The 288,358-nt window shown below is 43.3% G+C and overlaps 2 protein-coding genes across 5 annotated transcripts; both read left to right on the forward strand.

Moving 5' to 3' along the window:
• The first annotated feature begins 105,089 nt into the window (after positions 1 to 105,089).
• On the forward strand, positions 105,090 to 231,077 carry LOC147439343 (cystinosin homolog). Of its 2 annotated transcripts, XM_086485193.1 has the most exons (9): positions 105,090 to 105,248; positions 105,378 to 105,510; positions 105,994 to 106,083; positions 229,573 to 229,697; positions 229,777 to 229,819; positions 229,903 to 230,020; positions 230,427 to 230,476; positions 230,560 to 230,589; positions 230,666 to 231,077. In XM_086485193.1, exons 1-9 carry the CDS (start codon positions 105,106 to 105,108, stop codon positions 230,765 to 230,767), a joined length of 834 nt encoding a protein of 277 aa, XP_086341319.1. In that variant the 5' UTR covers positions 105,090 to 105,105; the 3' UTR covers positions 230,768 to 231,077. The 2 variants fall into 2 exon arrangements, with proteins under 2 accessions (XP_086341319.1, XP_086341318.1); XM_086485192.1 differs by having other exon boundaries at positions 230,560 to 231,077.
• Positions 231,078 to 249,051: 17,974 nt separating this feature from the next.
• LOC147439344 (uncharacterized) lies at positions 249,052 to 251,771 on the forward strand. 3 transcript variants are annotated; one of them, XM_086484302.1, is made up of 6 exons: positions 249,052 to 249,210; positions 249,315 to 249,480; positions 249,844 to 250,053; positions 250,325 to 250,597; positions 250,748 to 250,921; positions 251,244 to 251,771. In XM_086484302.1, the coding sequence occupies exons 2-5, from the start codon at positions 249,334 to 249,336 to the stop codon at positions 250,892 to 250,894; spliced, it is 777 nt and encodes a 258-aa protein (XP_086340428.1). In that variant the 5' UTR covers positions 249,052 to 249,210; positions 249,315 to 249,333; the 3' UTR covers positions 250,895 to 250,921; positions 251,244 to 251,771. The 3 variants fall into 3 exon arrangements, with proteins under 3 accessions (XP_086340428.1, XP_086340426.1, XP_086340427.1); XM_086484300.1 differs by having other exon boundaries at positions 250,748 to 250,876; XM_086484301.1 differs by having other exon boundaries at positions 249,844 to 250,044; positions 250,748 to 250,876.
• Positions 251,772 to 288,358: the final 36,587 nt, after the last annotated feature.

The raw sequence follows: 288,358 nt of genomic DNA on the forward strand, positions 1-288,358 counted from the left end.
AGTCCCTAGACCATGTTGTATCCCATGTGACAACATGTGCCAACTCGAATCCTACAAGTGGATTCATAACAGCATAATGTACATTGGACACTACGACCCAAAATACTTGTTTCGACATGCCCTTGGCATGGCCCTAGGGATTAAACTGAAAGTTCAGTTACCCGTATTCAAATGCACAGGAGTACGTCTCCCACCTGTGAAAAAACCAAGCAACATTGCACTGGGAACCTTGGGTGTTGCCTTCGCAATCCAAACCCATTGGGTAGAATCTACGTAGTCAAACCACTTGGTAAGACCCTTTGTAGAAACTCCTCAACTAGGAGGTAATGGTAACCAACAAATTTAACCGTGTACAGAATGATGAGCATCAACTTGAATACTTGAAAAGTTGAATTTGTCCATTACTGCTTGGTAGTATGCGGACTTCTTTCCTTGAAAGTACAGTTTTGATGGATCAAACTGTAATCCTTGATGCCTATCGAGTGACTTAGTAATCATCCGTTGGATCTTACTCCAAAATTGTGCTTCCATAGACACTCATACTGCTATAGAGAAAACAAGAGATCCACACAAGTGAGATGCCTAGCTCTTATGAACAACCATGCTGACACAACTGATTGTTGCATCTATACTCCATGGTAGAGATCAGCTGAAGTGAGTTGAAGGTTCTCAGAAACTCAACTCGAGCGTCGCACTAAAAACATGTAGTGCTTACAGAACACCGAAAAGATCTGGAATGGCAAGACTCTTGCTTGGCCATTAACATTGATGGGGACTCCACTGGGTAGATTGGTGCAAGCTAGAGAACAATCACCCAAGGAATGCCAACAATTGGGTCGTACCCTAGATCTGATAATGGCTCTTAGCCAGCTTGTGTGGCTCATAGCCCTTATGTCAATTAGTGTTCAATCGACAAACCGATGAAGATTAAGTTGGATGGCGTCTTGGCCAATTTCTAGCTGAGAGTTAGAGCACCTTGGCTCAGGCTGACTCACAAGCAAAACATGTAGCAAGAGCGTCTTAGAAGGTTTTCATTATTCTTTGACAGAATTAAGAGAGAAAGAGAGAGACCATGCGGGGCTGAGGAACTTTACTAAAGTTAGTACCTTGTATATACTGTGTTCATGCTCGTCTGCATCTCATGTGTAGCATGCAGCTTATCCTATAAGCATTCAACATTTTGGCTCTCTTCGAGATAGGTAACAGAAACACAAGTCACATCTTGTCCCATCGATCTTGTAGTGGTCGTGACAAGAAGAGGATGACTTAAATAGGGCACTTTGCCTATGAAATAAGTCATATTTTTAAGTTCCGTTTAGTGGTATTGTGTTTTTACAGCAACCAAAAACCATGCTAAACAATACATCACTTATCGTGTCCTTGACAGAGTTGCGAGTGTGATAGCAGAAGCGTAATTCATGAGGCGTAGAATTGAATCCACCCAACTAGCATGCCTTGCATGCAGACTGGTAAGCCCTTGTCGAGAGTGATTGCCACAAACGTGAGAGCCAAAAAGTACCTTGCTGGCTTCGTCTAAAACTGTCAAAGCACTTTGCTTTGCACAACATACAATATTGTCTAAAATAAATGTGAAAACATAAAAAACGAGCAAAACTTAAAATTGTCTAACTTGGTCATCCCATTGTAACCAGTTTTCTTGAAATTCTGAAGGAAAAACTCATTGGAAGATGGTTCCTAGCCATAGCTGTTGCGCGAGAGAGAGTTTTCGTGTATATCATATACACCCTCTTTGCATGTAATGAAAGAACACACTGAAAATTCCTCCAAGGTTTTATGCTCATATCATAAGCATGATGGGAAAATCTCAATGGAAGATGCCGGATTGGAAGCCTTGCTTCCCGTAACAACTTATGGAGGAGTCGGCCATTCCGATCATGTGTGACACTGTCGGTTGCCCTAGTCATGGGAAAAAGAGTGTTGTCTGTCCTACAAAGAGTCGGCCATGCTGCACAATTTTGTACCTCATCAAGTCGAGGTACAAGCCGTGCTGATCTTCAAGAGATCCAAGTTGTCTTGCCTGGCCCTTGGCCTGACATTACTCCATTTAACCTCCGACAATTGTGTGTTGTTGAGGTTTTTGTGTATCCAAGCCATGCTTGATATGGGTTTGCAATTAGTCATTGAACTTTTGCCAATAATATATGCAACAAAATTTTGATGCTGAAGATAACTGTCACAAGCCTTGCTTGTGTTTGGAGTGCCTAAAGTGCACTCCCCTCGATTGCATGCGAGCGTTTCTAGAAGGCAATGCAAGTCTTGCTTGCCCGAAATATTATGTAAATTTCAAAGTAACAATGCAGCATGCACATTATAGGCATAATGCAGTTGCATGTGCAAGTGATGATCATTCATGCTAGCAAAACCATGCAAATGAATGGAGATTGATAACTTGTACAACATCCTTGTTGGGACAAGAATCACTCATCATGTTCGAAATTTGCCAAAAATTTTCAAAAACAAATGCATATGTCATTACTGACTTGTGTCGACTTACCCTGCTAGCTGCATGCTGACGAGGATTGTGAAAACTTCCATGTTGAATCATGTTGATGCCCCTTTTGCATGCCGAATTTGCCAAAGCTTGTCGATTATTTGTGGATTTTTACGACGAGCAAATGGCTTATTTAATGTCGATACATCCATATAGGGTGTCTTTGCCCTTGGCGAACGATGTGTGCATGTCGAACATGATGCATCTAATCATGCATAGAATCATGCATAGGTCCCTGCCCTTATACGATGTGGGTGCCCCAAAATAGGGCACCTGTTTTCAATTTGAAATACAAAATAACAAAAAAAATAAAAAAACAACCCTCACTGTTCACAGCGATGGCGGCGGGTAGCTGCGCAGCAGACGAAGGGGCTCGAATTGTGCTGCTCGTCCGGGTGCGGCCTTATGACGTGAACCGTCTGGCTTGGTGGCGTGCACAGTTCAAGCCCGCCCTTGCGGCGATTGGTGCAGGTCAACAATCTTTCCTCCCTCGCCGCAAGCGGCCTTGCACACGGGCCTTGACCTTTGACTTCCTCGTCGTCTGCTAAGTAGCCTTGCCTGTGCAGTTCTGCTGCGTATTCTTCTTCTCCTCATGCAAGACATGCAACAGCCCCCCCAAACGTGAGGACCACGCCCTCATAACTCGCAAGAGAGAGAGAGAGAGGTTTCCTTGTTCTGAGAGAGAGAGAGAGAGAGAGAGAGAGAGAGAGAGAGAGAGAGAGAGAGAGAGAGAGAGAGAGGTAGACAAGAGACAAAAGACCTCACAATCGATCTCCTTCCCCCCTCCTCCATGGCTCCTCCTCCTTGAGCTATGATATCAGTGAAAGGTCAAGGGAACTAGAACATGCTTGTCACCACCCAGCCATGCCCTATATAGGCCCTTGGCCTTCTAAATATAGGGACCCCCTTGACTGTATGTCCATCATGGCCCTTAGCCGTGCCTGGTCCTACCCTTGGCATGACACTTGATGACGCCACCGACGACTCCACCGTGATGTGGTTGACTATGTCGACGGAGGACAATCGAGGGTATGGACGCGTTGACTGCAGGACGGCATAAGCCGATAGTTGGATCGACGCTCTGAGTATGTGAGCGGGGGCCAACAGGTACGTGAAGCAAAAAGCAAATGACATCATCGTTGATGACACCATGACAGGGCTGATCAAGGCTGGGTGCACCAACGGGACCGACTACATCAACAAAGGACAACCAAGGGGTCGTTTGTGCAACGCTTCAATGATGGGACGGAACAAGCGGATGGGGGTGGACAAGCGGACAGGTGCTTGAAGCACAGAGCGAATGGCGCCACCACCGATTGCACCATGATAGGGCCGATCAAGCCGGGAGCACCGACGGAGCCAACAGATTGTGCACGGCAATGATGATGGGGCAATGTGGGTGGATGGGTGAGCTGACATGATGGGTGTGTTGGCAATGGTCGACGAGTGCATGAAGGACGGAGTGAATGATGCCACTGACAACTCAACCGTGACGGAGCCAGTAGCGTCAGCGAGGCCAACGGGTCGTGCACAAGTGCGACAATGGGGTGGCATGGGCGGATGGGTGAGCCGACACGGTCGGTGTGTCGATGAGGGTCGACGGGTGAATGAAGAACAAAGTGGACAATGTTATGGCCGATGACACCATGACGGGGGCGAGTAGCGTTGACAGGGCTACCTATGTTATAACTAGAAATATGGCCACAAGACTTTATAGGGGTGAATAAATGGAGCTCAAACCTACCCGTGCAAATTCACATGGACATCCGATATGGTTTGGGTAGGCTCGAACAATACTATATGCTAAAATGGGTCGTACTAGCCATACGACCCATTTTAACGCATAGTATGGGCCTTGACCACCCATAGTAGTTTGGATGGCTATGCAGCTTTTCACAGGTGGGTAAATAGTGCTCACCTCCACTCATGAAAAAATTTGTGGCCGTCTGATATCATTTGGGAGGCCCCGATACATAATATATACTAAAATTGGTCATATGAGCTATATGAACCATTTTAGCACATAATATGGGTCTTGATTGCCAAAAACATATTTGACTCGTGTGAAACTTTGCAAGGATGGGAGAATGGCTCTCATCCCCACCTGTCCAAAGTCTCACGGCCATCAGGGTGGTCCCGACTCATATATGCTCTAAAATGGGTTGTTTGTGCCATACAGCCCATTTTACCGCATAGTTTGGGCCTTGACCGTCCATACCGTATTAGATGGATGTGCAAATTTGCCCTCGTGGGGGATTTGTGCTCAATCCCATCCATACAAATTTTTAGAGCCATCCAATATGGTATGGGTGGTCCCGACCTATACTATGTGCTAAAATGCATCGTATGTCTCATATGGTCCATTTTAGCACATAGTATGGGCCTTGACCAATCATACCATATTGCATGGCTGTGAAAATTTTCATGGGTGGAGGAATGGTACTCACCCCCACCCATACAAAGTCTTTTGCTCATTCGATATGGTTTGTGTGCTCTCAAACCATACTATGCGCTAAAATGGATCGTATGATCCATATGGTCCATTTGAACACATAGTATGGACCTTGACAACCCAAACCATATCAAATGATTGTGCACCTTTTCACGAGTGGGTAAATGGTGCTCACCCCTACGTGTGCAAAGTCTCGTCGCCATCCGATATGGTTAAGGCGGTCCCAATCCATACTATGCGTTATAAACCCTGAACCATGAACCCAAAATCTTAAACCTTGAACTCTGACCCTAAGCCCTTAGCCCTAAACCCTAACCCTAGACCCTAAACCCTAAACCTATTGAAATTAGGGTTGCAAAGAAACGCACACAGTTTGGAGAAGACGAAGGAAGCTCAAGGCACACATTAGAGAGTGTGTTACTTAGTATACAATGGAAAGATAGATAGCCCTAGAGTGATGGGCGTATATACTATGCTCGGGGGGAAAAACCTCCTATAGAGGGAAAAAATGCCCCGGCAGTCCTAATGTGTTCAGACACATCACTACCACATGTGTATGGTAAAAAATCCCCCCTGGAGTGATGTGGTGAACGAGAGCTGGCACATGAGTAAAGGGAAGTGCCATGCCCTGAGGACATGATCAGTCCACAAAGGGGAGTAAACCCAAAGCTTTGCGAAAAGCTTCAAGCTTCTCATGAGACAATGCCTTTGTGAAAAGATCTACAAGGTTCTCTTGTGTTGGCACATAAGCCAAGCTGATCTCTCCTGCTGAGAGCCTCTCCCTGACATAGTGGTAATGCACCTCAATGTGCTTTGTGCGAGCATGAAAAACTGAGTTCCTTGCAACTGCCAATGCGCTCTAACTGTCAGTGTAGATAGTGTTGGCAGTGTCCTATCCAACACCCAAATCATCCATAAGGCGTCTGAGCCATACACACTCAACCGTAGTTGTGAATACTGCCTTGTACTCAGCCTCACAACCCGAAGTGGCTACAGTAGGTTGCTTCTTGCTCAACCATGATATACATGAATTACCAAGCATGAAACAAAAACCACTTGTGGACACTCCTGTGTCAAAACAACCAGCCCAATCTGAGTCCAAAAAATCATGTAAGTCTGGCGGCAATGATCCCCCCTTGGGATAAAACAAGCCAAGATATAAAGTGCCACTAAGGTAGCGGAAAATCCTCTTGACAGCCTGCCAATGCTTAGACCCTAGGCTATGCATAAATCTGCTGACCTGTGAGACTGCAAACTGAATATCTGGCCTCGTGTTGCATACATAAATGAGGCAGCCAACAACAGTTTGCTAAAGAGTGACATCAGCAAGATCGTCAGCATCATGTAGACTCAACTTCAAACCTGTTTCCATGGGAGTGGTAATAGGTTTGCAATCCTCAAGTCCAAACTTACATAGAAATGTCTCAATGTAACTTTTCTGACAGAAGGCAATACCACCATCACACTGCTTAAACTGTATACCCAAGTAATGATGCAACAATCCCAAATCTTTCATCTTGAAAGTAGCATTCAGATCAGCCTTAAATTCAGCAATATGTCTCTCATTTGGTCCAGTGATCAGCCAATCATCGACATAAAGAACCACAATGACAAGTACATCACCCTCACGCTTAACATACAATGTGCTTTCTGTTGGACTGTTATGAAAGCCTCGTTTAACCAAATGAGTGTCAGCTTTCTCATACCAAGCACGAGGAGATTGCTTCAACCCATACAAAGCCTTCTTACATCTGCCACTTTGTCCTCTTGTCCTTTTATGACAAAACCGCGAGGCTGCGTTACATAAACTTCCTCAAATATGTCACCATTCAAGAAAGCAGTAACAATGTCTGATTGATGTACATCCCAACCAAAATGAGCTGCCAATGCACATAGAAAATGCACAGTAGTCATACTACAAGTGGGAGCAAAAGTCTCTTCATAATCTATGCCTTTTTGTTGTGCATAACCTTTTGCAACAAGTCGAGCATTATGGCGATCGATCTCACCATCAAGCTTGCGTTTCAACTTGTAAACCCACTTCGTACCAATGGCCTTTTTGCCAGGAGGCAAATCACATTAAGTCCATGTGTCATTTTCTTCAAGTGCATCATATTCTGGTTGCATGGCAGCCATCCAATTTTCTGAATTATGTGCTTCATCAAAAGACAGAGGCTCCTCAACATCATGTAAGCTAGACAGAGCCAAAGCATAACAATTTGATGAATAAGATGCATGGCGAGAGCCTCAACGAGTACTTCTAGACAAAGGTGCATCCAATTTATAGTCACGCAAAGTGTGCACCAACCATTTTGGCATACCTCTAGCCTGCTCATTTTCAGCCCTTTCCTCATCAAGTACATCATGTACATCTGCATCAGTAATAGGCTGATCTGTAACATTTTCAGAAAACCCCCTAGGCTGTACATTTGCCTCATTGGAAATTACATTTGTATTTCCACCACTCAAAAGAGGCAACAAAGTGTCATAAATGTCCTATGAGCTTACATTACTGTCTCTAGTACATGACAACAAGGGCTAAACAGAATCTTCCACAAACACTACATCTCATGAAACCAGAATATGCTTTGTTTGCGGATGATATAGCCTGTAACCTTTGCTTTCAGCACTATAGCCAACAAAAATACATTTGACAACCTTATCATCCAATTTTATGCGTTGTGTTTGTGGCACCAAAGCATATACCAAACAGCCAAATACACGCATGTGCTCAATAGAAGGCTTTCTATCATGCAATGCTTCATATGGAGTAATAGACTGCAAAGCTTTTGTAGGACACCTGTTAAGTACATAAGTGGCACATATGATGGCCTCAAGACAAAAAGAATGCAGCAAAGCTTGACTTTTGACCATACATCGTGCCATTTCCGTCAGTGACCCGTTTTTCCTCTCAGCAACACCATTTTGCTGAGGTGTATAAGGCACTGTACATTGGTGTTTTATCCCACGACTAGACAGAAATGCATTAAATTCATGAGACATATACTCCCCCCCTCGATCGGAACAGAGGGGTGCCCATAGTACATTTCGAGACATTTTCAGCCATAGCCAGAAATTTTTTGAAGCACATAAAGACGTCGGACTTCGCTTTAAGCGGAAATACCCATGCATGCCTGGAGTAACCATCAATGGAAGTCACGAAGTAAAGGTAATTGACCAAGGACGGAGTTTGCATGGGCCCACAAACATCACTATGCACAAGCTGCAACCTACGTGTGTCCCGAACTGAACCATCCTTTGGAAACTTAGAACGCTGCATCTTACCCAAAATACAGCCTTCACAAACATGTTTGACAGGTGCTTCAAGAGGCGACAAAGAAGCAACCATATCAGATTTCTGCAAACGTAGCAAATTGATAAAATTCAGATGACCAAAACGTGCATGCCAAAGTTTTGCATCTGAAATAGCCCTTGAATTTGCAATAGTATTTGCAAAATTTTGTCCACACTTGTCATACAAAGTGAGCTTATATAGCCCACGGCACAAAAGGCCAGATGCAACAATTTCATCACCAAAACTGAGATCATGAACTGTACATCTGTCATCCACAAATTTGACTACAAGTCCAAGTCTAGCAAGTGCGGATACAGACAAGAGATTCTTCTTGATCCCAGGTACATAAGTGCATCAACAAGTGTGAAGAAACTACCATTTGCATCCAGTAAGCACAATCTTTCCAACTCCCTGAACCGGATAAGAGGCATTGTTGGCACAAGTGATTGAATTCCCATGAGGGACAGACTCGAGAGAGGTAAACAATTCACGATGTGAGGTAATGTGCTTTGTAGCACCATTGTCAAAATACCACACATGTGAATCTGCAGAACTAACGAGCATGCATCATGGACAGCAGGATTGTAAGTGCACTCTACGCTAAAAGCCCATTCTGCATCAACATCAGCAACACAGTCTCCTTTCACAAAAGACTCAACAATGGCTGCATTTGTAGTGGAAGCATCATTTGTAGTGGAACCACCTAGTTTCTTCTTAGCCTCTTTGGCCTTCAACTTAGGACACGACTTGATCAAGTGATCATTAGCTTTACAATAATGGCAACGCATCTTCTTTTTGCCCTTATCACCAGAATTTCCAGACGAATCGCTGCCAGCAGAAGCATTAGGAACAGAAGTATTGCCACTCCTACAGAACCACAAGAAGTGGCCGCATTGCTGTTACCACCCTTTCTTTGAGAAGCAATAAAAGCTTGTTCAACTGCATGCTGCCTCGTTCTGTTTTTTGTGCATAATGCATCAAACTTGACAACTTCAGGATTTCCTTGGGTCATCAGTCTCCAAGTACTAGCAAAAGTCTGGTAGGAATCTGGTAAGGCATCAAGAACAGTCTGTACAAGGGAACTGTCTGAAATGACTTCACCTTCAGAAATAAGTTGCTCATTGATATCCTTGACACCAACAAGGAAAGTGTCCATATCATCTTCCTCATGCATAATCTTCGACTCCAGCTCTTTACGCAACAGAGCAATTTTAGCCTCATTGCGGCTTGCATAAAGACCTGTTAGAATATCCCAAGCCTGTTTTGCAGATTTTGTTGAATGAATGTGAGGAACAATGGTGCGCTTCACAGACAATGCAATCAATGCATGAGCCTACACATCCTTTACATCCCAACGAGCTTGTTCTATCGTAGGCAAAACAACTCTAATAGCAGCAAGACCTGCAACATCCTCAACATCGCCTACATTTTCAAAACCAAGGCGTACATCAATGCCATGCACAATGTTCCAGACGCCCTTTGACACAAGAACATGCTGCATCATATAAGCCCACATAGAGTAGTTGTCCCCATCCAACCTGTCCTCAGCAGCAAACATCTTGAACACATCTGTGTTGTTGTCAGCCATGGTAAATGCTGCACCTGATGTGAAAATTGCCCGAAAATAGGAGAAATGGAGCGAGAACAACACGTGCTATATAGCACAAACCGTAGAAGACTATGAGGTACCTGTTATACAGAAAACGGCATTGATAGAAATTTTGCACAAAATAATGAAATAGCTTGTGCAATACTGCCTGTGGTGAAAACGGAGGCCGAAATGAGCTCAAATCAAAAATCTGAGCAGACTAAGGTCTACAAGCTGTCCCCAAAAAAATTCGACCTGCGAACGCTTGCCAAAGCTCACTGAAATTGAAGAAAGTGAGCAGGCGTGTGCTAGAGCAGCTGGCGACTAAGCCCAGGAGGACGCAACCTTCTCTGATACCAATTGTTGGAATTAGGGTTGTAGAGAAATGCACGCAGCTTGGAGAGGATGAAGGAAGCTCAAGGCACACAATAGAGCGTGTGTTACTTAGTATGCAATGGAAAGATAGATAGCCCTAGAGTGATGGACGTATATACAATGCTCGGGGGGAAAAACCTCCTAAATAGGAAAAAAATGCCCCGGCGGTCCTAGTGTGTTCACACACATCACTACCACATGTGTATGGTAACAAAACCCTATACTCTAAGCCCTAAACCCTAAACCCTAAATTATAAATCGTAAAGCTTGTACCATAAACCCTAAATGCTAAACCGTGTACCCTAAATCCTAAGCCTTAAACCCTAAATCCTAACCCATAAATCCTAAACTTGGATGGATGTGCAACTTTGGATGGGCGAGGGGATGGTGCTTCACAACCATCTAATATGGTTTGGATAGTCCCCATCCATACTATGCCCTAAATGGTTCGTATGGCTAACCTATACCCTAAACCCTAAACTTGGATGACTATGCAACCTTGCACGGGTGGAGAAATGGTACTCACACCCACCCGTGTATATTTTCACTACCATCCGATATGGTTTGGGCAGTTTCGACCCATACTATGCGCCAAAACGGATTGTATGGCTCATATGATCCATTTTAGCGCTTAGCACGGGCCTTGACCGCCCATATCATATCCGATGGTTGTGCAACTTTGCATGGGGGGGGGGGATGGTGCTCAACCCCACCCATGAATGTTTTATAGCCATCCGATATGGTTTGGGTAGTTCTGATCCATACTATGCTCTAAAATGGGTTGTATGACTCATACTCCCATTTTAGCACATAGTATGGGCCTTAACTACCCATACCAGTTTGGATGGGTGTGTAACTTTGCACAGGTGGACAAATGGTGCTCACCCCCACCCATACAAAATCTCATGGCCATCCTATATAGTTTGATACAGTCTCGATCCATAATATACGCAAAAATGAGCCATATGGCTCATATGGCCCATTTTAGTGCGTAGTATGAGGCTCGACCACCCATACCAATTTGGATGTCTGTGAAATTTTGTACAAACAAGAGAATGGCTCTCACAACCACCAATGCAATGTCTCATTGACATCTATCGTTTGGGCGGTCAAGGCCCATACTATGCCCAAAAATGGACCGTATGAGCCATACGACCTAGCGTAGAGTATGGTTTTGGACCGCCCAAACCATATTGGATGGTCACAAAACTTTGCATGAGTGGAGGTGAGTATCATTCTCCCACACCTACAAAGTTTCACAATCATTCAATATGGTACAAGCGATCAAGCCTATAATATGTGCTAAAACGAGTTGTATGAGCCATATGACCCATTTTAGCACATAGTATGGATTGCGACCACCCAAACCATATTGAATGGCCATAATACTTTGCATGAATAGGCGTAAGTACCATTACCCCACCCCTACAAATTTTCAAATCCATCCAATATGGTATGGGTAGTCAAGGTCCATACTATGTGCTAAAATGGGACATATGGCTCATATAGCACATTTTAGTGCTTAGTATGGATTGAGACCACCCAAACCATATCCGATGGCTACGAGAATTTTCACAGGTGAGGGTGATTAATATTCCACCACGCATGCAATTTATTGTGGCCATTCGATATGGTTTGGGTGGCCAAGTCCTATACTATTGAGGCGGTCCGGGGCAGGCAACAAGAGAGGTAACCTCTAAACACCCCTCAAGGCTCCCATGCTGCTCAATTGGGGTTGGGGCAACCACAAGCACAACAAAACAACAAACCCACAGCCAAACCCAAACAAGATAGGGGCACCACCTAGTTATGGTATGCGAACTAGGACGCAAGAGAGATTTTGGTACAACCAAGAAGATGCACCACACAACACACACAAGCAACCTCACACCAAGACACACACAAAATGGACCAGAGAGAGCTAGAGAAAAGGAAAGAGAGAGAGGAATGGATCTTGCGTAATACCTTATTTGTGACTTGCAAATGGAGATGGTTCGTTAGGTTGCTATCGTAGAGCTTGTACAAAAACTCACTCGATGCTTAGTGATTGCTAATCATTGCCAAAACACACACACACTGTCTTAGGGTGTGGGAGACCTCTCACCACAATACCCTCTTACAATGGACACAAAATTGGCAATGAAAAACACACTAAAACACTTTCTAAAATCAAGATCAACCGATAGAAACTCAAAATACACAAGTCACCTTGAATTCACCAAACCGTATTGCACAAATGGAAGGACGAAGATTTGAACGTCGAATCACGCCTTTGATGTACCAAACCTCAATTTATTGATGATGAAGGAGCATATACAATAGTGGTTTTGAGATTTGAGAAACTCATGCTCTCTCACTTGCAATGTGTAGCTTGAAGGCTTCTCTCACACCAAGAGTGAAGCTCACAAGTGGTTGCTACACCTAAGTCTCTCCTCACGCATAGAGTGTTGGGGTGTTATGTGAGATGTTGGAGGTTGTTTTACAAGAAGGAGAGGGGTCTATTTATAGGTTGGAGACCCCTCATAAAGATTATTGGAAATCCTAATTTACAAGCTAACAAATCAAGATTATGATTTTTTTGAATATCAAAACATTGCGGGCCTTCTTTGTCTGCTTGAGTCATGGGTGTGGGCTCAAAAGAGAGCATTATTGATGGTAGATAAGGTGAAAGTAAGTAAGGAGAGAGAGAGAGAGAGAGAGAGTGTTACTATATACATGTCTTGAGGTGAGGTGTCTTTTATGGTTAGGTCAATGCTATTTTGTGTTAGTATGTTAGTCGTTAGTAATCACTAGAAAGTTAATGTTACATTTACAATGGGAAGAGTGAGTTGATTTGATGAAGGAAGAGGGGTGAATTAAAAGAGAATCATTGAGATGGTGAAACTTTGAAGAAGCTTGAACTCACCCTTGTGTAGATTGTGGAAAAAATGACCGCTGGTCTTCTTTTTCTTCTTCGCTTCTTTACGCCGCCGCCACGGTTGACCACCACGATGAAAAGAGGATTTGTTGATGAAAAATCCTCAATTTGCAGAAGTTATCATGGTTAAGATGCTGAATTTTAGATATTTTTAGGAGAGGTAAATGAAATTGTAACATAGAAACAATAGAGAGAGACATGGAGATGGTGTATGTATGTAGAGGTTCATAAAAGAACGATAGGGATGAGAGAGAAGGGTAATGGTGAAGAGGGTGGGAGAAGCCATGGAAATTGCAGGTTTGAGTGAGGGAAGGAGAGGGAGGGATGTGTAAGAGTGAGTAGGTGTGTGGAAGGGTTAGAGAAGACTAAAAGCTACTTGTGAGAAAAGTGGGCAGTCTGGGGTCCACTCAAAAAATCATATCTCACCGTTGGTAGCTCAAAAAATCATGAAAAAATTTGAGGCGATTATTCAGAGTGTGGGCTACATTTTCTCTTTTGACCACTGCTCCAAATTCGGAGTGGAGATAGGTGCCAAAATTCTCACCAAAAAGCCTGTTTTTTATGCCTGCAAAAGTCTTTTAGTGGCCCCCTCCTTTATTGAATTTGTACAATGCATCCAAGAGTGAGCCCCTCCTTTGTCATATTATAATACAAAGCATCCAAGTTTCCCTTGACCCATGCATGGAGGAGGATTATTGGTGAATAAAGAAATATATACATGGTGGGACTAGTGTATGGACTATTCATGGACTTTAGCTCAATGAGCACATGGTGTTAGAATAATGAGTAAAAATAATAATAAAAATATGGAGGAGTTATGGATATGGAACGATATTGGAATCATATGATATGGTCTCTCCTTGAATTATTTTGGGTGAAAGAGGAAAAGGTATGCAAGTAAATAATATAATAAAAGTAACCAATGAGTAGAAATCAATTTTTTGTTTTCACGAGGGTGAGGGTGAAAATGTGGGAGTGATTTGTATAAAGGAAAAATATGAGGTTAAAGTATGTACAATATTGGCAAAAAATATAATTATGGTGTAAGAGAATGAAAGAAGGTGTACATAGGTTTAATAAAACACACACCTAAGTAGAATATTTAAATAAAATACCAAAATAATTATAAAAAATCCCTATATTTAGGCCATATATACAATGAAATATTTACACACAAAGAGGCCATAATATACTTTTATTTTTTTATTTTTTTGACTCAACTAGCCCAGTGACTAGCTAGCTCAGGGTTTTTAAGAAGATATGGGAAAAGACCCCTAACTCACACACGCCTATGTACAGTGAAATGGTAGGGATAGCCATAGTGTTTGGGTGAATTTGGTAGGGTGAGGTAGCTTACTATGGCAATTACGGAGAGCCAAAAAACGGCTATCATTAGCCTCCCCCCCCCCCCCCCCCCCTTAGATAATGGTACATTCATGTACCATTTATCCGATCATACAACATGTAGCTTGTGTAACGTCTGTCTTTGTCTGCTCTCATCTTTGTATGATTAAGAAACCTTGTGTGATATGAAAGGTTCTCAGAACCAATAGCAGGATGTAGTGAAGTGACTGAATAAACCTCCTCCATTGAGAAAGTTTCCATAAGCACCCCCCAGGATCAAAGATCTTGAAATATCTTTCCCAAAGCGAGATGTATGGTATGGAATCACTTACTGATTTCGGTTGAAGAAACTTGTAGATTTTACTGTTGTCCATCATTGCATCTATCACTATGAATGTGATATAAAAGATTGGTGGCTCTTCCTCCTGTGTAAAGTTGATGTATCTGCTCCGATCTTCAAGAGCTTGTATGAGAAAATTCCTGAACTGTAGCTCATAAAATTCATTCAACCTGGGTAGGCTCATCAACAAGTAAAAATTATATGACCTTCATGATTTAGGAAAGCTTGATCCATGCTTCCAGCTGCTATTGGAATATATTGCAAATAGTTTACCACATAAGTAGATAATAGACGAAGGTTTCTATTGCTTCCAACACATTGGAAGAGAATAGATTTTGGTACTGATTGATGAAATATCCACATGTAGCAATCAACAAGTTTTTCATCTATAATGAAGACCAGAAGCATCACAATGTGCGACCTCCATACACCAAAGAACCAAATGAAGAAGGTTTGGAAACATCCGTTCATCACCAAGTATTCATGTCCTCTTCCACTTAAGAAGGTATGGTGTCCCCGATGAAAGGTATATGTGAAGAGAGGAGAAGTTGACCTTGAAGAGGTGAAACCCAATGTGAAGATGATTGGGGCTTCAAAAGCTTGGATTTTCTTGCTAAGAGATTGTCCCATGAATGAAGAGCCACCCACTAAAACACCATTGGAGAGAATGATACCCTTCTGACAGTTTCCTTTTATGATTTTATTTTTTACTACTCTCCCTTGTTCTTCATCCCCTTCTAAGCCCCCCCTTTGGCAAGGTTGTAACTCCTCACTTTGTACCACCTCAAAGATTGATGGATTACTGTTTGATTTTGTGAAAACTTTGGCTTCTTGCATGATAGGTTCCTCCATGCTTAACATATATGGGTCATACCAATGCTTTTCAACATCCTCAAACACTTTTTGAAGATTATCCTCACATGGATTCAACTCACACTCTTCTACTTTGTTTTGGAGTTGGCATTCCATGTACACAATCATCTCTTTATGATCAATGTGGTCTATGATCTCCCCACCTATGATCTCATCTTCTTATTCACTCTCTTCTTTTAGACAAGATACACTCTCAGAACATTCCATAAGATCAAGGTTACCTTTAAGGTCTTCATTCTCCATAGAGTCATGTTGCACAAAAGCTTCGTCTGCTCGGACTAGAAATTGATCCTCTGCCAAAAGGTTGGATGTATCCATTATTGAATCATCACTACCATTTGAGATATCTTGCGTCGATTTTTGCATGCTTGTGATAAAGGTAGAAGAAAGAGATTCCACATTTGAATCTTGGCCACACACTTTAGCACTTGAATAATCAGCTAGCATGTAAGTAACTTCTTCAACATTTGTCGGAGTAGAAGGAGACAAGTATGGCAAAGGAGATGACTCCTTGATAGAAACACTTTCATGATGGTTGGTTCTTCCAGCATGATGGAAACCATTTTTGATGTAGAAGTACTTGTGAAACTTCCTTCGGGCAATAGTGACCGCTTCTTCAAAGGTAGAGGGTCCACTACAAGTAACCTTAGTCTTTAGGAAAGGAGACAAACCCGAAATAAATTGATCCATTTTTACATAATCTGGAAATGTAGAACTAAATCCACATCCTTTCCATTGACGAGAAAAAATATCCTCATAAGCATAGTAGTTTTCACCATGTTGTTGAAGTCTCCGTAGTGAAGCCCATGCTTTCTCCATTGTTGGAACTTTAGAGAATGTGGCCTTCAAAGCTTTGGAAATTTGGATATATCCATCTTCAATCTGAGAAGACATACTCCAAAACCATTGCTCAGCGTTGCCTCTAAGGCATAGCAATAGAAAATCCCATTTTTCAATGTCATCCCTTTTACCAAGGATATGACAAACCATTCTAAAATCAGCAAGAAAATCATCAACATCTTCTTCTGGATTTCCGAAGAAGATTGGAATATCATGAAAGGTATAGCGTTTCATAGTCTCTCAATGCTAGAACCACACAAAGATTAGTTCCAAACAATCATTAACTAACTACACAAAGTTTTGAAAGGTCTTTCAGCATGAATTCTAGATTCTTATGTGAAAATGTTTTTTTCCTTTCTTATGTTATGCATAATCCGAACCATATTCTAGATCAATTTTTGTTTCCTTGAAATTAAAATCAGTCATACATGTTTCCATGATTCATATAATCTACTTGATTATGCTGAAATTTAAGCATTCATGCAATACAACAACAATAACTACACAATCGCTCCTCAGTGGGGGCACCAATTTGAGGCAATCTGGGGCGGGCAACAAGAAGAGTGGCCTCCAAGCACTCTTCTAGGCTCCCATGCTGCTCAATTGGGTTGGGGTTGGAAAAAAACAACAAACACACACACAAACCCGCAACCTAACCCGACACAAATTTGGGGCACCACCTAGTTTTGGATGCGAACTAGGACGCGTAGAGAGAGAGAGAGAGAGAGAGAGAGAGAGAGAGAGAGAGAGAGAGAGAGAGAGAGAGAGAGAGAGTGCTCGGGCGGCTTTGAAACGTATCGGCAATGATCAAGCAAACACAACTATATATTTAAGAAAGAGAGAGAAAGGGGGAGGGGGTGCTTGTTGCATTAATACCTTCTTACAAATCTGTCATGACAAGTCAAAGTGAGATTAGTATTTGTTCAACATAGCTTGCCTAAATTTCACCACAACACATCACAAGAAAAGCCACCCCAATCACTGTCTTAAGGCTAGGGGAGTCCTCTCCACCCTGTCGCCCTCTTACAGTATGTGGGATTTATGGCTAGATTGATGACAACACCAGAGACAAGCTATCAAGAACTTAACAAAAAACACCAAGAAACTTACGCATCATTGTTGTCCATTACTTCACGTTGGAAGGGAGACAAAGTATCCAAGCTTAGTCCAAAACCACCCTCCTTGATTCAGCAAATGTTGGGCTTACACTAGTAGGAGAAATGATAGATTTCGTCCTCTCAATTGAATGATCACTCTCTCTCTTACAATGGCATAGAGTTCCCTTGCTAATCCCCTATTACAACACATGCACATGCATAAGACAATGAGCTTCCACTCAAGAGCTCCTTCTAGAGAGGTTGAGCTTGGCTTTTCAAGCTATAGCATAGTGCTCTTGCTTATGGCTCCCCTCTTTTTGTCCTAGCTACACCCTCCTTTTATAGCAATTTTGAAGGCTAGGGTTACTCCTTTAACCATGGTTGGGTTAGATTTTCAGAAATTTATCTAATTTCTTTTGCTTGGAATTATCAAGAAGTTGGTGGGGAAAGAGAGAGGAGAGAAATGGAGGTGATAGGACTTTTCATAGTCGGTTAGTGTTAGTAGAGTTAGTATTAATTTACAAATGGAATTGGATATTTACAATGGGAGTATCCATGTAGGATACAAATAAGGAAGAAAAACTCTTAAGAGATAAGAAAAGGTGGATTTCTTACAAGGTTGATGCTCCAAGTGTCTTGAGTAGGGCCAATTTTGACGCTTGTTGACGGTCCACTAGCTTTGACGGTACATTTTTTCTCCACTCTTGACCTTCCTTGAGAGACAAGGTAATTGAAGCTGAGTAATCAACCACCATGATGCTGTCTTTTAAGAGAAGAGGCTGAATTTTGTGGTTTTTTTGATAGATATGGGTAATTTGGAGGAGGAAAAATGAGACTAGGTGGTCAATTTTGGAATGGAATTGTGTGTGGGAGGTATGAGTTCACCATGGTTTCTCTTATTCTTCAAGGTTGAGGAGAAGGTGAGTAGGGTGCAGAGAGGAGTGGTGAGAGAGGTGGGGATGATGAGTGGAGAAGTGTGTGTGAAAGAGGAAAATGATAAAGTGGAAGAGAGAGTGTGGCTGCATAGCATGGGAAAACTGGGGTCCACTAATAAAATCATAGCTCACAGCTCGTAGCTCAAAAAAATATGAAAAAAGTTGAGGCAAAAGTTCAGCCCACGAGCTACAACTTTTGTTTCTGTCACCTTTTCAAATTCGGAGAGCAAGTGAACTTTAAAAATTCAGCAAAACCGACCGTTTTTTTCCACTACACAAGGTCCTTGTGGGGTCCTTCTTTGGATGATTCTTTTGAATACCTCCAAGAGTGAGCCCTCCATAGTGCATGTATGCATGCCACCTACCCTTGACCTTATTTGGTAGGTCTATAATTGAAGATATTGTTGAGATCATGATATAAGTGAATAGTACAACTAAGAAAATCAAATATTGAGGGGTCTAAAAAATATGTACATGTCAAATATAAATAATATAAGTGGAAAAAATATAAAGGGGTCAAAAGAAATCTCTCTCATTATGAGGCTACCATAAAAAGATAAATATTTTTGGTGTTCTAAGTTTTTAGAAAAAAAACAAAATAGATGTAGGAAGGGAAAAATCACAATAGTGAAAAAATATACACATAAATAAAACTAGTTTTTTTGGATTTTTGTTGGGGTGGAGTTACACCAAATATAAGAGAAGCTTACATGAAAATATTTCTATATGGAATAAAGAGTATGAAAAATGGTAAGAAAAATTGTGGTATTGGTGAGGCAATGTACAGAGCATAAATAACATACACCTAGGTAGAAATATTTAAATAAATACCAAAATAATTATGAAAAAATGTTTTATTTAGGCTCTATATACAAAGAAATATTTACATACGCATGGGTCATAATATACTTATATTTTTTATTTTTTTTATTTTTTTGGCTCAACTAGCCCAATGACTAGCTAATTGAGGGTTTTTTATTTCAGTAAGGAGATATGGGAAAAGTCCCCTAACTCACACGCACCTATATACAGTGAAAGGGTGAGGGTAACCACAGTGTTTGAGTGATTTGATAGGGGGGGATAACTCACTATGGCAATCACAGAGAGCCGAAAAACGGCTATCACTATGTGCTAAAATGGGTCGTATGACCCATATGACCCATTTTAGCACATAGTATGGTTTGGAACCACCCAAACCATATTGGATTGCCACAAGAATTTGCACTGGTAGGATTGAGAATCATTTTTTTACCCTTGTAAAGTTACATACTCATCCAATATGGTATGGGCGATCAAAGTCCATAATATGTGTTAAAATGGATTGTATGAGCCATACGGCCCATTTTAGCACATAGTATGGTTCGGGACTGCCCAAACCATATCAGATTGCCATAAGACTTTTTAAAAGTGGATATGAGCTCCATTCCTTCACTCATGTAATGTTGCAAACCCATTTGATATGGTATGGGCAGTGAAGGCCTATACTATGTGTTGAAATGGGACATATGGCTCATACAGACCATTTTAGCGCATAGTATGGGTCCGGACCGCCCAAACCATATTGGATGGCTATGAGATTGTTCATGAGTGTTGGGGATAACCATTCACTTTCTCTTGCAAAGTTGAATAGCCATCAATATGGTCTGGACGGTCAAGGCCCATACTATGCACTAAAATGGGTCGTATGAGCCAAACAACCCATTTTAGCTCATAGTATGGGTTGGGATCACCCAAACCATATCAAATAGCCACAAGACTTTGTATGGGTTGGTATAAGTACTATTACTCCACTTGTTCACAGTTTCATAGCCATCCAAATTGGTATGGATGGTCAAGGACCATCCTATGCACTGACATGGTCCGTATGAGCCATACAACCCATTTTAGTGCATATTATGGGCATTGACCACCCATACCAGTTTGGATGGCTTCGCAATGTTTCATAGGTGAGAAAATAGTACTCACCCCCACCCTATAAAGTCCCATGGTCATCCAATATTGCTTGGGCGGTCTCAACCCATACTATGTGCTAAAATGGGTTGTATGGCTCATACGGCCCATTCGCATAGTATGGGCCTTAACCGCCCATAGCACTTAGGATGGTTGTGAAAATTTTCAAGGGAGGGAGAATAGTGCTCACTTTCACCCGTGAAAAGTCTTGTGGCCTTCTCATATGGTTTGGATGGTCCCGACTCATACTAAATGCTAAAATGGATAGTATGGCTCATACGACCTATTTTAGTGCATAGCATGGATCTTGACCATCCATACCAGTTTGAATAGCTATGTAACTTTGTACAAGTGAGAGAATGATGCTCACCCCCACTCGTGCAAAGTTTCACAGCCATTCAATATGGTTTGGGCAGTCCCAATCCATCTGGTGATAGCATTCAACCTCCTTGGAACCATGAATACCAAGAGAGAGATGAATAGAGACACAGAGAGAATGCACAATCTTGATGAGAAAAACACACACATTTCATTTCAAAATAGTGACTCTTTTAGGCTCTTGCAAATACTCCTTCCTTGAGATATTATTCGATGGGGGTGTATGCAAGATAGAGCGTCCCCACTTCCCGAAGTCCGCACCCAAGCATGACCTCTGCAATGTGGCTAACTCGTCAAGTTACCCTCGTGCCCGAAGCAGGAACTTGTGACATGTGGCATGCTGTTAGAGCTCGACGAGTTACTGGTAAGAGGCTCCACATAACTTGCCGAGTGACGTGATCATGCCACGAAGACGACAAGTTATTCCCACATAGATGCGCACACGGCATTGCCACATAACTCGGCAATGCTGATGTAGGCAAGCCACATAACTCGAGGAGTTACATGGCAAAGCCGACGATACATAGATAGGCCGCGTAATCAAGTTATGTGGCTGTCGTCCTAGAAGAACTATCAATAACAACATGGCACACGTCAGCTATCCATGTAAGTCGTCAAGTTATGTGGTTGCCACGTAACTCGGCGAGTTACGTGGACACATCTCCGACCATTTGCATGTCGTACAACTCGACGACTTACATGGAACTCGGTGAGACTTGCAAAGATGATTGAACATGGACCCACATGCGTGCATGGACTTTTGTAACGAGAATCTTGCTGAGCATCTAACTTAGAGAATGTATGGATCAAATCTCTTTTACTCCTTGTCTCTGTTGAGACTCTTTTTCCGTCTCTTTCTCTCTCTCCTCATACAATGTATATAAGAGCCCCTCCACCACATGATAAATATCATATCATTTTTTGTGAAATTAGATACAAATTCATACACAAAAATGCATCTATTTCCAACCTTGGCGGCACAAATACATTATATATATATATATATATATATATATCTATATATATATATATATATATATATTGAGGCGGTCCAGGACGGGCAACAAGAAGAGCAACCTCTAGACACCCTTCAAGGCTCCCGTGCTGCTCAATTGGGTTGGGGTTGGAAAAAACAACAAACACACACACAAACCCGCAACCTAACCCTACACAAATTTGGGGCACCACCTAGTTTTGGATGCGAACTAGGACGCGTAAAGAGAGAGAGAGAGAGAGAGAGAGAGAGAGAGAGAGAGAGAGAGAGAGAGAGAGAGAGAGAGAGAGAGAGAAATAGTGCTCGGGCTGCTTTGAAACGTATCGGCAATGATCAAACAAACACAATTATATATGTAAGAAAGAGAGAGAAAGGGGGGGGGGTGCTTGTTGCATTAATACCTCCTTACAAATCTGTCATGACAAATCAAAGTGAGATTAGTATTTGTTCAACATAGCTTGCCTAAATTTCACCACAACACATCACAAGGAAAGCCACTCCAATCACTGTCTTAAGGCCAGGGGAGTCCTCTCCACCCTATCGCCCTCTTACAGTATGTGGGATTTATGGCTAGATTGATGACAACACCAGAGACAAGCTATCAAGAACTTAACAAAAAACACCAAGACACTTACGCATCATTGTTGTCCATTACTTCACGTTGGAAGGGAGACAAAGTATCAAAGCTTAGTCCAAATCCACCCTCCTTGATTCAACAAATGTTGGGCTTACACTAGTAGGAGAAATGATAGATTTCGTCCTCTCAATTGAATGATCACTCTCTCTCTTACAATGGCATAGAGTTCCCTTGCTAATCCCCTATTACAACACATGCACATGCATAAGACAATGAGCTTCCACTCAAGAGCTCCTTCTAGAGAGGTTGAGCTTGGCTTCTCAAGCTATAGCATAGTGCTCTTGCTTATGGCTCCCCCCTTTTTGTGCTAGCTACACCCCCCTTTTATAGCAATTTTGAAGGCTAGGGTTACTCCTCTAACCATGGTTGGGTTAGATTTTCAGCCATTTATCTAATTTCTTTTGCTTGGAATTATCAAGAAGTTGGTGGGGAAAGAGAGAGGAGAGAAATGGAGGTGATAGGACTTTTCATAGTGGGTTAGTGTTAGTAGAGTTAGTATTAATTTACAAATGGAATTGGATATTTACAATGGGAGTATCCATGTAGGATACAATTAAGGAAGAAAAACTTTTAAGAGGTAAGAAAAGGTGGATTTCTTACAAGGTTGATGCTCCAAGTGTCTTGAGTAGGGCCAATTTTGACGCTTGTTGACGGTCCACTAGCTTTGATGGTACATTTTTTCTCCACTCTTGACCTTCCTTGAGAGACAAGGTAATTGAAGCTGAGTAATCAACCACCATGATGCTGTCTTTTAAGAGAAGAGGCTGAATTTTGTGGTTTTTTTGATAGATATGGGTAAATTGGAGGAGGAAAAATGAGACTAGGTGGTCAATTTTGGAATGAAATTGTGTGTGGGAGGTATGAGTTCACCATGGTTTCTCTTATTCTTCAAGGTTGAGGAGAAGGTGAGTAGGGTGCAGCGAGGAGTGGTGAGAGAGGTGGGGATGATGAGTGGAGAAGTGTGTGTGAAAGAGGAAAATGATAAAGTGGAAGAGAGAGTGTGGCTGCATAGCATGGGAAAACCGGGGTCCACTAATAAAATCATAGCTCACAGCTCGTAGCTCAAAAACATATGAAAAAATTTGAGGCAAAAGTTCAGCCCACGAGCTACAACTTTTGTTTGTATCACCTTTTCAAATTCGGAGAGCAAGTGAACTTTAAAAATTCAGCAAAACCGACCGTTTTTTTCCACTGCACAAGGTCCTTGTGGGTCCTTCTTTGGATGATTCTTTTGAATACCTCCAAGAGTGAGCCCTCCATAGTGCATGTATGCATGCCACCTACCCTTGACTTTATTTGGTAGGTCTATAATTGAAGATATTGTTGAGATCATGATATAAGTGAATAGTACAACTAAGAAAATCAAATATTGAGGGGTCTAAAAAATATGTACATGTCAAATATAAATAATATAAGTGGAAAAAATATAAAGAGGTCAAAAGAAATCTCTCTCATTATGAGGCTACTATAAAAAGATAAATATTTTTGGTGTTCTAATTTTTTAGAAAAAAAACAAAATAGATGTAGGAAGGGAAAAATCACAATAGTGAAAAAAATATACACATAAATAAAACTAGTTTTTTTGGATTTTTGTTGGGGTGGAGTTACACCAAATATAAGAGAAGCTTACATGAAAATATTTCTATATGAAATAAAGAGTATGAAAAATGGTAAGAAAAATTGTGGTAATGGTGAAGCAATGTACAAAGCATAAATAACACACACCTAGGTAAAAATATTTAAATGAATACCAAAATAATTAGGAAAAAATCTTTTATTTAGGCCCTATATACAAAGAAATATTTACATACGCATGGGCCATAATATACTTATTTTTTTTATTTTTTTTATTTTTTTTGGCTCAACTAGCCCAATGACTAGCTAATTGAGGGTTTTTTATTTCAGTAAGGAGATATGGGAAAAGTCCCTTAACTCACAGGCACCTATATACAGTGAAAGGGTGAGGGTAACCACAGTGTTTGAGTGATTTGATAGGGGGGGGATAACTCACTATGGCAATCACAGAGAGCCGAAAAACGGCTATCATTAGCCCTGCCCCAGGATGATGGTATATTCATGTACCATCATAAAGAATCTTTTCCAAAGAGAGTGCTTCAGAGTCCTTGACAAGATCTTCATTGTTTGGCTCCTTGGAATTTTGGTTTGTGTTGCACTCATGCTTCATGGAACAATAATTACATGGGATAGTTGCCTTTTGCTCTGGTAGATCCTTTGGTAGAAGGCGACTCAAGTAAGGCTTCAAGCGATAGCCGTTTACCTTCCTGGAGTGCTCTTTCCCATTCAAGTCCATAAGTTGATAGTAACTTGAATTGAAAGTCTTCTTGACTATGTATGGCCCCTGTCATCTTGTTTCAAATTTGGCATCAAAACGATTATCGAGTCGATTGTCATACCTTAGCACAAGATCTCCTTCATTGATGCCTTTGTCCTTCAGTTTCTTGTCAAGCTTCTCCTTTGTCTGTGTGGCTTTCCTCTTATAGCACTCGTATGTTGCTTCTCTTTTCCACTCAAGCTCAGCTAAGGTAAGCATTCGATCCATCCATACCTCTTGATCATCTTGTGCTCCTTTGCCATGAAGTCGCATTGTTGGAATGTTGAGCTCGATAGGCTGAAAAGCCTCTTGACCATAGACCAAGTGAAATGGTGTGAACTCCGCGGCTTCCCTATATGTGGTTCGATATGCCCACAAGGCACCATCCAAGAAGTCATCCCACAACTTTGTCTTGTTTTTCACCATCTTTCTAATGATGCCTGCAATGACACCATTAGCTTTTTCTACCAAACCATTTGATTGGGGATAGTAGGGTGTACTGTGACGATGTAGAATGTGAAGTTCTTCACAGACTTCTGTGAGCAATCCCTTTCTAAACCCTGGACCATTATCAGAAACAATCTCCAAAGGTGTGCCAAATCTACAACAAATGTGAGTGTAGACAAATTTGCTCACTGTCTTCTCATTTACCTTTGCCACACTTTGTGCTTCCACCCACCTAGTCATATAGTCTATAGCCACTAGAATGTAGAGTTTACCATTTTTTGTCCTAGGCAGAGGACCCATAGCATCAATGCCCCACTTTTCAAACGGTCCATTTGCAAGCACGATTTGCCTTGGACCATAAACCAATCTTCTATTCCCATTTACCTGACAATTGTCACAACTTTTACACCAATGTTGGACATCCACATGCAGACTTGGCCAAACATACCCCGCAAGCAAAATCTTCTTCACAGTTAATTCTTGGGCAAAATGACCACCACATGCTTCTTCATGCAAACCTTTTAGAATGGCTGGAATTTCCTCAATAGTTGGTACACTTCTGCATACTTGATCCCTCCCTCTTTGATAGAGGGAGCCTTCTAGGAAGAGATATGCGCTTGCCTTCTTCATGAGTCTCCTCTTCTGAGCCTTCGTGAAGTCTTGTGGAAACTCGCCCTCCAAAATGTAGCTAATAATGGGAGTCAATGACTCCAATCCCTGGTATCTCGGTTGCTTGACAGTTGATGCCACCATGATGACCTGCACTTCTTTCTCAACACATGTAACTACTTGCTGTGCAAGTAAATCGGCATCTTCATTCTGTTTCCTAGGAATATGATATAGTTGCACTTCTTCAAATTGATTAAACAATCTACGAATGGCATGAACTTTTGTCCGTAAGCTTTCATTCTTGCATGCCCAAATACCTAAAATCTGTTTAACAATGAGAAGTGCATCTCCCTTCACCATGAGGCGTTGTATACCATGGCCAATGCATATTTTTAAACCATGAAGTAGTGTGTCATATTCTGCTTCATTGTTGCTAGCTGAACTTGGTAGATTGAACTTCTCTTTCATGACCACCTCTCCACTTGGGTTGAGCAACACTAGCCCTCCCCCTGCTTTTCCTGTGGCTCGACGAAAAGCTCCATCAAAGAACAAGGTAAAAGCATTAGGAATACTTTTTGGTGGTGGCAATGGTAGGGTCTTTACTTCAGGCACCTTAATCTCCTTTTCATGCACCCTATAAGTGAGAATCCCTGCCAATTGTGCACGCACACTATCTTCTACCTTGAAAGAGTATTGAAACTCTTGCAACTCCATAATCCACTTTGAGATCCTAGTACTAAGATTCATTTGAGATGACACCCAAGGGAACAAATTCTCTGCGGTGAGGATTACAAAAGGTTTTGGGAGCAAGTAGGATCTAAACTTCCTTATCGCAAACATGAGAGAAAGCATCATGAGTTCTGCTTTTGTGTAGTCTCTCTCCAAAGCATTCATGACCCTACTAGCAAAGTAGATGGGTCGCATCCTTGTACTGTGGGGATCTTGTTGTAGCAACACAGCACCAATTGTTTCCCTTCCAACACTAGAGCTAACAAAGAATGTGTACTCCCAACAAGGAGGCATGAGTGTTGGTAGCTCTGACAAAATGACTTTAATGTTACAAAAATACTCTTCAAGCTCATCAGACCATGCAAATTCTACTTGTTGTGTCAACTTTTGCAAAGGATGAAGCAACTCCGAAGCTAAGTGAATAAAGCGTAACATATACTTCACTTTTTGAATGAATGATATGACCTCTTTGAGATTCTTGGGTGAGGGGAGCTCAATAAGAGCCTTTGCCTTTGAAGGATCCACCTCAGTGCCTTTATAGGAAACCTTGTGACCAAGCAAGATCACTTCATCCTCAGCTATGTGACACTTGTCGGGGTTGATTTGACCTCCCATGTCATAGAGCTTCTTTAAACCTTCTTCTACCCTTTGTAGATGCAATGATTTTGAGCTATAAATGCAAAAATCATCAATAAAAACCCTAATGGACTTTCCAAAGAATGCTTGAAACACCATGTTCATGAAGCGTTGGAAAGTTGCAGGAGCATTTGTCAGGCCAAATGGCATGACTCTAAAAGCATAACAACCCCAAGGAGTGATAAAGGTTGTTTTCAATTGATCCTCCAATGCGATACCTATTTGAAAGTAACCCGAGTAGCCATCACACACAGTGTACTTCTCATGGCCAGCTACTTCATTTAGTATCTCATCCTGAAATGGGAGGGGAAAGTGATCTCTTTTTGTTGCCTCATTAAGTGGACGATAATCCACACACACCCTCCACTTGCCGTTTTTCTTAGGAGTGACAACAACGGGAGAGACCCACTCTGAATTCTCCACTGGATAAATGAAACTTGCTGCTAGAAGCTTTCTTACCTCCTTGAGTAGAGCCTGCTCCTTAATGACTCCTAGCCTTCGTAGCTTTTGAGCCTTAGGTGTGGCCTCTGGCTTCAACTCAATCTTGTGTTGAACAACATCTACTCCATGCACATCGGTGTAGTCTTTCGCAAAAAGCCTCGGAAATTTCCTTAGCACACATTTGAACTCCTCTCTTTCATCCTTTGTAAGTGTTGTAGACAACATACCTTCTAACATTCCTTCATCTTCCACCTTTTGGTTCTCTTGAGGACCTACCTCCTCCAAGCCTTGACAAGAGGTCTCTTGGTTGCTTGGCTTAAACCTTACCCCCATGACTTCGATGGAAGACTCCTCTTCAGTAATGCTGTCGCTACTTTCTTCTTCTGAAGTGCGTGTACCTTTTGCCTTGCAATGGGAATGAAGGGATCATACAAATTCTCGTTATTCATGCAAGCTACTTGATTGTGCTAAAGGTTGAGCCTTCACAAAATATACACAAGCCTGTCCTCAGTGGGGGCACCAATTTGAGGCGGTCCGGGGCGGGCAACAAGAAGAGCAACCTCTAGACACCCTTCAAGGCTCCCGTGCTGCTCAATTGGGTTGGGGTTGGAAAAAACAACAAACACACACACAAACCCGCAACCTAACCCTACACAAATTTGGGGCACCACCTAGTTTTGGATGCGAACTAGGACGCGTAAAGAGAGAGAGAGAGAGAGAGAGAGAGAGAGAGAGAGAGAGAGAGAGAGAGAGAGAGAGAGAGAGAGAGAGAGAGATTGTGCTCGGGCTGCTTTGAAACGTATCGGCAATGATCAAACAAACACAATTATATATGTAAGAAAGAGAGAGAAAGGGGGGGGGGGGTGCTTGTTGCATTAATACCTCCTTACAAATCTGTCATGACAAATCAAAGTGAGATTAGTATTTGTTCAACATAGCTTGCATAAATTTCACCACAACACATCACAAGGAAAGCCACCCCAATCACTATCTTCAGGCCAGGGGAGTCCTCTCCACCCTGTCGCCCTCTTACAGTATGTGGGATTTATGGCTAGGTTGATGACAACACCAGAGACAAGCTATCAAGAACTTAACAAAAAACACCAAGACACTTACGCATCATTGTTGTCCATTACTTCACGTTGGAAGGGAGACAAAGTATCCAAGCTTAGTCCAAATCCACCCTCCTTGATTCAACAAATGTTGGGCTTACACTAGTAGGAGAAATGATAGATTTCGTCCTCTCAATTGAATGATCACTCTCTCTCTTACAATGGCATAGAGTTCCCTTGTTAATCCCCTATTACAACACATGCACATGCATAAGACAATGAGCTTCCACTCAAGAGCTCCTTCTAGAGAGGTTGAGCTTGGCTTCTCAAGCTATAGCTCCCCCCTTTTTGTGCTAGCTACACCCTCCTTTTATAGCAATTTTGAAGGCTAGGGTTACTCCTCTAACCATGGTTGGGTTAGATTTTCAGCCATTTATCTAATTTCTTTTGCTTGGAATTATCAAGAAGTTGGTGGGGAAAGAGAGAGGAGAGAAATGGAGGTGATAGGACTTTTCATAGTGGGTTAGTGTTAGTAGAGTTAGTATTAATTTACAAATGGAATTGGATATTTACAATGGGAGTATCCATGTAGGATACAATTAAGTAAGAAAAACTCTTAAGAGGTAAGAAAAGGTGGATTTCTTACAAGGTTGATGCTCCAAGTGTCTTGAGTAGGGCCAATTTTGACGCTTGTTGACAGTCCACTAGCTTTGATGGTACATTTTTTCTCCACTCTTGACCTTCCTTGAGAGACAAGGTAATTGAAGCTGAGTAATCAACCACCATGATGCTGTCTTTTAAGAGAAGAGGCTGAATTTTGTGGTTTTTTTGATAGATATGGGTAAATTGGAGGAGGAAAAATGAGACTAGGTGGTCAATTTTGGAATGGAATTGTGTGTGGGAGGTATGAGTTCACCATGGTTTCTCTTATTCTTCAAGGTTGAGGAGAAGGTGAGTAGGGTGCAGAGAGGAGTGGTGAGAGAGGTGGGGATGATGAGTGGAGAAGTGTGTGTGAAAGAGGAAAATGATAAAGTGGAAGAGAGAGTGTGGCTGCATAGCATGGGAAAACTGGGGTCCACTAATAAAATCATAGTTCACAGCTCGTAGCTCAAAAACATATGAAAAAATTTGAGGCAAAAGTTCAGCCCACGAGCTACAACTTTTGTTTGTGTCACCTTTTCAAATTCGGAGAGCAAGTGAACTTTAAAAATTCAGCAAAACCGACCGTTTTTTTCCACTGCACAAGGTCCTTGTGGGTCCTTCTTTGGATGATTCTTTTGAATACCTCCAAGAGTGAGCCCTCCATAGTGCATGTATGCATGCCACCTACCCTTGACCTTATTTGGTAGGTCTATAATTGAAGATATTGTTGAGATCATGATATAAGTGAATAGTACAACTAAGAAAATCAAATATTGAGGGGTCTAAAAAATATGTACATGTCAAATATAAATAATATAAGTGGAAAAAATATAAAGGGGTCAAAAGAAATCTCTCTCATTATGAGGCTACTATAAAAAGATAAATATTTTTGGTGTTCTAAGTTTTTAGAAAAAAAACAAAATAGATGTAGGAAGGGAAAAATCACAATAGTGAAAAAAATATACACATAAATAAAACTAGTTTTTTTGGATTTTTGTTGGGGTGGAGTTACACCAAATATAAGAGAAGCTTACATGAAAATATTTCTATATGGAATAAAGAGTATGAAAAATTGTGGTAATGGTGAAGCAATGTACAAAGCATAAATAACACACACCTAGGTAAAAATATTTAAATGAATACCAAAATAATTATGAAAAAATCTTTTATTTAGGCCCTATATACAAAGAAATATTTACATACGCATGGGCCATAATATACTTATATTTTTTATTTTTTTTATTTTTTTTGGCTCAACTAGCCCAATGACTAGCTAATTGAGGGTTTTTTATTTCAGTAAGGAGATATGGGAAAAGTCCCTTAACTCACACGCACCTCTATACAGTGAAAGGGTGAGGGTAACCACAGTGTTTGAGTGATTTGATAGGGGGGGGATAACTCACTATGGCAATCACAGAGAGCCGAAAAACGGCTATCAATATATACAGAGAGAGAGAGAGAGAGAGAAGGAGAGATAAAGAAAGAGTTTTCTTTTTAAATTTAAGTTGATGAAAATCTAGGTTTGCATGTAGATGATGAGATGGTTGACACCAATCTAGTTGACCATATATACGACAATAAAGATGATGATATTGAAAATAAATAAAAGACTATATGGATGCCAATGTAGAGGACTATATAAAATCCCATGTAGATAGTCATAAAGACAACCATATTATAGACAATCATATGCTAATCCATATACATGACAATGTAGACAACCATGTAGAGTCCAATATAGATTTCCATAGAGCCACTATAAAGACGATCATATCCTAGTTCATCATAGAAAGATAGCAATGAAGATGACCTATTGATTACATTAGCCAATCATATAGATGATCCACATAGACAACCAATCTTTACAAAGTTAACCGTGTATATGTCCATGCAGACAAATTGTATAGATGACCATAGAGACAACATTGTAGATGCACATACAGAGGACCACATAAACACCGATATAGAAACTATATAGACAACCATGGGCTAATCCATTATAAAAAGATACCAATGTAGATAACATATAAATGTCTACATATATGGCCATAAAGCTAAAGGTCCACATATATAAAGGATACCAATGTAGATGACCATATAAAGGTCCACATATATGGCCATAAATTTAATCATATAAATGAAAATGTAGACAACCATATAAAGACCCATGTACATGGCCAAAGAGCCAACAATACTAGATGATCATATCCTAATCTATGATAGAAGAGCTAAAATGGGGAGTATAAGCCATATGTTCCATTTTAGCACAAAGTATAGCCCTTGACTACCCTAATGGTGCTCACACTCATTCTTGCAAAGTCTCACGGCCATCCAATATGGTTTGGGCGGTCCCAATCGATCCTATGCCCTAAAATGGGTTATAGAGCCATATGTCCCATTTTAGCGCATAGTATGGACCTTGATTACCCATACCATATCGGATGGTTGTGAAACTTAGTAGGGGTGGGAGAAAACCATATCAAGGCCTATAGTATGCGCTAAAATAGGTCGTGCAGCTCGTACGGGACATTTTAGCGTGTAGTATGGGCTTTGATTGCGCATACAAATTCGGATGGCTGTGCAACTTTGCAAGGGTGGGCGAATAGTACTCCATTGCTCAATTTTCTTCAATTATCAAGTATGAGTTACAAGGCTCGTCAAATGGATCTCTGAGTTCACTTGGAATTTTTCCTACTACATTAAAAGTCTAGTATGGTGTGTGTGGGTGTGTGTGTGTGTGTGTTTTGTTTATGGTGTGTGAAGAACACGAGCCAAATAATAATATCTATAACATACAAGTATGTAGCAAATTTTTTGAAAAAATAATGATAGAAGAATCCACATAGGTTCTCTCTCATTACCTCCTTTTTGCCCATATTTGCATGGTAGCCCACTTTGTATGGTAGTCCATGTGTGGTGTTCTCTCTCTCTCTCTCTCTCTCTCTCTCTCTCTCTCTCTCTCCCCCCCCAACAGAAACCCTAGCCGTTTTTTCACCTAGTAGACAGCAGTTCACTCTTTCGATCATAACTTCTTCATCCGAACTCTGATTTGGGTGATCTATAGCCTCAATCGAAGAGCACGAAGCCCTCTACACATTGATGTAATGATAGAAATTTTTAGAGTTATGGAAGGCGTTTCTGTAACAGAATTTCCAAAGTGAACAGGTTCAGGAAAATTGACTCTCATCTCTTATTTTACATACAATGTCTTCCGGCACTCGCAAGGGTTCTTCTTCTTCAACAAGGTCCACAACCATTGTGTAAAATGATCCAAAATCTCCTAAGTGTAGAGATAGCAACACAACCACCCAACCAACGACATCGGAAACCATGATCATGGCATCCTTGGTATCATTGCAAGAGACCGTAAACAAACAAGGCGAAGACTTACGCGCACTTGCAATGGAGAATTGCACACTAAGGGTACTTGTGGTTGAGAATGAGAATCTCAAGAGGACACTTGAGATGCAAACAACACATTTGATGCAACTTGAAGAGGAAGTGAAGAAATGTAAACGCTCTCTTGTGGACTTGAATGCTTTGAAGGAGCGGATGAGTAAAGTAGAGCATGACCATGTATTGAAAGAGGAGAAATTTGACACCATGAAGACGGGATGTATGTGACATGAAAGTGTATGCACAAACAAGTCTTGGGCTGATGTATGTGGTAGCAATGTGGTTTCTAATTCCTCACTCATGCAAGATATGGTTCAAACAAAGAATGTTGAATGTGGATGTGGAGGAGTTGAAGGAACGGGAGCGACGTTCCAAGAACATTGTTACTTGTGGAATTTCCAAAGAGAAGCTAGAGACACCTCCTTCTCTTGCCATTGTTATGGAAGATTTCTTCAAACCCCACTTTGGCATGTCCGGAGTTATGGTCCATGGAGCACATAGAGTGGGGAAGCAAGGAGCTTCTCACTCGAGAGTACGGTCAATTGTATGCACCATGCCGGATGAGACCAAGTGAAAGATTATCCTTGATAATAGTTGGATCTATTTGAGGGATACAAAATCTTTTGTATGTGAAGGTCACACTATTAAGCAACAAAACATGCATCGCAAGGCATATGAGGAAAAGAGTAAGAAAAACAAGGAGATCTCTCGTGAAGAAAATGTGCCCAAGGAGGAGGCAAATCCCTCGAGCAAATAGGGGTGCCTGACCTATGAGACCGAGTTACAATTATTTGCCTCGAGCAAATAGGGGTGCCTGACCTATGAGACCGAGTTACAATTGAAAATATTCTTTTGGAATTGTAATGGATATCCATGGAATGCGGGGGTTGGCATTGATGAACTAACAAGCAAAGCCGATGTTGTACTTCTTGTTGAAACTTGAGAGCATGATACACAAAGGATTAATGGCTTGGAGAATTACAATGTACATTCATTGATGTGGTCAAAGAATCTTAAGCAATGAAGAGGACAAGGAGGGGTAGCATGTATGGTTAAGAAAGGATTGAAAGATTTTGTATCAATTGTGAAAGATGACAAGTACAAACGTTATGTATGGCTGATTGACACCAAAAGGAGCACCCATTTTTGTAGCCGGTTGCTACATTCCTCATCATGATTCCCCTTTTTAGGCTTGCATGGATAGAGATCAGCCATTTTTTTATTTAGAAGAGGATGTTGCTTATTTCAAACGTGAAGGTGATGTTATTGTATATGGGGATATGAATACTCGCACAAAAACATTGCAACATGATACTCATGATCAACAATTTGATATGTCATACATTTGAAGGGAGTTGGAGGAAGTTCACTTGTATGATCGTTCTTCAATAGATGAGAAAGAGCTGGATCACTATGAAAAGTTACTTTTGAAGGAGTACGAGCGGAAGTGCGACGTGAGAGACAGTGCGAGAAGAAGAGCACGACGATATGGTGAACTCGCTCTACTGTAATGTGTACAGCATAGTGAGTTCTTATTAGGTTTTTACAAAAGAATATGTGTACATACCTGGCGGCCCGCCCACTTACCTGGGCGACCACATTGGGCTTTATACCCCAACAACCTCCCACTTAAATTCCAATCTAGTACTTTAAGTGTGAGAGAAGCTACTATACAAGCTAATATACAAGAGATGTAGAGAAGTCATGTACTACCCTACACCTAACTGCTTGCAAAAATGCGCAAAGCTCTCTGAGGGAAGTCCTTTTGTAAGTAGATCAGCAGGATTTTCTGTGGTGTGAACTTTGACAAGCTGAAGTTGCTTATCCTCGAGCATTTCCCTGATGAAATGATACTTCACATCCACATGCTTTGTCTTTGAGTGATAAACTGGATTGCGAGCCAATTGTATAGCACTTTGACTATCACAATATAACACAGGCATCTCTTCTTTGATTCCCAAATCTGTTACCAGTCGATTAAGCCAAATTGATTCTTTGCATGCCTCTGATGCTGCAACATATTCACCCTCTGTAGTAGACTGAGTAACACAATCTTGTAATCTAGAACGCCATGATACTGCTCCACCAGCCAATGTAAAGACATACCCTGACGTAGACCTTCGGTTGTCTAAGTCACCTGCATAATCTGAGTCTGTAAAACCCTTTACACTTAGCTTCTGACTCCCATAGCATATACGCATACTCTTTGTAGCTTTCAGGTATCTCAATATTCCTTTCACTGCCTCCCAATGTTTCTTGCCTGGGTTTGACATGTATCGACTTACTACTCCCACTGCAAATGCAATGTCTGGGCGAGTAGCAATCATTGCATACATCAAACTACCCACTGCAGACGCATATGGAATCTTATCCATTTCAGCCTGTTCTTCCTCAAACACAGGACAATCTTGTTTGCTAAGTTTCACATATGGTGGCAATGGAGCACTCAATGCCTTTCCCTTCTCCATATTGAAACGTTGCAAAACCTTGTCAATATACTCTGTTTGAGATAACCAAATCAACCTCCTTGATCTGTCTCTCTCAATGCGCATACCAAGTATATGACTTGCCTCACCCATGTCTTTCATGTCAAACGATTTTGCCATCTTTGACTTCAAAGCTGAAATTTCTTCCAAGTGCTTGCCAGCAATGAACATGTCATCCACATACAAAATAAGGATCAGCCAACTGCCATCCTTAGCCTTCTTTGTATATAGACAGTGATCGAACTCACTACGTTTGTAGCCTTGAGAAAGCATAAACTTGTGGAATTTATGGTACCATGCCCTCGGTGATTGTTTTAAGCCATAAAGACTCTTTAACAACTGGCATACCCAATCTTCCTTGCCTTTCTCAACAAACCCTTCTGGCTGCTGCATGTAAATTTCCACATCTAAATCACCATGCAAGAACGTTGTCTTGACATCCATTTGGTGCAACGCCAAATCTTATATGGCAACCAATGCAAGAAAGCATCTCAATGTAGTCATCTTGACCACCGGACAGAAGACTTCATCAAAGTCAATGCCTTGTTCTTGCTTAAAGCCCTTGGCAACAAGCCTTGCTTTGTACTTTGGCTCACTATCATGAGCGGTGATCTTATACCTGTAAACCCATTTACAAGGTAGAGCCTTTTTGCCCTGTGGTAATTTAACTAGCTTCCATGTCTTGTTTTTATGCAGAGCTGTCATCTCTTACTGCATGGCCAATTGCCAATTCCCGGAGTCCTTCATTTGCACTGCTTCCTTGTAACATGAAGGCTCATTGCAATCAGTCAACATGACATAGTTCATAGATGGAACAAACCTATCAGGAGGTCGCGTGACACGTCCAGATCTACGCACAATAGGTGGCTCAGGCTCAGCCACAACCTGTGGTTCCAATCTATCATGTCCTTGCTCCTCTTGAGCCCTGAGATTTTGTCTTGCACGTGCAGGTCCATCTTCTTGGGAGACAACTCTTCTAATCTCCTCAACCCTTTCTGGTTTAGAATGATATTTGGATTCATTAAAGTGAACATCATTGCTGCGGACAACCTTTCTGGATTTCGGATCCCAAAGTCTGTACCCCATCTCACCAGAATTACCATAGCCTAGAAAGATGCACTTTCTACTCTTTGGCTCAAGTTTGTTCCTGAATTCCTTTGGAACGTGAGTATATGCCTCACAGCCAAAGACTCTGAGATGCTTGTATGAGGGCACCTTGCCTGACCATACCATCTCTGGCACTGAATCCTTCTGCAAAACCTTGCTAGGAGATCTATTTACAAGATGAACAGCTGTTGATACAGCTTCAGCCCAAAACCCATTTGGCAGCTGTGCATTAGACAACATACTTCTGACCTTCTCTTGTATGGTCCTATTCATCCTCTCAGCAACACCATTTTGAGGAGGATTGTAAGGAGCGGTAAGTTCACGTTTTATACCTTTTGATTCACAAAAGTCTCGAAAGGCCTTTGAAACATACTCTCCACCATTGTCAGTGCGTAAGCATTTAAGCTTCTTGCCACTCTGATTCTCCACAAGTGTCACAAACGTTTTGAAAACACTAAACCCTTCATCCTTGTGCTTGAGAAAGTAAACCCATACTTTCCTCGAGTAATCATCTATAAATGTCATAAAGTAAGAAGCTCCCCCTAGAGATAGGTTAGGCATAGGTCTACACAAATCACTATGAACAAGTGCCAACTGTGTATCTCTTCTACTGCTTCTATGCTTATGTGGCTGCTGTGTTTGCTTACCATACAGACAATGTTCACAGAATTCAAAATCATTAAATGAAAAGCCAGGCAAATAACCAGAATGAGACAAGATCTCCATTCCCTTCTTGGACATATGTCCTAACCGGCTATGCCACAAAGAAACGTTCGGCTGCTCGGTTACATTGATTACATTTTTAGAGACATTTGATGCATAAATCATGTAAAGTCCTCCAGACTTTACTCCATGTGCTACTGTCATAAAACCCTTGGATATCTTCCACATGTTCTGTCCAAAAGTGGTGACGTAGCCAGCATCATCAAGTAAACCTGTGCTGATCAAGCTCGTTGTAATTGCGGGAACATGTCTCACATTCTTCAGCGTGAAAGAAGAGCCATTCTGAAACTTCAATTGAACATTTCCAACACCTAAGATCTCACATGTCTGCCCATTGCCTAGCCAAACATGATCTTTAGTGGTCACATAAGAGGTAAACCACTCCTTGTTTGGAGACACATGAAGTGATGCCCCTGAGTCTATAATCCAGTCAGTCAGTGCATTTCCATCAGATGCTGTAAGAAGAGCTGAGTCCATTGTATTCTTCAAGAAGTAGATGTCTCCTGACACTAGACTGTCATCCTCTGCAACAGTGTTTGTCACATTTATTTCTTGAATCTTCACTGAGGACTTGTTCTTCTCACTATGGTCTTCAGCTTTCTCTTTGCCTTTTTCTGCTTTCCATTCTCTGCAGTCTCTTTTCATGTGACCCTTCTTGCCACAATGGTAGCATTCTATGTCACTCTTGCCTTTAGCACTGCGGGACTTGCTACGAGACTGATTCCTCTTTCCACCTTTGTACTTTTATTTGGTCCTTCCCCTGACAACTAAGGCTGTTCCTTTGCCTTTGTCCATTGTCTTTCTATTGGTTTCTTCAGTAAGCAGACTTCCTTGTACACCTACTATGTTCAAACCATCTGGAGGTGCAGAATTATTCAAAGCTGTGCGAAAAGTGTCCCAACTTTCCGGCAATGTGATCAACAGGAACATAGCTCTAACAGGTTCATCAAACTTGACACCTTGAGCAGACAACTGACTATAGATTGTGTTGAATTCATTCAAATGATTGGACATAGGTGTCCCTTCTTTCATCTTCAAGTCAACAAGCTTCTTAAGCTAGTATACCTGTGAAGCTACACTCTGCTTCTCATAAAGATCACTCAGCTTTAACCATGCTTGATAAGCCGACATCTCGTCTGCTACATTGAAGTAAACGCTTTCTGCCAAAGTCAGCATAATGGTAGAAAGTGCCAATTCATCCATTTCGCTCCATTCATCTTCGTCCATATCTTCTGGTTTTATCCCCTTGAGCTTTATAGGTTTTATCTGCTTCTTTTGTACCAACACATGCCAAATCTGCTTCTTCCACAATGGGAAATTGGTTCCATCCAGCTTCTTGATATTGTAAAGAGCAGTGTCCTGTGATCCAGCCATAGCTACGCTTCACAGTGGTTTACTTTCCTGGGAAAAATTCGCCAGAGTTTCCCCTATAAACTGACCTCTGAACCAATATCAACCTGTCAAATGAACCAAGAAAGCTTCAGATTCTACATAAATTTTGGCAGAGTCTCCTTTGTAAAATGGCTCTGGTGTACTCAAAAGCAGACCAAAAACAGCTCAAAAAACACTGTCTCTCTGACACTGTAAGCTACGGGTAAACCTGTCCTGCACCTGTACTGTCTCTGACTGTCCTGTCACTGTCCTGTAAGCATAGACTGCGACAATGCCTCAACGGCAGTAAAGCAAAGATGCAATCCCAACTGTCTAACTCACAGTCAATACATCCTAGCTGCCTATCTAAGGGTGCTCGAGGGATCGCTCCAAGACCTGTATCACCGAAAGGATCTCAACATTCGAGAATCCCCCAGCTCAATAAAACCTCACTCGACCCTCAACAAAGGCTGCAGTAAATCTGACAGTACATAGACTTCCCACAAAGTCATACATCCACAAATTTCCCACTATATGATGTAACCGTTGCGGCGGTTGTTTGCTGCGTGACTCACAGACAGCAAACCCTCAACAGACATACATCATCTCTGACAATACATCCCATGTGGAAGTACCTGCAATGTCAGGATGAAATCTGGAATATCAAGCAGCAAACACAAGCTACCTAATGAACTAGTGGATGTTGCCTACAGTCTGTGTGTAGATACGCCCGTGTCGTATGTGACACGCCTCCAAGAACTATGAGCCGTCCTTCGATGTGTAGACAACCACAAATCAACACTCTGGGAGTGTCGATATCCTCAGCACCTGCAGTCGTAGGCCAAAACCCCCAAATTTGCAGAGTCGGATCTGCACCCGCCAAGACCACGTAGTCAAAAATGGCCTGCGCAGACCTTTGTCGAAGCCGAACGGTGGCCGAGATGACCTCAGAATGAAATTCTGACAGCACCAAGCCCTTCGGGCTGGCCCTCGAGATTTGGGGTCGTGTCTTCGCCTGTCGAATTTTACTCCAATATGAGGTGGTGACTCTAGCCTCCTGCAGTGCTACCCCGAGCCTCGATCTGAGCTCTGATACCAGTTGAAGGAGTACGAGCGGAAGTGCAACGCGAGAGAGAGTGCGAGAAGAAGAGCACGACGATATGGTGAACTCGCTCTACTGTAATGTGTAGAGCATAGTGAGTTCTTATTAGGTTTTTACAAAAGAATATGTGTACATACCTGGCGGCCCGCCCACTTACCTGGGCGACCACATTGGGCTTTATACCCCAACAACTTTTACACATGTGTAATAGCACGGGTATGCTCATTGCCAATGGTGTATCTTTGTGGAGTGGAACCAATGGATTTACATGTAGGAGACATAATGGGGACAGTGTGATTGACTATTTGCTACTCTCCGAAGCCATCATGTATGTGCGCTCCTTGCCGCACTGTCGAAGCAAGGGACTTGCCTAACACTGTGTGCGAGCCACAGACGGCTCCAAGCACACAACTAGCTTCACTAGTAAGCTCAAAAGAGGGTAATGGTGTGTCACTCACAGCTCTATGCTCCTGCCGTGGAGGATTCCTCGCTGCGAAGAAGAAGGAGACGCCGCTTCACCGCGCTCAACCGCTTCACCGCCGTCGTGCCTTCGTAATGCTCGATCACTCTCTCTCTCTCTCTCTCTCTCTCTCTCTCTCTCTCTCTCTCTCTCTCTCTCTCTCTCTCTCTCTCTCTCTCTTAAGTACACACACACACACACTAGTACACAAGGAGATGGAGAAGGAGATGGAGCAAGAGCACTCTTCTTGCATTGCACAAATGAGAGAATGAGTGAATTTTAGGTTTAGTTGACTTTTATATGAGCTCGCCCCATTCACACTTGGGCGCCCATGCTTAGCCAACTAATCCCTTGAATGTTCCAGTTAGAGTGCGCCTCTCATCGGCGATCACTCTTACCCTTTTCCTATTGGACCGACAAGCCCGGTACCTGACTCTACCAAATAAATAATACAATGTCCGCCGTAGGTTACAACGTCCGTTGTAGGTAATAGGGTGTCCGTGAGCCGTGAGGGTTAACATGCCCCCCTTCTTGATGTAGATTCCGTCCTTGGAAGCTATTGAGTTGAAGCTCGTTCGTCGAGGTGGAAGAGCATTTGAGATGAATGTCCTTAGCCTTGTTCAGTGACTCCAAAATCAAACAACATTGGCACAGTAATTGCATTCTCATAAGCAATTAAAAAGCATATGCAATTTAAGGCAGACAAATTGATTGGTAACAGAATTTTAAACAATTTGTCAGCAATAAACATTAAATTGCAATGTAATCAAATGCATAAACAGATGTAAAGGTAAAAAATTAAACAAGTCTGGGGTCGCTAATTTAACGGTTGAAAGGCACTAGAGATCGACTATTAATACCATGGGTAAGCTTCTTACTTTTATCTGGTCAATTAAGTTGTTTAATCGCGAGAGCCAAGTATTTCATGTTCGAGGGCTGACTAGAGACTATACCTAGAAGACCTTGTAGCTAAGCTACGATAAAAGGAATTTCTCATGAAATCATCACCTGACTGATTACCTTTTCTTTGACCCCCCAAAGTCTTTTCACAGTGATTCAATTTTGATGTGTGTGGTTATTTTGTATGCCTTGGGTTTTTTGCTTTTCAAGGAAAAGCGCCCACTCTGGGAACCTCTAGGGCTCTAGTACCATAGGCGATACATGTGAGTGGAGTACCAATTTAAGCAGGGATTTCTCTTCCAGCTTAAAATTTTACATTGTGGCACTTTGATATTTTTTTGTTTTGTTTGTTTTCATCATTTTAATTTTGTAGCTTTGGGGGGTCATATAACTCTGATACACCTCCCCAGGATCATCACACTAGTAAACTCCCTTTATAATACTTAAGCTAAAGGTCAATAGGGTCAAGCCCACTAGAAAGCCCTAGTACATTTCACACAATGCTTCCTAAATCGGATTAAGAACCTAAGTAATCATTGCTTATTAGGAAGGCATTCCCCATGGTATTAAGAGAAGATCTCTAACACCTAGCTTGGTCAAACTAGCTTAGTCGGACTGCTTGATTTTTAAACCTAGACAAGTGATTATGACAAAAAATTACATTGAATTAAATGTTTCATACTAAGCAAATGCGGTGAATATTAGGCTACCAATCACAATTAAAGCAAACAAACATGGATGCAAAAAAGATAGGGGCAATGCTAATGGACAAAAAAAACCTATTTATGTTGATGGTCGCGCTTGATCTGAAGTGTGAATGAGAGAAAGGTTCCATGAAGGTCCAAATCCTATCAATAGCAACACACTCCTGTACACACTAGGAAACAAAAGGAATACCTCCATGAGGCACATTAGTGGGAAAAGGTACCAACACTTATTGAACACAACAAAAAACATAAGGAACCCTAACCTAATTATTTGCACTTCCCCTAGCCTGATTCAAGGGAATAGGATATTGTAGAGGTTGGGGGGAAACCCTAAGGCTAAACCCCTATCCTCGTCGTCGAGATAAACAAAGTCATCATCCATGAGACCATATGTGCCATCCGTGTAGTCCTGTAAATTTTCTTCTTTATCATAGGTGCCCATGTTTACTAAGAAGGTCACTAGACGCCTATAGTCATCTTGGTCAAAAGGGTAGGCTTGTGCAATGGGAGAAACGCTCTCTACTAAGTATGGATCAGACGTGGTCAAGAGACATATCAGCCATTCTAACTCCTCAAAATTCCTCTCACATGCTAGCGTACCTATCAAATCCCATTCACTGCACGAGGGTACCTCTCACCCAAGGCAGGAGTGGATGACTCTAGCATACTAGCCATATCTGTACACGCAAATAGATGATGGTTAGAGTGCAAATATTACAAGGGTCGTGTTCTTGTACATAATTTGTTTTTATGATTTTGTGTTATGGATCTTGCTCTTTTACTTTTTTATCTTGTTTTTGTGAGTATAAGGCTTTATATATACATTCCCTAAGATTGGAGATTAAGAGGTCAGGGAGAAAGGTTGAGAGGGAAGCAAGTGAATAATGGATGTCCACAAACACTCCCCCCTTCCTTGGGTAGATCATACCGTTTGAAATGATGTCGTCACCCTTTGAAACCAGTTGTTCCAAGTTGTTATAGGTGAAGATTTTTGCCAGTAGTTTTCTATTACCTTAGGTGCCTCGTCGAGTTGCAAGGGTGGTAAGGTACTCTCCTAGGATCGAACTTGAAGTGGTTCATCAGGTGATTCTTGAACACTGGAAGGTGTGGATTCCTTTGTAGCTTCATGGAGGTCCACTATTGTAGGTGGAGGTTGTGTAGAATCTTTTACCTCTATGGATGTATTACATGAGGAGCTAGAAGCTTCATGGAACTCCCCCCTTCCTGAGCTAGATGGAATAAATTGGTTTTGCCTTGGAGCCCAAACTAGCTCTGGACTAGGTGTGTAGCATTATGTGATCTTTCCCTTCCCACGGTCTGCCATTGGCTTTAGCGTTACACTGTTTCAGTCATATGGGTTTGTTGTCGATAGGGAAGGACACATTTTACGTTTAGGTACCCAAATTTGCTCATTTCCATCATAGTAGCCTTGGGCTTCTAATAGTCGTTTTGGAATCCATCGTGATTTGGTCTTGACTCTCCTAGAGCGCGCTCTTGGTTTTCCAGGGAAATTTTTTCTTGGAATGGATGGGAGGGTTGAGGTAGTTGGAAGTAAGGCCTTGGGGACCCATTGATATGTACTCTTAGGTCGTGCAGGTTGAGTACTAGCAATATTACTGCTTGCTGCAACTACAAGTGTTGAAGTGCTAGGTTCATGGGTAGCCGGCAAAGATGAGTTAACCACCTTGGCTTGTGAATGTTGGCTATCCTTCAACTTTGCTAGAGTTTGCAACGTAGGTGACTTTGCTTGAATGATAGGGGTAAGAGTCAGTGGTCGCGTCGTGACACTACCAGTATCCCAATCAATAGTGCATTTGGTTGCCAACATCCACGTGCGTCCCAGGTTTATGTTGCCTTCCATAGCTCCCGCTGGCATGACTAGAAACCTATGCACTATGCTTCCATTGTCATAGACAACAGGGGTCTGAAGGACTCCAAGAATAGCAGTTTTCTTTTTATTAATGCCCTTGACTTGCATCGTACTCGGGGATAGGGTTGGTTTCCCTAATTGACACCAAACTCCATAGGATAACAAATTGTGTTTAGCTCCCCTATCTAATAAGGCATTGTATAGTACTTTCCCATAGGGGCTATTTAGCTCAATTGGGTATCGTAGGGGTGGCTCAGATTCTAATGAGTCGTCATCTGTGTCCTCGAAAAATGCTTGCGCGATTCCCAGATTAGCCTCTCGTTGGCGTCTAAGACGTTGTTGTCGTTCTCGAGCCTCAACTCTTGCTTGGATTTTTCTAAGCTCTGCTTGTTCCTTGGCAACCTTCTTTTGATGGATGGCTTGCAACTCTTCCTGGCTTAGAGGATCATAATATCTTTTGAATTTACTCCCATTAAGGAATCCAATGGTTTCAACTCCATCTAGAGTCTCCACACGAATGGTACCTTGCGGGGTAATTTCACACACTCGATATGGTCCCTTACCAGCGTATTTCAATTTCTTCTTTTCATTACGTACCCCGTACATAAGAACTTTATCACCAACGTTGATGTCTTTATCCTTTAAATGGCTATCGAACCACTTCTTTCTCCTATCCTTCTCCACTAGAGCATTTCGCACAGCTAATTGCCTCTCTTCATCTAGCCTTTCCAGGATATATAATCGCTCCACTAAGGGGTTACCATCCCAACCTTCTTGAGAAGCTACTCGAAGACTAGGAATGACAAACTCCCATGGCATAACTGCTTCTTGGCCATACACCATCTTAAACGGTGTGCAATTAATAGAAACTTTATACGCAGTACGATAAGCCCATAAAGCTGATGTACGTTTTAGGTCCCAATCAGTGCGATGAGCCTCAACTGTCTTTGTCAAAATGGAGATGAGAGTTTTGTTGGTACTCTCAGCTTGGCCATTTGCTTGGAGATAATAGGGTGTAGACTTGTGGTGAGATATCATGAAGTTTGATGTGAGTTCTTTTATTACCATTTATAAAATGAGTTCCATTGTCACTCACAAGTTCAAAGGGGCATCCAAAACGTGTGATAATGTTCTCAAAGAGGAACTTAGCTGTTGTTTTTGCATCCGCCTTTCGTGTTGCTTTTGCTTCAGCCCATTTGGTTACATAGTCGGTAGCCACAATGATATATCGTGATTGCGTGTTACGTGCAGCCGGACTAATCGGTCCTACAAAGTCTAAGTCCCACTTTTCAAATGGTTGGGTTACCTTGATGGAATGTAGAGGCATCCTATCCCTTCTTTGTGGCTTCTTGAAGCGTTGGCATTCATCACATCCCTTTGCAAAAAGTGATGCATCCTCAAACAGAGTGGGCCACCAATAGCCTGACTTTAAGAAGTTTAAAATAAACCTTCGATAATAACCAACATGGCCCATAAATCTTTGAACTCCATTATAGTTCGTAGGTGGTGGCAAATCGGCAATGGCTTTAATCTTACTCTCATCTGTGGATATCCCGTTCTTGGACACTATATGCCCTAGAATGACTCCATGCTTAACCCAAAATTGGCATTTGAAAGGGTTCAATGAGATGCGATAAAATCTGCACCTTTCAAATCTTTTTCGTAGATATAACAAATGCTTCTCCCAAGAAGAATAAACACAAAGGTCGTCTAGGAAAGCTTTACAAAACTCCCTTAGAAATTCTTTAAACACAGTGTTTATTAATCGTTGGAATGTAGCAGGGGCATTTGTTAAGCCAAAAGCCATAACACGAAATACAAACACTCCAAACTCTGTGATAAAAGCAGTTTTAGCTTGGTCCTCTAATGCAATTGTGATTTGATTGTAACCAGAGTACCCATCTAAAAAGCTATAAGCTTCCTTGCCCGCAACTCTTTCAAGCACATGTTCTGAATATGGCAAGGGATAATGATCTCTCCTAGTAGCTGCATTAACTTTCTTGAGGTCCACGCACACTCTTAGTTTCCCATTCTTTTTTGGCACAATGACTATTGGAGAAACCCATTCTGAGTGCTCAATAGGGTATATGAATCCACATTGGATAAGTTTTTCAATCTCCTCTTGTACAATTTTGGCGTACTTAGGATTCATTGGATAGGGTCGTTGTTGGACGGGTTTAGCAATGTTGATCATGGGAATTGTATGTTTCACCACAGAAGGTGGAACGCCCTTCATGTCATGATATGTCCAAGCAAAGATATCCTTGTATTCCTTGCGGAGCTCCTTAAGTACAGCCTCTTCAGTTTGGATAACGTCTTGAGCAATAAAAACTAGTTTAGACTCCTCACCTGGTTTTGCTAATTCTATCTCTTTAACTACCGCTGGACCATCATAGACTCCACTGCTTCCATTGGTAGGTATTCGTTGGGCTTTGGCATACAAAACCTTTCGCTCCCCCGTGGTATAAGATTTAAAATGTTCAGGAGCCGTATGTAAGTCAGCAGGCTCTTGTCCTGATAGAGACCTTTCTTTTAGTTCTGCCTCCTTTTGTTGTTGTGCTAACTCTCGGTTTTGACGTCTTCTTATAGTTCGACTCAATTTCGGCGCTGTAACCTCCAATTGAGCGAGGTCAATGGGTCGCGGGCTGCACCACATGACACTCTGGAGATGTTCACCCCAATTGTCTACTAGCTTTCGATGAGCATCACATGCCCCTAGATAGCTAAGCCATTCTGCAGTAGATCTTTCCTTGTTTATCCTAGCTCTCACATTTGCTCGATATCGTCATCTCTTATTTGACCTTTGTTTCTTGTTAAGGTTTTGATTTTGGTAAATGTTTGAACTCGACTCGCCTGATAGGTCTTCGCTTGTATCTTCTTCACTCTCATATAAATTACCATAGATGGTCGTACTAGGCCTTTGAGTGTTTAGTTTCTTTACTTGGTTCACTCGATGTTTCCTCAGGTTCTGAATCCATTTCTCCCTGAGATTCCGTTTCTGATGTGTATTGGTCTAAAGCCTTTGAGGAATCATCAGTTTCACTCTCAGGTAGGTGTGCCTCTTTCTTATCATCGGATGTTACATGCGCTACACCTAACGTGTTTACTGGTGCAATGTGTGGTATCTCTTCCCCATCTGGTGTTACCCAGGTTGTTCCTCTAGCTCCCCATGTATCTATAGTTGGCACTAGGTGTACCCAATCGACATTGTCTGACTCAGCCATTCCGGGTAGCATATCCATATAAGGAGAGTTCTCCCCAATATACGTGTCTTCGTTACACGTGTAACAATACTGTAATGGAGCTGAGTGAATTGTTGTGTCTGATCGATTATCAATGATGAATTTATTTCCTAGAGGATGCGTTCGACCACTTAAAAGATCAACTCGAATGACAGAGTCTTGGAACTGTAAGTAGACGTGGTTTTTGGACCAGTCATGCACCATTTTTGCTTCCCTCATGAATGGACGCCTTAAAATCATCTCAAATGACATAGGATGCTTGGAAAAATCCATAACAATGAAAGTCTGCCTTACCTTATGTCCCAAGACCTTGATCCTGAGATCCTTTAGCATTCCAATAGGCGTAACAATAGATCCATTAGCCATTTTTACCACTACGCTTGTGGCTTCAAGGTGAGGTCTCCCCATAGACTCCCAACAACTCTTTGTCACCATGTTGACTCCCGCACCACCGTCAAGGACCCCCTTTACAGTTAATCCTTTAGTAGTGATTGGTAGAGTAGCATTAGATTCATCACCTTCAAAGTATTGCCCCAACTTGTTAACAGGTATTTCTATAACAAGGTTCTCATCTAGGTTGGGTTGTGGATCTAAGTGTTCCTCCTCTATTGGCATTTCCCCAACTCCATCCATCTGTGCAAATTGTAGTAGCCCAAACTTTAGTTCTCCATTGAGGAAGGCTCAAAGAGCTAAGACTAGCAAGGGGTCTTTATATAGTTTGGACATGATGGTGGTTCTAACTTCTGAAGACATGAAATCCATCAATTTGGCAATGTTTAACGGCACCTTTTGGCCTTGAGTCCCTTGACGTGGGGAACATGGGATCTCAATTTCTTCGATAGGATCAGGTAGTCCCTCTGTAAACATTCTTTCCATCAAGAAGTGAGTATGCCCACTTTCCCATGACTTTAAGTCACTTTCTTCTTGGATGACACTAGGTATGTCCAAGGGTCTATGGACTTGGTGAGGTTGTTGTTGTGTAGGAAACATGGTGTCTGTAATCTGGATCTTCCTAGGTGCTGGTTCTAGATCCCTTTGTGTATCTTCTACCAAACTCCTTAAATGCTTGACTCGCTCAATCTCCTCTGTAGAGTTTGGGTAAGTTCCTATCTTCTTTTTGGATCCTGGCCATTGTGGCTCATGAAGATCTTCCTGGTTGATTTCTATGTTAGTGGTCTTTTTGGTCTCCATGGTTTCACCTGAATCAGAATCTTCTTCAGCGTCGTTCATATATACGGGGTCATCACCAGTCCCTATGTTGGTCTTTGAGCTCAAGTCTGACTTCGCTGCTTTTTGCGATCTCTTTCTTCGTGTTTTCTTCTTTTTCTGAGATTGGGCAATTGATGCCATGTCTCTTTCCTCAAGTATATATTTTGTTTTTGGCGCATCGATCGTGTGAGTGCGTTTACTCGTACTATGTTTATAGTTGGTGGTGTCCCATCAACAATCTCTATTAAGTTCAATGGTGTGATTTTTGGTGCGTTTGGATTGTTAGGGCACTGTGCGATCAAATGATCTATGCCACAACTATTACAAGTGAGTATTGGCATTGCCAATGCACTCCCTTGACTTGTTTACATTAGTGCAGCATTCTTTTGCATTCTAATGGGGCACTCAGCTACTCGATGTGGTCCACCACATTCGTAGCACTGAAGAGGTGGTCTCCTGGAAAAACTATTAATGTTTTGGCCTCTTGCTGCTAGCGCAGTAGCTTGATATACCGGTTTGATTTGTCCCCAATGGTCTTCCATATAGTACATGGGACACTCCTCAAGCATGTCGACTCCATAGGTGATACTAGAGTCTATGTCCTCTTCGCAATCTACATAAGTACTAGATGACTCGCAACCTATTTGGTTCATAGGTGTAACTCTTGGATGAGGGGGTTGCGGTCCTAGCACTGGAGGTGGAAACGGTGTGGTTTGGACCACATTTTGGGTTCTAGGGACATGTGCTGTAATGGCAACTGTTGCTCCACGGGTGGGGTAGGCATCAATGCAGGAACTCGAGGTGAGTCTGCCCAAGCTATAGGTGGTCTATTTTCCGTGATGCGTTTAAGCATTAGGCAATCCTTCGCTTGATGGCCATACCTACCACACGCGTTACAAGTCCCATTAAACTTTACTCTGAAAGTAGGGCATTCGCTCGTAGTATGTGGGCCCAAGCAAATTGAGCACCATTGTTGCTCCCTTCTTGGATACATATGAGTGTTTTGTGGAGCACGATTACCCCTAAGGCTTTCTTGGATGGCCTTGGTGAGATCTGCCAAAGTCATCTCAGATATCGTTTGCTCTTTCACGATTGGCTTTATCTTCATTGGCTCATGCCCTGACGCTTGCGAGCTACTAGACTTCGGCTCGGTAGACACTCTTTCTCGTGCAATCATTAAATTATCCTCCAATTGGATTGCATTCATGGTGACTGCTTCCCAAGTAGTGATACCTCTAATGACTAGGCCATTATAGATACTTTCATGTCGTAGTCCCCTAATGAATCTATCGAGCAATTGGTTGTTGTTGAATAGCTCGTTTGGATTGCATCGAGAATTCAAATTCTTTAGGCGACTAATGAAGTCTCTCACGGATTCACCTTCTTCTCGTTGGGCTTTCTGGAGCTGAGAGGCTACACCCCAAAGTACTCCCTCTCGTATGTGATCTTTCAAGAACAATCTCCTAAGAGTAGAGTAGATCGTTTTCTCTTCTACTCTTAAGGTTCTATACCAATCTCCAGCCTTTCTGCTTAGGGTCAAACTCAAAGCCTTACACTTATGTAGCTCATTGTGCTCTTCCAAGGAATCGCACACATGTTCAAAGACTTCCATATGCTTTCTAGCATCTCCGTCTCCACTGAATTTCTGTGTGAGCTTAGCTACTTGAACTGCCTTGCTCCTAGGCTCTCTATCAGGTGCACTACGCATGTTTTCCGCAATAGAGCGATCGATAGTTTGAGCAAATGCTGCCAAATCTCCTATTTGAGCAGGTATAATGGGTGTATGTGCTCTTGGAACCACATGTGAGATGGGAGTTGGCCTTGGCCTTGGCATACGCGCGGCTCTTGGGTCCCATATTTCGTATGGTGGTGTACCAGACGGTGGTCCAAAGTTTACAGGCGTTGCCCTAGGCATAGGGGGTGCCTGATATGGCATGTTATTATTAAATGGCATGGCTCCACTTGTATAAGAGCTTGGATAATGCCATTGTGGATTGTAAGCTCTTGGAATAATCGGAGGTGTAGGAGCTACATGAGGCTGAGGTACGACAAGTGCACATGATTGATACATACCTGTAGGTATAGTTGGGGGCACTGTGCTACTAGGCATCGGCACAGTATTAACAAATGAACTCCATGGTGTACTTCTTGTCATGCTCACCACTAGGATATGCATGGTAGCCGTAGTGTCATTAAGAGAAAGATGAGCTAGATCTGGGAAGGTAAAGCTGCCACTTGTGGGCTCAGATTGTACTGAGGCTCCTAGCGAAACAACATATGGAGGATCAATGGGGCTCACTGAGGGATTCTCCATTTGTGATAGGGTTGGTTGGTTGGCCTTTCCCGTATCCAAGAATCTCATTAGGCATGTTGAAGGCATGTTGATCCCTGTGTTTTGTCTTTCTAACTCGACAATCCTATGGAGGACATCACAGACTTTCTGTTGTTGCTCATCTATGCTAGTAGCACCCGATGTGGATTGTAGAACATCTAACCAACCCACATGATAGGTGTGTCCTATGTACCGATCAGTTAAAGCTTCTGCTTGTATGTCATACTCCCAATTTTCGTTTAGGAATATCCCATCTAGGCCTGGCGTGCTGGAGGTTTCCCTCGAAGTGGAAGCATTATTGCTCCCCATCGCTTGCCCCTCCGTGACTGCTACCTTGGGAGCAATCGGTTGCTCGGTTGGCATGATTGTTGTCATAGGAGCCTTTGCTTTTAGGGCTCGACTTTGTTCTAGCCTTCGTAGGTTCTCAATTTCCCTCTCCCTTGTTGCTTGCATATAGCGTTCGATCTCTTGTACTTCGGCAAGACTCCTACCATCGTGTAGTAGAACCTCAGAGGGAGATACTCCTAAAGGATCAGGAGGCGCAGTGGATGGAACATTCACATGCACACTCTCAAGAAGCATAGGGTCTATTTTAGGCATAAATGATGAATTTACTTCCCCACTCCCTTCATTTATTTCATTAACTGCATGTTCGGAGCGAGTAGCTCTACTAAGGGTCTCTTTTAAGCGGCTAAACACGCTGGACCCGGGCCGTGGGCCCATGGCATGCATGTCTTGACTTGAACTATCAGGGTTTGGTGTAGGATACCCCTCCATGACTTCGTAGTCAGAGGAAGAATCACTAGACGCGATATGAGGATCTTGGGTCGCGCTACCTTGAGTCCCGGCCGAAGGTCCAGAACCTAGGGTGGAGGAATAATGGGTGCCCGCGTAAATGGAGGCACTACCAATATGCTCGTGTTCTAACACTCGTCCAGAGCGTAGGTTCATATGACTTGGATCCCCTAGAAGTGTCAGTGAGTGCCCGTGAAGGCTGCTCACCTAGTATTTTTGGGCGTTTTGCAACCCAAGTCTTTTCTTAATTTTTTTATTTTTTTTTTGGTTTTTTGGTCCTTTTTTTCTGACCCAGCTATAGAATAGAAGGTATGATAGCTCAAAATGAGCGTTTCGGTCAGAGGGACGTGCCGTGCTTTACAGCCCTCCGTTTGGTCACTTTATGCCCTCGGAATCCCTAAAACCGTCAATTTCTAGTAGGGAACTAGGCTCAAATTAGAAAGTCTAAGGGTGCAAGTGGGAAGAGAAGGGAGAAGAGTGGAGGACTTGCCCCACATGCTCTCATTCCCTTTTGAGGGGGTAGGGTATATATATAAGAGTGAGTTTAGTATATATCATAAGACTGAGGACTGAGGCCTGGGCCTGGGCTTGGGCTTGGGCTTGGGCTTGGGGAAACGATCCCGATCAAAATTTTAGTGTAGCCCCCCAGTCACTCACGCTTAAATATTTTCGGTTTTTTTTTTTTTTTTTAAGGCGACGACCGCGCGCGGTTTAGGTGACCCTTTCTTGGCCACACACACTGTCAACACCTACCTAACCTCTCTGTCAACAGCTCACAGCTCACTACCTTATCTACTTACTAACAGTGCTGCTAACAGTGCTGCTAACCACTAACTAATCTGTTAACCACTCTGCTAAATGCTTACTGACAGTGAGCTAACTGTCCACCTACTTCCTCTCTCACTACCTTACTGTGCAAAGACAGTGTGCAGGCAAACCTTAACAGAAAACTGTGTACAGACTGTGTGCAAACAGAAATTGCTAACTGTCTACCTACTTATTCATTCACTGCAAACAAGCTAACGACTACTAATTGTGCAAAGACTGTGTGCAAACAGAAAACACAAGATTATGTAGAAATCACAGAACTTGCAGACAATACAAAAATTAACAACTTGCAGAAAAATAACTCGTTCCTCTTCCTCTTCCTCTTCTTTCCTACTAGAAACAACTCATAGAAGAAGCACAAAGTGCCTCTTGGGCTTAGTGTAGGGCGATTCCCCGACAGCGGCGCCAAAAATGTGCGCTCCTTGCCGCACTGTCGAAGCAAGGGACTTGCCTAACACTGTGTGCGAGCCACAGACGGCTCCAAGCACACAACTAGCTTAACTAGTAAGCTCAAAAGAGGGCAATGGTGTGTCACTCACAGCTCTATGCTCCTGCCGTGGAGGATTCCTCGCCGCGAAGAAGAAGGAGACGTCACTTCGCCGCGCTCAATCGCTTCACCGCCGTCGTGCCTTCGTAATGCTCGATCACACACACACACACTCTCTCTCTCTCTCTCTCTCTCTCTCTCTCTCTCTCTCTCTCTCTCAAGTACACACACACACACTAGTACACAAGGAGATGGAGAAGGAGATGGAGCAAGAGCACTCTTCTTGCATTGCACAAATGAGAGAATGAGTGAATTTTAGGTTTAGTTGACTTTTATATGAGCTCGCCCCATTCACACTTGGGCGCCCATGCTTAGCCAACTAATCCCTTGAATGTTCCAGTTAGAGTGCGCCTCTCATTGGCGATCACTCTTACCCTTTTCCTAGTGGACCGACAAGCCCGGTACCTGACTCTACCAAATAAATAATACAATGTCCGCCGTAGGTTACAACGTCCGTCGTAGGTAATAGGGTGTCCGTGAGCCGTGAGGATTAACAATGTATCGGATAAAGAGTTTTATGTTGGGCCAATGGACGCCGAAATCTGACCATCACACCTTATGTATTGACCTTTCATGTGGAGAAGAAACTAAGCATGATAATCTCAACCAAAGAAAAAAGAAATTATCACTATGTATGAAGTTCAAACATGCACCAATGTACATTGAAATGGTTGAGAAAAAATTATGGATGAAGACGCTTCAATATGATGTACCCTTGGAAACTAAATGGGAAGCTTTCAAGCAAGATATTTGTTCTTGTGCCGAAGAATGCTTTGCTATAAAGCATCTCCATGATATCAAGTGATTCTCGGATGTGCGGTTGCAGTCCTAGCACTGGTGGTGGTAAGGGTGTTGTTTGAACAATATTTGGGCCCTAGGGACCATGTGTTGTGAATTTTGTTCAAGAGGTGGGGCCGGAATCAATGCAGGTACTAGAGGTGTGTCTGTCCATGCTAAGGTTGGTCTATTGGCCATCACGCGCTTAAATACTATGCACTCCTTAGCTTGATGACCATACCTCCCACAGGCATAGCAATTCCCATTGAATTTTATTCTAAAAGTAGGGCATTCACTGGTACTATGCGGACCATAGCATACTAAGCACCATTGTTGCTCCCTTCTTTATATATATGATTGTTTTGCGGAGCACGATTGTCTCTAAGACTCTCTTGAATGGCCTTGGTGAGATCTGCTAAAGTCATCTCAGATATCTTTTGCTCCTTAGCAATAGGCTTTAGGGTCATTGGATGATGCCCCGATGCTTGCGAGCTAGTAGATTTACGCTCAATAGACACTCTTTCTCCTTGAATCATAAAATTATCCTCCAATTGGATCGCATTGGTGGTGACTGCTTCCCAAGTGGTGATACCTCTAATGACTAGGCCATTGTAGATATCCTCATGTCGTAATCCCCTAATGAATCTATCAAGCAATTGAATATTATTGAAGCGCTCATTTGGATTACAACTAGAATTCAAATGCTTCAAGCCCGCTTCAAGCGACTAATAAAGTCTCTCACCGACTCTCCTTCCTCTCGTTGGGCTTTCTGGAGCTGAGATGCTACACCCCAAAGCACTCCCTCTCGTATGTATTCTTTCAAGAACAGTCTCCTAAGAGTAGGGTAAATCGTTTTTTCTTGCACCCTTAGGGTTCTATACCAATCCCTAGCCTTCCCACTTAAGGTTAGGCTTAAAGTATTACTCTTATGCATGTCATTGTGTTCTCCTAGAGAATTTCATATTTGCTCAAACACTTCGATATACTTTCTCACATCCCCGTCTCCACTAAATTTTTGTGTGAGCTTGGCTATTTGTACTTCCTTACTTTTAGGCTCTCTATCAGGCGTGTTACGCATATTCTCACCAATAGATTGACCGATGGTTTGAGCAAATGCTGCCAAATCTCCTAAATAAGCAGGTATAGTGGCCGCAGGTGCAGGCGCTCTTGGAACTACATGTGGGATGGCAGTTGGCCTTGGCATACGGGCGGCCCTCGAGTCCCATACCTCGTATGGTGGTGTACTAGGTGGTGTGGCCCTAGGCATAGTTGGTGAAAAATACAACATGTTATTGCTAAATGGTGAGGCGGTCCAGGGCGGGCAACAAGAAGAGCGGCCTCTAAACACCCTTCAAGGCTCCCGTGCTGCTCAATTGGGGCTGGGGCAAGCACAATCAGAGACAACAACAACCCACAGCCAGAAACCAAACAAGAAAAGGGGCACCACCTAGTTGTAGATGCGAACTAGGACGCACGTGATATCTCCTTGTACTCAAACGCACAAAGAGAGGGGAATGCAAGATAGCCACACACACCAAACACAAACATTCACCACGCCAGAGAGAGGTAAAGCGCACAAATCAACTTGAGCAACTCATTCTTAGCCTTAAAGACTAGATGCACACAAAGCTTGATGAGAAATAGAGAGACAACACAAAACTTGACCTTGTTGCCAATACACAAATTGTCTTAGGATCACGGGAGCCCTCTCACCGAGCACCCTCTTACAATTGAAAGTTTTGGCAAACAATTCAACAAGCCCTCAAACCACCAAGCATGAAATGGCACAACAAACTTCAAGGACAATATACCTTCAACCACCTGATGAGCCAACTTATCAAGTCAATTTGGAGAGAAGAGTCGTAGTTGCAGCATACAATTGCACCCAAAACTATGAATCTTATTTATGGACAAGAGTAGGCTACAAGTGTGATTACAGAGTATAGTATCACTCCACTCCTCTAGATGGCATAACTAACTTCAAGCTTCTCCATGCACCTATGTGTAGTGATGGAATAGAGCACTCACAATGCACACACTCTACACAACTAGGCTTGAAGAGTGGTGTGTTATGTGTTGAGAATGGTGTGGTGTAGTGTGATCATGGGATGATTTACAAGGGAGAGAAGGGCTCTATTTATAGGTTTTAGAAGCCCCGATTAGGATTAGGCCTAATCAAGTTTATTTGAAGGAATAAAAGATTATGCATATATATATATATATATTGATAGCCGTTTTTTCGGCTCTTTGTAATTGCCACAGTGAGTTACCTCACCCTACCAAAAGCACCCAAACACTGTGGCTATCCCTACCATTTCACTGTACATAGGCGTGCGTGAGTCACGAGACTTTTCCCATATCTTCTTAAAAACCCTCGGCTAGCTAGTCACTGGGCTAGGTGAGCCAAAAAAAATAAAAATAATAAAAAAATAAAGTATATTATGGCCTCTTTGTGTGTAAATATTTTATTGTATATATGGCCTAAATATAGGGATTTTTTATAATTATTTTGGTATTTTATTTAAATATTTCTACTTAGGTGTGTGTTTTATTAAACCTATGTACACCTTCTTTCATCCTCTTACACCATAATTATATTTTTTTTGCCAATATGTACATACTCTAACCTCATATTTTTCCTTTATACAAATCACTCCCACATTTTCACCCTCACCCTCGTGAAAACAAAAAATTGATTTCTACTCATTGGTTACTTTTATTATATTATTTACTTGCATACCTTTTCCTCTTTCACCCAAAATAATTCAAGGAGAGACCATATCATATGATTCCAATATCTTTCCATATCCATAACTCCTCCATATTTTTATTATTATTTTTACTCATTATTCTAACACCATGTGCTCATTGAGCTAAAGTCCATGAATAGTCCATACACTAGTCCCACCATGTATATATTTCTTATTTCACCAATAGTCCTCCTCCATGCATGGGTCAAGGGCAACTTGAATGCTTTGTATTATAATATGACAAAGGAGGGGCTCACTCTTGGATGCATTGTACAAATTCAACAAAGGAGGGGACCACTAAAAGACTTTTGCAGGCATAAAAAACAGGCTTTTTGGTGAGAATTTTGGCACCTATCTCCACTCCAAATTTGGAGCGGTGGTCAAAAGAGAAAATGTAGCCCACGCTCTGAATAATCACCCCAAATTTTTTCATGATTTTTGGAGCTACCAGCTGTGAGCTTTGAGTTTTTTAGTGGACCCCAGTTTTCCCATGCTATGCAGCCACACTCTCTCTTCCACTTTATCATTTTCCTCTTTCACACACACTTCTCCACTCATCATCCCCATCTCTCTCACCACTCCTCTCTGCACACTACTCACCTTCTCCTCAACCTTGAAGAATAAGAGAAACCATGGTGAACTCATACCTCCCACACACAATTCCATTCCAAAATTGACCACCTAGCCTCATTTTTCCTCCTCCAAATTACCCATATCTATCAAAAAACCACAAAATTCAGCCTCTTCTCTTAAAAGACAGCATCATGGTGGTTGATTACTCAGCTTCAATTACCTTGTCTCTCAAGGAAGGTCAAGAGTGGAGAAAAAATGTACCATCAAAGCTAGTGGACCGTCAACAAGCGTCAAAATTGGCCCTACTCAAGACACTTGGAGCATCAACCTTGTAAGAAATCCACCTTTTCTTACCTCTTAAGAGTTTTTCTTCCTTATTTGTATCCTACATGGATACTCCCATTGTAAATATTCAACTCCATTTGTAAATTAATACTAACTCTACTAACACTAACCCACTATGAAAAGTCCTATCACCTCCATTTCTCTCCTCTCTCTTTCCCCACCAACTTCTTGATAATTCCAAGCAAAAGAAATTAGATAAATTGCTGAAAATCTAACCCAACCATGGTTAGAGGAGTAACCCTAGCCTTCAAAATTGCTATAAAAGGAGGGTGTAGCTAGCATAAAAGGGGGGGAGCCATAAGCAAGAGCACTATGCTATAGCTTGAGAAGCCAAGCTCAACCTCTCTAGAAGGAGCTCTTGAGTGGAAGCTCATTGTCTTATGCATGTGCATGTGTTGTAATAGGGGATTAGCAAGGGAAATCTATGCCATTGTAAGAGAGAGAGTAATCATTCAATTGAGAGTAGGAAATCTATCATTTCTCCTACTAGTGTAAGCCCAACATTCGCTGAATCAAGGAGGGTGGATTTGGACTAAGCTTGGATACTTTGTCTCCCTTCCAACGTGAAGTAATGGACAACAATGATGTGTAAGTGTCTTGGTGTTTTTTTTTTGTTAAGTTCTTGATAGCTTGTCTCTGGTGTTGTCATCAATCTAGCCATAAATCCCACATACTGTAAGAGGGCGACAGGGTGGAGAGGACTCCCCTGGCCTTAAGACAGTGATTGGGGTGGCTTTTCTTGTGATGTGTTGTGGTGAAATTTACGCAAGCTATGTTGAACAAGTACTAATCTCACTTTGATTTGTCATGACAGATTTGTAAGAAGGTATTAATGCAACAAGCACCCCCTCCCCCTTTCTCTCTCTTTCTTAAATATATAGTTGTGTTTGCTTGATCATTGCCGATACGTTTCAAAGCAGCCCGAGCACTATCTCTCTCTCTCTCTCTCTCTCTCTCTCTCTCTCTCTCTCTCTCTCTCTCTCTCGTGTTTTAGTGTGTGAGAGTATTCCATTGGTGTTAGGGTTAGTGTAAATTCCTTGCTTGTTTGTGGGTTGCTCTAACGATTCTCCTCTTTTGCGTCCTAGTTCGTTCTTAAACTAGGTGGTGCCCCTTGTGTAGTTGGGATTTGGCGGTGGGTTTGTTGTTTTGGTTTGTGTTGTGTTGTGCCCCAGCCCCATTGAGCAGCACGGGAGCCTTGAAGGGTGTCTAGAGGCCACTCTTCTTGTTGCCCGCCCCGGACCGCCTCAAATTGGTGCCCCCACTGAGGACGGCTTATGTATTTTTGTGTAGAATCAACCTTTAGCATAGTCAAGTAGCTTGCATGAATCATGAAGATTTGTATGATCCCTTCATTCCCATTGCAAGGCAAAAGGTACACATAATTGTTAGTACTAAGTTGCAATTTCAACGTGTCATTCGTAGAATTTTAGGTCCTCTTAGGTTGGCCGAGATAAACGCTTCAGTAAATCCTTTTATTTTGCCTCTCATTAGGTACGACCTTAGTTTGGACGTCTATATTTTTGTTTTGTTTTAAGCATTAGGACATGCATAGGCCATGGATAATGGCCCAGGAATAGAGGTTTTTCCCTTTCATTTTACTCCACACATTAGAATAAACGTTGCAATTAGTAGAAAGATCCATTTTCAACAACGAATGGTGTTCATGTTTGGTGCCCAAAGAGCAGGAGAAATTCTTGCATCACCAAACCCTGTCATTCTACCTCTCATCAACTACCACACTTCCTTTGATGTACATGTGTTCATTTTATTTTAAAATGAAATGCAGCCCGGCAAAGTAGTGTGTATGTTTGTTTTTTCTTTGTCCAAGTTGTTACAAGAAACAAAAAAACGATCATTTATTCTAACTGGGAATGTGTGTGCAGTGAAAGTTCAATCCTTAGAGATCTAGCTCTATTACCAATTGAGTTGCAGGAGCAAGTAGTAAGGCGTCTCCCTCATAACAAGAGGGTGGTGAAGTTAAGACGGAAGGTCCTACGCGTGGATTCCATTTTCCTCTTGTTGTTGGGCACTAAGGAAGACCGCGCATTCATCCAACTAGTGTGTGCCCTAAGATTGGTAAATAGAGTGAAATTTGGCGTTTGGCGAGTGCATTTCACCATTGAGGAAGACTCTTCAGGAAACTTGCGGCCAGAGTTCATGCTTCATAGACTCACATTTGGTGAATTTTTCCCTCATTTGCGTCTTATTAATAGTCTTCCTTTCGCTTTCAACAAAGGAGATAGGGAGCTATTCAGAGCTTGTCTTAATAAAGAGAGCATAGACAAGATTGCAAATTTGTATAAATTCTCATCCTTCTCTACTTTCTATGACACTTTGTTCATAGAGACATTGTAAATCTCTTTATGCTTTTGAATGATTTAACCATAATCCTAAGGAGTTTTTGTCCAGGAATTTTGTAGCACAAGTGGAGTCTTTAAATCTTGCAAACTTGATCGGACTTGATGAGGATGTTCTTTATGAAATTGTGAGAAGGTTGCCTCACTCCGACTGTGTGGAACTCGAAGGAAAGGAGCTCCTAGTCAATTGCTACTTTCTCACGGCCTTCGACGAGCATGAAGATCTAGTTTTTATACAAACCGCTTGTGCATTGGGAATTGTAGAGCAAGTGCAATTTATCACTTGGGACGTGGTTGCTCTTTTGGATCCAGAAAATGAAGTTCTAGATATTTCTGTTTATCGCCTTAGCTTTGAAGAATTTCAACCCTTCTTAGAGCTCATCAATAGTCTACCCTTTTGTTTTGATCAAACAAATCGAGACCTTATTGAAGCTTGGATAGCTGAAGAAGAAAACCTAGAGTGGTATTTTCTCACTTCTTCATTTGCAGGCGAGTGGTTCTAGATCTCTATTGTATCCCTTATTGTAACTCGTGTTGTAATCTTTCATAATAATGGAGAGCCAACGCCAAATGTCTGGATATCCTCTTTTCTTTGGAGAGCCTGGAGAGGATGCAGAATTATTTTTAGCAAATTTCAAGATGTCTTGCCGTATCAAGAGGATAGTAACCGATCAAGAACGTGTAGAAATGTTTGAGGTGGTCCTTAGGAAAGATGCTAGTACTTGGTTTGACTCTTTGCTTGAGGAAGTTAAGGGGAATTACACAGAAGTTTTGAATCGTTTTAAGAGATACTTCTTTGATCCCCAAAACACTCAAAAACTATGGCAAGACATTGTTTCTCATAAGCAAAAAGACTTAGATGACTACTACTTGTACAAGCAAGAGTTTCTACGTCTTTGGGCTCTATGGATACGAAATGTTGCTAACCCTGGTGATGGTGCAGAATTTTTAAAGAAGGAGAGGTTCATAGCCGGACTCTTTCCTGACCTTAAGGTAAAAGTTGAGGCGGGTGCACCTGCTACTTTTGATGCAGCTGAAACTAGGGCTGCTGAGAAGTATAGGAAACTCAAGTGCTTAAGGGGAGAGGTTCCAATAGAAGGTCTTAGACCCAAAGGTAAGTCACAAGCATCAACATCGAGGGAGCTTCCTGAGGTAACGGCGGAAGTAATTGAGAAGTTAAACGAATCTTTAAGCAGCCTGTCAATTCACCTTGCACAAGCTGTAGGTCGAAAGGGACAAGCAAAGAAGTCTGAAGAGCGAGATCCACGACCTAGGAGAGTCTTGCAATGTTGGAATTGCGGAGAGTCTGGACATGGGATGTATAATTGTCCTTGGCCCCGTGGGGAGCCAGGGAGGCCTAACTTGAATTACCCAGTGATGAATGCAGGTGAAGGAACTGGTCAACAACCAAAGCTTCTACAAAGGCCAAATGGACCAAGACCACCTCCACAAGGGGTAGAAGGAGTTCCACCTTTGCCAGATCCAAATGTGCATGTGGTAGAGGTGACAAATTCAAATGAGGTTGACATGGAAGCCAATGGAATTAAGCGTGGCCGAGGAAAAGGTAAAGAGAAAGAAGGAGTCACATCACAGAGTGACCATGGACAAGGCAAGAAGGCAAAGGAAACCAAGGAAACCAAGAGGACTCGACGTCGTATCAACCTCCAAGACTTCCCTCTTGGACATGGTATGGCTCCGTACAACTTGTTGGAAGACATGAGAGGTAAGGGTCCTGATATTTCATGGCCTCAATTTCTTGCATTATGTCCACAAGTTAGGAGGGATTTAACAAGGGCAGTTAGCACTAGGAGAAAGGTAAAAGAGAGTGTGCCTGTTGTAAAAATTGCACAAGCTGAAATGAATGAGGACATTACACCGGTGCTAGACTGTTACATCAAAGGGAGATTGGTTAGGAAAGGTCTAGTGGATGGGGGTGCACAAATTTGCATCATGACAGAGGGACTCATGCAAAAACTAGGCATGCACATCCATGAGACACCTGAAATTAGGGTCAAGATGGCAAACAATAGCAAGGCTAGGTGCGTAGGCATTTGTAAAAATGTTTTTGTGGAGGCCTTTGGCATTAAGAAGGCAGTGGATTTCTATGTCATGTCTACCAAGGGAAATGGTTACCCATTTATCCTAGGAAGACCATGGCTAATGAAAATGCGAGCTTTGCAGGATTGGGAGAGTGGAAAGCTAATTTGCAGGAATGACAATCACAAGAAGGTTGTCTTTGACATGAAGGAGCAACGCCAAGAGGAGCTCCATGAAGAATCATCTCAAAGTGAGACGGAAGAAGGTTGGACCGATAGCACTTCAGAAGAAGAAAGTAGCGGCAGCATTACTGAAGAGGAGTCTTCCATCGAAGTCATGGGGGTAAGGTTTAAGCCAAGCAACCAAGAGACCTCTTGTCAAGGCTTGGAGGAGGTAGGTCCTCAAGAGAACGAAGGTGATCAAGATGAAGGGATGCTGGAAGGTATGCTATCAACAACACTTACAAAGGATGAAAGAGAGGAGTTCAAATGTGTGCTAAGGAAGTTTCCTAGGCTTTTTGCTAAAGACTACACCGATGTGCGTGGAGTAGATGCTGTTCAACACAAAATTGAGTTGAAGCCAGAGGCCACACCTAAGGCTCAGAAGCTACGAAGGCTAGGAGTCATCAAGGAGCAGGCTTTACTCAAGGAGGTAAGAAAGCTTCTAGCAGCAGGGTTCATTTATCCAGTGGAGAATTCAGAGTGGGTCTCTCCTGTTGTTGTCACTCCTAATAAGAACGGCAAGTGGAGGGTGTGTGTGGATTACCGTCCCCTCAATGAGGCAACAAAGAGAGATCACTTTCCCCTCCCATTCCAGGATGAGATACTAAATGAGGTAGCTGGTCATGAGAAGTACACTGTGTGCGATGGTTACTCAGGTTACTTTCAAATAGGGATTGCACTGGAGGATCAATTGAAAACAACCTTTATCACTCCTTGGGGTTGTTATGCTTTTAGAGTCATGCCATTTGGTCTGACAAATGCTCCTGCAACATTCCAACGTTTCATGAATATGGTGTTTCAAGCATTCTTTGGAAAGTCAATTAGGGTGTTCATTGATGATTTCTGTATTTATAGCTCAAAATCATTGCATCTAAAAAGGGTAGAAGAAGGTTTAAAGAAGCTCTACGACATGGGAGGTCAACTCAACCCCGACAAGTGCCATATAGGTGAGGATGAAGTAATCTTGCTTGGTCATAAAGTTTCTTACAAAGGCATTGAAGTGGATCCTTCGAAGGCAAAGGCTCTTATTGAGCTACCATCACCCAAGAGTCTTAAGGAGGTCATCTCATTCATTCAAAAGGTGAAGTATATGTCACGCTTCATTCACTTAGCCTCGGAGTTACTTCACCCTTTGCAAAAGTTGACACAACAAGTAGAATTTGCATGGTTTGATGAGCTTGAAGAGTACTTTTGTAACATTAAAGTCATTTTGTCAGAGCTACCAACACTCATGCCTCCTTGTTGGGAGTACACATTCTTTGTTAGCTCTAGTGCTGGGAAAGAAACAATTGGTGCTGTGTTGCTACAACAAGATCCCCACAGTACAAGGATGCGACCCATCTACTTTGCTAGTAGGGTCATGAATGCTTTGGAGAGAGACTACACAGAAGCAGAACTCATGATGCTTTCTCTCATGTTTGCGGTGAGAAAGTTTAGATCCTACCTGCTACCAAAACCTTTTGTAATTCTCACTGCAGAAAATTTGTTCCCTTGGGTGTCATCTCAAATGAATCTTAGCACTAGGATCTCAAAGTGGATTATGGAGTTGCAAGAGTTTCAATACTCTTTCAAGGTAGAAGATAGTGTGCGTGCACAATTGGCAGGGATTCTCACTTATAGGGTGCACGAAAAGGAGATTAAGGTGCCTGAAGTAAAGACCCTACCATTGCCACCACCAAAAAGTATTCCTAATGCTTTTACTTTGTTCTTTGATGGAGCTTTTCGTCGAGCCACAGGAAAAGCAGGGGGAGGGCTAGTGTTGCTCAACCCAAGTGGAGAGGTGGTCATGAAAGAGAAGTTCAATCTACCAAGTTCAGCTAGCAACAATGAAGCAGAATATGACACTCTACTTCATGGTTTGAAGATGTGCATTGGCCAAGGGATACAACGCCTCATGGTAAAGGGAGATGCACTTCTCATTGTTAAACAGATTTTAGGCATTTGGGCATGCAAGAATGAGAGCTTACGGACAAAAGTTCATGCCATTCGTAGATTGTTTAATCAATTTGAAGAAGTGCAACTATATCATATTCCTAGGAAACAGAATGAAGATGCTGATTTACTTGCACAACAAGCCGTTGCATGTGTAAAGAAAGAAGTGCAGGTCATCATGGTGGCGGCTGCTGTGAAGCAACCGAGGTACCAGGGATTGGAGTCATTGGCTCCCATCATTGGCTACATTTTGGAGGGTGAGTTTCCACCAGACTTCACAAAAGCTCAGAAGAGGAGACTCATGAAGAAGGCAAGCGTATATCTCTTCCTAGAAGGCTCCCTCTATCAAAGAGGGAAGGATCAAGTGTGCAGACGAGTACCAACTATCAAGGAAATTCCAGCCATTCTAAAAGGTTTGCATGAAGAGGCATGTGGTGGTCATTTTGCCCAAGAATTAACTGTGAAGAAGATTTTGCTTTCGGGGTATGTTTGGCCAAGTTTGCATGTGGATGTTCAACATTGGTGTAAAAGCTGTCACACTTGTCAGATAAATGGAAATAGAAGGTTGGTGCATGGCCCGAGGCAAATAGTGCTTGCAAATGGACCCTTTGAAAAGTGGGGCATTGATGCTATGGGTCCTCTGCCTAGGACAAAAAATGGTAAACTCTACATTCTAGTGGCTGTAGACTATATGACTAGGTGGGTGGAAGCACAAAGTGTGGCAAAGGTAAATGAGAAGACAGTGAGCAAATTCGTCTACACTCACATTTGTTGTAGATTTGGCACACCTTTGGAGATTGTTTCTGATAATGGTCCAGGGTTTCGAAAAGGATTGCTCACAGAAGTTTGTGAAGAGCTTCACATTCTACATCGTCATAGCACACCATACTACCCACAGTCAAATGGTTTGGTGGAGAAGGCTAATGGTGTCATTGCAGGAATCATTAGAAAGATGGTGCAAAACAAGACAAAATTATGGGATGACTTCTTGGATGGTGCCTTGTGGGCATATCGAACCACATATAGGGAAGCCACGGAGTTCACACCATTTCACTTGGTCTATGGTCAAGAGGCTTTGCAGCCTATCGAGCTCAACATTCCAACAATGCGACTTCATGGCAAAGGAGCACAAGATGATCAAGAGGTATGGATGGATCGACTTCTTACGTTAGTGGAGCTTGAGTGGAAAAGAGAAGCAGTATATGAGTGCTACAAGAGGAAAGCCACACAAGCGAAAGAAACGCACGACAAGAAACTGAAGGACAAAGGCATCAAGGAAGGAGAGCTTGTGCTAAGGTATGACAATCGACTTGACAATCGTTTTGATGCCAAGTTTGAAACAAGATGGCAAGGGCCATACATAGTCAAGAAGGATTTCAATTCAAGTTACTATCAGCTTATGGACTTGAGTGGTAAAGAGCACTCCAGGAAAGTAAACGGGTATCGCTTGAAGCCCTATTTGAGTCGCCTTCTACCAAAGGATCTACCAAAGATCTGTACAAAGGCCGCTGTCTTATGTAAGTATTGTTACATGAAGCATGAGTGTAACTCCAGCCAAAATTCTGAGGGGCCAAACAATGAAGATCTCGTCAAGGACTCTGAAGCACTCTCTTTGGAAAAGATGCTCTATGATGGTACATGAATATACCATCATCCAGGGGGAGGGCTAATGATAGCCGTTTTTTCGGCTCTTTGTAATTGCCACAGTGAGTTACCTCACCCTACCAAAATCACCCAAACACTGTGGCTATCCCTACCATTTCACTGTACATAGGCGTGCGTGAGTCACGAGACTTTTCCCATATCTTCTTAAAAACCCTCGGCTAGCTAGTCACTGGGCTAGGTGAGCCAAAAAAAATAAAAATAATAAAAAAATAAAGTATATTATGGCCTCTTTGTGTGTAAATATTTTATTGTATATATGGCCTAAATATAGGGATTTTTTATAATTATTTTGATATTTTATTTAAATATTTCTACTTAGGTGTGTGTTTTATTAAACCTATGTACACCTTCTTTCATCCTCTTACACCATAATTATATTTTTTTTGCCAATATGTACATACTCTAACCTCATATTTTTCCTTTATACAAATCACTCCCACATTTTCACCCTCACCCTCGTGAAAACAAAAAATTGATTTCTACTCATTGGTTACTTTTATTATATTATTTACTTGCATACCTTTTCCTCTTTCACCCAAAATAATTCAACGAGGGACCATATCATATGATTCCAATATCTTTCCATATCCATAACTCCTCCATATTTTTATTATTATTTTTACTCATTATTCTAACACCATGTGCTCATTGAGCTAAAGTCCATGAATAGTCCATACACTAGTCCCACCATGTATATATTTCTTATTTCACCAATAATCCTCCTCCATGCATGGGTCAAGGGCAACTTGAATGCTTTGTATTATAATATGACAAAGAAGGGCCTCACTCTTGGATGCATTGTACAAATTCAACAAAGGAGGGGACCACTAAAAGACTTTTGCAGGCATAAAAAACAGGCTTTTTGGTGAGAATTTTGGCACCTATCTCCACTCCGAATTTGGAGCGGTGCTCAAAAGAGAAAATGTAGCCCACGCTCTGAATAATCACCCCAAATTTTTTCATGATTTTTGGAGCTACCAGCTGTGAGCTTTGAGTTTTTTAGTGGACCCCAGTTTTCCCATGCTATGCAGCCACACTCTCTCTTCCACTTTATCATTTTCCTCTTTCACACACACTTCTCCACTCATCATCCCCATCTCTCTCACCACTCCTCTCTGCACACTACTCACCTTCTCCTCAACCTTGAAGAATAAGAGAAACCATGGTGAACTCATACCTCCCACACACAATTCCATTCCAAAATTGACCACCTAGCCTCATTTTTCCTCCTCCAAATTACCCATATCTATCAAAAAACCACAAAATTCAGCCTCTTCTCTTAAAAGACAGCATCATGGTGGTTGATTACTCAGCTTCAATTACCTTGTCTCTCAAGGAAGGTCAAGAGTGGAGAAAAAATGTACCGTCAAAGCTAGTGGACCGTCAACAAGCGTCAAAATTGGCCCTACTCAAGACACTTGGAGCATCAACCTTGTAAGAAATCCACCTTTTCTTATCTCTTAAGAGTTTTTCTTCCTTATTTGTATCCTACATGGATACTCCCATTGTAAATATTCAACTCCATTTGTAAATTAATACTAACTCTACTAACACTAACCCACTATGAAAAGTCCTATCACCTCCATTTCTCTCCTCTCTCTTTCCCCACCAACTTCTTGATAATTCCAAGCAAAAGAAATTATATAAATTGCTGAAAATCTAACCCAACCATGGTTAGAGGAGTAACCCTAGCCTTCAAAATTGCTATAAAAGGAGGGTGTAGCTAGCATAAAAGGGGGGGAACCATAAGCAAGAGCACTATGCTATAGCTTGAGAAGCCAAGCTCAACCTCGAAGCCAAGCTCAACCTCTCTAGAAGGAGCTCTTGAGTGGAAGCTCATTGTCTTATGCATGTGCATGTGTTGTAATAGGGGATTAGCAAGGGAAATCTATGATATTGTAAGAGAGAGAGTAATCATTCAATTGAGAGTAGGAAATCTATCATTTCTCCTACTAGTGTAAGCCCAACATTCGCTGAATCAAGGAGGGTGGATTTGGACTAAGCTTGGATACTTTGTCTCCCTTCCAACGTGAAGTAATGGACAACAATGATGTGTAAGTGTCTTGGTGTTTTTTTTTTGTTAAGTTCTTGATAGCTTGTCTCTGGTGTTGTCATCAATCTAGCCATAAATCCCACATACTGTAAGAGGGCGACAGGGTGGAGAGGACTCCCCTGGCCTTAAGACAGTGATTGGGGTGGCTTTTCTTGTGATGTGTTGTGGTGAAATTTACGCAAGCTATGTTGAACAAGTACTAATCTCACTTTGATTTGTCATGACAGATTTGTAAGAAGGTATTAATGCAACAAGCACCCCCTCCCCCTTTCTCTCTCTTTCTTAAATATATAGTTGTGTTTGCTTGATCATTGCCGATACGTTTCAAAGCAGCCCGAGCACTATCTCTCTCTCTCTCTCTCTCTCTCTCTCTCTCTCTCTCTCTCTCTCTCTCTCTCTCTCTATCTATCTCACTATCTCTCTCTCTCTCTATCTATCTCTCTCTCTCTCTCTCTCTCTCTCTCTCTCTCTCTCTCTCTCTCTCTCTCTCTCTCTCTCTCTCTCTCTCTCTCTCGTGTTTTAGTGTGTGTGAGTATTCCATTGGTGTTAGGGTTAGTGTAAATTCATTGCTTGTTTGTGGGTTGCTCTAACGATTCTCCTCTTTTGCGTCCTAGTTCGCTCTTAAACTAGGTGGTGCCCCTTGTGTAGTTGGGATTTGGCGGTGGGTTTGTTGTTTTGGTTTGTGTTGTGTTGTGCCCCAGCCCCATTGAGCAGCACGGGAGCCTTGAAGGGTGTCTAGAGGCCACTCTTCTTGTTGCCCGCCCCGGACCGCCTCAATATATATATTTATTTATTTATTTATTTATTTATTTATTTATTTAATGAGGTTGGGTCTCTCTTGTCCTTTGAGTCACATGGATGTGGGCTCAAGGGAAGAGAATTATTGAGGATGAAAGGAGAGAGGATTGAGTGAATAATTTGGGAGTGCCTACTCTAGTAGAGGGTGCATTTTACAATAAGGTTAGTGGTTAGTAGTTAGTAATTATCACTACAAAATATTTACAAAATCATTCACCAAATGGTGAGATATATGATGAGAAAAGTTAGAGAAGGGATGAGCTTGTAAAGAGAGGTTGAAGCTTTGGAGAAGTTGACATTCACCTCTTTACAGCACCGGTAGAAGAAGCGCGGTCAGCATGGCGAAGTAGCGCGTGTTGATGAAGCTATGTTATCTTAAAACCTTGGAAAATTCATGATAAAGCCTTCATTTGCAGAGATTATCCTTGGATTTTTGTTGATTTTTTTGAAGTTCTTTACAAAGCTGAAGAGAGTATGGTAATATGGACATATATGTAGAGAGAAAGGGGAACACATAGGGTGTAGAAATGGAGGATGAAGGCTATGGAGGTGTGAGAGATGTGGCAATGGTGAAGAGGGTGAATTAGGACATGGGAGTTCCAGGTTTGGGAGTGGGAAGGAGAGGGAGGAGTGTGTGTGAAAGAGGAAAATGATAAAGTGGAAGAGGGAGTGTGGCTGCATAGCATGGGCAAACTGGGGTCCACCAATAAAATCATAGCTCACATCTCGTAGCCCAAAAAAATATGAAAAAAATTGAGGTGAAAGTTCAGCTCACGAGCTACAACTTTTGTTTGTATCACCTTTCCAAATTCGGAGAGCATGTAATCTTTAAAAATTCAGCAAAACCGACTGTTTTTTCCACTGCACAAGGTCCTTGTGAGGTCCTTCTTTGGATGATTCTTTTGAATACCTCCAAGAGTGAGCTCCCCATGGTGCATGCATGCATGCCAGATACCCTTGACCTTATTTGGTAGGTCTATAATTGAAGATATTGTTGAGATCATGATATAAGTGAATAGTACAACTAAGAAAATCAAATATTGAGGGGTCTAAAAAAATATGTACATGTCAAATATAAATAATATAGGTGGAAAAAATATGAAGGGGTCAAAATAAATCTCTTTCATTATAAGTCTACCATAAAAAGATGAATATTTTTTGTGATATAATTTATGAGAGTAATAGAGAATAGATGTAGGAAGGAAAAAATCACAGTAGTGAAAAAATATACACATAAATAGAACTAGCTAGTTTTTTTGGATTTTTGTTGGGATGGAGTTACACCAAAAATAAGAGAAGCTTGCATGAAATTATTTTTATATGGAATAAAGAGTATGCAAAATGGTAAGAAAAAATATGGTAATGGTGAGTCAATGTACATAGCATAAATAACACACACCTAAGTATAAATATTTAAATAAATACCAAAATAATTATGAAAAATCCTTATATTTAGGCCCTATATACAATGAAATATTTACACACAAATGGGCCATAATATACTTTTATTTTTTAATTTTTTTAATTTTTTTGGCTCAACTAGCCCACTGACTAGCTAATTAAGGGTTTTTAAGAAAATATAGGGAAAGTCCCCTAACTCACACACGCCTATGTACAGTGAAATGGTAGGGATAACCAAAATGTTTGAGTGATTTGATAGGGTGAGGTAGCTTACTATGGCAATTATGGAAAGCCGAAAAACGGCTATCAATGGTATGGCCCCTTGAATAAGAGCTCAGATAATGCCATTGTGGAGTGTGAGTCCTTGGCATAATTGGAGGTGTGGGAGCTACGTGGGCATGAGGTGAGACGGGTACATATTCTTGATGCACACCTATAGGTATTGTTGGGGCACTGTGCTACTAGGTAGCAGTGCAGTGCTAACAAACGAGGTCCAAGGTATACTTTTTGTACTCATCACCGAAGTAGGTATCATAGCTGTAGTGTCTTCGAGAGACAGATGAGCTAGATTTGGAAAAGTAAAACTACTACTTGTGGGCTCAGACTATACCAGAACTCCATGCGACACAATATATGAAGGGTCCATTGGACTCACTGAAGGCGTATCCATCTGTAATAGTGTCAGTTGTCTGGCCTTGCCTGTATCTTAGAATCTCATAAGGCCCGTTGAAGGAATGTTAATCCCTCGGTTTTGCCTCTCCGATTGGATGATACTATGGATGACATTGCCGACCATTTGTTGCCGCTCCTCTAGACTTGTGGCTAGAAGTAGATTGTACAACTTCTAACCAACCTATATGGTATGTGTAACCCGTGTACAGGTAAGTCAAGGTTTCATTTTGTAGGTCATATTCCCAATTTTCGTTGAGAAATAACCCTTCTAGGTCAGGCGTACTAGAGTTTTCCTTTGAGGTGGAAGCATTGTTGTTCCCAACAGTTTGACCCACATTGCACTCAATTGCTTGATTGCTATGCATGTTGTCACATGGGTCTTTCCCTTCATGGCTTGGCGTTGTTCTAGGAAACTCTCCATTTCCCTCTCCCTAGCCGCTTGCATATAGCGCTCAACTTCTTACACCTCCGCAAGACTCCTACCATCGGGTTGTAGAACTTTGGGGGGGGGGGGGGGGGGGGGGGCGATTGCTTTGCAGGGTCTTCCATGAAAGCTGGGGGCTGGATATCGACGTGGACACTCTTGGGGAGTATAGGCTCCCCCTGAGATACCAAAGGCGAATCTACCTCTCCCTCACCTTCGTTGACTTCGCTAGCCGCAAGTTCAGAGCGAGTAGCTCTACTAAAGGTTTCTATAAAGCGACTAAACACACTAGATCCAGGTTGTGGGGCCCAGACAGATACGTTTTTGTTTACTTACTCGGGGTTTGTGTAAGATGCCCTTCCATAATATCGTAGTCAGATGAAGAGTCACTAGCCGCTATGTTTGGATCTTGGGTTGTACTAACCCTTGAATGTTCCAGTTAGAGTGCGTCTCTCATCGGCGATCACTCTTACCCTTTTCCTATTGGACCGACAAGCTCGACCCATGACTCCGGCCCATGACTACTAGAAGTTCCTGATGTAGATTTCGTCCTCAAAAGCTATTGAGTTGAAGCTCATTCGTCGAGGTGGAAGAGCATTTGAGATGAATGTCTTTAGCCTTCGTTAGTCTCACTGCAAAATCAAACAAAATTGGCACAATAATTGCATTCTTACATACAATTAAAAAGCATATGCAGTTGTAGGCAGACAAATTGATTAGTAACAGAATATTAAACAATTTGTCAGCAATAAACATTAAATTTTAATATAGTCAAACGCATACACAGTTGTAAAGATAAAAAACTAAACAAGCCTGGGTTGCTAATTTAACGATTGAAAGGCACTAGAGATCAACTATTAATACCATGGGCAAGCTTCTTATCTTCTCTGGTCAATTAAGTTGTTTAATCGCGAGAGCCAAGTATTCCATATCCGAGGGCTGACTATACGCAAGAGCACTCTTCAATTGCACAAATGAGAGAATGAGTGATTTTTAGGTTTAGGTGACTTTTATATGAGCTCGCCCATTCACACTTGGGTGCCTATGCTTAGCCAACTAACCCTTGAATGTTCCCGTTAGAGTGCACTTCTCATCGGCGATCCTCTTACCCTTTTCCTATTGGACCGACGAGCCCGGCCCATGACTACTAGAAGTGGATGCCGATGGTTAACAGAGGTAGCTAAGACTAAGGGAGTGCGGATGACGGAGAAGAGTAGTAAGAATTTTTTTAAAGAGAATCCCAAGCTGTCATCTCAAGGAATTTGGAAACAATCTGGAACAATGTGAGACACTTTAATTGTTTATACTTTTATACTTATAAACATGTGTTCTTTTAGGGTAAGCCCAACTTGTGGCACCATGTGGGAAATCCCTCTAGCCACCTAGGAAGAGATAAATGATGAAATGGTCCAATAGAAAGAGGATGCAACCTCTCTAGCCAATGATTGTAAAGCACTAAGCCTATATAGAGGCTACTCTCTAATCAATCAATTGCACTTTGAGCATTATCATTGTGTTTATACTCTCTCTCCTTATTTTCTTGCCCTTGGAATAACCTAACGTTAATCTCCATATCTCTAACCCTAACCCTAACACCATGGCTAAGCTAAGGCTTCATCCTCCATAGACTAATGCTAACCATTGGTGAATAGGGAGTACGCTTCCGCATCAGCTAAAGAACTGATGATTCCATACTTAGGACTTCTATCAATTATTAACTATTTGCATTTTTTAATAATCCCACTCCCTAATCACCACCCCGCACGAGCATGCTCCACTACCCTTTGGTGATTAGGTGAGGAGGAACTCGCTTTTGGCATTGTTTCCTTGCATTAGTCTTCTAGTAATCTTGCATCACTTTTTTGGATTAACCTTATTGCATTGTGTGTGTGTGTGTGTGTGTGTGTGTGTGTGTGTGTGTGTGTGTGTGTGTGTGTGTGTGTGTGTGTGTGTGTGTGTTTTAATTATTGTGCTTCCTTGTGATTATTTTCAGCTTCTTTTATAGTCACATTGCTTTGTGTAACTTATGTGTGTGTGAAGGCCTCAAGAAGAGCTTTCATTTGAGCCCTAGATCAATAAAATTGATGTGCATTAGCATCTTCAATCACTGTGATAATCTTGTGCATAATCTCTAGTTTCTTTGCATATTCAAAACTCAAATAAATTGTGTGTGTGTGTGTGTGTGTGTGTGTGTGTGTGCATGTGCACCTATAGGCATTCAATGCTGACCATATTCTTGTGGAAAAGAGGCTCCAAGTAGCTTCAAGGTCAACTCCACCTGTGGTGGGAACACCCTATTTATAGGGTTTGATCACACTTTTTGAAGGGCCACACACAAGCCAAGTTGGGTGGCACCCACTGGGCATAATTCAACAAGCTATCAACCATATTCCATAGGCGGGCCGGGTCTGAATGACCAAATATGGTTAGTCGCCTTTCAATACACTCCATCCGGTAGTTACTTGTGCATGTACCTGTGATCTGACTGCAACCTTTCTAATCTAGCGGCCTTCCGACCCCACGATCGACGCTCTCTACATCCCAACCAACACCATTGCGCTCCCATCCGAGCATGGAACGCCTTCTCTTAACGTTGATAAAAGTGATGTTGAAAATGCCACTAAGTTCGACATCCGTCCCCATACGCCATCCAAAAACACTACTAAATCAAAAAGCGCCCCCATACTAGAGGGTGGAGAACCACCCTCTACCTCTATAGTTGCGCATCTTAACCGGCTACCTCCATTTCAGCTCAATGCTCCACCTGTTGCATGAACCATATTTAACCCTGTTTTTTTATTGTTCGGTTGCAACAGACACTTTCTCCCTCTCTCACCTTCTTTGCCAATGTGCTCATTCTATATGGGCACGCCAATTGATTTTTGAAGGGCCATCCTATTGAGAAGGCCCTTTCCTAGAGCTGCGATTCTTTTTGGCCTATGGGTAAGCGCTCTTATAAACCATTTTTTAAGGGCCTTTTGGGTCCGCCGCTAGCCGCCAACCCCACGAGTTGTCACAAGCAAGCCATTTAAACCACAATTCCTCAACTTTTATGTAGCCTTTTTTCCCACTATCAGTGAGTACTGAGGGGTCAAACCCCTTCAACTTTGTGCTCCCCCTATTTGGAGGAGCTTCCCACGCGCCTACACTGCTATATAGTCCAAAGAAATTCCTAAGCCTCAAGTTGGTTCCACGCCCCCATTCTTGTCTGCAGATAGCCTATTAGGAGGTATTTCCAGCAGCAAAAGGAGAATTTTTGTGCGAAGTGCACTCAAGGAAGAATCAAGAAAGCTCAAAATAAATCGTTGTGAAAGGTGCTTCTCGCAAAGAGAAGAGTGACTTCACGTTAGGTTAATGTTTGTAAAATCCCTTGAGGATTCATTTGCACAAAAACCACCTTGATATGTATGCAATGCACAAAAGAACAACGTGTAAGTACGGGACTAGACACCACCATTTTATATGGTAAGACCTTTCCAACAAGCACTCACATGAGAACACACACAACGTGCACCATTTTTGCAATGTATGGACACTTTACACCACAGGCCATGGATGCAGCATTCTCAACAGTACGGACCAACAAAAAAGAAACCAAAGCACAACATCGACATATGCATGAAGATAAAGAAGAAGATAACAACATGAAGATGAAGCTACAACAACAACAACATGAAGACATGGAGAGGACAACAAAGTACAACAAATTTTGTAGATTTGTGCCAGGGAGAAAAATGTCCAAAACAAACAACAACACAATAACCATGTGAATCTGTGTGCACTCGGTTGTGTGTCAACCTCATTCATGATAGGTAAGCTTTGTGTGTCTACTCTTGGGAGACTTGTGTGCTTACCCTTTTGTGCCAAGGAAGGCTTGTATGTGTGTGTGTGTGTGTGTGTGTGTGTGTGTGTGTGTGTGTGTGTGTGTGTGTGTGTGTGTGTGTGTGTGTGTGTGTGTGTGTGTGTGTGCGTGCGTGCACGCGCGCGCGCCTACACCCTGATGTTTGTGTGCCTACACCCTTTGTGTCAAGGGGAGACAAAATTGTGTTTGAGGGGAGACAATTTGTGTGAGTGCAATATCTTTCGTGTTATGTGCAACAATACCCTTATCTGTGTGTGAAACCTGTAATGGAAATGGCCTATGAACTTTGAGGATAGCAGAATTAAGAGAATTAGAGGGAGTATTTTTGTGAGACTACTTGGAGAACATAGAGGGTGAAATTGATTAGCGGTAGCAACATAACCATAATACTTAATTAACTTGGCATGAAAATTACTTTTGGAAGAGAGAGAGAGTTTAGAGAACTTGACAACAGTTGAGGACTGGATTTACGTGGAGCCGGTCTCCCCTCTAATAGGCTTTTGTATCATAGATTCTCCCATCAAGAGAGACTTGGTACAGTACATGCTTCCTTGTGACCTAGGTAATGCAATGAAGATGGAAAGGTTCATGCATCACGAGCATAACATAAACTTTGTAAATGAAAGAACCATCCCCAACCTCAGTCCCAAGGCCTCAGGTGGAGAGAGCTAGCTGGGAGTGAGGGTAGGGAAGAGGAAGAAGAATCATTCATAGGATAAAGAAATAGTTCCTCACTTATCATCGCTCTTCTTGCTTAACATAGCATAATAGCATAGTAATGAAGATGAAGAAGATGGCAAGCTTAAGCATTGAAGCATGGCTCTTGGTTGGATTTGCATTCCATAGCCAAGAGTGTTGGTGTAGGCTCTCAACTTCTCAACAAGCTTGGAGAAGGAGATGGAGCTCTTGCACTTTGCACCTCACGCAATGAATGTGTGTATGTGGGAGAGTATACCCTCTTTCATGCTTGGTCCACCTCTCTCTCTCTCTCTCTCTCTCTCTCTCTCTTGTATTATTTAATTATATCATTTGGACAAGTGTCCTCTTTTTCTTTTTCGAGAGAAAGAGCTTAATTATTTATTTAAATGCATCTAAATTCTCATTGGACCCCTTTAAAACCTATCCAATATTATTCAAGCACATCATGAGGGCAAAATGCGGAGGATCTTGACATGTGTCTTTTATGCTTCTTAAGAGATCATGTTTGAATTGAACACTTCAAGCACCTTAGTCATTTAAGCATGACAATCTTTTATGCCTCTTGAGAGATCATGTTTGAATTGAAAACTTCAAGCATCTTAGTCATTTAAGAATGACAAGCACCTCAATCTTGGGCAAGGTTCCCACAAACACCTTAAGCACCTTAGTCAACAAGCACGACAAACACCTCATGCTTGGGTAGGATTCCCACCTCAAGGTCAAGCCCAACTTGCTTAAGGTCCTAGGTCTAAAGACTTTCAACACTAACCTTTGGAGGTCTTTCAAGAAGCTAACCCTAAGGTCTTTAAGCTCCATTACGTAGCATTGCTCTTTGACATACCATCTCTCACGTGGACCATTTTACCTTGGCCCTGTGTTGAGACAGATCCATAAGCACATGTCTATATCCTAACCCTTGTTCCCTTTGATTCTCCCACATTGAATGATCAATTTAATATGAGAAAACCAATTGGGTTGGTTAGATATTAGATTTTATGTCGTTACCTCTCTCTTGAAATTATAGTCCTCCTCGACTATGAGGTAGAAGAGATAAAGTCTTAGTCGTTGGTCTACGTTTCTTAGCGGATATAGGATCCCTTTTTACCTTACGACATCATTCCAAAATGGATAACTAGTCCATTCGGTGCTTGGGAGACTTAGCTGTCGTGAACATGTCTGCTCTTTAGTCCATTTCATTTTTCCAAAGTAGAGCGACAAATTCTACTTAGTGTTTGAGAGACGTCATCATCACAAACATGATTCTAAGCATGATACTATTTAAATTTGTACACAATAAAAAGAGAATTACTCTTATAAGATTAAAAATTTGGTCATTTCAAAAAAGATGTATATTTGCTTACTCTAATGTAGCATTGTAAGCATTGGCAAGGTTCATACTATCCTTAAGTTGTATTCCTTGCATCCATTTAGCATGTTCAAAAGGATAATTTTAAACTTAATAAGATATCGTCGGATAATCTTACCATGTCGTAGTACCTTGTCTTCATGCCGAAGGATAGCTTTGGGTTGTAGCACCTCTTCTTGGTCTTTTATTTCTGGAGGGTCTTCAAAAAATGGTTCACTTGGTGGCTCTCCTTTGTAGGGCTTAGTAGGCTCACATGAAAAGCATTGTGTATGAGCCAATGGTTGGGCATCTTGATTTGATAAGCCATCTTATTGATTGGCTTCAAGATTTGAAAAGGACTATAGTATCTTTTTGCTAGTTTAGCATAATACTTTTGATGGCCCGTAGGATTTTTGCCCGTCGTTTGCCTCAATCGAAACTTAAGTAAGACCCAATCATTTTCTTTGAACATTAAGACCCTCCTGTGCTTGTCAGTAGAAGCTTATTGTTGGAATTAGGGTTGCAGAGAAACACACACAGCTTGGAGAAGACGAAGGAAGCTCAAGGCACACAATAGAGAGTGTGTTACTTAGTGTGCAATGGAAAGATAGATAGCCCTAGAGTGATGGGCGTATATACAATGCACGTGGGGAAAAACCTCCTAAAGAGGGAAAAAAATGCCCTGGCGGTCCTAGTGTGTTCACACACATCACTACCACATGTATATGGTAACAAATCCCCCCTGGAGTGATGTGGTGAACGAGAGCTGGCACATGAGTAAACGGAAGTGCCATGCCCTGAGGACATGATTAGTCCACAAAGGGGAGTAAGCCCAAAGCTTTGCGGAAAGCTTCAAGCTTCTCACGAGACAATGCCTTTGTGAAAAGATCAGCAAGGTTGTCCTGTGTTGGCACATAAGCCAAGCTGATCTCTCCTGCTGAGAGCCTCTCCTTGACATAGTGGTAATGCACCTCAATGTGCTTTGTGCGAGCATGAAAAACTGGGTTCCTCGCAACTGCCAATGCGCTCTGACTGTCAGTGTAGATAGTGTTGGCAATGTCCTGTCCAACACCCAAATCAGCCATAAGGCGTTTGAGCCATACACACTCAACCGTAGCTGTGAAGACTACCCTATACTCAGCCTCACAACTCGAAGTGGCCATAGTAGGTTTCTTCTTGCTCAACCATGATATACATGAACTACCAAGCATGAAACTACCCTATACACGAACTGAACTATCCTTTGGAAATTTAGAATGCTGCATCTTACCCAAGATACAGCCTTCACAAACATGTTTGATAGGTGCTTCAAGAGGCGGCAAAGAAGCAACCATATCAGATTTCTGCAAACGCAACGAACTGGCAAAATTCAGATGACCAAAACGTGCATGCCAAAGTTTTGCATCTGAAATAGCCCTTGAATTTGCAACAGCATTTGCAAAATTTTGTCCACACTTGTCATACAAAGGGAGCTTATAGAGCCCATCGCACAAAAGGCCAGATGCAAAAATTTCATCACCAAAACTGAGATTATGAAGTGTACATCTGTCATCCACAAATTTGACTACAAGTCCAAGTCTAGCAAGTGCAGATACAGACAAGATATTCTTCTTGATCCCAAGTACATAAGTGCATCAACAAGTGTGAAGGAACTACCATTTGCAGCAGTAAGCACAATATTTCCAACTCCCTGAACCAGATAAGAGGCATTGTTGGCACAAGTGACTGAATTCCCATGAGGGACAGACTCGAGAGAGGTAAACAATTCACGATGTGAGGTAATGTGCTTTGTAGCACCACTGTCGAAATACCACACATGTGAATCTGCAAAACTGACGAGCATGCATCATGGACAGCAAGATTGTAAGTGCACTCTACGCTAAAAGCCCATTCTGCATCAACATCAGCAACACAGTCTCCTTTCACAGAAGACTCAACAATGGTTGCATTTGTAGTGGAACCAGCATTTGTAGTGGAACCACCCTCTTTCTTCTTAGCCTCTTTGGCCTTCAACTTAGGACACGACTTGATCAAGTGATCATTAGCTTTACAATAATGGCAACGTATCTTCTTTTTGCCCTTATCACCAAAATTTCCAGACAACTCGCTGCCAGCAGAAGCATTAGGAGCATAAGTTTTGCCACTCCTAGCAGAACCATAAGAAGTGGCCGCATTGCTGTTACCACCCTTTCTTTGAGAAGCAATAAAAGCTTGTTCAACTGCACGCTGCCTCGTTCTGTTTTTTCTGGAAAGTGACTCTTGCAACAGCAATGTGCATAATGCATCAAACTTGACAACTTCAGGATTTCCTTGGGTCATAAGTCTCCAAGTACTAGCAAAAGTCTTATGGCATCAAGAACAGTCTGCACAAGGGAACTGTCTGAAATGACTTCACCTGCAGAAATAAGTTGCTCATTGATATCCTTGACACTAGCAAGGAAAGTGTCCATATCATCTTCCTCATGCATAATCTTCGACTCCAACTCTTTACGCAGCAAAGCAATTTTAGCCTCATTGCGGCTTGCATAAAGACCTGCTAAAATATCCCAAGCCTGTTTTGTAGATTTTGTTGAACGGATGTGAGGAACAATGGTGCGCTTCACAGACAACGCAATCAATGCATGAGCCTACACATCCTTAACATCCCAACGAGCTTGTTCTGTCGTAGGCAAAACAACTCTAACAGCTGCAATCCTTGCAGCAAGACCTGCAACATCCTCAACATCGCCTACATCCTCAGAACCAGGACGTACATCAATGCCCTGCACAATGTTCCAAACACCCTTTGACACAAGAACATGTTGCATCATATAAGCCCGCATAGGGTAGTTATCCCTATCCAACCTGTCCTCAGCAGACATCTTGAACACATCTGTGTTGTTGTTGTCAGCCATGGTAAATGTTGTACCTAATGTGAAAACTGCCCGAAAATAGGAGAAACGGAGCGGAAACAACCTGTGCTATATAGCACAAACCGTAGAAGACTATAAGGCACCTGTTATGCAGAAAACGGCACTAACAAAAATTCTGCACAAAATGACGAAATAGCCTATGCAGTACTTCATGTTGTGGAAACGAAGGCCGAAGTGAGCCCAAATCAAAATTCTGAGCAGACCTAGCTCTTCGAGCTGTATCAAAATTTTTGTCGACCTACGAACGCTCACCAAAGCTCACTAAAATCGGAGAAAGTAAGCAGGCGTGTGATGGAGCAGCTGGCGACTAAGCCCGAGAGGACGTGACCTGCTCTGATACCAATTGTTGGAATTAGGGTTGCAGAGAAACACACACAGCTTGGAGAAGACGAAGGAAGCTCAAGGCACACAATAGAGAGTGTGTTACTTAGTGTGCAATGGAAAGATAGATAGCCCTAGAGTGATGGGCGTATATACAATGCACAGGGGAAAAAACCTCCTAAAGAGGGAAAAAATGCCCCGGCGGTCCTAGTGTGTTCACACACATCACTACCACATGTATATGGTAACACTTTTTTCCTTTATTGAGAGATGGATATAGCCTCTTGAAAAGATTCTTGTAGGTCACAGCTATACTCATCAGCAACGAAGATCTTCCCATGTACTTTAAGTAGCAAGGGATTTTTAGATCTTCCCTCTATGACCTCAAATGTTGCCTTGCCCGTAGTAGTATGGACAGTATTATTGTACGCATACTATACAAGGGGTAAATACTTCTCCCATTGTGAGCGTTGATCTACTTCTGCAACATATGTCTTTAGTAGATCGAGAATTGTGAGATTGACTATCTCACTTTGGCCATCCGTTTGTGTTGGGGTTAAGGCCTATGTGCCTTGACCGGTCACCCAGGTCATGGGCGCCCGCCCACTATTACCCTATACTTATAGTGAGTATATTGTATAGGGGGAGCTGCCACTTCACAGTCTCCCCACCCACATCGTGTGTGTCTCCTTCTCTCTCTCACACTCTCCGTCTGTGGTGCTCCCCGATCCCCTTCAATTGGTATCAGAGCTATGGTGACCGCGGAGAGCACGACGGCTTTGAGAGCTTCGAGGCGATAGCTCGCTCGCTCTCGATGGTAGAGAGATTAAGAAAGCTTGGAAGCTTTGTGAGAATGCAATGGGAGCTTGTGACCTCAGTTGAGAGTGATGTATGCTCTTGTGGAAGCTCAGAAAGGAGTGTGGAAGATTGTGTGTAAGTGAAGGTGCTACCCTAAAACTGTGTGCGCAGCAGCACAGTTTTCAGATTCGTTTTTCTCCTTGTAGAATGCATATCTGAGAATTCTGTCCGTCAAACCCATCTGTTTCGACGTGGTCTACAGCTTTGCAGAAGAAACTTTTTGCAAATTCCTCACCGTTTTGCTAATATTCAGCTCAAACTGACTGTATACAGAAATTCGAGATTTCCTGTTGTTGCATTGTGTGCGAGTTTGATGCACTTTTGGAAGCACGGGAGATGCTTGAAGTTGAGTGCATAAATTCTGAGCTGAAGATGCAATTGCAGCTTGTGTTAAGCTTGTGGTTTAAGGGTTTTTTGGTAGACTTGGGCAACGAAGTACGGAGGCGTTTACACACCACTGAAGCGGTCTCTTGAGAGACGCAGGTTTTTGGAGCACACAGGTGGAGCTTCTTTCACTGGTTTTCACAGGATACTTTGGCAGTGATTTTGTGCTTGGATTCATGATCCTTGTGGATGGTTTGCATATGGTTATGGCGCATGGTTGATGCCCATTATACATACATTTTGGCGAGCACTTTCAAGTGCCAGTGAGTTCTCTTGAGAGCATTGTTTTCGCATTGATCAAGTTTCCGGATTGCAAATCTTTTGGCGCTTGCTTATGCGCGGTCACTCCGTTGATGTACGTTGAGTGCAGATTGCCATTGTATGTGAAAATGTGGAGCCATTTTGGCATTTCTACTCATTGGCATTGAGTAGTGTTATGGTTTATGGTAGAGATTGTACTTGAGTTTTTTGCTCAGTTTTCAGGGGAAATTCTGTCGAATTTTTCCCAAATTCTCGCCATAGTTTGTGATCGAGTGTTTACTCTCACTTTGACAAGTTTTGTCAGTTTGTACACAGTTTTGTGTTTTTGTATCCACTCTCGCAAGAGTGAGGAGTTGTGTATCTTTCTTTGCTTGAGACAGTGGTTTGCTCTCAGGTGGGAGAGTCTCGAGCATTGTTTGCATAGTTTTGCAGAGCTTATGCATGTATATTGAGTGTAGTTTGATGCGCATTGATTGCTCATTGTATTGATCTTGCAGGACAATGGTTATTTTGTGTTGATAGCCATTGTGCGTCGAAACTCTGGCGAAATTTTCCCAGGAGTTTTATGTGTATCATTTATGTGATCTAGGTAGAGATTGCGGGTTGCACTCAGCATTTGCGTGCGGTGTTCTCTGCAGGTGGGAGATTTGTGCGTGTGTATGCATCGATGCCGCACAGTGTGGGCTTGGTGATTAGCTCACAGATTGCAGTGTGATACTAGAGCATGCGAGGCTTGTATTGACATTGCGGGAGCTCTATTTTGGAGTGTGTCTCACAGGTTTTACTTTGTGTTTCTGGCCATATTGGTAGACAGTTTTCAGGTGTTGTTGGTGAGGTGGTTTTGCTTTCTAGTTTGCTACATTGTGCTCATGGCAGAGACAGGTGATCAATCAGATTGTGACCTCTCACAGATGCGCGTGTTTGATGGGTCAGACTTTGCGGCATGGAGAGAGTGTATGCTTGATGCATTGACACAGTTAGGGTTGCATCGACCATTGAGTGGTGATGCAGGTAGACATTCAAACATGTCTGACGATCAGTGGCAGGAGCTAGAGGAGATGGCACTATCTACGCTCTCTTTGCACCTTGCGGAATCTGTATATGCTCTTGTTATGTATGATAGATCTGAGTCATCACGGACTCGTGTGAGACATGTACATTCACGAGCACGCCGACAGGTGACATGTTGGTATTGTGGTCATTCTAGACACGTTAGACGGCGTTGTTTTCGTCGTATGCGACATCGTAGGAGACATGGCAGTCTCAGAGATGTATGTAGTGATGCCATGGACTCAGTTTCTTTGACAATTGAGGCACATGTAGTGTCGGAGTATACTAGTGACGGGGATGTCACTTTTACCTCGAGCTATGCACGAGATGCTATACATGTGGATAGTGCACTCCCTTCGCAGTGGTTGCTAGACGCAGATGTTATGTTTCATGTCACGCCGCATTGTGCATGGTTTTGTGGCTATTCTAGCGGGATGCTTGGCAGTGTACGTTTGACCGATGGATCAGTGCATGTGATAGCAGGTGCAAGAGATGTGAGACTGTCATTACCGAGTGGTGCATCTTACTTGTTACGACATGTGCGCTATGTACCAGATTTGACAGTGAGTTTGATCTCGATTGGTCAGCTTAGAGATTGTGGATGTCAGATTTCGCTACGAGAGCGAGATTTTGTGATGCATTTGGGTTCGCTAGTGATTGCGAGAGGTGCCAGGAGTGGTACAGGTTACCCATTGCATGTGGATCACGCGAGAGACGGTGCTGTCTATGTGATCATGCAGCCAGGTAGAGAGCGAGAGAGCAGGCGAGTCTCTTTTGCTTGTGGGTTGTAGGATGCTTTGCATGGAGTGCAGAGCAGTGACCTTGTTGTGCAGGTTGCGTCTACGGATGCACAGGTAGAGCGGGATAGCTCTAGTGAGTCACAGCAGGATGAGTCATCAGAGGTGATGACAGAGATGACTCACATGGATGCTGAGATGTCAGCTATTGTGGAGTCATTTCTTGATATGCTTATGCCAGAGCTTGATGCAGATTCAGGACAGATGGATACTCTTGGTACACATGTGATATGTGGTGGGCACGAGGAGTCACTCCAGAGCTCGGAGTCAGAGTGCCATGGTCTCTATGATAGGGGACAGGATTACCATGAGTTGAGTTCTGAGTTGGAGGTGGCAGAGGTTGCCAGGGTTGCATCAATGTTCGGTGTCCTCATGTACGAGATGCTGATCTCGAGGCCCGACATAGCAGCTGCAGTGGGAGCATTTGCAGCAGGGTTGATTAGTTGTTCGATGACTGATCTCGGCATAGAGCATAGGGGAGGTTTGCAGGTATTGGACCGATACTTGCAGGAGTGCATGAGCTCTTGTAGACTCTTTACAGAGCTTGGAGCTAGCTCTGTGTGGCTTCCGCAGTGGGATGTTTGTCTATCAGTAGAGCCGGATGCACTAGCTCATCGAGACTCAGTGGGCATAGGTTGAGAGAATATCTCACCTTCTATTAGTTGTACACTAGTAGATCTTGCTTAAAGGCACATTGGCCTTTAAGTGGGAGGTTGTTGGGGTTAAGGCCTATGTGCCTTGACCGGTCGCCCAGGTCATGTGCGCCCACCCACTGTTACCCTATACTTATAGTGAGTATACTGTATAGGGGGAGCTGCCACTTCACAGTCTCCCTACCCACATCGTGTGTGTCTCCTTCTCTCTCTCTCTCACTCTCCGTCTGTGGTGCTCCCCGATCCCCTTCAGTTTGTGGGTGATAGGCTAAAGAGAAATTCAATCTTGTACCTAGATTTTCAAAGAGACCTTTCTAGAAATTACTGGTCATTCTAGGATCTCTACCTAAAATGATGGATGTTGGCAATCCATGGTGTTTGAAAATCTGAGATATGAAAAGAGTTGTCATTTGGTGTGCCTTAATAGTCTTTTTGACAGGAATAAAGTGTGCTTGCTTGCTAACCAAGCTCCCGACAAACAAATGAGGTGGGTAAATTTTTTTTCACAATTTTATTTTCATATTGCTCACATTGCTAGTAAGCACAATCAAGTGGCCGATGCACTTTCACAATGACTAAGAGTTAATGCGGTGTCTATAGCAACTCGCAATGACCTATCTTCTATGATAGATGAGTATGCTATTGACCCTGACTTTAAACACATAATGTCAGTCCTTGCATTGGGGAATAAAGAAGAACCATTCACCTTGCGGGATGGTTATCTCCTCCATGGAAAGAGGCTATGTGTCACTCACTCCCTTCGTGATCAATACTTAAGCTGGCCATCTTCTCCATCTTCATTACTATGCTGTTATGCTATGTTCATCAAGAAGAGTGATGATAAGTGAGGAACTATTTCTTTCTCCTATGAATGATTCTTCTTCCTCTTCCCTACCCTCATTCCTCACTAGCTCTCTCCACCTTTGAAGGTGTGTGAGGCCTTGGGATTGAGGCCGGGGATGGTTAATTCATTTAAAGTTTATGTTATGCTCGTGATGCATGAATATTTCCATCTTCATTGCATCACCTAGGTCACAAGGAACACACAAAGATTGTATTGTACCAACTCTCTCTCAATGGGAGAATCTATAATACAAAAGCATGTTAACTAAAAATTATATTCATGTCTCTACGCTATTGTTGACGCACGTCATCTCTTTCTCGCTCTCTCTCCACAAAGCGACGTCTGTTATTAATCTCTCTCTGGACACGCTCTTAGAGCGGCCATGTTTCTCTGTGTCCCCCTCCACAAAGTAGTGTCGCTAGCCCCCCTGCAATGCAGGCAACATCGAGATGATTGCGACATAAAAAAAATTCTCTCCGTCTTCGCTTGCCTTTACATTGACACCCGACATCTCTCTCTCTCTCTCTCTCTCTCTCTCTCTCTCTCTCTCCCTGCACGTGCCATTTCCTCCCAATTTTTTCTCAAAGCCCTCACAAAATCTTTGTAGATTCCTATTCAAACAAATGGGTTCAAAATTGAAGAGACCTACTTTATTGGCTCATGTTGACTCGCTCTTTGTCTTCTCGTGAATCATGCACATATTGGTGGCTTCAAAATTTTATTCAATCATTATCCATATTCCTCCCGTTTTCAACCTCTTCTCTTCCTCAAGACTAAGTAACACGGGGTATTGATTGATGTGGGAGCCGTGGGATCGACATGCAAGAAGTGAGACATGAATATCAAAAAGGCGCTCAGTCATTCGATGTGTCCAAGTTTACTTTTTATGTCCTAGTTTACTTTACAACATTTTTGCTAACTTTATATATTTTTGTTTTCCTCACTTGGACAACCAAATGAACGTGCGCTCGTGGTTAGGGCACCAACCTCTTATCGTGGCCGCCTGGGTTCGAAACCCATTCCGTGCACCCGACATTGACCTTTTGCCTGTCGTTCATCACCCTCGAGATTCCCCCCTTCAATGCGATCCGTTGATCCCACTCCCGCTTGTGGGGCATTAAAGACCCCGTGCAACTTAGTAATGTGGTCTTCTCTTTGCAGATTCCCAAATCGATTACCTCAAATCAAACAAAATTCATCATGGTGCAACCAGATTCAAACTCTAGTGGTAGGGACTGGTGAAAAGCATGCACTAACCATTAAATTAGGCTGTCGTCGCTAATGGACGGATCACAATCTCAATATTAACTAGGTAAAAGTTCACTATGGACTGTATAAGGTTGTTGAGAGGGATTTAATAATAAGAAACTTCTTTGAGAGAGGAAAAGAGCAAAGCAACATTAATATTTTAAAATATTTGTTATCATATTATTTTTTTGAACAATGAACTATTTAGATTAAAACATATTCCAAAAGCCAAAAAAATAATTACTAAAAAAATACTTGGAAGCATGGTAACAATTTGAGAATAACATCCTCTAAAAAGGGTCTACAAGAAACACTAAAAAAGAAAGCCTATTTCAATGTGACACTAATTAGCAAGCTTTTATCCAATGGTCTAGGGTTGCTCCCAAAATGCAACCCTTTACTAAGGCCTTATGTAGTTCCAAAAAAAATAGATTTTTATTGTTGGACTACATAAGGAGTCTTTAGTTAGTAAAGCGTTCATTTCACATTCTGACATTTCTTTACTTTTTTTGCATTCTATTGTTTTAGAATGCTAAAGTGAAGTTTCACCTTGCACAATTTTAGTAAATTTTATACACACACACATATATGTTTTTTTTTGCATTCTAAAACAAGTGAAGCTTCACCTTGCATAATTCTAATAAATTCTACACACACACATATAGTATTTGTTCTTTTTATTTCACATTTCATTTTACAACTTCACATGCCTTTACATTTCTTGCATTTTATAGCTTGATTTCAGTCAGTGTTAACGTTCGAGAAAGTCTCTTTTATTAAGCGGCTGTTGATTGAGTTTCCTCCTCACAAAGAAGAAAATCGGAAATACTAGCAAAAATTTTGAGATTTGTAGAATTTTTGGACGACTTTGTCACATATTTCATAGGTTTTTCTTTCATTTACCGTAGTTTGCAGCTAGCTAGTCTCGATTTTCAATCGGCTCAAGACTAAGTTGAGGCAATCCTTTCCCAAACACTCATACAAGTTTAAATCAACCTAATAATTTTATCACTTTCTTATTGTTTTTGAAAGCCGTCGTGACCCTTTCACTTGTTCAATATTTCTTCTTGGTCTGCGTGAGGGGTGTTGACATTTGTGTCTCTTTCTTTAAAGAGAGCCATTGAATATTGGTTTAGTAATCCTTTTTTATGCTTTTGGAATATATTGGAATCTAAATAAATCATTGTTATACTTGTTTCCAAAAAGTGTAATACTCTATTGTGAGAGAGAAAAACTTAAATGCTAGTGTCACTTTCTCATTTTTCCTCTCACAAAGAACTCTCTTATTATTAAATTCCTCTTAATAGCATTATGTAGGCCATAGTGAACTTTCATCTTGTTTTCATGAAAAGATAGGTCTAAACGGTATATGAAATAATAAAATTTCAAATGTAATATCTATCTATAGTATATATGATGCAGCTTAAAAATTTTAAAGAAAGAGAGGGCCTCCACGTGTCAGTCATTGGTTCACTTCAAATTTTTTTACAAAACATCTAATCTAAAGTGCAACAGTGAAGGGGTAAACTGCTAAAATTAGAATGACCATTTGACAATCCTTTTGACAATAAAAAGTCAAAAGGATTATTTCTTTTCTTCTGCCAAAAGACTTTTCACTCTACACAAGAGGGTAAATGTATCATGTTAAATATGCCTCATAGAAAAAAGATAAATTAAAGGGGAATTTTACTACTCAATGCAAATATTTGACTGTTGAATTTGAAGATATATTTGGAGATTTTTTTTCAAGGGGATTTTCTCAAGACCAGTATTGATTATATTAACAAATTTTGTAATTTGTATTTTAATTTTTTTTAAAATTACTTTAGACAGGCACACTTATACTCTTTCTTAAAGTTCTTAAAAATTGACACCTCCACGTGTCGCAAGCAAATGTGCTACCCCGTTCCCTCTCCCACCGAGTTGTTAATTGTTATGATGAGTGTGTGTAGCACGCGAGAGAGAGAGAGAGAGAGAGAGAGAGAGAGAGAGAGAGAGAGAGATCAGTTCTATTATCGTCCTCGGAGGTCAAATATGACCTATGGGACCAAATTAACATGTCACGTGGTGTGAGTGGAGGTCATAAGTGACTCTCTCGATGCTCAAAAATGGCTGAAATGAGGGTCACAATAGAGAGTCCACATCGTGGTTGGGAGAGGAAGGTATGTAGAGAGAGAGAGAGAGAGAGAGAGAGAGAGAGAGAGAGAGTAAGGAAAACTTAAAGGTTGAGTATATTTCTATGAATAGAGGGAGACTCGCTTGCTTATTGCAAAGTTAAGAAAACCACATGCCAAGTCCAAATGTAGCTTAAGTTTATCACCAGAGAGAGAGACAAAGAGAGAGAGAGAGAGACTTGGTAAAGAGAGGAGGTTTGTGAAAACAACATTGTCAAATTCGACAAAAGTGCACTTGCTTGTGTGAATCTGCTTCTAAGATCATGTGTAGACCACTGCCAACGCACGAGCATGCATGTGTGTGTGTGTGTGTGTGTGTGTGTGTGTGTGTGTGTGTTTTATGAAATTGATATTCTAGTATTCGTTTGCAGCTCACATGTGAAAAAGGCTTGACCGATCTAGGCCTATGTGAGCAAATATGCATTTTGTACATTTTATTATTCAAGTGCTCTTTTATGAGCTTTGGCCATTTATGACCGGCCGGCCAGTTTGTACTCACAATTGACCATTTAAGAAATCTATAAAACAAATACGTGCAAGAGGGAAATGGTCACTCTTGCACGGGGGGAGATTGCACCCAGTGTCTGCGTTGTTCTTCTCTCCTCTCTTCTCTTCTCTCTTGTCGTGCCGACGTAGCACTCCGCTCTAGGAGGTGCGTCTACACGTGCTCTCTCCCGCTCTCTGTCTCTCTTTGTTCGTGTGCAACGTTGGTTATGTACTCGTGGATGTGCTAGGTATGCGGTTCCATTTGCTTATGGCTTGCAATATGTTGTTTGCTCTATTTTGCACGGCCTTCTGCGCTTTCGTCATGTAGCAGTGGTATCAGAGCACAAGGCTACGCTCTTGTGGTAACAAACAATCGGGAGGTCTATATCTTGGTATCCGAGTAAAATTAGATCATTGCGATTCTACACTAGAGATAAGTGCAACTACACAATTAATTTCTATTTCATTTAATTTTATTGTTTTGTCTCTTTCCAGTTGTGGCAAAATCTTTGAAGACCCTAACATTAGATTTTTCATTAATTTGTGATTAGTATAAGAGATCCCAATAGAGAATAGAAACAAAAATACTTTATATAGTGAGAAAACCATGAAGATTTCTAATAAAGTGCTTAGCACTCTTACTAATTATTATAATATCGATATTACTAGTCCACATATTTGATTAAGAGGAATTTTAATTTGATTGAGGATGTGTATAGTAGTTGTCAAAGGAGAAGAAAAAGGGTTAAGTGTGGGCACAATCACATAGGACGCCATGCAGTAGCTCGAAGAATCGATGGATAGCAACATACAAGAGCAATAATTTCGAGGGTGGTCGGCTCACATTGAGCATGTACATTTGGCCAAAAATCGAATCCCATTAAAAAAACAATAACAATAATCATAATAATAGCGCTTATGAAAATTAATTAACTAGTTACGGGCCACTGTACAGCTGCAGTAGTGTTGGGCGACTTGAAGCACGAGTGAAAGAAATCCAAACAAATCGAAGTCTAGCATTGGAACAGAGGGGTGAAAGGATATGGTCATCCAAGGCAAGGTGAGCATGTAGCGTGCAACCTGTAGCTCTTCTGCACAATGGACGCACTGCCGCCACATGCCTTACCCTCATGCACACATGACCTCCAACTTTTGGCGAAGCTGCAATTGCTAAAAAAACAAAAAGAGAGAAAAAAAAAAGATTGATTGAATTCTATAGGAGGCTCGCGAGCATGATGCTAAGTTGAAAGAAGAGAGATAACCCAAATGCACCTACGATGCCAAATCTGCCAACCTTGCTTTGTAGCTCACTCCGCAGTGCTTTTGGTAGCTCGTCATCGAGTCATGTGCCTTAACTACCAGCTTTCGTGGCCACATCACACTTAACCACCCCCAATTGTACAACATAATGATTACAAGACAAATCAGGGTTGTCATCTGCTTCCGCCATGTCAGACACAGTCCTAATGCATGCGGAGCATGAAGCCTCCCAGTTTTTCACCCACCACTATAGTCTTAATGCATGCAGAGCATGCAGCCTCCCAATTTCTCACCCACCGCATGCACTTCAGCATGTACACATCTAATGATGCTGATACGCACGGCTGCAAATCTCTAGCCATCCACTAGCCATGCAGGGATCGAGAGCTCCAATTTCCTACTAGCTAGATGACTCACAACCACCCAATTGCACATCACTCTCTCTGTCTCTCTCTTTCTCCCTCTCTCCCTCTCCCCAACCATGCGGCCGGCTGTTGTCTGTAGCATACCTTTACTAACCATCTCTCTCTCTCTCTCTCTCTCATCCAATCCAGTGCCCCATCAGACTCGTAAATCTCTGATCGCTCCACCTGTCCAAACAGTGCACACAGGCTTGCAATAACAAGACAACAAAAACAATATCATCATGTCGGCGTCTGCACAACTCCCCTCTCTCTCTCTCTCTCTCTCTCTCTCTCTCTCTCTCTCTCTAGGGCGCATGTAGAGCTGTTAAGAGTCGAAGAGGGCAGCATTACAAGCAATACTCTGCTCACAAGGGCCCTGACATGCGCCTTGAGAGACCACCAACACAGCCAAAGGTTTGACATGGAAGGAACGTCATTGATGGGAAGCAAGTTGTAGCCAGAATTGATTGTTTGATTGGAGCCACGCTGTAGGCAGATAAAGAAAGCAGAGGCTACTAAATCGGTTGCATTCAGTAATGGATCATCAACGCATGAGACCCTTTGTTGGGAGACAGCAGGTGATGCACCTGCATTGGATACCGCCAAGGGTGTGGAATATCTGCATCATCAATCTATCGAGCACATCGTACATTGCGATGTGAAGCCAGTAGATAATTTCTATGCCAAGGTCGGAGGAGCATTCTATTACTACTTGTGAGATCTGCCAACTTGTACCTCCGCCTTGTACTTGTAATATACACTATTTTTAGGGCTTGTTTTTCTTTCCACAGTTTTCAGTTTTCTTCTCTTGTATATCAGACAATCGTAGTCGTCCACAAGACTATATAACCATTAACCATTATTTTTATAATTTAAGAGTCAATCTTTGAAGGGCTTCCAAATTAAGATGAACCCTTCATTGTATAAGGTTCTTTTCCTCGAAAATTGCTTGTTGAGAACCTTGTGCGTCAGTGATGGGGAGAGCTACAATATTTTGACATGCTTGTGGTGGGAAGCAGGGCTCGAGACAAATCATTTTCCTAACCATACACAGAAAGAGGAAAGTTTAGAAGAATGACTTGCATTTTTTCTTTTTGCACTACTTCTCTTAAATTTCAAGCGGAATGGTTCCTTTTCCTCCTGCTCCTAAGGGGCATTATTGAATTTTCAAGCAGCATGATTGTAAGCTGAGACACACTTTCCCAGGTGGGAAGGGCTGCAATTACCTTGTCCGGTCTGTGCCTATTTTTTTATTTTATTTTGGCTTTGAGATTTGTGTGTCTATATTTAAGATGGAGATAAGCACGCTATGTGATCTCTTGGTATTTCAATTTTTGTTGTATCCATTCAAAGAAGTCGTTCCTACGAAATTTTTTCACGAGAAATTCTCTTTGAGAGAGCAGTGGTGGAAATCAAACTTTGGATCATAGTAATCATAGCAATGTTTGTTATCAAGTTAGGGCTTGCCAAAAACAATTTTCCTAACTGAAGAAACTAAGGGCACACCTAGAGCTCTTTTGTTTTTTAGGTCAAAATTCAAAGATTTTCAGGTATTCACACTAAAAGTTGTAAAACTTTGCCGATTTACTTGAAGGAAAGCATGGAATCTAGCCGATGTTTTGCTATTTTAGCTAGTTTCAATAACATTGGTGAAATTTTACTAGCTTCTAATTTTCTTGCGTGGAATCTAGCCGATGTTTTGCTATTTTAGCTAGTTTCAATAACATTGGTGAAATTTTACTAGCTTCTAATTTTCTTGCGACGACAATCAATGGTTTAAAAACTTACTCACATATACAATCCACCTCACCAATATATGACACCCATCTGTACGACTTGAACTTTATGGCATCTGTACTCTGGTTTGTTCTACTTGCATGACATTACTCAAATGATGAATTTTGTTGCCGCCCTTTATTTTCAAGAACTTGTTTAGCATTTGACGATTTGGATACTAGTCACTTCCTAAAATTGCCTCCAAGTACATAATTTTATGTTGTCATGAAGCTCACTAATCACACAGTAAATCTCCTTCTTTTATTTTTACAATATTACTTATCACATTCAGGTCATACTCCACTAACACTATTCTAACAGATTCTCGGTTGGCATTCTTTGTGTACCAATCAAATGTCTAACCTAACCTCTTACTCAATACTTCATTTGTTAAGTGTGCTAACTTTCTTGTCTACAACTCTGGATGTGGCTACTACTGCTCCCATTCCAAAAGAGAACAACACAGTTACAACCCTCTCCAGGTTGAACGAGCATTCTATTTTTGTGCGACCCCCTAATCCGAATGGTCATTCTTTCAATTATAGCTCTCTATGACATATACACTACTTCGGCTTTGGTTTCTTATTAATTTAAAGGATTTTTCATTACGATCATTTTTTATTAAGCTATTCAGCTACTCATGTGAGGTAAGGAGCTCTAGGATAGTGCACAACCATTTGTAAGTCCTTTGGTGATATACTACACTGTGATGTCGACACCGTAGTAAATATATTTTCTCCTTTATGTCTTGTCTACTCCATTGGTCACATGCACACAGATTCACCGATTTAGGCAATGTGTAGATACTCATCTTGGTGCAGATCCACCGATTTAGGCAGCACATTGATAAATTGCAAATTCATGATTTTTAAACAATATCAAGTGCAAATTCGCCGATTTAGGTAGGACGAATATTGGTGTAGATTCGTCGATTTAGGTAACACCAATCACAAAATCATGTTGCATTGGCTGGCCACCACTATAACTGGTATGATTTTGTTACCCGGGTACATAATAAAAGTGATTTGGATTTGGACTTATATTGTAGAATTGGAATTGGATTGGGATTTGGTATCTGATGATTATTCTATCACGACAGTGTTTACGTGAACACTAATCACAGAATACTAATCACTATTTTTGCAAAGTATTGTTTGCAGATTCTTATCTTTGCAACTGAGAACAATTGCTTTCCAACAGAGAGGTATGCTATGGAATTGATATTCTACTATTCGTTTGCAACTGACATGTGAAAAAGGCTTGACCGATCTAAGCCTATGTGAGCACATATGCATTTTGTACATTTTATTATTCAAGTGCTCTTTTATGAGCTTTGGCCATTTATGACTAGCCGGTCAGTTTGTACTCACAATTGACCATCTAAGAAATCTATAAAACAAATCTGTGCAAGAGGGAAATTGTCACTCTTGCACGGGGGGAGATTGCACCCAGTGTCCGCGTTGTTCTTCTCTCCTCTCTTCTCTTATCTCTCGTCGTGCCGGCGTAGCACTCCGCTCTAGGAGTTGCACCTGCAAGTGGTCTCTCCCGCTCTCTGTCTCTCTTTGTTCGTGTGCAACGTTGGTTATGTACTCGTGGATGTCCCAGGTATGCGATTTATGTTTGCTTATGGCTTGCAATATGCAGTTTGCTCTATTTTGCAGGGCCTTCTACGCTTCCGTCATGTAGCAGTGTGTGTGTGTGTGTGTGTGTGTGTGTGTGTGTGTGAGAGAGAGAGAGAGAGAGAGAGAGAGAGAGAGAGAGAGATCAGAGGGCATCGCTCAAAGAGAAGAAGAGAGCTGAGAGAGGTTGTGTGTGTTAAAAGAGAGAGCCAATCAACAAGAAGAAGAAAGCAAAGAGACGTTGTGTGTGTGTGACATATATAGAGAAGAAGAGAGCAGAGAGAGGTTGTGTGTGTTAAAAGAGAGAGCCAATCAACAAGAAGAAGAAAGCAAAGAGACATCTTGTGTGTGTGTGTATATATATATATGTATATGTATATATGTATATAGATATACATATATACATATATATATATATATATATATATATATATATATATATATATATATATATATATATATATATATATATATATATATATATATGTATATATGTATATCTATATACATATATACATATATATATATATATATATACACACACACACACACACATATATATATATATGTGTGTGTGTGTGTGTGTGTAGCTGTTTAAATCTTAACTAATAAGACATAATTGAATTTTTACATTCAAAAGACAGCTGGCCATGGAATAATGAACTGATATGTACAAAAATAACTCAGTATTAGAATTAATTATTTAGGTAAAAAGATTGTAGGAAAGAGATCCTCTTTTAGTAAGACTAGTAGTAAAAGAACTTTCCCATTCCTCAGTGAGTATTTCATTACAGAAAGGTTGCTTGCCAAAGAAAAGAAAGCCATCCAAGATAAGATAGAGTCCTTACCTGCATCCATCCATACAAGAAAACAATTCAGTTAGCCTTGGATGTGTTTTACAAGTATCAATGGACCCTATCAGTTGTTATCCATGTCCATCTTATTGATTTTATTTCCTTTATACAAGCTAGGTTATTCATTAGAACTTGTATGATAGCAGTCTTTTACTTATTACATCAAAATTTAAGTGTTACCTTCTACCTTTTTTATTGAGCTGTGAAGCCCACCAAGAATCCATATATCAATTTTAATCATATTGAGATCTATTTTTTACACCATAGCTTGGTAGCTATGCTTTGTAGTAGGAACCATATACTTACCTTTTTGAAAGACACTTTCAAGGTGTCATTGGTGTCCTTTTACACACCGAGAGGTCAAGAACAACTTAAACCGTTGAAGATGCCCAATGGTATCAAAAAAGAGAGGTTAATGTATCATCTCCCTTTTTGCAACAAAAAAATGCCAGTATAACCAATCAACAGAGTATCAAAAAAGCTCCATCTATTTTAAGTAGACTCATGGATTACCAACCATAGCTTTTTCCCAAAGCCGAAAGTATCAGCTGTATACTTACCTTCAAAATGCCAAGTTTATCACGGATTGTAGTATCCGGCCCGATTAGAGTATGATGCTTAAAGTTTTAACTGTCATGGTTATATAAAAAAAAAAACTCCATCCCCTTATTTGCTATGAAATCCCAATGGTGATAAGCCCAAGTGTGGCAACCAATTTTATTAAAAAAAACAACAGTTTCCAAATCCTACGAGTCAAGCTCCCTCCCCCCTTGAATATTGACTATCCAAGAGAAAGGTTACAACCAGGACAACCCATAAGCCACCCCATTAGTATCGCCATTTTATTAGCTAGGTAAGATAACCTTTTATTGAAAAAAATATAACCCTTAGCTGCTCGCACAGAGCCTGTAAAAAACTTTCAATCCTTGCCAGTGTTCAACAGAGGTCTTATACCATATGTAAAGTAAGATCAGAACCCAAGCCAACTATGCAATGGCACAACACAGTTTTGTTTGAAAACACATAGCCCTTATCGGCCAGTTCAGAGCAACCCCTGCAGAGCGGCAAACTGCCAGGTGGTTATGAGTGAAATTAACAACCCTTAGCTGCAAGCACAGAGGCCATACCAACTTGCAAGAGGAACCACAATAGTTTATGCTTGTGTTTTTAACAGAAATAGTTACCAATATGAGGTTTCAAGACCCCAACCAGTCATGCACAGTGGTTTGCTTTAGAGAAGATCATTTTTAAATAAATGTACCAAGCAACCCTTAGTGGTTTAAGTATGACCATCTGCAACAGACTTATGCGTAGCCCCGATATTACAACCGACGCCATTTTTACCACTAGTAGTGCTCAACCTGCAGCGGTTAAAAAATAAAGCCATAACAACCAGTAGTTATAAGATCATATGCAGTAACGAGCTCAACTACTCATAGTTCCTTTCCAAACAAAGCAGCAGAACAACCACTAACCACCAATATATGCCACAGTATTACATCCAGTCCTTACCATTGACTAGCCCAAGAGGTGCCAACCAATCCCAATATGTAGAGCCAGACAGCCCCCGATAGTAAACCACAGAGGCGACCTAACCAGTCCAAGGTCAGGAGAAACTCTTATATGATGTTTATACCATACTTTGTCAGCTTATAACAGGCGGGGGTGTATCATGCCCAAGGTTACCATATCAAGCTCCTTGATATAACAACAAAAAAATCCGTTTGCAAACAGTTTACAAGAACAACATAGCCATTGGTTTAATTGCACAGTATGCGTGCTTGAAACAAGCATAAGGTAGGACCACCTTTCCTAAATTAAAGCCTTTTAGTGTTTAATCATGTCAGACATGCATAAATACTGTAGTAAACCAGATAACCCAACAAGGGTAAGAAAAAAACCGGAGTCACCTGCGTAGTGAGCTCCATTCTCCTTGGCAATAAAGCAGACAGTAGGTGATCTCAAAATAACTCAACACAACCACAATGGCTAAGTGAGGGGCAAAGATGTGCCCTCACCTGTTTTTATAGTAGGAGGAGGCCGGTCTGTCCGTATGTTGTGCCAAGGTAGTGAGAGAGTCAAGCCGCACGCCCTCATGAGTGTGTGATAGCATAGAGCTGCACGCCTATGGCCATCACTGGAGATCGATAGTCAAGGGGGGAAAGAGGCCGCCTTCACTGCGCCATGATAGCAGGCGCCATTGAACACGCTCGACTCTCCAGAAGTACAGAGCATCATAATACTTTCAAGGACTAAGCCCCCTAGTAGTAGTAAACTTAGTGGTCCATTTTTAAATGCAATCTCTTAAGTTGACCTAGTTTGGTCCAAGCAAAAGAGCAACAAAAAGGGGGATGGGAGGGGGGGGGGGGGGTTGAGTGGGGGGGGGGGCGGGGGTGGGGTTTTCCTTTTGGGAAGTTTTTCTTAAAAAATACAACTTATGACCAATATACCAGAGTGTGTGTGTATATATATATATATATATATATATATATATATATATATAGAGAGAGAGAGAGAGAGAGAGAGAGAGAGAGAGGATGGAGAAGAAGAAGAAGATTAGTTCTACCTCCAATAGATCTAGAACTCTGAATCTGTTCCTTAGAAGGGAATTTGGATAACCAATCTACTACATGTTGGCAATAAAAAAGAATTTGTAATTGGTCTCTCTCTCTCTCTCTCTCTCTCTCTCTCTCTCTCAAAAGAGGCTTATTCGTATTAATTGAACAAGTGATAAGATCACAAGGCCTGCTTGTGGAGCTCCAAATTGATAAAAAGATAATCAATACATCATTTAATATGGTATCATTTCAAGCTATTACATTTTTTATGTGAGTAGCCCTTGAAAAAGGATTGTCCGTTGTAACATTAAGAACTACAATTATTTGTTGTCCTATTTTTGCAATGAAAATGTGGAAGCATGGCAATCACCACATACAAATATTGTTTAATATTATATAATGGACGATATGTTGATACAACACTTTTGATGAAGGCAAAAATTAACTCTATTGCAAGGAGTAAAGCTTTAAGCTTAGAAAGCATCGCCTTGGTGCAATGACAGGTAATCTACCCTCAACGAATAAGATTATCGTATTTTTGAGTATGCCAACCAATTTCCCCTTGGTCCAATGTGAAGCAAAAAAATGTGAAGCTCAATACATAACAAGTATTACTGAGTACTAAGGCACCCACAATTTAACAATGCCCTTTAATTCCAGATTAGACAGCAAACAGAGCATCAAAAAAGGGGATTGAGAGAGAGAGAGAGAGAGAGAGAGTTCGAATGCAACATCCTACAGGAGGTCAAAGTTTCTGATCTAGCTTACCCACATGCATGGCACACACATGCAATCTGGCAATGACGGCAGGCCAGACAATCACAATATAATCCAAAGAAACTAGTAAAAGCAAATAAAGGCTGAAAAACTACCACCCCGAAATGCAATATCACCACAACTGCTCCCACTTTGAGCACCAACTATTTACATCGAACTTAAACATCCATATAGAAGATCAGATGGGGCCATTTGAATGACTAGTGCATGCATCTTGCACTTTGCAGAGGAGGAAGAAAGCAAAGCATCATACTTTTCCTTGCCATCCGTAGAGCTTCGTATGTGCTGAATGACCTAGGACAACCCAAACATGGGCACTTACCACTCCAAAAAAGAAGCGACCTGCTGAAAATTCTTGCCATCAGCACCATCACAAGTTTTCCTTCAAAAGTGCCTTTGATTGGCCAACAGTACTGGGAGGCTCCAATGTGCCCGAGAAGCTAGCATGCTCAGGATTGCTAGGCCTCGACCAAAACAGTCCTTTCTTAAGCTCTTCGGGAGGAAGCGAACCTCTGACAACTTGCTGAGAGATCGAACCATTGAAGCTAGTAAGCATTCCTGGCCCCTTCTCGAACTTTTATGCTAGAAGACAACCCCCATACCATTTCTTCCGCCCATTCAACTCATCATCGTCCTCCTTGGATAACAAGCTCTCAAAAGTTTTTCTCTTGATTGATTTCACCCTCTCTCTCTCTCTCTCTCTCTCTCTCTCTCTTTTCGCATGTGCAAAGACATGATGATAACTCAAGAGCAGGGTGCGCAACAGGTGGCTGCTCATTGTAATAGGTAAGGGGTAGATCAGGGCGGCTTTGGTCTAGCCAACTAGCCGTAAGGCCAGCCCAAACATACTTTGGGGCATTTCTGGGATCCATAGAAAGGGCAGTCGTATAATAGAGAGCACGGCAGCAGGCACATAAAGAAAATCCTGAATTCCAGAACCCTGTGCTGCCTGTATCTTCTATGACCGATGTCCCAACACCCAGCAAGCACTGGCCTAAGCTACAGCAGATTCTTCCGACTATCAGATCATAGAGTGCCCATTTCGTAGCCCCAAGGTCCTCTAATAGATGAGGGACAGGGTCTCTTTCATTAATGAATGTGAACATCTGCCTTCAAAACCCTTGATGCAGGTTAATGAAGTCCTGCACAGCCTCCGCATCGCAGAAATGAGGGGACCCAAATGCGATGGACATGGGGCACTCACTCAAAAAATCCTCCAGCCATGTGATGCTAGAGGTTGTGACCACGAACTTGATGAGGGCTAGATGGGCTAATGCGCCTCCAAGGCTGTGGCCGCAAAAGATGAGACGGTTAATCTACTGCTCCCGTATAAATTTGCAGAGAGGCAACATGGAAGGGAGGATTTCTTCCAGTCTCTGAATGAAGCCGCCATGGTATTGTCCAGGCACTCCACCCTTGAGGAAGCCCATGTAGTTGCTCAGGCGATTGTGATTGATGTCAAGGTCAAGGAGCAAATCTGCAAAGGTTTGAGTGCCGGGAAAGGCCACATATAGAATGACGTCAGAGGTGCCATCCTCGTGTACATTGGCGTCCTTGGCCACGGCCAAGACCAGGTTATGAACGCCAGAGGCGCTCTCACGGTTGGGAAAGAGGACCTTTGTGAAGTGAAGCTGGTGCTTCTTGAGCTCATCTCTACACCAAGGGGCGTTGTGGTATGTGCAGGCATATGCAATCACCGCTCGCTGCGTGTCCTGCTCTTGGTTTACAAGATTTTGACTTTAAGAGAGCTCCATCAAACGAAAGAAAGCCAAACTGGAGTGCTGCATATGAGCAAAATCCACATGTTTCCTTTACAGATGATGAGCAGAAAACGGCAGGTTGCACGTTCCACACCTCCTTGTCGGGCCCCGATCTGCAACGCTGTGTGTGTACACACATACGAACCTTCCCCCAAGCAAATGCCACAGTGCGGTGTGCCAACTCTCCATGTCTCTCGACCCAGATTACGAGGGGCTGCATCATTTTCTTCCACTGCCCACTAACTTAGCTAAAAACGAGAGAGTGCGAGAGAATCGCACTCTTATTATAAAGATTTTACTCTCTAAAACCTTTTAATTTTTTACAAACCGGACAGCTCATGAGTCTTCATGGAGGGTGCACGAAAAAAGAGGAGCCAGACTTCAATTTTTAGCACATTCAATAATATAATCTTGAAAAAAATATTATCTGAATATCTTTTGAGAGAAAACATGGCATTGTCATCCACTCAGTGTCACTCCTAACTTTCTCATGAGTGCTCACTAGAGCACTCATCATTAGAGTTACACACTTTTCATTTAAATGAGTATTCACTATCTAATCAACCAATCAACATTTTTGGTTTAGCAAAAAAAATGCGTAAAAATACAACTCAATTACTTTTTCTATTTTAGTAAGCAAAAAGACATTGCATCGCTATAGCCTTTGCCCTTTGGGCAAGCCAAAAATTTCTAAGAATGTCAAGATGATGATGAATTTGAGAGAACTAAAGCAATAAATTGGAACTGTAAAAACCAAGTACAACTAGCTACATGTGCAAATGAAAAGAACCAAAACTACAAAAAAAACCTCTCTTAAAGATAGTAAAATTCCATGGTTAGCCATTTATGTGTGTGTGTGTGTGTGTGTGTATATATATATATATATATATAGAGAGAGAGAGAGAGAGAGAGAAAGAGATCCAACGATATAGAGCCATTGATCAATGAAAAGAAACACACAGAGAGAGAGAGAGAGGATGGAGAAGAAGAAGAAGATTAGTTCTACCTCCAATAGATCTAGGACTCTGAATCTGTTCCTTAGAAGGGAATTTGGATAACCAATCTACTACATGTTGGCAATAAAAAGGAATTTGTAATTGGTCTCTCTCTCTCTCTCTCTCTCTCTCTCTCTCTCTCTCAAAAGAGGCTTTTATTCGTATTACTTGAAAAATCTCTGAGAATGCCCAGATGATGATGAATTTGAGAGAACTAAAGCAACAAATTGGAACTGTAAGAACCAAGTACAACTAGCTACATGTGCAAATGAAAAGAACCAAAAACGACAAGAAAAGCCTCTCTTAAAGATAGTAAAATTCCATGGTAAGCTAAATGGAGAGAGGATGACAACAACCTTGAAAGATAGGCCGTTCCACCAAAACCACACTCTGCAAAAACTCTCTCTCTATCTCTTTAAATATTTCCATACATATAATATATATATATATATATATATATATATATATATATATATATATATATACACACACACACACATACATACATACACACACACACATATATATAAGTGAAGGGTAAGACTGTATGAATGAAAAGCCTTTTGACAATGAAAAAAAAACTTACTTTGTTAAAAAAAAAAAGACTTTCTACTAGAGTAAATCATAGACTTTTTACTCTACTAGAGTAAATCATAGAAAAAAGATAAATTTGAGGAGGATTTTGCTTTTCAATACAAATTTGGCTTCTGAAGATATATTTGGATTTTTTAAAAGGAAAATTTGTCAAGACCAATATTGATATTATTTTAACAACTTGTGTATTTTTTTATTTTAAAATTTTAAAAAATTATTCTAAAGAGACACTCCTATACTCTTAAGTTCTTGAAAAATTGACACCTCCACGTGTCACCGCAACAATCAACAACTCAGTGAGGGAGGGGGGTAGCACAATTGCGCACGCATACACGAGAGATGCGTACATGAGAGAGAGACTAAGGAAAACTCGAAGGTTAAGTATGTTTCTACAAATAAGAGGGACTTGCTTGCTTATGGAAAAGTTAATCCGTCCACATATCAACTCCAGATGTAGTTCAAGTTTGTCACGGATGGGGGGGGGGGGGGGGGAGAGAGAGAGAGAGAGAGAGAGAGAGATGGTAAAGAGAGTAGGTTTGTGGAAATCCCATTATCAGATTTGACAAGAGTGCATTTGATTGTGTGAAACGTCTTCTAAGATCATGGCTAGGCCGTTGTCAACGCACGGACATGCATGTGCACGCGCGTGTGTATTTACACACACACACATATATGTTGCCACCTTCGAATAAGGTGAGAAGGAGAGTGCCACAGTTACTTCTTCAGGACCACAACAACGCATGGGTCACATACTACTATATATATGTACATGTTGCTTCCTTTGGGGGAAGGTGAGGGAGGAGAGTGCCATGATTGCTTCTTCTTAGCCACAACAATGTGCAGGTCACATACTAGTTCTTAGTTAAAACAAGGTGATAAGGCACGAAGGCGTGCTAAGTAAAGGGAAACGAGGGAGAGTAAGTTTAAGTAAGTGTTTACAATCATATGGAATTTTTGTTATGTTTTAATATAAAATTGTATTAGCTATTTCTAAAAAGTGGCTCCTACTAGCTCGCTTAAAATAAAATACATTGATTGAAAGATGTTGTCAAGATTCCCACTACCCTCATTGCCTAGTCCTCACCTCCTGCTCCTATCGCAAAACCTTTTTTCATCTATGTGTTGTCCTTCCCTACCTTTGGACTCATCCCTATGAGCCTGCAAATTCGCCTTTCCTACGATCTTGTACCTAAGCTTCCCCCACCATTCATGAACTTGCACCTACAGAGCAGTCCTCCTACGCCATCTCCACTATGCCTATATCAAGGGAGGACACATGAGAGAGAGAGAGAGACAGAGAGAGAGAGAGAGAGAAGAAGAAGAAGAGATTCTATTTACCTATGCTTTATGAAGAGTCCCTACCTCTGCTCTACGACGAGAGAGAGAGAGAGAGAGAGAGAGAGAGAGAGAGAGAGAGAGGGAGGGAGGGAGAGATCCCTAATTGGGAGACATGGCCTCCACGAGGTATAAACAGACACATTAAAAATCAAAACAAAAGAATATTATAATGCGTTCAAATAAACATAGAAAATAATTAAACAATTTAGTGAAGTAATTTTTGCAAAATCCTCAAATGAGAGAATTGTATATCAATACCTCACTATATTAGTGTTCGAGAAAGGTGTGTCTGAGCTTAGGCTTAAGCCGATTGAAAATTGAGATTAGCCGGTTGCACAGGATGGTGAAGGGGAAAAAACCTGATAAAATATACTAGAAAATAGTTCGAACATTTTGCAAATTTAAAAACTTCTACTAGTATTTTTCACAAGACTTTTCAATCCCTTACGGACAGTTGTCTCTCAAAGAAATTTGAGGTGCCTTGGAGAATAGCTTTCTATTCCAAAGTTTTAGCTTTCTATTCATAAGACTTTTGAATCCCTTAGGGACACTTGTCTCTCAAAGATATTTGAATGACCTTTGCCCATAGTGCACTAAGGCCTTTAGCAGGCCAAAAAAAGGCCACACTAATCCCTTTAAGTGTATTTTCCTCAACCCAGTTTTCAATACTTGGAGATTATCAGTAGATTGAACGCGCGAGCACTTATATTGTCATATGTTTGGGGGGGGTCCCGGGGGACACCCCCATGTATTTTTACCCAATCATTACAGTATAAAGTAATCAACAAATATATAAAAGGACAAATCTCTCATTAGCAACCACTGCCCAAAAAAAAACGAGACAACTCAAGCATACACATGTCCCCTCTTAAAGTTTAGTTTGATTCAAAAAAAAATAAAATTAACATAAACACCATGAAAGAACTTATACAAAGATAGGTTCATATCATAAGAAATTTTCTATTTTTTTTGAAAAACTAATAATTTTTCTCAAAAGCAAATGAAGTTCAAATCAAAGCTGAGGTGGACTCGCTGCAAAAGCAGGACCAAGAGAACACACAGAAGCAAGCCAAGCTGCAAGTTGATATGGACACATCACTAAAAAGATGCCAAGAGCTGGAAAGACAGAGTCAGGCAACAAACCAAAAGCTTCAAAGAGCAGATGAGGAGTATAAGAAAATCAACAAATCACTGACGGATGCGGAGAAAGAAAGAGACAACTTGATACTCCAGCTTGCCGATGAGTCCAAAGAAGTGGAGACTTTGAGGAATGATAAGGAAAAAGCGGAGCTAAAACATGAGGCCAGACAAGACAAAGTTATAGAGCTGAAAGATCAAATAAAAGTGAAAGATCAAACAATCCAGAGGCTAAGGGCATCTCCGGGCAGAGTCAAAGCCACTACCTCAACTAGCACTGCTTCAGAGAAGGATATATATGAAGAACAAATGAAGGAACTCCAAAAGGAGTTGACACTAGAGAAGAGACAAAGATTGATGCTGGCCGAGGGCTCCCTAGTGATGCAAAGCCGTTTGGAGGATGAGAACAAGGCCAAAAGTGAATTTTCATACTATTAAATGAAGCTATCTTAGATTAAACTTGCTCGGTTTTTTCATTGCTCGGAAAGACTCACTCACCAATTGGCAAAAAGACTCTCATCATGGAAGCAAGCTTCTATGAACATAATGATTTATTCTTTGTTCCTTTAAAGCTTTTTTCAAGCATGCCAAAAAAGTGAATGTACCTTTGAAAAATAACATTTTAAAAGGCTTTGATTTCTTTCTGTGTCGTAAGACTTTTAAGGCTATTAGGGAAACTTGTCTCACAATGAAATTTGAACGACCTTCACCCCTTTGGGTACTAATGCCTAGGTATTCACCCCCTACTAGTGGCAGGTTCTTCTATTTATTCATTCGTCCCAAGATTCCTTACCTTAGCAACTCATACCCCTCAATAGATGGTCGCCCCTCTAAAAATTGTGATTGGAGAGTCGAACACGGGCGTGCAAAGGTATGATGTACTGTGAATTACTGTAGACCACAAACACAGCCGCCTTCGGATGTCAAAGCCTTGAATATTAAATTTAAAAAAATATCTACAGCCCCCCCTCCTCCCCAGGTGCGCAGAGGTTCAGCTGGAAGCTTGCGAGGCGAAAGGCCTCTCCGTCTTCTGTGCGGCCCTTGCTCCTCTGTCTGCCAGCTCGCCCACACACCCTTCTGGTTGATTGCCGCATTGCTCGACAAAGTCCCTATTCCACCCTTGTCCGTATCTGCTTTGATTTCTTCTATTTTTTTATTTGATTTGATTGGGTACTCCCTACTGCCTTTAGCATATAAAAAAAAAAAACAATGTCTCTTCTCCTATGCTGCGGACATGTCGCGGTTCGCACTTGCTCGTTTTCACGCATGTGCATTGCTTAGCTGTTGTGTGTTTGAACTTGCCTCCCCTCATGGCCTTATAGAGTCAATTCACATGGGCACTGGGTTTACAATTGGTTGCCAACCAGTTGCGTACTTTTCTAGTTCTCATGAGTGGTTGCCAAAAGAAAACTCGCAACCACTCATGCATGTGCACTGCTCAGCTGTTGTGTGTCTGAACTTGCCTCCCCTCATGGCTTCATACTCGGTGCTCCTCGCACTCGCCACTTGCCCAGACCAAGGCCGACATTTGCTCTAATAATCCTTTTTCAAAATGTGTGACATATTTATGTCACTAAATATAAACTTTTATATTTCAAACTTTTTCACTTTCACTAAATATAAACTTTAGTTCATTGAACTGGGATGCTTGCTCTTATAACGACGATGGGCGCTGAGTGGAACTCCTTCCCCTTGCAGGTGCTCTACCAAGTGCTCGGCTGGTTTGCTTTTGGCACTTGGTCCTGCAGCTTCTACCCGCAAGTCATTCTCAACTTCCGAAGGAAAAGGCAAGCAGTCCTCCTGCGTTTTTTTAAAAATGTTTTTTTTTTTGGATTCTGCATATGACCCATGATCTTAATTACGATCATGTGCTCTTGATTCTGAGCATGATTTGTTCTCGTTTTGCCTTGCAACAGTGTTGTCGGTTTGAACTTTGATTTTGTGGTGCTGAATTTGACCAAGCATTCATCGTATTTGATCTACAATGCGTGTATGTACTTCGTCCCTGTTGTGCAGTACCAATATCACTTGAAGTATGGTTTTTCAGAGGTAAGACAACTAATCCGGAGTTCCAATTGGCACAGTGACTTTCCAATTATGAATACGTACATGTATGTGGTTCTTCAATGTGCTTGTGTGTATGAATGCATGATATGTAGTGCATATCAGCGACTGCACATCATGGTAACATGTATGCTTTTATGTTTGCATGTGGTGCTAAAACGTGCTTGCAAGGAACTTTATTCATGCTTGGATGCATATGGGTGTCTGTGTGAATGCAAAAACACATCCTATTGGAATGCACTCACATGGAGGTCATTCATGTTTGCATGCTAAAATGTTTGTATGCAAAACGGATTCAATTAAATGCGCACACAATTAATTTTCTTTGTTCTATAGGTATGTCACATGAGTGTTGCTTGATTGTCTGGACTCTGTCTTATGCAAAGTTTTCATACAGTTCAGACCTTTCTGAGTTTATAGAGATATATTAAGCAAAAGTCCTTTTTTTGTTCATTATGTTGCTTGCAGTTGATTCCAGTGGCAGCCAGTGATGTGGCATTCTCTATCCATGCTGTCCTTTTGACTTGGTTGACTGCCTACCAAGTTCTCATTTATGAGGTTTGTTGAAGCCTAAATTATCTTTATGCCATATTCACCTTGTTTGGACTCTATAAAAGAAAGACTTTGACATATGCTAAAAACTGTATTAAAAGCTGGTGCTGCATAACTTGTTGCTTGGAAACTGAAGATTTAATATAGGCTAAAGAAACTTTGAGGCAAAGATCTTGTTTCTCTTGGTCTGGCCCTTGGAACTTCATATTGCTGAACGTGGGCCATTCTCATGGGCAGTGGTTATATGCTGTAATCAAAATCTGTATCACAATACTGACAATGCACTTATTAATTTAAATCAATTACGAAGAGATGTAGGTGGAGATGGAGAGAGATACACCTGTTATAGTTCAAGCATATCTCGATTTGTCGAGTTGGTCAACAGGTCTGAATTCTACGCAAGAAGATTGAGAAGCTTTTGGGATTGGTTGCTTTATTTTAAGTGGCTTTTAAATTGACAGCTTTTGGGCCTCTACTTTTGGGCATCCCTTGTAAACTTATAAATAAGTGGGCAGGGCCCTCACAACTCAGAGCATCTGGACGTAGAGTGTGAGAGTCAGAACCCTCCCACTCTCTTGTACTTTGAACACAGATTAATACAAAAAAATTACCGAAAGGGGCGCCAGTCTTTGGGGCCAATATTTCTAGGCACGGAACTCCGTCGGGTCGTGTCGAAGCAATTGTGAATCGTGAATTGTTTTTGAAGTAAATCTGTGCTGTGTTGTGGTAGAATCTGCACTTGGAGTGTCCAAGTTTGTTACACACACACAAAATGCCTTGCGTTAAAACCGATGACATGGCAATTGTACGGACGACCTGGAATGTCACGAGGACGTGGCAACTGCTAACCTTAGTTGTTGGTTTCTACCCGATGATTTTTATTTAATTTTTGGGACCCTTTGGAAAGCTTGCCTTCTTCCTTGCTCTATGTAGCGCGACGATTTGCTCTCGCGCATCTCTCTCTCCCCTTTGCACATATGGGAATGCCGCACTAGTTGGGCTTCTCAGATGACCATGTACAGTTCTGGGGGTTTTATTCGTGTTTGCAAAGGCAAGAGCCTTTTGTACAGGAACCAGATTAGCTTTAATGGAAAGCTTGCCTTCTCCCTTGCTCTATGTAGTGCGACGATTCCACATATGGGAATGCCGCACTAGTTGGGCTTCTCAGATGACCATGTACAGTTTTGGGGGTTTTATGCGTGTTTGCAAAGGCAAGAGCCTTTTGTACAGGAACCAGATTAGCTAATTGCCAATCCCCTTCAGGTACGCACAGCTCCATCGCAAAGGAATGCGAAAATGGAGAGTTTTCTCGCGTGAAAACTCGTCCGATTTATAGGGAATTGTCCCATTGCGTGCGGAAGCGTTTGACACACACGTACACGTGTTCGCTCCGCCCAAAACGATCCAAAACAGAAAATTACAGCCTGTTGTGTTTTTCTGCAGGTGTAGGGTTTCGCACCTAAACTGCAAGACAACACTAGGGAAGCCTCGGGAAAGCTGTGGGATGCTTAAATAGGGCTTTGGGCACCTGACAGTGACAAAACAGGGAATTACAGCATGCTGAAATTGACTTGCAACTCATTGGAAAGCTTCTATACCACAAGGGAAAGTGTCCTTGATGTGTACTTTTGACCTACAGGTTTTGTTATGTTGGCAAAATTAGGTCAAAAATTAGGTCAAAAACCTGCAATTACAGCCATGGACAGCTTGGTGAGGGTTAGGTGGAAGCGTTCGGATCGTTTATTTGCGAGGGGAGCCTCGGGAAAGCATTGGGTGCTTGTATATGATAATTTCGAGAGATTTCCCGCAAGGAATTTCGTCTAATTCAAGGGGCAAGTGACCCTACAGATGCGAGAGCTCGAGGGCTATCCACAGAGGTGATCCGCACGCGAATCGGAGCGCAAAAAAGAGAATTCAGCATGCTGTAATTTCGCCAGGTTTTGTAAAGCGCTCTAAAGTGCGTGGAAAGTCACCGTGTACTTGGGATTTTGTCGGTGGAGACTTCTATTGTGTTATGTTGCCGAAATCCGGTCAGGGTAAAGGAATTTCAGCCCAATAAAAGTGGGACAGCTTGTAGAAGTCTAGAGGTTTTTTGCAAGTTTAATAAGAATAAAGAAATAACGAAAGGGGCGCCAGTCTTTGGGGCCTACGAGGTGTCGCTGTCTGCTTCGTAGCGCTCTAGCTACCAAGTCGTGAAATGTCTTGAAGTGTTGAATTCCAGTCTCAGAGGTTTATTTGTGAAGTTTCTGTGTGTCGTAAAGTTTTTTTTGAAGTTAAAGAATTGGGTGAAAGCAAAAGTCTACCGCCCTACGGGCCGGTTTCATGGTTCCTCGCCGGGATAGAATCGCTTTTTTCTCAAGAAGTGAGCCTCGGTTGGTTTTTGGGTGAAGATAGAGTACATGAACTTAGAATTACACTATGGTTGATAGGACAAATGACGCTAGGGAAGAGGGTTCCTCTCCACAGGACAGACATGCTATTCCTCCATTGTTCGAGGTTGGCGAGAGTTCATGGCCATGTCCGTCTGCACCTCTTGTTGATGTGAATGCTCCTCCAGTGCAGGGCTTTATGATTGGGCAACTTGAAGATAATGCGTTTAGGACTGGTTGGTTGCAGTTGTGAATGTGTTTTCTCGATTGGTGCGGAACCCAAGGTTTTATGGAGTTTTTGCAAGCGCCATCAGTGCCACAGTAGACAAGGCAACTCACGCAGCCAGTAGAGCCCGATGAGGCACAAGCCCATGTACTTTATGCGTCCCAACAGAATAGGGAGCACTTGGACGTTGCGAAGTTAGGGGCTCCAAGACAGGTTCCTTTTGTCCATGAACAGGTGGTTAGGATGCCAATTCCACAGGTTTTGCCAGTTCAGCCCGCCACCTTTCAAAGTCCACATGTTGCATTAAATGGACAGGGAACCAGTTTCCATGCAATGCATCAGTTTTTTCCACCACCCACGGTACATCCTAGGTATTTCGGGGGTGGATCTGTGTTCCAGAGTATGGCTAATTATGCGCCTTGAAACCAGCAATATATGCCAGGAACAATGTATGCAAGGCATGATGCAAAACCCTATGTATGGTAATATTGTCACGTGACACATCCAGCCCTATGTGTTCGTGGACAAGGTACATCATGATCAGAGTTCAGTTAGTCTAGTCAGTCTAGATTAGAAGTGATCTGGCACTTTTGTGAGTCTATTTGTAGACCGTGCATGCCCAGTCACTTGGTATAGATGCATATCCTCTGGTTGCCCATAACATTATCATCAGTATTCCCTTCAGAATCCATTAGAATCAGTTAGGGGATTTTTTCAGTGCATTTAGCCTATTTTACCTATTTTTGGCATTTTTCACTTATTATTTTTAAGTGACTTCCCAACAAAAGTAGGTAGGGCAATTTTGCTAAGTTGATATATAAGCAAACCCAAGTTAGCACTAAATGGCAGAAGAGGCAGCAGGAGCTCCCCGCTCAACAGGAACCCGCAGTACCCCCAACCTTGGTGTTTTCCTCTCCAATCAGCCTAGCGTTTTTGGTCTTCATCAGCACCCCTTCGAGCCTTGGCGTTTTTCAGCTTTGCAGTCATCGCCAGCTTCCCAATTTGCCTAGCATTTTTGCTAGCGCTACCCAAAGCTGCCAGCGTTTTCATTTTCAGCCTGAAGTGAAGAAATTGCAGCAGCGTTTTCAGCCTTAGGAACAGCTTTCAGCCTTAGGAACAACAACAGATTCAGCCCTAGCCACTTGCAGAAGATCCCCATTTTCAGCCTTCAAAAACGCAGCCAAAACAACGTTTTTCAGCAGTCCGAAACAGTCCCAGATTTTCAGCCATAGCGTTTTTGGACAGCAGTAGAAAGATTGCAGATTTTAGCCCTTAGGTCGACTTCGTCATCACCGTCGTCATCGTCGACATAGCCTAGACTTGCATCGGTCACATGAGTCATCATTGTACCCGTTTGTGCAATCAATAGTAGACCATTCTCGCTGACGAGAGTGGGGCCTTCGGAGGAGGGTTTTACAACGTCTCTGGTGTCGTATCTCTCTTCTCTCTATCTCTCAGTCTTATACACTTTCACACACAATGTCCATTCACTTTGTTTGTGATCATAGCACTCTCTCATTAAGAACGGAAGGCTCTACCTTCCATAAGAACAAAAAGGACCTTGAGCACAGTTCGGAGCACTCATCTTGAGCAAAGCGCAAACATTCATTCCGCTGCACCTAACATTGGTATCAGAGCTTTGGCAGTGTTCTGTATCACTCAAGGAAAGAACCACAAGAATCACAAGATTTTTTTTCTCTTTTTGGCTTGTTGCGGTCGCACGAACCCAAGTTCTCTTGGGCGTGTCGATTCCTAATCGTGTTTTTTGAAGAGTGACAGGAATCCCAAGAAAGAAGGGCTTGTCCAGCCTCCCCTTGTGTCTCTTTTCACTCATTGAGAGCGGACCGTGCACTTGACGGCCGGCCAATCGATGTGAGGTGGGAAAAAGCAACCTTGGTGTGAGCGCAAGGCCGCCAAGGGGTGTGCCTGCGGAAAAGAGCAGAACTCGGGTGAAGAGAAGATCCTTCTTAAACACGGTTTGCAAGCGAAAGAAAACCTCAAGAACCTCAAGAACCAAGACCCCCAAGAACCCAAGTTCTTCGTGGACTTAAGAACCCAAAACCCCCAAGAATCAAAGTTCCTCGTGAACTTAAGAACCCAAGACAACAAGAACCCACAAGAACCCACAACTTCAGAATGGTCATCACTCGAAGCGGAATGGATACTTCGCTTGGAGGTGATGAGCATGAGAGAGGTGAAGAAGAATTTTCCCCACCAAGAGGTTTTTCCGACCCTCCCCCTGCCCCATCTACGACAAAGATTGCACTAATTCCTATGGAGGTTTTGGAGCAATTGTTTCTGAAACAGAATTTAGAACGCGAAGCAAGAAATGCAGAAAGAATGGTAGAATTTGATCGTAAATGCAAAGAAAGAAAAGCAGAAATGGAACGCAGACGCGTAGAAGACAAAGCAAAAAGAGAAGCCGAAAGAAAGGCAAGACAAGAACGGCGCGACCGACACATGCAAGAGTTCTTGCGACTCTTGTCTCAAGTGCAGGCACAGATGCAAGAGATTTAGGAGACGGAGACTCTCTCGGTCTCTTCTTCTCCAAAGCATGACACACAGGATTTGCAGGATTATGAGAAGCATGATGATTTGAATGACAATGATTTGCATGATGATTTGGATGTTAATGATGAGCATGATCAAGATGTGATTTCTCACAAGCACGATGAGTTGCATGAAGATGATGTGATTGTTCACACGGATAATGTGTTAGTTGATACTTTTTCTAGCAAAGCTAACCTCGTTGCAGATTTGATCAATCACGAAGGATCGATCTTGGCTCTCGAGTCGAGGTCCAAAGAACCCCCTCATGAAGAAGCGATCTTGGCTCTCTAACCTAGGTCCAAAGAACCTTTACAGGAAGTACTATGTGTTGGAATGATTCATACGCACGCATTGTTTGAGTGTTTCATTCGTGATCGTTTCCTGTATTTTAGTCAACGTCTTTATGTGATCCCTTTTTCTAGGCATGACACATTGTACGTTGAGCACGTTTCACTCATGAATGAGCACGAATGTATGCGGATTATTCATGAAAAGCTGAAAAGTATGCATATAAGGAAGTCACATTCCGTGTCTCTTCCTTGGCATGACACAGTACTCGGAAGAGCACATGAAAGTACGAGCACCAAGCATGGGCATTTCCATTGTGAATTGCCAAGTTGATTGCTTCAAATCATAAGAGAAAGATTCAATCTCATTGTTTGCGTGTGTGTGGTGAACGGGTTTGCACTCCGTTTCTTTGCTCATCTACATTGCATGCACATTCTATTAGGACGACAAGATTTTTTCCACTCACTTTACATGGAATAGGTATGTTCATGGTTTTGTGTTGGAAATGGTTTCAGGGATTTTCAGCCATGGAGATTCTTGAAGATGGAAGAAGCACGACTCTATACGAAGATGAAGCATCGAAGGAGCCACAGAAGACTTTGTTACTCTCGGCGCGGCCCAAAGAAGCAAGTGTTGCAGACCTTTATGAAGTTTAAGTACCGCACGACCAACACATCATGGTGGGCTGGCGAAGAGTTTCTTCTAGGATTTCGGATGCTATTGGCGATCTCCCTCGACGCCATACAGTTCGATACCAGTACCTCACTTTGAAAAGGAGGGGATGTCACGTGACACATCCAGCCTTATGTGTCCGTGGACAAGCTACAGCATGATCAGGGTTCAGTCAGTCCAGTCAGTCTAGATTAGAAGTGATCTGGCACTTTTGTGAGTCTATTCGTAGACCGTGCATGCCTAGTCACTTAGTATAGATGCATATCCTCTGGTTGCACACAACATGATCATCAGCATTCCCATCAGAATCCATTAGAATTAGTGAGGGGATTTTTCCAGTGCATTTAGCCTATTTTACCTATTTTTGGCATTTTTCACTTATTATTTTTAAGTGACTTCCCAACAAAAGTAGGTAGGGCAATTTTGCTAAGTTGATATATAAGCAAACCCAAGTTAGCACTAAATGGCAGAAGAGGCAGCAAGAGCTCCCCGCTCAACAGGCATCTTCTCAGCAGGAACCCGCAATACTCCCAACCTTGGCGTTTTCCTCTCCCATCAGCCTAGCGTTTTTGGTCTTCATCAGCAGCCCTTCGAGCCTTGGCGTTTTTCAGTTTTGCAGTCATCGCCAGCTTCCTAGTTTGCCTAGCGTTTTTGCTAGCGCTACCCAAAGTTGCCAGCGTTTTCATTTTCAGCCTGAAGTGAAGAAATTGCAGCAGCGTTTTCAGCCTAGGAACAACTTTCAGCCTTAGGAACAGCAACAGATTCAGCCCTAGCCACTTGCAAAAGATCCCCATTTTCAGCCTTCAAAAACGCAGCCAAAACAGCGTTTTTCAGCAGCCCGAAACAGTCCCAGATTTTCAGCCATAGCGTTTTTGGACAGCAGTAGAAAGATTGCAGATTTCAGCCCTTAGGTCAACTTCGTTATCACCGTCGTCATCGTTGACATAGCCTAGACTTGCATCGGTCACATGAGTCATCATTGTACCCGTTTGTGCAATCAATAGTAGACCATTCTCGCTGACGAGAGTGGGGCCTTCCGAGGAGGGTTTTACAACATCTCTAGTGTCGTATCTCTCTTCTCTCTATCTCTCAGTCTCATACACTTTCACGCACAGTGTCCATTCACTTTGTTTGTGATCATAGCACTCTCTCATTAAGAACGGAAGGCTCTACCTTCCATAAGAACAAAAGGAACCTTGAGCACAGTTCGGAGCACTCATCTTGAGTAAAGCGCAAACATTCATTCCGCTGCACCTAACAAATATCGGCATGCAACAAGGCGTTCAGAGCAATCGAGGCTAGTTTGGGGTGCCACATGGCAATTTTGGCATGGCTGGTTTTTTTGGACAGCAGCCATATATGGCACCTTTGACGCAAAATGTCAATGGCCAAGGGGTGCCGATGATCCCTATTAGAGTGCCCATGTTGCAAACGCGTCCCTATGATAATTTGGGAGCATTGGAAAAGCCAAAAGCATGCAAAGAAGGTGGTGCAACTGTGAAATTTGAAACTTTCAGTGGCTTTTAGGATATAGCAAAGGCTCTTACTTTCCTCCAGCAGTGTGATACAGCTTATGCTGGAGGGAATTTTACAGACGCCTCTAAGGTCAGGAAAGCTGCCACTTTCTTGCAAGGCAATGCGCTCACATGGTGGATGACACTGTTGATGCAAGGACAGGCACCGGCCACATGGGTATACTTCAAGAAAATGTTTGCATCTGCATGGTTGCCAAATGAATTTGAAGCTGATGTCATGACGGATTGGCACCAACTCACTGTGGCTACTTGCAAGAGCCTACAGGAGTACAATCGGAGGTTTTGTAAAGCGTTGCTCCCAGTAACCTCCTACAAGTTTGTGCCATTGACAGAGCAGATTGAGAAGTATTGTTGTGGGCTGCCTGAGGGCTTCGAGATTATTGTACAAAGAACAGAGTGGCTACCCTTACTCAACTTATGGAAAAAGTTTCCAACACTGGTCTTGCCTTGTTGAAGGGAGAAGACAGTGGGTTTCAGGGCAAGGTGAAAGGGGGTACGTCAAAGAAAAGACTAGCTGTCACAAACTGATGACGTGGTAGTGCCCATACATGCTGATGTGGCAGCCAGTACGGACGCTCGAGGATTGTGCTGACAGAGTGCTGACGTGGCAGCCCGGAATTTGCGTCGCAAATTACGTTGATGACGTGGCAGTTCGTACGCTGTACGGAATTCTGGAAATTACGTTGGCTGATTTTTATGAGCAGCTTTTGGGATAATTGCTTTTGAGTGAGAACTTTTTAATTAATTAATACTTTTGGAGCTCTGCTTTTGGGCATCCCTTGTACCAATAAATAAGTGGGCTAGGCCTCACTTCTAAGAGCATCTGGACTCAGAGTTTGAGAGTGAGCGCTTGCCTACTCTCTTGTACTTTGAACACAGATTAATATAAAAAGAAATACCGAAAGGGCCGCCAGTCTTTGGGGCTAATACCTCTGGTCACGGAACTATTTTGAAGTGAATCTCTGTTGTGTCGCGGTAGAATCTTGACTTGAGGTGTCCAAGTTTGTTACAGTGGTATCAGAGGGTGGTTGATTTCTCTTCTACCGGGAAATTTGGTCCTTTTCTCGCAGCACTTATGATTCCAACAAGAATTAATCGACTTCTTCTGCATCTGCGGATGTGGGAGGAGATCATGAAGAAGATTCTCATGATTAAACAGAGGAAGAGTACGGCCCACCTCGGCCTACTGAGTTTGAGATTGAAGAGATGGAACGTCGACAGCTGGTTGACGAGGCAACAAAGCAGATGATTAAAATTGCGAAGGATCCAAAATTTGCAATTTTTTTGTCTCAACAATCCATTGCAGAAGTGCACACCCAATGGCAGAAAGCCACAAAACTTCCCATCAAAACGGCAATCAAGAAACCTCCTTCTCCGAGGATGTTTATAGAGCAAGAATTACAAGAGCTGGTTCAGGCACAGATCAACCGGCTTTTGGGCGCAAACAACAAATCCAAAAAGCACAAGAAAGGAACTGACTTCCCGGGTTATTTGGGTCGTCAATCTTCTTTTGCATCGGCAAGAAATCAGAAGAAGCGTGTACGATTTGAAGGACTACCCAGTTCTTCTTCTTCTTCTTCTTGTGACAATTGTTCTAGCTCTTCTGACTCGAGCGAAGAAGACAGAAAAGACAAAAAGCGAAGCAAAAAGCAAAGCTTTGGAAAGGACAAGAAAAAGGCAAAGAAGCCTAAATTTCGCCCAGTTTCTGACAGTTCTATGGAGGCGTCATCCTCAGACAGTTCAAACTCCGATGATCACATGTTTTATGAAAAAAAGAAGCATTTTTACAGAACCAACCAATATGACTTCCTCGAAGATAAAAGCAAGAAAGTAAAAGAATTCAAAGGTGGACAATCGATTAAGTTTGACTCTATTTTTGGATTTCGAGATGCTCCAAGGGCTTTGGCCTTTATTCAACAATTTGACAAAGCTTTCTCTGGAGGGCATTACTCGAAGCACTCGAAGATTCGGAGGGCTACATCTTTCTTCAAGGGAAATGCTCGAACATGGTGGTCCACTCTTCTTCTGAGTCAGGAAGCTCCAGTTAAATGGTTGAAATTCAAAAGGCTCTTTATTTCTTCTTGGCTGACTCGGGAGTACAAACGAGATATATGAACCGCTTGGAATCATCTTCGGATGACCAAGGGAGATTCTCTGGACGCTTATTGCGAGAGATTTTGGAATTCTTTTCTACCAACCTCTTGATTTAAGGAGGTCTCGTTTAAGGAACTGATTGAGCGGTTTTGTTGCGGACTTCCTACAGTGATCCTAGCCTACTGCATGGAACAAAAGTCTAATTCTATTCAAGAATTGATGGGTCATACGAAACGGGGTTTTGCGATACATTCGGGAAATTTGACTTACCCCACTGATGAGATCTTGACTCAGAGAACCCAACAGGCTTCTAACAATGAAAGTAGAAAGAGTTCCCAAGAAAAGAAAGACAAGGATACACGACCCGAGAGCGCCAGTTACATCAAATAGGGGAAGTGTTTTGGATGCGAGGAACATGGGCATGTCTCCGCGAAGTGCCCTAAAAAGGCACAAGAACAGAATGAAGATAGGCGAGGGAGTTCGAGAGCAGCTGAGGAACATGGCAGAAAAGGCAAGATGAAAGTAGGATTGGTTCTAGATTGCATGGGTACTGACCCAAGCATGATTGATGAAAGTTCAGAACTTTGCCGAGCTTGGGGCAAAGTGAAAGATCAAGAACCCCTGATTATCTTTGAGGGAGGAGCCAAGGCCAACTTCATTTCACCTGAATTAGTGGCGCGGCTCGAGTTTATACCTGTTCGGATGGGACTACCAACAGAGATAGTTCTAGCGGCACCCGGATAGGACAGCCATTACACTTGTACTTCGGTTGCATTGTTAGGGGTATTTGGGGCACGAGGACTTTTACATAATGTCCTTGGAAGGTTGAGACGTCCTCCTTGGAGTCCCTTGGTACCATAAGAACAACGCCATGGTCGATTATCGGGCGAAGAAAGCGACTTTGACAAATGAAAAGGGCAGAAAAATTGTACTTGATGTGAAACTGAAGGGCGAGTTTGTCCCTATTGTATCGGCTTTGGCCGTTTCCAAATTAATTAAATCCAGTCTGTTTGTTTACTTGATCTATTTGAACGAGTTAAATGATGAACACAAAACGAATATGTCTGAACTTGATGAAGAACGCCAAGATTTTCTCCACACTCATGCCGATTGCTTTTCTGAGGGCTTGCCAGGCGAGGTGCCACCATCTCGTCCTGAGGATCATACCATTGATCTGATACCTGGAAGCACACCACCGAACCAGCCACCTTACCGTGTGAGCCGAGCCCAGAATGAAGAGATTATGAACTAAGTGAAAGACCTCTTCGAAAAGGGTCTTATCCACCCGAGTACTTCACCCTACTGCTCTCCGGTGTTGTTGGTTTTAAAGAAAGACGAATCGTGGAGAATGTGCATTGATTAAAGAGTTCTCAATAAAATCACAATCAAGAACAGATTTCCGATTTCGAGGATCGATGATATTCTTGACCGATTAGAGGGATCCTCTTGTTCAGGATCGATTTGAAAAGCGGATATCATCAGATCCGAATCGCGTTGGGAGATGTCTACAAGACAGCTTTTCGGACGAGCTTTGGCTTATATGAATTTTTGGTGATGCCTTTTGGTCTTACCAATGCTCCAACGACTTTCAACCGAATGATGGATTGGATTTTCAGAGAGTACAGATCTTTTGTTGGCACTTTCTTTGATGACATTACAGTCTTCTCCAAGGATGAGGTAGAACATAGACACCATTTGCTACAGGTCTTTCAGGCATTGCGAGATCACAAGTTAGTAATCAATGCCAAGAAGAGTGAATTTTTCTTACTGGAGATGCACTTTCTGGGATACATCGTCTTAGTAGCAGGAGTACAGATGGACCCGGCCAAGATTGACACTATACGTGATTGGACCGATTTGAAGAATGTTCATGAAGTTAGAAGCTTCTTGGGCTTATGTTCTTACTACCGGCGGTTTATTCGAAAGTTTGCAGAGGTCGCTTCCCCTTTGCACATTCTGACACAGAAAGGAGTCCCTTTCTCGTAGGGACCCACAGAGGTGACTGTCTTTAAGACTTTGAAAGACTACATGACCAGTTTTGACTTTGCCGCATTTGCAAAAGTCATTCGAAGTATATTGAGATGCTTGTGCTCGTAGTCTGGGTGTGGTCTTAATGCAAGAAGGCCATGTCATTGCCTATGAGAGCCGATTGTTTTCAAGGCCGGAATTGACAGCACAGATTTATGAGAAAGAGCTTTTGGCGGTTATCCATGCTCTTACTTAGTGGCGACATTACCTACTCGGAGCCGATTTTACGGTCTTCGAGTGAAGAAAACAGGCAAGCCGGATCATTTAGCGAGAGTGTTCATTGCCCAGATATTCAGATTACATGGCATGCCTGAGACAATAATCTCTAACAGAGATCCCCGATTCATGAGTTTGTTTTGGAAGGCTATTTGGGAGAACATTGGCGGCACGGTTGCAGTTCTCGTCATCTTTCCACCCTTAGAAAGATTGTAACAGACTTCGACACTCCAAGTCAAGAATCAACCGCGACAGCACCAAATAACCACTTCAAAACAATTCACAGATCACAATAGATTTGCACTGGCCCGGCGGAGTTCCGTGCCTAGAGATATTGGCCCCAAAGACTGGCGCCCCTTTCGGTATTTCTTTTTGTATTAATCAATCATCAAAGTACAAGAGAGCGGTTAGGGTTTCACTCTCAGACTCTGCATCCAGATGCTCTGAGAAGTGAGGCCCTCACCACTAATTTAAAGGTTACAAGGGATGCCCAAAAGTAGAGCCCCAAAAGCTTTAAAAATCAAAAGCATCAGTTCTCTCTCTCTCTCTTAGAGAGTCTTTTCTCTTTTTTTTTATAAAAAAAAAGCAAAAGCAAAATTCGCGTCGCTCATCATTTTCCAAAAAAAAATAAAATAAAAAAAAAATCCGCCTCCGCAATTTCCGGAATTTAGGGTTTCTGGCAAAAATTAGGGTTTGCAGGAATTTTAGGGTTTTTGGCAGAAATTAGGGTTTCTGCTGTCTGCCACGTCATCACTTTGTGACATACCCCCCTCTTGAAAGCATTGTAATCGACCGCGATTACGCCTGCAAAACCGACAAAAGCCATAAACCGTCTTAGCAGACACTGACTATTAGTACCTACGTACTAGGAACACACATCTAGCACATGTACAAAATCGACAGTCACATCACACGACATCACAGGACATCACCAGACATCACAGGACATCACATGACATTCAACATTCATTCGGATCTTAGACCATGATTTATCGGCAATGTAGCTAGCAATCACATCTAGGTCCAATCGGCACCTCATCGATGTCCGATTGACTAACCCCTATTGCAACCATGTCTATTCGAGATCAAGTAGACCAAAATGCTGCAGTCATTTCGGCTATCAGTTCCTGCACTCACAAGAAGGCAAGAACAAATCAGTATCATAATCAGGAATTCCATTTCAAAAAGTCATCCAGCAGAATACTGTCAGCTCTCAGTATCCCTGAAGCTCAAAGAGACATTAGTGACTTTAGTATCAAAATCGAGGCATCTGTTGACAAAGGAGCGGAGTAACTCCCCTCTTGTGCATCCCACTGCACCAGATCTTCGGCCAAGCTGAATTCTGGGTTCCATTTGGAGTAGACTATGCTAAACCAAAACATCGAGGTAAAGTTTCACAATCCGAGGAGTATCTGCAAGGTCCTCCTCCTCCATCCACTTCGCATCAAGTGCAGGATAATTCTTGAACTTAACCAAGAACCGCCTTCGGACTTTACCCTTATTCTTCGTATCCTTATGTGCCAAAATCTGTTCAGGAGCAAGGATCTCCTCGTTTTCTTCCACTTCGGGTTGCTCATCAGGCTCCCCATCATCAGGCACATCACCTTTAAAAGGTTTCAAGAGATTCACATGAAATGCATTGTGAATCCTCCAAGTATCTGGCAGTTTCAGTCGGAAGGAGACTTCATTTATCTTTTCAGTAATCTGGAAAGGGCCGTAGTATCGCATACTAAGCTTTGGAAAAAGCCTCTCCTTTCCCTTGTTACTTTCTTAGGCGTGCCTTCTCAAAAGTAAGAGCACCCAATCATCCTCCTTCAGTTTCCAGTCGCGACGATGGCGATCCGCTGCCTTTTTCTGTCGTTCTTGAGACTCCTGCAAAGTCTCGCGAACCTTGGCAAAAGCCGTATCCAAATCTCGCGAATATTCATCCGCTTCAAATTTCTAATCTTTCGTGCTCAGGAAGGATGGAACCTTCGCAGCAGTTTCAACAATCTCACATGGCGTCTTCCCCGTCGAAGAGTGTATCGTGTTATTGTAGGCAAATTCCACCAAAGGTAAGTTCTTTTCCCATTGAGTCTTCTGATCCGAGATACAAGACTTCAATAAATCTAAAATCACTGAATTGGCAATCTCAAATTGCCCGTCAGTCTGCAAGTGGAACGATGACGAGAACTGCAACCGCGTGTCAATGTTCTCCCAAATTGCCTTCCAAAACAAAGTCATAAATCTGGGGTCTCTGTCGGAGACAATCGTCTCAGGCGTGCGATGTAATCGGAAAATCATCGTGATCATTCTGTATTCTCGGGAGATAAAAAAAAATGAAATCCATTTGAATATTTTCCCAGGGGCGGGTGGGTATGGGTAAAGGCTGTAACAATCCCTGTGCCTTATGCTTGTCAAACTTGACCTTATGGCATACCAAGCAACTGCGCACAAACTCTTCCACATCCTTCTTCAGTCTCCGCCAAAAAAAATCTCTCTCTACCCCTTTCATGGTGGTAGCAATGCCGCGGTGACCCGTAAAAGGTAGACAGTGGCAATCAGTCATAACCTTTTCCCTCAACGGCTGTGTAACGCACAGCATAGTCTTTTTCATGAACTAGCCTTCCCGAAGGGAGTATCCCACTATTGTCTCACCATCCTGTATCCGTGTGAAAATATTTGCAAAATCTGTATCTGTGGCACACTGATCGACCATATCCTCGAAGCTCCTATGATGTATCGCGGAAATAGCCAGAACCAACGGTTTCCGAGACAAAGCATCTGCCACCACATTCTTCTGACCCTGCACATGGACAATCTGGAAGTGGAACTGTGACAAGATGTTCACCCACCGCATCTGCTTTTCCGAAAGCTGCTTCTGTGACAAGAAGTAGCGCAAACTCTGATGGTCTGTAAAGACAGTAAAATCCGCTCCGAGTAGGTAATGCCGCCACTGAGTAAGAGCATGGATAACCGCCAAAAGCTCTCTCTCATAAATCTGTGCTGTCATCTCCGGCCTAGAGAACAAACGACTCTCGTAAGCTATGACATGGCCTTCTTGCATCAAGACCGCACCCAGACTACGACCACAAGCATCACAAAATACTTCAAATGACTTCTGCAAGTCCGGCAAAGTCAAATCTGGTCCCGTAGTGAATTTCTCTTTCAATGTCTGAAAGGCAGTCACCTCTGTGGGTCCCCACGAAATAGGTACTCCTTTCTGTGTCAAGGTATGCAAAGGGGAAGCAACCTCTGCAAACTTTCGTATGAACCGCCTGTAGTACGAACACAGTCCCAAGAAGCTTCTAACTTCATGGACATTCCTCAAATCGGGCCAATCACGGATAGTCTCTATCTTGGCCGGGTCCATTTGCACTCCTGCTGCTAACACAATGTGTCCCAAAAAGTGTATCTCTAGTAGGAAAAATTCACTTTTCTTTGCATTAATCACTAACGTGTGATCTCGTAATGCCTGAAAGACTTGAAGCAGATGATCTCTGTGTTCTGCCTCATTCTTGGAGAAAACAATGATGTCGTCAAAGAAAGTGCCAACAAATAGTCTGTACTCTCGAAAAAAATCCTGTCCATCATCCGGTTAAATGTCGCAGGAGCATTGGTTAAGCCAAAAGGCATCACCAAAAACTCAAATAACCCAAAAGTCGTCCGAAAAGCTGTCTTGTAGACATCTCCTGGCGCTATCCTGATCTGATGATATCCACTCTTCAAGTCAATCCTGCTAAAGCACGAGGATCCCTGTAACCTGTCGAGTATATCATCGATCCTAGGAATCGGAAATCTGTTCTTGATGGTGATTTGTTGAGAGTGCTATAATCGATGCACATTCTCCAAGATCCGTCTTTCTTCAAAACCAACAACACTGGAGAGCAATACGGTGAAGTACTAGGCTGGACAAGACCCTTTTCCAAGAGGTCTTTCACTGAGTTCATAATCTTTTCATTCTGTACTCGGCTCACACGATAAGGTGGCCGATTCGGTGGCGTGCTTCCAGATATCAAATCAATGGTATGATCTTCAGGCCCTCTCAAAAGCAATCGGCATGAGCGTGGAGAAAAAAATCTTGGCGTTCTTTTCTTCAGGTCAAAACATATTCAACCTTTATCCATCGTTCAGTTCTCCCAAAAGAATGAGTAAGAAAACTGAAGTTCATCAAGTACAATCTCTAAGCCCTTCATTTATCAAAGTCGCTTTCTCGGCCCGGTAGTCAACCACTGTGTAGTTCTTGTGGTACCAAGGGATCCCGAGTAGAACGTCACTCGCGTGCCCTGAACACCCCTGTCATTGCAAACGAAGTTTGCCAATGCTCGGTGTAATGGCAACATCCCATCTGGGTGTCGAACTACCTCCGCCTGTGGCGTCAGTCTGTCGGGAGCAGTTCCAAATCGAGCCGCCAATTCCAAGTGAAAAGAAGTTGGCCTTGGCTCCTTCAAAAGAGCTTCCTGATCCTTCACTTTGCCCCGAAAGCGGCAAAGTTTGTACTTTCATTCATTAGATTCGGTGCAGGTCCCACGCCATGTGGTACCAGTTCTACTTTTCTATCTGCCTTTTCTGCCACATTCCTCAGCTGCTCTCGAACTCTCAGACCTGTCGTCGTCTTTATCATTCTGTTCTTTCTGTGCCTTATCAGGGCACTTTGTGGAAATATGTCCAGTTTCCCCGCATCCAAAGCACTTCCCCTCCTTGATGTAGTGAGTCCGCTCCTGAGGAGTAAGTCGGGGTCGTGCATCCTTTTTCTCTGGGTTGCTCTTTCTTTTTCTACTTTCATTCCCAGAAGTCTGTCCGGTTCGTTGTGTCGTGACCTCATCTGTGGGGTAGGTCAGACTGGCAGAGTGAATGGCAAAGCCCCGCTTCGCATGACTCATCAACTCCTGAATAGAAGCTGACTTCTGTTCCAAGCAGTGATCTCGGATCTCTGTAGGTAGACCCAAGGTAAACCGCTCAATCTGTTCTCTGAACGAGATCTTCTTGAATGAAGAGGCAGGTAGAAAAGAGTTCCAAAATCTTTCACAATAAGAATTCACTGTATCGCTCTTGGTCATCCGGAGATGGTTCCAAGCAGCTCGTATATCTCGCTCAAACGCTTGAGTCAACCAAGAAGAAATAAAAAGCCTCTTGAATTTCAGCCATGTAACTGGCACAGTCTTGCTTAATAGAAGCGTGGACCACCAAGTACGAGCATTCCCCTTAAAGTAAGAGGCAGCTCTCCGAATCTTGGAGTGCTTTGAATAGCGTCCTCCCGCGAAAGCGATGTCAAACTGCTGTATAAAAGACAAAGCCTTCGAAGCATCTGAGTATCCTGAAAAGTATCAAACTTGATCGAGTGGCCACCTTCTTTAAACTCTCGGACTTTCTTGCTTTTATCTTCGAGAAAGTCATACTGGTTGGCCTTGTAAAAAAATTCTTCTTGTTCGCATAAAACTTTCCGTCATTGGAATTTGAGCTGTCTGTAGACGAGTCCTCAGTAGAACTGTCAGTCTCTGGGCGAGATTTAGCCTACTTTGCCTTGCCCTTGCCCTTTCCAAAGCGTTGCTTCTTGCTTCGCTTTTTACCTTTTCTGTCTTCTTCGCTCGAATCCGAGGAGCTAGAAGAACTGTCAGAAGAAGAAGAAGAAGAAGAACTGGGTAGGTCTTCAAACTTGACGTGCTTCTTCAATTTCTTTGCCTTGTCAAATGTCGACCGACGACCCAAATATCCCGGGAAGTCAGTGCCTTTCTTCTGCTTTTTGCCGTGCTTTTTTGGCTTTCTTTTGCGTGTCAAAAAGCTGAGCAATCCGTGCATCAACCACGTTCTCCAGTTCCTTCTCCGTATATTTCTTGGAGGCAGAAGGTTTCTTGAGAGCGGGTTTCGGGAGTGGTGTTGTGGTTCTCTGCCACTCCATCTGTACCTCTTTCAAAGAGGTCTGGTTCATATATTTTGCTCTCTCTCGTCGCTCCGCCTAAGTAGGCCAAGGCGGGCCATACTCTGCCTGAATCTTCGTTGTGATCCCAGCCCGCATCTCCAGATGCAGAGGGAGTCGACTAATCATTGCTTGAAGCCATAGGTGCCGCGGAAAGAAAATTTCGGGGATCGGATTTCCCGTAAAAGAGAAATCGGCCGTGCTCTGATACCACTGTAACAGACTTGGACACTCCAAGTCAAGAATCAACCGCGACAGCACCAAATAACCACTTCAAAACAATTCACAGATCACAATAGATTTGCACTGGCCCGGCGGAGTTCCGTGCCTAGAGATATTGGCCCCAAAGACTGGCGCCCCTTTCGGTATTTCTTTTTGTATTAATCAATCATCAAAGTACAAGAGAGCGGTTAGGGTTTCACTCTCAGACTCTGTGTCCAGATGTGTCACAAAGTGATGACGTGGCGGACAGCAAAAACCCTAATTTCTGCCAGAAACCCTAAAATTCCTGCAAACCCTAATTTTTGCCAAAAACCCTAAATTCCGAAAATCGCGGAGGCGGATTATTAATTTTTTTTTTTTTTTTTTTTTTTGGAAAATGATGAGCGACGCGAATTTTGCTTTTGCTTTTTTTTTTTTTTATTAAAAAAAAAAGAGAAAAGACTCTCTAAGAGAGAGAGAGAACTGATGCTTTTGATTTTAAAAGCTTTTGGGCATCCCTTGTAACCTTTAAATTAGTGGTGAGGGCCTCACTTCTCAGGGCATCTGGACGCAGAGTCTGAGAGTGAAACCCTAACCGCTCTCTTGTACTTTGATGATTGATTAATACAAAAAGAAATACCGAAAGGGGCGCCAGTCTTTGGGGCCAATATCTCTAGGCACGGAACTCCGCCGGGCCAGTGCAAATCTATTGTGATCTGTGAATTGTTTTGAAGTGGTTATTTGGTGCTGTCGCGGTTGATTCTTGACTTGGAGTGTCCAAGTTTGTTACAGTGGTATCAGAGCACGGCCGATTTCTCTTCTACGGGAAATCCGATCCCCGATTTTTTTTTTTTTCTGCGGCACCTATGGCTTCAGGCAATGATCAGTCGACTCCCTCTGCATCTGGAGATGCGGGCTGGGATCACAACGAAGATTCAGGCAGAGAGTATGGCCCGCCTCGGCCTACTCAGGCGGAGCAAACAGAGATGGAGCGTCGTCAATTGATTGGCGATGCAACAAAGATGATGCTCAATTTTGCCAAGGACCCGAAGATGGTAAAATATATGAACCAGACCTCTTTGAAAGAGGTACAGATGGAGTGGCAGAGAACCACAACACCACTCCCGAAACCCGCTCTCAAGAAACCTTCTACCTCCAAGAAATATACGGAGAAGGAACTGGAGAACGTGGTTGATGCACGGATTGCTCAGCTTTTCGACGTGCAAAAGAAAGGCAAAAAGCACGGCAAAAAGCAGAACAAAGGTACTGACTTCCCGGGATATTTGGGTCGTCAGTCGACATTCGACAAAGCAAAGAAACGGAAGAAGCGTGTTCGATTTGAAGGAGTACCCAGTTCTTCTTCTTCTTCTTCTGACAATTCTTCTAGCTCCTCGGATTAGAGCGAAGAAGACAGAAAAAAAGCAAAAAGCGAAGCAAGACACAAAGCTTCGGAACGGGCAAGAAAAAGGCAAAGAAGGCTACATCTCGCCCAGAGACTGACAGTTCTACTGAGGACTCGTCTACAGACAGCTCAGATTCCGATGACGGAAAGTTTTATGCGAACAAGAAGAATTTTTACAAAGCCAACCAGTATGACTTTCTCGAAGATAACAACAAGAAAGTCCGAGAGTTTAAGGAAGGTGGCCACTCGATCAAGTTTGATACTTTTCAGGATACTCAGATGCTTCGAAGGCTTTGTCTCTTATACAGCAGTTTGACATCGCTTTCGCGGGAGGACGCTATTCAGAGCACTCCAAGATTCGGAGAGCTGCCTCTTACTCTGAGGGGAATGCTCGTACTTGGTGGTCCACGCTTCTATTAAGCAAGACTGTGCCAGTTACATGGCTGAAATTCAAGAGGCTTTTTATTTCTTCTTGGTTGACTCAAGAGTTTGAGCGAGATATACGAGCTGCTTGGAACCATCTCCGGATGACCAAGAGCGATACAGTGAATTCTTACTGTGAAAGATTCTGGAACTCTTTTCTACCTGCCTCTTCATTCAAGAAGATCTCGTTCAGAGAACAAATTGAGCGGTTTACATTGGGTCTACCTACAGAGATCCGAGACCACTGCTTGGAACAGAAGTCGGCTTCTATTCAGGAGTTGATGAGTCATGCGAAGCGGGGCTTTGCAATTCACTCTGGCAGTCTGACCTACCCCACAGATGAGGCCATGACACAACGAGCCAAACAGACTTCTGGGAATGAAAGTAGAATGAAAAAGAGCAACCCAGAGAAAAAAAAAGGATGCACGACCCAAGCTTACTCCTGAGGAGAGAGCTCGCTTCATCAGAGAGGGGAAGTGCTTTGGATGCGGGAAACATGGACATATTTCCGCAAAGTGCCCTGATAAGGCACAGAAAGAACAGAATGATAAAGACGACGACAGGTCTGAGAGTTCGAGAGCAGCTGAGGAATGTGGCAGAAAAGGCAGATAGAAAAGCAGAACTGGTACCACATGGCGTGGGACTTGCACCGAATCAAATGAATGAAAGTACAAACTTTGGCGTTTTTTTTTGGGGCAAAGTGAAGGATCAAGAAGCTCTTTTGAAGGAGCCAAGGCCAACTTCTTTTCACTTGGAATTGGCGGCTCGATTTGGAACTGCGCCCGACAGACTGACGCCACTGGCGGAGGTAGTTCGACTGGCACCCGGATGGGATGTTGCCATTACACCGAGCATTGGCAAACTTCGTTTGCAATGACAGGGGTGTTCAGGGCACGTGAGTGACGTTCTACTCGGGATCCCTTGGTACCACAAGAACTACGCCGTGGTTGACTACCGGGCCGAGAAAGCGACTTTGATAAATGAAGGGCTTAGAGATTGTACTTGATGAACTTCAGTTTTCTTACTCATTCTTTTGGGAGAACTGAACCATGGATAAAAGTTGAATATGTTTTGACCTGAAGAAAAGAACGCCAAGATTTTTTTTCTCCACGCTCATGCCGATTGCTTTTGAGAGGGCCTGAAGATCATACCATTGATCTGATATCTGGAAGCACACCACCGAATCGGCCACCTTATTGTGTGAGCCGAGTACAGAATGAAAAGATTATGAACTCAGTGAAAGACCTCTTGGAAAAGGGTCTTGTCCAGCTTAGTACTTCACCGTATTGCTCTCCAGTGTTGTTGATTTTGAAGAAAGACAGATCTTGGAGAATGTGCATCGATTATAGCACTCTCAACGAAATCACCATCAAGAACAGATTTCCGATTCCTAGGATCGATGATATACTCGACAGGTTACAGGGATCCTCGTGCTTTAGCAGGATTGACTTGAAGAGTGGATATCATCAGATCAGGATAGCGCCAGGAGATGTCTACAAGACAGCTTTTCGGACGACTTTTGGGTTATTTGAGTTTTTGGTGATGCCTTTTGGCTTAACCAATGCTCCTGCGACATTTAACCGGATGATGGACAGGATTTTTCGAGAGTACAGGCTATTTGTTGGCACTTTCTTTGACGACATCATTGTTTTCTAGAAGAATGAGGCAGAACACAGAGATCATCTGCTTCAAGTCTTTTAGGCATTACGAGATCACACGCTAGTGATTAATGCAAAGAAAAGTGAATTTTTTCCTACCATGGATACACTTTTTGGGACACATTGTGTCAGCAACACAACAGGAGTGCAAATGGACCCGGCCAAGATAGAGACTATCCGTGATTGGCCCGATTTGAGGAATGTCCATGAAGTTAGAAGCTTCTTGGGACTATGTTCATACTACAGGCGGTTCATACGAAAGTTTGCAGAGGTTGCTTCCCCTTTGCATATCTTGACACAGAAAGGAGTACCTTTTTCGCGGGGACCCACAGAGGTGACTGCCTTTCAGACATTGAAAGAGAAATTGACTACGGGACCTATTTTGACTTTGCCGGACTTGCAGAAGTCATTCGAAGTATATTGTGATGCTTGTGGTCGTAGTCTGGGTGCGGTCTTGATGCAACAAGGCCATGTCATAGCTTACGAGAGCCGTTTGTTCTCTAGGCCGGAGATGACAGCACAGATTTATGAGAAAGAGCTTTTGGCGGTTATCCATGCTCTTACTCAGTGGCGGCATTACCTACTCGGAGCAGATTTTATTGTCTTTACAGACCATCAGAGTTTGCGCTACTTCTTGTCACAGAAGCAGCTTTTGGGAAAAGCAGATGCGGTGGGCGAACATCTTGTCACAGTTTCACTTCCAGATTGTCCATGTGCAGGGACAGAAGAATGTGGTGGCAGATGCTTTGTCTCGGAAACCGTTGGTTCTGGCTATTTCCGCGATACATCATAGGAGCTTCGAGGATATGGTCGATCAGTGTGCCACAGATACAGATTTTGCAGATATTTTCACACGGATACGGGATGGGGAGACAGTAGCTGGATACTCCCTTCGGGAAGGCTACTTGATGAAAAAGACTATGTTGTGCGTTACACAGCCGTTGAGGGAAAAGGTTATGACTGATTGCCACTGTCCACCTTTACGGGTCACCGCAGCATTGCTACCACCATGAAAGGGGTAGAGAGAGATTTCTTTTGGCGGAGACTGAAGAAGGATGTGGAAGAATTTGTGCGCAGTTGCTTGGTATGCTAGAAGGTCAAGTTTGACAGGCATAAGGCACAGGGATTGTTACAGCCTTTACCCATACCCACCCACCCGCCCCTGGGAAAATATTGAAATGGATTTCATTTTTTTTTATCTCCCGAGAATACAGAATGATCACGATGATTTTCCGATTACATGGCACGCCTGAGACGATTGTCTCCGACAGAGACCCCAGATTTATGAGTTTGTTTTGGAAGGCAATTTGGGAGAACATTGGGACGCGGTTGCAGTTCTCGTCATCATTCCACTTGCAGACTGACGGGCAATTTGAGATTGCCAATTCAGTGATTTTAGATTTATTGAAGTCTTGTATCTCGCATCAGAAGACTCAATGGGAAAAGAACTTACCTTTGGTGGAATTTGCCTACAATAACACGATACACTCTTCGACGGGGAAGACGCCATGAGAGATTGTTGAAACTGCTGCGAAGGTTCCATCCTTCCTGAGCACGAAAGATTAGAAATTTGAAGCGGATGAATATTCGCGAGATTTGGATACGGCTTTTGCCAAGGTTCACGAGACTTTACAGAAGTCTCAAGAACGACAGAAAAAGGCAGCGGATCGCCATCGTCGCGACTGGAAACTGAAGGAGGATGATTGGGTGCTCTTACTTTTGAGAAGGCACGCCTAAGAAAAAAAAAAGGGAAAGGAGAGGCTTTTTCCAAAGCTTAGTATGTGATACTACGGACCTTTCCAGATTACTGACAAGATAAATGATGTCTCCTTCCGATTGGACCTGCCAGATACTTGGAGGATTCATAATGCATTGCATGTGAGTCTCTTGAACCCTGTTAAGGGTGATGTGCCTGATGATGGGGAGCCTGATGAGCAACCCGAAGTGGAAGAAAACGAGGAGATCCTTGTTCCTGAACAGATTTTGGCACATAATGATACGAAGAAAGGTAAAGTCCGAAGGCGGTTCTTGGTTAAGTTCAAGAACTTTCCTGCATTTGATGCGAAGTGGATGGAGGAGGAGGACCTAGCAGATACTCCTCGGATTGTGAAACTTTACCTCGATGTTTTGGTTTAGCATAGTCTACTCCAAACGGAACCCAGAAACTCAGCTTGGCCGAAGATCTGGTGCAGTGGGATGCACAAGAGGGGAGTCGCTCCACTCCTTTGTCAACAGATGCCTCGATTTTGATACTAAAGTCACTGATGTCTCTTTGAGCTTCAGGGATACTGAGAGCTGACAGTATTCTGCTGGATGACTTTATGAAATGGAATTCCTGATTATGATACTGATTTGTTCTTGACTTCTTGTGAGTACAGGAACTGATAGACGAAATGACTGCAGCATTTTGGTCTGATTGATCTCGAATAGACATGGTTGCAATAGGGGTTAGTCAATCGGACATCGATGAGGTCCCGATTGGACCTAGATGTGATTGCTAGCTACATTGCCGATAAATCATGGTCTAAGATCCGAATGAATGTTCAATGTCATGTGATGTCCTGTGATGTCTGGTGATGTCCTGTGATGTCATGTGATGTGACTGTCGATTTTGTACATGTGCTAGATGTGTGTTCCTAGTACGTAGGTACTAACAGTCAGTGTCTGCTAAGACGGTTTATGGCTTTTGTGTCGGTTTTGCAGGCGTAATCGCGGTCGATTACAATGCTTTCAAGAGGGGGGTATGTCACAAAGTGATGACGTGGCGGACAGCAAAAACCCTAATTTCTGCCAAAAACCCTAAAATTCCTGCAAACCCTAATTTTTGCCAAAAAACCTAAATTCCGAAAATCGCGGAGGCGGATTATTAAATTTTTTTTTTTTTGGAAAATGATGAGCGACGCGAATTTTGCTTTTGCTTTTTTTTTTTTTAATTAAAAAAAAAAGAGAAAAGACTCTCTAAGAGAGAGAGAGAACTGATGCTTTTGATTTTAAAAGCTTTTGGGGCTCTGCTTTTGGGCATCCCTTGTAACCTTTAAATTAGTGGTGAGGGCCTCACTTCTCAGGGCATCTGGACGCAGAGTCTGAGAGTGAAACCCTAACCGCTCTCTTGTACTTTGATGATTGATTAATACAAAAAGAAATACCGAAAGGGGCGCCAGTCTTTGGGGCCAATATCTCTAGGCACGGAACTCCGCCGGGCCAGTGCAAATCTATTGTGATCTGTGAATTGTTTTGAAGTGGTTATTTGGTGCTGTCGCGGTTGATTCTTGACTTGGAGTGTCCAAGTTTGTTACAAGATGCTCTGAGAAGTGAGGCCCTCACCACTAATTTAAAGGTTACAAGGGATGCCCAAAAGCAGAGCGCCAAAAGCTTTAAAAATCAAAAGCATCAGTTCTCTCTCTCTCTCTTAGAGAGTCTTTTCTCTTTTTTTTTATAAAAAAAAAGCAAAAGCAAAATTCGCGTCGCTCATCATTTTCCAAAAAAGAAATAAAAAATTTATAATCCGCCTCCGCGATTTCCGGAATTTAGGGTTTCTGGCAAAAATTAGGGTTTGTAGGAATTTTAGGGTTTCTGGCAGAAATTAGGTTTTCTGCTGTCCGCCACGTCATCACTTTGTGACACAGATGGGCAATTTGAGATTGCAAATTCAGTCGTACTGGATTTATTGAAGTCTTACATTTTTGATCAGAAGACTCAATGGGAATTTTTTTTGCCCTTGGTGGAATTTGCCTACAATAACACAATCCACTCTTCGACGGGGAAGGTGCCATTTGAGATTATTGAAGGTGCTACTAAGGTTTCACCCTTCCTTAGCACTATAGATAAGATTTTTGAAGCCGACCAGTACACTAGGGACTTGGACACTGCTTTAGCCAAGGTCCGAGAGGCTTTAGTGAAATCTCAAGAAAGACACAAGAAGGCAGCAACTCGACACCGTTGCGGTTTGAAATTAAAGAAAGACGATTGGGTGCTCTTACGTTTTGAGAAGGCACGCCTAAGAAAGAAAAAGTGAAAGGAGCGGCTTTTTCCAACGCTTAGCATGAGATACCATGGACCTTTCTAGATAAAAGAAAAGATAAATGATGTCTCCTTTAGATTGAAGTTGCCCGATACTTGGAGAATTTACAATGCTTTTCATGTGAGTCTCTTGAAGCCTTTTAAAGGCGATGTGCCCGATGATGGGGAGCTAGATGAGCAAAGATCAAGGTAAAGTGATTAGGCGGTTCTTGGTTAAATTCAAGAACTATCCTGCATTGGATGCGAAGTGGATGGAGGAGGAGGACCTAGCAGAAAACCTTTCAGATTTTAGAACTTTACCTTGAAGCATTCGGTTTAGCATAGTCTACTCCGATAGAACCCCGATTTCATTATGGGTGAATCTAGTGTAGTGGGCTTGCACAAGAGGGGAGTCACTCCGCTCCTTTGTCAACAGATTACCTCGATGGAGTCAGTCATGTCCCTTTGGGTTTGAGGGATACTGCTGGGCTGACAATATTCTGATGTATGACTTTATGAACTGGAATTCCCGAAAATGAAAATGATACTGATTGATTTGTACTTGACTTGCTGGAGTATAGGAACTGAAAGACGAAATGACTGCAGCATTTTGGTCTCATAAATCTCTATTGGCATGATTGCAATATGGATTAGTTAACCGAACATCTGTGAGGTCTTGACTGGATCTAGATGCGATTAACAAATACGTTGCCGATTAATCATGATCTGAGATTTGTAATGAGTTTCAATGTGATTTGTCGTGTGATGTCCTGTCAAGTGATGTGACTGTCAATTGGTACATGTGCTAGATGTGTTGTGTCTAGTGCGTTAGTACTAACAGTCAGTGTCTACTAAGACAGTTTATGGCCTCTGTTTTTGCAGGCATAATCGAGGACGATTACAATTCTTTCAAGAGGGGGGTATGTCACAAATTGATGACGTGGCAGTGCCCACACATCCTGACGTGACAGCCAGTACGGACGCCCGGGGATTGCGCTCACAGAGTGCTGATGTGGCAGCCTGTAATTTGTGCCGCCAATTACGTTGATGACGTGGCAGTCCGTACGCTGTACGGAATTCCGGAAATTACGCTGGCTGATTTTATGAGCAGCTTTTGGGACAATTGCTTTGGAGTGAGAAGCTTTTTAATTAATGCTTTGGGGCTTTGCTTTTGGGCATCCCTTGTACCAATAAATAAGTGGGCTAGGCCTCACTTCTCAAAGCATCTGGACGCAGAGTCTGAGAGTGAGCGCTCGCCTACTCTCTTGTACTTTGAATACAGATTAATATAAATAGAAATACCGAAAGGGGCGCCAGTCTTTGGGGCCAATACCTCTGGGCACGGAACTACACCAGGCCGTGTCGTCTTTGTAAACTTTTTTGAAGTGAATCTCTGTTGTGTCGCGGTAGAATCTTGACTTGGGGTGTCCAAGTTCGTTACACTAGCAAAGAGGTCCTTTGCAAAAGCGGCTCCTGAAGCTTCCCAAGAGGCTGAAAGAGAAGAGAGAGCTGAAGATTCAGCCGAGTTTTTTGGAGCACATGCCAAAAGAAAGAAAAGTCAAGGGACAGGTTGCAAGATGCTATTTGGTGAAGTTCAGGAACTATCCACCTATGGATGCAAAGTAGATGGAAGAGCATGAACTTTTGGAATCACCAAATGTATTGCAACCCTACCTTGAGGCCTTTGGGTTACAACTTATGTATGCCCCAACTCGACGTGTTCAAAGGAGGGGTAATGATGGAGCTAGCACATTAAATGTACATATTGATTCGGTGCAATAGAAGTGTGCATCGCTCTTCAAGTGTTAAAGGTATAATGTTCACTTCTACCATAGATGGAAAGGACAAAATTATGAAGGTCTCATTAAGTCATTTGTATCTATGTATTATGATGTCACAAAGTGGATGACATGGCAGCTGGTATACACACACACACCCCCTCCCCCTTGTGGATATTGCCGAAAATGCAGGCTGCAGCGTACGGACAGTCCGAAAAATCTGAGAAATCGCGGGACCGTACAAGGCTGTTGACGTGGCAGAAGTACGTACGGATGGCAGGCTTTTTGCGGGCTGTTTTTCTACGCACAAGTTGGGAAAATCCTACGCAAGGTTGAGCGCTGTTTTTTGGCCTTGCTTTATTTATGCAAATTGGAAAGAGAGAGAGAGAGAATTCTTTTGCTGCTTTTTCTACGCAAGAAGAGAGAGAGAAAGAGCTTTTAAAGTCCTGCTTTATTATTCCCTAAGAGGGCTTGTGAGAGGAAAATTGAAAGAGGTTTTTATGGGCAGCTTTTGGGGCTCTGCTTTTGGCATCCCTTGTAAATCTTTTGAAAGAGTCTTTGGGCTCTCACTTCTCAGAGCATCTGGACACAGAGTCTGAGAGTGAGTCCCGACGACTTACTTGTACTTCGAGTTTTTTTTTCCGAGAAAAAGATCCTTCTATTAGTTAATGAAACTGCCCATAGGGCTACAACCACCTCTTCGAGAGAGGGCTAAAACAACCATGATGGGGAGACTCTCCCAATGAAAAAACACCAAATGTACAAAGAGTCTAAATCAAGAGATGAGAGGAGGGAAGAGCCACACAGGTGGGCGGAAGTGCCATCTGAGTACACCTTGGACCATGGTGTAAAAAGGCCCAAGACGCTAGAGTCGAAGGAAAGCCTCTCTGCTCTCCCGCATGCGGTCGGAGCTGCCTTGGAGTCTGTCACGTGACACATCTAACCCCATGTGTCCGTGGACAAGCTACAGCATGACAAGGGTTCAGTCAGTCTAGATTTAGAAGTGATCTGGCACTTTTTGTGAGTCTATTCGTAGACCGTGCATGCCCAGTCACTTAGTGTAGATGCATATCCTCTGGTTGCACACAACATGATCATCAGTATTCCCTTCAGAATCCATCAGATTCAGTCAGGGGAATTTTCCAGTGCATTTAGCATATTTTCCCTATTTTTGACATTTTTCACTTATTATTTTTAAGTGACTTTCCAACAAAAGTAGGTAGGGCAATTTTGCTAAGTTTGTATATAAGCAAACCCAAGTTAGCACTAAATGGCAGAAGAGGCAGCAGGAGCACATGCTCAACAGGCACCTTCTCAGTAGAACCCCTCAAGTGACCTAGCGTTTTTTCTCCCAAGCAACAGCCTAGCATTTTTGGGTCAGACCATCGCAGACCAGCCAGCGTTTTGCATTTGCAGAGCCACGGCAACAAGACCACAGCAGATCAGCCTAGCGTTTTTGCATCTGTAGAATCCCGGCGACAAAACAAAGATTTTCAGCCCTAGCGTTTTTGCATCTGCCAGCAACCTCAGCGTTTTGTAGATATATCGCGATAGAATCATCCCTAGGATCAGCGTTTTCAGTTTTCAGCAGTTAGACTTCGCAAATCAAGTCCCGAACCTCGCAGACCTCACCTTCCCGCAACAATTCCTCGCCGCATGGTCAATTTCCGCAAGGTTTACAGTTTCAGCCCGAAAAATGCAGATTTCAGCATCTACGTTTTCAGCGCGTCGTCGTCGCATCGTCGTCATCGACATCGTCACCGACATAGAGTCAGAATTCAGTAGATAGAAGATTTGCAGATTTCAGCGCATAGCGTTTTTGGACAGTAGTAGAAAGATTGCAGATTTCAGCCCTTAGATCGACTTCGTCATCACCGTCGTCATCGTCAACATAGCCTAGACTTGCATCAGTCTCAGGCATCACCATTGTACCAGATTGTGCAATCATAAGTAGACCACTCTCGCCGACGAGAGTGGGGCCTTCGGAGGAGGGTTTTACAACGTCTCTGGTGTCGTATCTCTCTTCTCTCTCTATCTCTCAGTCTCATACACTTGCACTCCTAGTGTCCATTCACTTTGTTTCTGATCATAGCACTTTCCATTAAGAACGGAAGGCTCTCCCTTTCCTAAGAACTAAAAGGAACCTTGAGCACAGTTCGGAACACTCATCTTGAGCTAAGCGCAAACAATCATTCCGCTGCACCTAACATTGGTATTAGAGCTTTGGAAGTGTTCTGTATCACTCAAGGAAAGAACCACAAGAACCACAAGAATTTTTTTTTTGCTTGTTGAGGTCGCACGAATCCAAGTTTACTTGGGCGTGTCGATTCCTAATCGTGTTTTGTTGAAGAGTGATAGGAATCCCAAGAAAGAAGGGCTTGTCCAACCTCCCCTTGTGTCTCTTTTCACTCATTGAGAGCGGACCGTGCACTTAGCGGCCGGCCAATCGACGTGAGGTGGAAAAAAGCAACCTTGGTGTGAGCGCAAGGCCGCCAAGGGGTGCGCTCGCGGAAAGGAGTAGAACTCGGGTGAAGAGAAGATCCTTCTCAAACACGGTCTGCAAGTGAAAGAAAACCTCAAGAACCTCAAGAACCCAAGACCTCAAGACCCTCAAGAACCCAAGAACCAAGACCCGCAAGAACCCAAGTTCCTCGTGAACTTAAGAGCCCAAGACCCCCAAGAACCAAAGTTCCTCGTGAACTTAAGACCCCAAGACCACAAGAACCCACGACTTCATAATGGTCATCACTCGAAGCGGAATGGATACTTCGCTTGGAGGTGATGAGCATGAGAGAGGCGAAGAAGACTTTTCCCCACCAAGAGGTTTTTCCAACCCTCGTGTCACCAGGAGGTGTATTTTTCCTGTTGCCTTCAATAAATAAGTACTAGATATTTTTATTTATTTTTATTTTTACTTGTTTCCCCGGGACCCTTGAAAAAGTGCAAGTGGACATTGCATGGCCAGTGTGAAACGGCTGCGGCCGAATAGGCTTCTCACATCGGGAGTCTGGGTCGGTCAGTCGGGGAGTGGTCGGGCCAGTTAGCACTGAATTCTGATGAGTATGGAAGCTTGTGCCCGCCAAATTAAATTTGGGCCACTCCGAAAGTCACTTACAACTTTATAAGTGAGCGGGAACTAGGGAATTAACTCAAAGGTGCAAACTGGACACTTGGTAGTTGTAGAGCCATTTGCAGGACACCTCAGCTGGAGGGGGGCGCCCATTTGAGGCTGGGGCTGATTTTTGCTCAAGGCAAGTGACCTACAGTGTGTGTGAGAGTAGTGGGTGCAGGTCTACAGCGTTAATGGAAAGATTGCCTTCTCCTCTGTCTCATGTAGCGTGATGACTTGCTCTCGTGCATCTCTCTCTCCCCCTTGGCACATATGGTAATGCCCCACTAGTTGGGCTACTCAGATGAACATGTACAACTCTGGGGGTTTATGCGCGTTTGCCAAGGCAAGAACCTTTTGAGCAGGAACCGGATTAGCTAATTGCTAATCCCCCACATGTACGCACAGTTCCATCGCGAAAGATTGTGAGTTCGGAGAGTTTTCTCGCGTGAAAACTCGTCCAATTCACAGGGGAACTGTCCCATTGCGTGGACACGCGTAGGCATGTTCGCTCCGCTAAAAACGATCCGAAACAGCGAATTACAGCCTGCTGTGTTTTTCTGCAGGTTTAGGGTTTCGCACCTAAACTGCAAGGGAACCCCGAGGGAGCCTCGTGAGAGCCTTGGGATGCGTGTAAACGCTTTTGGGCACCCGGCAGTGAAAAACAGGGAATTACAGCCCGCTGAATTTTTGTGACAGCTCACCAGAAAGCTTCCAAATAGCGAGGGAATCCGTCCTAGATAGGTGCTTTTGACCTACAGGGGTTTTTGCGCCGTTATGTTGCCAAAATCAGGTCGAAAAGGGGCTTTATATCCCAACAATCTCCCACTTAAAGTCCAATGTGGTACTTTAAGTGTGAGAGAAGCTACTATACAAGCTAATATACAAGAGATGTAGAGAAGTGATGTACTACCCTACACCTAACTGCTTGCGAAAATGCGCAAAGCTCTCGGAGGGAAGTCCTTTTGTAAGTAGATCAGCAGGATTTTCTGTGGTGTAAACTTTGACAAGCTGAAGTTGCTTATCCTCGAGCATTTCCCTGATGAAATGATACTTCACATCCACATGTTTTGTCTTTGAGTGATAAACTGGATTGCGAGCCAATTGTATAGCAGTTTGACTATCACAATATAACACAGGGATCTCTTCTTTGATTCCCAAATCTGTTGCTAGTCGATTAACCCAAATTGATTCTTTGCATGCCTCTGATGCTGCAACATATTCAGCCTCTGTAGTAGACTGAGTAACACAATCTTGTAATCTAGAACGCCATGATACTGCTCCACCAGCCAATGTAAAGACATACCCTGACGTAGACCTGCGGTTGTCTAAGTCACCTGCATAATCTGAGTTTGTAAAACCCTTTACACTTAGCTCCTGACTCCCATAGCATATACGCATACTCTTTGTAGCTTCTAGGTATCTCAATATTCCTTTCACTGCCTCCCAATGTTTCTTGCCTGGGTTTGACATGTATCGACTTACTACTCCCACTGCAAATGCAATGTCTGGGCGAGTAGCAATCATTGCATACATCAAACTACCCACTGCGGACGCATATGGAATCTTATCCATTTCAGCGTGTTCTTCCTCAGACACAGGACAATCTTGTTTGCTAAGTTTCACATATGGTGGCAATGGAACACTCAATGCCTTTCCCTTCTCCATATTGAAACGTTGCAAAACCTTATCAATATACTCTGTTTGAGATAACCAAATCAACTTCTTTGATCTGTCTCTCTCAATGCGCATACCAAGTATATGACTTGCCTCACCCATGTCTTTCATGTCAAACGATTTTGCCATCTTTGACTTCAAAGCTGAAATTTCTTCCAAGTGCTTGCCAGCAATCAATATGTCATCCACATACAAAATAAGGATCAGCCAACTGCCATCCTTAGCCTTCTTTGTATATAGACAATGATCGAACTCACTACGTTTGTAGCCTTGAGAAAGCATAAACTCGTGGAACTTATGGTACCATGCCGTCGGTGATTGTTTTAAGCCATAAAGACTCTTCAACAACTGGCATACCAAATCTTCCTTGCCTTTCTCAACAAACCCTTCTGGCTGTTGCATGTAAATTTCCACATCTAAATCACCATGTAAGAACGCTGTCTTGACATCCATTTGGTGCTACACCAAATCTAATATGGCAACCAATGCAAGAAAGCATCTCAATGTAGTCATCTTGACCACCGGAGAGAAGACTTCATCAAAGTCAATGCCTTGTTCTTGCTTAAAGCCCTTGGCAACAAGCCTTGCTTTGTACTTTGGCTAACTATCATGAGCGGTGATCTTATACCTGTAAACCCATTTACAAGGTAGAGTCTTTTCGCCCTGTGGTAATTTAACTAGCTTCCATGTCTGGTTTTTATGCAGAGCTGTCATCTCTGACTGCATGGCCAATTGCCAATTCCCGGAGTCCTTCATTTGCACTGCTTCCTTGTAACATGAAGGCTCATTGCAATCAGTCAACATGACATAGTTCATAGATGGAACAAACCTATCAGGAGGTCGCGTGATACGTCCAGATCTACGCAAAATAGGTGGCTCAGGCTTAGCCACAACCTGTGGTTCCACTCTATCTTGTCCTTGCTCCTCTTGAGCCCTGCCATTTTGTCTTGCATGTGCAGGTCCATCTTCTTGGAAGACAACTCTTCTAATCTCCTCAACCCTCTCTGGTTTAGAATGATATTTGGCTGCATTAAAGTGAACATCATTGCTGCGGATAACCTTATTGGATTCGGGATCCCAAAGTCTGTACCCCATCTCACCAAAATTACCATAGCCTAGAAAGATGCACTTTCTACTCTTTGGCTCAAGTTTGTTTCTAAATTCCTTTGGAACGTGAGTATATGCCTCACAGCCAAAGACTCTGAGATGCTTGTATGAGGGCACCTTGCCTGACCATACCATCTGTGCCACTGAATCCTTCTGCAAAACCTTGCTAGGAGATCTATTTATAAGATGAACAGCTGTTGATACAGCTTCAGCCCAAAACCCATTTGGTAGCTGTGCATTAGACAACATACTTCTGACCTTCTCTTGTATGGTCCTATTCATCCTCTCAGCAACACCATTTTGAGGAGGATTGTAAGGAGCAGCAAGTTCACGTTTTATACCTTTTGGCTCACAAAAGTCCTGAAAGGCCTTTGAAACATACTCTCCACCATTGTCAGTGCGTAAGCATTTAAGCTTCTTGCCACTCTGATTCTCCATAAGTGTCACAAACGTTTTGAAAACACTAAACGCTTCATCCTTGTGCTTGAGAAAGTAAACCCATACTTTCCTCGAGTAATCATCTATAAATGTCATAAAGTAAGAAGCTCCCCCTACAGATAGGTTAGGCATAGGTCCACACAAATCACTATGAACAAGTGCCAACTGTGTATCTCTTTTACTGCTTCTATGCTTATGTGGCTGCTGTGTTTGCTTACTATATAGACAATGTTCACAGAATTCAAAATCATTAAATGAAAAGCCAGGCAAATAACCAGAACGAGACAAGATTTCCATTCCCTTCTTGGACATATGTCCTAACCGGCTATGCCACAAAGAAACGTTCGGCTGCTCGGTTACATTGATTACATTTTTAGAGACATTTGATACATAAATCATGTAAAGTCCTCCAGAGTTTACTCCATGTGCTACTATCATAGAACCCTTGGATATCCTCCACATGTTCTGTCCAAAAGTGGTGACGTATCCAGCATCATCAAGTAAACCTGTGCTGATCAAGCTCTTTGTAATTGCGGGAACATGTCTCACATTCTTCAACGTGAAAGAAGAGCCATTCTGAAACTTCAATTGAACATCTCCAACACCTAAGATCTCACATGTCTGCCCATTGCCTAGCCGAACATGATCTTTAGTGGTCACATAAGAGGTAAATCACTCCTTGTTTGGAGAGCTGAGTCCATTGTATTCTTCAAGAAGTAGATGTCTCCTGACATTAGACTGTCATCCTCTGCAACAGTGTTTGTTTGTCACATTTATTTCTTGAATCTTCATTGAGGACTTGTTCTTCTCACCAAGGTCTTCAGCTTTCTCTTTGCCTTTTTCTGCTTTCCATTCTCTGCAGTCTCTTTTCATGTGACCCTTCTTGCCACAATGGTAGCATTCTATGTCACTCTTGCCTTTAGCACTGCGGGACTTGCTACGAGATTGATTCCTCTTTCCACCTTTGTACTTTTCTTTGGTCCTTTCCCTGACAACTAAGGCTGTTCCTTTGCCTTTGTCCATTGTCTTTCTGTTGGTTTCTTTAGTAAGCAGACTGTCTTCTACACCTGCTATGGTCAAACCATCTGGAGGTGCAGAATTACTCAAAGCTGTGCGAAAAGTGTCCCAACTTTCCGGCAATATGATCAACAGGAACATAGCTCTAATAGGTTCATCAAACTTGACACCTTGAGCTGACAACTGACTGTGGATGGTGTTGAATTCATTCAGATGATTGGACATAGGTGTCCCTTCTTTCATCTTCAAGTCAACAAGCTTCTTAAGCTAGTATACCTGTGAAGCTACACTCTGCTTCTCATAAAGATCACTCAGCTTTGTCCATGCTTGATAAGCCGAAATCTCGTCTGCTACATTGAAGTAAACGCTTTCTGCCAAAGTTAGCATAATGGTAGAAAGTGCCAATTCATCCATTTCGCTCCATTCATCTTCGCCCATATCTTCTGGTTTTATCCCCTTGAGCTTTATAGGTTTTATCTGCTTCTTTTGTACCAACACGTGTCAAATCTGCTTCTTCCACAATGGGAAATTGGTTCCATCCAGCTTCTTGATATTGAAAAGAGCAGTATCCTGTGATCCAGCCATAACTACGCTTCACAGTAGTTTACTTTCCTGGGAAAAATTCGACTGAGTTTCCTCTGTAAACTGACCTCTGAACCAATATCAACCTGTCAAATGAACCATGAAAGCTTCAAATTCTGCAGAAATTTCGGCAGAGTCTCCTTTGTAAAATGGCTTTGGTGTACTAAAAAAACAGACAAAAAACGGCTCAAAAAACCACTGTCTCTCTAACACTGTAAGCTGTGGGTAAACCTGTCCTGCACCTGTACTGTCTCTCATTGTCCTGTAAGCATAGACTTCGACAATGCCTCAACGGCAGTAAAGCAAAGATGCAATCCCAACTGTCTAACTCACAGTCAATACATCCTAGCTGCCTATCTAAGGGTGCTCGAGGGATCGCTGCAAGACCTGTATCACCGAAAGGATCTCAACATTCGAGAATCCCCAAGCTCAATAAAACCTCACTCGACCCTCAACAAAGGCTGCAGTAAATCTAACAATACATAGACTTCCCACAAAGTCATACATCCACAAATTTCCCACTATATGCTATAACCGCTACGGCGGTTGTTTGCTGCGTGACTCACAGCCAGCAAACCCTCAACAGACATACATCGTCTTTGACAATACATCCCATGTGGAAGTACCTGCAATGTCAGGATGAAATCTGGAATATCAAGCAGCAAACACAAGCTACCTGATGAACTAGTGGATGTCGCCTACAGTCTGTGTGTAGATGCGCCCGTGTCGTATGTGACACGCCTCCAAGAACTGTGAGCTGTCCTTCGATGTGTAGACAGCCACAAATCAGCACTCTGGGAGTGCCGATATCCTCAGCACCTGCAGTCGTAGGCCGAAACCCCAAATTTGCAGAGTCGGATCTGCACCCGCCGAGACCACGTAGTCAAAAATGGCCTGTCAAATCTCACTCCAATCTGAGTAGGTGACTCTAGCTTGTTGCAATGCTGCCCCGAGCCTCGATCTGAGCTTTGATACCAGTTGAAGGAGTACGAGCGGAAGTGTGATGCGAGAGAGAGTGCGAGAAGAAGAGCACGACGATATGGTGAACTCGCTCTACTGTAATGTGTAGAGCATAGTGAGTTCTTATTAGGTTTTAACAAAAGAATATGTGTACATACCTGGCGGCCCGCCCACTTACCTGGGCGACCACATTGGGCTTTATACCTCAACAACATGGCACGGAGAAAGTTCCTTCAACTCTTCAAGAAGAGGACAGGTTGTTTAGAACTCAACTGCGTTGCTGCATGTACATGTTTCAGCAGTTGGCTAACAACCCAAGGATGCAGGAGTTCTTCCAGGCTCCGACGCAGGGTTTTCAGCCTCCTACACAAGGCATGACTGAGCCGTTGCAGGAAAAGGAGATTTCCAATGCACAGAGGACTCATGATGCTCGAGGGAAAGCCCATGTGGTTGAGCAACTAGCGGTGTCCAATGATCCAAAGCAACTTGCTTTAGCTGGACAGGAACCGTTTGTGAATGGTCAAGGGAGTAATGAACACGCTATGCGTCAGACCCTTCCATTACCTAATACTTATCCTAGTTATTTTGGAGGTGGTTCAATGTTTCAAGCTATGGCTGGACCTTCCACAGGTTATATGCCAGGGAATGTGTTCGGGACAATGCAAACAGGCATGGGTAACCCTATGTACGCGAACATGGGTGTCCAACCGGGTTTTCAGGGTGCCTATGGCTAGTTTCGAGTGCTTGGAACACAATTTGGTATGGCTGGTTTTTCGCAGCCATACGTACAAAATGCAGATATGACAGGTAAAACAGTTGATGTGAGTGCTGGAATGAACAATCATGGAGCACCACTGTTACAGGCACCTGTTTATGATAATGTGGCTCCTTTGAGTCAGCCTAAGGATTACGAGGAAGGTGGCCAGGGAGTGAAGTTTGAAACTTTCAGAGGAATTGAGGATCAATTGAAGGCTTTGACCTTCATACAGCAGTTCGATGCAGCTTATGCTCGAGGAAACTTCACGGAATCTTCAAAGATACGCAAGGCTGCCACTTTCTTGAAAGGGAATGCGCTTCAATGGTGGACTGCATTGTTGAACCAGGGTCAAGCCCCAACAATGTGGGTCCAATTCAAACAGCTTTTTGCGCCTGCATGGTTGACGAACACTTTTGCAGTGGATGTGATGATAGAATGGCACGAGTTGAATGCTAAACAGTGTGCGAATCCGGAAGAGTACAATAAACAGTTTTGGGCCGCACTGTTGCCAGTCACCTCTTACAGGTTTGTGCCATTGTCAGAACAGATTGAGAAGTACTGTTGCGGATTGCCCAAGAAAATCAGGGACTACTGCACAAAGACTACTGTCATGAATATGTTTCAATTGATAGAGAATGCAAGAGTGGCCGGCAATCTGTCGAAGGGAGGTTCCGATGGATTTAATAGCCACAAGAAAGGGTCCCAGGGCAAACAGTTTTCAGCCAAGGGCAATGTTGCAGCAAAGCCTTCTTAGCCTCCCACAAAGAAGCCCTCCACTGAAGAAGGTGATACGTCCAAGAAGCAGTCTAAGTCTTCTTCGGGACGAGGACAAGGACAAAAGAGGCATTTTTCTCGCAAAACTTTTGAAGAACGGAAAGCTCTTAGGGAGGCCAAGAAATGCTACATTTGTGAACAGGAAGGACATTTTGCAAATGAATGCCCACATAAGAAGTCACAGGATAAGGATGACAAGTCAGACCATAAAGGGAAGAAGCCAAAGCCAAGTGCAGTACTTGTTCCAGATTTGGTTGGAGACCAGCCAAACACAGATGCCACGGAGCTGTGCAGAGCTTTGGGCAAAGTTAGAGACTAGACAGTGCTGGTTTTCTTTGATCCAGGAGCCCGTGCAAATTTCATATCACTAGAATTGGCATCAAAGTTGGGCATTTGTGCAAAAGGAGATGGGTATGACAGGGAAAGCAGGTTTGGCATGCCCAGGTCATTCAGAGCCTGTTACTCCCATTTTGGGGAAGCTTCGTTTGCACATTCAGAGCTATGTGGATGCGGAAGAATTTCATATTATGCCACTTGAGGGCTGTGATGTGTTACTGGGTATCCCATGGTGTTACAGGTTGCATGCTATGGTGGATACTTACAACAAAAAGATTACCCTTGTACATAGAGGAAAGACTCATGTCCTTGATGTAAAGCTTAAAGGCGAGTCTGTTCCAGTTGTTTCTGCTTCTGCTATTTCATCTGTAATAAAGAATCATCTTTCTGCGTACGTGATCTTTGCAAAAGAAGTACCTCAAATTGTATCTAATTTGTCTACCTTAGATAAAGACAAGTCACCTTTTTTGAGTGGTTTCAGTAATTGTTTTTCGGACTCTTTGCCAGGGGAGTTACCTCCTGAGAGACCTGAGGATCATACTATAGATCTTGTGCTAGGTTCTAGTCCACCGAATAGACCACCATACATGGTTAGTGCAGCCCAGCCAGAGTTACCGGGGAACGCCCCCTAGCCCCCGTTCCGGGGGGCAGTTCCCTTCCCGAACGTTCCGAGACGTCCCGGAACGTTTGACGTTCCGGGTGGCCAGTGCAAACCGGAACGGCCGTTCCGGAACGTTCCGGAACGCCCCCGGAACGTTCCGGAATGCCCCTGGAACGGCCAACGGCTACAAACAAATTTGGCAAAAATTGAAAAAATTGAAGTAAATGTTTGGGCTTTGTTTTGAAGTGTGCAAGGCCTCAAGGACTCATAAAATGCACCCCCCTCCCCCTTTCTCTCCACAAGCTAATCCTCAAGGCTCAAGCTCTCTCCCTCTCACACTCTCAAGATCTCTCCCTCTCAAGACTCACTCTCTCAAGGCTCAAGGCTCAAGGCTTCACGCCTTCAAGCTCTCTTCCTCTCCCTCCCACTCTCTCAAATCTCTCCCTCTCCCTCCCTCTCTCTCTCTCTCTCTCTCTCTCTCTCTCTCTCTCATCATCATCATCTAGTCATAGCAAGGTTGAATGGTCTTCAAAACGAGTTTTTTGTGAGTATTAGAGTCAAAGCACTCTAATACTCCTTGTATTTAAACACAAGGAGCTAAAAATGCACTATTTGGGTGTTTTTTATACCTCCCGTTCCGCGCCGTTCCCGTTCTGGACCCCTAGCCGTTCCCCCGTTCCGCAGGGATCCCATCGCTGTTCCCGTTCCGCGTTCCGGGTAACTATGAGCCCAGCAGAGAGAGATTATGAGTCAGGTCAACGAGCTTTTAGAGAAGGGGCTGATTCAGCCCAGTTCATCCCCTTTTTGTTCGCCTGTACTCTTAGTGCAGAAGAAGGATGGTTCATGGCGCATGTGCATTGACTATCGCGCCTTGAATAAGAATACTATCAAGAACAGGTTCCCCATACCGAGGATAGATGACATTCTTGATGGGCTTGAGGGAGCGTCATTGTTTACAAGAATAGACCTAAAGAGTGGGTACCATCAGATACGCATTAGGCCAGAAGATGTCCATAAGACTGCGTTCAGGACAACATTTGGTCTCTATGAGTTTCTTGTTATGCCATTTGGTCTCACAAACGCTCCGGCCACGTTTAATAGAATGATGGACATAATTTTTGGACCACATAGAAACTTCGTGGGTACCTTCTTTGATGACATGATTGTCTATTCGAAGTCTGAAGAGGAGCATAGGGATCACTTGACTGCAGTTTTCAATGAGTTACGTAAGAACAGACTACTCATTAATGCGAAGAAGAGTGAATTCTTTTTGCAAGAAATTCACTTCCTTGGGCACATTGTTTCAAAGGATGGGGTACGCATGGATCCTGCTAAAGTGGAAGCAATTAGGTCATGGCCAGACTTGAAGTCCGTACATGACATTCAAAGCTTTCTATGCTTATGTTCCTACTACAGGAGGTTCATCCGAAATTTTGCTGAGATTGCTTCTCCACTCCATGTACTACAAGGAAAAGGAGTTACTTTCAAGTGGACAGCCAAGGAAATTTCAGGGTTCAAACACTTGAAAGAGAAGCTGACTTCAGATCCGGTAATCATTTTGCCAGATCTTTCAAAACCTTTTGTGGTTCAGTGTGATGCGTGTGGCCATAGTCTTGGTGCAGTTCTAATGCAGAATGGCCGAGTAGTCGCATATGAGAGCAGAATTCTTTTGAAGACTGAAAGGAACTTGCAAGTCTATGAGAAAGAATTGCTGGCAGTAATTCATGCTCTCACTAGTTGGAAACACTATCTGCTAGGCGCTGATTTTGTTGTCCAAACGGATCATCAAACCTTGCGATATTTTCTCACACAGACGAAGTTGTCTGAGAAGCATATGCGATGGGCAAACATCTTGTCAATGTTCCATTTTTAGATTGTGCATGTGCAAGGGAAAAAGAACGTGGTGGCTGATGTGTTGTCACGAAAGCCCCAAATTTCAGCAGTGTCAATTCCGTACCATTGTGAACTAGACGAAATGAAGACACAATATGCTGAAGATTCAGATTTTGCAAGGATCTATGACCAGCTTGTTGATGGGCAACATCATGAGCACTATTATATATATACTTAAGAATGACTTTCTCATGATGCATGGAAAGTTATGCGTTACCAAACAGTTACGGCCCAAGATTTTGATGGAAAGTCATGCTCCACCTTATGCTGGGCATCGTGGAATTGATGCGACAGTGAAAGGGGTTGAGGCATTCTTCTATTGGCTAGCTTTGCGTCAAGATGTTGACACATTTGTAAGATCATGCTTGGTATGCCAAAAAGTCAAATTTGACAGACAAAATCAACCGGGATTGTTGCAGCCATTGCCGATCCCAGATAGGCCATGGGAAAGCATAGCAATGGACTTTATCTTTGATCTTCCAAGGACGCAAACAAGCAATGATGGGATTTGGACTATCATTTGTAGGTTCAGTAAGCAGGCCCATTTCATTCCTGTGAGGAAGAAGATAAAGCCAGAACACATGGTCAAGATATTCATGAGCAATATCTTTAAATATCACGGGATGCCTCAGTCAATGGTCAGTGATAGGGATCCACGTATGACGAGTCTTTTCTGGAAGGCATTGTTTGAGAACATGGGCACTACGCTAAAGTTCTCTTCTTCGTTTCATCCGCAAACTGATGGACAATCAGAAGAGGCAAATTCTACTGTTCTGGACCTGCTCAAATGTTGTGTGTCAGAGCACAAGGCAACTTGGGAACACCATCTTCCATTGGTTGAATATGCTTACAATAACACCGTGCATACGTCAACAGGTAAGGCACCATTTGAGATAGTGGAAGGAGGGAAGAAAGTCCCGCCCATTTTGCAGACTAAGGACAAGATTTTTGAGGCAGACAAGTATGTGCAAGATATGGATGAAACATACAGGAAGATAAAGATTGCTCTTGAGAAGACTTAGGCTAAACAAAAGAAAGCTGCTGATCGTCACCGTCGTGAACTTGTATTCTCACTTGGTGATTGGGTGCTTTTGCGCTTTGAAAAGGCCAGGTTAAGGAAAAGGAAAGGCAAGGAACGCTTGTTTCCTAAGCTCAGTATGCGATATTATGGTCCTTTTCAGATTTCAGAAAGGATCAGCGATGTAGCTTACAGGTTGAAGCTACCCGAAGGTTGGAAAATACATAACGCTTTTCATGTCAGCCTTCTAAGACCCTTTGTTGGTGATGTGCCAGAGAATATGCTTGATGAGGAACAACCCGAAGTGGAAGAATTGGATGAAATCCTTGTTCCTGAACAGATATTGGCACATAAAGAAAGAAAGGTTAGAGGAAAGGTTGCAAGACGCTATTTGGTGAAATTCAAGAACTATCCATCGTTGAATGCCAAATGGATGGAAGAGTCTGAATTGGTTGATTCACCTCAACTATTGCAATTGTATCTTGAAGCCTTTCAGATGGAACCCACAGTGACTTGATGTAGCCTTTTCTGGAGCAAGGCAAGAGCATGGTTCATGATGCTCAAGAGAGTAGTTAAGTAATTGTATCTACTCTTTCCATACAGAATTTAGCTAGAGAAGTTTGTGCTTGAGAGTACACTAGAAGACTTCTATGCTTGATATATGTGTCGTAGCCAGGTTGGTGAGATTGTTTAATCGTCCAACGCTACATTTTCGGAAGCATGTATATCTTGGATTCCCATCATAGAATATATGTGATATCAAGAGATACCGTATGTATTATTGGCATGCAAGCGAGGTCGCTTGCAATATTTCAAGGGTGGGGTGTGTCACTAGGAGGTGTATTTTTCCTGTTGCCTTCAATAAATAAGTACTAGATATTTTTATTTATTTTTATTTTTACCTGTTCCCCGGGACCCTTGAAATGGTGCAAGTGGACATTGCATGGCCAGTGTGAAACGGCTGCGGCCGAATAGGTTTCTCACATCGGGAGTCTGGGTCGGTCAGTCGGGGACTGGTCGGACCAATTAGCACTGAATTCTGATGAGTATGGAAGCCTGTGCCCGCCAAATGAAATCTGGGCCACTCGGAAAGTCACTTACAACTTTATAAGTGAGTGGGAACTAGGGAATTAACTCAAAGGGGCAAACTGGACACTTGGCAGTTGTAGAGCCATTTGCAGGACACCTCAGCTGGAGGGGGGCGCCCATTTGAGGCTGGGGCTGATTTTTGCTCAAGGCAAGTGACCTACAGTGTCTGTGTGAGTAGTGGGTGCAGGTACAGCTTTAATGGAAAGCTTGCCTTCTCCTCTTTCTCATGTAGCGCGATGACTTGCTCTCGTGCATCTCTCTCTCCCCTTTGGCACATATGGTAATGCCCCACTAGTTGGGCTACTCAGATGAACATGTACAACTCTGGGGGTTTATGCGCGTTTGCCAAGGCAAGAGCTTTCTGAACAGGAACGGGATTAGCTAATTGCTAATCCCCCACAGCTACGCACAGTTCCATCGCGAAAGATTGCGAGTTCGGAGAGTTTTCTCGCGTGAAAACTCGTCCAATTCACAGGGGAACTGTCCCATTGCGTGGACACGCGTAGGCGTGTTCGCTCCGCTAAAAACGATCCGAAACAGCGAATTACAGCCTGCTGTGTTTTTCTGCAGGTTTAGGGTTTCGCACCTAAACTGCAAGGGAACCCCGGGGGAGCCTCGTGAGAGCCTTGGGATGCGTGTACAGGCTTTTGGGCACCCGGCAGTGAAAAACAGGGAATTACAGCCGGCTGAATTTCTGTGACAGCTCACCAGAAAGCTTCCAGATAGCGAGGGAATCCGTCCTAGACAGGTGCTTTTGACCTATAGGGGTTTTTGCGCCGTTATGTTGCCAAAATCAGGTCGAAAACCTGCATTTTCAGCCCTCGCCAGGTTTGGACAGCTTTGTGAAAGCTTGTGCGAAGTGGTCGGATCGTCTCCCTTAATTTGAATAAAGAAATACCGAAAGGGGCGCCAGTCTTTGGGGCCTACAAGGTGTCGGTCTTGTGTGCGTAGTGACATTCTAGTCGCTGGACTCAACTGTGTTCTCTTCCATTCTCAGTGCTCTGTGTAAAGTGAACAGGTAATTGAAATAGTACCGCCCTCTACGTTGTACAGGCCGGTTATACCCTCCCCCTTTGTGTATGGAAAGGAAGTTGGAAGACAAAGCAAGAGATCCCGAACGAGAAGCAGAAAGAAAAGCCTATGAAGAAGACATGGTAGTCATAGAGCGCCAGTACCAAGAAAGAATGGTAGGCATAGCGCGTGAGAGCGAGCAAGCACGCTTGGAAGCCAAAGCAAGACAAACAGAATATGACCGCGAGAGCACAGCAAGAATGCAAGCGATGTTGCGACTCTTTTCTCAAATGCAGGCACAGATTCAATAGGATCGGGAAAAGGAGACTCTCTTAGTGTCTTCTTCTCCAAAGCAAGACACACAGGATTTGCATGATTATAAGAAGCATGATGAATTGAATGACAATGATTTGCATGATGATTTGAATGACAAGCATGATGATTTGGCCGACAAAGATAAGCATGATGATTTGGATGCCAATGACAAGCATGATGATTTGCATCATCAAGATGTGATTTCTCACAAGCAATATGATTTGCATGATCAAGATGTGATTTCTCACACGCATGATGAGTTGCATGAAGATGATGTGATTGTTCACAAGGATGATGTGTTAGTGGATGCTTTTTCTAGCAAAGCTAACCTCGTTGTAGATTCGATCAATCACGAAGAACCGATCTTGGCTTTCGAGTCGAGGTCCAAAGAACCCCCATAGGACGATTCGATCATTCAGGAAGAAGCGATCTTGGCTCTCGAGCCTAGGTCCAAAGAACCCTCACAGGAAGTATTATGTGTTCGCATGATTGATACGCACGCATTGTTCGAGTGTTTCATTCGTGACCGTTTCCTGTATCTTCGTCAGCATCTTTATGTGATCCCTTTTCCTAGGCATGACATACTGTTATGTTGAGCACGTTTCTCTCATGGATGAACACGATTGTATGCGGATTGTTCATGAAAAGCTGAAAAGTATGCATTCAAGGAAGTCACATTCCATGTCTCTTCCTTGGCATGACACAGTTTCCGAATGAGCACATGAAAGTGTGAGCACCAAGCATGGGCATTTCCGTTGTGAATTGCCACAGTTGATTGCTCTAGATCATAAGAGAAAGATTCGATCTCATTGTTTGCGTGTATGTGGTGAACGGTCTAGCACTCCGTCTATTTGTTCATCTACATGGCATGCACAATCTTTGAGAAAGCCAAGATTTTTTCTACTCGCTTTACATGGAATGGGTATGTTCATGATTCTGTGTTGGAAATGGTTTCAGGAATTTTCAGCCGTGGAGATTCTTGAAGACGAAAGAAGCAGGTCTCTAGACGAAGTTGAAGCATCGAAGGAGCCACAGAAGACTTTGTGTCGCTTTCGGCGCGGCCCAAAGAAGCAAGCGTTGCAGACCTTTATGAAGTTCAAGTACCTCTCGACCCACACAGCAGAGTGGGCCGGCGAAGAGTCCCTTCCAGGATTCCGGATGCTATTGGCGATCTCCCTCGACACCATACAATTCGATACCAGTACCTCACTTTGAAAAGGAGGGGATATCACTTGACACATCCAACCCTATGTGTCCGTGGACAAGCTACAACATGACAAGGGTTCAGTCAGTCCAGTCAGTCTAGATTTAGAAGTGATCTGGCACTTTTTGTGAGTCTATTCGTAGACCGTGCATGCCCAGTCACTTAGTGTAGATGCATATCCTCTGGTTGCACACAGCATGATCATCAATATTCCCTTCAGAATCCATCAGATTTAGTCAGGGGAATTTTCCAGTGCATTTAGCCTATTTTCCCTATTTTTGACATTTTTCACTCATTATTTTTAAGTGACTTTCCAACAAAAGTAGGTATGGCAATTTTGCTATGTTTGTATATAAGCAAACCCAAGTTAGCACTAAATGGCAGAAGAGGCAGCAGGAGCACATGCTCAATAGGCACCTTCTCAGGAGAACCCCCGCAGAACCCCTCAAGTGACCTAGCGTTTTTGCTCCCAAGCAACAGCCTAGCATTTTTGGGTCAGACCACCGCAGACCAGCCAGCGTTTTGCATTTGCAGAGCCACGGCGACAAGACCACAGCAGATCAGCCTAGCGTTTTTGCATCTGCAGAATCCCGTTGACAAAACACAGATTTTCAGCCCTAGCGTTTTTGCATCTGCCAGCAACCTCAGCGTTTTGCAGATCTATCGCGACAGAATCAGCCCTAGGATCAGCGTTTTCAGTTTTCAGCAGTTAGACTTCGTAGATCAAGTCCCGAACCTCGCAGATCTCACCTTCCCGCAGCAGTTCCTCGCCGCACGGTCAGTTTCCGCAAGGTTTACAGTTTCAGCCCGGAAAACGCAGATTTCAGCATCTGCGTTTTCAGCGCGTCGTCGTCGCATCGTCGTCATCAACATCGTCACCGACATAGAGTCCGAATTCAGCAGATAGAAGATTTGCAGATTTCAGCCCATAGCGTTTTTGGACAGCAGTAGAAAGATTGCAGATTTCAGCCCTTAGGTCGACTTCGTCTTCACCATCGTCATCGTCGACATAGCCTAGACTTGCATCAGTCTCATGCATCACCATTGTACCAGATTGTGCAATCATAAGTAGACCACTCTCGCCGACGAGAGTGGGGCCTTTGGAGGAGGGTTTTACGTCTCTGGTGTCGTATCTCTCTTCTCTCTCTATCTCTGAGTCTCATACACTTGCACGCCCAGTGTTCATTCACTTTGTTTGTGATCATAGCACTCTACATCAAGAACGGAAGGCTCTCCCTTTCCTAAGAACTAAAAGGAACCTTGAGCACAGTTCGGAGCCCTCATCTTGAGCAAAGCGCAAACAATCATTCCGCTGCACCTAACAGAGTCTCTCGAGCTGTCCTCTGAGAGTGTGGATCAGCTCTAGCCAAAGATCGCGAACAGTCTTTGCTGGTGGTACAGGGCGAGCCTCAAATATGCGGAATTAGCGGGCTCGCCAGATGAACCAGAGTGTCAGGCCACTGATGAGCTCCCAGCACTCCTCTCTCTCACTGCACTTCTCTTGTGGAGTAAGCTCTGTGGCAGACTGGAGTATAGATCGCCCCCGCGCATCACTATCATCCTGCCGGTGGAAGATAGCTCAAACTCAAGTGCCGGGTCCGTGAGGGTGGACCAAGCAGCTGCTCCCCAAGTGTACTGCCGAGCCGTGGAAAGAACAGGCATCAGCTGAAGAACACGAAGCCACACCTGCTTTGCCAAAGGACAATCCCAAGGACAGTGACGCTGACTCTCCAGAAGATGGTCACAAGCTGCACATGCGGCCGAGAGACCACTATGCACAAGCCGGCTTCCAACTGCTGTAGCTCTGTGTGCGACCAACCACTGAAACAAAGTGACTCGCGTCGGCTGTCTGGAGTCCCACAACCTCTCCCAAAAAGGTGTCAAGAACTCAGCTGTGAGACCCTCCTCTTGCCAATGAGGTGCTGTAGCAGGGCGAGCCTCTCTGTGCTGCCAGTATGTGACGTCCCAGTCGAACAATGTACTGAAAGAAAGGGACACCTGGGTGGTCTGCAGAAGAGAAAGGGTCCCTCCAAAACCACTCTCCAAGATCCCATTGTACTCGTGCCAGTGGACAGCACTCCCAAGCCCACAGTCTCCAATGTCCAGTCTCAAGAGCTGCTGGGTCAGGATTGATGACACAAGTCCTTCCACAGATGCCCACCACTCGGATCCTTTGAAAACAGCACTCTGCCTCCTGCGGGGCCTCTACTGCAACTCACTGTAAGCGTCCCTCACCCTGTAACTCGAAAAACAGGGAGGGAACAGTCTGTGAGCAGGCCCAAATTGAGATGAGAACCTCCAGTTGCGTGAAGGCTCCCATCCATCTGGGCGCTACTGGCTCGAGAGGTGTGAGCCACTCAGCTAGAACTGCCTCTGAGATGTCCTGGCACATGCTCTGCACCCCTCTCATGCCCTGTAGGCTGGAAACCCTGCAGCTCCTCTGACAAGCCTGAAAACTCTAACTAGTTACCTAAAGAGCGTGCTGGACCTGCTGCCATGGGACCCTAGGAAACATGAGGCCGACTACCAATCAAGTGGCCTCTCTGAGTGCTAACCATGGGGTTCCAAACAAGGGGCTGTTGTAGGCGCTCCTCCGTGCAAGTAGGCTGTCGCTGCTCCAGGCCTTGCCGCAAATGCTCCCAAGATCGAAGCAAACTCACACGAAGCGGTCCTCCAGTCTTCTGCTCAAACCAACTCTGCACATCTCTGTGAAGATCCATCTGGTCGAAGGTCGCCAGGGGCCTCCTGCCTGAGGCACCCTAGCACGAAGCCGTTGTAGTAAGAACTCCTTCCAGGACTCCTCACCTGGAAGAAGTCCTCTGACTATGAACTTCCCAAGAAGGGCTCTGCTCTGCTGTGCTCGGTCTATGAACAAGGAAGAGTGATGACCTGCCAACCCACTTTGGCTTGGGCTATCTGAGTGTCATGTCCTGACCAAAGGAAGTTCTTGATCAGCCTCTCAACCTGGCTGATACAAGAAATCGAGAAGATCCAGCAAGAAGTGATGTACCACATAGTCGCAAACAACACCTGGTTGGCCACTACAACTCTGCCAGCCAAAGAAAGTCGTGCGGAGCTCCAATGTAACAACTTCCTCCTGGTAGGCAGGAGGAGGGGAGCAATCTGCTGCACGGGAGACAAGTTCAGACCAACCTGATAGCCCAAGTACCGAACTGCAGTCCCTAGGGGAATCCACCTGAAACCCTCACCTGGCATCCAATCGGGCACAGGAGCACTGCCAATCGAGAAAGCCACTGTCTTTCTCCAGTTGATCAGTGCGCCAGATGCACAACAGAAGGTCTCAAGAGCCTGCTCACACCTGTGAAGGTTGGCCTCCTGGCCATCCAAGTACAAGGCTGAGTCGTCAGCAAACTGAGCGTCCAGTAGCTCATCTCCCCGAATAGGAAGTGCTAAGCCCTGCAAACCAACCTGTTGCGACACCAAAAACTTGCTCATCGCGTGAGCATAGAACAGAAAGAGGAAGGGGGCAAGAGGGCAGCCGTGTGTGACCGAACGTGTGAGCATGAAACGATCACCTCTACCTCCTGACAAAAGTACCTGACTGTGTGCTCGTCTGTACAAAGCTGACACCCCTCTGATCCAAGCATCTGAGAAGCCCATCCTGTGTAGAGCGCCCTCCAGAAAGTCCTAGTGAACTCTGTTGTAGGCCTTCTCAAAATCGAGAAGAAGAATCACCAGATTCTCACCACGGAGCCTCGCTAGGACAGAAGCCTCCCAAAAAGTAAAGATGTTGTCAAGGATACCACGCTCCTTGACAAAACCAGTCTGAGTCCCATGTATAAGGCTCTCTAGAAGTGGCCGGATCCTCAAACTCAGAGCCTTGGCAAGAATTTTGTAGGCTGAGTTGAGGATGGTGATGGGGTGCCACTGTCGAATCTCATCCAAGGAGCCACCGTCCTTGGGAATGAGGTAGATCAGACCCTCACTCATGCTGTCAGGCATCTCCCCTATGTGCAAGATGTACTGGAAAGCACTACAAAGATCTGGGCCAAGCAAGTCCCAGTACTCCAAGAAAAAACTCGGAGTCAAGCCATCCTCACCTTGACAGCTACCACGGGGGAGTGCACTAAGAGCCGTGTGCAACTCCTCAAGCTGAAGTGGCAGCTCAAGTCTCTGACGCATCTCCTCAGTCACAAGGTAAGGCACATGTGCCCACACCTGCTCCCTGCATGCATCCTGACGCTCTGACTGAGGCTCTACAGACAGTAACTCACGGTAGAAGTCAGTAGCAACTGCATGCAGGTCCTCTGGCTCAGAAGCAACTGACCTGTCGGGCCTCCTCAACTGACTGACCTTGGCATGCGTATGCCAAGGTCCGTGTAAGGTGCATCGGAAGTGAATGTTGAACTTTGCTCAAGATGAGTGCTCCGAACTGTGCTCAAGGGTTCCTTTTACTTACGGAAGGGAGAGCCTTCCGTTCCTTTAGTGAGAGAGTGCAAGACACAAACAAAGTGGATGAACACTGTGAATGAAGGTACTGAGACTGAGAGATAGATAGAGAAGAGAATACGACACCAGAATGTTGTCAAACCCTCCTCCGAAGGCCCCACTCTCTATGGCGAGAGCGGTCTACTTATGATTGCACAAATCTCTACAATGCTTGGACTTGCCGACAATGTTGACGACGATGAGGACGACGACGAACCAAGCTGAAATCTGAAAATGCTAAGGGCTGAAATCTTCAAATCTTTATCTGCTGAATTCTGACTCTATGTCGGTGACGACGGCGATGACGACGATGCAACGATGACGTGCTGAAAACGCAGATGCTGAAATCTGCGTTTTGCGGGCTGAAACTGCGAACTTTGCGGGATTTTACCGTGCAGCGAGGATCTGCTGCGGGAAGGTGAGATCTGCGAGTTTCGGGGGTTCTAGTGCGGGTACTGACTGCTGAAAACTGAAAACGCTGATGCTTAATGAGGTTCCGTCGCAAAGATCTGCAAAAACGCTGAGTTGTCTTGCAGATGCAAAAATGCTAGGGCTGAAAATTGTCCTATTGCTGCCGGTTGTCCTGCAAATGCAAAACGCTAGGCTTCTTGATTTGTCTTGCTGCTGCCGGGGCTGATCTGCTGTGCACAAAACGCCAGGCTGCCTGTGGATGGAAACGCTAGGTCCTTGCAGATGCAAAAATGCTAGCTCTGCTGATGTGCGGGTCTTGCTGAGAAGTTGCCTGTTGAGCAAGGTGCTCCTGCTGCCTCTTCTGCGAGAAAGTGCTAGCACTAGGTTTCTACTTATACAAACTTAGTAAATTTGCCCTACCTACTTTCCAACAAAAGTCACTTAAAAAATAACAAGTGAAAAATGTCAAAAATAGGGAAAATAGGTCTATGCACTGTAAAAATGCTACTGATGGTTTCTGACTGGAATCTGATGGTCATGTTGTGTGCAACCAGAGGATATGCATTTAATCTAAGTGTCTGGACATGCACGGTTTGCGAATAGACTCACAAAAGTGCCAGATCACTTCCTATTCTAGACTGACTTGACTAAACTGAACCCTGGTCATGCTGTAGCTTGTCCATGGACACATAGGGTTTGATGTGTCACGTGACAGTCCCACTGCCTCGAAGAAAGCACGAGTCACTTTGTCACCCACCTGCGTCCACTGAGATGCTTGTTGACGGAAAGCAAACTCATGGCGCCGCTCCTCTGTTGCAAGGAATCAACGCCCCGTCTGAGACGCTGCTCCTCCTCTCTCGCTGCAGCCATGCGAGCCAAAGACTCCTGGAGAAGGAAATGACTAAGCTGAGCTAGTCCTGAGACCACTCTGTCAGCAGGAGAATCCTGGATGTCCAAGCTCTCTGTCCAAAGAGCCTTCACTCGCTCTTTGAGTGCAAAGTCCAGTGAGACCCTCTCAGGGATGCAGAGCATCGTGCTCCCCCTCCTCTGCCTATCTGCCACTGTGAGGATCATTGGTGCATGGTCCGAGAAGGAAGTCCCTGCCAGAATGCCAACTGTCCCACCCAAGTCACAGAAACGGTCACTAGTGTAGAAGCGATCTATCCGCGATAGATTCACTCCTCCCACTCTGCGGTCCGAACGAGAGAAGGCCAGGTTGTCTGGGGCCTCACAAAGCTAGAGTGCTGCCACACATCCGAAACCCTCAGTCATTCAAAATCTTTCCCAAGCTGCCAACTCAACTCCATGCACAGTAGTGTGGCTACCACCAATCTTGTCAGAAGGGTCCTCCAACATGTTGAAGTCACCCCCTATCCACCAATTTGTGACCAAAACTCTGCTCGTGCACTCGCCACATTTGGCGCATATATGTTCAGGAAGCCCACAAGGCAACCCTGAACCTGCATAGTGATTCACTGAGCTGTGCCTGGCACAATAATCCCTCTGCCCACAATGGCCTGCTGTAGAGAATCCGCAATAGTCATACATACCCCACCCTAGATGCCTCCAGTAGGTGACCAAAAAGTATCATATCGTCCATGCAAGAGTTGAACACATCGTCTAATGCGGCTCTCAATGCGGCTCTCACACAGATGATGCTCCTGTAGCATAAGGAGATCAATCTCTCCTCCCACAAGGCAATGCTGAAGCTCCTGACGCAATCGGCCCCTCTGACGCTGAAACTGGGGCCCACCTAATCCCTGCACGTTCCATGAGACGATTCTCATGGGGAACAGAACAGATACTGCCGTAGCAGCTAGACGTGCGATCTTCGAGGCTGGCTTGGATGGGAAGTAATCCGCATCCGAGCGTCCTCTAGATAGGCGTGACTGCAAAGAGTGCTTGGCCCAAACCCAAGTAGACCGAGCCGTGAGTAAAGCAACCTCCTCTGTCCAGGACTCCTCATGAATGTGTACATAGCATGGCGGGCATTGCGTATCAGCAAAGAAGTGAACCACAATGTGTCTACATCCTGCTGTATCTGGAGGCGTCACAACAAACTTGGCCAATGGCCACAGAGTTTGAAGCATGTCTGTAACTCCTAGGTCTCCCATGTGGTGAGAGAACTCTAGGGCCTGTGTCTGGAGCCACTCCAACACTGAGTCGAGAGTCCACTCAGTCTGGTCCCTGCCGCAGAGCGGTAAAAAGAAGCCAACCGCGGAGTCCAAGGCCTCTATCCCCCTAGCTGCAAGGAACAGAACATGAACCCTGAAGCAGGCTGCCTCATGGTCTGCTGAGGAGTCGCTGTGTCACGTGACACATCCAACCCTATGTGTCTGTGGACAAGCTACAACACGACAAGGGTTCAGTTCAGTCAAGTCAGTCTAGAATAGGAAGTGACCTGGCACTTTTGTGAGTCTGTTCGCAGACCGTGCATGTTGAGTCACTTAGATTAGATGCATATCCTCTGGTTGCACACAACATGATCATCAGAATTCCCATCAGAATCCATTAGAATCAGTTAGGGAAATTTTCCAGTGCATTTAGCCTATTTTCCCTATTTTTGGTATTTTTCACTTCTTATTTTTAAGCGACTTTCCAACAAAAGTAGGTAGGGCAATTTTTATATAAGCAAACCCAGTTAGCACAAAATGGCAGAAGAGGCAGTAGGAGCACATGCTCAACAGGCACCTTCTCAACAGAACCCCCCCAAGTGACCTAGCATTTTTGCTCCCAAGCAACAACCAAGCGTTTTTGGATCAGACCACCGCAGATCAGCCAGCGTTTTGCATTTGCAGAGCCACGGCGATAAGACCACAACAGATCAGCCTAGCGTTTTTGCATCTGCAGATTCCCGGCGATAGAAACACTAGAATTCAGCCCTAGCGTTTTTGGTTGCAGATCAGCCCTGCCGTTTTGCACCTTCATCGCGACGGAAAGTCAAGGAACATCAGTGTTTTCAGTTTTCAGCAGTTAGTACCTGCAGATCAAGTCCCGAACCTTGCAGATCTCACCTTCCTGCAGCAGTTCCTCGCGGCACGGTCAGTTTCCGCAAGGTTTACAGTTTCAGCCCAGAAAACGCAGATTTCAGCATCTGCGTTTTCCGCGCGTCGTCGTCGCATCGTCGTCATCGACATCGTCACCGACATAGAGTCAGAATTCAGTAGATAGAGGATTAGCAGATTTCAGCCCATAGCGATTTTGGACAACAGTAGAAAGATTGCAGATTTCAGCCCTTAGGTCAACTTCGTCATCATCGTCGTCATCGTAGACATAGCCTAAACTTGCATCGGTCCCATGCATCATCATTGTACCAGATTGTGCAATCATAAGTAGACCACTCTCGCCGACGAGAGTGGGGCCTTCGGAGGAGGGTTTTACGTCTCTAGTCTCGTATCTCTCTTCTCTCTCTATCTCTCAGTCTCATACACTTGCACGCACAGTGTCCATTCACTTTGTTTGTGATCATAGCATTCTCTCATTAAGAACGGAAGGCTCTACCTTCCATAAGAACAAAAGGAACCTTGAGCACAATTCGGAGCACTCATCTTGAGCAAAGCGCAAACATTCATTCTGCTGCACCTAACACGCTGAGAAAGCGTGTAAAGACGTAGTCAAAGAAGTCCCATCGGCGCCGAATGTCGAAGCTCGTCAGACCACGAGGGACTGCTGAAAAGGGAGACGTCTGTACCTGTAGAGGGGGTCGCAAGAAAGGCTGTCTCTGTCTCGCCAAGCGACTCTGGCAAAGGCACTGCCAAGAGATCTCCTAGCCGCCGGGGATGGCCCTGTCCCTTGGGTCGACTCTAGAACTGGAGCGGGAGGGTGGGGTGTAGGAGCAGGGGGAGGTGGGGGAGAAGAGGGGCGAGGGGTATCGGCAAAGGTAGAGGGGCGAGGAGGAGAGGCGGCCGGAGCACGAGGCGGGGGGGGGGGGGGGGGGGGGCTTGATGAGGAGGGGGGAACTCAGGGGGAGGGGGGGCTGTCGAGGGTGAAGCTGAGGTGGGGATTGGAGCAGGGACCTCGTCCTGCTCAAGAGGACCGAATGGATTCCCGTGGGAACCCACTGTTGCTGGGCAGGCGCGTGAGGACCACCCTGAGTGCCAGGCTGTCACTGTGGCCCCTGCCGTCGTCGACCATGAACCTGCTGCCATCCCTCCTCGGCTTGTAAGGTGCAGCGGAATGAATGTTTGAACTTTGCTCAAGATGAGTGCTCCATAATGTGCTCAAGGTTCCTTTTTGTTCTTATGGAAGGGAGAGCCTTCCGTTCTTAATGAGAGAGTGCAATGATCACAAACAAAGTGAATGGACACTGTGCGTGCAAGTGTATGAGACTGAGGGATAGAGAGAGAATACGACACCAAAGACGTTGTAAAACCCTCCTTCGAAGGCCCCACTCTCTATGGCGAGAACGGTCTACTTATGATTGCACAAATCTCTACGTTGCTTGGACTTGCCGACAATGTCGACGACGATCAGGACGACGACGAGACGGGCTGAAATCTGAAAACTCTAAGTGCTGAATCTGCAAATCTTCTATATGCTGAATTGTTACTCTATGTCGGTGACGATGTCGATGACGACGGTACGACGACGACGCGCTGAAAACGCAGATGCTGAAATCTGCAATTTCCCGGCTGAAACTGTAAACCTTGTGGAAACTGACAGTGCGGCGAGGAACTGCTGCGCGAAGGTGAGATCTGCGAGGTTCAAGACTTGATCTGCAGTGTCTAAAGGCTGAAAACTGAAAACGCTGGTTCTAGGGCTGAATCTGTCGCGAAGATCTGCAAAAACGCTGAGGTTGATCTGCAAACCAAAAACGCTAGGGCTGAAAACTGACCTTGCGGGTAAATCTGCTAACGCTAGGGAATCTGCTGTGTTGCTGTGGGAATCTGCTCTAACGCTAGGGCTGATCTGCTGTCTACTGTCGCCGGAATCTGCAATTGCAAAAACGCTGGCTGATTTGGTGCAAAAACGCTAGGCCTTCTGTTGAGAGAAAACACCAGAGTTGTCGCGGGGGTTGGTCTTGCTGAGAAGTTGCTTGCTGAGCATGGTGCTCCTGCTGCCTCTTCTGCCAGAAAGTGCTAGTCTAGGTTTGCTTATGCACAAACTTAGCAAAATTGCCCTACCTACTTTCCAACAAAAGTCACTTAAAAATAATAAGTGAAAAATGTCAAAAATAGGGAAAATAGGATAAATGCACATGAAAATTCCCGTGAAGGATTTTGATGGAAATGCTTATGATCATGCTGTGTGCAACCAGAAGATATGCATCTACACTAAGTGACTGGGCCTGCACGGTCTGCGAACAGACTCACAAAAGTGCCAGAACACTTTGAAATGTAGAGTGACTTGACTGAACTGAACCCTGATCATGCTGTAGCTTGTCCACGGACACATAGGGTTGGATGTGTCAGGTGACATCCCCTCCTTTTCAAAGTGAGGTACTAGTACCGAATTGTATGGCGTCGAGGGAGATGGCCAATAGCATCCGGAATCTTGGAAGGGACTCTTCGTCGGCCCACTCTAATGTGTCGGTCGTGCGGTACTTGAACTTCATAAAGGTGTGCAACGCTTGCTTCTCTGGGCTGAGCCAAAAGCGACAAACAAAGTCTTCTGTGGCTCCTTCAATGCTTCAACTTCGTCTAGAGTCATGCTTCTTTCTTCTTCAAGAATCTCCATGGCTGAAAATTCCTGAAACCACTTCCAACACAAAACATGACATACCTATTCCATGTAAAGTGAGTGGAAAAAATCTTGTCTTCCTCAAAGACTGTGCATGCAATGTAGATGAAGAAAGAGACGGAGTGCCAAACCGTTCACCACACACACGCAAACAATGAGATCGAATCTTTCTCTTATGATCTAGAGCAATCAACTGTGGGAATTCACAATGGAAATGCCCATGCTTGGTGCTCATACTTTTATGTGTTCTTTTTCAACTGTGTCATGCCAAGGAAGAGACATGGAATGTGACTTCCTGAAGTGCATACTTTTCAGCTTTTCATGAAAAATTCGCATACATCTGTGCTCCTTCATGAGTGAAACGTGCTCAACGTACAATATGTCATGCCTAGGAAAAGGGATCACATAAAGATGCTGACGAAAATACAGGAAACGATCGCGAATGAAACACTCGAACAATGCGTGTGTACTAATCATGCGAACACATAATACTTCCTATAAGGGTTCTTTAGACCTAGGCTCGAGAGCCAAGATCGGTTCTTCGTGTTTGATGAAATCTTCCTGTGGGGGTTCTATGGATCTCGACTCGAGAGCCAAGATCGGTTCTTCGTGACTGATCGAATCTGCAATGAGGTTAGCCTCACTAGAGAAAGTATCAACTAACACATCATCCTTGTGAACAATCACATCATCTTAATGCAAATTATCATGCTTCAGAAATCACATCTTGATCATCCTACAAATCATCATGCTCATGATAAAATCACATCTTGATCATCATGCAAATCATCATGCTTGTCATTGTCATCCAAATCATCATGCAAATCATTGGTATTCAATTCATCATGCTCATCATTATCATTCAATTCATCATGCTTCTCATAATCATGCAAATCTTGTGTGTCATGCTTGGGAGAAGAAGAAAGTGAGAGAGTCTCCGTCTCCCGAATCTCTTGCATCTGTGCCTGCAATTGAGAAAAGAGTTGCAAGAACTCTTTCATTTTTGGTCGCTCTTTTCTTTGATGGCTTTGTTCTCATGATCAAATTCTGCTTGACTTTCTTTGTTCTCGCGATCCAATTTGGCTTGTCTTTCTTTGTCTTCTAAGTCGTACTTACGCTCTATGGCTGCCATGCTTTCTTCATATTCAGGATCTATGTCTGCCATTTCTTCTTCGTAGGCCTTTCTGTCTGGTTCTCTTTCTGCTTTTTGTGCTTCGCGGTCTAAATGTCGTTCCATAAACAATTGCTCCAGAGCCTCCATAGGAGTTAGTGCAATCCTTGACGTAGATGGGGAAGAGGGAGGGTCGGAAAAACCTCTTGGTGGAGAAAATTCTTCTTCGCCTCTCTCATGCCCATCACCTCTAAGCGAAGTATCCATTCCGCTTCGAGTGATGACCATTCTGAAGTCGTGGGTTCTTGTGGTCTTGGGTTCTTAAGTTCACAAGGAACTTGGGTCTTGGGTGTATTGGGTTCTTGAGGGTCTTGAGGTTCTTGGGGGTCTTGAGGTTCTTGGGTTCTTGAGGATCTTCTCTCGCTTGCAATCTGTGTTAGAGAAGGATCTTCTCTTCACCCGAGTTCTACTCTTTTCCGCGGGCGCACCCCTTTGTGGCCTTGCGCTCACACCAAGGTTGCTTTTTCCCACCTCACGTCGATTGGCCGGCCGCTAAGTGCACGGTCCGCTCTCAATAGTGAAAAGAGACACAAGGGGAGGCTGGACAAGCCCTTCTTTCTTGGGATTCTTGTCACTCTTCAAAAACACGATTAGGAATCGACACGCCCAAGCGAACTTGGGTTCGTGCGACCGCAACAAGCAAAAAAATTCTTGTGGTTCTTTCCTTGAGTGATACAGAACACTGCCAAAGCTCTGATGCCAATGTAAGGTGCAGCGGAATGAATGTTTGAACTTTGCTCAAGATGAGTGCTCCATAATGTGCTCAAGGTTCCTTTTTGTTCTTATGGAAGGGAGAGCCTTCCGTTCTTAATGAGAGAGTGCAATGATCACAAACAAAGTGAATGGACACTGTGCGTGCAAGTGTATGAGACTGAGGGATAGAGAGAGAATACGACTTCAGAGACGTTGTAAAACCCTTCTCCGAAGGCCCCACTCTCTATGGCGAGAGCGGTCTACTTATGATTGCACAAATCTCTACGTTGCTTGGACTTGCCGACGATGTCGACGACGACGAGACTGGCTGAAATCTGAAAACTCTAAGGGCTGAAATCTGCAAATCTTCTATCTGCTGAATTCTGACTCTATGTCGGTGACGATGTCGATGACGACGCGCTGCAAACGCAAATGTTGAAATCTGCGTTTTCCCGGCTGAAATTGTAAACCTTGCAGAAACTGACCGTGCGGTGAGGAATTGCTGCGGGAAGGTGAGATCTGCGAGGTTCGGGATTTGATCTGCGGTGTCTAAAGGCTGAAAACTGAAAAGGTTGGTTCTAGGGCTGAATCTGTCGCGAAGATCTGCAAAAACGCTGAGGTTGATCTGCAAACCAAAAACTCAAGGGCTGAAAATTGACCTTGCGGGTAAATCTGCTAACGCTAGGGAATCTGCTGTGTTGCTGTGGGAATCTGCTCTAACGCTAGGGCTGATCTGCTGTCTACTGTCGCCGGAATCTGCAATTGCAAAAACGCTGGCTGATCTGGTGCAAAAACGCTAGGCCTTCTGTTGAGAGAAAACGCTAGAGTTGTCGCGGGGGTTGGTCTTGCTGAGAAGTTGCTTGTTGAGCAAGGTGCTCCTACTACCTCTTCTGCCAGAAAGTGCAACCCCCACTCACCCGAGGAAGTAGGATGACCTTCAGGAGAGTGTGAGTATCCCTAACCAGAACACAAACTGAGAGAATGCCGGCCGTCTTGGCAGCTATTGAGGCTGTCGTGCGAGGAGTCTCCAGGACAGTCCCAATCGTTGAGCCTATCTTGGACAAAAGTGGTAGGTACTCATTGCAAACCAAGAAAGTAGACGGAGATGGGAATGTCTGCCTTCTCTACCAGAACATCTGAAGCAGGGTCAAAACCATGTCCACTGTCGAAAGTGGGCTTGAACTGCTCGTATGGTCAAGGGACTCATGGCGATGACCTTGGACGCCATCTCGAAGGTCTCAAACTCGATCTGATAGTAGCCTCGTTCGAGGATCTGAACGTCCAAGATCTTGCCCACCTCTGCGAGAAGGCGGGCCTGGAGAAGGTCACGCAGCTCTTCTCTGCTGGGTCGGGTGCTGAGAATCTTGCAGATGACAGGAGTCGCCTGCAGGCGCTCTTTCTTTGCGGCTAGGCTCGCTTGCTCTGTCGGTGAAAGAGCAAGTTGAATGATGGGCTTAGCAGGGTCGGGCGAGGGGACTTCACTGGAGTTTCTCTGTGGCAGAGCTTGAGCCTCCATCTGTGTCTGCTGCTGTGCAGAAGAGGCGGAGAACGACGGCGAGGGGGAAACTCCCGCTGGACCAAGCACGCCGAATGTGTTGGCGTGGCCTGACAAGCAGGAGAGGCTATGTTGGCGGGCGGACAGGGAAGCGGCGGGGGATGGACGGGTAGCGGGTGAGGGAAGTGTAGTGGGCAGCGGGCGGGGACTACGCAGTGGGCAGCGGGCGAGGGAAGAGCAGAGGGCAGCGGGCAAGGATTGCACAGTGGGCAGCGTGCGGGGGGTTGCGAAGTGGGCAGCGGGATGGGTAGCAGCGAGGTTAGCTGCACACGACAGCGGGCAGGGAAAGGGGCGCAGGGGGGAGAGCAATGCAAGGGTAGGGGCAGCGTTGGCGAGGAGAGGGGAGGGAGGCAGCGATGGCGAGGGGGGGATTGCGGGCAGCAGCAGCGAGCCTCGAGCTCTGTTGTCTTACTTGTACTTTGAGTTGCAGATTAATACAACAAGAAATACCGAAAGGGGCGCCAGTCTTTGGGGCCAATATCTCTAGGCACGGAACTCCGTCGGGCCAGTGTTAAATCAATTGTGAACTGTGAACTATTTTGAAGTGATTATTTGTGGTGTCGTGGTAGATTCTCGACTTGGAGTGTCCAAGTCTGTTACAATGGTATTAGAGCACGACCGATTTCTCTTCTACGGGAAATCCGATCCCTCTTTCCGCGGCACTTATGGCTTCAAGCAGAGATCGGTCGACTTCCTCTGCATCCGGAGATGCGGGAAGAGATCACAACAAAGCTTCACGCGAGGAGTATGACCCGCCTCGGCCTACGCAAACGGAGCTCGAAGAGATGGAGCGTCGACGATTGATCGGCGATGCAACAAAGATGATACTTAATTTTGCAAAGGACCCAAAATTTACAGAATATATGAGCGAGACCTCTTTCGATGAGGGAATTGGAAGAGGTGGTTGATGCACGACTTGCTCAGCTTTTTGATGTGCAGAACAAAGCTAGAAAGCACGACAAAAAGCAGAAGAAAGGCGCTGACTTCCCAGGTTATTTGGGTCGTCAGTCTACTTTTAAATCGGCAAGAAAGCAGAAGAAGCTTGTTCAGTTTGAAGGAGTATCCAGTTCTTCTTCTTCTTCTTCTTCTTCTTCTGACATTTCTTCTAGCTCATCCGACTCGAGCAAAGAAGACCGAAAAGGCAAAAAGCGAAGCAAAAAGCAACGCTTCGGAAAGGGCAAGAAAAAGGCAAAGAAGTCTAAATCTCGCCCCGTGGTTGATAGTTCTACCGAGGACTTGTCTTCAGATAGTTCGGACTCTGACGAAAGCAGCTTCTACGCAAAGAAGAAGAATTTTTACAAAGCCAACCAATATGACTTTCTGGAAGATAAAAGCAAGAAAGTCCGAGAGTTTAAGGAAGGTCGACAGTCAATTAAATTTGACACGTTTTCTGGTTATAGAGATGCTTCGAAGGCTTTGTCTTTTATACAGCAGTTTGACATAGCTTTCTCAGGTGGGCATTACTCAGAGCACTCTAAGATTCGAAGGGGTGCCTCTTACTCTAAGGAGAATGCTCCAACTTGGTGGTCCACGCTTCTCTTAAACAAGACAGCGACCGTTAAATGGCTGAAATTCAAGAGGCTTTTTATTTCTTCTTGGTTGACTCGAGAGTATGAACGCGACATACGAACTGCTTGGAACCATCTACGAATGACCAAGGAAGATACAGTAGACGCTTATTGCGAGAGATTCTGGAGCTCTTTTCTACCTGCCTCTTCATTTAAGAAGATCTCGTTCAAGGAACACATTGAGCCTACAGAGATCCGAGATCACTGCTTAGAACAAAAGTCAGGTTCCATTCAGGAGTTGATGAGTCATGCGAAACGGGGTTTTGCCATTCTCTCTGGCAGTCTGACCTACCCCACAGATGAGATCAGGACGCAAAGAGCCGAACAGACTTCGAAAAATGAAAGTAGAACGAGAAAGAGCAACCCATAACAAAAGAAAAGGATGCACGACCCAAACTTACTCCTCAAGAGAGGGCTTGCTACATAAAGGAGGGGAAGTGCTTTGGATGTAGGGAAACTGGGCATATCTCCGTGAAGTGCCTTAAAAAGGCATAGAAAGAACAGAACAACAAGGACGACGAGAGGCCTGAGAGTTCGAGAGCAGTTGAGGATCGTGGAAGAAAAGGTAAGATGAAAAATGACTGGTTCCAGATTGCGTGGGTACTGATCCCAGCACGATGGACGAGAGTACAGAACTTTGCCGAGCTTGGGGCAAAGGGAAAAACCAAGAAGCCCTGATCTTCTTTGACGGAGGAGCCAAGGCCAACTTCATCTCACCGGAATTGGCGGTGCGGCTCGAGATCACTCCCGATCGGATGGGACCACTTTCAGAGGCCTTTCTAGCGGCACCCGGCAGGGATGTAGCCATTACACCTGTCATTGGCAAACTTCGGTTGCATTGTCAGGGGTATTTGGGGCATGAGGACTTTTACATAATGCCTTTGGAAGGTTGTGATGTCCTCTTGGGAATTCCCTGGTACCACGAACAACGCCGTGGTCGACTATCGGGCGAGGAAAGCGACATTGACCACAGAGAAGGGTAGAATCATTGTACTCGATGTAAAACTTAAGGGCGAGTCTGTCCCTATTGTATCGGCTTCGGCCATTTCTAAATTAATGAAATCCAGTCTGTTTGTTTACTCTATCTTTTTGAAAGAGTTGAGTGATGAGGAGAGGACAAACATGTCGGAACTTATAAAGAACGCCAAGATTTTCTCCACTCTCATGCCGATTGCTTGTCAGAGGGCCTGCCAGGCGAGTTACCACCCCCTCGTCCTGAAGATCATACCATTGATCTGATACCTGGAAGCACACCACCGAACCGGCCACCTTACCGTGTGAGCCGAGCCCATAACAAAGAGATTATGGACCAAGTCAAAGACCTCTTGGAAAAGGGTCTTGTCCAGCCTAGTACTTCACCGTACTGCTCTCCTGTGTTGTTTTGTTTTGAAGAAAGACGGATCTAAGAGAATGTGCATCAATTATAGAGCTCTCAACAAAATCACCATCAAGAACAGATTTCCGATTCCTAGAATCGATGATATACTTGACAGACATTGGGGATCGTCGTGCTTTTAGTAGGATTGACTTGAAAAGTGGATATTATGAGATCCGAATCACGCCGGGAGACGTCTACAAGATAGCCTTTCGAATTACTTTTGGGTTATTTGAGTTTTTGGTGATGCCGTTTGGCCTAATCAATGCTCCTGTGATATTTAACCGGATGATAGATAGGATTTTTCGAGAGTATAGACTATTTGTTGGCACTTTCTTCGACGACATCATTGTTTCCTCCAAGGATGAGGTAGAACATAGAGTACATCTGCTTTTACGAGATCACAAGTTGGTGCTTAATGGGAAGAAAAATGATTTTTTCTTACTAGAGATACACTTTTTGGGACACATTGTGTCAGCAACGGGAGTGCAGATGGATCCAACCAAGATTGATGAGACTATCCGTGATTGGCCCGATTTGAAGAATGTCCATGAAGTTAGAAGCTTCTTGGGATTGTGTTCGTACTACAGGCGGCTCATTAGAAAGTTTGAAGAGGTTGCTTCCCCTTTGCATATCTTGACACAGAAAGGAGTCCCTTTCGGTGATTGCCTTTCAGACTTTGAAAGAGAAATTGGCTACGGGACCAGTTTTGACTTTGCCGGACTTGTAGAAGTCATTTGAAGTATATTGTGATGCTTGTGGTCGTAGTCTGGGATCGGTCTTAATGCAAGAAGGCCATGTCATTGCTTACGAGAGCCGATTGTTCTCAAGGCCGGACTTGACAGCATAGATTTATGAGAAAGAGCTTTTGGCGGTTATCCATGCTCTTACTCAGTGGTGGCACTACCTACTTGGGGTGGATTTTACTGTCTTTACAGACCATCAGAGTTTACGCTACTTCTTGTAACAGAAGCAGCTATCGGAAAAGCAGATGCGGTGGGCGAACTTCTTGTCACAGTTTCACTTCCAGATTGTCCATGTTTAGGGACAGAAGAATTTGGTGGCAAATGCTTTGTCTGGGAAGCCGTTGGTTCTGGCTATTTCCGCGATACATCATAGGAGCTTCGAGGATATGGTCGATCAATATGCCACAGATACAGATTTTGCAGATATCTTTACACGGATACGGGATGGGGAGACAGTAGCGGGATATTCCATTCGGGATGGCTACTTGATGAGGAAAACCATGTTGTGCGTTACACAGCCGTTCAGGGAAAAGGTTATGACCGAATGCCACTATCCGCCTTTCACGGGTCACCGCGGAACTGCTACCACCTTGAAAGGGGTAGAGAGATACTTCTTTTGGCCGAGACTCATTAAAGGATGTGGACGAGTTTGTGCGCAGTTGCTTGGTATGCTAGAAGGTCAAGTTTGACAAGCGTAAAGCACAGGGATTGTTACAGCCTTTGCCCATACCCACCCGCCCCTGGGAAAGTATTGCAATGGATTTCATTTTTGATCTCCCGAGAACACAAAGTGGTCACGATGGTATCTGGATTGTTGTTGACAGATTTAGCCGGCAGACTCATTTCATTACAATGAAGAAAAAAGTCAAGCGAGACCACTTAGCAAGACTGTTTGTGGCCCAGATTTTCAGATTACATGGCATGTCCGAGACGATTGTCTCCGACAGGGACCCCCAGATTTACGAGTTTGTTTTGGAAGGCAATTTGGGAGAACATTGGCACGCAGTTACAATTTTCATCATCTTTCCACCCGTAGACTAACGAGTAATCTGAGATTGCCAATTCAGTGGTTTTAGATTTATTGAAGTCTTATATCTCGGATCAGAAGACTCAATCGGAAAAGTATCTACCTTTGGTGGAATTTGCCTACAATAACACGATATACTCTTCGACGAGGAAGGCACCCTTTGAGATTATTAGGTGTTGCGAAGGTTCCACCCTTCCTAAACACGAAAGATAAGATTTTTGAAGCTGATGAGTACACTTGCAACTTAGACACGGCTTTTGCCAAGGTCCACGAGGCTTTGCAGAAATCTCAGGAAAGACAGAAAAAGGCAGCAAATCGCCACCGTCGCGATTTGAAATTGAAGAAGGATGATTGGGTGCTCTTATGTTTTGAGAAGGCATGCCTGAGAAAGAAGAAGGGAAAGGAGAGGCTTTTTTCCAAAGCTTAGTATGCGATACTACGGACCTTTCCAGATCTCCGAAAAGATCAATGATGTCTCCTTCCGAATGAAACTGCCTAACACTTGGAGGATTCACAATGCATTTCATGTGAGTCTCTTGAAACCTTTTAAAGGTGATGTGCCCGAAGATGGGGAGCCTGATGAGCAACCCGAAGTGGAAGAAAACGAGGAGATCCTTGTTCCGGAACAGATTTTGGCACATAAGGACAAAAAGAATAAGGATAAAGTAAGAAGGCGGTTCTTGGTTAAGTTCAAGAACTATCCTGCATTGGATGCGAAGTGGATGGAGGAGGAGGACCTAGCAGATACTCCTGAGATTGTGAAACTTTACCTTGAAGCTTTTGATTTAGCATAGTCTAGTCCAAATGGAACCCCAAATTCAGCTTGGCCGGAGATTTGGTACAGTGGGTTGCACAAGAGGGGAGTTACTCCGCTCCTTTGTCAACAGATGCCTCGATTTTTGAATACTAGAGTCACTGACGTCTCTTTGAGCTTCAGGGATACTGAGAGCTGACAAGTTTTCTGCTGTATGACTTTATGACATGGATTTCCGAATATGAAACTGATTTGTTCTTGACTTGTTTTTAAGTGCAGGAACTGATAGACGAAATGACTGCAGCATTTTGGACTGAATGATCTCGAATAGACATGGTTGCAATAGGGATTAGTCAATCGGGCAACTATGAGGTCCTGAGTGGATCTAGACGCGATTGCTAATTGCATTGCCGATAAATCATGGTCTGAGATCCGAATGAATGTTGAATGTGGTTTGTCATGTGATGTCTTGTGATGTCCTATGATGTCCTATGATGTCCTATGATGTCGTGTGATGTGATTGGTACATGTGCTAGTTGTGTGTTCCTAGTGCGTTGGTACTAACAATCCGTGTCTGCTAAGACAGTTTATGGTCTGTCTATTTTGCAAGCGTAATCAAGGGCGATTACAATGCTTTCAAGAGGGGGGTATGTCACAAAGTGGATCACGTGGCAATTGGTATACACCCCCCCCCCCCCCCCCCCCCCCCCCAAACCCCCCACCCCCTCCCCCTTGTGGGTACTGCTGGAAATGCAAGCTACAGCGTACGGACAGTCCGAGAAATCCGAGAAATGCGGCGAAAATCGTGGGACCGTAGAGGGCTGTTGATGCGGCAGAAGTACATACGGACGGTAGGCTTTTTGCGGGCTGTTTTTCTACGCACAAGCTGGGAAAATCCTATGTAATGTTGAGCGCTGTTTTTTGGCCTTGCTTTATTTACGCAAATTGGAAAGAGGAGAGAGAGAGAGAGAGAGAGAGAGAGAGAGAGAGAGAGAGAGAGAGAGAGAGAGAGAGAGAGAGAGAATACTTTTGCTGCTTTTTCTACGCAAGAAGAGAGAGAGAGAGTGTAATGGAATTTGCCTATTCAATTTGAGAGTAGCGGAATTTAATGAGAGTACTTTCAAGAAATGATTTTGTGAGCATAGCGGGTTGACATAATTGAAGATAGCAACATAATCATAGCAATTAGTTAACTTGGCATAGACAATACTTTTGCAAGAGAGAGAATTTAGAGAACATGACAACAGTTGAGGACCGGATTTATGTGGAGCCGGTCCCCCCTCCAATAGGCATTTGTATTATGATTTCTCCCATAAAGAGAGACTTGTTACAATACATAAAGAGAGACTTGTTACAATACATTCTTTGTGTTCCTTGTGACCTAGGTGAAGCAATGAAGATGGAAAGCTTCATGCATCACCATCATAGCATAACCTAAACTTGAAGAAAGCTTTAACTATACCAAGCCTCAGTCCCAAGACCTCAAACACCTTCGAAGGTGGAGAGAGCTAGCAGGGAATGAGGATAGGGAAGAGGAAGAAGAAACATTTCATACGAGAAAGAGCTAGTTCCTCACGTATCATAACTCTTGTGCTAGCATACATAATAGCATAGTAATGAAGAAGAAATAGATGTCAAGCTCAAGCATTGAAGCATGGCTCTTGGATGGATTTGCACTCCATAGCCAAGAGTGTTGGTGTAGTCTCTCAACCTCTACTTGCTTGGAGAAAGAGAGGGAGCTCTTGCACTTTGCATAGTACACAATGAGAGTGTTTGTGAGTGTGTGTAGGTGAGTATACCCCCTAAGCACCCCCCTAGCTTGCTTGGGTCGACCCCCCCTTGTAGCTCATGCTTGAAGCTCATTGGACCCCTCCAGGCCTAGCCAATCACAAGCAGGAGCCATTACAAGCAACAGGGATAGCGTTGGGACAAGTGTCCCCCTTTTCCCTTTGAGAGAGAGGACTTGATAAATGCAAAATCAATTAATTAAATATCCTTTATTATCATTGGACCCCTTGGATGGCCAACCAATAGGTTTCAGGCACACGATGAGGGCAACATGAGGAGGAACTTGACAAGTGTCCTTGCTGCCTCTTCAAGCTGGGGCTTCCTTTGTGTGTGTGTGTGTGTGTGTGTGTGTGTGTGTTCTCTCTCATCCCCCCCCCCCCCCTTGTAGGCTCGCCCCCTTCCTTGTAGGGATGTTTTTGACTTTGGATGAGCAAGCCCCTTAGTCATCAAGCATGACTAAGCACTTGAAGTAGGGGGTGTTCCCACAAGCATCTCAGGCAAGCTTCTCAAGGCACTTCAAGCACCTTAATGATGCACCAAGTCAAGCACCTCAAGCATGGAGCCAGTCAAGCACCTCAGGCATCTTAATCAAGCACCTCAAGCATGACAAGCACCTGAAGCACGACAAGCACCTCGAGTTTGGGCCGGGTTCCCACCTCAAGCTCAGCCCTAGCTTACCTAAGGTCAAAGGACTTTTACACACATTATTGGAGGTCTTCAATGAAGCTAACCCTAAGGTCTTATGCTCCATTGGTTAGCCTTGCTCTTGGTAGACCATCTCCCATTTGGGCCTCTTTACTATTGGCCCCGTGTTGAGATAGATCTATAAGCACATATCTATATCTTAACACTTGTTCCCGTTTATTCTCCCACATTAAGTGATCAATTTAATATGAGAAAATCATTTGGGTTGGTTAGATATTAGATCTATAAGCACATATCTATATCTTAACACTTGTTCCCGTTTATTCTCCCACATTAAGTGATCAATTTAATATGAGAAAATCATTTGGGTTGGTTAGATATTAGATTTTATGATATTACCTCTCTCTTGAAATCTTAGTCGTCCTCTACTATGAGGTAGAAGAGATAAAGCCTTAGTCATTAGTCAATCGTATTTAGCGGGTAGAGGATCCCTTTTTTACCCTACGACATCTTTCCAAGATGGATGACTAATCCATTTGGTGCTTGGGAGACATAGCTGCCGCAAGCATGTCTGCTCTTTAGTCCATTTCATTCTCCCAGAGTAGAGTGACAAATTCTACTTGGTGTTTGAGAGACGTCGTCATCACAAACATGATTCTAAGCATGCATACTAGTTAAATTTGTGCACAATTAAAAAGAGCACTAGTCTTATAAGACAAAAACATGAGTCATTTAAAAGAAATTTGTACATTTGCTTACTCTAATGTAGCATTGTAAGCATTGACAAGGTTCATACTATCCTTAAGTTGTACTCCTTGCATCCATCTAGCATCTTCAAAAGGATAATTTTTGAACTTAATAAGATACCGTCGGATTATCTTACCATGTCGTAGTACCTTGTCTTCATGCCGAAGGACAGCTTCGGGTTGTAGCACCTCTTCTTGGTCTTCAACTTCGGGAGGGTCTTCAATAATTGGTTCAGTTGGTGGCTCTCCTTTGTAGGGCTTAAGTAGGCTTACATGAAAGGCATTGTGTATAAGCCAATGGTTGGGTAACTTGAGTTGATAAGCCGTCTCATTGATGGGCTTCAAGATTTGGAAAGGACCATAGTATCTTTTTGCTAGTTTAGCATAATATTTTTGATGGCCCGTAGGATTTTTGCCCGTCGTTTGCCTTAATCGAGCCTTAGGAAACTTGAGTAAGACCCAATCATTTTCTTTGAACATTAAGGCTCTTCTGTGCTTATCAGCAACAGCTTTTTGCCTTTGTTGAGAGATGGCTATAGCCTCCCTAATCTTTTGAAAAGATTCTTGTAGGTCACGGCTATACTTATCGACGGCGAAGATCTTACCATGTACTTTGAGTAGCAAGGGACTTTTAGGTCTTCCCTCTATGATCTCGAAAGGTGCTTTCCCCGTAGAAGTATGGACAGTATTATTGTAGGTATACTCTACTAGAGGTAAATACTTTTCCCATTGTGAGTATTGATCTACTTCGGTAACATAAGTCTTGAGTAGATCGAGTATCCTAAGATTGGCTATCTCACTTTGGCCATCCGTTTGAGGGTGATAGGCTGAAGAGAAATTCAATCTTGTTCCTAGATTTTCAAAGAGACCTTTCCAGAAATTACTGGTCATTCTAGGATCTCTATCTGACACGATGGATGTGGGTAATCCATGGTGCTTGAAAATCTGAGATATGAAGAGAGTTGCCATTTGATGTGCCTTAATAGTCTTTTTGACAGGAATAAAATGTGCTTGCTTGCTAAACCTGTCGACTATTGTCCATATTCCTGTATTCCCATGGATAGACTTGGGTAATCCAAAGATGAAATCCATGGATATACTCTCCCATGGTGAATTTGGAATAGGCAATGGCTGGAGTAATCCGGGTTGCTTCCCTCTATCATACTTGGTCTTTTGGCATACTACACATTTTGAAACATACTCTTGTATGTCCACTTTCATGGTAGGCCAATAGAAATACGTCTCTACTCCTCGGAGAGTAGGTTGAATACCTCTATGTCCTGCATATGGAGGAGCATGGGATTCATACATAACCTTCTCACGAAGGGAATGGGTAACAAATAGCCTATTTCCGTGGAGAAGATAACCATCCTGCAAGGTGAATGGTTCCTCTTTCTTCCCCAAAGCAAGGGCTGACATTATGTCTCTAAAGTCAGGGTGAGTAGCATACTCATCTATCATAGAGGATAGATCATTGTGAGTAGCTATAGACACCGCATTAACTTTTAGTCGTCATGAAAGTGCATCGGCAACTTGATTGTGCTTACCAGCTATGTAAGCAATATGGAAATTAAATTGCGAAAGAAAATTTGCCCACCTCATTTGTTTGTCGGAAAGCTTGGTTTGCGTCATGAAATACTTGAGACTTTGGTGGTCGGTTCGTAGGATAAATGGAGTCCCCAATAGGTAGTGCTTCCATGTGTCTAGGGCATGTAGAACAACTAAAAGCTCTTTCTCATAAATGCCCAAGACTCGTTCATCACTATTGAGCCTTCGGCTCTCATATGCTATGGCATGCCCTTCTTGAAGCAAAACCGCTCCAAGGCAATCACCACAAGCATCACATTGGACCTCAAATGGCTTTGAGAGATCCGGAAGCACGAGGACTGGTTGGGAAGTAAGCTTCTCTTTGAGTTTTTCAAAAGCATTTTGCTCCTTAGCAGTCCATACAAACTTAACGTTCTTCTTTGTTAAGTCATGTAGTGGTCCTCCTACTTGAGAGAATTTTGCTATGAAGCGTCTATAGTATACACACATACCAATAAAGCTTCTTAGCTCATGTAGATTCCTTGGGTTAGGCCATGATTTTATTACCTCTAACTTTGATGGATCCATACGAATACCATCGTGAGAGATAATATGACCTAGATATTGAATCTCTTGAAGGAAGAATTCACTTTTCTTTTGGTTGAGAAAAAGTTTGTTCTCCCTCAAGGCTTGAAAAATCACTTGGAGATGTTGCTTATGTTCCTCCAAAGACTTGGAGTAGATGATGATATCATCAAAGAACACTCCAGTGAATTTACGATATGGTCTAAAAATTTTCTCCATGAGACGATTGAAAGTAGCTGGTGCATTAGTCAAGCCAAAAGGCATGACTAGATATTCATAAAGACCAAATGTTGTGCGAAACGCGGTCTTTAGGATATCTTCATCCACTATCCTTATTTGATGATAGCCACTCTTAAGGTCAATCCTACTGAAGTAGGTAGAGCCTTGTAGCTTATCAAACAGATCTTCTACCCGAGGCACGGGAAATTTGTTTTTGATAGTGATATGGTTTAGTGCTCGATAGTCCACACACATACGGTATGTACCATCTTTCTTTTGCACTAAAAGGACTGGAGAACAAAAGGGAGAGGAACTAGGCCTCACTATCCCTTTGTCTACCAATTCCTGTACTAGCCTCATAATCCCCTCTTTTGAGCTTGTGAGACTCGATAAGGAGGTTTGTTAGGCGGTGAGCTTCCTGGAAGGAGCTCAATACGATGGTCATCATCCCCTCGTTTTGGAGGTAGGTCCATAGGGATATCATCGATGAACACATCTTGGAATCCTTTTAGAAAAGTAGACGAGTCTAACTCTTCTTGATTTCTATCATTTTCATTTGATGAAACATTATTAGCTTTTAGAGACTCTTTGACATAAATCATGTACGCAGAAACTGAGCTCTTCATTGATTTATCAAAAGAAAGAGGATTTACAAGTGGAATAGTGCGACCACGCTCACTAGCATCTATATACATGTTCTTTCCCCTGTAGGTGAAGTAAATTCTCCTTTCAGGGAACTTCATGTTGGCAGCCATGCGATCAAACCATGGTGCCCCTAGGATAACATCCTGATGTTTGAGAGGAGAGATGAAGAAGTCTTCTTTGTCGACATAGCTTTGGACATGAAGCCTCAACTTCCCAATCAAGGGAGTAACGGAGGCTTGTTGTCCCTTGAAAGCTGCATCAGCTGTTACTATATCTCCCATCTCAAAAGCTTGAATGCCCAACTTGGTGGCCAACTCTATTGATATGAAGTTGAGAGTAGAGCCTGGGTCAAACAAGATGAAGGCATCATGCTCTCTTACCTTTCCCCACGCATAGGAAAGTGATGATCCTTTGCAATGAGCATCCTCTTTTGGAGCTTCGATGGTGGAAGCCCTAGGAGTCTCATTGCGAGTATTCTTCTTGGGGCAAGAACGATAGCCATGTCCTTGCTCCCCACACTTGAAACACTTATGGTCCTTGCGAAAAGCTTCAAGCTCTTTAGGAGAGAGTTTGTTTTTACCTTTGTAAACTCCCTTCTCCTTGGACCGATTGTTGTTGTTGGAAGTGCCTTGGGAATTATTTTGAGCATTGGATTTCCCCTTTGCATCATTTTTATCTTTGTTTTCCATGGGCTTGACATTACGTTTAGCCCCTTGATGGAAATTGATGGGTGAAGCAACCATGGTGTGGTGGATTACTTCGGTAATAGTACCGGGCCGTTGAGAGTTGATGTATTCGGCCATCTCTTGAGGTAATCCCGCACAGAATTGCTGTCTTTGCTCGGCAAAGTCTATCTTTTGAAAAACAGTAACTTTGAGATGTAAATCCCAAAACTTGTCTACATACTTGTTGATAGACTCGTGAGAGAGGAGCTTCAAGCCGCGCCATTCGGTAAGAACTTTATCTTTAGTATCACTTGGAAGACATTGCTTCATGATGGAAACTCGTAGAGTTTTCCATGTCTTTGGGGCTTCTCCATTGCCACGAAGGCTAGCCCACCATTGACGAGCTGATTTTTGGAAGTGCATAGCTACATGGCGTAGCTTGGAGGACTCTGTGAAGCCCTCGTCCCCAAAGGCCACATCAAATTGCTGGATGAAGGCCAACACTTTGTCGGTAGCACCAAAGGTGCCATCATAGGTGAGAAAAGAGATACTCTTTCCTCCCTCCTTGAACTTCTTTAGCTTTTGTGACCTTCGCCATGCAGGAAATGATTTGCGATGTCCTCCCCTCTTGTATTCTCTAGGAGAATAGCCATAACTTTCATCAGAAGAGGAGGAAGGTGAAGAAGAAGGAGAAGAGGGTGACCTCTTCCTAGCCCTTTTCTTCCTTTGTTTCCTCTCTTGCCTTTCAGAGTCATGAGGAGGATTTATGGGTTGCTCTTTTCCTCTTGGGAGGAGTAGGCGATCGTGTAGACCGCCGTTTTCGTGGAGCCACATCTTCAAAAGATTTTAGATTGTCATTTCTTTCTTTCTCTTTGGATTCCTCCTCTAGAATGGGAGAGAGTCTTCTATTGGGGGTCTCTTCAAGAGGCCTCCTAAGCTCTCTCTCCTCTGGGAGAGGAAGGGACATTCCATAAGCACGAAGTTGTTGAGTAACTTCGGCTTGCAAAGCAGGGTTGCCCTTAGCTTGTTGCAACCTAGTGACGAGATAATTCACAAACATGGGAGCATCATCAGTAGCACCTTCATGTGCAAAATCAAAGCTATCAATGTTCATTCTACTCTCTTGATTATTGTCAGCCATGTTAACAAAATTTATGTTTATACTGAGTGTATGCTTTGGCAATACAAAACCTTAGTTGCCACTCCTCTTAGCCTTTGAAAATCGGCTCTTAAGCATCTACACCCACGGCTCAAAGTGGTTAATTATAGAGAGTAGAGGAGTAGGTCTAACGTAGCAGAATTGCCAAGGCTTAGCTCCTTTCGGACTTCTTATGGCTCAATAATGGTAAAGCCGTAGGCAAGTCTAAAAAGACTCCATTATTAAGTCCAAAGCTCCCGAGGTGTGCACCATCCCCCACATAGTGGGCTTAACAAAACTGATATTAGATCCCAGTTCCACTTACTCTATTATAATTAACAACATCAACCATTTATAGGCTACTTAAGGACCTCTCTTCTTAAGCAAGAAAAGAGAAACCAAATGCTATGATACCAATGTAATGGAATTTGCCTATTCAATTTGAGAGTAGCGGAATTTAATGAGAGTACTTTCAAGAAATGATGTTGTGAGCATAGCGGGTTGATATAATTGAAGATAGCAACATAATCATAGCAATTAGTTAACTTGGCATAGACAATACTTTTGCAAGAGAGAGAATTTAGAGAACATGACAACAGTTGAGGACCGGATTTATGTGGAGCCGGTCCCCCCTCCAATAGGCATTTGTATTATGATTTCTCCCATAAAGAGAGACTTGTTACAATACATAAAGAGAGACTTGTTACAATACATTCTTTGTGTTCCTTGTGACCTAGGTGAAGCAATGAAGATGGAAAGCTTCATGCATCACCATCATAGCATAACCTAAACTTGAAGAAAGCTTTAACTATACCAAGCCTCAGTCCCAAGACCTCAAACACCTTCGAAGGTGGAGAGAGCTAGCAGGGAATGAGGATAGGGAAGAGGAAGAAGAAACATCTCATACGAGAAAGAGCTAGTTTCTCACTTATCATAACTCTTGTGCTAGCATACATAATAGCATAGTAATGAAGAAGAAATAGATGTCAAGCTCAAGCATTGAAGCATGGCTCTTGGATGGATTTGCACTCCATAGCCAAGAGTGTTGGTGTAGTCTCTCAACCTCTACTTGCTTGGAGAAAGAGAGGGAGCTCTTGCACTTTGCATAGTACACAATGAGAGTGTTTGTGAGTGTGTGTGGGTGAGTATACTCCCTAAGCACCCCCCTAGCTTGCTTGGGTCGACCCCCCCTTGTATTTCATGCTTGAAGCTCATTGGACCCCTCCAGGCCTAGCCAATCACAAGCAGGAGCCATTACAAGCAACAGGGATAGCCTTGGGACAAGTGTCCCCCTTTCCCCTTTGAGAGAGAGGACTTGATAAATGCAAAATCAATTAATTAAATATCCTTTATTATCATTGGACCCCTTGGGTGGCCAACCAATAGGTTTCAGGCACACCATGAGGGCAACATGAGGAGGAACTTGACAAGTGTCCTTGTTGCCTCTTCAAGCTGGGGCTTCCCTTGTGTGTGTGTGTGTGTGTGTGTGTGTGTGTGTGTGTGTTCTCTCTCATCCCCCCCCCCCCTTGTAGGCTCGCCCCCCTCCCTGTAGGGATCTTTTTGACTTTGGATGAGCAAGCCCCTTAGTCATCAAGCATGACTAAGCACTTGAAGTAGGGGGTGTTCCCACAAGCATCTCAGGCAAGCTTCTCAAGGCACTTCAAGCACCTTAATGATGCACCAAGTCAAGCACCTCAAGCATGGAGCCAGTCAAGCACCTCAAGCATCTTAATCAAGCACCTCAAGCATGACAAGCACCTCAAGCAGGACAAGCACCTCAAGCACCTCGAGTTTGAGCCGGGTTCCCACCTCAAGCTCAGCCCTAGCTTACCTAAGGTCAAAGGACTTTTACACACATTATTGGAGGTCTTCAATGAAGCTAACCCTAAGGTCTTATGCTCCATTGGTTAGCCTTGCTCTTGATAGACCATCTCCCATTTGGGCCCCTTTACTATTGGCCACGTGTTGAGATAGATCTATAAGCACATATCTATATCTTAACACTTGTTCCCGTTTATTCTCCCACATTAAGTGATCAATTTAATATGAGAAAATCATTTGGGTTGGTTAGATATTAGATCTATAAGCACATATCTATATCTTAACACTTGTTCCCGTTTATTCTCCCACATTAAGTGATCAATTTAATATGAGAAAATCATTTGGGTTGGTTAGATATTAGATTTTATGACAGAGAGAGATTTTAAAGTCTTGCTTTATTATTCCCTCAGAGTGCTTGTGAGAGGAAAATTGAAAGAGCTTTTTATGGGCAGCTTATGGGGCTCTGCTTTTGGCATCCTGTGTAAATTTTTAAAAGAGTCTTTGGGCTCTCACTTCTCAAAGCATCTGGACGCAGAGTTGAGAGTGAGTCTCGGCGACTTACTTGTACTTTGAGTTGCAGATTAATACAAAAAGAAATACCGAAAGGGACGCCAGTCTTTGGGGCCAATATCTCTAGGCACGGAACTCCACCGGGCCAATGTCAAATCAATTGTGAACTGTGAACTATTTTGAAGTGATTATTTGTGGTGTCGGGGTAGATTTTGGACTTGGAGTGCCCAAGTCTGTTACATATGACCTTTCTTGCGGGTACATGTGATGATAAAAGCGTGCTAACAACACAAGATCATCAATGGCATGCATATACGGCTTGCAATCGAGGACGTTTGCGATTTTCAAGAGGGATGTATGTCACGAGGACGTGGTAACTGCTAACCTTAGTTGTTGGTTTCTTTCCGATGATTTTTATTTAATTTATGGGACGTCTTTTTGAAGTTGCAAATGGCCGGACATTGTGTGGCCAGTGTGAAACAACCGATGGCCGGGAGTTTCACTCGTAGACGGGAAGGCCTTGTCGCCAACAGTGGATCGCGGGCCGACCGGCACTGGAATCCGAGCAGTAAAAGGGTGTCTAGGCTCAGTTCAAAGTCATTTAGGCCCCCTCTCTGCACTTATAAGTTGGTGGATACTAGGAATTAAACCAAAAGGAGCAAACTGGACACATGGTGGTAGGATAGCAACCTGCAGGTCAGCACATGCTCCAGAAGGTCTCAATCAAGAGGGGGCACCCAAAAATGAGGTTGGAGGTTGATTTTACTTAAGTGCTCCTCAGTGTGTGTGTGAGTAGTGGGTGCAAATGATCAAAGCTATAATGGAAAGCTTGGCTTCTTCCTTGTCTCATGCAGCGCGATGATTTGCTCTCGCGCATCTCTCTCTCTCCCCTTTTGCACTTATGGTAATGCCCTACTAGTTGGGCTTCTTAGATGACCATGTACGATTCTAGGGTTTTTATGCACGTTTGCCAAGGCAAGAGCCTTCTCTACAGGAACTGGATTAGCTAATCGCTAATCCCCTTCAAGACGCACAATACCATCGCAAAGGAATGCGAAAACAGAGAGTTTTCTCGCGTGAAAACTCGTCCGATCTACAAGGGAACTGTCCCATTGCGTGGAAGAGCGTCTGACACATGCGTAGACGTTTCGCTCCGCCCAAAACGATCCAAAACAGAAAATTACCGCATGCTGTGTTTTTCTGCAGGTTTAGGGTTTCACACCTGAACATTGCTTGGAAAGTCACCGTGGACTTGGGATTTCGAAGTTTACAGGTTTTTCTCAAGTTTAATATGAATAAAGAAATACCAAAAGGGGCGCCAGTCTTTGGGGCCTACAGAGTGTCGTCGTCTGTTTGGTAGCGCTCTAGCTACCAAGTCGTGAAATGTCTTGAAGTGTTGAATTCCAGTCACATGTTTATTCGTGAAGTTCCTTTGTGTTGTAAAGTTTGCGAAGTAAAGAATCGGGTGAAAGCCAAAGTCTACCGCTCTACGGGCCGGTTTCAGGTTTTGGAAAGTGCTCTAAAGTGCGTGGAAAGTCATCGTGTACTTGGGATTTTGTCCGTGGAGACTTCTACTGTGGTTATGTTGCCAAAATCAGGTTAAGAGTAGAGGAATTTCAACCCGATAAAAGTGGGACAGCTTGTAGAAGTTTGCAGGTTTTTCTCAAGTTTAATAAGAATAAAGAAATAACGAGAGGGACGCAATCTGGCTGGTGATGCGCTTGGAAAGCAGCAATGTATGCTAGAAACAGTCTTTGGGGGTATGCAAGGCATGATGCCGAACCCCATGTATGGTAGTATTGGCATGCAGCATGTCACAAAGTGATGAGGTGGCGGACAACAGAAACCCTAATTTTTGCCAAAAACCCTTAACTTCTTGCAAACCCTAATTTCTGTCAGAAACCCTAATTTCCGAAAATCGTGGAGGTTGGAAAAAAAAATAAAAAAAAAAAATAAAAAAAAAATAATTTTTTAATGATGAGCGACGCAAATTTTGCTTTTTCTCTACGCAATGAGAAAGAGAGAGAGAATGCTTTTGCTTTCAAGTTTTGACTCTCTGTGTGAGAGAGAGAGAGCAATTGCTTTTGATTTGAAGCTTTTGGGGCTTTGCTTTTGGGCATCCCTTGTAACCTTTAAATTAGTGGTCAGGGCCTCACTTCTCCGAGCATCTGGACGCAGAGTCTGAGAGTGAATCCCGACCCACTCTCTTGTACTTTGAACTGATTAATACAAAAAGAAATACCGAAAGGAGCGCCAATCTTTGGGGCCAATATCTCTAGGCACGGAACTCCGTCGGGCCAGTGTAAATCTTTTGTGATCTGTGAATTGTTTTAAAGTGGTTATTTGGTGCTGTCGCGATTGATTCTTCACTTGGAGTGTCCAAGTTCGTTACAGTGGTATCAGAGTACCGCCGATTTCTCTTCTAGGAGAAATCCGATCCCCAATTTTTTTTTCCGCGGCACCTATGGCTTCACGCAAGGATCAATCGACTCCCTCTGCATGTGGAGATGCAGGCAGGGATCACAACGAAGATTCTGGCAGAGAGTATGGCCCACCTCGGCCTACTCAGGCGGAGCGGCGAGAGATGGAGCGTCGTCAGTTGATCGGCGATGCAACGAAGATGATGCTCAATTTTGTGAAGGACCCAAAATTTGCAAAATATATGAGCGAGACTTCTTTTCAAGAACTGCATGAGCAGTGGCAGAAAACCACTACACCCACTCTCAAGAAACCTTCTGCTCACAAGAAATATTCAGAGAAGGAATTAGAAGAGGTGGTTGATGCACGGATTGCTCAGCTTTTTGACGCGCAAAAGAAAGCCAAAAAGCACGGCAAAAAGCAGAAGAAAAGCACTGACTTCCCGGGATATTTGGGTCGTCAGTCGACTTTTGACAAGGCAAAGAAACGGAAGAAGCGTGTTCGATTCGAAGGAGTACCCAGTTCTTCTTCTTCTTCTTCTTCATCTGACAGTTCTTCTAGCTCTTCAGATTCGAGCGAAGAAGACAGAAAAGGTAAGAAGCGAAGCAAGAAACAAAGCTTCGGAAAGGGCAAGAAAAAGGCAAAGAAGACTACATCTCGCCCAAAGACTGACAGTTCGTTTACAGACAGCTCAGATTCTGATGATGGAAACTTCTATGCGAACAAGAAGAATTTTTACAAAGCCAACGAGTATGACTTTCTCGAAGATAAAAGCAAGAAAGTCCGAGAGTTTAAGGAAGGTGGCCACTCGACCAAGTTTGATACCTTTTTCAAGATACTCAGACGCTTCGAAGGCTTTGTCTTTTATACAACAGTTTGACATTGCTTTCGCGGGAGGACGCTATTCAGAGCACTCCAAGATTCGGAGAGCTACCTCTTACTCTAAGGGGAATGCTCGTACTTAGTGGTCCACGCTTCTTTTAAACAAGACTGCGCCAGTTAAATGGCTGAAATTTAAGAAGCTTTTTATTTCTTCTTGGTTGACGCAAGAATATGAACGAGATATACGAGCTGCTTGGAACCATCTTCGGATGACCAAGAAAGATAAATCAATGCTTACTGTGAAAGATTCTGCAGCTCTTTCCTACCCGCCTCTTCATTCAAGAAGATCTCGTTCAGAGAACAGATTGAGCGGTTTACCTTGGGTCTACCTACAAAGATCCGAGATCACTGCTTGGAACAGAAGTCAGCTTCTATTCAGGAGTTGATGAGTCATGCGAAGCGGGGCTCTGCCATTCACTCTGGCACTCTGACCTACCCCACAGATGAGGCCATGACACAACGAGCCGAACAGACTTCTGGGAATGAAAGTAGAAAGAAAAAGAGAAACCCAGAGAAAAAGGATCCACGACCCAAGCTTACTTCTGAGGAGAGAGCTCGCTTCATCAGAGAGGGGAAGTGCTTTAAATACGGGGAACATGGACATATCTCCGCGAAGTGCCCTAAAAAGGCACAGAAAGAATAGAATGATAAACACGACGACAGGCCTGAGAGTTCGACAGCAGCCGAGGAACGTGGCAAAAAAGGCAGATAGAAAAGCAGAATTGGTACCACATGGCGTGGGACCTGCATTGAATCTAATGAATGAAAGTACAAACTTTGCCGCTTTTGGGGCAAAGTGAAGGATCAGGAAGCTCTTTTGAAGGAGCCAAGGCCAACTTCTTTTCACTTGGAATTGGCGGCTCGATTTGGAATTACGCCCGACAGACTATTGCCACAGGCGGAGGTAGTTCGACTGGCTCCCGGATGGGATGTTGCCATTACACTGAGCATCGGCAAACTTCGTTTGCAATGACAGGGGTGTTCACGGCACGCGAGTGACGTTCTACTCGGGATCCCTTGGTACCACAAGAACTATGCCGTGGTTGACTACCGGGCCGAGAAAGCGACTTTGATAAATGAAGGGCTTAGAGATTGTACTTGATGAACTTCAGTTTCTTACTCATTCTTTTGGGAGAGAACTGAACGATGGATAAAGGTTGAATATGTTTTGACCTGATCAAAAGAACGCCAAGATTTTTCTCCACACTCATGCCGATTGCTTTTCAGAGGGCTTGAAGATCGAACCATTGATCTGATACTTGGAAGCACGCCACCGAACCGGCGACCTTACCGTGTGAGCCGAGTACAGAATGAAAAGATTATGAACCCAGTGAAAGACCTCTTTGAAAAGGGTCTTGTCCAGCATAGTACTTGATCGTATTGCTCTCCATTGTTGTTGGATTTGAAGAAAGACGGTTCTAGGAGAATGTGTATCGATTATAGCGCTCTCAACGGAATCACCATCAAGAACAGATTTTCGATTCCTAGGATCGATGATATACTCGACAAGTTACAGGGATCCTCGTGCTTTAGCAGGATTGATTTGAAGAGTGGATATCATTAGATCTGAATCGCCCTGGGAGACGTCTACAAGACAGCCTTTCGGACGACTTTTGGGTTATTTGAGTTTTTGGTGCTGCCTTTTGGCTTAACCAATGCTCCTCCGACATTTAACCGGATGATGGACATGATTTTTCAAGAGAACAGGCTATTTGTTGGCACTTTCTTTGATGATATCATTGTTTTCTCCAAGAATGAAGCAGACCACAGAGTTCATATTCTTCAGAGATACATTTTTTTGGGGACACTTTGTCTCAACAAAACAGGAGTGCAAATGGATCCGGCCAAGATAGACACTATCTGTGATTGGCCCGATTTGAAGAATGTCCATGAAGTTGAAAGCTTCTTGGGACTGTGTTCGTACTACAGACGGTTCATTCGAAAGTTTGCAGAGGTTGCTTTCCCTTTGCATATCTTGATACAGAAAGGAGTCCCTTTCTCGTGGGGATCCACAGAGGTGACTGCCTTTCAGACATTGAAATAGAAATTGACTACAGGACCAGATTTGACTTTGCCGGACTTGCAGAAGTCATTTGAAGTAATTGGTGATGCTTATGGTCGTAGTGTGGGTGCGGTCTTGATGCAAGAAGGCCATGTCATTGCTTACGAGAGCCGATTGTTCTCTAGGCCGGAGATGACAGCCCAGATTTATGAGAAAGAGCTTTTGGTGGTTATCCATGCTCTTACTCAGTGGCGGCATTACCTACTCGGAGCGGAGTTTACTGTCTTTAGAGACCATCAGAGTTTGCGCTACTTCTTGTCACAGAAGCAGCTTTCGGAAAAACAGATGCGGTGGGCAAACATCTTGTCACAGTTCCACTTCCAGATTGTCCATGTGTAGGGACAGAAGAATGTGGTGGCAGATGCTTTGTCTCGAAAACCGTTGGTTCTGGCTATTTCCGCGATACATCATAGGAGCTTCGAGGATATGGTCTATCAGTATGTTACAGATACAGATTTTGCAGATATTTTCACATGGATATACGGGCTGGGGAGACAGTAGTAGCTGGATACTCCCTTTGGGAAGGCTACTTGATGAGAAAGATTATGTTGTGCGTTACACAACCGTTGCGGGAAAAGGTTATGACTGAATGCCAATCTCCACCTTTTACGGGTCACCGCGGCATTGCTACCACCATGAAGGGGTAGAGAGATACTTCTTTTGGCCGAGACTCAAAAAGGATGTGGAGGAGTTTGTGTGCAGTATGCCAGAAGGTCGAGTTTGACAGGCATAAGGCACAGGAATTGTTATAGCCTTTACCCATACCCACCCGCACAGGAATTGTTATAGCCTTTACCCATACCCACCCGCCCCTGGGAAAATATTGAAATGGATTTCATTTTTGATCTCCCGAGAACACAGAATGATCACGATGATTTTCCGATTACATGGCACGTCTGAGACGATTGTCTCTGACAGAGACCCCAGATTTAATGAGTTTCTTTTGGAAGGCAATTTGGGAGAACATTGGCACGCGGTTGCAGTTCTCGTCATTGTTCCACTTGCAGACTGACGGGATATCTGAGATTGCCAATTCAGTGGTTTTAGATTTATTGAAGTCTTGTATCTCGGATCAGAAGACTCAATGGGAAAAGAACTCACCTTTGGTGGAATTTGCCTACAATAACAAGATACACTCTTCGACGGGGAAGACGCCATTTGAGATTGTTGAAAGTGCTGCGAAGGTTCCATCCTTTCTGAGCACGAAAGATTAGACATTTGAAGCGGATGAATATTCGCGAGATTTGGATACGGCTTTTGCCAAGGTTCGCGAGACTTTCCAGTAGTCTCAAGAATGACAGAAAAAGGCAGCGGATCGCCATCGTCGCGACTTGAAACTGAAGGAGGATGATTGGGTGCAAAAGGGAAAGGAGAGGCTTTTTCCAAAGCTTAGTATGCGATACTACGGACCCTTCCCACTTGGAGGATTCACAATGCATTGCATGTGAGTCTCTTGAAACCTGTTAAGGGTGATGTGCCTGATGATGGGGAGCCTGATGAGCAATCCGCAGTGGAAGAAAACGAGGAGACCCTTGTTCCTGAACAGATTTTGGCACATACGGATACGAAGAAAGGTAAAGGCTGAAGACGGTTCTCGGTTAAGTTCAAGAACTTTCCTGCATTTGATGCGAAGTGGATGGAGGAGGAGGACCTAGCAGATACTCCTCGGATTGTGAAACGTTACCTCGATGTTTTGGTTTAGCATAGTCTACTCCAAACGGAACCCAGAAACTCAGCTTGGCCGAAGATCTGGTGCAGTGGGATGCACAAGAGGGGAGTCGCTCCACTCCTTTGTCAACAGATGCCTCGATTTTGATACTAAAGTCACTGATGTCTCTTTGAGCTTCAGGGATACTGAGAGCTGACAGTATTCTGCTGGATGACTTTATGAAATGGAATTCCTGATTATGATACTGATTTGTTCTTGACTTCTTGTGAGTACAGGAACTGATAGACGAAATGACTGCAGCATTTTGGTCTGATTGATCTCGAATAGACATGGTTGCAATAGGGGTCAGTCAATCGGACATCGATGAGGTCCCGATTGGACCTAGATGTGATTGCTAGCTACGTTGCCGATAAATCATGGTCTAAGATCGGAATGAATTTTGAATGTCCTGTGATGTCTAGTGATGTCCTGTGATGTCGTGTTGATTTGGTACATGTGCTAGAGGTGTGTTCCTAGTATGTAGGTACTAACAGTCAGTGTCTGCTAAGAGGGTTTATGGCTTTTGTCGGTTTTGCAGGCGTGACCGCGGTCGATTACAATGCTTTCAAGAGGGGGGTATGTCACAAAGTGATGACATGGCAGACAATAGAAACCCTAATTTTTGCCAAAAACCCTAAAATTCTTGCAAACCCTAATTTCTGCCAGAAACTCTTATGTCCGAAAATCGCAGAGGCTGGAAAAAATAAATAAATTATTATTATTATTTTTTAATCATAAGCGATGCAAATTTTGTTTTTTCTCTATGCAATGAGAAAGAGAGAGAATGCTTTTGCTTTCAAGTTTTGACTTTTTGTGAGAGAGAGAGAGCAATTGCTTTTGATTTAAGGCTTTTGGGGCTTTGCTTTTGGGCATCCCTTGTAACCTTTAAATTAATGGTGAGGGCCTCACTTCTCAGAGCATCTGGACGCAGAGTCTGAGAGTGAATCCCGACCCACTCTCTTGTACTTTGAACTGATTAATACAAAAAGAAATACCGAAAGGGGCGCCAGTCTTTGGGGCCAATATCTCTAGGCACGGAACTCCGTCGGTTGTTGTCGCGATTGATTCTTGACTTGGAGTGTCCAAGTCTGTTACACAGCAAGGGTTTTAGTGCAATCAGGGCGAGTTTGGGATGCCGCAGGGCAATTTTGGCATGGCTGGTTTTTCTGGACAGCAGCCAGATATGGCACCAACGACTCAAAATGTCAATGGCCAAGGGGCACCGATAATCCCTATTATAGTGCCCATGTTGCAGACACTTCCCTACGATAATTTGGGAGTATTGCAAAAGCCAAAGCAATACAAAGAAGGTGGTGCAACGGTAAAGTTTGATACCTTCAGTGGTTTAGAGGACAAGACGAAGAGTCTTACTTTCCTCCAACAGTTTGATACAGCTTATGCAAGGAAGAAATTTAAAGAGGCCTCTAAGGTCAGGAAAGCTGCCACTTTCTTGAAAGGCAACGCGCTTACATGGTGGACGACACTAAGGATGCAAGGACAGGCTGTAATAGACTTGGACACTCTTAGTCAAGATTCGACCGCGACACATCAGAGATTCAATTCAAACAGTTCACAATTCACAATTGATTCGACACGGCCCGGTAGAGTTCCGTGCCTAAAGATATTGTCCCCAAAGACTAGTGCCCCTTTTGGTATTTCTTTTTGTATTGATGTGTTCAAAGTACAAAAGAGTGGGAGGGTTCTCACTCTCAGACTGTAACAGACTTGGACACTCCAAGTCAAGAATTCTTCCGCGATAGCACAAATAACCACTTCAAAACAGTTCACAGTTTACAATTGATTCGACACTGGCCCGGCAGAGTTCCGTGCATAGAGATATTGGCCCCAAAGACTAGCGCCCCTTTCGGTATTTGAAACCGGCCCGTGGTGGGGCGGTAGGCTTTGGCTTTCACCCGAAATTCTTTACTTTAGACACACACACAGAGCACTTTGCAAAGGAAACCTGCGACGGGAATTAACACTTAATCACATACACGGCTCAGAAGCTAGAATGCTCCGAGTAGACACCGACAACCTGTAGGCCCCAAAATTGGGCCCCTTTCGGTATTTCTTTGTTCTTTAGGAGGGTAAATTACAAAGAAGAGTCTTGGGAATCCTTTATCTGTATCACACTAGATACTACCTGATTTGGCCTTCGGCAGCATAATAGCTCCAAAACTTGCGCGAAACCAATTCCCTTGCTGGAACTCTCTTCCACTGGCATAAACCCTCTGATTCCTGCCAAAAAAACAGTAAATTCAGCACACTGTATTTACTGGTTTTTGCCCTGTTTTCAGTCCCAAACAATCCCCTAACTGTCTCTGCTAGTGGGACACTATTCCCAATGGTTCTGGCGTCCGTAAGGCTGAAAAACAGTCAATTTACAGCATATACACAGCGCTGAAAACGCACCTGTACGGTGAGGTTATGACCCACACTGGTGCCTGCTTTGGAGTAGCAGCTAGCTACCCCTGTTCCTGCTCAAGGAGGCTCTTGCCTCAGCACAAAAGCATGAACCCACATAACTGTACATCAGTCAAATGAAGAGCCCTCTTGTGGGGCATCACATAACTGCACGTAGGGGAGAGAGAGAGAGCAGTGTGTAGTGTGCAGGGCATCACTCCTAGCACCACACTGTACATGAGAGGGAAAGAAAGCACTCCATAGCTCTTAACCTGTGATAGCTTTCTCAATGAAGCATCCCCCCAGCATAAATCGAGCGCCCCCTTTGCTGCCCTTGACCTGTAATGCATCTGTGAACAAATTGATGCAAAAAGGGGAAGATTTCCAGTGGCTGCCAAAACCTGCGTATCGCTGAAAACGCAGAAAAACAGCCCTGTAAACACGCATTTGATGCCTTCCAATGCTAAAAATGAGCTCCTATGTCCTAGGTGGAGTCATGGGAAGCTCAAAAACGGAGAGAAATGGCTGAAAATCTGTGTTATTAGCCTTCAAAACTGCTCCAAAAAGTCAGTTACGAGTTCTGTTCTCTTAAACCTGGTAAATTGACCAAAAAGTGCCACCTGGCACTCATACATGTAATTTCCCCGCAATGGGCTTCTTGCTTAAAAATCTCTCAACAGATGGATCAGTTGACTTTGCAGTAGAGTAATAAAACGTTCCCCTGGTCATAATGACGCGAACACATTTCACGGCCCAAAATAGTAGTTCCCTAATTTTTAGGAGAGGCTTCCGTTGGGCTCCCATTGGTCATCTGACCATCTATCCTCATTGGGACCGCATCCAAAAGTGCAATGTGGCCCAACTGTCGTATACTTTCTGTTGGTGATCCCACCTTGACTTTATGCCTTTATTGAGTTCACTTCCTAGTATCCACCAACTTGCTAAGTGCGACGGGGGGGACCTACATGATCTTGAACTGAGCCTAGACATCCTTTTACTTTATGAGTTCTAGTGCCGATCAACTTCCTGTTTGCGGGTGAAACTACCGTTTACATTGGCCATACAATGTCCGACCAGTTGCAACTTTAAAAAGAGGGTCTCAAAAATTAAACAAAAATCATTATTAAGAAACCAACAACTAAGGTTAGCAGTTGCCACGTCCTCGTGACAGTATTTCTTTATGTATTAATCTGTGTTCAAAGTACAAGAGCGCGGGCAGGTGCTTACACTCAGTGTAACAGACTTGGACACTCCAAGTCAAGAATCAACCGCGACAGCACCAAATAACCACTTCAAAACAATTCACAGATCACAATAGATTTGCATTGGCCCGGCAGAGTTCCGTGCCTAGAGATATTGGCCCCAAAGACTGGTGCCTCTTTCGGTATTTCTTTTTGTATTAATCAATTATCAAAGTACAAGAGAGCGGTTAGGGTTTCACTCTCAGACTCTGCGTCCAGATGCTCTAAGAAGTGAGGCCCTCACCACTAATTTAAAGGTTACAAGGGATGCCCAAAAGCAGAGCCCCAAAAGCTTTTAAAATCAAAAGCATCAGTTCTCTCTCTCTCTTAGAGAGTCTTTTCTCTTTTTTTTTTAAAAAAAAAAAGCAAAAGCAAAATTCGCGTCGCTCACATTTTTTCATTTTTTTTTTTAATAATCCGCCTCCGCGATTTCCAGAATTTAGGGTTTCTGGCAAAAATTAGGGTTTGCAAGAATTTTAGGGTTTTTGGCAGAAATTAGGGTTTCTGCTGTTCGCCACGTCAACACTTTTGTGACATACCCCCCTCTTGAAAGCATTGTAATCGACCGCGATTACGCTTGCAAAACCGACAAAAGCCATAAACCGTCTTAGCAGACACTGACTGTTAGTACCTACGTACTAGGAACACACATCTAGCACATGTAGAAAATCGACAGTCACATCACACGACATCACAGGACATCACCAGACATCACAGGACATCACATGACATTCAACATTCATTCGGATCTTAGACCATGATTTATCGGCAATGTAGCTAGCAATCACATCTAGGTCCAATCGGGACCTCATCGATGTCCGATTGACTAACCCCTATTGCAACCATGTCTCTTCGAGATCAATCAGACAAAAATGCTGCAGTCATTTAGGCTATCAGTTCCTGCACTCAAAAGAAGTCAAGAACAAATCAGTATCATTATCAGGAATTCCATTTCATAAAGTCATCCAGCAGAATACTGTCAGCTCTCAGTATCCTTGAAGCTCAAAGAGACATGAGTGACTTTAGTATCAAAATCGAGGCATCTGTTGACAAGGGAGCGGAGTGACTCCCCTCTTGTGCATCCCACTGTAACAGATCTTCGGCCAAGCTGAATTTCTGGGTTCCGTTTGGAGTAGACTATGCTAAACCAAAACTGCGAGGTAAAGTTTCACAATCCGAGGAGTATCTGCCAGGTTCTCCTCCTCCATCCACTTCGCATGAAATGCAGGAAAGTTCTTGAACTAAACCAAGAACCGCCTTCGGACTTTACCTTTCTTCGTATCGTTATGTGCCAAAATCTGTTCAGGAACAAGGATCTCCTCGTTTTCTTCCACTTCGGGTTGCTCATCAGGCTCCCCATCATCAGGTACATCACCCTGAACAGGGTTCAAGAGACTCACATGCAATGCATTATGAATCCTCCAAGTATCTGGCAGTTCCAATCGGAAGGAGACATCATTTATCTTGTCAGTAATCTGGAAAGGTCCGTAGTATCACATACTAAGCTTTGGAAAAAGCCTCTCCTTTCCCTTTTTCTTTCTTAGGCGTGCCTTCTCAAAAGTAAGAGCACCCAATCATCCTCCTTCAGTTTCCAGTCGCGACGATGGCGATCCGCTGCCTTTTTCTGTCGTTCTTGAGACTCCTGCAAAGTCTCGCGAACCTTTGCAAAAGCCGTATCCAAATCTCGCGAATATTCATCCGCTTCAAATATCTAATCTTTCGTGCTCAGGAAGGATGGAACCTTCGCAGCACTTTCAACAATCTCACATGGCGTCTTCCCCGTCGAAGAGTGTATCGTGTTATTGTAGGCAAATTCCACCAAAGGTAAGTTCTTTTCCCATTGAGTCTTCTGATGCGAGATACAAGACTTCAATAAATCTAAAATCACTGAATTGGCAATCTCAGATTGCCCGTCAGTCTGCAAGTGGAACGATGACGAGAACTGCAACCGCGTGCCAATGTTCTCCCAAATTGCCTTCCAAAACAAACTCATAAATGTGGGGTCTCTGTCGGAGACAATCGTCTCATACGTGCCATGTAATCGGAAAATCATCGTGATCATTCTGTGTTCCTCGGAGATCAAAAATGAAATCCATTGCAATACATTTCCAGGGGTGGGTGGGTATGGGTAAAGGCTGTAAGAATCCCTTTGGCTTATGCCTGTCAAACTTGACCTCTGGCATACCAAGCAACTGCGCACAAACTCTTCCACATCCTTCTTCAGTCTCTGCCAAAAGAAATCTCTCTCTACCCCTTTCATGGTGGTAGCAATGCCGCGGTGACCTGTAAAAGGTGGACAGTGGCATTCAGTCATAACCTTTTCCCTCAACGGCTGTGTAACGCACAACATAGTCTGTTTCATCAAGTAGCCTTCCCGAAGGGAGTATCCCGCTACTCTCTCCGCATCTCGTATCCGTGTGAAAATATCTGCAAAATCTGTATCTGTGGCATACTGATCGACCATATCCTCGAAGCTCCTATGATGTATCGCGGAAATAGCCAGAACCAACGGTTTTCGAGACAAAGCATCTGCCACCACATTCTTCTGTCCTTGCACATGGACAATCTGGAAGTGGAACTTTGACAAGATGTTTGCCCACCGCATCTGTTTTTCCGAAAGCTGCTTCTGTGACAAGAAGTAGCGCAAACTCTGATGGTCTCTAAAGACAGTAAACTCCGCTCCGAGTAGGTAATGCCGCCACTGAGTAAGAGCATGGATAACCGCCAATAGCTCTTTCTCATAAATCTGTGCTGTCATCTCCGGCCTAGAGAACTAACGGCTCTCGTAAGCTATGACATGGCCTTGTTGCATCAAGACCGCACCCAGACTACGACCACAAGCATCACAATACACATCAAATGACTTCTGCAAGTCCGGCAAAGTCAAAATAGGTCCCGTAGTCAATTTCTCTTTCAATGTCCGAAAGGCAGTCACCTCTGTGGGCCCCTACGAAAAAGGTACTGCTTTCTATGTCAAGGTATGCAAAGGGGAAGCAACCTCTGCAAACTTTCGTATGAACCGATTGTAGTACGAACACAGTCCCAAGAAGCTTCTAACTTCATGGACTTTCTTCAAATCGGGCCAATCACGGATAGTCTCTATCTCGGCCGGGTCCATTTGCACTCCTGCTGCTGACACAATGTGTCCCAAAAAAATGTATCTCTGGTAGGAAAAATTTACTTTTCTTTGCATTAATCACTAACGTGTGATCTCGTAATGCCTCAAAGATTTGAAGCAGATGATCTTTGTGTTTCGCCTCATTCTTGAAGAAAACAATGATGTCGTCAAAGAGTGCCAACAAATAGCCTAATCTCTCGAAAAATCCTGTCCATCATCCGGTTAAATGTCGCAGGAGCATTGGTTAAGCCAAAAGGCTTACCAAAAACTCAAATAACCCAAAAGTCGTCCGAAAAGCTGTCTTGTAGACGTCTCCCGGCACTATCCCGATCTGATGATATCCACTCTTCAAGTCAATCCTGCTAAAGCACGAGGATCCCTGTAACCTGTCGAGTATATCATCGATCCTAGGAATCGAAAATCTGTTCTTGATGGTGATTTCGTTGAGAGTGCTATAATCGATGCACATTCTCCAAGATCTGTCGTTCTTCAAAACCAACAAGACTGAAGAGCAATACGGTGAAGTACTAGGCTGGACAAAACCCTTTTCCAAGAGGTCTTTCACTGAGTTCATAATCTTTTCATTCTGTACTCGGCTCACACGGTAAGGTGGCCGATTCGGTGGCGTGCTTCCAAGTATTAGATCAATGGTTTGATCTTCAGACCCTCTGAAAAGCAATCCGCATGAGTGTGGAGAAAAAATCTTGGCGTTCTTTTCTTCAGGTCAAAACATATTCAACTTTTTTCCATCGTTCAGTTCTCCCAAAAGAATGAGTAAAAAAACTGAAGTTCATCAAGTACAATCTCTAAGCCCTTCATTTATCAAAGTCGCTTTCACGGCCCGGTAGTCAACCACGGCGTAGTTCTTGTGGTACCAAGGGATCCTGAGTAGAACGTCACTCGCATGCCCTGAACACCCCTGTCATTGCAAACAAAGTTTGCCAATGCTCGGTGTAATGGCAACATCCCATCCGGGTGCCAGTCGAACTACCACCGCCTGTATCGCTCTTGGTCATCCGAAGATGGTTCCAAGGAGCTCGTATATCTCGTTCAAACTCTTGCATCAACCAAGAGGAAATAAAAAGCCTCTTTAATTTCAGCCATGTAACTGGCGCAGTCTTGTTTAAAAGAAGTGTGGACCACCAAGTACGAGCATTCCCCTTAAAGTAAGAGGCAGCTCTCTGAATCTTGGAGTGCTCTGAATAGCGTCCTCCCGCGAAAGCAATGTCAAACTGCTGTATAAAAGACAAAGCCTTCAAAGCATCTGAGTATCCTGAAACTTGATCGAGTGGCCACCTTCCTTAAACTCTCGGACTTTCTTGCTTTTATCTTTGAGAAAGTCATACTGGTTAGCTTTGTAAAAATTCCTCTTGTTCGCATAAAAGTTTCCGTTGTCAGAGTCTGAACTGTCCGTAGACGAGTCCTCTGTAGAAGTGTCACTCACTGGGCGAGACTTAGATTTCCTTGCCTTTTTCTTGCCCTTTCCGAAGCGTTGTTTCTTGCTTCGCTTTTTGCTTTTCCTGTCTTCTTCGCTCGAGTCTGAAGAGCTAGAAGAACTGTCAGAAGAAGAAGAAGAACTGGGTAGGCCTTCAAACTTGATGCGCTTCTTCAGTTTCTTTGCTTTGTCGAATGTCGACTGACGACCCAAATATCCCGGGAAGTCAGTACCTTTGCTCTGTTTTTTTCCGTGCTTTTTGCCTTTCTTTTGCACGTCGAAAAGCTGAGCAATCCGTGCATCAACCACGTTCTCCAGTTCCTTCTCCGTATATTTCTTGGAGGCAGAAGGTTTCTTGAGAGCGGGTTTCGGGAGTGTTGTTGTGGTTCTCTGCCACTCCCTCTGTACCTCTTCCAAAGAGGTCTGGTTCATATATTTTGCCATCATCGGATGCTTGGCAAAATTGAGCATCATCTTTGTTGCATCGCTGATCAACTTGCGACGCTCTATCTCTCGCCGCTCCGCCTAAGTAGGCCAAGGCGGGCCATACTCTTTGCCTGAATCTTCGTTGTGATCCCAGCCCACATCTCCAGATGCAGAGGGAGTCGACTGATCATTGCCTGAAGCCATAGGTGCCGCGGAAGAAAATTCGGGGATCGGATTTCCCGTAGAAGAGAAATCGGCCGGGCTCTGATACCACTGTAACAGACTTGGACACTCCAAGTCAAGAATCAACCGCGACAACACCAAATAACCACTTCAAAACAATTCACAGATCACAATAGATTTGCATTGGCCCGGCGGAGTTCCGTGCCAAAGACTGGCGCCCCTTTCGGTTTTTCTTTTTGTATTAATCAATCATCAAAGTACAAGAGAGCGGTTAGGGTTTCACTCTCAGACTCTGCGTCCAGATGCTCTAAGAAGTGAGGCCCTCACCACTAATTTAAAGGTTACAAGGGATGCCCAAAAGCAGAGCCCCAAAAGCTTTTAAAATCAAAAGCATCAGTTCTCTCTCTCTCTTAAGAGAGTCTTTTCTCTTTTTTTTAAAAAAAAAAAGCGAAAGCAGAATTCGCGTCGCTCATCATTTTTTGAATTTTTTTAATTTTATAATAATCCGCCTCCGCGATTTCCGGAATTTAGGGTTTTTGGCAAAAATTAGGGTTTGCAGGAATTTTAGGGTTTCTGGCAGAAATTAGGGTTTTTGCTGTCCGCCACGTCATCACTTTGTGACACTCAGACTCTGCGTCCAGATGCTCTGAGTTGTGGGTGGCCTGCTCATATATTTAAAGATTACGAGGGATGCCAAAAGTAGAGCCCCAAAAGCTGAAAATCAAAAGCTCTGTGGAAAATAAAGCAAAGGCTCTTTCTCTCTCTTTCTCTTTTATATTTTAATAAAATAAAGCAAAATCTTCTCTCTCTTTATGCTTTAATAAAATAAAGCAAAAAAGGTATCTCTCTCTTGCATCCTTTGCGTAGGAAAAACATCGCCCAAAAGTTGCCAAACACTGCTGTACAACGCTGCCACGTCAGTAGTACCGAACTCCGCAATCTGCGCTCGCGTTTTGCGCTGGCGTCCGTACAGCCTGCCACGTGTCAACATGCGGGTTCTCTGCAGCCAGCCAACCACGTCACCATCTGTGTGCTGGGTAGCCCCGTCATCATCGGCCAACAGAGAGTGTGTATGTGTGTTAGGGTTTGCCACGTCACCATTTTGTGACATACCCTCTTGGAAGCATTGTAATCGCCCTCGATTACTCGTGCAAAATAGACAGAAGCCATAAACTACCTTAGCAGACACTGATTGTTAGTACCTATGCACGAGGAACACACATCTAGCACATGTACCAAACGACAGTCACATCACATGACATCACAGGACATCACTAGACATCACACGACATTCAATATTCATTGGGATCTTAGACCATGATTTATCAGTGCAGTTAGTAATCGCATCTAGATCCAATCGGGACCTCATAGATGCCCGATTGACTAACCCCTATTGCAACCATGTCTATTCGAGATCATTTAGACCAAAATGCTACAATCATTTCGTCTATCAGTTCCTGCATTTCAAAACAAGTCAAGAACAAATCAGTTTCATATTCCGGAATTCCATTTCATAAAGTCATACAACAGAATACTGTCAGCTCTCAGTATCCCTGAAGCTCAAAGAGACATCAGTGACTCTAGTATTCTAAGATCAAGGCATCTGTTGACAAAGGAGCGGAGTAACTCCCCTCTTGTGCATCCCACTGCACCAGATCTGCGGCCAAGCTGAATTCTGGGTTCCATTTGGAGTAGACTATGCTAAACCAAACGCTTCAAGGTAAAGGTTCACAATCTGACGAGTATCTGCTAGATTCTCCTCCTCCATCCACTTCGTATCCAATGCAGGGTACTTCTTGAATTTAACCAAGAACCGCCTTCTTACTTTACCCTTATTCTTTGTGTCCTTATGTGCCAAAACCTTTTCAGGAACAAGGATCTCCTCTTTTTCGTCCATTTCAGGTTGCTCATCAGGCTTCCCATCTTCAGGCACATCACCTTTTAAAGGTTTCAAGAGACTCACATTAAATGCATTGTGAATCCTCCAATTGTGAGGTAGTTTCATTCGGAAGGAAACATCATTGATCTTTTCGGAGATTTGGAAAGGTCCGTAGTATCTCATACTAAGCTTTGGAAAAACCTCTCCTTTCCCTTCTTCTTTCGTAGGTGTGCCTTCTCAAAACGTAAGAGCACCCAATCATCCTCCTTCAATTTCAAATCGTGATGATGCCGATCCGTTGCCTTTTTTTGTCATTCCTGAGATTTCTGCAAAGCCTCGCGGACCTTGGCAAAAGCCGTGTCTAAGTCGCGCGTGTACTCATTAGCTTGAAAAATCTTACCCTTCGTGCTTAGGAAGGGTGGAACCTTCGGAGCACCTTGAATAATCTCAAATGGCGCCTTCCCCGTCAAAGAGTGTATCGTGTTGTTGTAGGCAAATTTCAAATCGTGACGATGCCGATCCGTTGCCTTTTTTTGTCTTTCCTGAGATTTCTGCAAAGCCTCGTGGACCTTGGCAAAAGCCGTGTCTAAGTCGCGTGTGTACTTATCAGCTTGAAAAATATTACCTTTCGTGCTTAGGAAGGGTGGAACCTTCGGAGCACCTTGAATAATCTCAAATGGCGCCTTCCCCGTCAAAGAGTGTATCGTGTTGTTGTAGGAAAATTCCACCAAAGGTAGATACTTTTCCCATTGAGTCTTCTGATCCGAGATATGATGTCATGTGACACATCCAACCCTATGTGTCCGTGGAGAAGCTACACCATAGCAGAGTTCCCGTCAGTCCAGTCTGTCTAGATTAGAAGTGATCTGGCACTTTTGTGAGTCTATTCGTAGACCGTGCATGTCCAGTCACTTGGTATAGATGCATATCCTTTGGTAGCACACCGCATGATCATAAGCATTCCCATCAGAATCCATTAGAATTAGATAGGGGAATTTCCAGTGCATTTAGCCTATTTTACCTATTTTTGACATTTTCACTTATTATTTTTAAGTGACTTTTGTTGGACAGTAGGTAGGGAAAATTGGGTAAGTTAATATATAAGCAACCCCAGGCTAGCACTCTTGGGCAGATGAGCAAGGAGCACAACAGGCCCCAGGTAGCAGGTACTCCCTCTCTCTCAACAAGAACCTCTACGGCGTTTTGGCATGCCCTCATCGCCCACATTCAGCTAGCGTTTTGTTCATCGCCATCACCTCCCCCTAGCCTGGCATTCAGCTTTGCTTCATCGCGAACATCCCCACAGATCTAGCGTTTTCACTAACCCTACAGGCCAAGCCAGCGTTTTCCATTTTCAGCCCCTCTTTTGCAGCAGATAGTTCAGTGTTTCAGCATTACAGACAGCAGCGAATTCAGCCCTAGATACTTGCAGAAGATCATCATTTTCAGCCTTCAAAAACGCAGCCAAATCAGCGTTTTCAGCAGCCCCGAATCAGTCCCAGATTTTCAGCCATAGCGTTTTTGTGGACATCAATTAGAAGGTCGCAGATTCAGCCCTTAAGTCGTCATCGTCGTCCCCATCGTCGTCCCCATCGATGTCACCGACATAGTCCCAAGTTGCATCAGCTCCATGCATCATCATTGTACCACTTTGTGCAATCAATAGTAGACCACTCTCGTGGACGAGAGTGGTGCCTTCGGAGGAGGGTTTTACAACGTCTCTGGTGTCGTATCTCTCTTCTCTCTTTCTCTTAGTCTCATACACTTGCACGTACAATATCCATCCACTTTGTTCGTGATCACAACACTCTCCATAAAGAACGGAAGGCTCTACCTTTCATAAGAACTAAAAGGAACCTTGAGCAAATATGGATCACTCATCTTGAGAAAATACAACATTATTTCCGCTGCACCTTACATTGGTATCAGAGCTTTGGCAGTGTTCTGTATCACTCAAGGAAAGAACCACAAGAATTTCTTTTGCTTGTTGCGGTCGCACGAATCCAAGTTCGCTTGGGCATGTCGATTCCGAATCGTGTTTTTTGAAGAGTGATAGGAATCCCAAGAAAGAAGGGCTTGTCCAGCCTCCCCTTGTGTCTCTTTTCACTCATTGAGAGCGGACCGTGCACTTAGCGGCCGGCCAATCGACGTGAGGTGGGAAAAAGCAACCTTGGTGTGAGCGCAAGGCCGCCAAGGGGTGCGCCCGCGGAAAAGAGTAGAACTAAACCTCAAGAACCTCAAGAACTGCAAGCCCCTCAAGAACCCAAGTTCCTTGTAAACTTAAGAACCAAAGATCATAGTGCATGGTCGTCACCCGAAGCGGAATGGATACTTCGCATACAGGTGATGAGCATGAGAGAGACGACGAAGGATTCTCCCCACCAGGAGATTTTTCCAACCATCCCCCTTTGCCATCTACGCCACGAGTTGGACCTACGTCTATGGAGGCGATGGTCAAGTCGATGTTGGACATGATGGCACAACAACAAGAAACGAATTGAGTTGCGTTGGCACAACTCGCAAGCAAAGCAGAACAACAAGAAGCTAAGGACCGCGAGCGCGACGAAAGAAAGCCGCACAACAAGAAGAAAATCGCATTGCTTTAGAACGCAAACGCGACGCACGAAAAGAAAGAAAAGAACTAAGAAAGGAGGAAGCGGCAGCACGAAGCGCGGCCCTGGAGATCGAGCTAGAGGCTCAAAGAGAACTATGAACTCAAAAATTGGTTCGACAGGTACTTGCCTCAAAATCTGAACCACCCAAGGATCGTGGGAGTTCATTTAGTGGCGCAAGCCACGATACGGATTCCAACAACCCGGTCCCAGAGAAGTTGACTTTCAGTAAGTATGACGGTAAGATGGATGCTACGGTTTGTTGGGTTAAAGGCCTAAATAACCCCTTTTTGTACATTTTTATACTTTGTCCAGGTTCATATTGAACCTGGACACATTTTTAAAAGGTCACTTATAATAAAAGTGGGAAAACCCAAAACTCACTTATTGAGTTTTCCCCAAAAACCTGAGCTCTCTCTCTCTCCCTCTTCGTTCTGCTAGCGCTTCCTCTTCTGCTGGCTTTCACCACCCCTCTGTGCACACACACTGCACATCTTCGCGTGCTCTATCACTTGCACACACCGCACCGCACTCAACAACTGGTATCAGAGCCAGATTAGGGTTTCAGAAGCTTTGCGCAGGTGACTGGACAGCAGGAAAAAGGCTTCTCTCGCGTGAAATTTCCGCTTTCATCGCGAACCCCTTGCTTCCGGTGTCACCTAGGGTGATTAGGGTTTCCAAAACAGTTTAAAACAGGTTGAAATTAGGTCAAAGAAGGTAAAAACTAGAAAATTACAGGTCAAAACAGCAAAACGCAGATGTTCTAAATCGATTCCCGTGAATGCCCCTTGCTTTTCCCACTAAAAATAGGTCTATTTGATGCAAATTGATGCGCCAAAACAATAAATTTGCAGAAAATTCAGCATTGGACTGTTTTTATGTACACAAATTGAAGTTTATGTATGCCTTGTGTGGGTTTATGCAAGTACGCATTGGGCATACTTGTTAATTGCTGAAATTTTCAGCACATTGTATGCAACGTGCGGTACATTGTGATCACTGAAAATTTTCAGATTTTGTGTAGACACTTTCTGCTACATTTTTATCCGTGCAAATGGTCTCTACTTCCTCGTTGTCTGATGCCAAGAGCTTGATGGAAATCAAGCGATTTGACGGTACAGGTTTCGACCTATGGCAGGACAGGATGCAGGGGATTTTGTTCCTCAAGGATTGTGAGGATGCCCTTTTGGCTGTAAAGCCTGAGGATATGCCGGATGAGGATTGGGCCAAGCTCAACAAGAGGGCAAAGGCCTATATCAAAATGGCTATGACCGATGACATCTTGGTGGACATAAAGGGCTTGGACACTGCACATGCAATTTGGCATAAGTTGAAGGCCACTTATGAGAATGCCACCCCTGTGAATCAGGTGCATTTGATGCGCAAACTGGTGAACATGATGCTTGACGAAGCCCAAGTCGGATTCTGAGCACTTAAGTGCTTTCACCAGTGTTATGAGTCAGCTACAGGATACTGGGCTTTAACCTTTTGATGACAAGTTGAAAGCCATATTTTTGTTGATGACTTTGCCAGACTCTTGGGAAACGCTTGTGGTTTCTTTGAGTAATAGCCCCAACCTCACATATGATGGAGTGCGAGTCCATCTTAAATGAGGAAATTAGACGCAAGTCTAATGGTGGGGAAGGTGGCAGTTCTGCTTACAATGCGAGAGGCAGAAGTCAGAAGCAAAATAGAGGTACCAAGACTCAAAACAGGAGCAAAAGGAAATTAGACGCAAGTCTAATGGTGGGGAAGGTGGCAGTTTTGCTTACAATGCGAGAGGCAGAAGTCAGAAGCAAAATACAGGTACCAAGACTCAAAACAGGAGCAAAAGCAAGTCTAGGGATAAGGATGTGACTTGTTACCAGTGTGGCAGAAAAGGCCATAAGAAGCCAGATTGCAGGTATTTCAAGAAAGAGCAAGAAAGAAAGAAGGAATCACAAGAGAAGAAGAAGACAGAGGATAAGAAAGGGGAAAAATCAGCAGGTACCTCCTCCAAGGATTCGGAGACTGTCAATGTATCCTCTAGTATGGTTATCACAGAGTTATCCGACAGTGAAGAGATCTTGGTTGTAGCTTCATGCCCCTCATATTTTGTTGTAGCAAATACATAAGACATGCGTATCTCACGTAGAGATGTCATTGATTCATTGCTAAGTGCAAATGATGGCCTTACACAGTCTTGGATAGTAGACTCGGGTGTCTCATTTCATGTGACTCCATCTGTGGAGTGTTTTGCTTCTTATCATGCAGGCAAGTATGGCAAGGTTTACCTTGGGGATAACCATGCTTGTGACATTGAAGGAATGGGCACTGTGCGCTTGGCATTAAACAGTGGCTAAGAGTTTATGCTTAAAGATGTAAGGTATGTACAAGGCATCAAGAAGAGTCTATTGTCTGTTGGTTAGATGGATGCACAGGATTATACAACCATTTTTGCTGGGGGTTCATGGAAGTTGCTTAAGGGATCAATGCTCATTGTCAAGGGATGCAAGAGTGGTACATTGTACTATTTACATGGCAAAGCTTTGCCTGGCAAGTTTCTTGCAGTGGCCGAAGTTGCTTCTCCTTTGGAGTTGTGGCACAAAAGACTTGGCCATATGAGCCAGAAGGGACTTGATGTGCTCTCCTCTTTGAAGAGGGTTGATGTAAAGGGCACCAAGTTAGATTTTTGTAATGACTGTTTGTATGGTAAACAAAAGAAGTCTTCTTATTATTCTGGTGTCTTGCGCAAAGCTAATGCTCTTGATTTAATTCACTCCGATGTATGTTCAATGCCTGTTAAGTCTTTTGGTGGTGCATTATACTTTGTTACATTCATTGATGATTGCACTAGGAAAGGCTTTTGGTGGTGCATTATACTTTGTTACATTCATTGATGATTGCACTAGGAAAGGCTGGGCATATTTGTTAAAGAATAAGAGTGAGACATTTAATGCATTTAAGAGGTTTCATGCTTTTGTGACCACGCAAAAGGATAGTAAGCTTAAATGTTTGAGATCTGACAATGGGGGGGAGTACATGTCTGCTGATTTTCAGCGTTATTGCGAAGAATATGGGATTAAAAGGGAGTTGACAGCCCCTTATAATCCATCTTCTAATGGTGTGGCTGAGAGGTATAATCGTACTTTATGTGAGAGAGTGCGTTGCATGTTGTCCACGGCTAATCTCCCTCATGGGTTTTGGGGAGAGGCTTTGAAAACTGCAGTTCATGTATGCAATCGCTCTCCTAACAGTATGCTGAAAAATGATATTCCAGACGAGGTTTGGTCTGGCAAACCTGCCTCTTATGATCATTTGAGAGTGTTTGGTTGCGAGACTTTTGTCCATGTTCGTAATGACTTGAGGACAAAGCTAGATGCCAAGTCCATCCAAGGACTCTTCCTAGGTTATGGGGAAGAGGATGAAATGGGCTACAGGATATGGTTGCCTCAGTTTAAGAGGGTTGTACGCAGCCGAGATGTAGTGTTCAATGAGGCTAAATTGCTGAAAAATGCTACATCTTATGAAATTGACAAGAAATCGGTCAAATTTCAGCCTCTCTTGCCACCTATTGATGTTGAAAAAGAGCCTCAGGATGCATTACCGCAAGCTGAAAATGATAATCAACCGGTTAACCTTGAGCCAGAAGAGGTAGGACATGATTTAGATGCTCCAAATAAGGATGGACAGCCACCTGTCATGGCTGAAAATGATTTTCAGTAGCATGAGCATGCTGAAAATGAGTTGCCTCCAGATGTAGAACCTGTGCCTGAGAATGTAGATCATTGGGTCGCATGTCTACTCGTGTCAGAAGGTTAATACAGTGCTTTGACCCCTCTTTGCATAGGGTGAGCCTCTTACATATAAAGAGGCAAAATCATGTGAGTTAAGCAGTAAGTGGGAGCTTGCGATGCAAGAGGAAATCAAATCTTTGCATGCAAACAATACTTGGGATCTTGTGCCATTGCCTAGAGGAAGAAAGGCTCTTCCTAACAAATGGGTTTACAAGGTCAAATGTGTTGATGGAAAGCCCAAGTATAAAGCAAGGTTAGTTGCCAAAGGGTATGCACAGAAAGAGGGGATTGACTTTTAAGAGATCTTTTCTCCTGTTGTTGTAAAGCTTACGACATTGCGTGTCCTTTTTGCTCTCGTTGCAGTGCTTGACTTAGAATTGAATCAAATGGATGTAAAAACAGATTTTCTTCATGGTGACATTGATGAAGATATCTACATGAAGCAACCTGAGGGTTTTGTAGTTCTTGATAGAAAGGAACTTGTATGCAAACTAAGAAGGGCACTGTATTGTTTGAGGCAGTCATCACGTCAGTGGTACAAAAAGTTTGATACTTTTATGCTGTCTCAAGGCTTTAAACGCAGCCATTCAGACCATTGTTTGTATACAAAGAAGGATAATGATGGAAGTCCTACAATCCTTGTGCTATATGTAGATGATATGTTGATTGCTGGGAAGCATAAGTCTACCATTGATGCTCTTAAACGTCAGCTGAATTTAGCTTTTGCAATGAAGGATTCAGGTGATGCTGAGCACATCTTGGGCATGAGAATCAAGAGAGATAGAAAGCTGAAATTGCTCTTCTTATCTCAAGAAAAGTACATTGCTAAAGTACTTGACAGGTTTAACATGGCTGAAGCTAAGTCACTTGGAGTACCTTTACCTCCACACACAAAACTTAGCAAAACCGATTGCCCAAAGGATGACGTGGCAGTGAATGCTATGAAGGGAATCCCTTATGCATCAGCTTGTGGTTCTCTTATGTATGCTATGGTTGCCACTCGTCTTGACATTGCCCATGCGGTGGGAGTTGTTAGTAGATACATGTCCAATCCCGGCAAAGCACATTGGGAAGCTGTGAAATGCATTCTGAGATACTTGTCAGGTACACAATCTAGGTATATATGCTATGGCAAAAGTGACCTGAAGTTGCAAGGCTATTGTGATGCAGATATGGCAGGTGACTTGGATACCAGGAAGTCAACTAGTGGCTATGTGTTTGCTATTGCTGGTGGTGCTGTCTCTTGGTGTTCACGACTGCAGAAAATTGTGGCATTGAGTACTACTGAGGCTAAATATATTTCAGCCACTGAGGCTTCTAAAGAGGCCATATGGTTGGGCAGACTTGTCAAAGAGCTTGGTATGCCTACTAGTACTTCTGTCTTGGGATGTGATAGCTAGAGTGCTGTCTATTTGGCCAAGAATGCCATGTTTCATGCACGGACAAAGCACATTGATGTGCGATACCACTTCATATGACAGGTATTGGAGGATGGTCTAGTCACCTTGACTAAGATTCACTCACAAGATAACCCTGCAGATGTTCTCACCAAGAGTCTTGCTAAGGCTCAACATGAGCATTGCATACAACTGGTGGGAGTTGGTTAACTTAAAGGCGTCATTTATGCCTTTAAGTGGGAGGTTGTTGGGTTAAAGGCTTAAATAACCCCTTTTGTACATTTTTATACTTTGTCAAGGTTCATATTGAACCTGGACACATTTTTAAAAGGTCACTTATAATAAAAGTGGGAAAACCCAAAACTCACTTATTGAGTTTTCCCCAAAAACGTGAGCTCTCTCTCTCTCCCTCTTCGTTTTGCTAGCACTCCCTCTCCTCCTGGCTTTCGCCACCCCTCTCTGCACACACACTGCACATCTTCGCGTGCTCTATCACTTGCACACACCGCCGCGCTCTCAACACGGTTATTCATTCTTGGTTGCATGAATTTAATGCTTATTTTGCGACAACTAAGAAAATAGAAAATAGCAAAGTTTTGATGGCAGCTATGTACCTTGCCAGTGATGCCATAAATTGGTACCACGCATGGCAAGAGGCACAGCTAGCCGCGCACCTAGAGAAAGCCGACGAATTTACGCCCCTCTTATAGCTGGGTTGATTTCCAAGACAAGCTCACGGCGCGGTTTATGCCACCTCAATACCTTACACGATTGAAGGACGATTGGCGCGTTCTCAAGCAAAATGGTATGCCGGTTATGTCTTTCTCTAATCGTGTTTTGCAGCTCGGCACTCAATTACGCAAATCAGATGCGGAGCGCAAGGAGGAATTCCTTTATGGATTGGACGAGTATATCAAGTATGATGTGGAGGTACTTGATCCAATGGATCTCAACAAGGCGGTAGCGATTGCTCTCGCACAGGAGATGAAACACAACAAGGAAAAGCCAAAGGAAAACAGGACTTCTCAAGGAACCCCTCAGAATTCTCAGAACACGCAAAATGGTAAGAATGGTAACTCTTCTAGCCCTTCTTCCTCTAATTCCTCGGAAAAGAACTCTAACAATGAATCTAAGGGTAAAGCTAAAGCACCTACAAAACCTAAGCTAACCCTTGATGAAAAAACTTCACAAGGAATTGTAGGAGGATACATCACGGCTGAAGAACAAGTGATCTATGCTAAAGAAGGTAGATGTTTTCAATGTCACGTCAAGGGTCACATTAAGAAGGCCTGTCCTAAGACAGTCTCACCTAAAAAACAAAGGCACCCACAGCAACCACATGCATTATCACAAACCAACCTGCATCTTCTTGTTAGGAAATAAGACGTAGCTAAATAGATAATTGAGTAGATTACTTAATGGAGAGAGACAGATTTATATACACGAGATTATAGAGTAGAGAGAGAGAGAGAGAGAGAGAGAGAGAGAGAGAGAGAGAGAGAGAGAGAGAGAGTACACACGATATACGTGGTTCACTCAATGTGGGCTACGTCTACGGGAAAGCAGCCACTCAATGGCTTTAGTACTTCAAAACAAGAAGTAGTTTACAAAGGGATTATACCCTTAATGGAGCTCCCGTCTTGCTTCACTCTCACCACCTCACACTCACCTTGTTGCATGAACTTCACACTATGAAATGTGTGTAGAAATGGCCTCCTTTTATAGGCCAAAAGGGCTGCCCTCTCTTATGAGAGACAGCCATGTGTAGCCGCCCTTTTGCGAATAAGTCCAAATCGGACCCTCCAATCCGCCCATGTGTGGCCGCCCTTGAGAAGACAAGTCCGCTTTTGAATTCGGCCACCGGCCACCGGCCATTGACTTCCGACCACCGGCCATCGGCCATTGACTTCCGACCACCGGCCATCGGCCATTGACTACCGGCCACCGGCCAATCGACCGGTTGTTTTCCGACCACTTTCTGGCCGCCGTCCGGCCATAATATTCCGGCGAAAAAAAAAGTCTCGGGGGTCTCCGTCCCCGAGGCCTTTAAAGTTGCCCTTGATTCTTGTCCGTGAAAATTTTGGTTTCCGGTGAGTGATTTTCCTTCACGCACGATGGCTTCTCCTCATAATGGGGGCCTTACAAATGTGCGCTTTTACCACAGAAAATTACAAGAGTAAATCAGGCTCCATACTTAACACTTCTTCTGACTCGGACACACACATTGATGAGTCTCTCATGAAGTGTAATGGTTATGTAAAGGGGTAGCGTTTTATCATATTGTTTGATCCAGGCAGTATGCATGATGTGATTAGTCCCCCTCTTGTCGAGAGAGCCCGCCTAGAGGTTAGCCAGAAATCTCCTCTCGAGCTTTGTGGTTTCGCTCCTGGTATGGACTCTCTTATCACGAATGAGGGCCTTGATGTGATGTTTACCGTTCAACAAGCTTCTTTTCGTAGGAAATTTCTTGTGTCTCCTCTCTCAGGATGTGATATGATTTTGGGCATAAGATGGTTTCGTGAACTCAACCCTCTCATTGATTGGGAGGCTAACACTCTCACTTTACATGCCAAAACTGATTCCCACCTCATCATTCGTACAGAGGAGGGCTTGCATTCTTTGTCTCTCATCTTGCATGTCCAGGTAAAGCGTGAATTACGACGAGGAGCACAAGCGGCATTCATTTATGCTGCTCCAGTTTCACAAAACATTCAAGCTCCAGGTAAGTATTCAGAGTTGTTTACGAAGTTTAAACATCTCTTTTTGCAGGATGATCTCCCACCTCGTCTCCCACCCGAGGGCTTATGGAGGGAGCCAGCCTGTCAGTAAGGCTCCCTACCGTTTGAATAAGACGCAGGAGGAAGAGTTAGAGCGACAACTCACGGAGTTGGTGGCTAGAGGATTCATATGTCCTAGTGTAAGTCCTTTTGCTGCCCCTATTTTGTTTGTTCGCAAGAAAGATGGTTCGTCTCGTTTGTGTATTGATTACAGAACATTAAACAAGATGACCATCAAGAACAAGTTTCCCATGCCTCGCATTGAGTATATCCTTGATAGGCTCAATGGGGCAAAGGTTTTCAGCAAAGTCCATCTCAAAAGTGGATACCATTAGGTACGGGTATTCAAAGGCGACATTTTCAAGACCGCTTTTCGCACCAAGTGAGGGCAATGGGAGTATATTGTTATGCCTTTTGGATTGACAGGTGCCGTGGGTACGTTCAATCGTCTCATGATAGGTCGTTTCGCCGATATGGTCGGTGTATGTGTGTTCATCTTTTTAGATGATATTCTCATTTTTTCTGCATCGTGGGAACAACATGAAAGAGATGTTGAAAGGGTACTAACTCGTTTGGATGAGTGTCAGTTGTACATTGTAGTTAAGAAGTCTGAATTTTTTCTCACTGAAGTCACTTATCTGGGTTATATCATTTCTGTAGAAGGCGTCAAGCTAGATCGCGCGAAGGCGGAACAGGTTCGTAATTGGGATTTGCCCAAAACTGCATATGATGTGCGTTCTTTTCTTGGTTTATGTCAAGCATATAGTTTGCACATAGAGAATTTTGCACACATTGCTGCACCTATGACTGATGTTTTGAAAGGGGTAAAGATTCGCCATCAGCGCGTAGACTTGCCCGAGGCAGTCATTGAAGATTTCGCAGCTCTCAAGGTTACGGTGACAGAAGCACCGTGTCTTATCCTTGCCTCTTGGGAAGATCCCTTTGAGGTATGGACGGATGCGAGCAATGTTGCTATAGGCAGTGTGCTTCAGCAGCACGGTCGTCCAATAGCTTTCCTTAGCAGGAAGCTAAATAGTGCGGAAAAGAATTATTCAGTTTATGATAAAGAACTTTTGTCGGTCATTTACTCTCTTAAGCATTGGAAGCATTTTCTATATGGTAGAGAGTTTACAGTCCGCACAGATCATCAAGCCCTCAAGTGGCTCCAGTCTATGCCTAGTGCACATTGGAATGATCGCCAAGCGCGGTGGTCACAATTTTTTGAGCAATTTGGAGGTTTGATTGAGTATGTGCCTGGAAAAGCTAACCCTTTGCAGATGCGTTGAGTCGCAAAGGATAGATTTTGGCTCTTGAGTCAAGAACCACATTTTCTGTTCAAGGTGAGTCTTTTGACAGCATGAAGAATCAGTATGCAGATTCCGAGTTTGGTAAGTATTGGTTGCAGACTCTTGCTTCCCAAGGGCCCAGCAACTATCTCATTCGTGATGGATTGTTGTTTTTTCGTCAACGTTTATGTGTATTGTCCTCTCTCAGGCCAACCATATTGCATGATGCACATGATTCTCTCATGGGTGGGCACAGGGGAATGAACACCACATTGTAAAAAATTGAAAGATTCTTTTATTAGCCTAAAATGCGAAAGGATGTGTTTCGTTATGTCACACAGTGCACTATATGTCAAAAAGTAAAACCTCCTCGGGGTAAGCAGCAAGGCCTCTTGCTTCCGCTGCCTATTCTCGATGGACGTTTTCAGGATATTTCTATGGATTTTGTGACTAATCTACCACCAAGTTTGCATTCAAGGAACACTCAATGTTTGACAATGTTTTAGCAAATTTTGCATGTTGATTCCGTGCAAGGCCATAGTCACGGCACAAGATGTAGCACGGTTGTTCATTAAGCATTGGTACCCCCTCTGTGGTTTGCCAAAGTCCATTGTTTCAGATAGGGATGTTAAGTTCACGTCCAATTTTTGGCGCGTACTCTTTGAAAATTTTGGCACGAAGTTGAATTTTTCATCGGCTGTTCATCCACAGTCAGATGGTCAAACAAGTATTTACAATCAATTGGCTTTTGATGTGTTAAACTTTTATGTTCATGATCAGCAGTCTCAGTGGGAGCTCTATCTCCCATTGGTTGAGGCTATTCTAAATGACTCCTTTTCTTCTACTATTGGTCGAACTCCGTATGAGGCAGCTTTTGGCCGTCCGTTCCAGTCACTTTTGACTAGATCGGTCAATCAAATGCGTGATGCCAATGCTGAAAGTCAGTCATTGGTTGAGATTTTTGAGAGTGTAAAGCTTCGGCTAAGCAAGGCTCAGGAATCTTATTCTCGGCAGGCTAACAAGCATCGTCAGGAGGTCTCGATCAAGGAAGGAGATTGGATATAACTAAGAATCATGAAACAACGTCTTAAGCAAGTTGGAAAGAAATGTCCTAAGTTGTCTTTTCGTATGTATGGTCCATTTCCAGTCATCAAAAAGATTAATGAGGTTTCAATGAAATTGTAGTTGCCTAACTCATGGTCAATGCACAACGTTTTCCATGTTTCTTGGTTAAAAGTGTTTCAGGGAACACCTCCAAAGGACGTTTCGGAAGAAGAAGAACCAGAAATCATTAATGAAGCTGAAGTCATGGAGCCGGAGCAAGTGTTGTTGCATCGGTTTCGCCATGGTTCGAAGAAGCAAGTACGACAATACTTTTTGAAGTTCAAAGATCGAGGAACCCACGGGGTGGGTAGACGAAGAGTTCTTCAAGGATTATCCAGAGTTGTTGGCAGACTACAAGGAAGCCATGCAGCTCAGTACCACTACCTCACTTTAAAAAAGAAGGGATGTCACGTGACACATCCAACCCTATGTGTCCGTGGACAAAAGCTACACCATAGCAGGGTTCCCGTCAGTTGAGTCAGTCTAGATTAGAAGTGATATGACACTTTTGTGAGTCTATTCGTAGACCGTGCATGCCCAATCACTTGGTATAGATGCATATCCTCTGGTTGCACACCGCATGATCATAAGCATTCCCATCAGAATCCATCAGAATCAGATAGGGGAATTTTCCAGTGCATTTAGCCTATTTTACCTATTTTTGACATTTTTCACTTATTATTTTTAAGTGACTTTTGTTGGAAAGTAGGTAGGGCAAATTGGGTAAGTTAATATATAAGCAACCCCAGGCTAGCACTCTTGGGCAGATGAGCAAGGAGCACAACAGGCCCCAAGCAGCAGGTACTCCCTCTCTCTCAACAAGAACCTCTACACCCCTTGGCGTTTTGGCATACCCTCGTCGCCCATATTCAGCTAGCGTTTTGGTCATCGCCATCACCTCCCCCTAGCCTGGCGTTTTCAGCTTTGCTTTATCGCCAATATCCCCACAGATCTAGCGTTTTTACTAACGCTACAGGCCAAGCCAGCGTTTTCCATTTTCAGCCCCTGTTTTGCAGCAGATAGTTCAGCGTTTCAGCATTACGGACAACAGCGAATTCAGCCCTAGATACTTGCAGACAGGGTGGTCTCGTACGGTCACGTACGTTTTGTCCACGTACGAAGACGTACGGTACTAATCGAACTAGAAAATTTTATGTCGTACGACATGGTTACGTACGTCCAAAAATAAAAACACGCAATTCTTAACCCTAGATTTTACACTTAGGACAAATAGACAATTGATTATCACATTGGACAAGAATGCAACTTGCAAGTGCGAAGTGCCAACACTCAAGAGTTGAGAATCAAGACAATGAGACACAATGGGTATGAACTGTGATTCGCATTACATATGTCATAAATCAAAAAGCTAAGTTGAGATTTGATAATCGAGATGATACAAAAAAGTAAGCCTTTTAAGCCTCAATCGTGCAAAAAGTGGAAGTAGGGTCAAAAAAGATATGAGAGACACTAAAGTCTAAAAGCTTTCTCCGCTCTCATCATCATCATCATCAAAGCAATGAGAGAGAGGGAGAGGGAGAGAGAGGAGCTAATGGAATCCAAAGCAATGCTCAAGGCATGTGGGAGGTGAGAGGGGGGATCCTAGGAGGGATCCTATGCCAAAAAGTCACGTAAATTCCTTGCAGTCAAAAGCGCAGTCAACGTTTTTTAAGCCGGTCAAACGGACTTAAAAAAAAAAGGCCGGACGGAACAGACGGGACGACACGGACGGGACGGGACGGGACGAGCCGTACGACGGACGAGAACAACCTTGCAAGTTGCAGAAGATCATCATTTTCAGCCTTCAAAAACGCAGCCTAATCAGCGTTTTCAGCAGCCTCGAATCAGTCCCAGATTTTCAGCCATAGCGTTTTTGTGGACAGCAATTAGAAGGTCGCAGATTTCAGCCCTTAAGTCGTCATCGTCGTCCCCGTCGTCGTCACCGACATAGTCCAAAGTTGCATCAGTTCCATGCATCATCATTGTACCACTTTGTGCAATCAATAGTAGACCACTCTCGCCGACGAGAGTGGGGCCTTCGGAGGAGGGTTTTACAACGTCTCTGGTGTCGTATCTCTCTTTCTCTCAGTTTCATACACTTGCACGCACAATATCCATCCACTTTGTTCGTGATCACAACACTCTCCATAAAGAACAGAAGACTCTACCTTCCATAAGAACTAAAAGGAACCTTGAGCAAATATGGATCACTCATCTTGAGAAAATACAACAGTCATTCCGCTGCACCTTACATATAAGACTTCAATAAATCTAAAACCAATGAATTGACAATCTCACATTGCTTGCCGTCAGTCTGCGGGTTGAAAGATGACGAGAACTGCAACCGCATGCCAATGTTCTCCCATATTGCCTTCCAAAATAAACTTGTAAATCTGGGGTCCCTGTCGGAGACAATCGTCTCGGGCATGCCATGTAATCTGAAGATTTGGGCCACAAACAGTCTCGCCAAGTGATCCAGCTTGACTGTCTTCTTCAATGGAATGAAATAAGCCTGCTTGCCAAATCTGTCAATAACAATCCAGATACCATCGTGACCACTCTGTGTTCTCGAGAGATTAAAAATGAAATCCATTGCAATACTTTCCCAGGGGCGGATGGGTATGGGCAAAGGTTGTAACAATCCCTGTGCTTTATGCCTGTCAAACTTGACCTTCTGGCATACCAAGCACCTGCGAACAAACTCGTCCACATCCTTCTTGAGTCTCGGCCAAAAGAAGTATCTCTCTACCCCTTTCATGGTGGTAGCAATGCCGCGGTGACCCGTAAACGGCGAACAGTGGCATTCAGTCATATTTCCCTCAACGGTTGTGTAACACACAACATGGTTTTCCTCATCAAGTAGCCATCCCGAATGGAACATCCCACTACTGTCTCCCCATCCCGTATCCGTGTGAAAACGTCTGCAAAATCCGGATCTGTGGCATACTGGTCGACCATATCCTCGAAGCTCCTATGATGTATGGCGGAAATAGCCAGAACTAACGGCTTCCGAGACAAAGCATCTACCATCAAATTCTTCTGTCCCTGCACATGGACAGTCTAGAAGTGAAACTGTGATAAGATGTTCGCCCACCGCATCTGCTTTTCCGATAATTGCTTCTGTGACAAGAAGTAGCGTAAACTCTGTGGTCTGTAAAGACAGTAAAATCCGCTCCAAGTAGGTAGTGCCGCCACTAAGTAAGAGCATGGATAACCGCCAAAAGCTCTTTCTCATAAATTTGTGCTGTCAATTCCGGCCATGAGAATAAGCGGCTCTCGTACGCAATGACATGGCCTTCTTGCATTAAGACCACACCCAAACTACGACCACAAGCATCACAATATACTTCAAATGACTTATGCAAGTCCGGCAAAGTCAAAACTGATACCATAGTCAATTTCTCTTTTAAAGTCTGAAAGGTAGTCACCTCTGTGGGTCCCCACGAGAAAGGGACTCCTTTCTGTGTCAAAATATGCAAAGGGGAAGCAACCTCTGCAAACTTTCGAATGAACTGTCTGTAGTACGAACACAATCCCAAGAAGCTTCTAACTTCATGGACATTCTTCAAATCGGGCCAATCACGGATAGTCTCTATCTTGGTCGGATCCATCTGCACTCCTGCTGCTGACACAATGTGTCCCAAAAAGTGTATCTCTCGTAAGAAAAATTCACTTTTCTTCGCATTAATCACTAACTTGTGTTCTCGTAATGCCTGAAAGACTTGAAGCAGATGATCTCTATATTCTGCCTCATTCTTGGAGGAAACAATGATATCGTCAAAGAAAGTACCAACAAGTAGCCTGTACTCTCGAAAAATCTTGTCCATCATCCGATTAAATGTCGCAGGAGCATTGGTTAGGCCAAAAGGCATCACCAAAAACTCAAATAACCCAAAAGTCGTCCGAAAGGCTGTCTTGTAGACGTCTCCAGGCGTGATTCGGATATGATGATATCCACTCTTTAAATCAAACCCTGCTAAAGCACGAGGATCCCTATACTCTGTCGAGTATATCATCGATCCTAGGAATCGGAAATCTGTCCTTGATGGTGATTTTGTTGAGAGCTCTATAATCGATGCACATTCTCCAAGATCCGTTTTTATTCAAAACCAACAACACTGGAGAGCATTACGGTGAAATACTAGGTTGAACAAGATCCTTTTTCAAGAGGTCTCTCTTGGTTCATAATCTCTTTGTTATGGGCTCGGCTCACACGGTTAGGTGGCTGGTTTGGTGGTGTGCTTCTAGGTATCAGATCAATGGTATGATCTTCAGGACGAGCAGGTGGTAACTCGTGTGGCAGGCCCTCTGAGAAGCAATCGGCATGAGTGTGGAGAAAATCTTGGCGTTCTTTATCAAGTTCAGACATATTTGTCCTATCCTCATCACTTAACTCTTTCATAAAGATCGAGTAAACAAACAGACTGGATTTCATTAATTTGGAAATGGCCGAAGCCAATACAATAGGGACAGATTCGCCGTTAAGTTTAATGTCAAGTACAATGGTTATGCCCTTCTTTGTGGTCAATGTCGCTTTCCTCGCTCGATAGGTGACCACGGCGTTGTTCTTGTGGTACCAAGGAATTCCCAAGAGGACATCACAACCTTCCAAAGGCATTATGTAAAAGTCCTCATGTCCCAAATACCCCTGACAATGCAACCGAAGTTTGCCAATGACAGGTGTAATGGCTACGTCCCTACCAGGTGCCGCTAGAACTAAGTGGTCCCATCCGATCTCGAGTGATCTCGAGCCGCGCCGCCAATTCCGATGAAATGAAGTTGGCCTTGGCTCCTCTATCAAAGAAGATCAGGGCTTCTTGGTCTTTCACTTTGCCCCAAGCTCGGCAAAGTTCTGTACTCTCGTCTAACGTACTTTGGTCGGTACCCATGCAATCTGGAACCAGTCCTATTTTTATCTTGCCTTTTGTTCCACGTTCCTCAGCTACTCTCGAACTCTCAGGCCTTTCGTCGTCCTTGTCATTCTGTTTTTCTGTGCCTTTTTAGGGCACTTCGCGGCGATATGTCTAGTTTCCCCGCATTCAAAGCACTTCCCTTCGCTGATGTAGCGAGCTCTCTCCTGAGGAGTAGGCTTGGGTCGTGCATCTTTCTTTTCTGGGTTGCTCTTCCTTTTTCTACTTTCATTTGTCGAAGTCTGTTCGGCTCTTTGTGTCATGCTCTCATCGGTGGGGTAGGTCAAGCTGCCAGAGTAAATGGAAAAACCCCGTTTCGCATGACTCAGCGACTCCTGAATGGAAGCTGACTTTTGTTCCAAGCTGTCATCTCGGATCTCTGTAGGTAGACCCAAGGTAAACCGCTCAATCTATTCCTTGAACGAGATCTTCTTAAATGAAGAGGTGGGTAGAAAAGCGCTCCAGAATCTCTCGCAATAAGCGTCCACTGTATCCTTCTTGGTTATCGGAAGATGGTTCCAAGCAGTTCGTATATCACGTTCATACTCTCGAGTCAGCCAAGAAGAAATAAAAATCCTCTTGAATTTCAGCCATTTAACTGACGCAGTCTTGTTTAATAGAAGCATGGACCACCAAGTTCGAGCATTCCCCTTAGAGTAAGAGGTAGCTCTTTGAATCTTAGAGTGCTCTGAGTAACGCCCTCCTGAAAAAGCTATGCCAAACTGCTATATAAAAGACAAAGCCTTCAAAGCATCTCTATAAGCAGAAAACGTGTCAAATTTAATTGACTGTCTACCTTCCTTAAACTCTCGGACTTTCTTGCTTTTGTCTTCCAGAAAGTCATACTGGTTGGCTTTGTAAACATTCTTCTTCTTTGCGTAGAAGCTGCTGTCGTAAGAGTCTGAACTATGTGAAGACCAGTCCTCTGTAGAACTGTCAACCACGGGGCAAGATTTAGACTTCTTTGCCTTTTTCTTGCCCTTTGCGAAGCGTTGCTTTTTGCTTCGCTTTTTTCCTTTTCAGTCTTCTTCGCTCGAGTCAGATGAGCTAGAAGAATTGTCAGAAGAACTTGGTACTCCTTCAAATCGAACACGCTTCTTCTGCTTTCTTGCCGATTCAAAAGTAGACTGATGACCCAAATAACCCGGGAAGTCGGCGCCTTTCTTCTGCTTTTTGCCGTGCTTTTTAGCTTTGTTTTGCGCGTCAAAAAGCTGAGCAATTCGTGCATCAACCACCTCTTCTAATTCCTTCTTTGTATACTTCTTGGGAGTAGGAGGTTTCTTGAGAGCGGGTTTTGGGGGTGGTTTTGTGGTTTTCTGCCACTGCATGTGCACCTCTTCGAAAGAAGTCTTGCTTATATATTTAGCCAATTTCGGGTCCTCGGCAAAATTAAGCATCATCTGTGTTGCATCGTCGATCAATTGTCGGCGCTCCATCTCTTGACACTCCGCCTGAGTAGGCCGAGGTGGGCCATACTCCTTGCCGGAATCTTTGTTCTGATCCCTTCCCGCATCTCCGGATGCATAGGGAGTTGACTAATCTTTGCCTGAAGCAATAGGTGCCGCGGAAAAAAATTAGGGATCGGATTTCCCGTAGAAGAGAAATCGGCTGTGTTCTGATACCACTGTAACAGACTTGGACACTCCAAGTCAAGAATTCTACCGCGACAGCACAAATAACAACTTCAAAACAGTTCACAATTGATTCGACACTGGCCCAACGGAGTTCCGTGCCTAGAGATATTGGCCCCAAAGATTGGCGCCCCTTTCGGTATTTCTTTATGTATTAATCTGTGTTCAAAGTACAATAGTGCGGGCAGGCGCTCACACTCAGACTCTTCGTCGAGATAAACTGAGTTGTGAGTGGCCTGCTCACATATTTAAAGATTACAAGGGATGCTAGAAGTAGAGCCCCAAAAGCTGAAATTGAAAAACTCTGTGGAAAATAAAGCAAAAGCTCTTTTTCTCTCTTTCTCTTTTATGTTTTAATAAAATAAAGCAAAAGCTTCTCTCTCTCTTTATGCTTTAATAAAATAAAGCAAAAAAGGTATCTCTCTCTTGCATCCTTTGCGTAGGAAAATGTCGCCCAAAAGCTGTCAAACACTACCGTACAACGCTACCACGTCAGCAGTACGGAACTCCGCAATTTGCGTCGCATTTTGTGATGGCGTCCGTACAGCCGGCCACGTGTCAGCACGCGGGTTCTCTGGAGCCAGCCAGCCACGTCACCATATGTGTGCTGGGCAGCCACGTCATCATCGGCCAACAGAGAGTGTGTATGTGTGTTAGGGTTTGCCACGTCACCATTTTGTGACATAGACTTTGCGTCCAGATGCTCTGAGTTGTGAGGGCCTTGCCCACTCATTTATAAGTTACAAGGATGCCCAAAAGCAGAGCCCCAAAGGCTTGTAAATGAAAAGCCTTCAAAATTAAAGCACTTGGATCAAAAGCTGCCAAAAATCAGCCACGCAATTTCAGCCAGCGTAGAAAACTGCTTTCCCGTGAATTGCGGCGCGAAAAGCAGAGATCCGTACGGCAGGCCACGTCAGCACTGCCAGCGGTTTTGCGGCGCGAATTTCGGAGTTTGCCACGTCAGCTTGTCTTCGCATTTCTGCTCCCTCACCGAGGGGTGTGTGTGCGTTGTTGCCCCATGTCCAGAGCCATGCCACGTCACCCATTTGTGACACAGGCACCCGCCGCATGGGTATACTTCAAACAAATGTTTGCTTCTGCGTGGCTGTCAAATGAATTTGAAGCCGATGTCATGACAGATTGGCACCAACTCATTCCCTCCCATTTAAATTAGAACCCAAGGTAGTTGTAGAAGCTCCGGGAGAAGGAAATGTATTGTTGTAGTGCTTTTGCATCCAAAGCTCTTTCTGTTAAGTCCCACGTCATGGCATTGTTATTGACCACAACTATTTTGCCAAACTAAAAACTGATCATATCTGCAACTTGATAAGTGCCTTTGTCAAAGTCTTTTGTAACTTCGAGCTTTATCCAAGAAAAGATTGAATCTTTATCTGCTTCAAGTGAAACTATCGGTAAAGTTTTCTGTTGAGTGATGACCACTGGTTGGATATCTGCAAGGTATTCCATTGGTTTATTAGGAACAATAAAATCCTCCTGAAGGGATGTTGTAGACTGAGGCAGAATAGTGTTTGGAGGTATATCCATCTGTAAAGGTTTATCAATGGAACAAGTTGTGTCTAAAGATTCAATTGCAGCGACTGAAGTCGTGCTGCAAGAGTTTAAATTTGATTTATCCATTGCACTATTGAAGGCAAAGAAATGGAGTCTTCAAGTTTGAAGAATTATCATTCACCACTGCATTTGGTATTTGTTCAGAAACAAAGACTTTATTTTGCAAGGGCGGTGATGAGGCAAATTTTTCTGCGTGGATCATGGCCATAGAAGGGGTTTTGTGCCTGTCCGTTTTCACACAAAAACCGGAATCTTTTGAATCCTGAGCTGTTTCAGCGGGTATTAAGGCTTCCAATTGAGAAGGGGATGTGGCAGGAGTTGTCACCTCTAAGACCCCTGAAGGATCCTCTTGCATAAGGAAAGGATCAATAAATCTTCAACCGTACCACCATCAGACAAGAAAGACTTAAATGTAGGGCATGGCTCGCGAAGGGAAACTTGTCCAGCATCGCGGCATTCACGACCAAGTACTCGACTAGGGTTGATATATGTGCCACTAAGTAAGCCCATCTAGATATCGTTGATGATCCTTTGGAAGCTTCATATTGTTGCTTCTGTTGGTGATGATTCCGATAAGAAGTAGGTTACTTAGAACTGTAACATTTCCAAGAATATTCATGCTGAGACTTTTGCTGCTCGCACGAAGGTACTTTTTGTCTAGTTGTCTCTGAGAAACCATGCTTTGGGTGAGAAAATTTGAGTTTCGAAGGCTTTTGTTTGAGTGGTTCTTCCTAGTCAACCACTGTCGAAAGAAGATGCATATATTGTCCGAGAAGCTGTTGCGTAACTGCTAGAAGAGGTTTGCATTTGCATATGATCCAAGCGAGTGTGAATCGATGCGAGGCTTGTTGAAATTGCTGCCATCTCCTTTTTGAAAACTGCTATCGGATCTTCGGGTAAATATTGTCGTCGCCATCTCGTGGTTTGGCCATGCCGACCGTTCGTCGGAAACTGATACTTCGGGAGTAGAAACTGCGTCTGGAACGAGTTTCGGCTTTGGAGTATCGGGGATGACGATTATTTCGGGTGCCGGGAGAGGGTATGTTGGCAAGACTGCTTCGGAAATCTTGTCTATGTACGAGATGTACGGGAAATCTACCCACTGGTGCTCGTCGGCCATAGCCAGCGTCTGTACCTACCACGGGAACGAAGTTGCAAGAGGCCAAAACTGCCAGTGCTGGTGTTCTGTGAGAGAGTAGCGAAAGGCAGTTTGCTGTGTTGAAAAGTCATGCTGGGGAGTTTTATTTTTACGCAAGTAATACTTTGTCAAGGGGTTTGGTTATTAATAATTTGGGGTTGGCCGGCCAAATTGGGCACACACTTTGAGGTTTTTTTAGTGGCCCCTTACTTGAGGTAGTAGCTTTAAAAAAATGAAACGCTTCTGATTTGTTTTACGTAACAGAAATAGCCAGCGTAAGAAATTCTGTGTGTTGCCGCTTGAGAAGGAAAACGCTACCTGCTTGGGACGTGGGTGATTTGATACCCTCAATGGGTGCGTCTCTCGACTAGCAAGGGGTACGAGTGTTTGTGTGGCCACGAAGGGGTGCCAGCAATTGAATGTCGGCCAACAACAAAGTCTTTGAAGGAATCATCCCAATGTGTCCGCACCAAGGGTCATACCCCCTGGGAAAGGGTGCGTGCTTGAACCCGAAGAGGCACATCCCCTCGAATAGCCTCATGAAGATTCACCAACATCACTGGTACATCCGTGCGGGCGTGCGTACACACACTTCTGTATTATCTTTAATTTGATTGAACTGAAGTTAGAAAATGAAGTTACCTCATGCATTCGTGTGTGTGTACCACTGTCACAAACTGTTGACGTGTCAAAGCGTTGAAGGAGGGAACGAGTGGCACACAACACCAACCCATACTGAAGAAGATTTATTACAAGAACTTGTGTAAAATCCTTCAAAAAGGACAAGTCAATGATGACCATCGGGAGAGAGAAACCACCGAGCGTGGATAAGGGTATTCAACCACAGACAAGTTGATGGTAAACGGGGTTGCATAAACATCACCAACGCAACAACTTAATTTTTTTGAGCTACACGTATGTCCCATAGAGCTAAGAACACTTTGAGCATTGAATTGCACCAAACGTCACATGCACACCTAACCCTATGTGCATGTGGACAAGCTAACTCCTACTTCTAGGGGTTAGGACAACTTAGGAAGTGTTTTTTGGCACCTTTATGAGCCTATACGGGAGAAGTGCATGTCACGTCACATGGCTGTGTGCTATGTAGACATGCTTCATCGACTTTCAGAGCCAATTTTCCACCTATCCTTAGATAGAAGTGTATGGAATCATAGTCGGGAGGAAATTCCGAATCGTGTTAGAATTGTGCACAAAGAAAAGCAAACACTTGAATGAAGATGGGTTCAGAGGAAACTTTGAGGAAAAACAGATGCTTTTTGAGAAAGCGGGATTGCCTTTTGGGAAAGCAGATGCTTTTCGCGAGGAAGTCTATGTCTGCATTACAACTGTGTATGTGATTGCATCTAGGGACGCCTGGGAAGTGCTGTGAAAGCATTGTTTTTAACTTATAAGGTTTTATTGAGTTTTTGGACAGATTCATACCATTTTTAAAGGTGACCGACCGCACACTTAATAAGTGGACAGCCATCTGATAAATAAGGCAACAGATCAGCCAGCGTTTTCTCTCTCTTTTTCTGGCAGAGCAGTGAAAAAAATCACGAAAAAAATTATTTTGAAAAAAAAAAAAAAAAAAAACGGCCACGATCTCTACGCGAGCAGCTATTCGTGCCCGTGGCTAGGAGCTATAAAAGCATCACATGCCTTACTTAGAGAGGAAGGCCAATCTTTGCAAGGAGGAGATGCTGCTGTAGATTTCAGTCGTAAAGAAGACGTTGCCGGTGATGCCCATGGTTGCCCCAAGTGTACCAGATGTCGCCGAGACCCAGTGCGCGAGTTCCCTCGCGAAGAAGTGCCTACAGAGCGTGTTTCCATCTCGAGAAGTTGCTGGTTTTCTCTGTTTTCAGCCCATAAACGTCGTAGACGGGGCTGATCTACGAGAAGGAACCCGAGAACACACCTCTTCTGTGTGTAAGATTGGAAGAGAGGATTTTCTATGTAGAGATCTCTTCCGGGGAATTGTTTTTCGAGAATGGAGTTGCGTTTCGAGCGTCGAGACTTTGAAGGTAACGATTTTCATGTTATGAACTCTGATTATTTGTTTGCAGGTGTACTTCCTCTTAGTGAGGGAGTAGGAGCAGAGGAAGGTATGAGCCTCTGCAGGAGAAAAGCGCTCTGAGGAACTAGAGCCAGATCAGCCCAGGGGTTTCGTACCCGAGTTTGGGAAGTAGATCCACGGATCGGAGAGAGGTAGTCTCCCAAGTTGTGATCCGGAAGTTCGGATTCCCAAGTAAGGACTTCGTGTTTGGGAAAGCAGAGTTGTTCTGCGGGAAGAGGACTTTGGAAAGAGAGTTGGAAAAGAGTTGCAGGGATGCCATGCCCTGAGTCTGGAAGGTGAGATCCAGAGGCGAGAACCTTGATTCTCGAGGAATTGGAATAAGGAACGGAAGTTCCTTGGAATAGGGTTTTGCCCTAGGAATCGGAAGTTGAGGCTTCCGGGAACCATCAAGTCTTATTCTAGAATGAACGTGGTAATACGTTCGGTTCAAGTGCTTGTATAGACTTCTCCTCAGTAATAAAGATACTATTACGGGGGGGGGGGGCAGTCCATCTTCAGGTCCCCAGTACTGTGTCGATCTTCTCACTCTCTATCTCTCTCTATCTATTTCTCTCTATATCCTTTGGCTTCAGTATTAAGTGATAAATTCTATTTATCCGAGTATATTTTACATTGTTATGCGCTCCCGTTTGTGACAATAAAGAGGCAAAACAAGGGCTAAAGGCTAGTGTGGGCCCATAATGGCACATCAAGCCTTGGAAGTGCTTGCCTCGTGCGAAGGCGGAATATGACTCTCGACGTCCTGAAAGTCGAAGTCATCAAGGTTGAGATTAGGATCCGCCTTTGTCTATGCCTCGTCCTTTAATGCTCATTGGCCGAAGTGGCCTCATCCTTTGCCATCTCCCACTCAATGAAGGGATGTGCCTTCTTTGTCTGCTGTTCCTTGCAAAGCATGCACAAGTTAGCACTCACAAACACTGGATCATTGGCCCTCTGGACCCCAAGACGGTTCCTCTTCATAGAGGCAATGTGGTTGTACACACTCCAAAGTTGCTCCAAGAAACTGGAGCTCACGGCCTGGCCAAGAACATGGCCGAGACACTTGAGGCATGTAAGGACACCTATCAAAGACAATTTATCTTTTTAGACAAGTGGCAAGACACTTGTGATAATGCCACCAAATAACCTCTTACTCAAGAGGTAAGTTCATCTATAAAAACAGCCCCTTTACCTCATTTTAGAGATCACCTCATTGCTGAAATTATTTTTTTAAATTTAGCCCAAGAAACCTCTACATGCTACCTCTCTTTCCCTTAAGCTCTACATACTACTTTTCTCTCCCATAAGCCTTGACATGCTCTCTCTCTCTCTCTCTCTCTCTCTCTCTCTCTCTCTCTCTCTCTCTCATTCAAGCTTATGTGAGGAAGGAAGACATTGGAGGAGTTATTGCCGAAGTGATTGCATGAAGGAGTACGTACGGTGGTTACATGCTGAATTTTCAGCCTATACACTTGCAGGAATAAATAAATTCTTGTCAAGGGCCATTCCAGGTTAGTGGTCTACCACTATCAATCTTCTCTCACTATCTAATCTGTCTCTCTCAATCTTTCAAGTTATCCATTTCTCTACAGATCTATTATGCTATAGCTTCACACACACACGCGCGTGCGCGCGCGCGCACACACACACACGCACAAGTTGTTTTACTTAGTTTTTCTTCACCCATAGTTGACACCTTTGTGGCAATATGGACACCTACCTCGTCGAAAAAGTTTTACTTCACCATCATTCCAATTATCCACAACTAGGAACAGTGCACCATTTTGGGCCTCCCATCCCGCATGTGACATTACCCTTGGAAGAGGAGGCTTAACCTCTCTGATCAAATAAATACGAATTTGGCCTTGATTTGATATCTTGGCTTCTAACCCAGTGCATAATGGCCCATTTTTGGGCGTTAATGCCTCACGTTGTTTTTCCCTCTTTGCACTAGGCATTTTGAGTCGTCTTCGTGCTGTCTACTCTTTACCACCACCACCTCCTCTACATTTGAAACCATGGCGGCCGCCACTTGCAACCCTATCCCTTGGTGATGAGCTGATCAGAACGGGATTCGCCCTGCTGGCTGCACTTATTGCATCAGCTGACGACATATCACTATATAAACAAGGTGAGGGATGCTTCGTACCCCTCACTTAGCCTTGTGTGTGCGTATTGTGTGTATGTGTAAAGAGAGGATTTGAGGGCTTTTTCTGAGCGATCTCTCACTACGTGGCTATGGAGTTAAGTGGAACATAAAGGGGCTTTGCAAGTCCGTACTCTGTTGAATCCGGCTCTGTCTTTCTATACACTCTGCAATAAATTGGTTTTTTTTACAAGAGCCCGTTGGGCTTTGGTTACGATAAAATTCTGGGTTTTTATTTTATTTTACTGCACAATGATCTCCTCCTAAAGTTTTGTAGCATTTGGAGTTTTTTTGAGTGCCAAAATAGGTTGATGATTGAGCTTGGTGACATAGGACATATGTAGGTTACCAGATCCTAGAGCGATAGATTTGGATATTTTCACGTCAACTTGGATATTTGATGAATATGCAAGAGATGTCATCACGGCTTGGCATCACTTGAAACTGATTGAGAAAGATACATTGGTGGATGACTACTGCCAGATACTTGTTTGCCAATGTCTTGTTTCAGAAGATTACTTTGAAAGACCAAATTGAGCAATTTTGCTGTGGTTTGCTAAAGAGATTCAAGACTTTGCTTTAAACGAGAAGTCTGACTCCATGACTAAGCAACGATTTCGTATGCATCCCGACTCATTGACTTGAGCGATGGACAGGATAGGGCAAGAGCCTGCCAGTGAAGAGAATGAATCAAGGGAACCGGATATCAACTCATCACCGGATTCTGGAGAATCAGAAAGTTCCGACGAACTAAGGGAACCAGATGCAAGTTCATCAAAGGATTCTAGAGAAAGTGGAATCAGATGATAGTGTGTCTTAGGGTTCCGATGATTGACACTGACGTGCCAATGGACAAGGGAAGTGAAAGACGCTACCCGCAGATCCCAGGGCACAAGGAAAGAAAGGAAAAAGGGAATTAGTTGGTAGATCAGAACATTCCCCAGACCTAGGATAGGATTTTTAAAGTAGATCAGTATGATCTAGATCTGAATACTGCGCATGAGGCTCTTGAGAAGTCTCAAGCACGGCTTCAGAAGGCAGCCCACACGATTTGACCTGATTTGCAACTGCAGGAACATGATTTGGGTGCTCTTCTGGTTTGAGAAGGCATGCCTTCGAAAAAGAAAGAAACAACAAAGAAAGAAAGAGATGATGATTTTGGAGCAGTGATAGCTCCCGAATGAACCTTTAGTAAAAGAGAGCGAGGAGATGCTCGTTCCGGAACAGATACTGGCTTTCCACGACAGGAAAGAGAAAGGTGGTTCTTAGTTAAGAACCGTCGAGCATTAACTGCGAAATTGATGGAGGAGGAGGACCATCAGATACTCCTCAGATACTGGAACTTTACCTTGATATTTTTGGTCTAAGCTTTGTCTATTCCGAAAGATCCCGAAGATCAGCAGGGTTGAATCTGGCGCACACGGGATTGAGTTACTCCACTCCTTTGTCATAGATTACCTAGATACGATTAAAGTCACTAATTTTCTTTTGAATTTCAGGGATACATAACGGCTGGTTAGTATTGTGCTAGATGACTTATGAGAGAAGTACTTCGACTTGGGATCCTCGAAAATGATTTCTCGCACACGATAGTGCTTGAGGCGAATGATTACTCGCACACGACATTGCTTGAGTTGAAAATCTCTATAGACATGATCGCAATATGGGATGGTTAATCCGACATCAGTGAGGTCTGGGATGGATCTAGATGCGATTACTAAATACGTTGCTGACAGTCATGGTTTGAGATTTGGAATGAGTTTTTCTGTGATTGATTTGATTTGTCATGTGATGTCCTGTGATGTCATGTGCAGTGGTGTGACTATCGTCTTTTGTACAAGTGCTAGATGTGTCGTGTCTAGTGCATCGGTACTTAAGAGTCAGTGTCTGTTGAAATGGTTTATGGCCTCTGTCTGTTTTGCAGGCGTACTCGAGGGCGATTACAATTCTTTCAAGAGGGGGGTATGTCACAAAGTGATGATGTGGCATGACCATCGGACAGGTGCTGACGTGGCAGAAACGGTACGGACGTTGGCGTGGTAGTATTACGGACTCTCCTGATTTTGCGTGATTGCTGACGTGGCAGAACAATACGGATTTCTGAGATTTGCGCTGACGGTGCTGATGTGGCAGCCTATATGGAATTCCGTTTTTTGCGCTGGCTGATTTTACTGGCAGATTTTGAGCCAATTGCTTTTCGGGATTATTGCTTTGAGTTTGAAGCTTTTGGGGCTCTGCTTTTGGCATCCCTTTCAAAAATTTATAAGAGCCCTTGGGGCCTCACTCTGCAGAGCATCTGGACGCAGAGTGTGAGAGCAGAGGTCCCTGGGGAGTTGTACTTTGCAATGATTAATGAAAATAAATACCGAAAGGGGCGCCAGACTTTGAGGCCAATACTTGTGGGCACGGAACTCCGCCGGCCCATGTCGACTCTCTCTCTCTCTCTCTCTCTCTCTCTCTCTCTCTCTCTCTCTCTCTCTTACAGTTCAGTGATTATGAAGTTTTTGTTCTTGTGCTGCTATTGATTTCTCGCTTGGAGTGCCCAAGCCGGTTACAGAGGCTAAGTATTGAATGCTGAAAACACTAGGGAACTTGGCTTGGATCTGAAACTTCGGGACGGATCTACTAGTGTTGATGATGCTGAAAACTGAAAACGCTGGAGGGTTGACGCTGAAATTACTCACAGTAGTGTATCTGCTAGGACGCTGATGGATCTAGGCATGTAGAAGGGAAAACGCTGATGCTTGTGGCTGGCTGAAAACACTTTTGGCTGATCTGCTCTTGCTTGGTACTTGATGGTAAAAACGCCAGGGTAATGTTGGAGAAAACGCTAGGTATGGTGTGGATGCTACTGATGCTGGCGCTGGGTACTGAAGTGAAAATGCTGAGGTGCTGAGGCTTGGAAACGTCGAGGTGCTGAGGGTACTTGTGCTGCGGGTATCTCAGGTACTGAGGGGTTCTTGCCTGCTTGAGAAGTGAACCCCCAGGTCTCTTATATAGCCAGGCAAAGCTGGGTCGAGCAGCATCCTGTAGCCTCCACGATTTTACCAAATAATGCCTAAAATGTCACTTGATAATAAGGAGCTTAAGGGACTGTTCACATGCCTATATGCTGAACTGATTGTCTTGTGCAACTACGACCTGCTTGAACATGCACGTCCTGCTAGAGGCTTACAAATTGCCAGGCTAGGTCCTAAGCTAAACTACGACTGACGCTAGACTGTAGCAGAAGCTTGTCCATGTGGCCCAAGCGTAATGCACACGTGATAGCCCTTTGCAACTCAAGCGGCAGCCCGTAGCAGTGGCGCTCAATCTACTGGAACCAATTATACCAATACTGTTGGTTGTAACACAATAAAGTGTTGTTCTTTTTATTTGCAGATGGTTCCAAACTGTGAGAAACTGTGCCTTGTAAGCAGTGTCAACCATAGGGAAGCAAACAACTATTTGAAACCCTTCTTAGTACGTGGTGCGTGTCCATGAATCAAGAAGGTCAACCATCACTGCTGTGCACTCCCCTTTAAAACAAAGGCAACTTTTCTGATCTTGGAAGCTTCCGTGAAGTTGTCTCCTGAGAAAGTTGCATCGAATTGCTAAATAAAAGCTTTCTTCTCGTCCCAAGGCCCTGAAAAAGTGACACTTTTATTTTGGCCTCCTTTAAAATTCCCTTGTCTCCAAAGGTGTCAACTGATTTGCACTGTGTGGCCTCAGAAGGGTGTAGCCCAAAAATTCGTGCTGAAGCATCCCTCCGTGGATCCCAGTAATCCCACTCTGAAGGAGTCTACAAGGTTTTCTGAACATGCTAGGCATAGTGCCATGCATTCTCCTCATGTATCTTTGGCCCAAAAAGCACCTGCATTGCGCCATATGGTGCAAAAGTTTAAAGCACCTGCACGTGCTCCATAAAGCCTGAAAGCGCCTGGTTGAAACATCTGGCTCTTGGTCACCACATTAGAGAACGTAGGGTTCCTGCCCAAGAAACTGGGAAAAGGTGGCACACTGGCACTTGATGCTTGCAGTAGAAAAGTTTTTCGTTCTCTGTGTGCTCTTTGTGTTGCAGCAATGGCAGTGGGCAAAGCGCCTCTCAAGCCTTCATCATGATTGAAACTTACCCAGACCTTAGTTAAGCCTGTTATTCCTGCTATTACAAGCACATCCAAACAACAAGAAACAAGATTCAGGGCTGTATGGTGTTGAGAACTCCATTTGAATGTTAATTTTTAAACGTCTATTGCTTAGGGCTCATAGCAGCCTTGTGTAAATGTTGCAATCGAGAAGGATCACCACCTGGCCTGGATCCCATGTGACGATACTAGCAAACTCAAGTTGAACTTGCTTCTTGTCACTGCTGTCTGTCGTAGTGTTTTGACAAAGTGGATGTTTTGCGGACAGAGAGGTGACCAAAGACTGTCAATAGTTGCGGGTGTTATCTCAGGTGGAGCATGGGTTGCAGCAGCTATATGTCTGATAGTAGCCTGGCCTGAAGGGCGATGGCTTTGGCTCGTATCAGGCTTCAAGTGAGTTTTTTGTCTGATTTGTGCCATTTGGGTAGTCAAAATTGAGTGCTTACATTCTAACTATCTTATGATCATTTAGCCTTATTCAAGTCGTTATGACACTCATCAAATACATCCCTCAGGTAAGGCAGTTTGATGTTTGCAGTATACCATAATTTCCTTTTTAACTAATTTTGAGGATCTCCATTTCATTATGTTTTTCTAGGCATGGATGAACTATCAGCGGAAGAGTACAGTTGGTTGGAGTATTGGCAATATTCTTCTTGATTTATCAGGAGGGGTCGGCAATTTTCTGCAAATGGGGGTGCAGTCAATTGATCAAGGTTTTCTTCAGCCCTTTTTGTTTAGTTCCTTTGTGCATGTTTTAGTAGAATGCACATGTGGCAAAGGTTTTGAACTTTGAAGCATAGTAACATGGGATGCATCCCGAACAGCTCGGACGGGGAACAAGGAGGGGGCACAGAGGGGAATCTTGTTTCCACTAGAGGGGTTCGAAACAAGGGACAGTGATGGGATGAGGGGTAGATGACGACAGTGGGGACGTGAAGCTCAAAATTGGACGTCCCATGTTAATATGTTTTGAAGTCATCTAGTTATCGTTCTAGCGCTGGTGCTAAACCTTAAGTGCGCTTTTTTGCTTGAGTTTAAATCTTCTTGTTGTGTTTGCTGTGTGATCACTATCCTAGAAAGCAATTTGAGATGCCTAATGTACTGGCAATCGTTTCTCAGGCTCCACGCAGAATTTTTCAGGCAATATTGGGAAGTTACTGCTGTCGTTGGTGAGCAGAATTTGGCCTTCCAAATAGTCCAATCACATATGGAGATAATTCATTTTTGTTAAGTTATTTTTGCTTTTCTGCAGATTGTTATTGCATTCGATCTTTTTTTCATGGTACAACACTATGTTCTCTATTGCAACACATCAATATCAGGTCCTGAGTATTATCCACTGGACTTGGAAGAAGCAGAAGCGAGGGGGGAAGGCGGCGGCGAAAGCAGAAGTTGAGTCTAGCCCCTTGCTAAGCAATGTAATTATATTGTTCATAATTTTTTCAAGGGCTGCAAAATGACAGCCTCTAAAAGAACCAGTCTGTGTAATCTAGATATATCCGTTTTAAAGAAGCAAACATTATACAGGCATACATTCCCACCATGGCCTCGGTGGGGCCTTGTCCATACTATGAAACAATTGATTGAGTGGGCTGTGTCCCGCAAAATGAATGCGGTCAGCAATAAACAGATTGCCCCTGTAGTCTTCAACGTGTCCCCAGCCCTCAGCTATAGTTTATCTTTTAACAAATTCATTCAAAACAAGGATACTTGTTCACACGTTTGACAAATGATGGGCCACAATTGATATTAACATGGTTTTATCTCTCTCTCTCTCTCTCTCTCTCCCCCCCCCCCCCCCGCCCCCATCCCCAAATATGTCCCATCATACACCAAGGTTTTCTCTTTACTTTGTATCAGTTTGGATTGTTTTGTCTTTTCCGATAGATGGAAGACATACCCACACGTATACTTGATTTGTCTCATAGGCCAACTTCGGCCTCACATATACGTTAAAAGATCTCTCTCTCTCTCTCTCTCTCTCTCTCTCTCTCTCTCTCTCTCTCTCTTTTTGAATAAGAAGAGAATTTAAATAACCTTTATATCACCCAAGTGTGGTAGATTGGTCATCTCAATCCCCTTTATATCACCCAAGTGTGGTAGATTGGTTATCCTCACATATACGTTAAAAGATCTCTCTCTCTCTCTCTCTCTCTCTCTCTCTCTCTCACACACACACACACACACACACACACACACGCTCTCTCTCTCTCTCTCTCTCTCTCACACACACACACACACACACACACACACACACACACACACACACACATATAGGAGTAGCGCATGCATGGTCGCGTAAGGTACAAGATGCATTCAGAGAAGATACTTGAAAACTTCTTGAGGACCATGGAAGAATGGAATCATTTGTGGCAACTTCTGATCGTTAGTAAAGAGGAGAAATGCCGCCTATTTTGAGAATAGAAGTGAATGTACCATGATTGCGGTCTTGTTGGATAGAGAACAACTTATGAGCAGCCTTGTTGGATTTGAATCTCAGAAAGCTATTACGGAGAAATGTTTGGCAACAATGTTGCTTCAGTCAATGAGCTTTACAAAGGATTTGCACGATGATATAGTAACCTTGACACAATAAGAAGTTGCCATATTTTGGGCAAAAATTATGGATCTATTGTAGATTAGGCTTTGAATGGATCATGTTGGTTTAAACAAGGGCACACCTCTATTATACTTTTACATTGAGATGCTTTTCCTAACGTTATGTAAACTATATAGATGACATCTTTGAATATTTTGAGAGAGGAGAGCCAGTTTAGCTTGGGTGTTATTATCAATTTTGTTGCGTGTAGATGATATTGAGAGCATATTTACTCGGGGATGACAAGACCATGTGAGTACATTGCATGCATTTTTCATCAAATAGAGATTGCGGAAGATTTAGAAATTACGTACATTTGGGGCATAATCTCAAGGGTCCATAGTTCTCTTGGTAAGAGACATCAAAGGCTTGACTTGCACGAGCATAAGTAGTGCTTAGTGCATTAGAGATGCAACATGCACAAGTTAAGTCCATGAGCCATTGCCACATTGTGTTTCAATACTATAGTTACGTTGACACTTGTATATGGGGTTGAGAGCAAGCCTTAGTAATATAAAGCTATTAATAGAGTATGATGGATGATTTTATGATGGTTGGGAGGGTATGGAAAGGATATTGGCCATGATGATAATACATATGATAAGCACAAAGTCCTTGATTTCACACGAGATCATCGGAGCAGAGACGGGGGGGTCAAGACTTCTCTCCACAGATAGCGAAGGTCCGTAGAGATAGATATCCATGACTAGCATTGACATTGTCCATGCAATCAATAGCTGTTGCTGCTGAAGGAGACAAACACTACTGATATGTGCAAAGGAGCGCTTGGGTGAGCCTACATTATATGGGGATTGATAGACCACCCCTCATGGCACAAGGATGACACATTATTAGAATTAATCTTTCTTCAATTGCATGAAAATGTGAAAGACATTGCATTGTCATGGTACCTTGTATTACAAATATCCCCCCTTGTATGAGTATCTAGTAGACCAACCGCATGTTTTGTGCCCAAATGACTTAAACAAACAAAGTGTTAGTGAACCTCTAAATTGCAACAAAGTTTTTCACATAGAAATGAAAAGAGCACGAGTAAGATACACTTTTGCATGCAATTGATAATCTATAGATAACTCTCGTCTCTTCCTTTAGTTGAATAACATTTTTGAATGGTGCTAGTGCAAGGAATTGATGTGGTTTGGGCACATTTATAACATTTTATGAGAAAATTGGCACCCTCATAAATGGGGGTAAAATGTTGAATTCCATGTGAACTCTCTACCTTAATTTTTGGAACAGGATAAATCAAATTTTCCTTGCTATGCAACTTTAGTCAAATTTTGATACAACTTATGGTAGGTTAAGGAAGTTTGAAAATTGGCTAGTTTGATAGAGTTGCAAGTATTTATAGTCCTATGACATTTCCCTCAGCATATTAAAGAGGGCAATCATTTGTATCCTATAACCACAACTCATTTCTTGTAATGGGTCACAAAAGTAAAGGGGCTCATGTTAGATTCGAGTAATTTGAGTATAGATTTATATATGATATACAAAATTTAAGAAGCTTCTTGAGCATGAGTAAGTTATGAAGAAGGCTTTCATAGTAATCTTCACTTTCACAAATCCAAATATAAAAAACTCTCTTCTCAAAATGGAAAAGTTTACTTAAAACTGCATTACACTACATAATTGGACATGCATTAAGCGTTGTTAGTAGTTATCTAAGTATTTATAACCACCCATCGAACGAATTATAATTCAAACACACAGATTGTAATTAAAAGATTGAAACATGATGATAACACTCGCAAACTTGTAGCCAACATATAATTCCCCTCTAAAGAGTATTGGCATTCAAGTTGGAATATTTCATTATTTGTCAATCTTGGTCCACACACTCAATCTGTTTATAAATGACACTAGGGTCCCAATCTATGGGAACTTTTGCCGCAAAAGTAGCTTTGGCTATTTTTAGAAGCGTGGAAGTCATCTACTGTTATAACAGTGTTATAACAGGATAAAGGGAGGACAAAACCAGCCCCAACGTTATTTAGCCATGTTAGCAATGCATCAGCAGTCCGACACCAACAAGTAGTGTATTTGCAATGGATCTTTAGTTGAGTTTTATGGATGAAAATGCTCAAAGACAGATCCCTTAGTCAACAATTTTTTTTAATGTTCTCCATATATTGCTATTCCATCAGCTTGTCACATGCCCCCTTTGTGCAGAATAGTAATTTTTCTCAATTACACCTGTGATCACAAAAAATGAGCCATATTTGAATGGTTTGGAACCGGACATCATGTGATATGGAAAGGGAATGGTCCATTCCCCATAATCCTTTGACCCCTTGGCGAGTGCTAGGACCATTCTTGGCCGTCAAGGGTTGGGGGGCCAATCATTTCAAAGGCAACTAACCAAGACACCAATCATTACAAACGTCAGATATACCAGTATTGTGCATGAGTAAGTTATGAAGAAGGCTTTCACTATCATCTTCACTTTCACAAATCCAAATATCAAAAACTCTCTTCACAAAATAGGAAATTTCACTTAAAACTATATTACACTATATAGTTGGACAATCATTAAGTGTTTTTAGTAAGTATCTAGGTATTTCTAACCACCCATTGGACAGATACATTCAAACACACAAATTGTAATTAAAAGATCATAACATGATGGTAACACTCGCAAACTTGTAGCCGACAGATAATTCCCCTCCACAGAGTATTGGCATTCAAGTTGGAGTATTTCATTATTTGTTAATCTTGATAGTTATAAACACACTCAATCTGTTTATAAATGGCACTAGGGTCTCAATCTATGGGCACTTTTACCGCAAAAGCAACTAAAAAATCTTTGTCTATTTTTAGAAGCATGAAAGTCATCTACTATTATAACAGAATAAAAGAAGGACAAAAGCAGCCCCAATGTAATTAAGCCATGTTAGCAGCGCATCAACATTCCGAACACCAACAAGCAATGTATGTGTGATGGTTCTTTAGTTGCGTTTTATGGATGACAGTGCTCAGAGACATATCGCTTAGTCGATAATTTTTTCTGCTGCTCTCTATATATTGCTATGCCATCAGCTTGTCACATACCCCCTTCATGGAGAATAGTAATTCTCATCAATTACACATATGATCACAAAAAATGAGCCATATTTGAATGGTTTGGAACCGAACATCATGGGATAGGGAAAGGGAATGGTCGCTGAGGGACCATTCCTCATAATGCTTCAACCCCTCGGCGACCAGCGGATGCCAAGAGCTATGGGGGATGAGGATTGTGGGGGATGGTACCTGAGGGACCATTCCTAGCCGTCAAGGTTCGGGGGGGCCAATCATTGAAAAGGTAGCTAACCAAGACACCAATCATTACAAATGTCAGATATACCAGTAATGTGCAAGGGTTGATGTGTGCACGCCAGCACTATGTATTACCATACACATGTGGTAGTGATGTGTGTGAACACACTTAGGACCGCCGGGGCATTCTTTCCCTCTTTAGGAGGTTTTCCCCCCCGTGCATTGTATATATGCCCATCATTCTAGGGCTATCTATCTTTCCATTGCACACTAAGTAAAACACTCTCTGTTGTGTGCCTTGAGATTCCTTCGTCTTCTCCAAGATGTGTGTGTTTTTCTACAACCCCAATTCCAACAATTGGAATCAAAGAAGGTTGCATCCTTCCGGGCTTAGTTGCCAGCAGCTCCAGCACACGCCTGCTCACTTTCTTCGATTTTAGTGAGCTTTGGCGAGCGTTCGCAAGTCGACAAAAAATTTGGGAGTGCTCGAAGAGCTTGGTCTGCTCAAATTTTTGATTCGGACTCATTTAGGCCTCCGTTTCCACTACAGGTAGTACTGCACATTCTATTTCGTCATTTTGTGCAAAATTTTTGTCAGTGCCATTTTCTGCATAACAGGTCCCTTATAGTCTTCTACGGTTTGTGCCATATAGAAATTGTAGTTCCCGCTTCGCTTCTCCTCTTTTCAGGTAGTTTTCACATCAGGTGTAGCATTTATCATGGCTGACAACAACACAGATGTGTTCAAGATGTTTGCTGTTGAGGAAAGATTGGATGGGAACAATTACCCTATGTGGGCTTATATGATCCAACCAACATGTTCTTGTGTCGAAGGGCGTCTGGAATATTGTGCAGGGCATTGATGTACGTCCTGGTTCTGAGGATGTAGGTGATGTTGAGGATGTTGCAGGTCTTGCTTCAAGGATTGCAGATGTTAGAGTTGTTTTGCCTACAGTTGAGCAAGCTTGTTGGGATGTAAAAGATGCGCATGCTCATGCATTGATTGTGTTGTCTGTGAAGCGCACCTCACATTCGTTTAGCAAAATCTGCAAAACAGGCTTGGGATATTCTGGCTGGTCTCTATGCAAGTCGCAATGAGGCTAAAATTGCATTGCTACATAAAGAGCTGGAATGAAAGATTATGCATGAGGAAAGATGACATGGACACTTTCCTTGCTAGTGTCAAGGATATTAATGAGCAACTTATGTCTGTATGTAAAGTCATTCAAGAAAGTTCCCTTGTGCAGACTGTTCTTGATGCCTTGCCGAATTCTTACCAGACTTTTGCTAGTACTTGGAGACTTATGACCCAAGGAAATCATGAAGTTTTCAAGTTTGATGCATTATGCACATTGCTATTTGTAAGAGTCGCTTTCCCGAGAAAAAATGACAAGACAGTCTGTACTTGAACATGCTTTTATTACTGCTGAAAGAAAAGGTGGTAACAGTAATGCAACTATTTCTCATGGTTCTTCTGCGAGTGGAAAATCACATGTTCCTAGTGCTTCTGTTGGTAGCAATTTTTGTGGAAATTCTGGTGATAAGGGCAAAAAGAAGATGCGTTGCCATTATTGTAAAGCTAATGATCACTTGATCAAGCAATGTCTTAAGTTGAAGGCCAAAGAGGCAAAGAAGAAAGAGGCTGGTTCCACTGCAAATGCTGATTCCGCTACAAATATAGCAATTGTTGAGTCTTCTGTGAAAGAAGTCTGTGATGCTGATGTTGAGGCAAAATGGGTTTTTAGTGCAGAGTGTACCTATAATCCTTCTGTCCATGATACATGCATGTCAGTTGCTACAAATTCAAATGTGTGGTATTTTGACAGTGGTGCTACACAACACTTTACCTCACATCGTGATTTTTTCACCTCTCTTAGTCTGTCCCTCATGGGAATTCAGTCACTTGTGCCAACAATGCCTCTTATCTGGTTCAGGGAGTTGGAAAGATTGTGCTTACTACTGCAAATGGCAATTCTTTCACACTTGCTGATTCACTTTATGTACCTGGGATCAAGAAGAATCTCTTGTATGTATCTGCACTTGCTAGACTTGGTCTTGTAATCAAATTTGTGGATGACAGATGTACATTACATGATCTCAGTTTTGGTGATGAAATTGTTGCATCTGGCATTTTATACAGTGGACTGTATAAGATCACTTTATATGACACGTGTGGGTAGAATTTTGCAAATGTAGTTGTGGATTCAAAGGCTATTTCAGATGCAAAACTTTGGCATGCACGTTTTGGACATCTGAATTTTGCCAGTTTGCTGTGTTTGCAGAAATCTGATATGGTTGCTTTTTTGCCGCCTCTTGAAGCACCTGTCAAACACGTTTGTGAAGGCTGTATATTGGGTAAGATGCAACGTTCTTAGTTTCCAAAGGATGGTTCAATTAGGGCCACATGCAGGTTGCAGCTTGTGCATAGTGATGTTTGTGGGCCCATGCAAACTCCGTCCTTAGGCAACTACCTTTACTTCGTGACTTTCATTGATGATTACTCTAGGCATGCATGGGTATTTTCGCTTAAAGAAAAGTCCAAAGTATTTATGTGCTTCAAACAATTTCTGGCTATGGCTGAAAATGTCTCGAAATGTACTATGGGCACCCTCCGCTCCGATCGAGGGGGGGAGTATATGTCTCATGAATTTAATGCATTTCTGGCAAGTCATGGGATAAAACACCAATGTATAGTGCCTTATACGCCTTAGTAAAATGCTGTTGCTGAGAGGAAAAACAGATCACTTACGGAAATGGCACGATGTATCGTCACTTATGTACATCTTGACTTAAGTCACTAGTCAAGCCACTTATGTACTAAACAGGTGTCCTACAAAAGCTTTGCAATCTATTACTCCATATGAAGCATGGCATGATAGAAAGCCTTCTATTGAGCACATGCGTGTTTTTGGCTGTTTGGCATATGCTTTGGTGCCACAAATACATCACATAAAATTGGATGATAAGGCTATCAATGTATTTTTATTGGTTATAGTGCTGAAAGCAAAGGTTACATGTAGTATCATCCACAAACAAAGCAGATGTTGTGTTTGTGGAATATTCTGTTCAACCCTTGCTACCATGTACTAGAGACTATAATGTAAGCTCACAGAACATTTATGACACTTTGTTCCCTCTTTTCAGTGGTGGAAGTACAAATGTAAATTCCAATGAGGCAAATGTACAGCCTATGGGGGTTTCTGAAAATGTTACAAATGAGCCTATTACTGATGTAGATGTACATGATGTACTTGATGAGGAAATATTTGAAAATGAACAGGCTAGAGATATGCAAAAATGGCTGGTGCATACATTACACGATAGTAAATTGGATGCACCTTTGTAGAGTCGTACTCGTTTAAGCTCTCGTCATGCATCTTATGCATCAGATTGTTATGCTTTGGCTGTGTCTAGCTTACATGATGTTGGAGAACCTTTGTCTTTTGATGAAGGAAAAAATTCAGAAAATTGGATGGTTGCCATGCAATCAGAATATGATGCACTTATAGAAAATGACACATGGACTTTATGTGATTTGCCTCATGGCAAAAAGGCCATTGGTACGAAGTGGGTTGAAATGCAAGCCGGTTGGTGAAATTGATCGCTATAAGGCTCGACTTGTTGTAAAGGGTTATGCACAACAAAAAGGCATAGGTTATCAAGAGACTTTTGCTCCCACTTGTCGTATGAGTACTGTGCGTTTTCTATGCGCATTGGCAACTCATTTTGGTTGGGATGTACATCGTTAGACATTGTTACTACTTTCATGAATGGTGACATATTTGAGGAAGTTTATGTAACGCAGCCTTGCGGTTTTGTCAAGAAAGGACAAGAGGATAATGTATGCAAATGTAACAAAGCTTTGTATGGGTTGGCAATTCCCTCGTGCTTGGCATGAGAAGGCTGACACTCGTTTGGTCAAACGAGGCTTTCGTAACAGTCCAAGAGAAAGCACATTGTATGTAAAGCGTGAGGGAGATGTACTTCTCATTGTGGTTCTTCATGTAGATGATTTGTTGATCACCGGACCAAATGACAGACATGGTGCTGAATTTAAGGCTGATTTGAATGCTACTTTCAAGATGAAAGATTTGGGGCTGTTGCATCATTACTTCGGTATACAACTTAAGCAGTGTGATGGTGGTATTGCCTTGTGTCAGAAAAGTTACATAGAGACATTGCTATGTAAGTTTGGACTTGAGGATTGCAAACCTATTGTTGCCACTCCCATGGAAATAGGTTTGAAATTGAGTCTTCATGATGCTGGTGATCCTGCATATGTCACCAAATTGCTGTTGGATGCCTCATTTATGTATGCAACACGAGGCCGGATATTTAGTTTGCAATCTCACAGGTCAGCAGATTTATGCATAGCCAAGAGTCTAAGCGTTGGTAGGCTACCAAGAGGATTTTCCGCTACTTGAGTGGCACTTTACATCTTGGCTTATTTTATTCCAAGGGGGGCCCATCATTTCCACCGCACTTACATGATTTTTCGGACTCAAATTGGGCTGGTTGTATTGACACACGAGTGTCCACAAGTGGTTTTTGTTTCATGCTTGGCAGTTCATGTATATCATTGTTGAGCAAGAAGAAACCTACTGTGGCCACTTCCAGTTGTGAGACTGAGTACATGGCAGTCTTCACAGCTACAGTTGAGTGTCTAAGGCTTAGACGCCTTACGACTAATTTGGGTGTTGGACAAGACATTGCCAACATCATCTACATTGACAATTAGAGCGCATTGGCAGTTGCAAGGAGCTCAGTTTTTCATGCTCGCACAAAGCACATTGAGGTGCATTACCACTATGTCAGGGAGAGGCTCTCAATAGGAGAGATCAGCTTGGTTTATGTGCCAACACATGAAAAACTTGTAGATATTTTCACAAAGGCATTGTCTCATGAGAAGTTCAAAGCTTTTTGCAAAGCTTTGGGCTTGCTCCCCTTTGTGGACTGATCCTGTCCTCAGGGCATGGCACTTCCCTTTACTCTTCGTGCTAGTCCTCTTTCACCGCATCACTCCTAGGGGGGATTTGTTACCATATACATGTGGTAGTGACGTGTGTGAACACACTAGGACCACCGTGGCATTTTTTCCCTCCTTAGGAGGTCTTTTTCCCCCGTGCATTGTATATACACCCATCACTCTAGGGCTATCTATCTTTCCATTGCACACTAAGTAATACACATCTCTCGTGTGTGCCTTGAGCTTCCTTCATCTTCTCCAAACTGTGTGTGTTTCCTTGCAACCCTAATTCCAACACAAAAGTCCCTTAAAAAGCCACATGATGGAGGCATGTCCATCCACACATGCACTCTAAGACCAAGAGGAACAAAATTGGGCAAGGCCTGGTGGCAATGGGGCATGGGGGCTTGACAACCTATTGGTAGGCGTCGAGGAAGGTTGGGTGGAGTGCATTTGGTTCTCCCAATATCTTGGTCTGAAATTGGTATCAAGAGCCAATAGATTCTAGGAAAGGAAAGCCGTGGTGCGTGCATGCAAAACAGGGGGCGTGGAGAGGAAGTCAGGTCGGGAAAGGAGTGGGAAGACTTCCCTACACACATGGGCTCGTGTTGCGACCTGCACGAAATGGGACATGCTCGTTGGCTTGGCGCTGAGAGAGTTGCAACTTTTATCGCAACACGGCGAGGAGACACATCTGTGTGTGTGTGTGTGTGTGTGTGTGTGTGTGTGTGTGTGTGTGTGTGTGTGTGTGTGTGTGTGTGTGTGTGTGTGTCTGTGCGCAAGATGCTGCCATCGCTATGGAAGTTTTTTTTTTTTTGGTTTTCGAGATTGGGGAGTCCTAATGGGAAGACTTTAAGGAAATCCCATTAGTTGATGGATGAAGGAGTACAAGTGGAAGTGCGACGTGAGAGAGAGTGCAAGAAGAAGAGCACGACGATATGGTGAACTTGCTCTACTGTAATGTGTAGAGCATAGTGAGTTCTTATTAGGTTTTTACAAAAGAATATGTGTACATACCTGGCGGCCCGCCCACTTACCTGGGCGATCACATTGGGCTTTATACCCCAACAACCTCCCACTTAAAGTCCAATGTGGTACTTTAAGTGTGAGAGAAGCTACTATACAAGCTAATATACAAGAGATGTAGAGAAGTGATGTACTACCCTACACCTAACTGCTTGCGAAAATGCGCAAAGCTCTCGGAGGGAAGTCCTTTTGTAAGTAGATCAGGGGCAACCTTGCCTTGATAAGCATGTTGAGGTGCACGATGAAGTTTTGGAGTTTGTGTGTAGCCATGGAGAGATAGCTCCGGCAGATGACTCTATGGAAACAGATATAGGTGCAGCCTATAAGAGTGAGGCTCCATGCAAAGAGGAAGGTGCCACCAACCTTGCAGGTGATGAGGTATTTGAAGAACAAGTTGAATCTCGAGCAGGTCATACTCTAGGGTACAAGGAGTTGGTTTCAGAGCCTATTATAGAAGATTTGGATGTAGGTATGCAAGGCAAACATGTTTTCTTGGCTATGCAACAGGTGAAGAAAAATTGCCTTGCCTTGATAAGCATGTAGAGGTGCACGGTGAAGTTCTGGAGTTTGTGTGTAGCCGTGGAGAGATAGCTCCGGCAGATTGTGTTACTCAGTCTACTACAGAGGCTGAATATGTTGCAGCATCAGAGGCATGCAAAGAATCAATTTGGCTTAATCGACTAGTAACAGATTTGGGAATCAAAGAAGAGATGCCTGTGTTATATTGTGATAGTCAAAGTGCTATACAATTGGCTCGCAATCCAGTTTATCACTCAAAGACAAAGCATGTGGATGTGAAGTATCATTTCATCAGGGAAATGCTCTAGGATAAGCAACTTCAGCTTGTCAAAGTTCACACCATAGTCTAAGTCACCTGCATAATCTGAGTTTGTAAAACCCTTTACACTTAGCTCCTGACTCCCATAGCATATACACATACTCTTTGTAGCTTCCAGGTATCTCAATATTCCTTTCACTGCCTCCCAATGTTTCTTGCCTGGGTTTGACATGTATCGACTTACTACTCCCACTGCAAATGCAATGTCTGGGCGAGTAGCAATCATTGCATACATCAAACTACCCACTGCAGACGCATATGGAATCTTATCCATTTCAGCCTTTTCTTCCTCAGACACAGGACAATCTTGTTTGCTAAGTTTCACATATGGTGGCAATGGAACACTCAGTGCCTTTCCCTTCTCCATATTGAAACGTTGCAAAACCTTGTCAATATACTCTGTTTGAGATAACCAAATCAACTTCTTTGATCTGTCTCTCTCAATGCGCATACCAAGTATATGACTTGCCTCACCCATGTCTTTCATGTCAAACGATTTTGCCATCTTTGACTTCAAAGCTGAAATTTCTTCCAAGTGCTTGCTAGCAATCAACATGTCATCCACATAAAAAATAAGGACCAGCCAACTGCCACCCTTAGCCTTCTTTGTATATAAACAGTGATCGAACTCACTACGTTTGTAGCCTTGAGAAAGCATAAACTTGTGGAATTTATGGTACCATGCCCTCGGTGATTGTTTTAAGCCATAAAGACTCTTTAACAATTGGCATACCCAATCTTCCTTGCCTTTCTCAACAAACCCTTCTGGCTGCTGCATGTAAATTTCCACATCTAAATCACCATGCAAGAACGCTGTCTTGACATCCATTTGGTGCAACACCAAATCTAATATGGCAACCAATGCAAGAAAGCATCTCAATGTAGTCATCTTGACCATCGGAGAGAAGACTTCATCAAAGTCAATGCCTTGTTCTTGCTTAAAGCCCTTGGCAACAAGCCTTGCTTTGTACTTTGGCTGACTATCATGAGCGGTGATCTTATACCTGTAAACCCATTTACAAGGTAGAATCTTTTTGCCCTGTGGTAATTTAACTAGCTTCCATGTCTTGTTTTTATGTAGAGCTGTCATCTCTGACTGCATGGCCAATTGCCAATTCCCGGAGTCCTTCATTTGCACTGCTTCCTTGTAACATGAAGGCTCATTGCAATCAGTCAACATGACATAGTTCATAGATGGAACAGACCTATCAGGAGGTCGCGTGACACGTCCAGATCTACGAACAATAGGTGGCTCAAGCTCAGCCACAACCTGTGGTTCCACTCTATCCTGTCCTTGCTCCTCTTCAGCCCTGACATTATGTATTGCACGTGCAGGTCCATCTTCTTGGAAGACAACTCTTCTAATCTCCTCAACCCTCTCTGGTTTAGAATGATATTTGGATTCATTAAAGTGAACATCATTGCTGCGGACAACCTTTCTGGATTCGGGATCCCAAAGTCTGTACCCCATCTCACCAGAATTCCCATAGCCTAGAAAGATGCACTTTCTACTCTTTGGCTCAAGTTTGTTCCTAAATTCCTTTGGAACGTGAGTATATGCCTCACAGCCAAAGACTCTGAGATGCTTGTATGAGGGCATTTTGCCTGACCATACCATCTCTGGCACTGAATCCTTCTGCAAAACCTTGCTAGGAGATCTATTTACAAGATGAACAGCTGTTGATAGAGCTTCAGCCCAAAACCCATTTGGCAGCTGTGCATTAGACAACATCTTCTGACCTTCTCTTGTATGGTCCTATTCATCCTCTCAGCAACACCATTTTGAGGAGGATTGTAAGGAGCAGTAAGTTCACGTTTTATACCTTTTGACTCACAAAAGTCCTGAAAGGCCTTTGAAACATACTCTCCACCATTGTCAGTGCGTAAGCATTTAAGCTTCTTGCCACTCTGATTCTCCACAAGTGTCACAAACGTTTTGAAAACACTAAACGCTTCATCCTTGTGCTTGAGAAAGTAAAACCATACTTTCCTCGAGTAATCATCTATAAATGTCATAAAGTAAGAAGCCCCCCCTGAGATAGGTTAGGCATAGGTCCACACAAATCACTATGAACAAGTGCCAATTGTGTATCTGTTCTACTGCTTCTATGCTTATGTGGCTGCTGTGTTTGCTTACCATACAGACAATGTTCACAGAATTCAAAATCATTAAATGAAAAGCCAAGCAAATAACCAGAACGAGACAAGATTTCCATTCCCTTCTTGGACATATGTCCTAACCGGCTATGCCACAAAGAAACGCTCGGCTGCTCGGTTACATTGATTACATTTTTAGAGACATTTGATATATAAATCATGTAAAGTCCTCCAGACTTTACTCCATGTGCTACTGTCATAGAACCCTTGGATATCTTCCACATGTTCTATCCAAAAGTGGTGACGTAGCCAGCATCATCAAGTAAACCTGTGCTGATCAAGCTCTTTGTAATTGCGGGAACATGTCTCACATTCTTCAGCGTGAAAGAAGAGCCATTCTGAAACTTCAATTGAACATTTGCAACACCTAAGATCTCACATGTCTGCCCATTGCCTAGCCGAACATGATCTTTAGTGGTCACATAAGAAGTAAACCACTCCTTGTTTGGAGACACATGAAGTGATGCCCCTGAGTCTATAATCCAGTCACTCAGTGCATTTCCATCATATGCTGTAAGAAGAGCTGAGTCCCTTGTATTCTTCAAGAAGTAGATGTCTCCTGACACTAGACTGTCATCCTCTGCAACAGTGTTTGTCACATTTATTTCTTGAATCTTCACTGAGGAATTGTTCTTCTCACCATGGTCTTCAGCTTTCTCTTTGCCTTTTTCTGCTTTCCATTCTCTGCAGTCTCTTTTCATGTGACCCTTCTTGCCACAATGGTAGCATTCTATGTCACTCTTGCCTTTAGCACTGCGGGACTTGCTACGAGACTGATTCCTCTTTCCACCTTTGTACTTTTCTTTGGTCCTTCCCCTGACAACTAAGGCTGTTCCTTTGCCTTTGTCCATTGTCTTTCTATTGGTTTCTTCAGTAAGCAGACTTCCTTCTACACCTGCTATGTTCAAACCATCTGGAGGTGCAGAATTACTCAAAGCTGTGCGAAAAGTGTCCCAACTTTCTGGCAATGTGATCAACAGGAACATAGCTCTAACAGGTTCATTAAACTTGACACCTTGAGCTGACAACTGACTATAGATCGTGTTGAATTCATTCAAATGATTGGACATAGGTGTCCCTTCTTTCATCTTCAAGTCAACAAGATTCTTAAGCCAGTATACCTGTGAAACTGCACTCTGCTTCTCATAAAGATCACTCAGCTTTAACCATGCTTGATAAGCCGAAATCTCGTCTGCTACATTGAAGTAAACGCTTTCTGCCAAAGTCAGCATAATGGTAAAAGGTGCCAATTCATCCATTTCGCTCCATTCATCTTCGTCCATATCTTCTGGTTTTATCCCCTTGAGCTTTATAGGTTTTATCTGCTTCTTTTGTACCAACACGTGCCAAATCTGCTTCTTCCACAATGGGAAATTGGTTCCATCCAGCTTCTTGATATTGTAAAGAGCAGTGTCCTGTGATCCCCGGCCATAGCTACGCTTCACAGTAGTTTACTTTCCTGGGAAAAATTCGGCAGAGTTTCCCCTGTAAACTGACCTCTGAACCATTATCAACCTGTCAAATGAACCAAGAAAGCTTCAGATTCTGCAGAAATTTTGGCAGAGTCTCCTTTGTAAAATGGCTCTGGTGTACTAAAAACAGACCAAAAAACAGCTCAAAAAACCACTGACTCTCTAACACTGTAAGCTCTGGGTAAACCTGTCCTGCACCTGTACTGTCTCTGACTGTCCTGTCACTGTCCTGTAAGCATAGACTGCGACAATGCCTCAACGGCAGTAAAGCAAAGATGCAATTCCAACTGTCTAACTCACAGTCAATACATCCTAGCTGCCTATCTAAGGGTGCTCGAGGGATCGCTCCAAGACCTGTATCACCAAAAGGATCTCAACATTCGAGAATCCCCCAGCTCAATAAAACCTCACTCGACCCTCAACAAAGGCTGCAGTAAATCTGAAAGTACATAGACTTCCCACAAAGTCATACATCCACAAATTTCCCACTGTATGCTGTAACCGCTGCGGCGGTTGTTTGCTACGTGACTCATAGCCAGCAAACCCTCAACAGACATACATCATCTCTGACAATACATCCCATGTGGAAGTACCTGCAATGTCAGGATGAAATCTCGAATATCAAGCAGCAAACACAAGCTACCTGATGAACTAGTGGATGTCGCCTACAGTCTGTGTGTAGATGCCTCCAAGAACTGTGAGCCGTCCTTCGATGTGTAGACATTCACAAAGCAGCACTCTGGGAGTGTCGATATCCTCAGCACCTGTAGTCGTAGGCCAAAAACCCCAAATTTGCAGAGTCGGATCTGCGCCGGTCGAGACCACGTAGTCGAAAATGGCCTGCGCAGACCTTTGTCGAAGCCGAACGGTAGCCGAGATGACCTCAGAATGAAATTCTGACAACACCAATCCCTTCGGCCTCTCCCATGAGATTTGGGGCCGTGTCTTCGCCTGTCGAATTTCACTCCAATCTGAGTTGGTGACTCTAGCCTCCTGCAGTGCTGCCCCGAGCCTCGATCTGAGGTCTGATACCAGTTGAAGGAGTACGAGCGGAAGTGCGACACGAGAGAGAGTGCGAGAAGAAGAGCACGACGATATGGTGAACTCGTTCTACTGTAATGTGTAGAGCATAGTGAGTTCTTATTAGGTTTTTACAAAAGAATATGTGTACATACCTGGCGGCCCGCCCACTTACCTGGGCGACCACATTGGGCTTTATACCCCAACAATGGATGCTTGAAAGATTCCCTTGCCGTTCCTTCGCTTAGACCCTCTGGTTGCAACATCTCCCGTCCCCCTTGCTCCTGCCATGCGGATGGACCCCTCCTCTCTCTCAACAACCCCTGACCCATCCTGTGTTAGTGACTCAGCTCCCTACCCTACATCACCTCCTCTGCCTCAACAGCCTTTTCGTGCATTGAACTCTGCCAGCAGAGAGTTGCGAGATAGAGAGGGACATGGGCGGACGGACGGACGGAGAGAGAGAGAGAGAGAGAGAGAGAGAGAGAGAGAGAGAGAGAGAGAGAGAGAGAGAGAGAGAGAGAGAGAGAGAGGCCATCTGGCCTAGCCCCTCCTCCTTTTCGTTTTTCCCTTCCCATTTTCTTTCCACACTAATACTTCATTTTTTGAATTTATCTCAGATGGTACCCTCTACATTATGCATGATTTTTGTAGAATCGTGGAGACATATGCTTGGTCCCAAAACCCATAAACATTTGGGTTTATTTTGACGAAGAGGCGGTATACCCATAGAAATTCGGAGCAAGAGTGGCAGTCAAGGACATGTAGTCTCATAGGGTGCGCATGCATTGAAAGTTAGACTCAATGTCCATGGCCCCAAGATTCCTCCTGCCAGGACTATTGCATGACAATAATACCCAACACATAGTTACATGGATTGATGAAATGCTTGCTACAAATAGGGAAACGGGTTCTTGCGACCATTCTATGAATTGCCTTTTGGAAAAACTATTGTTCCATGTGCGTTCTCGACCCTACAGCTTTTGGGGTCAGAGGTTCCTTGTATGCAAACCTTTTTTGCGTGGGTGTTTCACCGTGCACTATATGTGTGTGTGAGAGAGAATCGTGTTTCACCGTGCATTATATGTGTGTGTGTCTGGATGTGGACTCTCGCTTCTCTGATTGGAATCTGGCTACTACTAGATTGAAATGCATGCATCTCAGCTGCGAGTGTCTATGCTATCCTTCTGTCTGATGTATGGATTGTGCATCGAGGTAATCAGCTGTGGTCGCTTTACGAGTCATCCTTGTGGTGGCAACACACATTGTCTCATATTTGGTAGAGTCATCTGCCTTTGAAGGAACGTGTTTTTTTGTGGCGGTGCTTGGTGGGAGCTCTACCTGTTGTTTGGCAGTGTGTTGCATGCTCAGCATATTGCGCCTTCCCGCTGCCCCAGATGCCTTGAAGCTGATGAGACCGTGCCACACTTACTGTGGTGTTGTAGTCACTCCAGAGCCTTCATTCGGCAAGTGTCAACTGCTCTTCGGCTGCGTTTTCCTTCCGGCTCTTTTCAGAGACGATTTTGGCTTTTTGGGGTGCTTTGGTCACCGCAATCTTAGTTTGCGATGTTCTTCATCTGGGTCAGATTTTGGACTATGTGGGCCATCTAGCATCATAGGAACTGCTTAGTGTTCCAGGGCACTCTTGTTGACCCCTTTCCCTATTTCAAATTATCTCTTGGTCAAGCACTGCATTTTGCCTATGACGCTGGAGACATCACTCTTGATACCTACTGGATTTATTTTTGACTGGTTCTAGCCTTCGGAGTCTCATAGTGCTCTTGTATCCCTTTCTTTTCGTGGGTTTTCCTCGCTTTGAGGTTTCCCACTTGTAAATTAATCAAAGCAGATTTACAAAAAAAAAAAGTGTGTGTGAGAGAGAGAGAATCGTGTATATTACTGAAAAAAAAGTGTGTGAGAGAGAGAGAGAATCGTGTATATTACTAAAAAAAAAGTGTGTGAAGCGTGTGACCGACACCCAAAGAGAGGGGCACGTAAATTTCAACACTGTGAATGTAAACAAGACACGAGGCGAAAAAGGAAGGGAGCATGCCACGTGGCACAGAGGAGAATCGTCTCCCCCAACTCTGCAGAGAGGGAAAGGGCCCTCTTCGCTTCTAGTGCGCGCGCGCAGAGACTTTCTCTCTCACTCTCTCTCTCTCTCTCTCACACACACACACACACACACACACACACAGCAAACGCGAGCGTGCACACGCACGCAAAAGCCACCGAAACAAGTACGCTAGTCGATCTGCAGGTAAGCGTGAGAATTTTAACTTGGTGGGCTCTTTGTCTTACTATCAGCTACCGCACTTGTACACCTCCGTAGCTGCTGCTTGTCTTCTTCAGACTGCGACACATTATTCCTAAGTTTACATTAACATTTCTACGACCACCCCCCCCCCCCTCTCTCTCTCTCTGTCTCTCGCGAGCTGCATTTGGTTAAACTTCTCCATTGTTTTAGTGGTTCAATTAACAAAACCTTGCGCTACGGTGGCCAATTATGGTCTCTTCAGTTCTGTTTATTTGTGTTAATTATCAAGGTAAATCTAAATCCGTTGAGACGCAGTCTGTTTATGGGCTTCTAATTAGACTCTTTGGGATTTCTATATCTGTTTTTCTTGTTTTTTTGCTTTGGGTTTTGCAGTTTAATTAAGTGTTAGCCCATGGGAGAGTGTAAAAGTGGTCAGGAAGGCCTCAAGGACCAAGAGGTTCTGGAGCTCTGCTCATTTGAAGATATTGCAGCCCTGCCTCCGCAGCTTAATGGCGCATCAGACTCTTTGCTTCAACGAATTGATCACCTTGATAACATTGTAAGTGCGTGCTATGCTCTGCAGACATAATTGGTTGGTATTTCCGTACAGCAAAGGTGCACATGCTTTCGCATGCAGTACTCGTAGCGTGCATTTTGTTGATTCTGCACATAAAACAGCCCATTAATCCTACTTCTTTGTATGACGCTTCCCATGGCAAACTGAATCCATCTATTGGTCACTTGAGTGTCTTTGATTGCTTGGTCTTTGCTGTAGTTTTTTGCATGCATGTGTCCGCATGCAGCTGTTGATTCCTGCACATTGAAACACGTCCTATACCTATTTCACATGCACGCGTGCATGCATACATACTCGCTTCTTGATCTTGCGATTGACGTTTGGTGAGCTGTTGTTCCCTTAAAGCTAACTGAAATGGAAGACAAAGCGCCCACAGAGCCAAATAGCAGCCCTTCAACAAGCCCTCGACCAACGAGCCGTCCCCATTGCTCTGAACCAACCGCCCCATTAGGTTTGGAGCGGCGTCGTAAACCTACAGAGACTGTTCTTGAAGAGGTTCAGGAGAAAGGCACGTTAGTCGAAAGAATCTCCGACCTTGAGAAGCGGGTAATGAAGGTATACATTGCAGATGAATAATTCATGTTGAGGCTTATAGAGGGCATGTTTGCAGATGAGTTGGTGTCTTATCTGTATGTCTGTATTACGTCTCCTCTTCACTTACATCTTTTTTGAGCGCCTTCAGTTTCGCAGCCATCTCAACTGATGTGCATGAGTGTGTGCACATCCACATGTTCAGGAGCAAGTGTGCACGTTTTGGATCGATTGTATTAAACCCCGCTCACAGCTTCAATCGGATCGTGATGTTTGCTTTGTCCCTGTTTTTCAGTTGCACCGTATGCTTTCTTTGAAATCAAATGAGAATGTTGCTTACCCCAGCGGCTTTCACATACCTGGTATAGCTCATCGTCGGGCAATGTCCCACCAAGAGACGCACAATCAGCAGTCGTTTGAGGAGCCAATTGATGTTGAGAAGCACGAGGTAACTCGTTCGCATAGTGATTATTTAGGACGAAAGAATCATATTGAGCCCTTCGTAGATTCATCGAGCCACGATACCCATTCAACGACTTCAGAGAGCCCGCATGTGAGACAGTATGAGGTGATCTTTTCTCTTGCTTTCTCTCTTTGACACGCAAAGAACATGCATGAGAGCACATGGTGCTTATTGGTGTGATAATCTTTCGCATCTCTGAACTCTCCTCTCATGATTTGCTTGTGGGAATGATGCGACGATATGCTCATGGTTCAGGAGAAGATGTCAAGTGGCGCGGAACAAGATCCGAGATGTTCCGCCCAACCGTCGAAGAAGAAAAAGCTGAGAATAAGGAAGTGGTTGTCGAAGCGGCTTCACATTCATCTTCCGGGATCATCTCCACAGGTCGAAACAAACCAGTGATATTTTGCATCCTTAGACAAGGAAAAGGTTTGGTTCGTTCAAGGCGACCATTAATTCGGATTTGTACTTTGTTGGGGTTTTGTGCAAAACTCAAAGACGGGACTGTGTAAGAGAATAGCTTTAAGTGAGATGCTTTTAATGCTCTCAAGGGGTTAATACTATGTAGACCAGTGACAATGCTACTTGTGTATCTGTGCCTTGTCCATGTGGGCAGTGTGTTGGCTTGTGTGAGGGCGTTCGCTGGTGTGTTACCGGCGTGTGAGAGAGAGAGAGAGAGAGAGAGAGAGAGAGAGAGAGAGAGAGAGAGAGAGAGAGAGAGAGAGAGAGAGAGAATGTATTTTGGTTTCAGGATCGTAATCATTGCGCATCCATCGGACGCTGTTGGGGACCCAAAATCCACCCTAAAAACTGCTGCAATGTTAGGAAAAAGGACATGAATACAACTCCATATACTCATTAAGGTTCCATTTCAACAGATGATGAATGAGCCCATGTGCACACTCAGTAATTGTCATGAATGTAGATAGGCTATAACAATTAGCAATGAAGCTGGAAGAACATACGATAGTTGCAGCGCATCAACTTGTTGGGGCTATGAATCACTAGATACAAGAGAAAATCTGAAAGATGCCCAAAAGATGATTTCTTGTTTATCGGTTTTGCACATATTGGTGTTCTAGAATTGAGGCTCTTATATTTTCGCATGTTTGACAACAGTTTACCACTACTTAGATATTGCTTATGTTGATATAAGCTACAAAGCTTGGGAAGTTAAGAATTGGTTTATTCTTTCCATTTTGAAACTATCAATCTGTAATTTGGGTCTGTAAAACACTGTGGAATCTCAACAATTTTGGTGTTGTCTAATTTCTGAGAATATATGCTTGAGTGTGAATTTCCAAGAATCAATAATGTTGTTTTAAAGTTACCAGGATTTTGACAAGTACAAATGAGTTTTATGATTGAAGAGCAATGCATCTATGGTCATAGGTTCTTCATGAGTCTGATGTCTAATTGTATAAAGGACACCCAGAATAAGCATAGGTTCTACTCGATCGTTTAACTTCATGTACGCATGTGGCTGCCCAAAGATTTACAATCGTGTCCCAACCGATATGTCGATGAGATTGTTCGAGGAATTTATCATACTTTTTTTTAATGGTGGACAATTTCTTCTCTCACAAGGTGCTTGTAATCCATCATTTCGGGGCTAGTTTCTCTCACACACCAAGGAATTGCCTGAATGACGAAAGCTGTGCGCAGTAGTGGTCCAACAACAATATGCATGATAATAGGCGCGGATATATCGTCGGTATTATCGCGTATATTATTGTTAGTATATTGTTGTTACACGACTTTTCAAAAATAAAGATGCTCATTTGTGTCATCCAATTTTTGACCTGCATAAACACATGAAATATCAATTGCATTTTGAAAGTGTAAAAAAAAAACCTTGGAAATTATATGTTACACCTTACTTGTATAATTTGAAGCACAAATGAACGATACTTAAATTTCATTACAAATAAAGCCAAAATTCAAAATGAGTCTTGTGTACAAATCACGAGGGTTTGTTGTTCCATATTTGTACTTGTAAAAGAGGATTAAAAAAAAAGACCAATCAATCTAGGACTTTTGTCTTATTGTCCTTCTCATCCTCGTCCGGAGGTACATAAGTTTGATCGTTTTGACTCTACAACCAACAAAACCATGTCAGATAAATAAATAATCCAAAATGACTAATACAATATTCATTAACTACACATCGCTTGTAGAGATCCGATTACTGAGTCTATTGCTCACGAGAAAGATGATGGTTTTTCAACAACCATCACCAAAGTATCAAACTCCGTGTGTCGATACTTGATCATCTCTTTAGTAGGACGGGTCAGAGTGATATTTTTTCAAGTAAAAGATAACTAAAGAAGTTTCATAAGCTAAAACATCTTCTATATAGAACTTGCACAAGTCATTTACATATTTATCTTTCTAAGTTGCTTTGTAGATACTCTCGTAAAGCGAGAATGCATTGTAGGTCTGGATCTATCATTGACTAAGGAACCTGAGTAGATAACATACCTCACCATAACTATAAGAGGGCCATGCCTATTAGTAACAGAAAGAAAGCTACACTCAAGCTCGCCGTTAACTAATTACAGATAAACCTAAATTCATTGCTTGGATTTATTGCCTCAAGAGTTGAGTCCATTGGAGACGACGATCAACTTGGTGGGAGATCCAACTGCGATCACTATAACACACCATGAGCATGGTCATATCTCATGTGAACTCCTCTGATGAGTGCATAAGTGTGTCCAAAGAAAAACACAAGTCACCACCCTTTCTGGAGTGCGTAACCGTCGAATGACGGCTTGAATGAATGGATCTTCTAAGGATCGTACGCTCGTAGATGACCAAGCCGATGTCAAAACTATTGTCTACTCCAACATTCAGTGAGACTGCATGGACCGCCATTGGATGGTGTCTTGGCAAGAGGTAGCCTCATCCTCTATGAAAAGCACAAGCCAAAAGGCTAATGTCTACCCAAAAATGCAACTACCAGGTGATGAAAACGCTATGGTTTAGCAATTTTCAGCGGAATCGTACACTCTCCTTGGTTCCCGAGCGTGCAGGGGTCTGGAGAGGGTAGGGAATCAAAGTCACAATCCCTGGTGGATTGGAAACAAAGAAAATAGTAGCGTAGCATGGCTATAATATGTAGCAGATGAAAAGGAATCAGGACGACAATGCACCAGATGCAATGCGGGGTGGGGTAGGCAAGATCCATAGACGGTGTGGCCAAGCACTCCCCCTCTGAAAGGGTGGTGGTAATGCTTGTGCTAGTCTCCACCCAACCGTGCTATTTTATAGCCTCCCCCTAGCGTATACACTATCCGGCCGTGTCGGTGGCCTTGCCCATAGGACCCATGTCCTTACATTACCTCCCCCCCCCCCTCGAAGAATCGTTTTCGTCCCCGAAAACGAATGTAGGAAAACGTTTCTTAAGTGCGGATATATTCTCCCATGTAGAACCTTCTTCAGGTCTATCTAGCCATTTTACCAATACCTGTCGTTTGTCATGATGTCTGGTGCGAAGCTCATGAGAATCCAAAATCTTTTCGGGCTCATGAGGGATGCTTGGCGGTTTGATAAGGTCAACTAAGACACCCGTGTCAATGACATTATCATTCTGTCCTAGCTGTTTTTGTAAACGGCTAACATGAAAAACAAGATGAACTCGTGAGTGCTCTGGAAGAGCTAACTTATAGGCTACTTGATCTATACGTTTGAGAATGGTAAACGGTCCACAATACCGTGGTGAAAGTTTAACAACTTTTGCGTCTTCATACTTTCTGAATGCTCCGGAACTTTGAGGAAAACCTTGTCTCCTTCTTCGAAAGTAGCAAGACGATGCTTATCTGCGTACTTCTTATATCGATCTTAAGCTTGCTTAATATTATGTTGAGCAACTCGAAGCATGCCAAAATGGCCTTGGAGAAAATCCTTCGCTTGTTGTATCTTCTCCTTAGCCAACCCCACCGTAACGGGTGATCTAGGTTGAAATTCATATAAAAGCATAAATGGACTAAACCTTGTAGTCACATGCTTTGAACTATTATAAGCAAATTTCAATATAGGTAAGTAGTCTTTTCAATTGGTTTGCTTCTTGCTAACATACTCTCGTAGCATATCCTCTAACACTTGATTGACTCTTTCGATTTGACCATCGGTTTCTGGATGATCAGCCGTACTTAGATTAGTTTTAGTTTCCAACTTTTGAACATAGCTCTTCAGAAGTGATTATCGAACTTTCAATCTCTGTCACTAATGATACTAGATGGAAGCACATAGAGTCTATATATATGCTCTACAAATAGCCGTGCTAATTTCGGTGTCTTAACCATAGTCTTAGTGGGAATGAATCGACCCATCTTTGTGAGACGGTCTACAATTACCCATATGGCATCATGGCCATGATTTGTAGTAGGTAGTTCTACTACAAATCATGGCCGTGATTTGTAGTAGGTAGTTCTACTACAAAATCCATAGAGATACTCTCCCACTTACCTTGTGGAATCTTTAAAAGATGTAAAAGGCCGCCTAGCTCGAGGCGCTTTGCCTTATTAACTTGGCACTGTTGGACATTTAGTACGTACTCTTGAACATCATGATGTAAGCCGGCCAATAAAACTACCGTCGAACTAAGACATACGTCTTACGAATACCTGGATGACCAACACTTGGACTATCATGACACTCAAATAAGATTTGGCGTTTAGTGTCCGAGTCCTTTGGTACACATACTCTACCCTTGTGGAGTAAGTAACCATCATCAATGGAGAAATTCTTCCATCGCTTAAGCTCTTCTTGATGAGTAGGGGTGGAGCTCTGTGTGTTGGAGTTTTTATCTGCGCGTGCAGAGACATGTTGATCTGACTGTACAGAGACATGTGAGTGTGAGGGATCCCTTTTTAAAACTGCACTCCACACTTTAGCATATGATTGATCTTCTGCACACTTGTCACATAATGACTCCAAAAATCCACTCTTTATTTCCATGAAAACAAGTGAATTAATCTGACTTAGTGTATCCGCTACTACATTATATCGTCCCTTGCGATATCGTAGCTTACAATCATAATCTTGAAGGATTTTTGTCCATCTAGATCTATGGCCCTTCAAGGTTGTTTGAGTAGTTGTCATGCCAATGGTAGGACTAGGTGGGCACGGCCCTGGCAACGTGCCGGACACACATGCAGTGAAGGGGTCTATATATGGAAGAGGGCCAAGGGTCTATATATAGGATGGTTGGGAGGTTATTCACATGTTTGTCTATCCTATGGTCTAACATTGGTATCAGAGCTAGGGGAGAAGGAGAGGGAAGCATGCATGGTCGTGCGTGAAAGCAAGGTCTTTCTCTTTCTCTCTCTTCATGGAAGCTTCGATAGGAAGGAACAACATGCAAGATTGAAGCTCTGGAAGAAGCTTGTCGTTCCTTCTTTCTCTCAGAATCGAAGTGTTCTTCATCTCCCTCGAAATCTCTAGCTCTCTCGGATTTGGAGGATAGGGTCGAGCAGGAATTTGCACGTTTGCATGGAGCATGCAAGCAAGAGGTGGAGGCCGCGGGAAACGACCCCTGTGTCGGGAGGGGGGAGTTTTTTGACCTCAACAAATCGGCGAGGAGACAGGCTCGGAAGATGTGTGCCGGGATGAGGAGAAAAACTTGATTCATGAGCGCGCTGAGCCGAGCAACACATGCCATGGTCAAGTCTTTATCTCCTGCGCGCAATCGGTTGCAACAACACACCATAGCCAGGCAATTCTACGTTTTTTTTTAATGTTATATTTTTCGGTGCCCTACTTTGGGCACCCTCCTCTCTTAAGGCCAGTACCCCACGACAGACTACCTCCCAATGGCCATGGGCCTGGTTTTGATAAATTATGCAAACTCAGGCCAGCAAGCAGGGATATTCAGCAACTATCTGTGCATCGATCTGCATGCCAAGCCTATTACACAGAAACTCCGGCAATCTAGGTGCATATACTTATGTTACTCTCGGCCATAGTGCCGGAGACAGTACCTATGGGACGCGGATTGCATCATGGACCTCTCTATGGTCATATTTTTTGATTTGCCGAGGCATTGATAGTCATGCAGAACTACAGTCTAAGCAAGTGTGACGATAAGGACATGCATAATATTTGTCTAAAGCCTTCTAAGACAAGGTATGAATATTTGTTGTATTTGTTTTCTTTTTACTTAGTTCTCCTTATGCAGTTGTCAATGATTATGTTGGAGCACGGCTCACTTGGTCTCCATGGTTACATTTTGATCGTTGAGCAAGGCTCAGTCACTGCATACAACACTGTTGTGTAATAACTACCCACATCTAGGCGTATGCTATGAGCATCTTGAGTTGGGGACTATTTACCACTGTATGGGATAATATTTCCATGGTACTGCTATTATGTCTTGGACGAATACTAACTATAGTATGACAAGTTCAAGCAAGGACTATGACTTATCATCCACATTTCTTCTCGCATACATTTTCTCGGCATGGGCGACAGTTTGAGGAACCAACAAACGTATCTCTCATTAGAGCTTTAATTGATTAAGATGGTCTTATATAGTCAAGGACAACCATCATCAAGCTAAGCAGTCAAGGACAACCGTAATCAAGCTAAGCAGGTACACACTCATACCTTGCAAGTATTTTTTTGCTTCACAATATGATGTACAAGTAGACAAGGTCCATTATTTATGAATGATCGACAAGGTCGACTCTCTTTGCTATGACATCTGTCGACAATAGCATTCATTGGCAATGAGGCCAGACGTTGTCAGGAGTTTTTTGGAGCAAGGGATTGCGCATATGTACATACACATGCATGGTGCATCAAATAAAGTATTGCCCATTTTCCATAGCCAGGTGGTTACGTGGGGCCCACATGTGTACAGGTAGGACAGGGTGTACATAGTGCACACTATTACCAGTACCAGTGTGTTTTTTCTACAATAAGGAGGAGTTGGTAGCGCGTAAAAATTCTCGAGGAAGCTATCCGCGGGCCGACAACTTGAGGTAAGCATGTGCGTCAGATGGCATCTAGTGGCATCAAGAGGTCGAATGGGGTCAATATTTGCACGTAGATGAGTACAGACACGACGTGGATGTTTCCTTCTGCTAATTATGCATAAAGGTCATCATGAGGACCATATTTTGGGGCCACTTCACGTGGTGGCGGGATGCATTATGGAAAAAAGTTGAGTGCTAGGTGTGCGGATGATGCAAAAAGGTGACAACTATGCACTGCGAGGTTAGTTTTTGGCTTGTTTGGGGTCCGTTTGAGGTCAACTAAAAGGCCAAGGGTGCCCAAGTAATAAAGCTAAGTGTCGGAACTGAAAAAACTGAGAGAAGACCAGAAAAAATGTGGAGAAGAGAGGAGGAACAGCCGCAGGTGTGTTTTTGGGGGTTTTGGGAGCTTTTTTTGGCTGTAAACTGCTCATCCGAGGTCGGATTTGAGCACTTTGACATTGTAGACTGGGGTTTTGGGCCGTTCCGGAGATGATGGCGTTGTCCATTTTTCCAAATTCCTCACTCTTTTTTTGCTATTTTGGCTGTGTAAGTTTCTCCTATGAGCGAAGCTTCTGCTCCAATTTGTGATTGTATCTGGCAAGTTTTACCTATATTGTGTGAGCTATTTGCCCCATTTGTGTTGGCCCAAGCTCTATGGTATCTAAACATAAAAAATTATCCTCTTTTGAGCTGAGTTTTTTGGGTGTGTGTGTGTGTCTCTCTCTCTGTGTGGAGTGGGTAAAAGGGTAGTCTCTCTCCTCTCACTCCATCAGTGTGTTCCCTATCTTGGCCAGGTGGGTTGTGTAAGCCGAGTGGTGCCCCATAGTGTGCATGTGTATCTTCCCAAGAGTGTGTTTCGGGTTGTTATAGAGGCGTTCTATGTGTTTCCATCCCGCTCACATTCTTTTGGCGCCCCCACGGAGGATCTTCTTCGAGTACCTTTTGCTTTGCGTTTGAAGCTTCGAGATTCGGGATTGCAGACTACAGGTTACAGGTTACAGGTTACAGGGACAGGTACAGGTACAGGTGATTCACACAGGTACATATAGCTGGATTACAATGATATACTAGCAGTGGTGTCACTTGTAGTTGTTGTGGGTATGCATCATTTGGCGCCTGTTTGAGCGCATTGTCTGCTGGATTGTACGTTACTTGTGGAAACTGCCATTGTACACCTTTGTGGAGCCATACTTGGTTTTATTTGGCAGTCCCAGCCATTTCTGAGACTTGGTCTGGAAGATAGTCATTTCTGAGACTTGACTATACGAGATTTGCATAAGCCTTCGTGTGAGGGTCGATAGCCTGAGGTTTTATTGAGCTGGGGGATTCTCAAATGTGGAGATTCTTTCGGTGATACAGGTAGCTGGAGCACCCTTTTCGTGACCTCACCATAGGCTATGTACTAGTGAGTCCTATTTGATGCTCGGATTCTATTGTTGACAGTTTATGCATACATATACAGTCTATATTTTGGGTTCCTACTGCTCTACTTATGGGGAAACTCTGCCAAAAATTTTCCAAGTTATGATGTCTGGTTTTTTGGTCTTTTGAGCCATTTATGCTGCTGAAATTTTGGCAAAATCAGAGGATAAGTCAGGTGTGCCTTCTTGGGAGTTGCATGGTTGGCTTTAATGGATGATCAAAATGGCCCTCAATTCACTCCATTTCATTTAACTCAAAGAATCCAGATAAATGTTCATGTGTCCAGGAAGATTTTTTTCCAGCAGCGCATAGTCTTTATGTTCGGGCCAAGAAGATTGAGAGAGATACTGGAATGTCCTTTACCTGTTGTAATTCCAATGATCAACTACGAAAACTCATTTGATGTGCATGTGTTTGTCCTTATCTGAAGTTGAGCTCCTTGAAGTTTCTGGGAATTGAGTGAGTCAAAGTTTTGGGTTCTTGTACGTGTGTTCGAAGGGGTTCTCAGAGCATCGTAATTTGGGTAGCCATGGCTTTCTCTTATCCGGAGTTTCATGAAAGAAGTGATGAAGATGTGGAAGACTTTTTGGAAAAGATGGAGGTTGCCTGCATTAGCAACCAGATTCATGACCCAGCGCAGATGTTGCGTCTTCTCCAAATTTGTTTGAAGAGTGATGTACGAGTTTGGTCCAAAGCATTTGAAGAGGAGTTGCGTGTGGCTGATCCACCTATAAGATTGAGTTGGGACAATCTAAGGCATGGATTGGAAGTGGAGTTTGTGAAGATAGAAGATCCTGACAAAGTGTGGCAAGAAGTACAAGGTTTGGTGCAAAAGGAAGGTGAGCCAGTAGATGCGTACATACGAAAGTTTTCATTGGCATGGGAGCGAATGTGCAAGGACTTAGCACCACAAGTACCCCCGCCTGACATGATGAAGAAGGACAGGTTCTTGGCTGGTCTTTGGGAGAATATACGTTGGAGAGTGGATCTAAAGAAGCTTAGGACATATGAAGATGCACTAGAGGTAGCAAGGAACAAAGAGTGGAAGCTGAGGAAAATGAGCCAGTTAGGGGTGGAGTCTTTGCCCATGAGGTCTGAATTTCAACCTATGGACTCTTTACAAGGTCGCATGCCAGGTGTTCATCACGAATCAGTGGTTCCTATTACTACTCAGATTATGCCAGTAGTGGTCACCACAATAGTGCAAGATGATGGGTTAAGGCAAGACATGAGACAAGTGGTAGATTTAATGAATAATCTCAGCCTAAACATGCTAGGTCAAGCGGGAAATAATCGAGGTCGAGGGAGGTTTGCAAATCAGCCAGGAGGTGAGGAAAGGCCTAGGAATGGTGTTGGACAAAGCAATGGTAGGTTCTGGAGGCAGACGCCCACATGTTATAATTGCGGAGAGTTGGGCCACATCAGCCCGCAATGTGATAAGCCATCAAGGATGGGGGGAGACATGTATTCATTGCCAAGACAAGTGCTAACTAGGTCAAATGATTATGGCATTGAAATTAAGGGAGATGAAGGAACCAGTGGATTAACCCAATATGAAAAGGGAAAGACAAAAGTGTTAAGTGTGGTTACCTTGGAGAAGGCATCAAAGCTAGAGGATACATTAGTGATATCTATTGGAAAGAGGACGATAGAGGACAAGGAAGGAAGAAGTGCCCTAGGTCCTAGTAAGAAGAAAGGAAAGAGCCATGAAGGCGAGGATGTCAAGGCCAAGAGGAAAAGGAGAGCTCGTCGAAAGTTTCATGTTTCAGATTTTCCACTAGGGGATGGGCAATTAAGCTATGACTTGAAGGAGGATCTGACAAGCAGGAAGGCAGATGTTACTTTTGGACAGCTTATAGAGATGGTGCCTAAACTAAAGCGACAATGGAAGAGGATGGTTAACCCAATGGAGAAAGAGCCAGAGAGAGGTTCAGTGAAGGTGTTGGCAATGGATGAGCTACCAGACATTTGTCGAATAGTAGATGTGTGGCACAAAAGAAAAAATCTGGGACAAGGTTATGTGGATGGTGGAGCCCAAATATGTGTCATAACACACTCATGAGTTGAGAAGATGGGTCTTATAGTGACTGGGGTGTCAGGTTTCCGGATCAGATTGGCAAACCATCAGAAAGTAAAATGTTTGGGCGTTGTAAAGAGTTTAGAAGTGGAAGCATATGATGCAAAGGTAGTGGTTGATTTTCATGTGATGCCAGCAGGGTGAAAGCATGTTAACCTGTCGCGCTTTTTGTGCTAGTTAGCAGTTTCAAGTTAGCACATCTTCGAAAAGTTGGGCGTCCGGTAAATTTTTTTTACAAATAATATCAAAATTTGTCGGAGGTTGTACATTTGGATTCCTTGTTTCAAGTGCTTTCTATTGATATATCAAATGTCATAGATCTTGGAGATGTAGCCCAAGTTATTGTACTAGTTAGCATATGTCAAAATTGTGCTAGTTAGCATTGTCCGGGACATGAAAAAGCATGACAAGTTAACATGCTTTCACCCAGCAGGGTTGGGAGCATATCCTATTATACTGGGCAGACCATGGTTACGTGCAGTGGGAGCTGTTCAAGATTGGAGACGTGGTACGATTAGCCTCTATGGAAGGACAGGTGCCAAGAAGCTATATAATATGGACACAAGGAAACGATTGGAGGAGCTTTATGAAGATGAGGATGAGTCTAGTGATGAAGACTATTCCACGGTGACCAATGAGGACAGTGAAAGCACTACCAGCAGTGATGAGGATGCTGATGTTGCATTTATTTTGATGGTGTATAAAGAAATCCAGGAGTTTGGTTTAGTTGCATTTGCGAATGAAGTTGAAGATGAAAGTGAAGGGCCTTATGAAGTGATTGAAGGGTTGATGCAAACCAAGGTTGAGTTGTAATGGCTTAAATAAAAGGTTCAATGGTGAGTTGGTACAAATTCTTTCAAAAGTGACATAGCACCAAGGAAAGATGGGATTTGGAATTGCCTAGTGCATTATGGGCTTACCGTACTTCGGTGAAGACAGATACAGGGTTTACTCCATTTCATTTGGTATATGGAAAGGAAGCACTATTGCCTGTGGAAGTAGAGTTGCCTGCAGTAAAGATGCTAGAGAAGCTACTTGGGCCGTCTAGTGATGCATTCAAAGAGAGGCTCTTACGGCTACAAGAGGTTCAACTGGATAAGATGAGTGCATTTGAACATTATGGGCAGACGCAGGATAGGGCTTTGGCAAAGAAACTCCGGCAATCTAGGTGCATATACTTATGTTACTCTCGGCCATAGTGCCGGAGACAGTACCTATGGGACGCGGATTGCATCATGGACCTCTCTATGGTCATATTTTTTGATTTGCCGAGGCATTGATAGTCATGCAGAACTACAGTCTAAGCAAGTGTGACGATAAGGACATGCATAATATTTGTCTAAAGCCTTCTAAGACAAGGTATGAATATTTGTTGTATTTGTTTTCTTTTTACTTAGTTCTCCTTATGCAGTTGTCAATGATTATGTTGGAGCACGGCTCACTTGGTCTCCATGGTTACATTTTGATCGTTGAGCAAGGCTCAGTCACTGCATACAACACTGTTGTGTAATAACTACCCACATCTAGGCGTATGCTATGAGCATCTTGAGTTGGGGACTATTTACCACTGTATGGGATAATATTTCCATGGTACTGCCATTATGTCTTGGACGAATACTAACTATAGTATGACAAGTTCAAGCAAGGACTATGACTTATCATCCACATTTCTTCTCGCATACATTTTCTCGGCATGGGCGACAGTTTGAGGAACCAACAAACGTATCTCTCATTAGAGCTTTAATTGATTAAGATGGTCTTATATAGTCAAGGACAACCATCATCAAGCTAAGCAGTCAAGGACAACCGTAATCAAGCTAAGCAGGTACACACTCATACCTTGCAAGTATTTTTTTGCTTCACAATATGATGTACAAGTAGACAAGGTCCATTATTTATGAATGATCGACAAGGTCGACTCTCTTTGCTATGACATCTGTCGACAATAGCATTCATTGGCAATGAGGCCAGACGTTGTCAGGAGTTTTTTGGAGCAAGGGATTGCGCATATGTACATACACATGCATGGTGCATCAAATAAAGTATTGCCCATTTTCCATAGCCAGGTGGTTACGTGGGGCCCACATGTGTACAGGTAGGACAGGGTGTACATAGTGCACACTATTACCAGTAACAATGTGTATAAGGAGGAGTTGGTAGCGCGTAAAAATTCTCAAGGAAGCTATCCGCGGGCCGACGACATGAGGTAAGCAAGTGAGTCAGGTGGCATCTAGTGGCATCAGGAGGCCGAATGGGGTCAATATTTGCACGTGGATGAGTACAGACACGACGTGGATGTTTCCTTCTGCTAATTATGCATAAAGGTCATCATGAGGACCATATTTTGGGGCCACTTTACGTGGTGGAGGGATGCATTATGGAAAAAAGTTGAGTGTCAGGTGTGCGGATGATGCAAAAAGGTGACAACTATGCACTGCGAGGTTAGTTTTTGGCTTGTTTGGGGTCCGTTTGAGGTCAACTAAAAGGCCAAGGGTGCCCAAGTAATAAAGCTAAGTGTGGGAACTGAAAAAACTGAGAGAAGACCAGAAAAAACATGGAGAAGAGAGGAGGAACAACCGCATGTGTGTTTTTGGGGTTTTTGGAGCTTGTTTTGGCCGTAAACTGCTCATCGGAGGTCGGATTTGAGCACTTTGACATTGTAGACTGGGGTTTTGGGCCGTTCTGGACGCGATGGCGTTGTCCATTTTTCCAAATTCCTCACTCTTTTTTTGCTATTTTGGCTGTGTAATTTTCTCCTATGAGTGAAGCTTCTGCTCCAATTTGTGATTGTATTTGGCAAGTTTTACCTATATTGTGTGAGCTATTTGCCCCATTTGTGTTGGCCCAAGCTCTATGGTATCTAAACATAAAAAATTCTCCTCTTTTGAGCTGAGTTTTTTTGGGTGTGTGTGTGTGTGTGTGTGTCTCTGTGTGGACTGGGTAAAAGGGTAGTCTCTCTCCTCTCACTCCATCGGGGTGTTCCCTGACTCGGCCAGGTGGGTTGTGTAAGCCGAGTGGTGCCCCATAGTGTGTGTGTGTATCTTCCCAAGAGTGTGTGTCAGGTTGTTATAGAGGCGTTCTATTTGTTTCCATCCCGCTCACAACATATTTCTGTGAAGCACGACTTCACTTTCGGCATATTGTATGGAACCTTCCCATGTTTGGAGTATGCTATGAGCACACGACCTTGGGGAATTTCTCCATATGTTTGCAGGGTTTTTCAAGGGGTGTATATGATACACGCGACAACTCTCTCTCGTGTAGCAGAATTGGCTAGGATCCAGATTCACACGAGTTTATCTTCGAAATTTCTAGGCAACGGGTTACGTTCGATTCCAGTTTTTCTTGTTTTTCATGTCTCCACTTTTACTTGAAAATTATTGTTGCTATGCAAAGCAAAGTGCTTTGGCAATCTTACACAAAGCAAGGCTTCTTCCTTGTGCCAAGATACTTCCCATTGACTTGGAATCAAGGGCATTGCCACACAAGTTCGGGGAACTAGCATAATAGGGATATCATCTCATAGAATCCCTACCAATATAGCCGGTGCAAGGTACTTATGGTTTTGGGCTCTCACCTTTGAGGCCGTCACTGTTGCCAAGGGCTTACCACTCTGCATGCAAGGCATGCTAGCTAGGTGAAAATGAACTCCATCATTTCTTGGTTTACGCTTCTGCTATAACACCAGACACTCTGTCAAGGACAAGATAAGTTCTAGATTGTTTGACATGATTTTTGGTTGCTGTCAATGCACAAAAACATTAAAAGGAACCTAAAACTTGGACTTGATTCATAGGAAAAGTGCCCTATTCAAGTCATCCTCGTACAGTCAAGACCCAATACAAGGTAGATGGGTCAAGATTTGACTTGTGTTTTCTGTTGCCTCTCTTGATGAGAGCGTCATACAAATAGATTGTTGTATGCTTATAGAATAAGCTGCAACCAAGGATTTAGATGCACACGAGCACATGGATTTGGTACGCACTACAATAGGTTAAGAAACCTTCCTCAACCCAACATGCTATCTCTTTCTCTATCTTTCTTATTTCTCTCGAAGAATAATGCAGACTTTCTAAGAAGCTTTTGATACATGTTTTGCTCATGAGTTAGCCTGAGCCAAGGTTCTCTAACTCTCAGCTAGAAAGTGGCCAAGATGCACCCAAAGTAGTATTCCTTGGTTCGTTGATTGAACAATAATTTGTTATTGGCATAAGGGCTATGAGCCACAAAGGCTAAAAGCCATTGGCAGACCTAGGGTAAGACCCAACTGTTGGCATTCCTTGGGTGATTGTTCTCAAGATCAAACAAATCTACCAAGTGGAGTACCCATCGACGTTCATGGACAAGCAAGAGTCTTGTCATTATGGATGTTTTGGGTGTCATTTTGGCACTACATGTTTTTAGTGCGACGCTCGAGTTGAATTTTTGATAGTCTTAAACTCACATCAATTTGTTGGACAGAGCGACTCACACACCCATGAAGTGCATGTAAACACTACCTAGATCAACATAATGTCAATCGAGGACACAGATGACACGATAGGCACATGGAGGAAATCTCTTTAGCTTGTCAGCAGGCTGAGACCATCCTACACATACAACACTCTGGAAGGCCAACTATACCACAATCAAGAACCTCACTGCTCTCAACTACACCACCTAGCCACATACACACATACGGAAGGTAACCCAACTAATCAGGCCAGATTCGTAGGAAACTTAAGGAACACCATCCCCTCACTAGGATACACCTGTCCCTAAGCTTCTACACTCAAAACCCTCACTCTAAACCCATCTGCGGAAAACGCGTAGGATGACAGAGCAGAATTTTGAAAGTGCCCCAAACTGAAATTTATGAGTACCTATGCATAGCTTATGTCGCCACGATTCTATAGACTACTAGCACGCAGAAAACAGACATTGTTTGATACACTTACAGCCACAAATAGCTCGTAGATGCGTCGGCGTGGCGCTTCGTCTCGCGTGGAATGCTTGGCGTTGTCGCGTAGCTCTCCTCGAGCCTACAACAATGGTGCAGTTGGATCTCCAATGTTTTGAGCGAGCCGGGCGTAGCGAGAGGATAAAGCTCACGCTCACTCTCTTTCTCTCTCTCACACAGTAGACGGCAACGCTAAAGTTTAGATTATGATAAAAGTCTCTTTTACAAAATGACCTAGGTACCTTATATACTAAGGCTACCTTAGGCTTAACCAAAAATGGGGTTGAAAGGGTCAAATGGCTTTGTATTTGCAATCTGGAAGTGCCATTGCAACCCGGCTTCTGAAACTAGAATAACTACCCACATTACAAATGACGTTTATAGCCATAATCCGCAGCATTTCATAACTCGCAAAAGATAAGACTTTGGTACGAAACTTGAGTTATGTTGTTATGTTGTGTTGTTGACCCAGCGGTCAACACTCCCCCCTTCCGCGTTCATGTCGTCCCCGATATGACCTGATTGTCGATGGCGATGTGGTCATTGCTGTCGTTTTGGCTTCATCTATTGCACTGCTTGTAACTGTGTCGAACCACAACAAGAACTATGATCCATTAGAGCGGACATCTATCATCATAACCATTCATTATTTGAGATCCTCTGATTACTTTTATGTCTGCTCTTCTTCATTGGGGACTTCTTTGTTCTTGTGCAATCATGTTGTTAGTGTTGTCTGTAGCTTTGTCATTGTAGGCTATTCTTCTACTCGCCATTGAGGAGAAGTATGCTATGATATGAAATTGGTGCTCCAATTCATTTGTCAATGGATTTGAGTAGCATTTCCTTATTGTTGATATAGAAGGAATATGTACAAGAGGATGTTGATTGGTGTCTTTAGATTAGGGTCTAAAACCTGGATGACCAAAGGGAAAAACCCGATGGGAAAAAAATGCCTTTGGTATACGCTCTTATAGGAGTTGAGCAGTTGAACGTGAAGTACATGTTCATGAAAGGTGAGTGCTTGGGTGAAACATGGAAAGAGTGCCTGATGCAAGTGCTAATTATGGGACACTCTATATGCCTATGAGAAATTTGTCAACATAAGCATGCAATGTGAAAGAAGGAGATGATGGGTGTTTCGAGGAATAAATGTAGCACATGTGACATCAAAAGATGTCTCAATAGCTTCCACCTTTCCAAGAAGGGTTATCGATGTAAAAGTTTCTCCACTTGTATCTCACTGTGCTCAGTATGTGAGTGTCTTTTGGACCTTCTCCTTCACTTCACCAGACTTAAGTACTTAGACTTTGACTCTTTTGCTCACCTATACCAGCATGAGCGACACAACTTAAATATGCTCAACTCTTCCAGCTCGAGCAGTACCTAGAATAGCTAAGACGCTTAGACCACAGAGAATATTACTTGAAGCTTTGGGACTAACACCTCACTCATTTTGTGGCTTAGCTACTCGACTCTGACTTTTATGACTTGTCGGTTGCCTGTTGACACTACTTTGTGACAAGTTCTTCGACTGTTGTAGTGGCTGCTGAGACATACTTCGTGAAGTTTCATCGTTTCCCTGTACCTTCTGCTCTTTGTAGTGCTCAGGCCTCTCGTCAGTCTTTTCTTCATGTGGATTATAGATTTTTTTAAATTTTTTTCTTAATAATAAACAAAGAAAATCTTAAAACAACTCAAAAAAAGAAAAATCATTCAAATAGAAATCTAAATGCTATGTACACTATACACATGTCCCGAGGGGATCATATATGGATTTTGTCCCCATACTCCTCTATAACACTACTATGAGGGCATATACTCTAAATTTCGTCAAAAAATTATCACAATAAAATGCCAAAAATTCAATGCATCTCACAAAACATTGCCCTCTAGTAGTCATAATGTTAGGTCTGCATTCAGAATGCCTCCCCCCTTCCTATTTGGAGTCATCCTTTAGGGTATCGCAAAGGGTATGTGTTGTGCTTGGGCAATTAAAAGTTGTGCCTATGCAGGCCTTGTAATGTAGCCCTATTATGCATACACAGTCAATGCATGGAAAAGATTTATGTTGTGCAAGATGTGGGTATAAGCAATTTTCTTATTGGCATTTGTTGGCGAGGCTTCCTATTCTAAGCAATGTAATGGTCTTTGAAGCACCTGTATCGTTGCTTGATTGAAGCGACTTGCTCTCTTCTAACTGTACTGTAATCGTAAGAAGAATTGTAAGAATTCAAGCGGCGATGCGCTGACAACAGTTTTGTCGTTTTTCTTTGGGACCCATTTCTTTGCGATTATTTTGTTGCTGGCTCTCGTTTGGGAACCCATACTTGCCCGTGCTTCGTTTGTGTTTGAAGAGACTTCTTTGGGATCCACCTTTTCATTGTGTGAGTCAACAGTGGTCTTTGCTTCAGCCCTTGTACGCTTTGTTGGGGATGGGATTCAGGCTTTGAAAGTTGATACTGTGGTTGTTTTGGAACCCAAATGAATTCCTGAATTTTTTGTGCTTGAATCAAATTCTTTGGAGCCCAAACCTGAGTTGTGAAAGCTTGCGACTTTGTGATATTCTTACCCGTTCGTGCACGCTTTCCTTGCTTTTGTTTTGGTCTTGGATCTTGTGATTTGTCATTAGAGATCTTTGTCTTCTTGATCCATATCTGTTTTTGACCGATCTGGCTTTTTGGTATCCAGATTTGTCGAGCTTTTTGGCTTTGACTTGTTGTCCTGTTCTTTTGACCTGTCATGGTTGTTGCTGAAGGGGTTGATGATAGTGATGGCCTGAGTTGATGATAAGGGTTGTCGTAAGATTCATCACTATCGCTACTATCCTTAGCAAGGTTGACTTCTTGTACTTTCCCTTGATTTTTTGGTTGGTAGTGGAAAGTTACTGTCTGTTTGCTCGTGGGTGGTAGTTTCTTGGAGGACTTTTCTAGCCCATTGATTAGAGCATTGTTAGCTCGTTGCTCTGGTCGTATTCCTCCTAGCTGAGTCTTTGCATCCTTATTAGGAGCCATGTATGAGGATGCTTGTGGTGGTTGTTTTTTCACTGAGGACTTTGGAATCCACTTTTGATGCACTTTATTCGTGTAGCGATGACATTGATTCCCGGGTCGTTGATCTTCTTGAAGCTCGAAGTGTTCTACAGAGTCATATAACTCGTCTTCTTGTTCATCTTTTGATTCTGCACATTTCTTTGTTTGCTCCTATTTCGAGAGCTTGTTGATGTCTGGATCTCTTCGTTTTCCTGGATTACACTCACTGCAAAATAAGGAATGACATCATAGCCATTTTCATCACAAAACTTTGTTGTGGGAGCATCCTCCACGGCGCACACGTCCAGAGTAGCCAAGATGTGTTCCCATCCGAAAGGCTCTAACTCTTCTTCAGGAAATGGTTCTGGGATATAGTCCCTATCCTGGATAACCTGTTCTAGGATACATTCCTCACGTTTCAAGCTACCACATTGTGAAGCTCCACACATCCACAATTCTTTAGGCTTACCTAACCAAGCTGGAAGTTCTGATCCTGCTACTGTGGCGGAATCAAACTCCTCAACCGGTGTTCTCGTCACATCCCTATAGCTATGGTCCCTCAAGTTTATCTTTGTTATGGTTTCCATATGTCTCAGGTATATATGATCATAACCCCAATCTTGGACCATTTTCAGTTGTCGCATGAATGGTCTTCCCAGAATGATGTCATAGTTGTTCTTCTTGCCAAAGTCAACAACAACAAAAGTGTGTTCATATTCAATGCCACAAGTACTTTTTCTAGCAGTCCTAGGGGCTTTTCCTTGTGTCCGTGTGCAAGCTGCACGGTCATTCGTATGGATATCAAGGCAGGTTTTTCCCATTTTTTCCAAACCTCTTTGGTTGCAATGGCTACACCAGCTCCACTGTCAAGGATTGCCATGGTTTTTACATTATTGAATTCCACAGGAAGGGTGGTGTTTCCCTCTTCTCCCTCGTAATACTCGCCTACCTTGTTTAATGGCACTGTCCTAGTATTTAGTTGAGGCATTTCAAGCTCTTTGATGCCTTCCTCGATTTGAGTCATTGGGGTTTTTACACCAAATTTCTCTAGACATTTACCCACATTAGCCCACATGTTTGGTCTTATTCTGAGCAACTCGACTAACATTATAGTACAAGTGACTGGGGTAGATAGAATATCTACTAGCCCCTTTGAATCGATGGCTTTGTTGGGAGTTAGTCTCTGTGATGGGACTGCAACCACATCTGACTTGGTCTCGTACTCTCCCATGTAGGACGGTAGTGTTCTTAGCGAATGGGGTTGACTATCCATAGATTGTACAGATCCTTTGTCGCCCCAATACGATCGCACGCCTAGATTCATTTGAGATCCAGTCTCAAATTCCGCTATTGGTGGTAGAAACACTCCTCGTTCATCACCAATCTTGTCTACTTGTCTTCTTAGGTCATCGGCTTCATTGGCCTCTCTGACTTGTTTCCACAATTTGACCATCTATCTCTTTACAATCCTCAGGTATAGTTTGGTGAAATCCCTCGGAAGAGTTATCCGTGGTATTCAGTACTATCCTTGGTTCTAATGATGGGTCTTTGAGGTTTGGTCTGTGCTCATGACTAGAATCTGGCTCTTTTAGTTCCTGGTTTGGTGGAATTACTTGTGTAGGCATGACACGGATCACATCCTCAGGTTTTGCAACTGGTGGTTCTAGTAAAGCTTGGGCTCTTTGAATCATTTTCTGGCACATTTCAAGGCACATCTGGTTCCACATAGGGATATGTCATCCAACTGTGTTCTAGGGTTTGGTTGTTTTTGAGCCTCACATCATAGGCTTTCAAGAGGGCATCTAATATCTCATTAACCTTCTCTGCCAACACAGATCCTCTTGAACTAGCACTTCTCGGTTTCTCATCCGTGGATGGTTCTTCTAGAGGTTTAACCATTTGTGTAAGAGAAGATGCCTCCTTTTCCTCATGTTGTTTTATCTTCTCCTCAGCTTCGGTAAGCTTCTCAGCTAGGGATTTTCGCTCTCGTTCCCTGCGTGCTTTCATCCTAGTATTTCTAGCTTTCCAACTATTTCGTTTGCTCTTGGTTTTCTGACTAGGTGCGTCTGTCTTTGGTCCATCATCTGTTTTTGGACTCGTGTCACTTTCCGTGTTCTTTGTCTCTAGATTCTCATCAACTTTCTTTTGAGCTTGTGCTCTCGTAACTACTTGAACTGGTACAACATTTTCATTTTTTGAGCTACTAGGGAGCTGAACAATCCCTGATACATTTGTCGTGATTTTCCTGATTTGGTTTGGGTTTTTTGGGCGATCGGGGATCAAGTGAGTGATGCCACACTCAAGACAATAGGCATTTACTTCAGTGATCTCCGTATGAGGACATTGTTTGACCAAGTGGTTGTCACGACTTTTGTGACAATCTGTCTCTGGTTGAGGAGATTATTTTAGCATTTCCTCTTGGCTATAAGCAAGCTTTGACCTAGATAAGCTGCTATTTTCAATGAATCACAATGTCCTTTCGTCCATTTCATACCTTCTTTCTTTCGACTGAAACCCAGGAGGTGGAGGTTGTACCGGCCTCACCACTCCATGTGTTTCTCTCACATTTTGTTGCTCCGAAGGGTAGTACTCACTTTGGTTGCTATACCACATTGTAGCTGGAACTGGTGTTGGTTTATTTGATGCTTCCATCATTGGCATGTATCTCATGTCTACCGGCATTCTAGCACCTGGTAGCGGAGGTTGTTGTCCTAAGACAAGCTGTGGCCTTAAAACTCCTACTGGTCTTGGCGCATTCCCCGTAATGTATCTAGGTGGATTAGGTGCTTCTGGAACAGGTTGTACATACCTCTCCCTAGCATTTTCCATGCTATAATAGAACTCTTCCCCCGTATGGTTTGTCCATTTTCTCTCAATTTCACACCACTTCGGCGCTCCCGAATCAGACCTTACAAGAGGAATCAACCTCTTGACCAAGTCGTCGATAAGCTTTTCTTGATCAATAGATGCCGTTGGCTTGGCAATGGACTCACTTATCTGTGAAACACTGTGCTGAGAGGATGTGTCATCTCCTTGACTCTTTAAGTCATTTTCTTTGTATGCCTCACAATTATCCACTAGATAAAGAGCTTCTTTGATCAACTCGTTTAGTGTCATCCTCTTTATCATATGCAGATCCTTCTGAAGGCCCGCATGTCTCATTCCCTGGATAACGATCAACATCAGTCGTGCTTGCGTATGTAATTCCGCTCTCGGACAGAGCTTAACATATCTCTTGAGCCATAATGATGCTTTGCGTACTGATTCATTCTCTATCTGTTTGAATCTATGGATTTGCGAGACCGTGTTGTGAGCAATGCCTTTTGGCGAGAATTCTTCAATAAACTCCTCAAACATCTCATCTAGGGTCTCAAAATCCCATTTTTCCACCAAGTCGAACCATGTAGTTGCATCATCTTCTAGAGTCAATCCAAATCACGCAAACTGTGTCGCAAAATCTGAAACTTCCTCTGCTCTAATCACTCTTCTAAAAGCTGTTACGTGATCTCTCGGATCTTTATCTCCGGAGTATTTTTTGTTTACCCATTTCTGGACTTGGGATGGTCTAACTCGTCGATTGTCTACAAGTCTAACCAGAGACTCTCCCAATCCTTCTCTCGTTATCGCTCTTGAAGGGAATCCTGGTGGCTCTCTTCTTGGAATTCCTATAGGAATTCTCGTGTTTGGTGGAGGCATTTGTGGTCCTTCATTGACCAAATATCCACCTCTTTCTAGTATAGTTTGTGGATTTGTGCTTTCTACAACTCTGTATTCTCGTCCATACTTGTCGACAACTATAGATCTCCATTGACAGTCGACTCCGTATGTGTAGACATATAAGAGCTTGTAATCCGTTATCTCTTCTAGGTATGGATCTGAGCACCTATAAAGATTGACCTCATTGTCCTCAATGTATCTATATAGTCCTTCACTCTCATGACCAATCATCCAATCTCTCTCAACAATATGGATCTTTATCAATTTCAAGTTTGGACGATCCATTGTGCGAGGATATTCCTCTATCGTCGGGATCTCCAAGCTTGTGTAAGCTGCGTTTGAATCTAGGGTAGACATGATTTGTGGGCTGAAGAGCTTTTTCTTGGTTCAAGTAGACTTAGTCCACTGTGTTCAAGTGCTTTGGTTAGGGAAAAGTCGAAACTATGTCCAAAACCGCAACCGTTTCGTCACAATTCTCGCAAATTGTCGCTTTTAGACACCCCTAACTCGCGGATGTATTTTGAGGCCTCGCGGATGTATTTAACAATCAAAACGCTCTCAGAATGTATTTACCAATCAAAACCCCTAACTCGCGGATGGTAAATACATCCTCGCAAATTGTCGCTTTTAGACACCCCTAACTCACCGTTTTGATTGACAACTGCATTCTTGTCTTTGCTTGGTAAATAGGCCAAACAAGGTCCAAATTCACTTTTGAAAAAAGTTTTGGAATCCTTGAGACACTTAGAATCTCCCTATATGGCCAAAGTAAAATTTTGACCACTTTATGACCCTGGAGACATCGTACGCGTAGGATGTCTTTTTGCTCTGTTTCAGCTCAAACCTGCACTGTAGCTTCCCCTTGATGTGCTGATCTCATAGCTCTTTTTACTTTTTGATTCTGACACCTATAGGTTGGTCAAATGATCAAGAATCTGCTCCAGAAGCCTGATGTCTGTTCTGATGAATTCCTAAGTCAAATCAACTCCAAATTGGACCAAAATTGACTAGGAGGCTTGCCTAAGGCTATACAACACCCTGCTATGTCCACAGTTTGAATTTGGCATCTAAATCATGCCTTAGACATCCTACGCATAGGATGTCTAACTGCTCAAAATTGCCCCAAATTTGAACCACAGCCTCTCCTTAAGGTGCTGATCACTGTGGTATGCTCAGAGGTTGATTTGGAGTGCTAAATCATGGTGAAGACATCCTACGCGTAGAATGTCTAAGTGCTTAGAATTGCCCCAAACTTGAGCCACAGCTTCCCCTTGATGTCAGCAACCCAATGCTATGCTTAGATTTTAATTTGGATGTCAAAAGACCCCAAAACTAGCTATCCTTGCCTTTTTCAGTCAAAAATGCTAAAGTCTGTTCAATCTTCCCTTTCACTGACCCAAATGAGATGAAATTTATCACATGCACTCAATACAACATTTAGAACATGCCTATGGAGTCATTCTATGGTTTGGTCTCAAAATTAGGCCTTGGACACAATTTGGGTAGGATGTCTGGCAATTTTCGTCTTTTGGTCTTATCCTGTCAAGATATGGTCAAGTTCCCCTTTCCAGGTGAAAATAGGGTAAAACCTACCTTCTAAACACACTGGTAACCTCAGATTTTTAAAATTTCCACCAGATCACCCTGTAGACATCCTACGTGTAGGATGTCTACTGCGGATTTTTTGAGACTGAAGTGTCCCTGATGCTTCCTTATGCTCTCAGCAAGTGCAAGTACGCTTCACAATTGCAAAAACATGCAAAAATCACTCAATTAAGACTTTGCTGAAATTTTACGTTTTTTGACTCCGCCTTTTGGCTTTTGGTCAACAAAAATAGGGAAAAACACCCAAGTCAATATGTTACTAGGGTAAAACCTACTCTCTGAACCCACTGGTGCAGTCAAAATTTTCAAATTTGGTATCCAGAACCCCCTTGAGACATCCTACGCGTAGGATGTCTATGTTTACATAATTGCAGGTTTTCTTCACAGAACCCTAGCAAATGCTCTTTTATATGCACATCATCAGTCAGTCATACAAAAATATCCACAAAAGCTTGTTTAATGCATTTTTACCCTCAAAAGCACACTTTTTCGTGATTTCAAATGCAATCAAGCACTTTAGAAATATAATTCAGTGCTGAATAGCTCTAGATTAGAATCAGATCACTTACCTAAAGCTACTCCTAAAAATCATATGGGGTTTTGTATCTATGAGTAGAAAAACGCTTCACTGCGCCACACACGGACTAGTAAACGCTTTTATCACCTCACAAATCACTCGACCACCAACAACTACTCTAATCCACAAATCCTAACTAAACCTATCTAGTCGCAGACCCTCGGCAAGACACACGCTTCCTGGCTATCCACTTGATCGCGGAATATCCTCTTCCGGATCTACTTAAGAAAAACGCTTTCTTTAGCCGAAACTAAATCAAGCAACCATCACACGAATGTTAGTAGGAAACCTACTTAGGTCCTTGTGTCCCCAACACCGGCGCCAATGTTGGACGGAGCGACTCACACACCCATGAAGTGCATGTAAACACTACCTAGATCAACATAATGTCAATCGAGGACACAGATGACACGATAGGCACACGGAGGAAATCTCTTTAGCTTGTCAGGCTGAGACCTTCCTACACATACAACACTCTGGAAGGCCAACTATACCACAATCAGGAACCTCACTGCTCTCAACTACACCACCTAGCCACATACACACATACGGAAGGTAACTCACCTAATCATGCCAGATTCGTAGGAAACTTAAGGAACACCATCCCCTCACTAGGATACACCTGTCCCTAAGCTTCTACACTCAAAACCCTCACTCTAAATCCATCTGCGGAAAACGCGTAGGATGACAGAGCAAAATTTTGAAAGTGCCCCAAACTGAAATTTATGAGTACCTATGCATAGCTTATGTCGCCACGATTCTATAGACTACTAGCATGCAGAAAACAGACATCGTTTGATACACTTACGGCCACAAATAGCTGGTAGATGCGTCGGCGTGTGCGCTTCGTCTTGCGTGGAATGCTTGGCGTTTTCGCGTAGCTCTCCTCGAGCCTACAACAATGGTGCAGTCGGATCTCCAATGTGTTGAGCGAGCCGGGCGTAGCGAGAGGATAAAGCTCCGCACACTCTCTTTCTCTATGACACACAGTAGACGGCAACGCTAAAGTTTAGATTATGATAAAAGTCTCTTTTACAAAATGACCTAGGTACCTTATATACTAAGGCTACCTTAGGTTTAACCAAAAATGGGGTTGAAAGGGTCAAATGGCTTTGTATTTACAATCTGGAAGTGCCATTGCACCCCGGCTTCTGAAACTAGAATAACTACTCATTACAAATGTTGTTTATAGCCATAATCCACAGCATTTCATACTCGCAAAAGAGAAGAGTTTGGTACGAAACTTGAGTTATGTTGTGTTGTTGACCCAGCGGTCAACACAGTTGATCTATCCCACGAAGTCTAGATGCAGCAAACAGTTGAGACAACATGGCTGTCCATAAGAGCTAGACATTTCACTTGTGTGTATCGCCTGCTCTCTCTATAGCACTATTAGTGTCTATGGATGCATAGTTTTGGGGTACAACCCTACGGGTGATTATTAACTCACGCCATGGGCATTGAGAATCACAGTTTGATCTATCACAGTTTGATCTATCACAGTTTGATCTATCACAGTTTGATCTATCACAGTTGTACTTTCAAGGAAAGAAGTCCGCAATTTACCACAGGGTAGTGGACACATTCAAACTTTCCAGTTGATTCCAATCATTTTTGTACACGGTCGACTATGTTAGTTATCGTTAAACTGCTAATCGAGTAGTTTCTATCAAGGTTCTTGCCAAGGGGTTTGACTACGTAGATTCTAACCAAGGGGTTTTGATTGCCAAGGCAACACCTAGGGTTACAAGTTCAATTTCTTTATCTTCACTAATCTCTAATTTTAGTGATTAGCATGTTAAAGAAATTTTGATATGGTACGCTTTACAGGTTGAGGGATGTACTTGACTCCCAGGTAAGTATCATGTATTTTCCACTTCATTGTAAGTATATGATTTTTGGGTTTATTTTCCTTTCCAATTAAGTTTGATTAAGTTCTATCAAAGGGATGTTTGAGCAAGAAGGCTTTCATCCAGCTTGCTCTTTAGCCACGTGACAAGGTCCTGTAAGAGCATAGCATTTTGAGAAAATAGTGTCATTTTCTCTTTTCCCTGTTCATCAAGATACTGTGATGGATTTGACTCTTGTTGAAACAGTTATAGACCTACATGGTACGGTTCTGTCTGGGCACATGTTATCGCATGGGATACAACATGGTCTAGGAACTCAAGAAGTTTGGTTTAGCCAGTGTAGAGAATGATAATGAGGATCCCTCTCACTCTTATCGCGGAGTGTTTGCAGTTGCCTCCACACACAAGTACATCTTGTACTTGATGGATGTCACTTTTGTTGACATCATTTTTTGAGACATATTCCACATGTGGAGAATATGAGTCTCTGGGACTGACATTGGCACCTATTTCCTAATGATGTGTCATGACGAAGCCCCTAAGTTCTGGTCGCATCCTTTTATTAGACCATTTGGAGCACACCATATCGGGAACAATTTCAGTGGCAAAAAATTGTTGGGTACTAAGTACAGACTTGTTACAATTACAAGTGCTGTGAAACCACCTTAACGGAGGATAGTTTCTACAAATAGACAAGTGTGCTATATTAATGAGAATGTCTCAAGGTTGGTACCTAGGTGTGACTGAGTTTTCACGTTCTGTTATGGTCCAATTTTCATGGCAAGGCTTTTCCGTACATACCGTGGAAAGTCTCGTCATGGAATTGTGGTTCAGATCTGTTTGTGTTAAATGCATGCACACTAGGTGTTATGGGCCCTAGTGTTTAACATAGATTTATTTGGAGAGGCATACCAATTCATCCTTTTGCACTACAAGTGCAATCTCTCTTGCAGATTTACTATGAGTTCACACCCGGCCATACACGATAATGTTTTAGTATGGGTGTTTGTGATTGGATGATCTAAACTCTATGAGTTTACTTCGGTCAGATTCACATAAAGTATATGGCTGGAACCTCACTTGGTGAGTCATAGGTTATCATCAGTCATGGAAGACTGTCTGTAATTGATTGGGGAAAGTACCTCACTCTTGTTCTCTGCTATTCATCCTGCATTGGATGGGCAGCTTATAAGCAATCTATCTAGTACTAAAGGATATGTAGTGGATACGTTAGTTAACCACGCTAAAGGAAATGCTAAGTGCATTGGTTAGCAAGAAGAGACACAACCGGATCGGTTACCTTTATGGTTGGGAGTTTGTTTCGCATGATGAAAGGCATGTTGCGACTAGTTTTAGTCTCTGCCTATTACTCTCAGGTTATCAACCTTGATCATCAGTTTGGATGAGGTTGGTTACTGACAAGAAACAATAGCAAGTCAAGGACTTGGTTGGTGTGGATAAGTATATCAGAATGTTACTTTCATGGAAAGTTGAGAAGAGGTCTTATTGCACGTTTCAGTATCTTCAGAAAATTTGAAACCTGGGTATGCATTTAGAAACCTTATAGTTGTGATAACTCGTTTAGCATACTCAAGTGAGTTCTAAATGGAGTTCCACGCTATGTTGGTTATGGGTCGGTTAATCAAGACGGTTGCACAGGGTCAACAACGTGGAATTCTTGATTTCATTGAACCTCCCACTAAATCGGGTTCCAATCTAGCGAACCATTGGATCCATGAGGGATGCCACGGTGGAAAACATTAGTGTTCTTATGAAGATACCACCACTTGTGTTTTCGAGGACGAAAACGCTTCTCCAAGGGGAGAGTAATGTCATGCCAAGGGTAGGACTAGGCGAGCACGGCCTTGGCAATGTGCTGGACACACATGCAGTAAAGGAATCTATATACGGAAGAGGGCCAAGGGCCTATATATAGGATGTTTGGGAGGTTATTCGCATGTCTATCTACCCTATCGTCTAACAGTAGTAAACCATTTGATACTCTCATGGTCAAAAACCACCTTAAACTCGACACCATTTAAATAGTGTTGCCACTTTTGTAAAGCGTGAATTATGGCATAGAGTTCTCTCTCATAGACATAATAATTCTATTGAGCTCTATCTAACCTTTTACTTTCAAAGGCTATAGGTCTTCCCTCCTGGAGAAGTACCACACTGATTGCTTTATCACTAGCATCAATCTCTACCACAAACGGCTTAAGTGGGTCAATGATTGCTAGGATGGGAGCAGTGGCTATAGCTACCTTGAGCTATTCAAAACTGCATTTTTGGGCTTCTTTCCAAGAAAAGATCTTACCTTTTTCTTTAAGTTGATCCATCATAGGAACATTGATTTTGGCATAATCACGGATATACTATCGATAAAATTGAGCCATGCCTAAGAATATTTGAAGCTCCTCAACCGTGTTGGGATGTGGCCATCAAAGAATGGCAGCGACCTTATCGGTGTCCATCTTAATGCCAGAATAAGAGATCACATGACCAAGGTAATGTATCTCTGTTTTAAAGAAATCGCACTTGCTTTGCTTATGATACAGTGCGTGAGCTTGTAGCTGTTCAAACATTAATCGTTTAAGTGTTCTATGTGTTCATCTTTAGTTTTACTGTAAATGAGAATGTCATCAAGGAAAAACACAACAAAATTTTCCAGATAGGGATGTAAGACACTATCCATGAGTGTCATAAATGTAGCTGGAGCATTGGTTAGACCAAAAGAATAACCAAAAATTCAAAATGCCCGAACCGTGTTCTAAAGGTAGTTTTGGAGATATCTTGCAAAAGGATACGGACCTGGTGGTATCCTGAACGAAGATCTATCTTTGTATAGTATCTTGCCCGATGGAGTTGATCAAACAACTCATCCACTCTTGGAAGAGGATACTTGTTCTTGATGGTTACGGCGTTTAATCCACAATAATCTACGCACATACGCATAGTATCATCTTTCTTTTTTACCAATAGAATTCGTGATGCCCATGGTGAAGTTCTAGGTCTAATGAAACCATGGGCGAGGTAGTCAGCCAACTGACTATTTACCTTCTTGACTTCTTTAGCACTCATATGATAAGGTGGTTTACTCACCGGTTTAGTGCCTGGCAAGACATCTATGCCATGCTGTACATCATGTGTAGGGGGTAAACCTAGAGGTAAATCACTTGAGAACACATCACTATACTCCGTGATCAAGTGAGTCAGCTTTTGCTGTGCAAAAGGAGAAAGTAAACTAGAGTTATGCTGGGATGGAGAATCTTGTAATTCCTGTAATGTTTGTTTTACAATAGTTGCACGTTGCTCTATAGAATTAAAATTGAGAGCACTTTGCTCATTAGATTTGTTAACACTTTGCTTATCATTAGAATTCATTGCACTTTGTATACCATTACTAGAATTCACCGCACTTTGCTCTTGAGAATTCACAAGACTTGGAGACAAGCAGTAACACAAAAAGACTTTATCATTTAAATCTATTTTCTGTAAAATAGAAAGATCGGCTATACATATAAGAGGTGCAAATGGTATATTTTTCTCACCAAGAAAAAGCACATGTTTACCATTGGCCATAAAGGATAAGAATTTGTGTTCATAACTAGTGTACAATGTGTTTCCTAAACCATGCATCCACTCCCGTCCTAAAACTACATCAGCACGGTCCATGTTCATAACTTGAAAGTCAAGGGTCATTGTATGATCTTGAACAATAAGCTCAACCCCTCGAACTACCGTGTGCCATACTTCTTTATCATTGCCAGACATCTGCTCCACCACATACTTGTGGGAGCAGGGAGTCTGTGTAAGCTTCAATTTCATGACTAGCTTATAGTTCAAGAAGTTATGAGTTGCACTATCATCCACTAAAATATGAACACGTTTTCTGTTAATAGTGCCATGCATGTGAATCAAATCATGGGGGCCAAAGGTGAGTTGCCACATTGAAGCAAGCACACAACACTTGTGCTTTTCTTCCATATGAAGAACCTCTACAACACAATATTCAGGAGATGAATCTAATGTGAGGCGTTGCACCGTGTGCATGGCCTTTTCTTTGCCTCGCAAAAGAGGACAATATTTCTTGTTATGTTGGTCCTAAAGACATTTAAAACACAAATTGTGTTTCTTTGCACGCTCAAAATCAGCAGTGTTGAAAGACCCACGTGGAGTATCTTGTGATTGCTTAGGCTTCTTAGCCTCTTGTGGGCGTGGAGAGGTAGATTGTCTCTTATTCCTCTTGGAATGTGTGGGAGATCTACCTCGCCATTGGCTCTTAGCCACATTGCTCTTTCCATATGAAGAACCTCTACAACACAATATTTAAGAGATGAATCTAATGTGAGGCGTTGCACCGTGTGCATGGCCTTTTCTTTGCCTTGCAAAAGAAGACAATCTTTCTTGTTATGTTGGTCCGAAAGACATTTAAAACACAAATTGTGTTTCTTTGTACGCTCAAAATTAGTAGTGCTGAGAGACCCACGTGGAGTATCTCATGATTGCTTAGGCTTGTTAGCCTCTTGTGGGCATGGAGAGGTAGATTGTCTCTTATTCCTCTTGGAACGTGTGGGAGATCTACTTTGCCATTGGCTCTTAGCCACATTGCTCTTTGCAAAATTATTCTTAGAGTAGGGAACATTTCCTTTCCTCTCTTGGTCATCATCATATCTTTGGGGATGACTGATGGCTTCTTCCAAAGTTTTTGGATGTTGAATCTTGACATGAAGACGATAGTCATTGTCAAGACCCTTATTAAAACCCCGTATCTTTTGAAATTCATCTAGACTTTCTAGGTTTAATATGATTTCTCGATACTTTGAAAGGTACTTTGTGTGAGAGAGTCCAGACATGTGGCATGCATCCCATGCTAACCAATTCTTATCTTCTTCATTGGAGTCCAAAAACTCTTTGGAGAAAGAAGCTTGAAACGCAGCCCAAGACGGAGGACGAGCATCTATTGGAAATGTCATCCACTCCCTATAGGCCTTGCCTTTAAGAGATGGACAAATGTATGAATATGACTCCATTTGTGTAAGAACGTATTGACCTCATCCTTGTTGCGATCACGCTCTTCCCCGTGAAACTCAGGAATGGTGATATTCTTAAGTAGTAATGCATTGCTACCTTCTGCATCTTCTGAAGCACTTGTCTCTTGGACTCCTTGAGTCGTGTAAGCTTGGTTACCTTGAACTGTCCCACTTGTGGTTTCTTGAGCCATCTGTGAATTCATAAATTTCACAAGTAGTTCCGTAAGATTTGTAACATTTGTATTCAGTGCAGAGAGGTTGAGTTCAAGTACGCTTTGGCAATTTTCCAAAGTCTTGAAAGCAGCCATATCTACAAGGCCATGATCTCCTAGATTATCGTCGTCATGCATATTAGTGTCAGCAGCACCCGTGGTGCCCTGATTTTGATCTACGTGCTCAAAATCAAAAGTGTGTATAGATGGGATATCCTCACTGGCCATGGTAAATACACACTAATGTAAGGAGAGAAAAAAAACGTCAACTTGTACCTTGTGAAATTAAAATCTTTGTGTTTTATATACTCCGCGATTTGCGTTGCATGCGAATCTTGCCTTGCGAGAATTGTAGCGCTTCACGTGTCATTCGTTGTAAGAACACCTTTGTTGATTCTTCACAAAAACTCGTCGTTTTTGTGAAGGCTTTTGTTCACTTTGAAGCTACCTCCTTGAGGAAAAAAGAATTTTTGGAGGAAAACTTGCCTTCCTCCAAGAAGTGAAAAGGAAGGGTGAAACTACTTCCTTGAAGTTTGAAGCTTTTCCTTTCCTTCTAACTTCCTTTTTAACAGAAGTATGTTATCTTTCCTTGTCATACACAACAAGGGGTCAATAGCTTGATGGTAAAGCGTTGGCCTCTTACCCTCATGAGGTAGGTTCAACCCCCCTTCATACAAAGGTTAAGTGGGCCTTTCTATGCGTGCAACCAACGGCGCCAACAAAAGCCTTTGAAGCCTTGGTGTCGTAGAGTTGCGATCGAGTTTTCCTTGGTCGCTCGACCGCGGTCCGCGGTCCGTTGTCACTGTTTGCCTTCGTGTTGCCACGGGTTTGCTTGTTTTCTTTTTGCTGCACAGCAGGGATGTCGCTGCTGCGAAACGTGGGAGAGAAGTAGCATGTCGCATGCACATACAACCCGCGTTTCCCCTTCCCCAAGAATAGCTCGGATTCTAGTGAAAGGGTGTTGGTAATGTGTGTGCTAGTCTCCACCCAATCGTAGTATCTTATAGCCTCTCCCTAGCGTACACACTGTCCGGCCGTGTCGGTGGCCTTGCCCGTAGGACCCATATCCTTACACCCTCTTTTGTAAAAAATGCAGCCCTACCGTCCTTGAAAATGTAGGTATACCCAAAACGCAAATATGGCTGAAACATAGATAGAGGGAGGAGGTTTTTCGTGACAAAAGGACGTGTAGAGGCCCATGCTTGCTGCATTGAGGTGATCGCCATGTGGAAGAGCAAAAACGCAGGTTGAGAAGGGTTTCTTCATGACAGGAACTCAGCATGTCTCATCGCTTGCGTGGCTGATGCAAAATGTTGGCTGATCTTATTCTTGGGAGGGAGAATGTAATGTGAAAGGTGATGCACCCTTGAACATGAAGAGCGAGCTCTGATACCATGTGAGAATGCATGTGTGCGAAAGCGTGTGAGAGAGAGAGAGAGAGAGAGAGAGAGAGAGAGAGAGAGAGAGAGAGAGAGAGTAGATCACAAACCAAAACGTTGGAGTAGAGAAGAGGGGGCGATCAGCCCCCCATGACTACTAGAACAAGAAGACCCGTTCAATGATTAGATAATAATGAAATGTGTATCCCCTTGGCCCCATGTATAAGAGTGCCCAGGGTGGGTGCCCAACTCAAGTGGGTGGCCGGCCCCAAACTCGCGAGCGGTCAGACAAGCACAAGTAATTTGAAGACACCCATGAAGGATTTTTATATACTCTAACTGAACGTGGTCCTAGCTCAAGGTTGTGACAATCGGATACTCATTTGGTTCTAAAATATTATAAAAGGGAATATCTTGCTTTAGGTACATCTTTCTAGACAAACAATAAACTCTATGGATAAGAATTTTGAATGATTGAAAGCTAGATGATTTTGATCGTGCTCACATATGCCCGACAAAAGCTAACAGTCATCCCCCTACAAGCTCCCTCTCGCTCTATTTCCAAATGATGATCTCCCTTTATCTCTCTCTCACAAAATTGGAAACTAGTAACCATCGGTGCAAAAGGTGCATTCCAACTTTGGTATTATGCCCTTGTCAATACCCCTTGGAATTGAAGCCTGTAAGAAAAACAAAATTTAGATCCAACTTTTGAATACATCGTCTAACTAGAAGTATCTTTGTCACACATTATCTTTTGTGTTTTGCCTTTAGTCTCTAAAAGACCCCTTGGAAGTGTCTGTAGGGTCATAAAGTGCATGGATTCTACAAATAAATGTCATTCTCTTAGTTTTAGCTTCCTCATCTTGCCTGGTCAACTTAGTATCTTGGACTCTCAGGGGAGCTAATGAGGAAGTGCAAAAGTGCTGCTAAGGTTTTGGAATGGGGGGAAGTAACCAGATACTTTAAGAGCTCCATATTGCAATGGTCCCCTTGGATCTCTAAAATATTGGGGCCGCCGCAAAGCCCTTACTGGATAGAAATGGCCAGGAAGGTGAATAATAAGGGGCTTGTTCGACTAGAGCAATTTTGGGATGGCAACTGGAAGTGTTGGAAAACTGCTAACTCTTTAGCCATCCAATTTCAATTGAATGGCTTTGAGATCTTACTAGTCTATAGGGTGATTAAAGAGCTAGATAAGGTGGTGATGCCAATTTGCGAATCCAACTTTGAATGGGACGCTTGGAGATGGCCCGGGAGTAGCCTTTTGGAAACCACACTCTAAAGGCATTTGGGTGAAAGCATGGTTTGGTGGTACAAAAAAAGGACCTATTTTGCTTCTACCTGGTTGGTACTTCTACATATGTCCACACTTTGGAGGGAACCTTTTTTTTCATCTATGTTAAAGAATGGTAGGAGGGAAATTTGTATGATTTAAACTTTCCATGAAAGAAAACGTGGGTGGGGCAATAAGTAATGCGAGTGGTGTTTTGAAACCGTGCCAAAAGTCCCATCACAGACTGCGTTTGTGAGTGGCGCAGTTGCTCAACACATTTTCCAGCTTCTGCCTTGCTCTCTTACTACAACGCCTTCTGCAAACCACTACAGTTGCAGGTAACAAGCTCCCCGGCTACTCACAATTAGGAAGATGAGGACGCCAGCGAGGAAATCAGTAGCCAAAGCGTCATCGGAAAATGGGAAAAAGAAGAAGAGGACAATGGATGCAAAATCCCCTCGGAACATCGACACCCCAAATACGAGGGCTAGTAAGGGGCCCTCCTTTGTGGAGAGGGAGAAACCTGCTGTGTCCATGGAGACTTCATTTAAACCTGGGCCTCTTTTTGCCGATGATGAGACTCCACGGTCATCTACAACATCTAAAGGTAGGTGCTATGAGAGCTGTGCGTTTTCTGGTGATTTACCATTTTATTTTCCATGCATGCAAGCTTCTGCATGTCTTTTATCTGATGAGGTCTGCATTTACTTTTTTTGCATGCAGCAAGTACATGTGCATGTTTGGGATCTTCTTAGGAATTTAGGGTTTAGGAAAGTTACAAAGTTACATGTATAAGCTGCTCTTTAGATTTCTAACTTGCATACATGCAAGTGCAAAAATCAGTATATGTTGTGCATGAGCATAGCACAAAGTTGAAGCTCAGTAGGGATGTCAGCATAACCAAATTTGGTACTAACCAATACCAAATTTGATACTAACCACTACCAAATTTGGCTTTGTACACAACTGAATTTTGCAATTGTCACCTGAATGAGATACATTCATTTCATTCCATGTGTTTTGTTTTGCACAACTAAAATGAGGCATATAATGAGGGCACGTCTTTACTTGCGTGTTGTTTCCACATCGCAGGAAAAAACAAGATGGAGGAGTACCCTATCTTGACAAAGTTCTGCTACAGCACAAGAGCTTCATGATGAGTATGGATTGAGCATGGAGGGGGTGCTTCCAAAGGATCTTATGGAAGATGAAATCCCCGATGACCAGTGGCTCACTGTATTCAGGCATTCCAGCCAGAAGAAGACAAATATTTACTTAAATCACGTGCAGCCACGACTTCAGGATGAATGCAGGTTCCTGTTCCATAAGGTGTACCAAGCCCCACCATCATGTGGGGAGATCACTACAAAATTTGCCCGCTGTTTTGCATATGAGAACTGTCATGCAGCCACAAAGGACCCTGCGGGCCACAGGGTTGCATGGGCCAGGTTTGGTGAGAGTGTACTCAACATGTGTTCCTCCCAACCAGGAGGCTTGGAAAAGAAGGTTGAGAATTGGTGAAAGGCAAACGGTGCGTCCCAAGGAGGCCACCCGTCAAATACCAAGAAGCCCTGACTTACGCCAGTCGGTAGTATGCCCCCTACACAGAAAGTCCCCCCACAGCGTCATGAGGAGAAGACACCTGATTATATTGCGGACCTTGAAGCTATGGTTGGGAGAGTCCCTCAGACATGTGTCGGGGTAGCCGATAGGATGAAAGAGCTGACAATGTCTCTGAAGCAGAAGAAGGAAACACTCTTGAGGGTAGAGAAGACCATATTAGGTATTTTGGTAAAAATCTCACATTATGGGAATCTCCAAATCGACTAAATTCATGTAATTTGGGAATTTTCCACTTAAAGTGGAAAAAATTGAGGTGTGTGGTTAGTAAATAAAGTGAAAATCTCATAGGATTGTGGTGTTGATAAACACCAAAAGTCAAGAGGATGTACAACACATGGATTTGAATAATAACTATAAATTACATAAAACAAAGGAAGATACAAAAAAGATTTTGTTTATAAACTGACTAGTATAGTCACAATAGAAGCTCCACATAATTCTACTCCACATTTGATACCATATCTGAACTTTGATCCAAGTGTGGTTGATGTGCACGAGTGAGGCCTTCTTTGGCTTTTAGAGCATGCCTTTCTGGAATCTTTATTCTAGAAAATGGTCCTTCTTTGTTGGGTCTCCAGGACCAAACAATTGCATCTACAGTTTCCCACACTTGTGGGTCCTTATAGTTGACAGCCCGATAACCCTTCCAACAATTACTGTAAGCTTGAGTATCTGTCATCCCACTTTTTCTCGCGCAAGGTGCCCAATATTGAATCAAGAGTTTTCTGTAGTTTGGTGATGTAGGCTCATTATCAATGTCAGATAAAGCCATTGCAAGCCACACTGGATAGATTTCTGTGTCACTCGGAACAAGCATAAGAAAGTCACCTTGGTGCACATCAGACATAGGGTCAAACTCTTCCCTTGGCCTATCTCTTTGAGGCCCACAAAAATGATCGTTCAACTCTTCAAGGCCTAGGAATCTTTGTGCTCCTTGTTGCAAATTCATTGTAGTGCTTTGTAGGTGAGAATATTCTTTAGTTTTTGGCCAAAACATTTCATACAAGACTCCCTCTGATATGATTGCTTTTCCAATCTCTTCAATTACCTTACTCCAATAATCTATCACGGTTCTATAATATCGCGGAATACTCTCTCTTCAAGAGAAGGTTTAGCTTCTAACCTTGCCTTGATTGAGCTACAAATATTGCACTTAGAGAACTCACTCATCTTTGTTAAAGTGACATGTGGGTACTCTTTGTTCCAAATTCTACCAAAAGAAGATTGGGATAGCTTCTTCTCATAGCCCATTTGGTCAAGTGTCGTGTTGATTTCACATAAAATATCCACTTGTTTGTATGTTGATGGAATCACCAATTGAGTCTCTCTTGAGCCATCTAGCAGTGTTCTACTTCTATGTGGCATCTTCTCAGAGTTGTTTTCCACAAACTCATTTAGTAGTGCTCTTGCTAAACTAGTATGTTGAAGTCCCCTTTTCAATGTACATGTGTTCCCATGTACATATTGGCGCACACCATTTTCAAAGTTCTCCTTGTATCGATAAAATGATGTCTTTGGTATTCCATGTAGCTCATACCATGCTCTACAACAAACAATAGAGCCATTTAGCCTGAATTGGTATCGTGACTTCTCATCTTTCTGATAACATATAGAAAGAACATCATAAACATAATTAGTGCGTGATTTTTGAGACTCTCCCCAAAACTGTTGTCGTAACCTTGTCACCATATCACGATCTGCAAACTGGAAACATTTTTGTGCACAACAATCAATGCATGATACCCTTTGAATTGATTTGTTTGAAAGGTAAAAAGTCAAAGCTGGTGCTGCTTTTGATTTTTGAGTCCTGTTCATGAAAGTGTATCGTCTCTTCCTTGACAACTGGACAACATTACTCCCATCAAGTTTTTTTCCAACATTGTCATCATTGGATACATCCTCATATGTAGCATGCATGCCATCAACAAGAACAAATCATTGTAATGGGCTCCCATTCAACATTGATGTGTGCTTGATGGGCCACTTTAGCAAAGTGATGCTACCCACTTCAACCACATCATCAATGCTTGCATTTTCTCTTTCAATACCCACACCCACAAAATCAAGACCAAGTTCCTGAAAGTTGACATAATCATGTGGAAATACATATAAGATGGTCCCTTCATTCATGGTTTGCATCATTGTGT

The sequence above is a fragment of the Adiantum capillus-veneris genome, chromosome 16, assembly GCF_014529385.1.
Source record: "Adiantum capillus-veneris isolate H3 chromosome 16, ASM1452938v2, whole genome shotgun sequence".
Lineage (NCBI taxonomy): Eukaryota > Viridiplantae > Streptophyta > Polypodiopsida > Polypodiales > Pteridaceae > Adiantum > Adiantum capillus-veneris.

Coding starts and splice junctions, on each gene's coding strand:
- LOC147439343 (XM_086485192.1), top strand. CDS start 105,106: ATGCTTGCTCTTATAACGACGATGGGCGCTGAGTGGAACTCCTTCCCC. Junction 229,698..229,776: donor TGGCTCGTATCAGGCTTCAA/GTGAGTTTTTTG, acceptor ATGATCATTTAG/CCTTATTCAAGTCGTTATGA. Junction 229,820..229,902: donor TCATCAAATACATCCCTCAG/GTAAGGCAGTTT, acceptor ATGTTTTTCTAG/GCATGGATGAACTATCAGCG.
- LOC147439344 (XM_086484300.1), top strand. CDS start 249,334: ATGGGAGAGTGTAAAAGTGGTCAGGAAGGCCTCAAGGACCAAGAGGTT. Junction 250,054..250,324: donor TTGAGAAGCGGGTAATGAAG/GTATACATTGCA, acceptor CCTGTTTTTCAG/TTGCACCGTATGCTTTCTTT. Junction 250,598..250,747: donor CGCATGTGAGACAGTATGAG/GTGATCTTTTCT, acceptor CTCATGGTTCAG/GAGAAGATGTCAAGTGGCGC.